General features: G+C 44.6%; 10 protein-coding genes and 1 long non-coding RNA gene across 22 annotated transcripts; 9 read left to right on the forward strand and 2 right to left on the reverse strand.

Annotated features, from left to right (window-relative positions):
* Positions 1-23,894: 23,894 nt before the first annotated feature.
* On the reverse strand, positions 23,895-78,104 carry LOC309521749 (ovostatin-like). 2 transcript variants are annotated; one of them, XM_082204562.1, is made up of 36 exons: positions 77,847-78,104; positions 74,163-74,346; positions 70,660-70,816; positions 68,789-68,841; positions 68,649-68,669; positions 66,835-67,003; positions 66,100-66,184; positions 65,159-65,276; positions 62,392-62,521; positions 62,116-62,225; positions 61,693-61,851; positions 60,531-60,758; positions 59,573-59,627; positions 52,285-52,433; positions 51,457-51,606; positions 50,096-50,266; positions 48,805-48,928; positions 47,812-47,902; positions 47,159-47,387; positions 44,020-44,146; positions 43,469-43,560; positions 41,233-41,284; positions 40,325-40,408; positions 38,337-38,513; positions 37,045-37,126; positions 34,891-35,047; positions 32,486-32,560; positions 31,878-32,043; positions 29,044-29,264; positions 28,661-28,876; positions 28,253-28,377; positions 27,048-27,138; positions 25,999-26,061; positions 25,802-25,904; positions 25,087-25,157; positions 23,895-24,081 (listed from the first exon to the last, which is right to left on the reverse strand). In XM_082204562.1, exons 1-35 carry the CDS (start codon positions 77,909-77,911, stop codon positions 25,105-25,107), a joined length of 4,332 nt encoding a protein of 1,443 aa, XP_082060688.1. In that variant the 5' UTR covers positions 77,912-78,104; the 3' UTR covers positions 23,895-24,081; positions 25,087-25,104. The 2 variants fall into 2 exon arrangements, with proteins under 2 accessions (XP_082060688.1, XP_082060687.1); XM_082204561.1 differs by having other exon boundaries at positions 23,895-24,084; positions 77,847-78,103.
* An 8,210-nt stretch (positions 78,105-86,314) lies between these two features.
* On the reverse strand, positions 86,315-155,128 carry LOC309522149. 8 transcript variants are annotated; one of them, XR_014214910.1, is made up of 3 exons: positions 154,917-155,128; positions 153,733-153,819; positions 86,315-86,419 (listed from the first exon to the last, which is right to left on the reverse strand). It is a non-coding gene; the product is annotated as an uncharacterized lncRNA (long non-coding RNA). The 8 variants fall into 8 exon arrangements; XR_014214911.1 differs by having other exon boundaries at positions 154,912-155,128; XR_014214912.1 differs by lacking the exon at positions 86,315-86,419 and adding an exon at positions 130,541-130,921.
* LOC309522391 (olfactory receptor 10T2-like) lies at positions 107,053-108,284 on the forward strand. Its single transcript, XM_082205623.1, has one exon. It carries the CDS (start codon positions 107,098-107,100, stop codon positions 108,040-108,042), a length of 945 nt encoding a protein of 314 aa, XP_082061749.1. The 5' UTR covers positions 107,053-107,097; the 3' UTR covers positions 108,043-108,284.
* On the forward strand, positions 115,052-116,535 carry LOC309521974 (olfactory receptor 10R2-like). The gene has a single exon (XM_082205150.1). It carries the CDS (start codon positions 115,132-115,134, stop codon positions 116,074-116,076), a length of 945 nt encoding a protein of 314 aa, XP_082061276.1. The 5' UTR covers positions 115,052-115,131; the 3' UTR covers positions 116,077-116,535.
* LOC309522372 (olfactory receptor 10T2-like) lies at positions 120,092-122,220 on the forward strand. Its single transcript, XM_082205604.1, has one exon. The coding sequence runs from the start codon at positions 120,636-120,638 to the stop codon at positions 121,578-121,580; it is 945 nt and encodes a 314-aa protein (XP_082061730.1). The 5' UTR covers positions 120,092-120,635; the 3' UTR covers positions 121,581-122,220.
* Positions 127,506-130,398, forward strand: LOC309521723 (olfactory receptor 10T2-like). Its single transcript, XM_082204452.1, has one exon. It carries the CDS (start codon positions 128,840-128,842, stop codon positions 129,782-129,784), a length of 945 nt encoding a protein of 314 aa, XP_082060578.1. The 5' UTR covers positions 127,506-128,839; the 3' UTR covers positions 129,785-130,398.
* Positions 134,610-136,931, forward strand: LOC309521973 (olfactory receptor 10T2-like). The gene has a single exon (XM_082205149.1). The coding sequence runs from the start codon at positions 134,937-134,939 to the stop codon at positions 135,879-135,881; it is 945 nt and encodes a 314-aa protein (XP_082061275.1). The 5' UTR covers positions 134,610-134,936; the 3' UTR covers positions 135,882-136,931.
* On the forward strand, positions 140,767-141,898 carry LOC309521975 (olfactory receptor 10T2-like; the record flags this gene model as incomplete). Its single annotated transcript, XM_082205151.1, has 1 exon — positions 140,767-141,898. The coding sequence occupies one exon, from the start codon at positions 140,767-140,769 to the stop codon at positions 141,709-141,711; it is 945 nt and encodes a 314-aa protein (XP_082061277.1). The 3' UTR covers positions 141,712-141,898.
* A 670-nt stretch (positions 155,129-155,798) lies between the features above and the next one.
* Positions 155,799-160,491, forward strand: LOC309521956 (olfactory receptor 10T2-like). 2 transcript variants are annotated; one of them, XM_082205125.1, is made up of 2 exons: positions 155,799-157,023; positions 158,443-160,491. In XM_082205125.1, the coding sequence occupies exon 2, from the start codon at positions 158,465-158,467 to the stop codon at positions 159,407-159,409; it is 945 nt and encodes a 314-aa protein (XP_082061251.1). In that variant the 5' UTR covers positions 155,799-157,023; positions 158,443-158,464; the 3' UTR covers positions 159,410-160,491. The 2 variants fall into 2 exon arrangements, with proteins under 2 accessions (XP_082061251.1, XP_082061250.1); XM_082205124.1 differs by lacking the exon at positions 155,799-157,023 and adding an exon at positions 157,521-158,223 and having other exon boundaries at positions 158,454-160,491.
* Positions 160,492-165,727: 5,236 nt separating this feature from the next.
* Positions 165,728-174,268, forward strand: TMEM52B (transmembrane protein 52B). 3 transcript variants are annotated; one of them, XM_082205265.1, is made up of 6 exons: positions 165,728-166,421; positions 166,786-167,174; positions 167,552-167,595; positions 169,481-169,530; positions 172,098-172,268; positions 173,163-174,268. In XM_082205265.1, the coding sequence occupies exons 2-6, from the start codon at positions 167,121-167,123 to the stop codon at positions 173,411-173,413; spliced, it is 570 nt and encodes a 189-aa protein (XP_082061391.1). In that variant the 5' UTR covers positions 165,728-166,421; positions 166,786-167,120; the 3' UTR covers positions 173,414-174,268. The 3 variants fall into 3 exon arrangements, with proteins under 3 accessions (XP_082061391.1, XP_082061392.1, XP_082061393.1); XM_082205266.1 differs by having other exon boundaries at positions 165,728-166,339; positions 167,043-167,174; XM_082205267.1 differs by having other exon boundaries at positions 165,728-166,327; positions 167,043-167,174.
* A 14,331-nt stretch (positions 174,269-188,599) lies between these two features.
* Positions 188,600-203,947, forward strand: GABARAPL1 (GABA type A receptor associated protein like 1). Its single transcript, XM_082205300.1, has 4 exons — positions 188,600-188,882; positions 192,381-192,459; positions 196,834-196,952; positions 201,775-203,947. Exons 1-4 carry the CDS (start codon positions 188,793-188,795, stop codon positions 201,838-201,840), a joined length of 354 nt encoding a protein of 117 aa, XP_082061426.1. The 5' UTR covers positions 188,600-188,792; the 3' UTR covers positions 201,841-203,947.
* Positions 203,948-288,358: the final 84,411 nt, after the last annotated feature.

A 288,358-nucleotide genomic window follows, 5' to 3' on the forward strand; every position in this document is an offset into this window, starting at 1 on the left:
CCACCCACCTCCATGACAAATGTGCTATACTGTGTTAGACCTGCAGTATAGAACCTCTGTGGCTCCAGTTTCCCTGGCCTGCCGCCATCGCTAAAACTCTCTCCAGCCATTCAGCTGAATGTGTAACGGGGGCAAGTGGGCCTTCTTGCAAGGAACCTCGGCCCTTGATGGTACCGCATGTGCCAGGCACACAACTCCCACAAATTCCCACAGGCACTTTTGTATGTTAGGAGGTCAACACCTGAGGGTATGAACATTGCGTGGCAAGTTCCCACCTCCCACCAGAAAAAATAAAGACACCAGACACCATAGTTAAGGTTAATGGGCGTAATTGGCCACAACTTTATTGATTGCAGGAAATGAGCGGTATTGGCCTAGGCCGGGGGTCGGCAACCTGCAGCTCCAGAGCCGCATGCGGCTCTTTAAAGCCTTTGCTGCGGCTCCGGGGCGGTGGCGAGGAGAGGAGGCGAGGGGAGGAGGCGAGGAGCGGAGGTGAGGGGCAGAGGCGAGGGTCGGAGGTGAGCAGCCTGCCGCCCGGCGGGCGGGGCGCCCTAAAGCAGAGCGCCCCCCTCACCAGGCAGACATCCGCAGCGTGGGGGGCCTTGCCGGACTTCCCGGCAAGGCTCCCGACGCTGCGGATAGCAGCCTGCCGCCCGGCGGGCGGGGCGCCCTAAAGCAGAGCGCCCCCCTCGCCAGGCAGACATCCGCAGCGTGGGGAGCCTTGCCGGACTTCCCGGCAAGGCTCCCCACGCTGCGGATAGCAGCCTGCCGCCCGGCGGGCGGGGCGCCCTAAAGCAGAGCGCCCCCCTCGCCAGGCAGACATCCGCAGCGTGGGGAGCCTTGCCGGACTTCCCGGCAAGGCTCCCGACGCTGCGGATAGCAGCCTGCCGCCCGGCGGGCGGGGCGCCCTAAAGCAGAGCGCCCCCCTCGCCAGGCAGACATCCGCAGCGTGGGGAGCCTTGCCGGACTTCCCGGCAAGGCTCCCGACGCTGCGGATAGCAGCCTGCCGCCCGGCGGGCGGGGCGCCCTAAAGCAGAGCGCCCCCCTCGCCAGGCAGACATCCGCAGCGTGGGGAGCCTTGCCGGACTTCCCGGCAAGGCTCCCGACGCTGCGGATAGCAGCCTGCCGCCCGGCGGGCGGGGCGCCCTAAAGCAGAGCGCCCCCCTCGCCAGGCAGACATCCGCAGCGTGGGGAGCCTTGCCGGACTTCCCGGCAAGGCTCCCCACGCTGTGGATAGCAGCCTGCCGCCCGGCAGGGGGGGCGCCCTGATGCAGAGTGCCCCTCGCACGGGGCAGACATCAGCCAGCCCCACAAGCTCGGGGGATAGCAGGGAGGGCAGCGCCGCCATCCCGCTGTTCCTCGACCTGGTTCGGTTTCCCCGACCTGCTTTTGGGGGGGAAATAAAGGGACATTTTTTCCCCTTTATTTCCCCCCCAAAAAACTAGGTGCGTCCTATGGGACGGAACGTCCTATGGGGCGAAAAATACGGTATTTTTATAATGACGAATGCCTCATTATTAATTATTATTTACATCAGGCACTGATTATGATTTATGGTATACTGGGGCCCTGATTAATTTTCTATGGCATTTTGGGGCATTGATTATTGGGCATAGCAAGTCGCGGTCGCATGGAATTTGTGCTTTGTGACCGTTTGAAGTGGGGTTTTTTTCTTGGGAGGCTGGACGGCACGAAGAGAGGGATTATTTTTATAATGACGAGGATGACATTGGGCCCTCATTATTAATTATTATTTACATCAGGCACTGATTATGATTTATGGTTCACTGGGGCCCTGGTTAATTTTCTTTGGCATTTTGTGGCATTGATTATGCAGTCGCGGTCGCGTGGAATTCCACGTGGAGTTAGTTGCCTGAAGCCCCTTTTTAAACTTAAGCAGGTGAAAGTTTGGTGAATTGCTGCCAAGGAGTGTGGTGGAGTCTCCTTCTTTGGAGGTCTTTAAGCAGAGGCTTGACAACCATATGTCAGGAGTGCTCTGATGGTGTTTCCTGCTTGGCAGGGGGTTGGACTCGATGGCCCTTGTGGTCTCTTCCACATATGTATGTGAGCAGGTCTTCTCCAACATGAACTATATTAAAAACAAACACCGATCACGCCTCACAGATGACAGCTTGCAAGCCTGTGTGAAAATGAAGGTGACGTCTTACAGCCCTGATGTGCAGACACTGAGCACTGAGGTTCAGGAACAAAAGTCCCATTGACCTGGTTACCTGGTTGTAAATTAAATATTTTAATTAGCTATTAATTTGTCCTTTTTTCTTGAGATTGACAGCTGACTGCACGATCCTGTATATATAGCATTAAGGCCAGAAACAATATATGCAGTGTTATATTTGTTTTAAATGTTGCAATGTTTTTGCGGCTCCCAGTTGTTGTTGTTTTTTCGGAAACGGGTCCAAGTGGCTCTTTTTGTCTTAAAGGTTGCAGACCCCTGGCCTAGGCATTGGTCCTAATCAACTATCCTGCTTCAGGCTATATGCCTGAGAGGCCGGGAAGGGTTAACACCAGCAGGGGGAGCCCTGCTGATGCACATCAACTAGGCACTCCCCTGGGGTCACCGCTCAGGGGTGTGCCTTGGGCCCTGGCCTCCCTAGACTTCGGACAGGGCCATGCCCCCAGAGTCCTTTACCAGACTACCCTTCACAACCGGGGGAGGTGATGGAACTCCTCCCCCCCATCCATCTACATAACAATACCCTGACCTCACCGCCAAACCATGGAAGTTGTGACGATTTGCTACAAGGTAGGCAAAAAGACAAAATGGCCGGTGCCAATTTGCCAATGGAAAAATTCCTACCAGGCCCCTTAACGGCGACCAACTGAAGTCCATAGCAAGGTCAAAGGGAAACCTTAAAGGGACGGTGGGTGGGAAATTCGCCAGCTGATCGGCAGCAAAGAGGAAGCTTCTTTGCCGTGCTTGCCTTAAGAGCGGCAAGCCACGCCCCCTGAGCCAGCCGATAGGCTGGCCAGGGATGACGCGGCAGAGGATTCCCCCCATACGCACGGGGCTGAGAGCCAGCCTCCGCGCGGGAGATGGGGGCGGGAAGCCCGCAACCCCACCTCCTCCCTAGGGTCGGAAGTGGCTTTATCTGACATTATATCAAAATGAACTTTGATGACTATTTTGAGCTTCTGTTCAGATTGTGCTCAAATCAGAACCTTACAAGGATGTCAGAAGATTCTGACGAAAACAGAAACAGCAGTGGGAATTGCTGGCTTTCACTTACTTGCCCCATGTCTAGAATGAATATTGCTTTCTTCGGTCTGCAAATGATATATGATAGACCTCCCCGATGCACCAAGGATTCCCTGCCCGAGCTGCTTCAGGTCGTGGCGGATGTTCTCCTGGAGACACCCAGTTTGGTTGTCCTAGGGGATTTTAATATCCATGCCGACACGACCTTACAAGGGGCCGCTCGGGACTTCGTGGAAAGCATGGCCTCCATGGGGCTGTCCCTGAATAAGTTTGGCCCAACCCATAGCCGCGGACATGCCTTGGACCTGGTGTTTACCTCCATGGATGTTGGTGTTCTGACACTAAGTAAAAGCAAAACAAAAGAAGTGCCATGGTCAGACCACTTCCTGGTGCAACTTGACTTCTCCGCGACCCTTCCCCTCTGTAGGGAGGTGGGACCGATTCGGATGGTCCGCCCCCACCACTTAATGGATCCAAATTGTTTCCAGAGAGCGGTAGGGGATGCTTTATCCCATGTTGATGGCCTTTCAAGTGATTCCCTGGTGGCCCACTGGAATGTGGAGTTAACCAGGGCTATTGACTGTTTGGCTCCGAAGCGCCCTCTCCGATTGCATGGAGCCCGGACAGCCCCGTGGTTTTCCACAGATCTGAGGGCAATGAAACAATCGTTGAGACGGCTAGAGCGCCGGTGGCGGATGACCCATTCTGAAGCTGACTGGACACAGGTTAGAGCTCAATGTCAAGCCTACCAAGTGGCGGTAGTGACGGCGAAGAAGGCTTTCTTCACCGCCTCTATTGCATCTGCAGAAAACAGCAGCAGGAGATTTTTTCAGGTGGTCCGCAATTTAGCGGAACCACCTGCTACATCGGGGCCCAGTACTGGCCACATGATCTCCTGCAATGATTTTGCAAAGTTTTTTGCAGATAAAGTTGCCCAGATTCGGGAAGAGGTAGACGCCACCGTGGGAGCAGGGCCGGGGCGGGAGAGTGCTAGAGTCCTGTCTAGTCAAATTGCGTGGGATCAATTCCAATCTGTTCCTCCGAGGATGTGGACAAGCTGCTTGGACGAGTGAAACCAACCACCTGTCTCCTTGATCCTTGCCCATCCTGGCTTATAAAAGCTAGCCGGGAAGGGCTGGGCGATGGGCTTCGTGGGGTGGTGAATGCTTCCCTCCATGAGGGAGCCTTCTCAGACCCGCTGAAAGAGGCGGTTATTAAACCCCTTCTTAAAAAACCATCTTTAGATGTGGTCACGATGGCCAACTATCGCCCAGTCTCAAATTTTCCATTCTTGGGCAAGGAGATTGAGCGAGTGGTTTTTGAACAACTCCAGGCACGCCTGGAAGAAGCGGACCATTTGGATCCCTTCCAGTCAGGATTCAGGCCTCATCACGGGACTGAAACTGCCTTGGTCGCACTGGTTGATGATCTCCGGCGGGCTAGGGACAAAGGTGAGAGCTGTTTCATAGTTCTGCTGGATCTCTCAGCAGCGTTTGATACCATCAACCATAACATCCTTCTGGACCGTCTTGAGGGGCTGGGAGCTGGGGGTACTGTCATACAGTGGTTCCGCTCCTTCCTCCTGGGCCGTGTTCAAAGAGTGGTGGTGGGGATGAGTGTTCCGACTCCTGGGCTCTCACTTGTGGGGTGCCTCAGGGTTCTGTCCTCTCCCCCATGCTTTTCAACATCTACATGCAGCCGCTAGGAGAGATAATCAGGGGGTTTGGGCTGGGTGTTCATCAGTATGCAGATGATACCCAGCTCTACCTCTCTTTCAAATCAGAACCAGTGAAGGCGGTGACGGTCCTGTGTGAGTGTCTGGAGGCGGTTGGAGGATGGATGGGGGCAAACAGATTGAGATTGAATCCTGACAAGACAGAAGTACTGTTTCTGGGGGACAGGAGGCGGGCAGGTGTGGAGGATTCCCTGGTCCTGAATGGGGTAACTGTGCCCCTGAAGGACCAGGTGCACAGCCTGGGAGTCATTTTGGACTCACAGCTGTCCATGGAGGCACAGGTTAAATCCGTGTCCAGGGCAGCTGTGTACCAGTTCCATCTGGTACGTAGGCTGAGACCCTATCTGCCCACGGACTGCCTCGCCAGAGTGGTGCATGCTCTGGTTATCTCCCGCTTGGACTACGGCAATGTGCTCTACGTGGGGGCTACCTTTGAAGGTGACCCGAAAACTACAACTAATCCAGAATGCAGCAGCCAGACTGGTGACTGGGAGCGGCCGCCGAGACCATATAACACCGGTCTTGAAAGACCTACATTGGCTCCCAGTACGTTTCCGAGCACAATTCAAAGTGTTGGTGCTGGCCTTTAAAGCCCTAAACGGCCTCGGTCCAGTATACCTGAAGGAGCGTCTCCACCTCCATCGTTCTACCTGAGGTCCAGCACCGAGGGCCTTCTGGCGGTTCCCTCACTGAGAGAAGCCAAGTTACAGGAACCAGGCAGAGGGCCTTCTCCGTAGTGGCGCCCTCCCTGTGGAACGCCCTCCCACCAGATGTCAAAGAGAACAACAACTACCAGACTTTTAGAAGACATCTGAAGGCAGCCCTGTTTCGGGAAGCTTTTAATGTTTGATGTATCACAGTATTTTAATATTCTTTTGGAAGCCGCCCAGAGTGGCTGGGGAAACCCAGCCAGATGGGCGGGGTATAAATAATAAATTTATTATTATTATTATTATTATTATTATTATTATTATTATTATTATTATGACTGCTCCCCCCTGTCTCGTTTAAATTGCATTTCCTTTGCATTGTCTGTTGAAAGGGGTATTTGCATTGGCACGAATGGTGGGGGAAATAACTGCATTGTTATGTTAAGTCAGTAATCACATAAATAATTGTGTAAATCATGTTGTATAACTCATAGCTACATAGTGCACAGTGAGATGAAAAATGTAACACTGGCAGAAGTTGAGCTCCACAACTATATACAGTGGTGCCTCGCAAGATGAAATTAATTCGTTCCGTGAATTTTTTCATCTAGTGAATTTTTCGTCTTGCGAAGCACGGTTTCCCATAGGAATGAATTGAAAATCAATTAATGCGTTCCTATGGTCAAAAAAAGTCCAAACAAAGCCAAATTTGGTACAACAAGAGTTTATTAAGTGCTCTTTAAAGTCACACATACTGTAAAGAGCATTTCAAAATTCAAACCCAGATTTTTTTTAAAAAAAACAGCAGAGTGGCCCAATGGTCACAGAAAATCATAAAAATGCAGAAAAAAACCCACAAGCTTCCAGATTCTTGCAAACCCCTCCCCAACTGTTCTCCCAGCCACCCAGCACACAGAAATTCAAATCCAGAATTTTTTTAAAAAAACAGCAGAGTGGCCCAATGGTCACAGAAAATCATAAAAATGCAGGAAAAAAACACAAGCTTCCAGATTCTTGCAAACCCCTTCCCAACACCAAGTCCTTGAATTCCAAACACCCCAACCCAAAATCCAACCCCCCCAAAAAAAGTTTTAAAAGCTTAACTTACCAAATGGCTGCAAAAGAAGTTTTGGAAAAGCTTCAAAAATCACCAAAGTCTTTAAAAACCTCAAAAAAGTCTACTATGTACACTGTGTTCTATGAGTTGCTCCTCGAAGTCAAGTCACAACTGTATTAACGGTGTTAAGAAAAAGGAAACAAACTCGCAAGACGTTTTCATCTTGCGAAGCAAGCCCATAGGGAAATTCGTCTTGCGAAGCAGCTCAAAAACGGAAAACCCTTTCGTCTAGCGAGTTTTCCGTCTTGCGAGGCATTCTTCTTGCGGGGCACCACTGTAATTCTGTAGTTCCTATGAAAGGTCACCTCTTAAAAAACGAAAAACACAATGGGTTCAGCCTTTGTTCCCAGGGTTCTTTAACCTTTCTTTCATTTTTCTTCAGGAAATGTTCTCTGTAGCAGTTACAGCCAGGTGGGGTCAATGAGTTTCCACCCTTTGTCTTTCCCCCCTTGGCACATACATTTTGCAATCTCATCCTCCAGGGATTGTCCCCATTCACTCAGGTACTGAAGCGTTTCCTGTGTTACACAGTCACTCCTTTCAAGAACTGCCTGAAGCAGCCAATCAAAGAGGAGGTATCCTCCTAGCTGCTCTAACCACATGAGAATTGCCATTCATCTAATCCAGAGCTCTTGTTTAAACAGAGCCGAGACCCTGGGAAGCTCTGTAAACAGAGGAGGGGGAAGATAGTTATCCCTTAACCCCTTTTAGACATTAAGGTAAAACAGGTAAAGGACCCCTGGACGGTTAAGTCCAGTCAAAGGCGACTATGGGGTTGTGGCGCTCATCTCGCTTTCAGGCCGAGAGAGCCGGCATTTGTCCACAGACAGCATTCCAGTGTGGTGCAGTGGTTAAGAGCGGTAGACTCGTGATCTGGTGAACCGGGTTCGCGTCTCCACTTCTCCACATGCAGCTGCTGGGTGACCTTGGGCTAGTCACACTTCTCTGAAGTTTCTCAGCCCCACTCACCTCACAGAGTGTTTGTTGTGGGGGAGGAAGGGAAAGGAGAATGTTAGCTGCTTTGAGACTCCTTTGGGTAGTGATAAAGCGGGGTATCAAATCCAAACTCTTCTTTCCGGGTCATGTGGCCAGCATGACTAAACCACTTCTGGTGAAACAGAACACCATGACGGAAACCAGAGTGCACGGAAACGCCATTTACCTTCCTGCTGCAGCGGTACCTATTTATCTACTTGCTTTCAGACTGCTAGGTTGGCAGGCGCTGGGGCAGAGCAACAGGAGCTCACTCCGTCACAGGGATTCGAATCGCCAACCTTCTGATCGGCAAGCCCAAGAGGCCCAGGGGTTTAGACCCAGCGCCACCCGCATCCCTTTTCAGACATTACAGTAAGCCCGTAACTGATGTGGGGGGTTGTTGACATCCGTCTGTCTCAAGAGACAATGGAGTGCACCTCCCAGGGGAAAGCCAAACCGCTGCATTAGCAGGACCAAAGTGGCCTCCTTGGGGTGCAAGCCTGGGCAGGTTGAGGAGCCCCATCTGCCCCTCACTTCCCTCCACAGCACGTACAGAAACCCCTTCTTGACTGGTGGACCCACTATTATTAAACTTATTCTATGAATAGCTCAGGTCGATAGGGCATGAGACTCTTATTCTCAGGGTTCTAGGTTTGAGCCCCACGCTGGGCAAAAGATTTCTGCATTGCAGGGGGCGGGATAATCAACCCCTTGGGACGCCTTCCAGCTCTACCATTCTATGATTCTATTATGCAGAGTCCATTTCTCCAAACAGCTGGGAAGTTCTAGGTGTGCAGGCAGCACTAATAATAATAATAATAATAATTTACCCTGCTCATCTGGCTGAGTTTCCCCAGCCACTCTGGGCAGCTTCCAATCGAGTGTTAAAAACAATACAGCATTAAATATTAAAAACTTCCCTAAACAGGGCTGCCTTCAGATGTCTTTTAAAAATAAGATAGCTGCTTATTTCTTTAGGGACGCGGGTGGCGCTGTGGGTAAAACCTCAGTGCCTAGGACTTGCCGATCGTAAGGTCGGCGGTTCGAATCCCCACGGCGGGGTGAGCTCCTGTCGTTCGGTCCCAGCTCCTGCCCACCTAGCAGTTCAAAAGTACCGCTTTCTAGCGGGAAGGTAAATGGCGTTTCCGTGCGCTGCGCTGGTGCCGGCTCGTCAGAGCAGCTTTGTCATGCTGGCCACGTGACCCGGAAGTGTCTTCGGACGGTGCCGGCTCCCGGCCTCTTAAGCGAGATAAGCGCGCAACCCTAGAGTCGGACACGACTGGCCTGTCCGGGCAGGGGTACCTTTACCGTTACCTTTTATTTCCTAGACATCTGATGGGAGGGCGTTCCACAGGGCAGACGTCACTACCGAGAAGGCCCTCTGTCTGGTTCCTTGTACCCTCACTTCTCGCAATGAGGGAACCATCAGAAGGCTCTTGGCACTGGACCTGGTTTTTGTTTTCATTTTACTAAGCAGGTCACTAGAGGATTACTGGTATTTTGTAACATATGAGTTTAATGATAATTATACAGTTTGAGCATAGGTGGAATATTTAATGTTCCTTATATTATTTTTTCATAATTTTATTCAAGTGCACCTAGGTTGCCGTGGTTTCTTTTACAGTGATATTGACATCTCACACTTGACATAGGGATAAAATGTCACCCCCTCCCGCAGATTCACAACTCCCATTTGCAGGCAGTGAATTTGTGAAGTATTTCCACTGTTTTTTGTGTTGCAGGGGTGAAACTTGCTCAGTGCTTAGTGTGGCAGCTCAGCGCTCCCCACCTTTTTGTTCTAACATTTACAAATTGTCTGTGGTGGCTGAGCAGAACTCCAGGTATTCATGTTTCCTCCCCAAGAATGTCTCTGGAATGACACTAGACAGTGTGTGGTGGTTTGTCGTCGTGTGTTAAGGTTGTTGTTGTTAAGATGATTGTCAGGGGACTGCCATTGGAACAGGGGAGGGAGGCAAGGGTGCCTGTGCTGGTCCCGGGGGGAGGTTACCGTGAGGCGTGGTCAGAGTCCGGTCCTGGGCCGAGGGTCTGGAGACTGTGTTGTAAAGGCAAGATTCAACACCTTCCCATCGAACGTGCTGAGAAATAGATTCTCCAATGGACAGATATCGCTCTTATGTGATTGTAATAGTGGGGCACCCGAATCGTTGCATCACATAATTTTTGACTGTGCTTTTCACTTACCGGCCAGGAGCAAGTTTCTTGCTCAATATCTTAAGGGAATTGCCGATGATACGATTGAAGCCAAACTGAGATATCTACTAATTGATGATGACCCCCTAAAATCACTCATGGTTGCCAGATTCCTGATCCGCGTCCTATCCCTAAAGAAGAGAAACGGTCTCCTGTGTGATTCGGACAACCCCTTTAAACCATGACCTGTGTTTTAGGTGATATCACCATTGTTTTAAACCATGATCTATGTTTTAGGCGATATCACCATTGATATCCCTGATTAATTTATGAGCAGAGGGCGATGTATAGGTTACAAAATTACTGTAATGTATGATGGTGGTTTCTGTTTGTATGATGGTGGTTTTTGTTTTTGTTTTGCTTCAGTTACTGTTTGTCTTTTGTAAGTTTTGGCGATTTTAAATTTGGAGGTTTAAGTATAATATGTTGGTATGGGAAACTGTCGTGTAACGGGCCAATGGCCGTAATAAAGATCAATCCAATCCCTGGGTCTGGAGACTGTTCACCAAGGGTGAAGCGGGGTCCAAAGCAAGAAGCCGGCTGTGGTCAGGAACTCTGGGGAAAACAGGTCTGGGTGCTGGCAGAAACAGGTTTCCAACGTCGTTGCTCCCGCAACCTGGGACTGGGCTGACTGGCCTTTATTTCCTCTGAGGCCAGGGGCGGTCCCAGCCCATAGGTGACCCGCCTCTCCGGGCCTTAAGGCGAGCACTTCTCCTCAGAGAACTTAGTTCCCTCCGCCTCTCTGCCCTGAGCCTCTGCAGCTCAGGAGAGGCTGGAGGGTTACCGGACCCAGGGACAGCTTCCCCTTCCCCTGACAGGGCTGGGAGAGGCGCACCTGCAGGCAATGGGCCCTCAATCACCTCTGGAGCCAGAGTGGATACATCTGGTGTCTGCTCCTGGTGAATCTGCCCTTCAGATTCAAGCCCCTGCCCCGGCTCAGCCAGCCCTGGAGGTGGGGACTCCTGTGCAGGCTGGGAATCCTCAGGATCAGATTCTGAATCAGATTCCCAGGCCATCACAGTGCCGTTGGGATACAGAGAGCCTCCGAAACTCCTGAGGAGCAGTTCCTCTTCCAGCGGTGGGAAAAGCCACACCTCCAGGGGAGAAGAGAGGGAAGGGGCCAGCCAAGCGAGGAAAGGGCTCAAGGACGCTGCTGAAAGCTCCAGCACCTCACCTTGCCTGGCTGGCCAGGAGGGACGCACACCACTTCCGTCGTCCAGCTTGCGCGGAGGGGCGAAACGCAAGGAGGGGAGGCAGAGGCTTGGGGTGCCGAAGTTCTTACGTTGGGGGAGAAGCCGGAAGGGGCCACTCCCGGACCGTGACTGAAACGGTCATGAACCTTGTAGATCTGCACTGTAAATAGTTTGCACAATAAAACCTGTAAAAGTCAAGTCAGAGTCCTGCCTGGTTACTCATAAGCAACCACCAGTAGCATCTGACAATGATTTTTATTTATTTTAAGAAAAGTATGAAAGAGAAAGGTGGAAGGGAGAGAGCCTTCACAATTGCTAGCAAGTAACGGGATGCGGGTGGCACTGTGGGTTAAACCACAGAGCCTAGGACTTGCTGATCAGAAGGTTGGTGGTTTGAATCCCCACGACGGGATGAGCTCCCGTTGCTCAGTCCCTGCTCCTGCCCACCTAGCAGTTCGAAAGCACGTCAAAGTGCAAGTAGATAAATAGGTACCACTCCGGTGGGAAGGCAAACGGCGTTTCCGTGCGCTGCTCTGGTTCGCCAGAAGCGGCTTAGTCATGCTGGCCACGTGACCCGGAAGCTGTATGCCGGCTCCCTCGGCCAATAAAGCGAGATGAGCGCCGTAACCCCATAGTCGGTCACGACTGGACCTAATGGTCCGGGGTCCCTTTACCTTTACATTTAACCAAGTGCTCTTTTCATCAAAAGCATTCAACCTCAAATTCTGGGTTTCTCAGTGGTTTGTTTCCCCTAACATGTCCAGCAATAAGACATTTATTGAGGACATATACTTCATAATGGCGTAAATCAATCACAGCTGGGCTTGCTTACACTTGTTGAAGCCTATGGCTTAACCATGTCTCTGTCTTAGATTCAGCCCATTACTCTTTTAAAACAAATCATAATCAATATTTACAGGGACACAAGTTTTTCCTTTCTAAAATTCAGCAACAGGCTTCCAGTTCTCCACAAAGGTATTACTGTACAGTTTTTCCTCCATTCTTTCATTCATGCAGAACTCTTCGATTTGGTCCAGGCAGCCAAGTTATGAATCGTAGTGTAATGAAGCAAAATGGGGTACTTCTGAGATGTTAAAATATCCAATTAGAAATGTTTCCTTTTTAGCTAACTTCATTGAGGAAGAACCCGAGAGTTGTGGCATCTTCTTAGCAAAGTGTGCACTGTCCAAGCAGAGGGCAAAGGAAAACCCACAATGGTGTATGGAGAAATAAGAACAAGGAATCTCTCCACATCCGGAGAAGATTGCAACAGATAGAATAAATAGAGAAGTGAAAAGTTGATAACCAGAGGTTCATAGTGTTAGCATTAAGCAATTTCCCAGTGGCAAAGCGTGTTCTCCCTAACAGAGAGCACGTGTTGCGGTTGGGGAACAGGCCGCCCAGCCATGACTAGGCAAATTAATCTGCAACCCTGGCCTTTAGGGTTAATCGGGTTGCTGGGGAAATATGATTGTTACCAATTTGGAGGAGGAGTCAGAAGTTATAAATAGAAGGGCCAGACGTAGGGACGTCCTCTTGGCCGTTTTGCATCGGATCACATGGAGCACTTGGACAATCTTCTCATTGTCTGGTTACATTTCTTTATTTTTTATTTCCCCTTTCTTTTAATCCTCTCTAGTCCCTTAAATAATTTAATTCCCCCCTTTATTTCCCCCTTTCTTTTTAATCCTCTCTAGTCCCTTAAATAATTTAATTCCCCCCTTTCCTGTTCGATTTCCCACCCCACCCCTTACCCTGCCCTGTGGGAAGATTCTCCCTGTATCTGTGGCTTGCCTTTCCCAATAGGGAGAGAGCCCCCCGTTAGGGGCTTTTTTTTCGCAAAAAGGTTTCCCCCATTTCTCTTGTTGAAATTGTGGGGCTAGTCAGGGCTGTTCCCAGCTTAGCTGGTATCACTTTCGTTTATAGTATCCCCGAAGGTTGGCTTTATGGCTCTCTGTGCCTCCAAGGACTATGAGCACTCTGTATATGCTCTTGAACTATGCTGTTTCTGAACAAGTTTATTTTCCTTAAGCGGCCCATTTGTGATAAAAGAACTTTGGGTTTCTTGAAGGGGTGCTTCCCTCAAAAAGGGCAAGCAGGGGTACCTGGACAAGCTGGGGGCTACATCAACTCTGCTATTTCACTGGAAACATGTATGCCTGGCCTAGCAGGTGATCCTAGGGCTTTGCCCTAGAATTCGATGGCCTGGAAGTGTTTCCGGCCTGAATAGTGTCCCCATGTGGTCCATGAAGCATTGGTTTCACTGGGTCAGCGGATAGTGCCGGTAATGCCTAGGTTGCAGGATTGGTCCCTGTATGGGACAGCTGCATGCTCCCCCATTGCTCTACCTGGACACTTAGGTCCTTTTGGTGGTTACCTCACTGCAAGGGATGTAACGGGCGCCACGTTTGCAATATGCAACTGGGAGAAAGCACCTTGCGTGCCCGCATTGCAGTTTGCGTTGCAGAGCACGGGCTGCAATTGCATTGCATTGCTAGGAGATTTGCAGTTGCATTGCACCGAGCGTGTGCATTGCATGGAGGGTGTGTGTGCATTGCACGGAGTGTGTAGTTGCATTGCAGGGAGTGTGTTGTTGCATTGCACAGAGTGTGTGTTTTTTTTTGCATTGCACGGAGTGTGTGTGCATTGCACGGAGTATGTAGTTGCATTGAACGGAGGGTGTGTGCAGTGCACGGAGTGTGTAGTTACATTGCATGGAGTGTAGTTGCATTGCATGAAGGGTGTGTGCATTGCAGGGAGTGTGTTTTGCATTGCACGGAGTGTGTAGTTGCATTGAACGGAGTGTGTAGTTGCATTGCACGGAGGGTTTGTGTGTGCATTGCACGGAGTGTGTAGTTGCACTGCACAGAGCGTGTTTTTTTGCATTGCACGGAGTGTGTAGTTGCATTGCATGGAGAGTGTGTGCACTGCACGGAGTGTGTTTTTGCATTGCACAGAGTGTGTGTCTGAAAAGGAAGCTGGCTTGGCGGCAGCTTGGTTGGGACTTCTTTAGGGGTTCTGGCCAGCGTCGGCCCTGTAAATTTACATATCATGATGGCAGCACAAGATGCCCCCTGCCCAAGCGGGGGCTGGAAGTTGGCAAGCAATAGCTCAATACCTTTTGCCCATATTCCCATTTTATTTAGGGATCCAGTTGGATATCGTTGCTAAAACATACCACTTGGCTATGGAGAAGCTGTCTGCCTTGAAGGAAGTTATTTTGTAATACTTCCTCTGTAGCAAGTGATGCTTCACCAGATCCGATCTTGCTGGGTCACTTAACCAATCTTCCCACTAGGCCAGGCTGCCTAGATTTCACCCCTCCCATATCCAAGAATCTCCTGAGGAGTCTGCTGATTCTCCAGAGAGGAGGAGGCGTGTTCTGGTCTCTACTTATTCTGCTCCAGCACCAAAATCAGTCAGTCAGTCAGTGTCGGAGAGGGAGAGAGACTGAGTGTTAGAGATCATGTGTAGAGATAAGGTTGCTGCTAAGGGCAGCTGCAGACACTCAGTGCAGTGCAGCATTTATTTATACTTAGACCTATTAAGCTCTGTATATAGTTTGTATAGTTGTAGATAGAATAAAGAAGATATTCTACAGAGCTGCTCTCCGAGTTGTTTATATACTCTGCTAGACTCTGCTGTGCGATGACTGTCTTTTTGTTGGAGTGAATCTGGTGCTCACAACTCTAAGCTGTGAGTCCACAGCACTTTGACCTGTTCCTGTGCAGAAGGTGGTCTCTGGAAGTGCTACCCAGCTCGCCTAGCCCAGTTGGGGCTGAAGTGGATGAGTCCAGTTGGTGGCACTGGCTCAAGGGCGATGCTGACAGAGGTCCCCTTACCTTTGTGTATGCCTACCAAGTGTGGTGAAGGCAGATATCAGGCGATGGTAGCAATTCCTGAATGTATGCAATAGTAGTTCGCCATGGCAGGATACCTTGAACCCGCTCAGGGATTTTCAGGTTCATGCTGGTGCTGCTGGATCTTTGCCCTTTGGTTTTTATTTCAAGGGCTGCTGGTGTGCAAAGCTATGGCCTCAAGCCAGGTGTGGTGAGGCAATCATGTGACATAACTTTTCTTGAGTTTTCCCCATTGTAGTAGCAGTTCACATGTGGCCCGAGGAGTTCAGTGACCATCGGATCTGCTTTTGGTCTGATAACCAGGTAGTGGTGAGCGTCTTGGCTAAACAGTCCTCACACTCTAGCACAGTCTCCGCCCCTCCGCTCATGCTTTCAAGCTGCGCCACTTAAGGTTTAATATTGTGCTTTCTACGCTCCAAATTACACTGAAACACTATCCGATTTTCAGATGAAGCGCTTCAGATCCTGGGCTCCAGACTCAGCTATTGCCAGACTTTTCCAGACCACCTGTGGCATTTTGACAACAATTAGTAATTACAGAGAGCGGCAGTTTCCATTTCCCCTTTTGCTTTTACCTCTTATGGGAAGGCCTGGATGGATTTCTTAGCCTTAAGCTGGCAGTTCTCGGCCATTCAGAAGAATTGGCCCCCATCCTCTGAGCAGATCCTGCAGTATTTGGTCCACCTGCTGCAGATTGGGCATGCGGTTATAACTATCCGAATTCAGTCCGCTGCAATGTCTGTTACATTGAAGCTTTATTTTTCAGAGACCCTTGTATAAAGTTTGCAGTGCACAGGGCCTTGGAAGGTTGGAACCTCCAACCTCATAGGACAGTGGGCGGGAAGTCAGTCAATTTTTACCTATGCAGTATCTGCAACAAGTTAAAACTTGTCTGCTGGTTAAAGATCAAGGTGAGACTCCTTTCAGCAGTCCATTGCATTTTCGCACTGAGGGTTGGGAAAATGGTTGTTGGAGCCAGCACGGGGCTGAGAGTCTGGAGGCTTATTGCTTCTGGACTTTTCCTTATCCTTTGGAGCTTGTCATTAGAGTTGGTAACTCTAAAACAGACTTAGTGGACAGGAGTGCCACAATCAGGCTTCCCGCCACAGGTGAGGAGGGCCCTTGCCCGGATAACAGAATATTTGGCTTTTTATTCCCTGGGGGCTTGCCCGCTCCTAGTGCATTAAAATGGGTTCCCGTTAGCCAGGCACCAATGTGCTTACGTCGTGCACCAGTTATTACAGCCTGCGGCTTGCTTACTGCTGAACACTCCTCATTCCTTACGATTAGGTGCTGCTGCAAAGGCTGCACACTGGGGGCCTGTCAGTAGACAGGATTTTGAATACGGGTCATTGGAAGTCTGACGCTGACAAGGGTTATATCAGGAAGTGTCACAATGATGTCTGTGCTGATGCTTGTCTGTTGTTTCCTTTTTTCATAGGAGCAGCTGTGCACATTTGGGCCACAGCATTGTACACTAGGCTGGCAAGCATGTTGATGAGTTTGGACTGGGGCGCCATCTCAGTCTTCCTGCCCATGTGAACATATACTGGATGTCTAGATGGGGAATGCTTTGGGAGGAGATCCTTCCTTTGGTGCGGTCGAGTGTGACCTGTGCAGGTCCTCCCGCAGTGCTGGTGGTACAGCTGGGCGAGAATGTTTGCGGTCTTCCTCCAGCATAAGTTTGCATTCCTGCATGCAAGAGGGCTTGGATTGAGTTGATGGCAGCTCTCCCTGGACTCAAAATAATTTAAGGCATTGGTTCAAGGTGGTCTGGAGGGGGGGTTGGAGCACCTGTCCCCTCCAATGCGCAAAGATGTTCCATTAAGGGAATCCAAGGATTCGCCATGCTTTTGTCGACCCCTTTTGAGGGGTAGGGCCATGCAAGAGTCCCTGGGAGCATTTGGGGTGAGCTTGAGTCTGATCCTGGTTCATTGCTCCCCCATGCTGTTTACTGGAACTGACAATATGGTGGGGCCCAGTCGTCAGTGCTGCCCTGCTGAGGTCAGGTGCAGTTAGTTGGGACCCAATGCCTAGACAAACTACCACCGAGCAGGCCAGAAAGCATGTTAATAAGGCGGTGGATAATAGAATAAAATAAAGAAAATAAATAAAGTTAATAAAATAACAAATAAAATAAAATAGGTCCTTGCTTTAGGTGGTTCTGTAATATTGCACCCTCCTAATTTTCTTCAAGGCTGTTGCCCTCTTTAGGGCAGATGGGGTGCATCTGTCCCCTATGGGGAACGACACCTGGCGGGATGCGATTGCCTTGGGATTCATTGCTCCCCCACAATGTTTGCTGGTACTGACGATATGGTGGGGCCCAGTCGTCAGTGCTGCCCTGCTGAGGTCAGGTGCAGCTAGTCGGGAACCAATGCCTAGACAAACTACCACCAAGAAGGCCGGAAAGCATGTTAATAAGGCGGTGGAAATAAAATACAGGTCGTTGGAAATCGAATGCATTCAAAGGTTATGTTCGTTAACATTATTGGTGTCTTACAATTTTTGCTTGTTTTATCTTAGGTTTAGCAGCTGTCCGCATCTGGATGGTGGGGCACAGCATCATGCATTGGGCTGGCATCAGTGCACGGCAGTCCGGATTGGGACCGGGTCTCGGCCTTCCTCCATGTGCAGTTGCCTTGGCTGTCTAGACGGGGAATGCGCTGGCCAGAATTCCTGCTGCTGATTCGGAGGCAGGTGCTGCTGGAAGGGCCGCCCACTGCTGTTGGGGTGCAGCTGGGTGAGAATGACCTGTGTGGCCATGGACTGTTTTTCGCTACGTGCTGCGATTTTGGGTGACCTGGAGACGCTGCGGGCAATGGTGCCAACAGCAAAAAATTTTCTGGTCAAAGCTTTTGCAACGACGCATTTGGAGGGGCAGTCGTTGCCCAGCTGCCACTGAAAGGGCCAGAAAACTCATCAATTCTGCTGTTTCAAAAAAGATTTTTGAGCTGGGTGGAGATGTGATTTCCCACCCCGAGATTCTTTTTGAGAGGCCATCCTTTTTCCGAGCTGATGGCGTGCACCTTTCTGCTTCAGGGAATGAGGCTTGGATTGGTGCGGTGGTGGCCAAGCTGAGGTCTTGGTTTAATACAGCTGGGAGAGAACGACCTGGTGGCTATGGGCCGTTCTTCACTGCGTGCTGCAATTTGGACGGACTTGGGGACATTGCGGGCAATGGTGCCTACAGCAATGATATTTTGGTCTCAGCTTTTGCAACGATGCGTCTGGAGGGGCAGTCATTGCCCAGTCACCACAGAAAGGGCCAGAAAGCGCATCAATTCTGCTGTGACACACCGGATTGTTGAGCTGGGTGGAGATGTGATTTCTCACCCTGTGATTCTTTTTAAGATGCCATCCTTTTTCCGAGATGATGGCGTGCACCTTTCTGCTTCAGGGAATGAGGCTTGGTTAGGTGCGGTGGCTGCCAAGCTGAGGTCTTGGTTGGGGCTGTGAGTGGTTTGGCGGTGAGCTGGAGGCTCCATGGCGGTTAGGCATTGGTTAATTGGTGCTTGGAGGGGTAAGTGCCTACCCCTCCAAATGATGCGGAAAGGGAATTCCGTTAAAGGAATCCAGGGGCTTGCCATTCTTTCGTCCTGTCCGTGGAGTCGGGCTTGGGCCGTGCAAGCCCCACCGGAACATGAGGGTGAGAAGTGTTGGATTGATTCCCAGCCTCATTTCTCACCCAATACTTGTTTCCCACTCTGGCTTCCGGTGGAGTCCGGAAGTGCCAGCTCTGTCCTGTGGGGGCAAGGACAGATAGTCACCAATGCCTAAGCAACCACTCACATTTTTTGTATTTGAATAAAGTTGTGGCCAAAATTATGCCAAAAACCTTAAACAAAATTGATGTGTGAAGTGTGTAATTATTTGGGGGGTGGCACTGTGGAACTCAACACGCAAAGCGTGTTCTCCCTAACAGAGAGCACGTGTTGCGGTTGGGGAACAGGCCGCCCAGCCATGACTAGGCAAATTAATCTGCAACCCTGGCCTTTAGGGTTAATCGGGTTGCTGGGGAAATATGATTGTTACCAATTTGGAGGAGGAGTCAGAAGTTATAAATAGAAGGGCCAGACGTAGGGACGTCCTCTTGGCCGTTTTGCATCGGATCACCCGCCCTCCCTCCCTTTAATAGGGGGGTTTTTTATTTAAGCTGATCACTTGACCTTGCTATGCCTGTCATGGTGTCGTTCGCCTTGGTGCGGGGGCACGGTAGGAATTTTGCCATCTGGCTGATTGGCTGGTGCCATTTGGTTTTTGCCTACTGCGTAGCAAATCGTCACAACTTGTAAGGTTGGCGGTTAGGCATTGGTTAATTGGTGCTTGGAGGGGTAAGTGCCTACCCCTCCAAATGATGCGGAAAGGGAATTCCGTTAAAGGAATCCAGGGGCTTGCCATTCTTTCGTCCTGTCCGTGGAGCCGGGCTTGGGCCGTGCAAGCCCCACCGGAACATGAGGGTGAGAAGTGTTGGATTGATTCCCAGCCTCATTTCTCACCCAATACTTGTTTCCCACTCTGGCTTCCGGTGGAGTCCGGAAGTGCCAGCTCTGTCCTGTGGGGGCAAGGACAGATAGTCACCAATGCCTAAGCAACCACTCACATTTTTTGTATTTGAATAAAGTTGTGGCCAAAATTATGCCAAAAACCTTAAACAAAATTGATGTGTGAAGTGTGTAATTATTTGGGGGGTGGCACTGTGGAACTCAACACGCAAAGAAATCCTGCAATAACTGGTTGTGCTGGACATACAAGAACAACAGATTGAGTTGGATTTGCACCCGAACAGATTTTGCACCAATTCCGGTACTCCTTCTTGCACAATGTCTTCCCCTTCTTCGAAGGACATCTTGCAATAAACTGAATTAACAGAGGGATGACCCCCCTGGAGGCTCAAAGGCCACATTTTCTTCTCACACAGATATTTGCCCCCTGGGCCTATCTCTTTTCCCCATGTCAGACTGGGATCCCATAGCTTACCTCACAAGATTGTTCCCTTTGGGAAACGAGAGATTACCGTTGAGGCATCTGTGATGACCTGAGGATGAACTTTAGTTCCCAATGTGAAGAGCCCCTGCTGCATTTTTTAACTTGATGGCCCACAATGCTGAGGAGGTGGGGGAAATTATGGGCAGATTTAACTAACCTGTTCTGCTAGCAGAAGCCAGCACAAGGACTTCTGCTAGCACAGTGGGGCTTTCCTGCTTGCCTCCCTCCAGGGCCTCTGCAACGCCAGCCCCAAATCTGCTGTGCCAGGAAAACCCCCAGCATAATCCATGGAATCTCTTTAGTGGTGGAGTTGCAATAAACAACCACTTGGGATTTAAACAGGCCACAACTTTATGAATTACAGATGTCGGCAAGTTTTGGCACAGGCACTGGTTGTGTATCCTGAATCAATTAACCCCAGGTTAAGGATTGCCCTATGTCGTACATCAAATCAGGTTGACCCCCTCCCCAATATCCCCATTTTGGGAGTTCTATGGCCAACAACTCCCATCTGGGTGTCCAGACAGAAGCACCCCCCCGGTTCCTTTAATGATTTAATTAATTAATTACCTTAATTAATTGAACCAATGGTTGGGGTGGGGGCGCTCCTGACTACCCCCCCACACACATCCACCCAGTCTTATCCCCCATGGATTTCCCTGGTGTTTATAACTCCATACGCATAGAGGGTGGTGTGTATTTGAAACTGCGCATGCTTCAATATTTTTTTGCCTCATACACATGAAATCGTTCTCATCCATTAGGTTCCCTGCACTCCCCCCACCTCCATTAAATTAGAGAGCTTCCCACAACAGGGAGATATCAATAAAGGAAGAAAATCCAATATAAAATCCCATGCTAATGGAGGCACATTGTTTGTCAGTTTCTTTGACATGTGTGGAGATGTTTCACAGGAGCCATTCACCCCTACTACCACTTTGCTTCTCATCATCCAAAGGGAAAGATGCAGCATTCACCAAAACATATTTGCAGGCCCAGGCATCGTGCTCCCCAGTCCCCAACCCCAGATAAATACAAGACCACTAAGACTGGTTTGGATCAAAACAGGCCACAACTTTATTGAATACAGTAAGAGCTGTTTGACAGTGGAATTTGCTGCCAAGGAGTGTGGTGGAGTCTCCTACTTTGGAGGTCTTTAAGCAGAGGCTTGACAACCATATGTCAGGAGTGCTCTGATGGTGTTTCCTGCTTGGCAGGGGGTTGGACTCGATGGCCCTTGTGGTCTCTTCCAACTCTATGATTCTATGATTCTATGAATACAGTGGTACCTCGGTTTTTGAACATCTCAGAAGCCAAACGTTACAGTTGCATGTCAAGACCCTGAAACCACCCCCTCATTGAAGAATAACACACACAAGCACACATATATCAGGTTAACGTTATTGGGCAAATTTTGGCCCTGGTCCTGACTATATCTGACTCCTGCCCGTTGTGCAGGGAGTCCGGTAAGGGTAAACCACCAGAAGTGGGAGCCCCGACGATGCATACCAACTCGAGTTCCCAGGGTGCTCCTGTTGGGGTCATGTCATGGCCCTAGCCCCGTCCCGGGCTTTGAACAAGATCCACACCCCCAGATTCCCTTAAGCTTGGAGGGACAGGTGATGGTCACACCTCCCCTCCCCCCTAACCACCAACCTAACAAAGTTGTGATGATTGCTACGAGGTAGGCGAAAACCAAATGGCCCGTGCCAATTTTGCCAAGTGGAAAAATTCCTACCAGACCTCTCAACGGTGACCAACCACGGTCCATAGCAAGGCCAATGAAGAAAACCTGCAAAATAGGGAGGGAGGGTGGGAGATTGATGAAGCGAGCTGAGAGGAAGCCCTCCAGCTTGCGACTCTGCTTAAATAGTCCCGGCCACACCCCACCCACCAGTGGATTGGCTGGCCGGTCGCTGATGTGACCGGGATCCCCCGGGCGACGTGGGAGATTGTCCCCCGCCCACAGGAGGTGAGTGGGTGGCCACGCGGTCCACCGCAACGCCTTCCCACAGTGAAGTGGAGCGGACTTTTTGAATGCCAAAAACTCAGAAGTAAATGTTTCCATTTTCGAATGCCTCAGAAGTCAAACGGCTTCCGCTGAGTCCCGCCAATGAATTTGCAGACCGCCCTTTGCACCTCGGTTTTCGAACGTTTCAGAAGTTGAACGGTCTTCCAGAATGAACTACATTCAAAAACCAAGGTACCACTGTACAGATAAAAGAGGTTTGGCTTGGGCATGGGCAGTGGCGTAGCGTGGGTTGTCAGCACCCGGGGCAAGGCAAGTAATTTGCGCCCCCTAACCCGTGGATTTGCGCCCCCTAACCCTAACCCCCAGATGTTGCGCCCGGTGCGGCCGGCCCCCCCTGCACCCCCCACGCTACGCCACTGGGCATGGGGCAATCAAAATACTTCCGGCCCACCCACCAGAAGTGATGCATATGCCAATCCAGGCGGGGGTTCCTAAGACTTATATCAACTAGGATCCCTTTAATGGGATACCCCAGCGTTTGGAGGGGTAGGCAGAGACTACAACCTCCCCTTCACCCAAGACAAAGGATTGCCCCAATGCCCAACCCAGTTGCGATGATTGCTATAAGGTAGGCAAAAACACCAGGTTGGAGCCAATTTGCCTGGTGCATAAATTTCTAACCAGTCCCATAAAATGATGACCACTGTAGCCACAGCTACTTGACCATCAGCTTGAACCAAGGGGGGGGGAGCTCAACGAAGGAAAAGCAGGTGGGGCCCCAGGTGAGGGCTGTTGAAATGCCCAGGTATTGGACCTGAGGGAAGCCTTCCTGCTCCGTCAGCTCCAGCCCCCTGGTCCCGTCCGTGTCCCAGCCTGCACCCCCATTTGCCAATCCATGATGCAGACCAGGATCTGACTCCTGACAGGTGTCAATAGGCTTATTGAATATTACTTTATTTGATATAAGTTGCTTATTTTAAAGTTATGTTTTATTATCACATATTTGTATTGGATTAGATTGTTATAAGTTGTACATTCTGTTTCTTCAGGTTGTAAACTGCCTTGGATATTGTAAAATAGAAAGACAGTATACAATTAAAAGTGATGATGATGATTTATAAACCTTTTCTTCAATTTTGCCGGTATTCCCCTCCTTCAAATCTCCCCCCCCCCTTCTGTCAAATAAAGCATTTTTCTTTCCTCCCTCCCTGCACTGCCCATTTCCTCAATTTATTCTATCTCTATTTTTATAATTGTATACAAGTATTCTTTTGTAATTGTAGCCAAGTGTTGTGTGTGTGTGTGTTTTGCTGTGGATGTGTGTATATGAGTGTGGAAGCCTTTTTCTCTGCCAGCGTTCAGTCCAACAGTCCTGCTATAACAAACAAGCAGTTTATTTTCCTTTTTTGCTTTGTGTTTTTGGTTATAGATTGCCTCAATAAGAACCTTGTGGTTGGTATTGAAGGAAAAGATGTACTTCTGCAACCGGTACAGTGGTACCTCGGGTTACAGACGCTTCAGGTTACAGACTCCGCTAACCCAGAAATAGTATCTCGGATTAAGAACTTTGTTTCAGGATGAGAACAGAAATCGCATGGCGGTGGTGGGAGGCCCCATTAGCTAAAGTGGTGTCTCAGACACACAGTGTGTGTCATAAGACACACAGACACACACAGTGTGTGTCATAAGACACACAGACATTTCCCCTTAGTTTTTAAGAGGAAAAAAGTGCGTCTTATGGAGCGAAAAATACGGTAATCTGCTCCCATAGTAAAAACTATGGTATGTCAGTATGGAAGAAAATGTCTGCACACTTTTCAACACAGATAGATACAAAACTCTTTGCATTCCTGTCCCATTGGCTTGATGGCCCAATCCAGCTCTGCCAGAATTTTTTGTTTCTGGAGTATTTGAAATACTCTAATCATCAAATAGCAAAGAAACTCACAACACCAAAAGAGAGATTTGCAAATGGTTATAGCAACTAGAAATAATTTTATTCTACAAATGAGACATTCAAAATACAGTTCTGAAAGTCGGAGAGATGTGGAGTGAGATCCCAGCCAAAAAAATTTCAACCCAATGTAATATTTTGAGCAGATTTTCTGGAATGGTGATTTTTCTGAACCACATCAGACACAGGGATATAGCTTCTGATCTTCCTGCTGAAATAAAAATTGACATTTAAGAAATGGACATAGGAATCAGTAAGTTGAAAATGCGATTTTAAGTCTTAGCTGCGTCAACATGTTTAAATGGGCCTTGGAGCCATTTCTCCTACCCTCTATAAGGGGGAATAGCAAAAGTTGCAATTGTTTATTTCATACAATCTATATGCCACCTTATTATTTAAAAAACTCCACAATTTTAGTGGTAGAATACATCTAGCAAAAGGGAAAAAAGGCCACAATACAGTAGTAGAAAAAATGCAGCAGTCAAAGACAACACAAAAAACTTTATTACAGACTGGCATAAGATACAAACATACAAATAAAATAAACCACATAAGACTTAAAAAGGAGAGGGATCAAGACACCTAGCTGTACTCCTTAATTTTTATTCTCTACTGCGCTGTCTTCTTATCCTTATTTTTTGGCTTTGCTTTTATTGTACAGTGAATAGTTTTATATGCTGTAAGCCACCCCGAACGCTGTATTTTTCAGAGCAATGGTGGGAAACACGTTCATCTAACTACGGTAAATAAAATTACCCTAGCTGGGAGTGCCTCAAAGCAAGAGGCAACTCTAATCCACCACCAGTGGCATAGCGGGGGGGGGGGCACAGGGGCGGTTGCCCTGGGCACAGAATTGTTAGGGGTGCAAAAATTCAACCCCTGTTGCTTCTTCAATACAGCTGCATGTTTCCGTTGCTGGGCTCCACTGAAAATGGCTTTTGCATGAGAATCAGGAAGTGACGTCTCCAGACAATGGAATAACTCTTCATTCTTATCTCTGTGGTTGTGATCTCTTGGGTGATGTGGCTGCCGTTAGGCAGTTGGATGTGCATGCATACTCTGTCCGTTTCCCACCCACCCTCTCTACCTGGCCCCAGGCACTGGCAACCCATGCTACACCACTGTCCACAATAGCTCTTCTTTATCAATGCAAGTTTTGCTTTTCTTTGTTCTATTAGCACCTGCATAGCTAGCAGCCCTTCCTTTGACTTACCATCCTCTTTGTTCGGGCTCAAGCTGATTCTTGGCGGCATGGTGTGTTATATTCACTATGGGCAGCTATATCTAGTAGGAGGGACAGGAGAGAGCACAGCATTAGATGTTGCATGGATCCACATTTTCTCTTTCAGGTGTTCAGAGAAGAGTAAAGGTAAAGGTAAAGGGACCCGTAACCATTAGGTCCAGTTGTGGCCGACTCTGGGGTTGTGGCGCTCATCTCGCTTTATTGGCCGAGGGAGCTGGCGTACAGCTTCTGGGTCATGTGGCCAGCATGACTAAGCCACTTCTGGTGAACCAGAGGAGTGCACAGAAACGCCATTTACCTTCCCGCCGGAGCGGTACCTACTTATCTACTTGCACTTTGATGTGCTTTCGAGCTGCTAGGTTGGCAGGAGCAGGGACCGAGCAACGGAAGCTCACCCCGTTGCGGGGATTTGAACCGCCGACCTTCTGATCGGCAAGCCCTAGGCTCTGTGGTTTAACCCACAGTGCCACCCGTGTCCCTTCAGAAAAGAGTACTAGCTTCAATTTTAGAAGAGACAATTGAAATGTCAACACAAACATGGGACACTCATTTCCTATAGGATACTTGTTGAAGGAAGCGGCAGTAAAATTTATGGCAGTTCTAGTGATGAAACTACATGGGCTTCTGGGAACTACGAAATCAAAGTACACAAAATACACCTAAACTGTGAGAGCAAGTCTCCTACCTGTTTCATAATAATCAAACATTCGAACTGCAGCTGGTTTGCTTTTGGACACAGGATGGGATTCTTCTAGAGTTAATGTCAAGGTAATCTCCTTTGATGATACCTGAGCACAGGAAGAAAGAAAATATCAGTGACAGTTTATGAGAGGGAGATCTTTCGCAGGTTTGTTGTAATGATGCAACTTCAGGCAAACTTACACTCTCCAGATATAAGAAGACATGGTCATTTCTGGTTTCGGTGCGCATCACCTTGCCCAGGAGCTGTACAATAAAAGCAAGGAGAGAAAGATACTTTTGCTTTCAGGAAAGGGATGAATCATAACAAAGTGAATAAGAATAGTTCAGACAGATTTATAGCAATCAGGTCATAAAAAACAGCCAGAGGCTCTGCAAACATTACTGAGCCTGGCAAGCTCTTCCTTTTGGACCAATTCCATACAGAAATCTCAAACCTTCTTGCTGTGAGCCTCTGCCCCATGGCTCATGGCTTCCTTTTTCAGTTCTGCACTTTACTGTGGCTGCTGGCATGCAGACGCTCTATGTATTTGGGTGGGTGCCATAGGCAACAAACAAGATTGCAGATTGCAGATTTACCAGTGCCACTTTACCAGTGTGAAAAGAAAAGTGATCGTGCCTTGGAAAATGGTAACAGACTTTGGCCTGTTGCTCTGCAGCTTCAGAAATTATGAACTAAGGCTGGAGGATTACTAGCCTGAGTAATGTATGGATTTCCTATGACATCATTTACGATGACACTTTTTAAGCCTGGCATTTATGGAAGTGAGAGCTGGACCATAAAGAAGGTTGAAAATTGATGCTTTTGAATTATGGTGCTGGAGGAGACTCTTGAGAGTCCCATGGACTGCAAGAAGATCCAACCTATCCATTCTGAAGGAAATCAGCCCTGAGTGCTCACTGGAAGGACAGATCCTGAAGCTGAGGCTCCAAGACTTTGGCCACCTCATGAGAAGAGAAGACTCCCTGGAAAAGACCCTGATGTTGGGAAAGATGGAGGGCACAAGGAGAAGGGGACGACAGAGGATGAGATGGTTGAACAGTGTTCTCAAAGCTACCAGCATGGGTTTGACCAAACTGCGGGAGGCAGTGGAAGACAGGAGTGCCTGGAGTGCTCTGGTCCATGGGGTCACGAAGAGTCGGACACGACTAAACGACTAAACAACAATTATTTTACTTCATCCAGCCATTTTCTCCTAGGGTGTCTCATTCACTTTTTTTCTAAATCTTACCCGCTCTAGGGATGATGAGACAGGGACAAAACCAGATAGCATTTTGATGTCAATGATAGCCATGTTGGATGCGTTGCGCTCTCCAGTGTATCTTGAAACAAGAAAAAAAAGGGTGTCATTTTGTATTCTGACTGAGCAAACTGAGTCAAAAGCAAACTGAGAAGATACTGCAAAGAGCTCTTTTAGGATATAGTATACACTGTCTTACATAGTTCATTAAAGGCCAAACAATACATTGCTTTAATTGTGTTGACATCTCTCTCTCTCTCTCTCTCTCTCTTTCATCTATCTATCATCTATTATTTTAATTATAGGCAGTGAAGGAGGAAGTATCATCAGGACTTCAGCATGTAGAGAGGGAAGGTTTAACTTTGCACTCCCCAGTTGCAATCCCACAAAAAATGCCACCTGCATGTGGTTATGTAGCATAGAAAAAACAAACAACAATTCTCACTGCTGCTACTGGGAACTTTTTTCTGAGCTGCATAGCAGAAGTAGGGATTATTTTCTTAGAATCAAGGCTGGAGAGCAGAGTGTTGAACACCACCTCACTGTCTGCAGTCTTGATAATAACCTATCCTCCACCAAGTGTGCAATTACATTTAATAAATGAATATCCAGATGTTGCACAATTAAAGTAATGCGTAGTTTGATCCTCATTTTTGGATTCCATGGTTCAGACACAAAATGCTGAATCCTGTTCCAAGGTAATTCAAATTCTCCCACAAGAAAGAATGACTGCAGTGACTTTAGAATTATTCTTTGGAATAACTTACTCTGCCTTTTTAAAAACCAAAGTATTATGTGAATTAGCAGAAAGCAAAGGGCATTATAACAGGCATGGGAGATATTTTTCAGCACCTCCCCTCTGATTCCCAAGACTCATGTACTATCAAGCACATCTTCACACCCTGAGGAGCTAGACTTGCTTTTGTTTGTAAACGGAACCTGGACAAATTTAGGATGCTGATTTCTGCACCTCTTCCATGTGTCAACAGAGCTATGGCAAACGCAGTCCTGCCAATCCCAATCTGCCCCAACAAATAATATGCAGATCTGCTGCTCCTATATTCTCCCTTGTACAAACCAAATGGATTTCCAGCAAGGCCCCAGGAATAACCAAAGTGCCTTATATTGCTTTATACAGCAATGCATGGCAAAGTTGTCAACAGGGGATAGGCATAACTTTGCAGTCTTTTCATTACCTGGCTTTCAGTTCAAGATCAAATCTGGACAGAAAGTTGCTTGCGCAGGAAGCATTTTTTGTCCGCACTGTGAGAGCAAATCCAGAGCCATGTGTAGGGAAGATGATGTTGTATTGCAGGGATGTCTGAAACAGAAAATAATGTATAGCACATATAACAGGGGGCAACTACCGTATTTTTCGCTCTATAACACGCACCCGACCATAACACGCACATAGTTTTTAGAGGAGGAAAATCCGTAGGCATGCCACCCGTAGGCATTCCCTCCATAACACGCACAGACATTTTCCCTTACTTTTTAGGAGGAAAAAAGTGAGTGTTATGGTGCAAAAAATACGGTACTTTATTACTGACAATAGCTCTGTGACTAAGCAGCAGAGGTACTTGTGGGCTAGGGATGCCATTTACCTGAATGTAGACACACCCAGAACCTTTCACTTCCACACTGTAGTTTCCGGGGATGTTGGGCAATTCAACCTGTTGCAGCAGGACACTGTTGCTACTCGTCACCTGGAAAACCTTCTTAAAAGATCCCCCAGCACTGATCTCCACTGTATTTTCTGCATCTTTTGTGAAGGTCAGATTCCCAAACCGAGATAAAGCCAGGAGAGCCACAGGAGTGTCCTGGAAAGAATCATACATATATGGAGAAGGTGAATAGAGAGAAGTTTCCCTTCCTCTTTCATGTCCCTAAAACTCAGGATTATTCAGTTAAACTGACTTGACAATCAATTCAGGACAGACAACAGAAGGTACTTCTTCATACAGTCCCCAATTAATGTATAAGTTACCTGAGAGGAGGAGAAGCCTCCTAAAGAATTTTGGTTTCTGACCAGCCACCGCGCCATCTGTGAGCCGATTGTCAGGTCCTCCTGGGATAGGTTTGGTCGGTTAAGCCATGCCAGCAGTACATAACTGTTCATCAGAATCTCAAGAGATGATGCACGAATGTAAAAAGAAGGGAAATCTTCTACTCTAGGCCTCTTTTCCCTTTTCCAGTACAGCAGACCACCTGAAGATGCAGAAGAGGCTATTAAGTTATAGGGAAACAGTGGTTATCAATGTACTTCCATGTCAAGCTTCCTGGCTTTCATATTGATCTGCAGCAACCAATCTTTTCTCATGTATGTGCCACAAGGTAAGGGCAAGAGACACCACTGCCTTGAAGTACTTATCTTTCTAATCTGCCAAAGTGAGGTGCAGGCAGCTGAACAGTTATGGAGTTGTGGACGTAATGTATCTTGATTTCAGTAAGGCTTTTGACAAAGTACCCCATGATATTCCTGTGGAGAAGCTGGTAAAGTGTGGGCTGGAAGAGGCAACTGTTAGGTAGATTTGTAGCTGGCTGACTGACTGAACCCAAAGAGTGCTCATTAATGGTAGAGTGGCTTCTCCTTCATGGAGAGCACGTGTTGCGGTGGGAGCAACCATGACATCCCCTGTTGCTGGGTGGGTTAGTTTGGATGGCCACGGATTTGATTGGGCACCTCCGTTGTTGCTGGGGAAAATTGATTGTTGCAATTTTATTTGATTGATGGGGGTGTTATATAGGTCCCTGTGCACAGGGTTGAGCTTCTTCTTTTTGCTGCGCACATTGGATTACCCGCCTACCCTCCCTTTATTTAGGGTTTGTTTGCGCTGACCTTGCTATGCCTGTGTCAGGGAACTGACATCGGAGCTAGAGGCAGAGGGAAGGCTCTCAAATGATGCTGGAGAAGGGCCTAGCAGGGAGAGAGGCAGCTCCGCAGATGGGGAAGCAAATCAGCGCAACACCAGGGATATAGAGGGGCTGATGGGGGAATCGGCGAGAGGGCTCCAGGACTCTTCACCGGACACCAGCGGGGAGAGCACGGGTCCTCCGCTACCCACGCCCACCCTGCGCAGAAGACTTCCGCGCAGAGAGAGTAGGAGGAGACTGGGTGTCAAACAACTTTTATGTTGGAAAAGATTTAAGAAACGCCCACTGACGGATTCTGCTAGCGACTGAGGCAGCCACGAAGTGAAGGGCTGTCCAGACTGCAAGGTTTAGCAAGGCAACAAAGCCTGGAGAGGCGGCAACTTACGCACGAGCAACCCATACACATTACAGCCTGTCATGGGGTCGTCTGCTTTGGAGCAGGGGCCTGGTAAGAATTTTACCATTTGGCTGATTGCCTGGGGCCATTTGGGTTTTGCCTACTGCGTAGCAAATCATCACAACTTGTAAGTTGCGGTTAGGCATTGGTTAATATTTTGGAGGGGATGAGGTTGGCTGTGCCTGCTCCTCCAATGCTGCTGCTGCAGGGTATTCTGTTAAAGGAATCCAGGGGCTCACCATGCTTTCGTCCGTATCCCTGACAAAGGGCTAGGGCTATGCAAGAGCCCCAGGGAGCATTTGGGGAGAGGTGTGAGCCTGGCACCCAGATTTTCTCTCCCCAAAATTGCTTACCCTTACTGACTTCTGCATGGGTGTGGTTGTCTGTTCTGTTCCTACCTCCAAGTGGGTACAGATAGTCGCTAACCAATGCCTAAGCAACCACTCACTTACTGTAATTCAATAAAGTTGTGGCCAAAATTATGCCGAAAACCAAAACAAAAGTGATGTGTGAACGTGTTTTATTTAGGGGTATCTTAGGGGTCCTCGAGACATAACTCCTCATCCTGGAGAAAAAGTGACAAGTGGGGTGCTGCAGGGTTGTGTCCTGGGCCCGTTGTGGTTCAGCATATTTATAAACAATTTGGATCAAATTTGCAGATGACGCCAAGCTGTGGGGGGAGCTAATGCCGCAGAAGACAGAATCTGGATTCAAAATGACCTTCACAGATTTGAGAAGTGGGCATAACATAATGAATTTTAATAGGGACACCTAGGTCTGCTTGTCATAAAGTCATGGCTTATTTTTGCGCACACTCATTTCTCGGTCAGTTGTTGGGTTGCGCTCACACTCGGGGTACCACCAAAGCAGTGCCACCACAATATGAACCACCAAATTATTACAGCCTGTTGCATACCCTCCAACATTTCAGAGATAAAGCAGTGTCCCTGAATGGGTGGGCTGCCATGGCATGGCTGAAGTAAACAACCAAAATTCAACTGGTGCCACTGCTAGAAATCTAAAAGTGCATGCAAGCATGATGGACTATATGGAATTGGCGGAAATGACCGGCAGGATCCGAGATAAGGGGGAAGAGTCAGTGGAAGAAGATTGGAAGAAATTTAGAGATTATTTACAGAAACATTGTAAAATTAACGAACTTTAGAATAATGTTGGATTAAAATTAAGAGGTTTCTAGCTGTAATGGGTTAAAAGAATATGAAAAAATGGGTTTATAGAAGTAAAATTTCAAGATCATAAAAATTTAAGAATAAAGATTTGGGTAGGATAAAGAGGGAAACAAATTGCTGAGCTAATAAATTGAATTGGAATACAAAAAAGAGAGGTACGAGGGGGTCCAAGAAACAAGTAAACGAAAAATAATGGCTGTGTTTTTTCTTTTTTCTTTTTTTGTTTGTTTTATCCCTTTTTTGTAATGTAAAAATCTTAATAAAAATCTTATAAAAAAATAAAATAAAAGTGCATGCAAGCAGTTCCAGATGACAAATTTCATGGCGGCAAGCCACAAATCACAACAGTACACCACTTACCATTTCTAGTAGCAGATGTCATCAAGACGTCCAAGAAATGTTTCTGTTTTTCTGCGTTGCCAGCTAAACCATATGTATGGGCCAGGAGAGCATTTTCGAACGTGCTCCTAACACGCCCATCAGAAGCAGCATCTAAGCAGGAGAGGCCAGCCCGGACCACAGGATACTAGGGTTTAAGAGAGATTGTTATATATTATCAGGATGGCCGCCGGCCTCTGAGGCAAGGCGAGGCAGCTGTTCTCACCGTTTTACTGTTTTATTGCCCTATTCTATTGTTCCCATTGGATTGTGCTCTTTGTTTACTTCAAGTACTCAAGAATGATCAAGGAGACATGCAAAAAATGCAATTAATTAGAACTTTGGATGAAGGAGCACCCTTTACATTATGTTATAGTTAATTCAGATAATAAGGGAAGGTCGAAAAGAAAGGTTTGTTACATCTCCTTGGAGTTGGCTGAGATTCTATATTGACTTGATGCTGATTTCCCGGTGGCGTTAAATAAGATGAAAGAGTATGGAAACTGAAATGCAAGCGTGGCGTTTTAACACATCTTAAAGGAACTGCCTGAGAAATATCTATGAAAACTAGAGTGATAGTAAATCAGTACCGAGCTCTTGAGGTTGCTCTCCAGTAGAGATGAAGTAATATAGGCCGTGAGTATGGTGTTTTGATCCGCTCCATCCTATTTGCAAAGGAAAAATCAGTTAAAACAGGGGTATAATAGCTCAAAGTCCCCTCCCTAGAGAAATTTTGTTGGGCTTTTCATTTTGCTTCCCTGCAACAATCCCTGGAAATGAAATTCAACCTGCAGTCCTAAGTATACATAAAGATAAAGGTAAAGGGACTCCTGACCATTAGGTCCAGTTGTGGCCGACTCTGGGGTTGCAGCGCTCATCTTGCTTTATTGGCTGAGGGAGCCGGTGTACAGCTTCCGGGTCACGTGGCCAGCATGACTAAGCCACTTCTGGAGAACCAGAGCAGTGCACGGAAACGGCGTTTACCTTCCCGCCGGAGGAGTACCTATTTATCTACTTGCACTTTGACGTGCTTTCGAACTGCTAGCTTGGCAGGCGCAGGGAGCGAGGAACGGGAGCTCACCCCATAGCGGGGATTCGAACCGCCAACCTTCTGATCGGCAAGTCCTAGGCTCTGTGGTTTAACCCACAGCGCCACCCACGTCCCTGTAAGTATACATACTTGAGACTTAATACCCTTAAACTAAGGACTTCTCTACACTTGCTATTGTCCTGCTGCTTTCTCTTCAGCACTCTTGGATTGCCATTCATTCCGATCTATTGCTAAAAAGTGAGTTTTCCCTTGGAAATGAGCAGGGCAAGGGGAAAACAGCTTGGACCTGTGCTTTTTAGGTATGGCACACGTGGAATTGTGGATGAGTCCTCATCAGTGGGATTGCACTGTTTCTACTTGTATGAATCTGGTCTGCAAGTCCGCTCACCCCTTTTGGTGCCACAGCGTGGCAGGACGGATGAGGCTTCACTGGGGCTCCGAGAGAGGAATTCAAACTGCAGTGCCCTTCCTGATAGGCGATGGGGGCATAAGCCCCTGCTGCCTTTCAGGAACCCGATCCTAGCCTGCACCCTGCTTTGGCAAATGGGGATGCAGGCTGGGACCTGGGCTGGGCCAGGGGGCAGAGCCGATGGTGGGCTTCCCTCGGAGCTGCACCCTGCCCATTTAAGCAGCCCATACCTGGGCACTGCGTATTCTTTCTGCACCAGGTTTCCCCACCCACCCACGGTTTACGCTGCTAGTCAATGACTTTGCTGTGGTTATGGTGGTAGCTGTTCTTTATGGGTCCAGGTAGGAATTTGCCCACCGGGCAAATTGGCTCTGACCCAGTGGTTTTGCCTACCTCATAGCAATCGTCACAACCGTTTGGGCATTGGGGCAATCCTTTGTTTTGAATGGACGGGAGGTTGTAGTCTCTGCCTGCCCCTCCAAACGCTGGGGTATCCCATTAAAGGGATCTTGGGGGGGGGAGTGGCCACGTGTGCCTAGGGGGGCCAGGACCGAAGGCACTCTCTCAAATGGCAGTCACCCTATTTGATGTAAGTCTTAGGAACCCCCGCCTGGGTTGACCACACGTCACATCCGATGGGCAGGCCGGAAGTACCGTATTTTTTGCTCTATAAGACTCACTTTTCCCCTCCTAAAAAGTAAGGGGAAATGTGTGTGCGTCTTATGGAGCAAATGCAGGCTGCGCAGCTATCCCAGAAGCCAGAACGGCAAGAGGGATCGCTGCTTTCACTGCGCAGCGATCCCTCTTGCTGTTCTGGCTTCTGGGATTCAGAATATTTATTTTCTTGTTTTCCTCCTCCAAAAACTAGGTGCGTCTTATGGACTGGTGCGTCTTGTAAAGCGAAAAATACGATACTTAGATTGCCCCATGCCCAAGCCAAACCTCTTTCATAGGTATTCAATAAAGTTGTGGCCTGTTTTGACCCCAAACCAGTCTTATTTGTCTCTTATTTATATGGGTTGGGGTATGGAAAGTTTGATGCCTGGTCCTGCAATCTTCAGATAAAAGTAGAACTGTGCTGGACATTTCTTTTTCCCATTCATTGGGTGAGTGAGCGCCAAACAAAACCCTCCCAAAAGTTCATTGGGTGGAGATAATAGATTTATTTGAATTTGTTTTAGAAGGGGTTGCCACGTATCTCAAGGTGGTCAAGAGTTTTCTATTTATTCCCTTATTTCTTCAAGTGAGAAAAGACCCATGCAACTCAGAGCAGCACAGAGCTCTCTACAGAGCTCCCTACTGACTGCACTTCCATGAAACACACTATAAGGTAAGTGACAACCCCTCCCACAAAATTCCAAAATTTTCTCCCCTCTCCAGTGAGAAAGCATACTTTGCCCCCCCCCCATATCTTCAGGAAATTGGGGGCAAGGAGGGTTTCAGTCCATCGTATTGAAAATCACATCCCTCACACAAACAATTTCCATTTATACTGTCCATAACTTCCCATGGGAAAGCGATTAATCCATTCCCACCTCTAAGGCTTGGTTGTAGATTTTCCCATCCGACTTGAAGCAGCCATCTGGCCCCTGTTTGCTTGAAATCCAGAGGAGTGCTTGATTCAGGATGGTTTCATCTACAAATATAGCAGGTGAGCTCTGTCCAAATGCTTTGTAGACTAAGGTGGTGAGCCTGAAAGGACAAAGAGCAGAGGGGCCTGGGATGAGAACAGCACTTGGCAAAGCAGGAAGAAGTCAAGACCAGAGTCACCACTTCCAATGCTTCAATATGCACAAAGGACTGTATCCATCTGGAATTAGGGAAGCAGGATAAACCCAGGAGAGGCGCTGATGAAAAGCTCAGCGGAAGGACGGGAAAGAATCGTTTCTGATTTATAGCAGACATAGAAGCCAACTCCTAGGGGCTGAGGGGTCTTCAACCCCCCCCATTAAAATATTGGGGAGGCAGAGCCCCCCAAGTTGAAGGGCATTGCCATTAAAATTGTACCCGTGAACAGCATCATATGATGCATGGTAAGGCTTACAATATTTTATTCCAGTTGTCACCTCTGGTAGCAGAGTTTGTTTTTTGTTTTTTAAAGGATTAAGCCAGGGGTCAGCAAACTTTTTCGGGGGGGGGGTCCACTGTCCCTCAGACCTTGTGGGGGGCCAGACCCACCCTCTCCCGAAAGCACCCCCTCCCGAAAGCACCCCCTCCACTGCCACTCATGCCGCAGCTGCTGATACCGCCTTGTCTTCGGCAGTGTCGTCATCGTCATCCTCTGCCTCAGCCAGGAGTCTGTGGGGCACAAAGCCCATGCTACTGGCCTGGGCGGCAGAGGCAGCCTCCCCGCCACCTCCGCTTCCTCCCACTCGGCTCTTGGCCATACGCGGCCACCTCAGCGGGAAGGAAGAGGTGTCGCCCAGAGGTGTTCGCGGCTTTGGATTGGCTGCAGGAGCTTCCTGCAGCCAATCCGAAGCCACGGCAGCGTTGTGGAAGTCAGTCCCAGCGCGGTGAGGCCTCTGCGCTGTGCTGGTTTAGCGCGGGGACTGACCGAGCGGGCGGCAGGGTCCGCAAGGTTCAACGGCTGGATTAACGAGCCCAGTGGGCCTTAGTTTGCCGACCCCTAGATTAAGCAGTCACAGATAATAGATCAATCAATGGATATTATTCTGTGAACTGCTCTGAGACCCCTGGGTATAGGGTGGTATACAGGTGAAACTTGAAAAATTAGAATATCATGGAAAAGTTCGTTTATTTCAGTAATTCAACTTAAAAGGTGAAACTAATATATGAGATAGACTCATGTCATGCAAAGCGAGATATGTCAAGCCTTTATTTGCTATTTGCAGTCATTGATGCAAAGGGGGTCCAAACCAAGTACTGAGTACATATGCATGCTTCTACTTCTCAGAGGTCCAGTATTGCTCTATTTGCAATCCTTGTTTTGCTGATTTCATTTAATATTCTAATTTTCTGAGATTGCTAATTTAGGTTTTTCATCAGCTGTATGCCATAATCATCACAATTATAACAAATAAAGGCTTGGAATATCTCGCTTTGCACGTCATGAGTCTATCTCATATATTAGTTTCACCTTTTAAGTTGAATTACTGTAATAAATGAACTTTTCCACGATTTTCTAATTTTTTGAGTTTCACCTGTATAAATTCTAATAATAATAATAATAGCCAGCCAAAGTCTAATGGACCCAAATGGATTAGAACAGAGTTTCCCAAACTTGGGTATCGGCTGTTTTTGGACTACAACTCCCATCATCCCTAGCTAGCAGGACTCAGCAGTCAAGGATGGTGGGAATTGTAGTCCAAAAGCAGCTGGAGGCCCAAGTTTGGGAAACAGTGGATTAGAGCCAGCACTTGCTGAGGGCAAGCAAGGGGGGGGGGGCTAGTACTTCATGCACTGCTCATGAGCTTCCCACTTGAAATGGCTGGCCAACTGTTGAAGCTGGATTGAATGGACTCTTGTTCTGAGCTAAGAGGACAAACCTATGATGCTTGTACCAGTGGGAGCAGCAGGAAGGAACTCATCTTCCCAAGTGCCCCCAGGTTGGAACCCAGTGCCTTCCTCAGACATTCGGTCCTGGAAGCCCATCAGCCCCACATCTAAAGGAACAGTGCACCACCATCTTGTTTCCGCTTGAGGCCTTAAAGCAACTTCACAGGTCTTACCAAAGGTTTCCTTCTGCCTCCCTGCTTCCAAAAGTACTGAAGGATCCATCAGGGAGTCTGAATGGCATCTGCCTCTGGTATCCTGAAGTGGAAGAAAAATACAGCAAACCATGTTTTTAGGTGCTTTCCCCCTTTAACTATCAAATACATTTCAAGTGAGGAAGATGGCAAGAGCAGAGATGGCCTTCTCAGTGGTGGCATCCTGGCTATGGAATAGGCTCCCTTGGGAGGCTTGCCTGGTGCCTTATGTATTTAATTATGTGTCAAGTGGAAAACTTTCTATTCACCCATGCCTGTGAAAGCAAATGAAAACCCCTGGGCTCAATGTCTGAGTTGTGTTTTATTCTATCATCTGAGCTGCCAAATTGGTTTTATTTCTCCTTCACCAGAAAGGAAAGTTTTAATGCAGCATTTTAGGGGAGAAATCTATTCAGTCTGCTTTCCACAGAGCACTGACCTGATGTGCCCCAAACTTGCCAGCAAATTGTTACGCAGCTCCCCATGAGATGGTGGTGATGATGATTTACCGTATTTTTCGCTCTATAGGACACACTTTTTCCCCTCCAAAAATGAAGGGGAAATGTGTGTGCGTCCTATGGGGCGAATGCAGGCTTTTGCTGAAGCCTGGAGAGGGAGAGGGGTCAGTGCGCACCGACTCCTCTCGCTCTCCAGGTTTCAGGCAGCTCTCTGCAAGCCTTCGGAGCCCGGCGGGAGTTCCCGCTGGGCTCTGAAGGCTTGCAGATAGCAGCCTGTTCTGGGGGCTGGGGTCGGGGGAAGCTTGGGCTTCCCCCGTCCCAGCCGCGCGGCTAAAAACAAAGCGGCGCGCAGCTTCTCCCGTTTGGAGCGGTTGTGCGTGGCTAAAGAGGAAGCCGTCTTGGCTTCTTTGCTCTTTGGGGCTGGGGGGGAGAAATATTTTTTCCCTTTATTTCCCCCCTAAAAACTAGGTGCGCCCTATGGTCTGGTGCACCCTATGGAGCGAAAAATACAGTATTTGTACCCCGCCCATCCAACTGGGTTGATGCACTCCTCTAGATTTTGCAACACAATGTGCATATCGTATATCAAATATGCATACAAAATGCATATTGTACTGGCGAATGCATGGGAAAGCATGTCTTTTATGCAAAAGGTGTGCATGAAATGTGCTCAACCTGACAGAACATGCCAGTGCTCTCTTTGTGCTCGTGCTATACCTTCATGTATAGCTGCCTACGTAGCAGCCATTGAAATGAAAGAGTGACTTGGCAGATGCCGTTACAAATATTCACAGTGTCAGTTTTGAAAGTACTCACCAGCATTTAAATTTCGGATGATCCTGGATTTTTTTTCTTCTGTCAACTGCTTTGTATCAGTCAGGTAGAACAAAATATATAAATGGGACAGGAACATGGCAATATTCTGTTCCGCACAACCATAGGGCATTGGGAGAAGATTTTCAGCGTTCTTCAGGGCTGTGCCCAGAATGTCACCTTGGGAGCAAAAGAATATGGGCATTTAAACAACACCAGTGCAGTTAGGGAAAATGTACAAAGCTAGTTCAAATATATGTTGGAAGTGTAAGGAAAAGGTGGGGACATTTTATCATATGTGGTGGGATTGTAAGGTAATTAATTTTTTTGGGGAAATGATATACAACGAATTGAAGAAAATGTTCCATTTAACATTTGTTTAAAAACCTGAAGCATTTTTATTAGGGATTGTTGGGAAAGATCTGCCAAAAAAGCTGAAAAACATATTCATGTATGCGACAACGGCTGCGAGAGTTTTAATAGCACAAGGATGGAAGACTGAAGAAAGCCCAACTAAAGAATCACGGCAAGAAAAATTGATGGATTATGCAGAACTGGCAAAACTGACATACAAGCTACGGGACAAGGATAACTGTGACTTTAAAGATGAATGGGAACCCTTTACAAAGTATTTGAAGACACAACAAAGCGAACTGGACTCCTTGGCTGGTTTTGAATAAACATTCACAAACTTTTTATTGATAATAATCAGCTAAATAGTTTGAGGATCCATACAACTGTATAACATGCAGAAAACAGCATTTCTAAAGAAATCAAAGACTGGAACTGAGGGGCGTCGGGGGGTGGGGGGTGGGTTCTGTGGGGGGAGGGAGGAAAAATGGGGGGGAAATATGGATTATATGTTTCTGGATAATATGTTTTGTTTTAATTTTGAATAAAAAGTTATTTTTTTAAAAAAAAGAATATGGGTATGTATGCACTGCATGTCACATAGAAACAAACTCCTAAGGGCTCAGCCCCACCCCATAAAATAATTGAGGGGGCTGGGGCCCCCAAAAGTTGATGGGCATTTCCAATCAAATAGCGTGTGTGAGCTGCATATTGTGATCGATTATGTGGGGCTGGTCTCCAATATTTTATTCAAGTTGGCACCCTGATTGTTACCTCTACAATGGATGCTGTTTTCATAATAAAATGATTGTTCACAAAATCACAGGGCACAGAGCAAATCCCCTCTAGTTCTCCCCCACCTAGAATATCTGCAATTTTAATCTAATTCTGTCAAAGTTTAAAAAGGTATAACCATTAGGGGAAGAAATCTCTACAACACTTGTGAGCCAAATCACGGTCTCCCAAGGGCTACAGGATAAACATGGCTCTTTTCTGAAGCACCAAAATGGGGTCCAAACCAAATCTTTACCCCAGCCCACTATCAAGTCTGTAATTAATTCCTGGTTCATTGTAAATATACAACTCCAGGCTAAGCACAGAGTAAAGAAGGGAACTGGTACGTGTGTGTTGGGAAGGAGGTTTGATGTTAGAATGGCAAAGGAGAATGAGCGGCAACTTTTGCCTTTCTCTGCACACTCAGGGGTGCTGAAGACTGCTGTGTTTCAGATCAAGAAATGACTTAGGGGAGACACCTCACAATTACAGTCATACCTTGGTTGTCAAACACCTTGGTACACGTCCATTTTGGCTCCCGAACGCCACAAACCCGAAAGTGAGCGTTCTGGTTTGCGAACGTTCTTTGGAACCCGAGTGTCCAACGTGGCTTACGCGGCTTCCAATTGAGTGCAGGAAGCTCCTGCAGCCAATCAGAAGCCGCGCCTTGGTTGTCGAATGTTTTTGGAAGTTGAACGGGCCTCCGGAACGGATTCCGTTCAACAACCAAGGTACAACTGTATTTTGATGGAGCAATGCCATACTAGGGAAAAAAATCACATCAAATATGAAATGTCACAACAATCTTACACAAGGGGCAAACAGGAAATAAAGATTTCAAGTATGATAACATTCTGAGAACTTACCAAGGACATAAAGTGAAGCTTTTTCTGATCCAATCACCAGATTTGAAGGCAAGTTCAAGGTTATTGTTTCAGAGACTGGGGTACCTAAGGATACAGCAATAAATAATGGGGATTGGATGTGGGTCCTCTTTCAACATTCTTTATATAGCATGGGAGCCATTGTCATAGCTTTTAAGTGAAGAAACTGGCAAATGGTGGTAATGGAGCTGAAATTAATTTACCCACCAGTTATAATTGGATAGCCCGTGAATATTTGACTTCAGTATTTAGGTCTAATCTACACTATACATTTAAAACATTCTTATACCACTTCAACAGTCATGGAGAATCCTGGAAACAGTCGTTTGTTAAGGATGCTGGGAATTCTAGCTCTTTGAGGCCAGCACTCTTAAACTACAGTTCCCAGGACTCCTTGGGAGAAGCCAAAGTTCTTGGGTTGTTCTTGTTTTTATTTTGATTGTGTATTTTGTGTTTTTATATTGTGATTTTATCCTGTGAACCACCCTGAGACCTGCAGGTATAGGGCGGTATAGAAATTTAATAAATAACAATAAAACAATTATGACTGTTAAAGTGCTTTAAATGCATTGTATTGGACACAATGCTATTTAAGGCTCAGGATTGCTGTGGGTCAGGTTATTATTCTCAAACAGTAATTGAAGCTAAGAATTAATCGTATTAGGATTGGATATTTTTATTTATAGTATTTCTGTTCTGCCTTTTAAAAATAATATATATATTTAAGGCAGCCAACAATGTAACAGAAAATTCAACTATAACAAACATGTTTGGCAGCTGGTGCAATTCTGTATTTTACACCTGCCGAAGTAAAACCAAATAAAGGGATGTCACCATCTATAAACAATTATGGAAATGTTGAATTTTTATTCTATGCATGTAGCGCATACCTTTTACGCAGATCAGAGAGCTCTGGGTCACCTCCTTCTTGATGCCTTCAGACTGGATGACAGAGGAAACGGTAAGATGAAAAATACAGAATAATTAATAATAATAATAATTTATTATTTATACCCCGCCCATTTGGCTGGGCTTCCCCAGCCACTCTGGGCGGCTTCCAACAAAGTATTAAAATACTGTAATACATGGATCCATCCATCCATCCATTCATTTTCTACACCACCCAAGGATCTCAGGGCATATAAAAACTCAAAAATGCCTAACGCAATAACGAACAAATATGAAAACAATACTCCCCACAGTTTAAAATAACATAAAGCTTGCAATTAGATAGCAACAGAAGCCAGAATAATACAGAGCTTCCATGCTGCCTGGATAGTTCTCCTGGGCTTCATTTGAAGACCCTCCAGATTGCAGGTCTCAATTAATCCATACCAGTGGAGGAACAATTGGCTATCTATTCCTCCTCATTCAGGACAGTCAGCTAGCTTCTGCTTTCCACCCATGTACTTCTAGGCTTCCACAATACATCATGCCAAACCTATGCACACACTGGGCGACCCTTTGTGAGGACCTGTTCCTCTCCATAGCTGCATTTGGGCTCATATACCACCAGTATCAGCTGGTGTGGTGGGGCAGAGACAGCCTCTCGGCACCCAAGTCACTGCAGCTTCCCTGGACTTGCTGGTAGGCTGAAGGCTCTGTTCCTGCCTCTCTTCACCTGGCCCAGGGCAGCGCCTGACAGGTTTCATAAGAACTGCTACTGCTGCCCAGCAAGGACTGGGGTATTTAGGAAAAAGTTTAACCAGGAGTTTTTGTTGTTATTGATATTAATTTTTTGTATCTGCATTATTATGTGGAAATTGTTCAGTTTGGTTATGTAGTTTTTGATGTGTTTTATTTATTTTTATGACTACTTTGCTCTGTTTGCAATTACCTTGGGTTACATATGCTTCAGGTTACATACACTTCAGGTTACAGACTCCGCTAACCCAGAAATAGTACCTCAGCTTAAGAACTTTGCTTCAGGATGAGAACAGATATCGTGCTGCGGCAGCGCAGCGGCAGCAGGAGGCCCCATTAGCTAAAGTGGTGCTTCAGGTTAAGAACAGACTTCCGGAACGAATCAAGTACTTAACCCGAGGTACCACTGTATGTTAATCTTTTCATATTGTGAGCTGCCTTAAGCATTGTTTTAACTGTGGAAAGGCAGCATACAAATGAAATGATGATGATGAGGTAAAAAAGAACCCCTGGACGGTTAAGTCCAGTCAAAGGCGACTTATGGGCTTGCGGCGCTCATCTTGCTTTCAGGCAGAGGGAGCCGGTGTTTGTCCACAGACAGCTTTCCGGGTCATGTGGCCAGCAGCACTAAACCACTTCTGGCGTAACGGAACACCGTGATGGAAGCCAGAGCGCATGGATACGCCGTTTACCTTCCCGCTGCAGCAGTACCTATTTATCTACTTGCACTGGTGTGCTTTTGAACTGCTAGGTTGGCAGGAGCTGGGACAGAGCAATGGGAGCTCACCCTGTCACGGGGATTCGAACCGCTGACCTTCTGATCGGCAAGCCCTAGAGGCTCAGTGGTTTAGACTACAGCACCACCTGCGTCCCCTTATGATGATGGTGGTGGATGGTGGATGTCAGTGATGTTCCTTCACTGAGACGGAATGAGAACATAGACATAGAGAGAGAACAGATAAGAGTGGAATGCAGAGGGGAGGGAGCAGCAGCAGGGAGCAGCCGTAACTTGATCTCTGGACACAGGGAAAGAATGCAAGTTGTCAGCTCAGACAGTGACACAGATACAGGAGTACAGGGAGCACCCTGGCCAAGAAGCGTGAAAAGGACAGGAAGAGAAGGTGGAGGTTTTCCTGTTGTGGGAAAAGGGGGCGGAGCTCAGTTCCGGCAACTGTGCTATCTGAGGAGGACGGAGATTAGCTGAGCTCCGACCGGGACTTTTTTATTTGACTAATAAATCTGAAGTAATTAACTTCCAGAGTCATCTCGTGTGTGTGTGAGAGAGATCTAAGCCTTGCAGGGCAGGGCAGGATTGAAGTCAGAACTGTACAAATGAATCCAAGCCAGTCCTCTTGCCTGTAAACCTTTGCAGCTCCAACTCCAACCTCTCCACCACTAAATGACACTGGTTGCTAATGTGCACCACTGTGATCCACAAAACCCTTTTCCGTCTCTTGCAGATGCCAAGCTTCTCATGCTTACCTCAACCAAAAGCAGTTTGATCACGGTGTCCCTTCGTCCTGCGCTCAGCTCAGTTCCTTTGGCTTCAGCAGTGATACTGAAATTCACCATACCTGAAAGAAGGAATGGAAAGAAAACTTACATATCGGGTGGGAAGCCAGCTTTTAAATTTGTATTCAGAATCAGAAGAATCTTTATTTGCACCAGCCACTAGCCATAGCAATAAAATAAAATGTACTGAAGATAGAGGCAAAAACTTAACTATACAAAATACATTTTGGAGGTTTGCATCAACCATGAAATAATAGATCTTATTCTAACTGCCCCCACTGAAAACCTTGCAGTTTTTGCTGTCACCTGATCATCTTGACAATAGGGCATTCCTAGCAGTAAACAGTAGCAGCTTGTTTCTTGCTCGAAGCCATAAGGATTATCAGGGTTTTCAGTTTAATTTATCATTTCATTTCATTAAAAATACATTTATTTATTTTTCTAAGTTGCAATTTGGGGAGAAATTCAAGAAATTCAGAGGAAAGCTAAAATTGCAAAATTCTGCAAGAGAAGATGATTACCCAGTCTTTGAGGGGTAATTCTCCACGTGTAGGATTGTGTTTCATTCGCACAGATTCTTACGGAGTTGTTCCCTGGAGACAGCTTTTCTGCTTTGAAATCCTGAGACTCTTCCAGCTCAACATCTATCTGAGAGCAGGGAAAACAATGACAATAGTGTTGTAAGTTTGTGGAGTCGCCTGGGCTGCCCTTCTACTTCTGGGGTGGCAGACACTGAATTTAGCATGTTAAAATATAAGACATGTTGTTGTTGTTTTTTTAAAAAAGCCAGGCTGGCTTCCTGATGAAATAATCGTCTGAAGAGATGGACCATTAAGAGAACGCAAAAGATAGGGTAATGGCGCATCACAAAGGCCATCAGCAAGGCACACAGTCTCTTCCTGGAATCACACACCACTTGGAGACTGGGGTGGTGTGTAACAATATAAAATAAGGAGCTGTCAAGTGCCAATTAAAACCTAGAATGTACAACTGCTATCTTGACTTGGGAGCAAACTACAAGCAGTACCGGATTTCACCCTGTGAAGTCCCCATGGCAATCGAAATCTCGACACACACACCCCTCACAAATTATCTAGAGGAATAACATTGAACTAAGAAAGCTTGGTTGCCATTTTCTTTCAAGATCAAATCTGGCCTGGGAGAGTGGAGTGCTGACTGACTCCAGCTACAAAAGCTGAGGCTGTTGAACAGATTCTTGGTCTGGAGTATTGTTGACGGGGGGTTGAGAGAGCTGTTGCCGTTATTGATATTGTTGTTGTATCTTTAGTTTTAGATCTTATGATTTACGTGGAAATTGTTTCCATTTGGTTGTGTACTTTTTGATGTGTTTTATTTATTGTTTATGACTTCTGTTATGTTTGTAATTATGTAAATCTTATCATGTTGTAAGCCGCCTTCGGCATAGTTTCAACTATGGAAAGGCGCCATACAAATAAAATGATGATGATGATAATATTTTGATCCATTGTCACAGGGCCCCTATAAAAGGTGGTGGGGGGGCCCCATAGGCTAGGACCTACTCTGACCTATTTGGTAATCCAGCACTGATTACATGGCATTTTCCCTACTCTTGCAACTTGCATTCCTGGACCAGAAAATGTCAAGAGCTCAGATGATCACAATCCAGGAACGACTGTAACTGTCTTACAGCTGAATCTTGTAAAAGGCACCCCTAGTGACCAAGGACTTCTGAGTCTCCAGTGATGGCGCTAGATCTAAGAGCACCGCCAGCCTACTCACCTGCTTCTTTAGGGAGAGTGCAGCCCCATCCAGGGCAGGCAACATACTGACTTCCTGGAGTCAGGTACTGAAATATACTCAGAGTCGCAAAGTGATTTCATGCTCTTTATTCAGCTCATAGTGGTGAGGAGGAATGAATGAATGTCCCCTCACAGTATCTGCTTTATATACATTATTTACACAATGGGCTGCACATGATTGGCTAATTCCGGAATTCTACTGTAAGCCAATCAAGTTGTGGATTCACTTCAATCTGGAGCAGGATTGGGTGGTTCCCGCCAACCAATCATACTGCTGCATTGTTCTAGGACCAATCAGACTGCTGCATTCTGAATCCTATTGTTCTAGGACTAATCAGACTGCTGCAATTTGGATCCTATTGTTCTCAGTACATAACAGGTACATTAATTAATTTTATAATGAATGATTTTAGAGTGTTGTTTGTGCTGTACTTTTGTACTGTTTTATTGTTGTTAGCCGCCCTGAGCCCGGCTTTGGCTGGGGAGGGCGGGATATAAATAAAATTTATTATTAGTAGTATTACGCGGCAAATACGTATTTGCCCTGCCTGAATGACTGGCTGCATTTTAGCTAGATTGGCCCTCTCTCTTTAGACTTTCCTCTTGCCCTCTGAGGTCCTGCTCACAGGTAGAATAGGAAAGCACCCAAGGAAAGTGAATGATGAGTAAAGGATTGTGGATTCTTCAGTTCCAGCTCTCCTAAATTACCGTATTTTTTGTTCTATAGGACGCACATTTCCCCCTCCAAAAATTAAGGGGAAATGTGTGTGCATCCTATAGAGCGAGTGCAGGCTGTGCCGCTAAGCCCAAAGCCAGAACAGGAAGACGGAGCACTGCGGAGCGCTCCGTCTCGCTGCTCTAGCTTGGGGACGGTGCCTTCACCCCGCTGTCCTGCAGAAGCTAGCAAGGCTGTTCCCAAGCCAGAACAGCGAGACGGAGGGCTCCATCTCGCTGCTCTAGCTTGGGGACGGCTGCGCGCAAACCTCTGTAGGGCAGCGGGGCGCTGTGCTCCAAAGGCTTCAGGGATCTTTGAGGCTGGCGGTGGGGAAAAGCAGCGCTTCCCTCCACCGCCAGCCCCACAAGCTCTGGTGAATGTACCTTGAACGCACCTTGTTTTAGAGGGGGAGAACAAGAAATTTTCCCCCCCCTGTTCTCCCCCTCCTATGGTCCGGTGCGTCCTATGGAGCGAAAAATACGGTATGTAAGATGCCAAGTCATAATAGCAGCTAAAGCAAGTTTTTTAAAAATAAAATTCGCCTGCAGGGACAGGGTTTCTGTAATCTGTTCCACTTCTGTGTTTTGCTACCCTGTTATGTATTCAGTGGTCTGTGTTTGCCTGATCTTGAGTCTGGTCTAAGTATTCTGGATTTTGGCCTCTGCCACTGGCCCTTGAACTCTGAGTTGTGATTTGAAGCTTGGAAGTTTAGACACCCAATCATGTTGGGAGTGGCCCAGGCAGAAGAAGAAGAAGAAGAAGAAGAAGAAGAAGAAGAAGAAGAAGAAGAGTTTGGATTTGATATCTCGCTTTATCACTACCCAAAGGAGTCTCAAAGCGGCTCACAACCTCCTTTCCCTTCCTCCCCCACAACAAACACTCTATGAGGTGAGTGGGGCTGAGAGACTTCAGAGAAGTGTGACTAGCCCAAGGTCACCCAGCAGCTGCCTGTGGAGGAGCGGGGAAGTGAACCCGGTTCACCAGATTACAAGTCCACCGCTCTTAACCACTACACCACACTGGCTCTCAGGAAACTGTTTCTCAGTTATGTAGTTCAATAAAGGTTCTTGCTGTTACCGCTGTGTCTTGCCTCATGGGAACCCACCTGCACTTCATACCCTGTATTAGGTTTTAAGAGCACTAACTGGAGACAGAAGAACGTACCTCAATGCAGTCGTCCAGGAAATTGAAGACATTGCCTTTAAAAAGGAATACTTCCCCTCGGATAGTGGAGTAGGGCATAGCCGGCTCAACAAAGAAAGGCTGAAAAGCTGTCAGGGAGGCAATTCTTGAGAGGCCAAACCCAATGTTGTCGTTCATGCAGAATGCATTGGCTTCCCATTCAGTGATGGTGTCAGGCACGGTGTATGAGAGATTGGCTTTCCCACTAGAACTGAAGCATAAGAGGACAAAATTGTAGACTCTTTTCGCATGGATCTATGTCTACAATTAAATTTGTTACTAATATAAGCTTCATACCATTTAAGAGTATGTATATGCCCCAAATATCTTTATATACTAAAATAAAAATATTGTGGATTGATTTTCCACTGAAAGCTATTGCTATCAGTAGCAGCTCCCAAATTTATACAATAAATATCCCATACAGTACAGTGCTCTTCAGCACTTGAGTGTGCGTGTGTGTTTTTCCCACAAGTTGCCCAAATATCTAAAAATAAAAACCATAATGAAGAAAGGATTATCCAGCTAAATGAGGTTCTAATAATTCTCTCAACTTTTTTTTCACACAAGGACTCTTAAACGGAATCCAGAAAATGAAAATAAAAATAACAAGATAGAATAGTAGAAAGACTCACTCAACCCAAAGCAGCTGCCAAAAGAATGTTTCAGGAAAGTATGTTCTCAATGTGCTTGTACCCCCAGCTGCAGCACTAAAAGCAACTCCGCCTGAAAAACAAAGAAAGGACAAGATGATGAGAGAAAAGGGAGTTTGGCTTCTATAACAGAAATAGTACTGAAGAGGTTTAGGGTTTAATGGTGAAATTAATGCTTCACATTAAAAGGACATCAAGCAGGAATGATATTGAAACTATGGATAACCTCCTTTTGCCAGCTCTAGGGGTCATGATACATCAACATGGCACACTACTGCTGCCATTATACAAAATAAGATTTCAGCATTTCTAAATCTGGGAAATAGTGATAGCCTTCAACAAGGGACTTCCTCTAATTTTTTTTTACCTTTATCAGAAACTCTGTGGCTCCTATGTCTGTGGCTGCCAAATGAGAAGTGGCATTTGTCACATGAGGTGGACTTTTAAACAAATTACCAGTGTGGTGGGGTCCTGTCCCCTGAACTAGACTGAGATTGTGGCATGAGAGGCAGGAGGCATTAAGACTTTGCTCTCGCCCTGATCTCAGTTGTAATCCCACAATCCTAATGCCGGCTGCTCACAATGGGACAAAAGCTTTCATTGGGGTTGACTGTTCATTAAAAAGAAAACGAAGCTACATATAAGGCCAAACGAAACATCTAGTTTGATCTCAGTGTGGATAAAACTAATAAGGGAAATACCATAATAATATCGCTATGGTTTTGCTAATTAATAGCGAGTCTAAATATTTTCTTTTTTTAAAAAAAATAAAACTTTGGAGGGAGGCTGAATCTTATTTTATGCCTTGCAATGTGCTAGCATGACACCATCTGCACTGAGAAAGACCATAGAAAGGCCTTCACCTGAAAGGAACATATGAATTGTCTGTTTGGCTTTACGTGTGAAATGGATCGAAACAATCAGCCTGAAACAGCCCATCACCCTTAAAAACATTTCAATAAGTCCTTCTCCAACCTTTTTCCATAATACGAGATTCATCCTCAGGATAATCAGATGAAATCTTCTTGCATTCAAAGTCACTTTGGCATACAACGGGCTTTTGTAGTGTAGAGTTGGTGAAAACCTTGAGACCCAAGTTCTTAAAAGGAATAGATAAAATGCTGTTTAACTGATTTCTTTAGACAACCAAACCTACCACACTTTCTAAGACCTTCTCGTTGATAATATGGTTCTTTCTAGGTGAGGTGAATTATTTATCCAGAGTAGCTCACATACTTCAGGCCACCTCACTGGTTCTTCACATACTTTTATAACTTACTAACTGGGCTTAAGAGGGTAAAGTGCCGTTAGATGACCAGTGCTGATTACATTGCTGCAGTCATTTGCTCTTGAAAACTGGATCCATCTATTTCAGGAAGAGGTATCTATAATACAAGGGCGATCCATGGATGGCGCTGTGGTCTGAACCACTGAGCCTCTTGGGCTTGCCGATTGAAAGGTCGGCAGTTCAAATCCCCGTGACAGGGTTAGCTCCCATTGCTCAGTCCCAGCTCCTGCCAACCTAGCAGTTCAAAAGCACCCCAGTGCTAGTAGATAAATAGGAAGCGCTGCGATGGGAAGGTAAACAGCGTTTCTGTGCGCTCTGGTTTCCGTCACGGTGTCCCGTTGCTCTAGAAGTGGTTTAGTCATGCTGACCACATGCTCCATAAAGCTGTCTGTGGACAAATACTGACTCCTTTGGCCTGAAAGCGAGATGAGCGCCGCAAGCCCATAGTTGCCCTTGACTGGACTTAACCGTCCAGGGGACCTTTAAAGGTAAAGGTAAAGGGACCCCTGACCATTAGGTCCAGTTGTGGCCGACTCTGGGGTTGTGGCGCTCATCTCGCTTTACTGGCCGAGGGAACAGGCGTACAGCTTCCGGGTCATGTGGCCAGCAGGACTAAGCTGCTTCTGGTGAACCAGAGCAGCGCACGGAAACGCTGTTTACCTTCCCGCCAGAGCGGTACCTATTTATCTACTTGCACTTTGACGTGCTTTCGATATGCTAGGTTGGCAGGAGCAGGGACCAAGCAATGGGAGCTCACCCCATCGTGGGGATTCGAACCACTGACTTTCTGATCGGCAAGTCCTAGGCTCTGTGATTTAACCCACAGTGCCACCCGCTGGGGATCTTTACCTTAAAAGAGCACCACTCATGCTCAGCTCTGCTCTAGATCATAACCAGTTTTCAGTACTAGCCATATACAGGTTGCCTTCCCCAAAAGCAGCAGTGCCAGTCCCAATATAAGCATAGAGACAAACATACCCTGAAAACGTCATAGACACTGCCGTCATCAGTCACATTCACAGGTATGTAGAATTGGCCATCAAAGAAAGTATTTTTCAGCTCAACGCATGGCTCTTTAGGGGTATCTTCAAGGTTCAACTCATTATAATAATAGCCATAAAGTTCTTGATAAGGAAGGCGAGAGTACACCTGGTGAGAAATGAACAGTGAACACAGATGAGACCTGGAGGAGCATAAAAGCCTGCCTTACATGAGCAGTGGCAGTGCTTTTTCTTCTGGGGTAGGAATACCTCTAAACATTTTGTGAATCTAAGTTTGGCCTCATTGAGGGGCAGTATTTCAATATGAGTAGGAAAATGAGATTACCCCTAAACATTTATATATATTTTTTAGAAAAAAAGCACCGAGCAGTGATATCTACAAGCAAACATCAAGATGGGCATTCCAGTTATGGAGATGCTGAAGGTTTATAGGTAAAATCATTCTTATTCTGCGTGCCCTTTAATGCCTTAATATATGAGTGGAAATCTATTCCTTCTGATTTTTCTTCAGCAGATGAAGCATGCCTGGAACACAACGTAGTCAAAGCTTTTTATTAGCAAGACCCATTTAATTATTATGTTTTGGTGCACAGCAGAATATTGAACCTTTTTCTATATCCCACAGCTGGGATGAGGAGTCAAAGAAATTTCATGCAGGCCTATTCACTGAGATTTGGTTGTAATAGCCTTTTTCTCATTCCCTGCAGAACTGAATAGCTTCATAAGCAAATATGGTTATCATTACTGTTCTTTTCTTCAAAGAACATTTGCAGAAAATGCCATCCTGCCACAGGTGTGTCAAGGAAAATGTATGGGTCGCCCTCAAGTAGATCAATGAACAGAAATTTCTAGAAAAATTTGGTACTTGGCCACATTAAGGAGCTTCTTGCTTCCCAGTTTCCAGTGGGGAAAGATAACATGCCTGTTCTGTTCTTGGTTTCAGGTAACGGTCTCTGGAAGCCCCAAAGGAATTTGGTATTATTAGCTAAACCTCCTCAAAATCATAAGGCTGCATTTTTTTAAAAAATCATTCTTCAAGATTCTCTCTTTGTACCTTCTCCTTCTCATGCTCACGCAGAGTTCTGAAGGATTCTGTCACCCATATCTTTAAAAAATATGTCTAGAACAGAACAACTCAGGATAAAGCAGACCAAAATACAAGAAGAGTTATACTTCTGAATACAACACCAGGGGAGGATTTCTGGTGTCAGAAGAGCAGACAACCTGATTCTGTGCTCATTTCTATAGATGGTGGCTTTCAGTGGTGGGACCACTGAAAGGAGATCTAATACTTGGAATGGCTCTGGGTTGAAGGTGCACCAAAAATCCAGGACTCACGCTCTCAGGAGTCAGATCTTCTCCAGGCCTCAGAAGCAGAACGCTCTTATCCACAGCCCGCAGGGCACAGAAGGAGTTGCTGGCAGCTTTGAGGTTAAGGCCAATGCCTGAGGCTGGCAGTGCTTCTTTCTTAGAGAACTGCAGGCTGACCTGGAATTGAATGGAGGTCAGATATCTGTCAGGGGATCATCTCAGAAATTATTGTGGTACAGTCCCCACCCATAGCTATTCTGTCTGTTGTGAAAGTCTACTTAACAGCTGTAATTCCCCTGGCAATTATCACATGATATAATGTCTGGACTGTATGACCATAGTTCACTAGAATGGTACCTCGGGTTAAGTACTTAATTCGTTCTGGAGGTCTGTACTTAACCTGAAACTGTTCTTAACCTGAAGCACCACTTTAGCTAATGGGGCCTCCCGCTGCCACCATGCCGCCGGAGCACGATTTCTGTTCTCAACCTGAAGCAAAGTTCTTAACCTGAAGCACTATTTCTGGGTTAGCGGAGTTTGTAACCTGAAGCGTATGTAACCTGAAGCGTATGTAACCCGAGGTACCACTGTACTTTATAACATGGCATGAGCTCTTCTCAGATTAGATACAAGCCATCAGTGACTCATTAGGATTTTAAATCATGCAAAAGGTACATTAGGCAAGATACATTGCTACTTTTAGCTTATTTTCAGCCATCCATAATACCATTCCACTTCCAATAAACCTTTCCTATTTGACTTTTGTACTCCTTGTGCTGACAGAGAGATAAACAGAGAGTTAGGAATAGAAAACACCCTTTATTCTGAGTGGGGAACAGACTGATCAGCTCTTACCTTGTTTCTGAAGCACTTTTCAACTTCAAAAGAGATGCTATCAGCGATCAGCTCGCCATGAGGATGTAGAGTGTAAACCAGCAGCCTTGCTCTGGGAGCTGCTTTTTGGTCAATCATCAGTGGGATTGAGAATCTGCTATATCGTCCAGCTGTGAGGAAAAACATGAAATTAAAGGAGTCAAGGAAAGAGGTCAAGAGAAGCTGATGAGCTAATGTTGACTGTCACATACAAAATTAAGATGGAAGCCCCACCGGGACCTTGGCATTGGTGGTTTTGCTGTCTCCCCTCAGATGGAACCAAATGATGTGCAAAATAATTGGGGATGGGATTGTATTTCATAATCACACACTTTGCCCTCTAGCAAAGCTCCCCTTGCTGGTTTACACACAACAGAAAAGCTGATCAAGAATTAATTCAGGTCCTTGACAGCTAGGGATGTGGAGAAGAAGTGTTACTAGTTTACTGTAACTCTATATTTTCCTTGAAATTCCTCCGATGGTTCAATCAAAGAAGAACATCCAAATCCATGCTGAATCAAATCATTATTATATCCGCTGGACTAAGTGACAATCAGTCACTCTGTGGACTCAGCTACACTGGTCAATTTATAACGTTAAAATGCATTCTAAAAATATAACACCAGATGGCGCTGTAGAACAGCAATCCAAAGTCAATGGAAAATTACAGTGGGAGTTGTATATTTTTATAGCGTTTTGAGGGACTTCCGGTGCAGCGCGATCTCGTTACAAGCGGGGGTTTTACCGTGAGGGAAACCCTGGGCTATTTTGGAGGTTAGGGGGAGCTTCAGGGCGCGGAGGCCCCCCGAAACATTTCTGGAGGGTGTCCAGAGGGTCTGGTTCCCACTGTGACCAGAAGCGACCAACCCGGCCGTCAGGTAACTTCAAACGAAGTGAAGAGTGCGGCGGCGTTGTTCAGCGGGTCGAGGGAAGCCATTGCCGACCTCCAGGTAGCGAAGCCCCGAGCTTGTTGAGAAAGCGCTACGCTCCTAAACTAAAGGACCCCGGCTTCAAAATATATCAAAACTTTCCGGGAATAACAACAAGGAAGTCTGGAAGCAACATTAAGATGTAAAAAGGTTCAGCTTGAAGCCGAAATCAATCTTGACGCAACGCGACTCCAGTGCTGGGAAAAGTGAAAGTGAGTTGCCTTAGTGGATACTTTGTTTTCTCCTTATTTTTCTTCTTCTTAAAAGTAACTTTTACGTAGAAACTTAATACCAAGAGACTTGCGGGAAGAAAAGGGAGACCAGGGACAAACTGTTGGAGTTGAAAGTCCTTGAGGAAACGGAGGGTTTGAATAGATGGAAGGGGCACTTTTCCATTTTTGTCTTTAAAACGCAAAGCGAAGCGAAACCGGAAGAGAAGGCTCCATCGCCATTAAAAACCCCTGAGTGTGGTGGACTGAGAAAAGCTTAAGGAGAAAGAAAAAGAGAATAACTACAACTATTTTTGTTGTGGGAAAGCATATATACTTTGGGTTTCCTGCAAGTACTGTCTCTCCCCCTATTTGCTCTTCGGGATCTTTGATTTGTATGAGTGACTGAACGTCGGAGAAATAGGATATCGCTATACCCCTGGAAACAGTGTTATTTTGAAGAGACTGGGAGACCTCTAGTGGCGGGACTAAGACTACCTGATCTCTAACTGCCCTTTTGTCCTCTCCCCCTTTATTTTTTTCCCTTTACCTCGCCCTACTCTTCTCCTCACCAACTTTTCCTGTGTGCCTACTTGGACACGTGGAGTAGCCTGAGTGGAGGCAAGAAGGTCCCACAATAAGAGCTGCATATTGAATGAATGGTATATATCTATGTGGGAAATAGCAAATTCTGTTTAGTACCAATAGTAAAAAGGGAATTTTGGGGGGGGGCATAGGCGAAGGGAGTCATAAGGGAACGGGGGAACGGGGAAAATATAAGAATATAAGATGTCACATACAGCGAAGAAAGGAACGAACGGGGGGACCCCTAGTGAAAGGAGGGGGTCTAAACAAGAGATAGATTCTAAGGCAGATATTGTGAAGATGCTAGTGGAAATTAAACAGAGTCAAAATAATCTAGAACACAAATTAGAACAAGTGGATAATAAAATTGGAAATATGGATAAAAAAATGGACGAAACAGTCAGTGAACTTAAAGGCCAGATAAAAGAAGTATTTAGGAGAACGCAAAATGTAGAGGAAGGAATAAAGAAGACAAGATTGGAATTAAAGGATATCAAACGGGATAAGGAAAAGATCAAAGTAGAAATGTTGGATTTAAATAGAGCACAGGAGGAGATAAAGGATGTTATAGCAATGAATGAACTGCGACAGAGGGAGGTGAAGCTTAGATTGAGAGCCGTTCCGGAGATACAAGGTGAAAATATTAAGGAAAGACTGATAAAAGAATTGGCGGAATGGCTGGACTTACCAGCAGAGGAAATAGCCAAAAATGTGCAGAATGCATTCAGAATGCGTATAAAAACAACAAAAGTAAAAAAATTCACAGGTGATTGTCTGATTACATTTAGGGACAAAGAAATGAGAAACAGGATTTTACAAAAGAACAGGGAAAAGAGGTTGAACATAGAGGGAAATTACATAATCATCTTTAAAGATATCCCAATTAGATTACTTAAACGAAGAGATTCCTATAAACCACTAGCACAGACATTGAAGAAGAATAAAATTGAATTTAGATGGGAGTTCCCTGAAGGGTTATCATTTGAGTATAGAGGTAAGAGACATAGGTTATCAAACCTAGAAGAAACTGGGAAATTCTTGAGGAAATATAAGGAGTTGAGATCAGAAGAGAGCGGAGCAAAAGGAGCAGAGGGAGGATCACCAAGAGACTTAAGAACAGAGGAGGAAGAGGAAGCGAGCGGAAGTAGATCAGACGAAGAGGAAGAAGGGGAAGAAGAAGACTCAGCGAATTTATAAGGGAAAGGAAAAAAGAGAAAAGAAAGAAAGAAAGAAAGAAAGAAAGAAAGAAAGAAAGAAAGAAAGGGAAAGAGAAAAAAAACAAACTTAGGTGAATGTCAGGCATCATGGGGTTAAAAATTTTGAACTGGAATATTAATGGAATGAACGAGAAAAAAAAGAGGAATAAAATTGAACAATTTTTGAAAAAGAAAAATCTGGATATCATTTGTCTTCAAGAAACGCACGTTGCTAAAAGACATAAAAAACTGCTAATTAATAAAAGACTGGGAAATGAATTTGAATCTTCAGACAAAGAAAAGAAAAGAGGGGTGGTGTTGTACGTTAAAAATAAGATTGAAGCCAAACAAATATTTAAAGATGAAGAGGGGAGGATGGTAGCGGTTCGACTTAACTGGCAAGGAGAGAATTTGGTTGTGATCGGGATCTATGCACCAAATGGCAATAAGACTGACTTTTTCAAAAATTTAGAAGGGAAACTATTAGAATATATGGATCAAAAAATCATCTTAATGGGTGACATGAACGGCGTGGTCTCCTTAGAAGTGGATAGACTTAGGGAAGGAGTAAGTAAAGAAGGGAAACTACCAAAATCTTTCTTTTCAATGGTCAAAAACTGTAATTTGATAGACATCTGGCGTCTCAGACACCCATTGGACAAACAGTACACCTTTCACTCTGAGCCACATCAGTCGATGTCACGGATAGATCAGGTCTGGATCTCGAGTGAATTGTGCCCAAGAGTTAAACAAATAGAAATAAGACCGAGAGTAATTTCTGATCACAGTCCGATAGAACTCGAACTGGAGAGTCTTGAGAGAAGAACTTTCAGATGGAGACTAAAGAAGTACCTCTTAGATGATCAGAAAATTGTAGAAAATGCACAAAAGAAGTTAACAGATTACTTTGCGGATAACTGTGATAAAGGCACAAATATCAACGTAGTTTGGGACGCAAGCAAAGCAGTAATAAGAGGATATTTCATTCAACAGAATGCGATCAAAAATAAGAACAGAGAGAAAGGAAAAGAAAAAATTCTAAGGCAGATAATGGACAATGAACAAAAACTAATCCGGAAACCTAATTGCCAGAAAATAAAAGAAAACATTAAAATGCTGCAAGCCCAATTTGCCATAATAATAAATAGAGAGGTAGAGTGGAATATAAAAAAATTAAGACAAAAGAACTTTGAATTTTCAAATAAATCAGGCAAGTGGCTTGCATGGCAAATCAAAAAAAGGAAAGAACAGGGTACAATAAATAGAATCATAGTAGAGGGAGAAGAAGTAACCGACCCAAAAGGAATCAGGAAGGAGTTTCTGGACTATTATAGAAGCCTTTATAAAAATAAAGAGAGAAATAACTTAAGGAGGATAGAGAGATTTTTGAAAGATAAAAAGGTGCAGAAAATCCCAACAGACAAGAAACAACGATTGAACAACCCAATTGAAATAGAGGAGATAGAGGAAGTAATTAAAGATTTAAAGAGGGGAAAGGCTCCGGGGCCTGATGGATTCACGGCAGGTTACTATAAAGAGATGAAATCTATTTTGGCGAATCCCCTGAAGGAGACTATGAATAATATCTTAAGAAAAGGAGAAATCCCAGAGACCTGGAAAGAAGCATTTATCACCTTTATCCCCAAACAAGATGCAGATTTAACCCAAGTCAAACACTATAGACCGATCTCGTTGCTAAATACGGACTATAAAATCTTTGCAGGAATCCTTGCGAGAAGATTGAAGTCTCTGCTATTAGAAACTATCCACAAAGATCAGGCCGGTTTTCTTCCAGGCAGGCACATGAGGGACAACATAAGAAACATAATTAATATGTTAGAATTTCTATCAGTCAGGATTGATAAGCAAGCTATAATGATGTTTGTGGACGCAGAGTGGTATGGGACTTCATGCTGAAAAATCTGGAACATATGGAAGTGGGCAAAGATTTTTTCAACGGGGTAAAAGCAATATATACAGAGCAAAAAGCCAAATTGATTATAAATAACATCGTGACAGAAGAAATAAAGATACAGAAAGGAACAAGACAGGGATGCCCACTCTCCCCGCTACTATTTATAATAGTATTAGAAGTGCTTCTGAATTCAATTAGGCAAAACAAAAAAATTAAAGGAGTAACAATTGGAAAAAATGTGTATAAGACCAAAGCATTCGCAGATGACTTAGTAATAATGACTGAAGATCCAACAACTACAATAGAAGAAATTTTAAAGGAAATAGACCAGTTTGGGGAAATGGCAGGCTTTAAATTAAATAAGAGGAAAACGAAAATGATAGTCAAAAATGTGGATCAAAGTGTAATAGAAATAATTCAACATCAGTCACAGATAGAGGTGGTTAAAAAAGTGAAATATCTTGGGATTTGGTTAACACCCAAAAATATAGATTTATTTAAAAATAATTATGAGCCGGTGTGGAGGGAAATAAGAAAGGACCTGGAAGTGTGGGGAGGATTGAAATTGTCATTCTGGGGGAAGGATCAATACCATTAAGATGAATGTATTACCGAGGGTACTATTCCTATTCCAGACTATTCCTATAATTAAGGGGAGCCGAATGTTTAAAGAATGGCAAAGAGTGCTTTCAAGATTTATCTGGCAGGGCAAAAAACCTCGGATACAATATAAACTGTTAACAGATACAAGGGAAAGGGGAGGCTTTGCCCTGCCAGATCTGAGATTATATTATGAGGCATCATGCCTTTGCTGGATAAAAGACTGGGTTAATTTGGTGAATAAGGAGCTGCTCGATTTAGAGGGCTTCGACAATAGGTTCGGCTGGCATGCCTACCTATGGTATGAGAAAAGGAAAGTACATAAGGGATTCGAAAACCACATTTTTAGAGGCCCACTTATTGAAACATGGGAAAGGTATAAAAACCTATTAGAACCCAAAGTCCCACACTGGCTCTCACCTCTCGAAGTGATAAGTCTGAAAAAAATCAATATGAGAAGTAACTGGGCAACATATGGTCAACTATCAATTAAAGAAGATGGGAAATGGAAATTAAAGCCATATGAGCAAGTCAAGGAGCATGTATATGATTGGCTACACCACTTCCAAGTTAAAGAAATGTCTAGAAAAGATATTAAAGATAGAGGGTATGCAGATAAAGATTCAAAATTCCAGGCGGAAATTATAAATAACGATGTGAAAACAATATCTAAAATGTATAAGATGCTGTTAGATTGGAACCTAGGGGATGAGGAAGTCAAATCAGTAATGATTCGCTGGGCTAGAGATGTGGGTCATAGTATACAATTTGAGGACTGGGATAAACTATGGAAGGACGGTCTTGATTTTACGGCGTGTATAACGGTAAAGGAGAATGTCATGAAGATGTTCTACAGGTGGTACATAACACCTGTGAAACTATCAAAAATGTATAAGGTCTGCAGTAAATGCTGGAAGTGTAAAGAGAAGGAGGGCTCCTTTTACCACATGTGGTGGGAGTGCGGGAAAGTGAGAGAATTTTGGGGAAAAATATATATTGAATTAAAGAAGGTTTTAAAGTACACGTTTACAAAAAAACCAGAAATCTTTCTGTTAGGGATATTAGGGAATGAAATAAAAAAGAAAGACCATAAATTTGTATACTACACAGTTACAGCAGCAAGGATAATATTCGCCCAGAAGTGGAAAAAGCAGGAAATGCCAACGATGGAGGAGTGGAGATTAAGGTTATTAGACTATACGGAGCTGGACAGATTGACAGGGAAGATTAGACATTTAAGAGACCAAAAGTTTATCAAGGAATGGGGAAAATTTGTAGACTATCTAGAACATATTAGTGAGGGACAAACAACGCTAATGGGATTTAGAGAAGCACTGTGAAAGACCAAGAGTTATTGTTTAAAGAAAATAGAAGAGGAGAAATGTATAACGACAATATAAGTTAGGAAATGTGTAATCTTAATTATTATTACGAAAGATTTGCGGACAAGTTGAAGGAAGTCTAGAAAGAGGCGACAACGTAAAGTTTCGGGTGAAAATTCCTTTAATGTATGTATTCTTTTTTGTTTGTTTGTTTGTTTTGTGCTTTTGTTTTTGTTTTGTTTTGTGTTTTGTATAATTTTTTCTCTTTTTCTGGAAAATCAATAAACATCTATATGAAAATATATATATATATATATTTATAGCGTTTTTTCCATAGCGTTTTTTTATATCTGTGTAGATCCAGCCTGTGACTTAACCTAAGATTTATAAATGGAATTCCTTTTTAAGAGAAAAGTCATGCTAGGAATCATTCTACAGGTCTGCTGATTGTTTCTCCATGACTGCCAAATACCTTCATTTCTCCACAATCAATGAGCAGAATTGGACCACTTACCCTTAATGCTGACTAGGTGTTCACCTCCATCAACAATTCTACCATTCGTCATAATCTGTACGCAAAAAAAGAAATCAAGGCATAAATAATTTTGCTAGAAACACTGAGATCCAGCTCTGAGGGCCTTCTGGTGATTCCCTCACTAGGAGAAGTGAGGTTACAGGGAACCAGGCAGAGGGTCTTCTCGGTAGTGGCACCGCCCTGTGGAACGCCCTCCCATCAGATGTCAAGGAAATAAACAACTACCTGACTTTTAGAAGACATCTGAAGGCAGCCCTGTTTAGGGAAGTTTTTAATGTTTGAAGTTTTTTCGTATTTTTAATAGCCTGTTGGAAGCCGCCCAGAGTGCCTGGGGGAACCCAGCCAGATGGGTGGGGTATAAATAATAATAATATATTATTATTACAGTGGACACTTGGATTGCGAACATGATCTGTGCGGGATACACGTTCACAACCCGCAGCATTTGCCACCTGCATCTGTGCATGTGCGGGTTGCGATTCGGCGCTTCTGCACATGAGCAAAGCAGAATTTAGCGCTTCTGTGCATGCATGACGCCAAAACCTGGAAGTAACCCGTTCCAGTACTTCCGGGTTTCAACGGTCCATAACCCGAAAAAACGCAACCTGAAGCAGCTGTAACCCAAGGTATGACTGTGTTGTTGTTGTTATTTATTTATTTATTATTATTTCTGTCATGGCTCCACTACAGGGTATGGGTCAAGCATATTTGTAGGGCATTTTGTCCGGAACCTGCTTATTTTTTCTTTGTACTCCACTGGGAGGCATTTAAGCACTTAAGAATAGAAATCAGATTAGTGATGTGATGGTGCTCATTTTTCAACTCCCACCACGTGGACAGAGGCGTTGCAGGTGGTTCCATACTCATTCAACCTCCAGTGAGGGTTAAAAGCTAAGAGGAAGGTCATGGCAAAGCCACTCGGCCTTTCTGCACTTACTAGATAGTAGAAGTGAACGTTGGAGGGCAATTCCTCATTTTGAACTTTGTTCAGGATGTAGTGCACAGAGATTGCTTCCTGTTTGTCACACGGCAGTTCACGCAGCACCGGTTCTATCTTCACAAAGCTGTTGGTCCGGGAGAAATAGCGCTGGACGTAATGAACTGCTTCTGGCTTGTAGGTTTCCAGCCAGCCATACTCAGTGCACTGATCTGGTTCATAGATAGCCTGAGGAGAGAAAGGTGCAAAAGGAAGTAAAATGTACCAGAAATAGAACATTCCACAGAAGGGTGATGCCTCTGGAAGGGTTTCCCAAAAGGAGTTGTTTGATCATTCCCCTGGATGACTCCACAGATTGGGCTGTAATGCATGTCTCTGGTGGGTGGTAAAGGAAGGGTGAGGAATCAGTAGGTTATAAAGAAAAGGAGGGAACATTTTATCACATGTGGTGGGAATGTAAAAAGGTGAAATGCTTCTGGGATATATAATGAGATGAAAAAAATGTTGAAATATACATTTATAAAGAAACCAGAAGCATTTTTACTGGGCATTGTGGGGAGTGATATAAATAGAAAGGAATGCAAGCACTTTTTATATGCAATAACAGCAGCAAGAATATTACTGGCCCAGAAATGGAAGCAAGAAGAATTACCAACGATCGAAGAATGGAGGATGAAGTTAATGGACTATGCAGAACTAGATAAACTAACAGGAAGGATTTGAAACTGGCGGGACCAGAATTCACGGAAGACTGGAGTAAATTTACAGACTATTTGAAAAGTGTTTGTGAAGATCAGATGACGTTTGTAGGTTTGCAAGAAGTTTTGTGAGGAGTATTACTGGAAGTATTGCAAAAATGGAGAAGGGGAAGGAAGATTTGTTAAGAGATGTAAAGGCAATATAAAGTTAAGAAATGCATAAGGGGTGGTTAAAACGGTGGATCACCAGAGGTGCTGATGGGAGTCTAAAAAGATTGTATAAGTGATAAGTTTTGTGGTACATTTTATAATTTACCATATATGTTAAAATCAATAAAAATTATTTTAAAAAAAGAGGAATCTGTAGGTTATGAGGGCTTGACCCACCTGAGCTATCAGCAAAGGGCAGTTTCCCACTTGGTCATATCAACCACCACCACCCACTTCAGTTTTCAGCGACTTACTCTCAATTTGTAGCGAGGTTCAAAAAGGTGAGAAGTTGGTATGGAAAACTGGGCAGTGCCATTGTTGTCTGTAGTGTAGTTGGCCACAACCTCGCCATCAAACTCTAGAAAAATAAGTCCGTTTGGCAGTGGTGCTCCATCCTCGTCATTGACCTTCATCTGCGTGTGGGACAGGAAAACACAGGTGCGAAATGTTTAGGAACAGTGCTTAGCACTTGGACTGATGCAACTAAGTGGTGGCACCCGTTGTGGCAGACAGCCAGGGATGGAACTATTAGTCTGTTTCTCGTCCACGTCTCTTTCCATTCCATCTTGTTTTTGCATTAATCTGCTCCTTAAGAACAACCCCACATAATTTGTCCCCCCCTTAAAATACACATTTTAGAATTTTGTTCCTCACAGAGATCATCCCCATTGTCCTACCTGTCCAGTCAAAGGGATCCCTCTTCTATAATATGGATCTACATTCTCCAATGTGATGGTTTTTCTTGCTTGATAGACAGAGATGTAGTTAGACTTTGAAATCTGGATGCCTGTCAGATACATAAATGCATAAAAGAACCTGTAAAACAAGCTAGATTATATAGATATCTGGAGTATTCAGGTGCTGAATATGGTGCCCAGAGAGGCCAATTCTCAGAGCAAGATTTTCAAAGATCCCCCTCCCTATTCTGTTGTGCCCCATTATAAAATGGTTACCTGTTCCCTTCTCTGTGACGACTGCCTCTGCGTGGAGCGACACATAAAAATAACGCTGCGTATGCATGTTTGCGTAAAGGCGGAATGCTTTGGTGCTGATTGTTTTGGAAACGCTGCCATCTTTGTCCAGCTGAAAAGGGAAAGAAAATTATGATCAAGGTGTGGAAGGTATGTGGAACTTCACTGGGGTTGTCATGTTAGTCTGCTGCAGCAAAACAATCAAAAAGTATGCTGAAGAATTAGAACTATTTCAGTATAGGCTTCTGTGATCAGTGGCTGCTCACTGGAAGTATGAAAAAGTCTAAGTTGCTACGAACACATGTATGAGAGGGAGTGGGGAAACGGAACAGAAGTAATGACTTGTAAATGGACCAAACAACCACATAATAGAAGGAGAAGCAATACATTTCTGTACCAAGCCCAAACATAAACAATATCAAATTGGGGACTAATGAATGGTAAGTTGCACAGCAATTGAGAAAGAATTATCACCTGTAAAGAAACAAATTCCTTTTCAGTGTTGGGAAAGTCCCTTCCTCCAGTTACAATGGATCCCAAATTCTTTAGTGTAAAACAGTACTGACTGTTCTTTACACAGCCCAGGAAGATTATTCCTTGGCTTTATCTATAAGAATCAGGCTTACAGGCTTAAATACCGCCCACCTCTGTCAGAGGGCATTAGTGGCTGTTTCAAAGGGAAAGATAGGACAAGTCATGAGCAAACTGAAACCCTTTGTTTCTTGGGATGATTCACTCTAAGTCCTTGGGACGGGTTTCTCCTAATGACCCATGTCAGCAGATTGCTACTTGCACAACGAGGCTTCCCCCAGCTCTTCCCTAGGGGAGGGGAGGAGAGAGGGGTTGTTCTGTTCAGGAAGCTGCAATGCTTGCACCAGTGTCCTCATTTTCCAGGAACTGTCCCAGATTTACAGAAGATTTGATCCTGGAATGTCCTGCTTTTCCTTAAGATGTCCCTATTTTCATTGGCCCTACTCAATTCAACAATACTTGTGCCAAGACAAGCAAGTTATAGGACTGCAGCCTGAATGTATACAATATAGGGCTGAACATTTTCTTCAAACTTTATCAGGACAAGCACACTACCGAACCAGTTTTTTAAAGCAGTACCAAAACAAAATATATCTATAGTCAGACAAGGGCACATTGTCCAACGCAACATGCAGGAAATGGAGGCAGCCTGACCCATTTTGCTGCCTAAGTGAAACAGGGAAGTGCTGTCACCACGCTGCCCGCACCTCACTGGCTTGTGTGGCTGTAGCTTCTGGCTTCTAGTGTCTGATGGCCTGGGACTCAGACTCGGGCTCGGAACCAGTGGAGTCTCAGTCTGCACCAGATCCTTTGCCTCAGGCAGTAGCCGAACCTAGTCTGGGGCCTGATTCTGAAGAGCCCCAGTCTACACACTAGACTGCAACAAGCACCAGCTGGGCCGAGTCAGGGGCCGGAGCCTGCCCTAGCTCCAGATGTGGGGAGTACCTCGTTGCCTTCAGCTGGGCCATCACTTACAGCTGCTCCACCACCAGTTGGATCAGGAGAGGCTGAGGCGGCCCCTGGGTCTAGTAACCCACCGACATCTCCCGAGCTGCAGAGAGTAAGGTCTGAGAGAAGGAGAGACCTGAATACTTGCAGGAGGAGTGCTCACCTTTGGGCAAGACAGGGAGGTGAGTCACCAGGGGATCAGGACCAGCCGTTACCCCGACAAAGATAAAAGGCTGTCGGACGCCACCCCAGGTTGCAGAAGCAACATTGCTGTTTGCTAGAACCTCCCTGAGAGCCTGCTCCTGACCTAGCCTGGTTTCCTACCTTGTGTCCTGGGTGTGGGACAGGAAAATACAGGTGCAAAATGTTTAGAAACAGTGCTTAGCACTTGGACTGATGCAACTAAGTGGTGGCACCCGTTGTGACAGACTCCTCGCACAATCCTTGGATTCAGGACCGGACCTGGACCGCATTGCTCTGGTTAACCCCCGGGTCCAGCACATAGTGAAATCTGGCAGGAGCTCCACAAGATCTCACCAGAACCAGGAAGCTGCAACCACTTCTCATTGCTTCTTCAGCTGCTGCGGCTGTGGCAGCAGGCAGGCAGGCAGGCAGACACCCCTTGCCATAGGAGAAGTAGCAACAGCAGCAAGAATTTGTGAGATCTCACCAGAAGCCAGCACATCTTCTCCTTGCTTCTCTGGCGGTAGCTCCCGTAAGTGTGCCACCCCTTGGGATTCTGCTGCCTGAGGCGGCTTCCTCAGTCCACCTCATAAGCAGGCTGGCCCTGGCTGAGACTCTCATCAAATAATGGGCCTAAAGTTTGCTAGTCAATCCCATTTTTGCATACCCTGAAGCTGGCCATCAAGCTGTGTGACAAGACTGGTATTCCATGATGAGTCTACTTGGGCTAAACAACTAACAGTTCAGTCCTGTCGCACTGTGGGCTTCATTCGGCCAACACACTCAGGGAAGCATGAGGAACTACACACTTTCTGATACCGTCTCTGTGTTTAAATAATACTCCCACAGCATCTATCTGCAAAAAAGTCAGTAACAACACTACACAAGTTTGGAGCAGGTGGCGAATAGCATTTCTGATGAACCATGCAGCCCATAACATGCAACCCTAATGAATAAAGTAGGAGAAAACATTCAGTTCTTTCTAAGTGTCTCCAAATATACCCTGGTAAAATTTCAAAAGCAGCCTGGTTTGGGTTTTTGCCTGAAAACATTCTACAGTGGCCCAGAGGACCGATTTTCCTGTTACCTGAGCACTAACAGCTTCACAAATCCCATTGGAATCTCGATTACATCTTGGATCGTAATAGCGATGTCTGCACACTCTGATCTGGACTGTCCCTTGAACAGGTTGGCCAAATGTATAGCTAACAGGACAAAACATAAATTATATCAGTTGAGAGAAAGAAAAATTCAGATCGTGCTGCAAGTCTCAGGTTAAGTGACTGACTTCAGGCAAGCCTACATTTGACAGGGAGCCGTTTGGAATAACTGGATTTCATACCAACAAGACTCGGAATTCCACAATGCATTCCAGACATTTGCAAATATGGCTTCTTTGCTTTGAGAAACATGTGTATTTTGTGTGTGTGTGAATGGGGGGCGGGGACCTAGTATTGCCCAGAAACATCTCAGTGCTGCCGTAGGAGATTACCTCACATTCTCCAAGGGCTCATCCAGACATGTGCTTGTCTTGTGCTGATGGTTTTCCGCTTGTCTCATGCTTTCTAGGCAAGAGTCTGAGCGGTTTTATCCTTGCCCCAGTGCTTTCCCCAGGAAACCCCACTCTTGAGCGATAATTCACAGCAGATGTCAACCCAGGCAAAACCCATCAGCAGTAAATATTGGATTTTCTTGGGGGAAGCTGCAGGGCAAAAGTAAGCCTGGATGAGCCCAAAGTCTCTGTTGTGGCCAGTATGTGGTACCTTTCAGAGCAAGGTGGAATATAACAGAACCCTGATTCCCCACTTTGAAAATGCTTCTTCCCTAGCCAGTGCCCAAAGTTCCCCTTAGACTCCAGTCAAGGCAGAAATCAGGATCAGCCCTGGACAAGTTGATACAGCTCAGCCTCAGTTCCAACTACCTGCTTCCATTGGGATTGTGGGACAAAATAGTATCCTTTCCCCCTCCCAATTTCAAGATGCTGAAATGCAAATTTCCACATACATTTGCTCTACCTCATAAACTTACTGAGCACTGACGTATACTTGGAATTCTTCATCGAAAGCAGAGATCCTGTCTGGTGTTTTGATGTCCATCTTGAACTTTGGCAACACTGAAAAAAATATATAACAAATGTGATTAAGAAAGTCTAGTCAGGCAAAGTAACAGATTGGATATATGGCATAACGAGGAAGGTGGTCTCTTTGAGACAACTGCTTAGACATGAGGAGGAATTATTAGGAGGGCAAAAATAAACAAGGATACAAATGACTTAAAAATGTATCTTGACCAACATTAAAAAACCCCAATAGATTATGATGAAAAACAAACAAACAAGATTGATGATTTTGGAATCATGGTTTTGGAACAGAAAAGTATTATATGAAGGTATGGAGGGATCAGAGCTATTCCTTTTTTCATCTGCTTATGGGATGGCAGGAGAAATCTCACGCACAGCCATATAATAGGCTACTAGTGGCCTTGCAGTTGGTCTACTGCTCAATGACTTCCTCCTATCATTTATAGACGCATCTGAAACTTGTTAGGGGTCCAGTCATATCACCTAAACACGCTGCTCATTTTTTCGTATACATGTTTCCATTTTCTCTGCCAAACTTCAAAAAACAGATGCTCACAGACTTAGGTTCTATGAAAAAGTAGCTATAGAAAGTTTTGGGGAGGTTATTTTATCCATGCGCCAAAATGCTGCCACTAATACAAAATCAGTTTTCTAAAGCAGATAAGCTTCACAGTGGTACTCACCATATTCTTCCATAGTGAACCAGTGATGGGTATTATAGTTTGGTGGATTCTCAACAACGATTTGGTAGGATCCCAACAATGCTCCTGTAGTTATTACGAGTTCTAATTGGAGGATGCCAAAGGAAGGTGTTTGATTCAGCCACTGAGCAATCCGATTTCCTTGAGGATCCTGGGAAAGCAGCAAGAGATGAACCATACCATTTTCTACAATATTTTCTTCAATCTATGAGACCAGCTTTAATGGAGTTGGGTCAGTGAGATTCAGTTTATGAATCTCTATGCCTTATCAACATTTAGTCATTGTCAACTGGAATGCCTTGCTAGCAATCCATCAGCATTGGATATCTTCAGTGAAAGATCATAAAGGACTGCAAGGCCGGACAGAGCACCAAACTGCCTATACCATCAAAAGTTGCTTAAGGTTTTCAGCAAGCCAGTCATCATTTCCTGGAATGGCCTGCGTAAAGGCCATTTTTGCAAAGGATATGCTCAATATACTGTAATTTAAGAGATGTTATGAATAATATTTTGATGAAAGGAAAGATTCTGCTGACATGGAAGGAGGCATATATTACTTTAATTCCAAAACAAGATACGGATTTATTACAAGTTAAAAATTATAGACCAATATCGCGGTTAAATAATGATTACAAATTATTTGACAGTATTCTAGCAAACAGGTTGAAGGCAATTTTAATGGAGGAGATACACAAAGATCAAGTGGGCTTCCTCCTGGTCAACAGATGAAAGATAATGTGAGAAATATACTTGATATAATAGAATCTATCAAGACCAGGAATGATAAGCAAGCTGCATTAATATTTATTGATGCAGAAAAAGCATTTGATAACATCTCTTGGCATTTTATGAAGAAAAATTTGGAGATGATGGATATAGGACAAGCTTTCCTTAAAAAGATAGAAGCTGTATATTCTGGACAAAGAACAATATTAATACTTTTAGCACTAGATTAGTAAAGATTAGTTTGGCCTTTATGCACCTCAGACGTGGGGAAAAGGTACCTTTAGCATTGTCAATGTGAATTACATAATAGATAGATCAAATTAACTATCTAGAAGAACCACAGGGCTTTTTTGTTTGTTTATTTAAAGGCAGACTGTCATATTTGCTGGCATTTCTAGCCACCTGGGGTGACTATTACTGTTCAGTGAAAAATAAAAAATGCAAAGGTGACATGAATCAGAATTCTGAATACATGTGAAAGTGACATGAACCAGAATTAAGAGTAGCCCACCCCCAGTTCCAGCTAAGGAAATTCACTCTGGGGCCATCATTCCTCTGCAGAAGTACAGTGGTACCTCGGGTTAAGTACTCAATTCGTTCCGGAGGTCCGTTCTTAACCTGAAACTGTTCTTAACCTAAAGCACCACTTTAGCTAATGGGGCCTCCTGCTGCTGCCGCGCCACCGGAGCACAATTTCTGTTCTTATCCTGAAGCAAAGTTCTTAACCTGAAGCACTATTTCTGGCTTAGTGGAGTGTGTAACCTGAAGCGTATGTAGCCTAAAGCGTATGTAACCCGAGGTATCACTGTATTAGTTTCCTGAACACAAAAATACCTACAAGGGCCCTCAAAAAAAATAAAGAAAAGAAAAGGCAAAAGGAGTGAGCTTAGGTTGAGTCAGTCCACTTAACTCTAGAAACATGTTTTATGTTACGTTTCCTGCTCAACATTATTGCCCATTAGCCAGTAAGTATAAAGCCCTGGTGCTTAGGATTTGCTGCAATTGAGAGGCCAGTTCTTTGACTCAAGGAAGCAGGCAAAAAGCTTTAAATAGCATGGTGTAGCTCTTACTTGGATGTAGATTGCAGGATACTGGAAAAGAAAGAAAAAAAGAAAAAGGTCAACATTGCATTTGAAGGGCAAGAGAACGATTTCTTATTTTTAAAACATCAGAGTTCCTTGGAAACCTTTTGAGTTCCAGTTACACTCACCATTTTGTTCACTGGTATGAAATCTTTATCCATAGAAACAACTCTAAACATCACTAAAAAAGGGGGAGAGGAAATAAACCCATTTACTCTTTTTAAAAATACGGTTGGTTCAAAATCTACAGACTTTTCGCTCACGTTTACATCCTTGAGTGATGTAACATTCTAGCGATTATTGGAACTTTATTTGGTAATTAACTAAGTTGAAAGTATCCAGGATTTGCCAGTCTCAAAAGTAAATGTAGAATTGTCAACTGAGCTCATAAAGCCATCCTGTTTAATATTATGTGTATGCTATCATTTGCGTGGCGAGTTCCCGTCTCCCCCCAGTAGGAATAAAGAGACACGACACTGTTATATTCGGTTAAGGGGCTAAAATTGGCCACAACTTTATTGGTTACAGGTGATGAGCAGTATTGGCTTAGGCATTGGTCCTAACCGACTATCCAGCTTCAGCCTGTTTGCATGAAGACCGGGAAGGGTTAACCCCAGCAGGGGGAGCCCTGCTGATGCACATCAACTAGGGACTCCCCGGGGTCACCACTCAGGGGCGTACCTTAGGCCTTCACCTCCATAGGCTTCGGACAGGGCCATGCCCCCCAGAATCCTTTACCGGACTACCCTTCAATATTTGGGGGAGGTGATGGCGCTTCCTTCCCCCCTTCCATCTACATAACAATACCCATACCAATGCCTAACCACCAATGTCAAGGAAGTTGTGACGATTTGCTTGGCAGGCGAAAAACCAAGTGGCTGGTGCCAATTTGCCAAGTGGAAGAAATTCCTACCAGGCCCCTTAAAGGCAAACAACCGAAGTCCGTAACAAGGTCAGAAGGAAATCCTTGAAGGGCAGGCGGGCGGGAAACCGGAGCAGCTGAGCTGCAAAGAGGGGGATCCCCGGGCGCGCCTGCATTAAATGGCACAGGCCACACCCCCTGAGCCAGCCAATTGGCTGGCCAGGGGATGATGCGGCCGAGGATTCCCCTAATCGCATGGAGGCTGAGAGCCAGCCCCCGCACTTGTGGTGGGGGCATGAAGCCCGCAACACCACCTCTTCCCTAGGTCGGAAATGGCTAAACCGTATTAGCACCTCAAAGCACCATACCTAAGGTGGGGTGGGGGGGATGGGACAACAAATGCAGACACTTTAGAAATTGTGATTGTGCATTTTGCAGACATACACATCTGCTCTGTACAAACCCCAAATCCCAATCAGAAGGGTGACCTGTGCCTTGTTGAAACTTAACTGACTGTAGGATTGACAGCTTTGGCCAGGCAGAATAAAGGACAGGTCGGGATGGGGATTGGGGGGCTCACACACACTCACACATGACACCAAACCCTTCCCCCTTTTGTGAAGGGGGTTCCCCGCATTCGGCCTCCCACCTCCCTCACCCCCCTGGCCCCACTGTTCCCCTGAATTCACGTAAGATGGGCAGGGACCAGGGGCAGACAGCCAGCTCCCATGGGCGACTTGACCTCTAGCTCCAGCCTCTTGCCTATGTTGGCGTCAAAAGAGACTTGAGTGTGGAGGAGGAGGAGGAGGGAGGAAGAGACGTCAGGTCGGTGTGGTAGAGATGGCCAAGCAGGAGCAGACCCACACCATGCTAGACTAGTGGGTGGTGGCTAAGGGGGAGCCCCAGTGAGAGGGAAGGAAGGAAGGAGGGGGCGACACAACCGCCATTTGGGACCAGCTGAAGGTGTCCTGTTGGAAGTCCAAATGGGACAGGGGACACTTTTGTCCAAAAATGGGGTGTTCCCATTTTTCTAGGGGAAATTGTTGGCTCAGTGAAGGAACTTGTTGGCTCAGTGAAGGAAATTCTTCAGTTCTCTGAGAGGTAGTTGCAGGGATTTAGAATGCATGCTGAACTCACCTTTCTGGTCGGGTTTGTAGACCGGTTTATCTGTCTGTACAAAGACAAGTGTACTTATGTTTCGAACAGCCACAGACCTCCTTTCATGGAAGCTGATCAAGGCGCCTTTAGCTGAAAAAACTATGTAAGCTAGTGGATTAGAATCAGCAGGAGGAACCTGTGTATGAGAAAATAGTCAAGAAGGGAAGGGTTAATAAAAGCTGATCCGTTTATCTTTTCACTTTAGACAAGAAGTGATTCTGCATCAGGTTAATAGGCCTATTTGTATTAGGGTTTCCGAAAGTTGTTAACAATCCTATTCTGTCAGTGGCCAAATAAATGCCTGTGGGAACTCTGCAAACATGACACAAAGATAAAAGCATTCTATGTTCCTGTGGTTTCCAGCAACTGGACTGTGGGTGCAGAACATAGCAAACACAGCTAGTAGCTACTGGTAGCATTATTCTCCATGAATTTTTAAAATTGGATTTTAAAGCCATCTATGCTGGTGGCCAAAGGGACGTGGGTGGCACTGTGGGTTAAACCACAGAGCCTAGGACTTGCCGATCAGAAGGTCACCGGTTTGAATCCCCGTGAGCTCCTGTTGCTCTGTCCCAGCTCCTGCCAACCTAGCAGTTCGAAAGCACGTCAAAGTGCAAGTAGATAAATAGGTACTGCTCCAGTGGGAAGGTAAACGGTGTTTCCGTGCGCTGCTCTGGTTTGCCAGAAGCGGCTTAGTCATGCTGGCCACATGACCCGGAAGCTGTCTGCAGACAATGCTGGCTCCTTCAGCCAATAAAGCGAGATGAGCACCGCAACCCCAGAGTCGGCCACGACTGGATCTAATGGTCAGGGGTCCCTTTACCTTTTATGTTGGTGGCCATAATTGCCTCCTGTGATAGTTTCTCAACCTCTCAACCTTTCATCAGCCTTTCTCAACCTGTGGGTCCCCAGATGTTGTTGAACTACAATTCCCATCACCCCTAGCTAGCAAGGCCAGAGCTCAGGGATGATGGGAGTTGTAGTCCAACAACATCTGGGGACCCACAGGTTGAGAACCACTGGTCTACATGAATAAATACTTTATTTTGTCTGTATGGAATCTTCCAACACTCAGCTTCCTTAGAGACCTACAAGTTCCAGTGTTATGAGAGAGGGAGAAAAACTGCCCACTTTTCCCATGCCACACTAATTTTTACACACTTCTGTCATGGCACATCTTCCTTGCCTGTTCTCTAAACGAAAAAGTCCCTAACGCTGCAACATTTCCTCAAAGACGAGCTGTTCCATCCCCTCATACTGGATCTTTCCCAACACTATAATCTCCTTTTTGAGGTGAGGCAACCAGAACTGTACACACTATTTGAAATACAGTTGCACCATAGTGTTGTATAATGGCATCATTTGGGAGGTTTAGCATGGATTTTGCCTTCCTCACAGCTGCTACACACTGGGTCAACATCTTCAATGAGCTATCTTTTATGACCTCCAAAGGTCTCATTCCTGATCAGTCACTGCTAGTTCAGACCTCATGAGCATGTTGTTGTTGTTTAGTCATTTAGTCGTGTCCGACTCTTTGTGACCCCATGGACCATGAGCATAGATGTGAAATTAAGGGTTTTTTTTTTGCCCTGAAATATATCCCTTTACGCTGGTTTACATTGAATTGCATTTGCCATTCTGCTACCCATTCTCTGAGTTTGGAGAGGTCCTTTTGGATCTCTTCACAATCTGTTTTTGTTTTAACAACCCTGAACAATTTAGTATCATCAGCAAATGTGGACAGTATAATCAGCGAACTTTAGTATCATCAGCAAACTTCACAGTGAACTCCTAACCCTAGATTGTTCATTAACAAGTTAAAAAGCAAAGGTCCGAATACAGATTCTTGAAGAACTAAACTTTCTACAGCTCTCCTTTCAGAGAACTGTCCATTTATTCCTACTCTGTGCTTCCTGCTACTTAACCAATTTCTGATCCACAAGAAGCCCTTTCTTCTTATTCTATGACTGCTAAGTTTACTTATGAGTGTTTGATGAGAAACCTTTCTGAAAGTTTTCTGAAAGTCTATATTGCTTGTTGACTCTCACAAAGAACTAACTCTTGTCTCCTTAATTCCTGTTAGGGAGACGGGACTTATCCTTGCAGAAGCCATGCTGGATCTGCTTTAGCGAGGCTTGTTCTATATATTTGATTATGTTAGCTTTCACAATATTTTCCACCAGTTTTTCCAAGACAGATGTTAATCTAACCAGCCTGTAATCTCCAGTATCACCCCTGGAACCCTTAAAAAAAATTAAAGGTTTTATCAGTCCTCAGATATGGAGGCTGACCTGAGGGCAAGGTACATATTTTTGTTAGAAGATCAGCATTTTCACATCTGAGTCCTTTGAGAACTCTCCAGTGAATGCCATCCAGACCCAGCGATTTGTCAGTTTTTATTTCTTCTATTAGGCCTAGAACCAGAGCCGGATTTAGGTTTGATGAGGCCCTAAGCTACTGAAGGTAATGGGGCCCTTTATATGTCTAGCTGTCCTTTGTCAACAACAGACTGCCACTGTTTTTTTGTGTTGAATATATGTTATATGGACCTAATAGGTATCTAAAGCCATTTGCACATAACAAAATATGTATTTTATCAAAGTACATTCAGTTTTTTCCCTTTAATATTTTTTTTTGGGGGGGACCCCAAGAGAGTGGGGCCCTAAGCTATAGCTTGTTTACCTTATACATAATTCTGGCACTGCCTAGAACAGGGGTCTGCAACCCGCGGCTCCGGAGCCGCATGTGGCTCTTTTACACCTTTGCCGCGGCTCCGGGGCGGATACTAGCGAGGGGAGGAGGCGCATTGTGCGCCCCGACACTCCTCACTGTGGCGGGCACTGTACTGGCTGTGACGTCACGTGGGGACGGTGCGTGCGTTAGTCACACACCGTCCCGACGTCACCTTCCCGCCCGCTGTCAGATCGCGGCTCCGGAGATATATTTGTTTTAAATGTCGCAATGGTTTTGCGGCTCCCAGTTGTTTTTTTCTTCGAAAACAGGTCCAAGTGGCTCTTTTTGTCTTAAAGGTTGCAGACTCCTGGCCTAGAATGTCATCTCTCACTCCTCTGCCTGCCTCAGTTCCTCATACTCACTTCTTGCAAAACATCTTGCCCTGCCCATGGGCGTAGCCATGGGATTTTTGTTAAGGGGGGCAGGCTTTTGTTAGGGACGGCAGAACCTCAGATTTGTTTTGCTTTTTATTGATTGGGGGCAGCTGCCCCTCTGGCTATGCCCATGCCCATGCCTTAGTCTCTGCCACTAGGACAAATGTACATATGGGGGCACTAAGCAGCAGAAGAGATAGCACCACCCACCCTTAACAATCACCTTCATATGCAGCAACTTTCATCCCAAATGGGGTGAAAAACAGTTACAAGATATGATTATTATTTCATTTTTACATGCTACTCCCTCCCCCGGCCTTTCTCTCCGTGTTTGGCAATGCAGGATGATGCAAGAAAAAATGAAGAGTTCTTTACCGTAAAATTGATGCATTGGGAAAAGTGTTTTTCATCCACAGTCCCTTCCCAAAGGGGAAAGCGGTCCACGTTGTACTCCAGCACAACATCCACAGAGACTGTCTCATTGAGGTTGAGGAGTTGCACGCAAGCCTCATTTGTAGTGTTGCTCTGAACTACTGCAGGCACGATCAGGATGTACTGCCTGCAACAAAGAGAAGGGTACAGCTTGTCAGCAACAAGTCACTATCAAGGGACATAGTTTGAAAGCAACCAGCAATGCAGAGAATTGGGACTAAATTCTAAGCAAAAGAAGAAATCTTTAAGGAGAGCCAAATCTGTCAAATGGGCTCAAGGGAAACAGCTTGTTGTTTTACATCACAATATACCTTGCAATGGAATATTTGGAGACTCTTGAGAGTCCCATGGACTGCAAGAAGATCAAACAGATCCATTCTTAAGGAAATCAGCCCTGAGTGCTCACTGGAAGGACAGATCCTGAAGCTGAGGCTCCAATACTTTGGCCACCTCATGAGAAGAGAAGGCTCCCTGGAAAAGACCCTGATGTTGGGAAAGATGGAGGGCACAAGGAGAAGGGGACGACAGAGGATGAGATGGCTGGACCGTGTTCTCGAAGCTATCAGCATGAGTTTGACCAAACTGCGGGAGGCAGTGGAAGACAGGAGTGCCTGGCGTGCTCTGGTCCATGGGGTCACGAAGAGTTGGACACGACTAAACAAACAGGACAATGTATTCTGTTTGTCCTTATTTAGTATTGCCTCGTTGTTGTTTTATTGTGTGTGTATGCATATGATCTTATCGGTAAATTTGAAATGGAAAAAAATGATATCCACGCCATTTATCCACATAGTTCACCCCCCACCCCAAGGTTTTATGCAATCATGACGGAAAGGCATTTACTTGGCATCCACTTCCATCACTCTCACTGTGGACAGAAGTTATTGACTGAAAGGGGGAGGACACACATTTATTTGGCCTTCTAAATGGAACAGGGGAGGGAGGACATATGGGGAAGCATTTGTGTGGGAAAGGGGTGCAGCAGCATGGCAGCATGACGACCATTCCTTACCCCACCCCTGGTACAACTTGGGAGATAGGACAATAAGTGAACAGTCATTTTCTGTGCAAACTATTAACCAAAGTTACCATGGAACATGTGCCAAGTGGAATTCCCCCCTGAATGACTCGCCATAACACTTGGTGGAGTAGGTTTTCAGATCGGAGAACTGTACGCATCAAGCAATTGTTAACCCCACCCCACTTCCACTGCATCTTCCTTCTTTGCACAATGTTTGCTTTCTTGAGTTTGTTGCACAAGAGTGCCAAACCAATTTCAGTTGCGTAACTCAAATGTACTGGCATTTGACTGAATCCCACACATAAGACAATGATGGTCTACAAGCACCACGAGACCCTCATGAGCAAGCCTGGTTATGAGTAAGCCTGCTTAAGAGTACAGTGGTACCTCAGGTTACAGACGCTTCAGGTTACAGACGCTTCAGGTTACAGACTCCGCTAACCCAGAAATAGAACCTCGGGTTAAGAACTTTGCTTCAGGATGAGAACAGAAATTGGGCTCCAGTGGCGTGGCAGCAGCGGGAGGCCCCATTAGCTAAAGTGGTGCTTCAGGTTAAGAACAGTTTCAGGTTAAGAATGGACCTCTGGAACGAATTAAGTTCTTAACCTGAGGTACCACTGTATTTGTTCACCTAGGGCTCTGGGTGAGTGGTGTTTGCTGCACAGCACAGCTGTGGGTGCTCTGGCGGGGGGGGGGGGCTCCATCTTCTGCGCATCTGGGGGATGGGATGGTCACCTGGTGCCAGCCACCTCCAACCACACTGGGCCCTCCATTCCGGGCAGGCCTCACCCTCAAGGCCAATTGGGGCAAGGTCCTGGGTCCTACCTGCCCCTGTTGTATTTAAAATGGTGCCCAGGTGCAGGATGACCTCTTTGCCGAGTGCCACAGGACTTTCCACCCACCCAGCCTGCCTGTTAGGGCCCTGGCAGTGGGGGAACTGGCAAGTTGGCATATGGACCTTGCTGGGGTTTACTCGGTCACCATATTCAGGGCCAAGGAGGAATTTTCTCCTGCAAGCAAACTGGCCGGCTTGCAGATTTTCACCTACCTCATAGCAACTGTCATAACTTGGGCGCATAAAGCACTGGGCTGGATCCTTAGTTGTGGGGTATCGCATAAAAGAGGTCCAGGAGGGGTGGCTCTGTCTGGGAGTCCACACAGAGACCAATTGGCCAATGTACCTCATCCAATCAGAGGGTCGACCCCAATGGGTTCCTATTGGGCAGTGTGCCGACTGCCAGATGCCGGATGCATGCCTAGTGCCTTAGCCAAACCTGCTCTGTCCTGTAATCAATAAGGTAAAGGTAAAGGGACCCCTGACCATTAGGTCCAGTCATGACCGACTCTGGGGTTGCGGCGCTCGTCTCACTTTACTGGCCGAGGGAGCCGGCGTACAGCTTCCAGGTCATGCGGCCAGCATGACAAAGCCGCTTCTGGTGAACCAGAGCAGCGCACGGAAACGCCATTTGCCTTCCTGCTGGAGCGGTACCTATTTATCTACTTGCACTTTGAGGTGCTTTTGAACTGCTAGGTTGGCAGGAGTCATCAATAAAGTTGTGGCCTAATTCAGCCCAATACCAGTCTCCTGTGTCCATTCTCTTGACCCTCCCCACACTGGCTGGGAACGTCATGCATCTGTGGCAGCAATGGACTTTAGAATGAGTATAGCCCCGTTTTGGATTTGTCTGCTAAAGAAACAGGATCCTTTGCTCTTCCATGGAGGTTTTCAAGCAGAGGTTGGATGGTCATTTGTCATGTATGGATTTAATTGAGATTTCTGCATTGCAGGGGGCTGGACTAGATGACCCTCAAGCACCTTCTGACTCTCCAGTCCTGTGATTCCTCTCTCTATCCTGCTTTTAATTGTCTTTTTGTGTGGCTCCTCACCCTCTTCATTCCCTAGAAACTGGGTTGGGTTACGAACCGGTAACACCAGTGTTTCGTTGCCATTCTGCTGTCTCTCACTTTTGTGTCTCTTGCTGTCAATCTCTTTCTGCCCTAGTTAATCAGGGTGGAGACTGAAGTATTCACTATGCAGCAATGAAAGCAACTCCTTCAAACCAAGCTCTGTAGTTGACTTTTTTAAAAATAGGATTACTTTACAACTTATATGCCTTAGGCACTCTAATAATAATAATAATAATAATAATAATAATAATAATAATAATAATGCAGAAAAACAGATTCATGGGTCCTACTCTGAGACGCTACAGTATACCAGTTAGTAGTTGGAACCAGTGTGGTTCAGGAACACAACAAAGCCACCATCTCTGTAGCTTACCTGGTTGGTATCGGGCTCTCAAGGTGCTGACACACCATCAGAAGCCCTAGATTAATTATGGTTGTGCACCTGTGCAATCCCAACCTCACCACTGATGCTTCCCCAGGTATTCTGCAGAGATGCTGGCGTCAGGAGGCTGTATCCTCCTGGGCTGCCACATTACATCTGCCACTGCTGCATTCAACATGCATCTTTAAGGAACATCTGCCCACCAATAAACGGCTGCACCTAATAGACCACCACCTGAGTTAATTTTTTGCAATTGCCACCACCAGGCTTTTGACTTCCAAGCAGGAAAATGCTATGCACAGACGTGATTACTTACGGGTCTGGAGGAGCTGCGATACTTAAAGGAGCAAGGAGGGCCACCAGAAAAATCCAGGAGCCCATCTCTGCTCTGGTGTGGGAAAGATGGAAGTGAGGACCGAGTCCTGTGCCTTTTAAACTGCTTTGGTGAACTTGCTCCACCTCTTCCTCTAAAGCCCCGAGTCAAATGTGAGGAGCAAGATTTGCATACTGCCACACATTTCCTTCCTCTCTCGGTTCTTCTGTTGCTGCTGCCCTTTGCATTGGTTTCAGGAGATTCCTGTATTGCTGAAATACTTGACTTCTCTCTCAGGTAGGTCACATCCAGTCTGCACACGTTGCCAAAAGGTTTGTCAACAGCAGCCCAGTACGTCACTCACTTAAATCCAGCGTTTGTTCTAGGGCTGTTATTGCAGAAGAGCCAAATTGTTCAAAGCACAGTGTGCTTATTTTTCTGGAGGGCAATTAAAGCAGGGAATAAATAGGTCCTGGCCAAACTCCACAAAGTAGAAGATAATTCCTCCAGGGATCTAAAGAAAGGAATTCCAAAGGCTCTGTTATATTTTAACCAACTTTCTTCCCCCAGACAGCATTGCCTATTCCAGTCTGGGCAGATGATGTTACTGTGTGATGTTGACCTCAAAGACACAAAATCTTCATCAAGACTCATCTGAGTCAGACTTTGGTTGAGAGGCCTTTGTCCTGGTTAGGTGCACAGTTGTGGTGATTTTTTATTTATGACACACTTAAAATTTCTGGGCCTTGTTAAAAATAACAAAGGCCCCGCTTGCAAAAATGCAATATAAAAACAAAAACACACATCCAGAAGGTGATATCCTTTTAAAGGAGTTTCTGTATAATTATTCTGCCTTTATTCTGAGTTACTGAAAAATTATGGGGTTGAAATGTTCACCTCACATCTGAAATGAGCAGCATGTGCCCCTGAGGTTCATATTTCCATGACAGGAAACAACTGATTTTAATTGATGCCCAAAATGTCAGCAGAGTTTCATGCCTCAGGCCAGGATCCCGTTTCCCAGGATCCCACTGCAGGGTTGAGAGTTATGATGTTTTGCTTTCCATTTTTATTTTTTATTGAAAGTATTTCAACTGAACAAAATAAAAGAATGAAAAGAAAAGAAAAAAGATACATTATACCACTATATATGCAAACAACTACAATTTCCTATATGCTTGTGTAGTATATAGGTATAAAAATGCTATTATTATCCAAATACATATGTGGTTATTTATAACCGACTATATTTTTTATAAATGTGTTCCAAATATCATTATGCTTATCCATACAAAGTCTACAACTGCTCTACCTTACCAAGCTGGGCAAACTGTAAATGACTGAAAACTGCTCCAAATGTCAGAGTATTTTCCCCAGAACCCAAAGACTTTGGTATCTAGAATGCTGCCATAGGAATAACTGGTTGCTGCTCAGCATTTTTGTATCGCTGGAAAAACTGCTACTAAAATATCCCTTCCTTTCCTCCCTCTCCCCTTTTTATGAAGATTACCCGCTCTGGGATCCCACAGCTCATTCTCCCCTGGTTTCCTCGCTGGCCCAAATAGGACTAGTTTAGCCAGCTAGCCCTGGTGATCATCTAATGTTTATTGGATGGATTTCCCCCCCTCCCCAATTGATTTTTGAATTCTGAATTTATTGGTATTCACATTTTATACTGTATTTTATGCTGTTTTTTTGTTGCATCAATTAAGTGTTTTAAATTTGCTGTTAGCTGCCCTGAGCCCAGTTCCCTGAACTGGGAAAGACGGGGTATAAATAAAATTATTATTATTGTTGTTGTTGTTGTTGTTGTTGTTGTTGTTGTTGTTGTTATTAAAATATCTTACTACACTGGAAACTCTGACTTTCTTTTTTGATAGCATCCTTGGCAAATGTACCACAAACTGCTCCAAATGTCAAACGCATACACTCTGACAACAGTGTCTTAATCCAGGGGTGCTTAAAGAGAAGCCATGTTAAACCTCCTTGTGTGTGTGTTGTGTACATACAAGTCCTTTCTACATTGTGTATTCTAGTGTGACTCTGTTTTAACTTTTGTCCTCTCTCCACTGAATTATTCTATGTGTCAGACAACCCTAGCCTCTCTCAATATGATTATTTCTGTGGGTGGGTGTGTAGTGACATGCTATTGTTGGATTGTGTCCAAAACTGCTCCAAGATTTTGAGTACAACTCCTGCTCTGCCCTGGAACCCAAAGACTGGTACAGTATTCAGGGAGCTGACTTGTTCTGCATTGTTTATATTCAGATGAATTATGGTGATCATTGTCTTTAAATGACTTCCATACACACTATTGAGAAATGTAGATACTTGGCACTGTTCCCAAATGTCAAAAATGAAACGTGTTACTGTATCTTGGGGTGACAGTGAACTCCATCAACCAGCTTTTCTAGATATTCTGGACTACAACGGAATATCATGGGAGTTGTAAAGAGGCCAATAAACTCTCTTTTCCTCTGGGCCAGACATACTCCATTAAGTACAATGAGGATGCTCCCTCAGGCAGATGATTTTGGTTTTCTGAATTGTTGCCCACATTAAGTTGTGAATGTTATTTGTTCTGCCTGTGGCATTAAAATATATGTGGCTTACCCCTGGATGTAAGAGAAAACATGAGAAGTTCCTTGGTAAAATATATACACCCACCCTTAAAAAAAAATCTCATTTGAGTTTAAAGCAATAAAGTGCATCTTTAGAAATGTTAACTGCAGCCAGTTTACATTTAGGAATACTTACAGATGGCACCTTGAGCCATAACCAAAGAAAGTTTAGGAAATCCTGAAATAGAAAAGTTTGTGGATTTCAAATTGCTAGAAATGAAATGGATAGCGGTTTAAATTATTTAATTTCCATCTGTTTGGGAGGTCTAAACAGAAATTGCATTTTGCAAAGGGTAATTAAAAGTAAAGGTACCCCTGACCGTTAGGTCCAGTCGTGGACGACTCTGGGGTTGTGGTGCTCATCTTGCTTTACTGGCTGAGGGAGCTGGCATACAGCTTCCGGGTCATGTGTCTAGCATGACTAAGTTGCTTCTGGCGAACCAGAGCAGCGCATAGAAACGCCGTTTACCTTCCCGCTGGAGCAGCACCTATTTATCTACTTGCACTTTGACGTGCTTTCGAACTGATAGGTGGGCAGGAGCTGGGACCGAGCAACGGGAGCTCACCCCGTTGCAGGGATTCGAACCACCAACCTTCTGATTGGCAAGTCCTCGGCTCTGTGGTTTAGACCACAGCGCATTACGGTGCCTCAAATATATATTCAAACCCCGGTTGTCGAACGTTACCCATTACAGAAGCCCGTTCAGCTTCCGAAATGTTCGACAACCGAGGTGTGGCTTCCGATTTGTTGCAGGAACTTCTTGCACTCAAGCGGAAGCTGCGTCAGACGTTTGGCTTCCAGAAAATGTTAAAAAAACCCAGAGCATTTACTTTCGGGTTTTTGGTGTTCGGGAGCTGAAACATTCCAAAACGGAGGTGTTCAGGAGCCAAGGTTTGACTGTAATAAATGCATCTCTGTTCCTAAGATTTGACTTGGAAGAGATTAAGAAGGCTAAAACTGATGTGAAGGATTATTTCTACAACCAGACTCCTTTCTAAGCAGATTATTTTCTGCACTGGAGAATGGCTCCATGGTGTTTCCTGCCCACCGCTGTAGAGTTTATGAATCACCTGAGTAATTTGCTACAGAAAGCTCCGAGAGCAGTTCTAAATATCATCACCACCAAACCTTTTATTGGCATCACACACAAACATCCTGTCTCCATTACAGAAGTTATATGTTTATTCGACCAAATGAAACCAGGAAAGGCTGTTGGCCCTGATGCCGTTCCATCTGAATTGATCAAAGCTAAGTCAGAGTGGTGCTGTGGGTTAAACCACAGAGCCTAGGACTTGCCAATCAGAAGGTCGCCGGTTCAAATCCCCGCGACAGGGTGAGGTCCCGATGCTCGGTCCCTGCTCCTGCCAACCTAGCAGTTCGAAAGCATGTCAAAGTGCAAGTAGATAAATAGGTACTGCTCCGGCAGGAAGGTAAATGGCGTATCCGTGCGCTGCTCTGTTTTGCCAGAAGCAGCTTAGTCATGCTGGCCATGTGACCTGGAAGCTGTATGCCGGCTCCCTCGGCCAATAAAGTGAGATGAGCGCTGCAACCCCAGAGTCGTCCGCGGCTGGACCTAATGGTCAGGGGTCCCTTTACCTTTAAGTCAGAGTGGTGGGCTCCAATACTAGCGGAATTGTTCACTATGATAGATAGATTTGGTATTATGCCTAACTCATGGCAGCAATATTATTCCAATCTTTAAAAAGGGTGATAAAAAGCTGCCGTCCAACTATCGGCCAATAAGTCTATTGCGTGGCAAGTTCCCACCTCCCACCAGTAGAAATAAAGACACAGGACACCGATGTTTAGGTTAATGGGCTAAAATTGGCCACAACTTTGTTGGTTACAGGTGATGAGTGGTATTGGCTTAGGCATTGGTCCTAATCGACTATCTGGCTTCAGTCTGTCTGCCTGAAGGCCGGGAAGGGTTAACACCAGCAGGGGGAGCCCTGCTGATGCACATCAACTAGGCACTCCCCCAGGGGTCACCGCTCGGGGGCGTGCCTTGGGTCCTGGCCTCCATAGGCTTCGGACGGCGCCACGGCCCCCAGAATTCCTTACCGGACTACCCTTCACTATCCGGGGGAGGTGATGGTGCTCTCCCCCCATTCATCTACATAACAATACCCCTACCAATGCCTAACCGCCAAACCGAGGAAGTTGTGACAATTTGCTACGAGGTAGGAGAGAAAACCAAGTGGCTGGTGCCAATTTGCCAAGTGGAAAAAATCCTACCAGGCCCCTTAACGGCGACCACCCGAGGTCCATAACAAGGTCAAAGGAGAAACCTTGAAGGGCGGGTGGGTGGGAAATTCACCCAGCTGAGCAGCGTCCAAAGAGGAAGCTCCTCTGCCGTGCCTGCCTTAAATGCGGCAAGCCACACACCCTGAGCCAGCCGATTGGCTGGCCAGGGGGATGACGCAGCAGAGGATTCCCCTGATCGCGCGGGGCTGGGAGCCAGCCTCCGCGTGGGTGTTGGAGGCGTAAAGTCCGCAACACCACCTCCTCCCGAGGTCGGAAGTGGCTTTATCAAACATTGGGAAATTGTAAACATCTGTTAAATAAACTAACTACTTGGCTTATCTCTGGACATCATAGGTCCAGAGTAGGCAGGGTTTAGGCCAGGGAAATCCACTTTACGCAATTGCATGGTGTTATCCCATTTAGCCGCTAAGTACATGCGGCTCCACAAAGAACGTCTCTATGTGGCCTTCCTAGATATTATGGCTGCTTTTGACACTGTTGACAGGGGGCTGTCATGGACCAAACTGGAGACAATGGGCCTAGAACCCAGATTACTTTACTTGATCCAAAAGCTTTAGTTCTAAATATTCTAGAGGCAGCCTGCGCTACAGATACGGTGTGGAGAGTTCAGAGAGCAAATGCATCATCATTGAGTCTATATCCTCCTACAAGTGTCTTGGAGTGAACTATAGAGGATTGCTTAAATCAGTTGTACATGAATAAAGCAAGAACAGGCATGTGAAGAACCTCTGCAGAAATCTGCCTTTAACAAGAACAAATGGATTCTTGCCCAGTGTTGCATCAGAAGTGACCTGTGAGTGAGTCACAGACAGACTTTAATAGCCTTCCAGTAACGGCTTATTGACATCTAGATGCCACCAGAGATAAATGAATAGTTGGAGGTACCTTTTCCTATTGACCATGCAAACACTTTTGTTGCAACCATTTCACTCCTGGCAAAATATGTTCTGTTCCTATTGTTCTTGCTATCTGTTTGTCTCAAGAGACAGTTGACTGTGCCTCTGGGGATGAAGTCAAACTGCTGCATTAACAGCACCAAAAGTGACCTCCTGGACAGTGTATATGGAGGTGCTGGGATGCCCAGATGACAAGACCCCTCTCTCAGCCTCGCTGATGTGGTCCAAAGGAAAGCAGAGCAATACATTTGGTATCAGCTTGGAGGCAGGAGTTGCCAGAAGGAGGCATACAAGGTGCCTTCCAGTTGTCTTAGGGACTCCACTCTTGACATAGGAGTCAACTCCTTGGGGCCCAGGGACCCAATACAATATTTGACGGGCCCACGTCCCCCCAAAGCCATTGCCATTCAAATGGTGTGTGTGTACCATACCTTGTGATCTATTATGTGGGAGACTGCTTACCTGCGCCCCCCATATTTTATTCAAATTGGCACCCCAACTTTTGATTTGTGTAGAGTTCAGTCCTTAGCCTTTTCCCAAATATCCTGCAAGGTAACGGAGGTTTAGGATCAGAGCTTTCCTTCTCCTAGATGGGCTACCTTCCCAGGTTGACAAGCCCCATCTGCTTTTTTGATGGCTGGAATCTGCTCAATCCACAGAATCCTGTCTTCACATATAGGGAAAGTCTCTAACTCACCAAGAGTCTGAGACCCATTGACTACCCTCACCTGGTTTAGCCAGCCAGTCAAATCCATTCCTGGGATGTGGCCCTGTTGAATGCTGACAGCTTCTAGGATGCACAGGTGAGAGGTGAGTGCAGGATGGGGACAAAGGTGGACAGACAATTTCAGAAGGAGCATGACATGCCCCCCACCAGAGGTACTATCCCTCCCCTAACGACCCATACATCAATTTGTTCTTACAGGAGTTGACATATTAACAGTAACCTTCAACATCAGTAATGATTACAGCATACATGCTGCTGCTGCTATGTAAATGAGCTGTTTTTAAAAATAGAAATACCTAGATTGTGCGTTCAGCAACAACTAGCGGAAATGGGCCGGCTGCATTTTTTCATCTGGACACAATGGATGGAAACAAAATGGAAGTGGGGTTGTGGTGAACGATAGCACCAAGAAAAATGTAACACCATGCACTAAAAAGAAATCCCACCAAGCACACAATTTTTATTTATGTATTCATTAAAATGTATATACCACTTCAGTGTGTGTGTGTGTGTGTGTTGGATTTTCTCCCCGTAATGAATTAGCCACAGATTGAGAAAACTACATTTAGCTGGGGTGTGTGAGAGAGCTGCCACTTGGGTGAAGAGGACATCATAAGGACACCACACACACATGGGCACGCACACACAAATGAAGTCACAAGCTTCTTCAAATCTACATTAAACTCAGGTGTGGATGAGCCCTCTGTCATCCCAGGGTTCCTTCTCAGATGCGAGTTGGAGCAAATTGGCGGTTTGTGTTTCAGAAACAATTATTACAACAGTCACGATGACTGTTACATTATTCCTGACCACTGTAATTTACATGCAGTTGTTAACATCTATTTTGATGGGATACAAGAGGCAGTTAATAAATGTTGTGAAAGGTCATTCAGAGGACTCGCCAAGCAAGTCTTCCTATAAATACTGAAATTACTTCTGAGTTAACAACCAGCGAAATCGTCAAAGAACAGACAAGGAGGCAGAACTCTCCAGTGAAGCCAAAGGGAATCTGACTAAACCTGAATCGCTGACATTCAGCACGTGATCGGATACAGGCCTCTCCCCACTTATGTGAGAGTTATGTTCCGGGCCCCGATGCACATAAGTGAAATTGCGTGAACTGGGGAGGGGGGCACCCTCTAAACACCTCTAAACACCCTTCTTGCTGCTTTCTCTCCAATCCAGATCAAACATATAGTATCAAAAAATATACATAACTAGAATTGAAGCGCTGAGGCCAGCTGGAGGCTGGAGGACATGCAGAAAAGTGGTTGCTGCTGCTGTGCTACCTCACACCTCAGCTGTTAGGTGGGGAGGCTGAGCAGCATCTACAAAGCTCTGCTGCGTCTCCAGTCTCTTCAGGGCTTCCTTCACCCTCACTGATGTTCTCTTCAGGCTCCAGGGAGGGTCCTCTCAGCAGCCACAAGGACTCTCCAGCTCCCTCCTGCCATTTCCGGGTTTGGATGGATGGATTTCCCGGTGCCACACATATATGTGGCTGCATGTGAGTCGATCGCCTGTATAGATCACTCAGTATTTAAATTGCCCTTTGAGCCTGGACTGGGAGGGGGAAATAGCTATTGCACACTACGTATTGCAGAACTAAAATTAAGCACATTTAATACTCTTTGTCTCATGCCCAAATATTTGCTAATTTATCATCAGTGTTGTTGTTGTTGTTTTTATCCCACCCTTTTCGCAAGGCGGCTTTCACAAATTAAAATAACACAGATAAAATACTAAAAGCTAAAAACACATAAAATATAACAGTCAAGGAGTATTTGAAGTCCAGTAGAACTAAAGCAATATATATATATATATATATATATATATATATATATATATATATACACACACACACACACACACACACACACCAGCCAGTTCCAAAAAGCCTGCTGGAACAAGGAAGTATTCATCCTTCATCTGCTGGTAGGACAAAAAGGAGGGAGACACTGTAGCCTAGAAAACAGGGATTTTCCCAGATGTCCGGGGAATTTCCAAAAGGCGGCGCTTTGTCCTGGATCTTAGGCAAGTCAATTGAAAAATAGTGTTTGTTGGCGTTTCTGTAAAAAACAAAAACAAAAACAAAACAAAACTCAAATTTTTTGTGCGGCTTCCTTAAAAGCTCACTTTCAGGGGGTCTTTTCTGGTTTCTACTTTTTGAAATATGGCAGCCCCAATGGTGCCTGGAAACAGACTGGTAGCCGGTGGAGTTCTTGTAACAAGGGAGTCATGTGCACTCTATAACTTGCCCTGGTCAACAATCTGCCTGTAGCTTTTTGGGCCAGTTGAAGTTTTCGAACACTTTTCAAAGGCGGCTTTATGATTATCATCTGCAGATTTTGCATGCTGAAAGGTACATTTTGTAGCTTCTGTTATTGTAAAGATACCCGCAGTTATGGGCTATTATCTTACAAACTGCAGTTTTTATTCAGACCAGTTGTGCAGATTAAGACAATGGACAAATATCATGTGGAATGACTTTTTTATCTGCAAGGAAACTCATAGTTGTGGGTTACAAACAACAACTTTTATTCTAATATATTTTTGCACTGATTATGTTGCTAGGTTGATACTCTAAATTGCACATTCCACAAAAGGTGTGTCTGGGAACTGGGTAATTCTTGAATTTCAAAACAATATATACCTGCACGTCATACTGCTGCTTGTGCCCTTCGAACTTGCTCTGCAGGCTACTGAAGGCAAATATACCTATTGCCTTGTTCATTCTTCTCTGAAATGTCAGCAGTTGCTTGCCTACTTACTTTAGACAAAGTTAAGTGTTCTCAGCAGTTTCATTAGGCCAGCTTAGCATGTAATCATTTCCAGGGATGCATAATGATTTGCCCTTGTCAAGTATTTGCTACATAGAATTAGAGAGCATGAAGGTCCTGTGATAAATTTATTCTTGGACCACAAAAAATAAGATTTTTCTTTCTGCCCACAGAAGTAACTACAGTCAAACCTCGATAATAATAATAAAAAAGTGATAAAACATCAGACATTAAAAACTTCCCTAAACAGGGCTGCCTTCAGCTGTCTTCTAAAAGTCTGGTAGTTGTTCTTCTCTTTGAGATCTGGTGGGAGGGCGTTCCACAGGGCGGGCACCACTACCAAGAAGGCCCTCTGCCTGGTTCCCTGTAACCTCACTTCTTTCAGGGAGGGAACCGCCAGAAGGCCCTCAAATCTGGACCTCAGTGTCCGGGCTGAATGATGGGGGTGGAGACGCTCCTTCAGGTATACTGGGCTGAGGCTGTTTAGGGCTTTAAAGGTCAGCACCAACACTTTGAATTGTGCTCAGAAACGTACTGGGAGCCATTGTAGGTATTTCAGGACTAGTGTTATATGGTGCCGGCGGCCACACTCAGTCACCAGTCTTGCGGCTGCATTCTGGATTAGTTGTAGTTTCCTGATCACCTTCAAAGGTAGCCTCACATAGAGCACATTGCAGAAAGTTCTTACTATTCAATATTCACAGAGAGAGGCTTAGAAATGCAGCTTCTTGGAATAATGGCATTGTTCCGAGTGAAGCTCCACCCCCTCCGTCTCTCCCACTTCCTCATGAGTCATTGCTACAGGTGCTGGAAAGTACCCTCTGCCTTTGAGCACTTTGCTCTCCTACTTTCAAGGCCTGCCTTGTTCTGGGGGAGGAGGGTGTGCTGCCAAATACAGCAGTTCTTTCCGAGGATATCAGGACAAAAGGAATGAGGAGGTGGAAGGGGAACCAAAAGAGTTTTATTAACAAATAAACAGCAGGCATACAAAGCATAACATAAAACATACCCAACAGGGGCTACCCAATCTCCCCTTCAGCTGCCCGGAGCCCCAGGTAGAGGAGCAGGAGAAAGACCCCGACCATCAGTCTCCCAGCATCAGGTCCTTTGATCCGGGCAGAAGCTCACCGGGCCCCTCCCACCTATGGCTTTTATAGCCTGCCTTGATGTAATCAAGTGGGCCTGGAATACAGAGCGGCTGAGAGTCTCTCACTACCTGCAGCCGGGTATCCAGCCAGCACTTGCACCACAGAAGAACCCAAGAAACTCCTAACAGGTGTGTGAAACACAAGAATCCAGCAGACCTCAAACTGGGGGTGTTAAAGGGAAAGGGACATGCCACCTAACTCCTCGAAATACAATTGTCTTCCGCATTTCCACTACAGAGGGGTCTGGAATGCTTTCGAAAGACCGTGAGTCCATCAGCTGTTGCTCCCCTGGTGCTGCTTCTTCCTCCTCCTTCTCTCCCATTATTTCCCAGCTTTCCCCCTCATCTGCCTCTGAGCTGTGACCACCCTCAAACCCCTGTTGTAGTTCTGAACTGTCCTCTTCTTCTCTGGAAGATTCAGGCTGGGGAGGCGGTCTCCACCATTCCTCCTCTGCCCAGTCCATGACATGCAGGGAGAAGGAAGAGGATCCCAGCGAGCGGTGTAGCCATGACTGGAGCACACCGGGGCAGTCTGGGGATGAAGGAGATGTTGGGACAGAAAGCCTTCACAGGATGATGGAGGATGGTGAGGGAATGGAGGTCAGTGCCCAGGAACCAGAGCAGCAGGACCCATTGCCAGAAGGGCCCCTGTCTCCCTGAACACGATGGACTCTGAGGGGGTAAGGGACAGCAGGAGGTACCCTCTAGGAGGCTGAGGTAGGCAAGGGCCCACAAAGGCATGTCAATGGGATACCTGTAGGCCTCGTATTATTCTGGTCCACACCCACACCTCTTCAGACACATCCATGGGGTGTAGAAGCTCTGGGCTGGAAGATGAGAAATGAATCTGGAGGAGGAGAGCATTTCTGCACTTCCTGATCACTAAGTAGCATGGAAGTAAGCCAGAGGAGTTGCTCAGGGGAGACAAGAAGGAGATCCTTTGCCTCCACCAAGAGCAGATAGCAGCCTTTCTTCTGCTGCAACACACACAAGCTATCCACAGTTTGCTTTTTCTCCTCCTATGGTGTGCAAAAAGAAACGCAAATAGCTTAAGAGTTGCAAAATAGATACATGTTTATTATAGAAAGAAATTCACACTATACCCTGTTCCACGCTCTCTCGCACATGGCAAATACAATCTGTCCATACTAAGAACCACTCCTTTCTCCTGCCTTCCTGTGAAAGATGTGAAGAGAACAGCTCTGAGCATGAGCCAAACAGCCCCTGGATTAACCCAAAAGCCAGTTACAGTGGTACCTCTGGATGCAAACGGGATCCGTTCCGGAGCCCCATTCACATCCTGAAGTGAACGCAACCCGTGTCCGCATGTCTGTGCATGCACAGGTCGCGATTCACCGCTTCCACGCATGCGCGTGATGTCATTTTGAGCATCTGCGCATGCACGAGCAGCAAAATCCGGAAGTAACGCGCTCTGTTACTTCTGGGTCGCCATGGAGCGCAACCTGAAAAGGCTTAACCCGAAGCTACTTCAGCCCGAGGTATGACTGTAATGTTAGACATGTTAACTGGGTTGAGATAATGAAAATGAGAGGGAAGCTGCACATCAAGGTAAAATGAAGATTGGCTTTTTTCTGCCTGGAGACAGATGGGTGGGACCTCCTGTCCATGGTTATACTTTTGGATTGAGATTGGCTGAGTGGTGCAGAGAACTGTTTGGCCAGAGAATGGAAGATTGACAGGAAAGTATCCAGAACGCTCTCTGCATCAAAATGGGTGATGGAAGGATGTGTGAGAATAGAAAAAAATGTGGCTTTGAGATTTTGCAGGGTACTTATTTTTTTTAAAATGCAGGCCATTTCACTTGGTAGAGCTGAGCACCACTGGATCATAACAGAAGCCAATTCATGTTTATAGTAATGGGTCCATGGCCAAGACAACATTTCACAATATTTAAAAACCGCAAGGAAGTGGAAGCTGAACTCTGAATCAGCTCACAGTACCGCAAAACCACAGAAATTTTGAAAAATCAAAGACAAATTGTGAGAGAGCAAATTGTGCAATTGTCTCTAGGCCACAGGCATGTTTGCAATGAGAGATTTCATATTTATATTTTCTGAGTTTTGGGATTGTTACATCCCTAGTACACCTGTGGAGGTGACCTGCCCTTCACCAGCCTGCTTTGACCAGTTTGCAAAGCATTTTGAAGATAAAATCAGTCACTTCCGATCCAACTTACACATGGCTGTTGTAGCAGTTCCTGAAGAGCAGGAGTGGGAAATCTTTGGCCTCCAGAGGTTGATGAACTAAAATTCCAACCAACCCTACACACCATGCCCAATGACCAGGGATGATGGGAGTTGTAGTTCAGCAAGATTTGGAGGGCAAAAGGTTCCTCACACCTGCTGCAGATGTCCCTGAATCTTCTGCTCATCTGGTTAGTTTGGATTCTTTCCATTAGTACCTCCCAGGGAGGCAGCCAAACGGACTGGAAATTCAAATCCGTTTGATCCTTACCAAATATTAGAGAGGTTTTGTCTGTTGCTTAGAGTAATGATTAACTCTTCTTTTATAGATGTCTTTGACCTTAATTCCAATACCCAAATCAAACAAAAGCAACCGTATAATTGGCCTGGGCTGAATAAGACAGATCAGGTTTGAATGTTCCATTTTGAAGAATAGCGATCAAGTGGACACAGATATTCTAACTTAGCCTTTAATAAGAAAGATTAACCAGAGTCATCCCTCTCAAGTTTCAGACGGGGTTTTGGGTTGGAGAATGTTTTTGTGGTCCTGATCAATTTTCTGTATCTAGAGATTGACAGAAAGTATGTGACCTGTGTTTTTACACCATGAAAGAGTATTTTATGAAGATGATTTATAGGTGGTACCTAATGCCAAGTAAATTAGCAAAAATGTGTAAATCAGATTCAGGTACGTGTTGGAAGTCTCAAGAAATGGAGGGTATGTTTTATTATATGTGGTGTAAATTAGTGAAGGATTTCTGGAAGATGATATATAATGAAATGAAGAAAATGTTTTAAAGTACTTTTATAAAAAGACCAAAACCCTTCTTATTAGGAATATTAGGTATGGATGTCCCCACAGATCAAAAAATCTATTTCCCTACGCAACCACGGCAGCCTGAGTGGTTTATGCTCAGAAATGGAGAGAGAAAATAACCCCAACAAAAGAGGAGTGGCAGGTGAAATTGATGGAATATATGGAATTAGCAAATCTAAATAATAGAATAAGAGACCAGTCTTTAAGGAAGAATGGAAAAGTTTGCAGAATATCTGAAGAATTATGTTAAACAAGTTAAAACGTTAGCAGAGTTGGAGTAAATCTAGCAGTTTCAAGTGCTGAAGAAAATAAAACATATGGAGTAAATAGAATATGCAGTTGAAATGGAGAAATAAATGGAACCATGGAAGGGGGGAGGGAAGTCGATCATTATGAATGTATGGTTATATTGATTGAAATGCAAAAAGTATAGTTTTGTTTCATTTTTTAAGAAAGTGTGTGACCTGCTCATGATTCGTTTAACCTCTCAGCAGCTTTTGATATAATTGGTCATCAGATTCTTATGGGGCAGTTGGACAAGTTGGGAGTAAAGGGTAGTGCTTTGCAGTTATTCCACCCCTTTCTGATTAAACTTGGTAGTACTGGGTGAGTTCTGCTGACTCTGTAGAACCTGACCTGGGCAGAGTGCAAGATTCAGTTTTGTTACCCCAAATGCAGCCCGTTAAGGAAGATCATCTGACATTTGGGTGTGTAGTGTCATCAGTATACTGAATCTTTTTCATCTGTTCCAAGTGCTGCAATCGGTTTCTTGTGCCAGTGTTTGGGCTCAGCTGTGGGCTAAGTGAGGCACATGAACTCAAGGTGGTGTGTTTGCCTCTTCTAGATGGAGTCATAGTTCTCCTAAAAGAGCTGACTCACAGTTTGGGTGTGTTCCTAGATTGCCTTTTGGCTGAGTCACCGGTAGCAGGAAATTTTGTCATTTGTTACTGGCCAGTTGCAACCTATCTTTTCAGAGATGGATGCCGTCTGTACCTAGTGACTTGCTCATTTTCAATTTCTCAGTAGCAACTTGAATTTGTCTCTTGTCTAGGGTTGGAGGAGAAATTTGATCTTCTTTGCATTTTAACAAGAAGCCACCTAATTCACACTTCTCAAAGGTATCCTTTGAATTTTGCACTTCTCTGAATTTTGTAGTGCAGTTCTCCAGTCAAACAATATGAACAAATACTGCATATGTTCTGGGGACATGTGATTAAAAATGTGTACACTGGTGAAAATAACATACAAAAATGTCTACTAGGGGAAACTGCTTGCAAAAATGTGTTAATAGGTACAAAAATGTGTTGACTAGGAGGAATTTGCATTAGAAATCCTGATGAATATTTTATGAGAACAAATTGAAGATTATTTCAGAAGTCCAGAGAACTGAATTTAAGACTTCAGCAGGGGACTTCCAGGGTGGCGCCACCGGCAATGGCGGACTCCCTCTGAAACGGAGGGACAAGCTCCGCGAGAAACGGGTCTTTCCCACTACGGCGAAGCGGGGACCCTTTAGAAATCACAGGCGGATGAAGCCTGTGACCTTGGGACTCGGCGGGCACCGTTAGCGCCCCCCAACCCGCAAAGGAACCCAATAACGGGCTCCGAAGCGAAGAGGGGGAGGTGGCACGGTGCTGAGAGTCTACCGCTATTTCCGTGGAGCGAAGCCACACAGCCGCTGCCGGGGAGCGCTGCCTTCTTCCTGGACAATTTGGATTCTAAAAAAAAAACCATCGTGAGTACCTAAACCTTGGGAAATCGATTCACAATTTAAGGAATTGGGAAAGAAAGGAATCGGGCTCAAAATTCATTACAATTTGGCACTGAAACGGAAGGTCTAACAGGAAGTCAACCTTCCGTTTTTCTGTAGTCGGAACAAAGCAAAGACAAAGTAAACTGGAGTCTTGAAAATCATTTTAAAGGAGCAGATTTCATCGCCTAAAATAGCTGAACCCCCCCTTCGGCAGCAGGAGGAGAAGGGGGTGCTTTCTTTGAACTGTTTTAACCTGCAGAAGTAAGTTTAAAATAAAGTAATTTTCCACCGTCCTGACCCAGGGAGCAGGGTGTCAGGATTGACGTTTGAAGCTCATTGACCAGGACAGAAGCTGTTTGACAGATAGCTAAAAGAAGGGGAAAAACTGGAATTCCACTGTCTTTTTTTTTTTTTGCAACTTAAAAATAACAACGATAGACAAAGTATCTAAAAGTAAAAGAAACTTTGGGGCTGGATTTGTAATTTGCAACAGAAATTTTCCCTCTAGGGGGGATAGTGAAACTGTAACTAGGGAATTTCCAGCCGCTACAGTATAACCCGTGGGAATTGAGTGGTGACCTTGAAGGACAATGTGCTCAGAAATGTTGTTGTGTGCTTTTCTCAAAACAAATGCTTTACTGGAAGAAATTCATGAGGGAATGAATTTGATGACTGATTTGGTTGGAAATCTTAAGCAGAATGTGGGAAATCTTGGACAGGCAGTAGAAAAAAGTATGGAGTTTACCCAGGAATTATACCAGGACTGTGCCTTGTCAGAACAGAGGAAAGAAGAAGATTCTGCTGACCTTTGGGAGTCAGAAATGGAGCCACAGATGGAGGTTGTGGCCCTGCAGGAACATGAACCTTTGGAATTGGCAATTGACTTTCGTAAAAATCAGACTCGGAAAGATGAAGTTTCGACTGGACTGGAAATGGGGGGTTGGATTGACCCCCCTGAACAGGGACATATGGACTTTCCGAGTGTGGTAGTGGATTGTGAGAGGCTTGGAGATATGGGGATCCTAAAGTTTGGAGGGACTTTGAAACATGCATTTAAGTACTACATGGAGCTCAGTTTGGACTGTGGAAAAGGGACCTTTTGGTTGGAAGGAGGTAAAAGCATTATTAAATTGGAGACCACAAGTGTGAAAAGAAAACATGAAGAAAAACAGTGGAAGGGACGTGGAAGAGATTTAAGAGCCTCGGATATAAGATCACCAGGTTAATGTGCCAGCTTAATGGGATAAATGGACTGACAAACCTGGGACCTGGGGGAAGGGACGTTGGATGAAGACTTTTATCTTTTGTTATTAGGACAATTTTATATAATTGATGAATATTAGAAGGATGCATGAAATGAAATTGCTTGGATCTGGTATAAAAGTTTAAGGGATTAGGAAAGAATATAACGGTTAAGAGAAGTTATCAAAAATAAAATTTAGGTTAAGGTTTTTTATACGACAATGAGGAGAATAGAGTAAGGTAATGTAATGAAAGATTAGAATAGGGTAAAAACTTGATGGTAAGGATTTGCTGAACTAACAAATTGGACTGGAATACAAAAAAGGGAGGGATGAGGAGGTCTGGGGAAATAAGTGTATGAAGATATGTTACGAAAATTAATGTGTTTTTAACTGTTTCTATTTTCTATGTTGTTTCCCCTTTTTATTTTTTCATTTGTTTTGTTATAATCTGGAAACTTTAATAAAATATCATTTAAAAAAAATATGAATTTAAGACTTCAGTATTCTAACCTTACTGAACTCAACAGCATTTGCTTCTGAGTAGGCATGTACACAGGTGGCGCTGTGGGTTAAACCACAGAGCCTAGGATTTGCCAATCAGAAGGTCAGCGGTTCGAATCCCCGCAACGGGATAAGCTCCCGTTGCTCGGTCCCTGCTCCTGCCAACCTAGCAGTTCGAAAGCACGTCAAAGTGCAAGTAGATAAATAGGTACTGCTCCGGCGGGAAGGTAAACAGCGTTTCCGTGTGCTGCTCTGGTTCACCAGAAGCGGCTTAGTCATGCTGGCCACATGACCCGGAAGCTGTACGCTGGCTCCCTCGGCCAATAAAGCAAGATGAGCACCGCAACCCCAGAGTTGGTCACGACTGGACCTAATGGTCAGGGGCCCCTTTACCTTTAGCTAGGCATGCATAAAGGTAAAGGTAAAGGTACCCCTGCCCGAGCGGGCCAGTCTTGACAGACTCTGGGGTTTGTGCGCCCATCTCACATCTATAGGCCGGGGGCCAGCGCTGTCCGGAGACACTTCCGGGTCACGTGGCCAGCGTGACAAGCTGCATCTGGCGAGCCAGCGCAGCACACGGAACGCCGTTTACCTTCCCGCTGGTAAGCGGTACCTATTTATCTACTTGCATCCGGGGGTGCTTTCGAACTGCTAGGTTGGCAGGCGCTGGGACCGAACAACGGGAGCGCACCCCGCCGTGGGGATTCGAACCGCCGACCTCTCGATCGGCAAGCCCTAGGCACTGAGGCTTTTACCCACAGCGCCACCCGCGTCCCTAGGCATGCATAGGATTGCATTATTAATTTGCCTACATCTATCTCAATGCAAGGGAGCAATGAGATAAAAAAAAAATCAATGGAATGAAGATGATTAAGAGGGAGAGACCTGAAATGCAAAATTTCCACATTTCATTTTCTTCTGACTTAAATATTTACAATATGCACCTAGTAATAATTTTGGGATAACAATATTTTTAATGGCCACCCAACATTTATAAACCAGGGCTAAGGTGAAGGTAAAGGGACCCCTGACCACTAGGTCCAGTCGTGACCAACTCTGGGGTTGCGGTGCTCATCTCACTTTATTGACCGAGGGAGCCGGCGTACAGCTTCCGGGTCACGTGGCCAGCATGACTAAGCCGCTTCTGGCGAACCAGAGCAGCGCATGGAAATGGCGTTTACCTTCCCGCCGGAGCGGTACCTATTTATCTACTTGCACTTTGACGTGCTTTTGAACTGCTAGGTTGGCAGGAGCAGGGACCGAGCAACTGAATCAGAAATAAACCTCGCTGAGTTCGAAAGGACTTACCCCCAAGTAAATCTGATTGGGGGTCTTATTTTATAGATCGTAAGGTACAGAATCACCTCATGATGAGAATTATGAATGAGGGACTTTAAGAAAGAAAGTGATGCCTCTCAATGCGATGACAAGGAGGCAGCCAAAGGGGCAAAAAGTCAGCCCTGGGCTTGGGTGGAACAAATGTTTGTGAAATCTCCCTCTCTTTCTGCCATCTCTCCCCACTCATAGAACAGGAAGCAGATTAAGACTCTGTACATATTGCAAGCTTAAAATACACAGAGGTTGTTCTTTTTCTCAATTCAGATCGAAGCCAGTTTGAGGACTAATGGGTCCAAGTACAGTATTCCCTGGAAAAAAACAGCAGTATAGATTTGGATTCTGGTTAACTTCATTTGCACACCATTTCTCAAACCAGCACTGGGACTGCACGTGATGCAAAGTAAGCAGGAGTGTGTACACAGCCAAAAGGGACGTTTTAGTTGGTGGCAATGTGCCATGGCAGATGAGTTTAGGACAGCTGTCTTTAAAGAAACAGAAACAATCTGTCATTATGACAGTTGTACATTCTCCTCTCTCAGCCATGTTTGGGATTACAGATGAGTTGAGTGAACAATTGTGTTATAAAGAACTGCTTGTTTACAAGTCACTTTGGGTTGCCTTGAGCAAGATAAAATGACTGAGAACTTTAGTAAATCATAAATAGTCAGAATTAATGTTTCTTTTGGTGGCAGCTCACCTAGAAATGGCCCAACATTGGCACTCCGCTACAGGAATCTTGATATGCTAAAGTTTGGTCTGTTGCTGTGGCTGAAAAGTTAACTTGTCAAGTACAGTGGTACCTCAGGTTAAGTACTTAATTCGTTCCGGAGGTCCGTACTTAACCTGAAACTGTTCTTAACCTGAAGTACCACTTTAGCTAATGGGGCCTCCTGCTGCCGCCACACGATTTCTGTTCTCATCCTGAAGCAAAGTTCTTAACCTGAGGTAATATTTCTGGGTTAGTGGAGTCTGTAACCTGAAGCGTATGTAACCTGAAGCGTATGTAACTCGATATACCACTGTAGAAGCAAATCACATCAAATCCTTCGACTTTCTATGTTGAATGGCATTTATTTTCTTTCATATACGTACTACAAAGACAAAACAAGGAGGCCCCCTTATGGAAACCTGTGAAGAGATCTACTGGATTATGGACAGGAGTTATTACTGTGCCTCTCATATGCCTATGCAAATACCCGGTTGTCCATTGTAATTCTCTAAACAAAGTGACTAATGAGCTGCTTTTGCCTTGGTTCATGGTTATTTGTTGTCACACGTTTGTTACAATTTGTGATTCTTTTTTTTAAGGGCTAGTGTTGTACATGTGGATGGTACGTTCTTTCACCTTTTTGACTCTGGGTGTGGCTTATCCCAGAGCCATTTGTACTGTACACCTTTTTGATTTATTTAACAAGTGCCACTTAACCAGAAAAACCTAATTGCAGTTTACAGAAAAACAATCTCATCGTGACATAATAAAGCCTTAACATTACATGTCTGACTATAAATCACATGTATTGCTAATTATTACTTGTAGATGTTAATAACTCCCGTTGATAATAGGATGGCTGATTTATGCTTTGAAACACCACCATCCGGGGGGGGGGGAGTTATAAAGTTGTTTACATTGTTTCCTCCTCAATAAAAACATCATAAAAAGGACCAGGTGAGTGAATCAGAGGGAAGCCTCCAGCAACGCAGTCTGCCCACTGGCCCCGCCCCCCAGGCTGCCACGGATTGGCCAGAATTCAAAACTGGGTCTGGCGGGAACCCAGCCAATGGCTGGGAGAAAAAGGCGGGGCTCCAGGATGGGGGAGCACCATGCCGGGTCACAACCGCTGCCCACCCTTGTACCGGGTAAGCGGCCATTTCCTCTACAATAAAAACATCATAAAAAGGATATTGTGGCAAGTTGCTGTCATTTTTGGAACAGTTCAGAAACCAACTTGCTTCCATGTAGGAACTGATGTATATTTCTTCTTGGTAGAGAACTGGAAAACTTTATTTTGGCTTGAGGTTTTGCAGGTTTTAGATGCTCTTTTCTGTGCAACTTTTGAGAGTTTCAAAGTACAGTACCCGACTCCTTTTGTCATGGATACACATTTCAGACTCAGTGGTAGACACTGCTTTGAAAGCAGCTACAAGTTTGAATAAACACTGACCTCATGACTTTTTTAAAGGCAGGTTAAGACATGATCCTCGAGAAAAGATTCTGGTGATGTTCTTTGACATGCCCTTTTAAATGTGTTTGTGGGAGGCGGGGGTTATTGCTTTGTTTTGCTTTTGCTCTTTTTATGTATTTTGTGTTTGTATTTTGTATTTTTATGCTGTGAACTGCCCTGAGATCTTTGGATGAAGGTAAATGGATGGATGGGTGGGTGAATGGGCCCCACCTCCTAGACATGCTTTAGGAACCAGAGCTTCCAGTAATTCTGAAGCAGAGCTACTCCCTGTGGCCTGGCCAGGCCACGTCGTCCTCTTATATATCTGCTGGGATTGACAAAGCTGCCTCTGATTGGTTATCATTTAACTCTCACGGGAAATAATTAGCATCACACGTCATGTGCATGGAAGTTGCCGAACCAATTAATTAACTAGAAGGATTACTGTTAATAGCACCAGTTTTCCTATACTGTAACTTGATATTGCTGAATATGGGCAGGCCGGGTCGTCCTCTTATATACCTGCTGGGATTGACAAGGCATCTGACCCTCACCTTAATCTCATAGCTCTCCTGTAGCTGCCTCTGGTTGGCTATCATTTAACTCTCACGGGAAATAATTAGCATCACACATCCTGTGCATGGAAGTTGCCAAACCAATTAACCAACTAGAAGGACTACTGTTAATAGCACCCGTTTTCCTATACTGTAACTTGATATTGCTGAATATGGGCAGGCCTATGGCAGCCCACAAGGCAAACACTTATGAAAACCTTCCAAATTTAATTCCTTTGTATTCTGTAGAGAAACCAGCTTTGACATTTAGAAACATTTCCAATTTCTTTTAGGTGTGGAGTGGTGAGACTAAAGGGTGCATCGCAAATGTGTGTGTGTTGCCTGCTAAGTACCATTGGTCTGAACATGATGCTTCAAAGCCAATTTGGCTCTTTTTGTGTCTTATCCATACTTGCTTCTTTTTGCCCATGAACCTAAACGAAGAAGTCATGATTTCTGCACTGTTGTAATGGACACCATCTCCCATCCTTCAGCTGGTGTGTTGCTGAATCCACATTGGAATGCATTCCCCTCAAAAAAAAATTGCAACGCAGTCAAGTTGTTCTGTACCTTGATTATGCAGTCTTAAAAGTTCCATAACAAAGAAAGTAAAGGTGTTCAGAACATGGAGCTTGTGCCATGAGGAATCTAGTGATACATCACTGTCTTATTCTTCTTTGGTGATCACTTGTAGCTGAGTCTTAACATTGAGTCAGTAAGCGACTGTGGAGGCCAATTCTGGATCCACACGTCCTTCTATATTGGGGACATAGGTTTCTGGGCAGGAGTTCATCATGGTGAGGGTTTGTCAAACATGCCTTCCTCTTAGCACATTTCTGCCTTTGTCCTGAGTTTGAGCGTCTTCAAATTCCATGACACCCTTTGGTAAAGGCTATTCTCCAGCTGGAGCACTCACAGGCCAGTGTTTCCCACTCGTTGGTGTTTATACCACATTTTTAAAGATTTGCCTTGAGAGAGTCTTCAAACTTCTTTTGTTGACCACCAGCACTACACTTTCCATTTTTAAGTTTGGAATAGAGCATAGCTGTCAACGTTTCCCCGTTTTTAAGGGAAATTCCCGTATTCCGAATAGGATTCCTCACAAGAAAAGAGAAAAGTTGACAGCTATGGAATAGAGTAGTTGCTTTTGAAGATGATAATCGGGCATCCGAACAACATGACCAGTCCAACGAAGTTGATGTTGAAGAATCATTGCTTCGACACTGGTGATCTTTGCTTCTTCCAGTACACTGGCATTAGTTTGCCTGTCTTCCCAAGTGTTGTGTAAAAAAATTCAGAAATATTGTTGATGGAATCTTTTGAGGAGTTGGAGATGGCGTTTATAAGTGGTCCATGTTTCACAAGCATACTGTAAGGTTGGTAATCCAACAGCTTTGTAAGCAAGCATTTTGGTTTCCCTGTGAATGTCTACCCTGCTGTCCAAGGCACAAAACCCCTGCAGGAATGACTGGGTCTCAACCACACCCTAGTGCCTTTCCCTTTTCGGATCTTTTCCATCCCAATCGTTGTGCAATGGTTTTGGCACAGTGTTGTTCCTTTGTTGCTAGGGAGGGGCAGGCAGGCAGGCATCCTTTTCCCACGCCCTAGAATGATCTGGCTTCAGAAGGCCTCAGGATAGGACTGTGAGGTGAAGCTAGCAGGGAAGTTGATGAGCCAGCAGCCTCTGTCCTCTCTTTCCGCTCAGTAAACAGGAAGGCCTCCATCTCAGGGTGCACAAATATAAAGGATACTGCTGCCAAGGGTGTATGAAGTAGTCAGCTGGGGGTGGGCAAAGAGGGGTAGGACCAAAGAGTGTTGTGGAGGGTGGGAGAGAATTGAGCTGCCAGTTGGAGAAGATTGCCCTAAATTGCTGACCTGCCCATGCAGATGTCATGCTACTGGTACTCTTCCTGACTGGTTCAAATCTTTTCTGGTGTTGGAGGTTGAACTCTGAATTTTGTTAAAGGACCACTGCTATAGCTCAAGGAACTCACGATCCTGTGGGGTCCGCTTGTTGGTTAGAGTAAAGCAAGAAACTGCAAGCAGGTGTATAAAAAGCAATGCAGCTTGTAAGCCTGATCTTTAGTTTGTTGCAACAAGGTTTCTACGACTAAAATAACATCAGAAGAAGAAGCCCCCAAGAAAGGATGCAACTTCTTTAAAAGCTGTTCCCCCACTCCCCGATCCCACCTCTAAGAGTGTAATACAAACATCACAACATGTCACAGAAAGAGGTGGTGTTTAATGGAAATGTGAGTCCTTGACAGGTCACCTGATATGTGTGTGTGTGTATCTATATCTATATATCAGGTTTATACATTTCAATAATTTTAAAGTCATTTTAACATTTCAAAACCTGACTTCCTTCCCCCTCTTTCTGCGGTTCCTTAAATTTATTTTTAATATTTTCGGCATATCCAAATTAACTCAATTTGTTCATTTATTAATCTAAATATATACTGTTACAAAACTGCAGGTTACAGTGGTACCTCGAGTTACATACGCTTCAGGTTACATACGCTTCAGATTACAGACTCCGCTAACCCAAAAATAGGACCTTGGGTTAAGAACTTTGCTTCAGGATGAGAACAGAAATCGTGCTCCAGTGGCGCGGCAGCAGCAGGAGGCCCCATTAGCTAAAGTGGTGCTTTAGGTTAAGAACAGTTTCAGGTTAAGAACAGACCTCCGGAACGAATTAAGTACTTAACCCGAGGTACCACTGTATTATCCTGCCAATGTTCTTATCTGTTTACAATTTGTTTGTAAATATTCAATAAACCATTCCATTCTTTTATAAAAAGTTTGTTATCTTGATTTCTTATTTTTCTGGTAAGTTTCGCCATTGATAGGTCACCTGTCAATCAAGATATCTGAAACTTGACAGGTCAGCTGTCAATCAAGATATCTGAATGGCGAGTCTCCACTCATCTTTCACCTTTCCGGCGTACATTAACATTTGCTTTCACATTCAATCACAGTCATTGCCATACGCTATTCACCTTATCTGTGTCAAACATTTCTTTATTTGTGCATTGATAGCTGCCCTTTTCTCCTAACACCAGTTCTGATAGCTTGTTTGGCAAATTCTGCCCACGTTATCCTGCGCCTTGGAGATCATGGCAGTTCATGGTTTGAACCCCTTTGGTTTAGGTAGTGATCTTGGGCTTGATTTTTATTTACAATTAAACCCATGTGCATACAGTTTCCAGAGTTCCTTCATGTTTTTCCTGAGCTTTCATTCATAAAATTGGCCAAGATTAATAACTTCCGCTAATACTAAACTTATTTCACACACACGGTTTGACAGGCAGGTGTCCGCACTGGCGGAGGAAGAGGGGGCACCACAATCCTGGTGGGGTGCCATCGTGGCTGCCCCCCTGCACTGGGCGCCACGCCCCCGCAGGTGACGTGCCATGCCCCCAGGATGTGCGCCACACCCCGGGGACATGTGCCATGCCCCCTGGGATGCGTGCCAGCCACACCCCTGCCTGCTCTGCGCCCCCAATGCCGGAGCATGAAGCTCCGCCACTGGGTCTCTATAGTTCTCCATTGCTTTCAACAACAACAACAACAACAACAACAACAATAATATTGTATTTATACCCCGCCCTCCCCAGCCAGAGCTGGGCTCAGGGCAGCTAACACCAGTAAAATTACAATAAAAACATAATGGGGGGGGGGGAGAGAAAAGGGAAAAAACCCAGTTTAAAATATGGTTAAAATACAATTTAAAATGCAGCCTCATTTTAATAGTAGCCCATAGATCAAAACCATAAGGGGAGGGAAACAAAAGGGTCAGACTGAGTCCAAACCAAAGGCCAGATGGAACAGCTCTGTCTTGCAGGCCCTGCGGAAAGATGTCAAGCAGTAGCGTAGCGTGGGGGGTGCAGGGGGGGCCGGCCGCACCGGGCGCAACATCTGGGGGTTAGGGTTAGGGGGCGCAAATCCACGGGTTAGGGGACGCAAATTACTTGCCTTGCCCCGGGTGCTGACAACCCACGCTACGCCACTGATGTCAAGTCCCGCAGGGCCCAAGTCTCTTGTGACAGAGCGTTCCACCAAGTTGGGGCCAGTACCTGCAGTTACACACATAGCCTCCTTAGGGGGTGCTGTTGCGCTAGAGGATTTAAAGTTTAAATGGCGACTAGACTTAACTCTGCTTGGATCGCTGGTGTATGCATGTGTGGGTTCCCCAGGGAGTACATAGAAGAAGACTTAGACCTCGGATCATGGTGGTGGGACACGGGTGAGCAGTCTGGGGAAGAGATGAGCTCGGAGGTGCTAGAAGCACCATGTCCACATGGCATGTGAATGTTGTCACCAGCACAGCCCCGGACTTGTGGGGCCAGGGAGTTGTGTTTCGAGTGACATTGTGGGAGTGTCATGTGTATGACATTTTAGGTGCTTTCTACTGGTGTGGTCTCCGTCTCAGCTTCCAGGCTAAGCACTCTTTGGCTATGGCAGGAAGTTCGCCAAAATAGTGGTGATGTATCTCCTCCTCCCCCAGCATAATCGGTGCATCAGATTGTTCATTAAGTGCAGTTTTTGTAGGGTGGTGGATTTCAGTTCCTGAGCTGCAGTTCCCAGGGCCCTCCTCCAAAATCATAGACACCATGCTACAACCATTGCAAGGATGCTCCTTGCCCAGAGATGGAAAGACAACAAGATACCTACTAGGGTGGACTGGCAGATGAAATTGGTCTGTGCAGAGATGGCAAGATTAACCGGGAAAGTCAGAAATCAGGAGGATGGGATAAATATACAATGTACCTGAAAGACCACTGTAAACACTTGAAGAAGAGTTTGGATTTGATATCCCTCTTTATCACTACCCGAAGGAGTCTTAAAGTGGTTAACATTCTCCTTTCCCTTCCTCCCCCACAACAAACACTCTGTGAGGTGAGTGGGGCTGAGAGACTTCAGAGAAGTGTGACTGGCCCAAGGTCACCCAGCAGCTGCATGTGGAGGAGCGGAGACGCGAACCCGGTTCACCAGATTACGAGACTACTGCTCTTAACCACTACACCACACTGGCTCTCACCGCACTTGAAATCTTTGGCAGGCTTTAAAGAACTCTTGTAATCACACTTAGACTTTGGATACAATGGAGGATGATAAACTAGACAGATTTATAATATGCAGTTTAAAAAGTTAGTTAAAGAGTCCACAGAGGGGAGGAGGGGAGTCTTGAGATTCAAAAGAATATTGAGTAAAGTTTGATATTTGTGATAATACTATGTGTGTGAAGGAATTTGTAAAAATCAAATGACATTTTTTTTTAAAAAAAATCATAGACACCACAATAAAACCTACTATTTTTCTAGTGGTAATAATTCTTATACTTAAATAAGGAGGAAGAACCACCAAATAAGAGGAAGGGAAAAAGTTTAAGGGAATTTAAAGCAAAGTTCAGTCAGGTCTAGGGGAGAAGGTTCTCCCCCTAGTGGATAGTCAAGGGAACAGCAACAAACCGGTGTATTTTAAGAGAACATGAAAGGGGTCAAAGCACTGTGCCCCATGCCAGAAGCAGGGCCAAAAGTGCAGACACTGAACTCTGGTTTTGTTAGATACCAAGAGAAACAAAGCTGAATATTGCATCATTTCCCCGTCTCAAATCATCCTTCCAATTCCCCAGCACAGCAGAGAAGAGATAAGTCACCGAGGGCATCATTAGGAAATTGGCACTTTTCAAATAAGTGATTTCTGAGGGACACCTGAACTTATAATTGCATTTATCAGTTTTAATTCCCTTCTGTTGTTCTCTTAGACAAACAAGACACTTGGGGGTTGGTTATTTTCTTCTGCTAAAATATGAACTTCAGGGACCGTTAGAGAGCTTGTTGCTATTTGATTCTTTTAAAAATAAACCAGTTTCATAGCAGAAATAAGAAATAAGAGAAGTGGTCCTTTTGTGGATCAGTAACTGGTTAAGTAAGAGGAAGCAAAGGGTAGGAATAAGTGGACAGTAAGCCCAAGTTTAGATTGATTAAGCATAATTTTGAGGTACCAGAGGAGGTTTCCTGCCTGTTGGTCATCACTAATTACCCAGAATTTGCCATTATCTTGCACTAGCAATTTGAAGGATCCACTGATAAAGGATCCCCATGGTTTTGAAAGCCAGAGTGTATTAAAAAAAGCCAGACTAAAAGCTTTGTGGCAGGAAAGGATCCCTGGACAGAGAACCTCAAATATTTCTATCAAATCCAACCCACATTTCAGTTCATGGAAATGGAGCAATGCTTTGAAAATAGCTTCTTTAGCTTGATATCTCTAGAATCAGATGACTATGTCCCTAGGGCGGTCTGATGTGTGAGGTCCTCATACTCAACCAACTTCAAATCCACCTGACAGATACCTCATCCACCCACGTTTTACCTGCTTCTCCACAAGAATATAAATGGGGGACAGAAGCCTTACTGAAATCAAGACATAGCATTCTCCTGATCCACCATGCTTGTAACTCTGTCAAAAAATTAAATGGGATTCGTCTGGCATGACTTGTTTTCCAGAAACCCATGCTGGGTCTTAGTAATCACAGAATCTTTTCTATGTGCTCACAGACAAATGGTTTTATTATCTGTTCTAAGACCTTTCCTGGTATCGATGTCAAGCTCACAGGTCAGTAGCTACCTGGGTCTTCTCCACCACCACTTTTGAAGATCAGGACAACATTTGCCTGCCTCCTCTGCACGGGGACCTCATCTGTTCTTCAATAATTCTCAAAGATTATAGATATATAGAGGCTCTGAAATAAAATCTTTTAGTACCTTCGGGAGGAGCTCATCAGGCCCTGCAATTTTGAATTAGGTTTTCCACCTTTTCTCTGTCACTCAATAGCATTTCTCCATCATCTCCATACAGAGGATGTACTACTTGCTTGTTCTTCCTCATGCTTTGAACATAGCCAAAGAAACCTTTATGATTTTTATATTTAACCTCTTGCAATCAGGAGTTCATCCGGAGCTTGGGCTACCTGATCTTCTCCCTGCAACTGTTGGCTGTTCATGTACACTTTTTATTCATGATTTCTCCTTCCTTCAATTTCTTACGTATGCTCTTCTTACACCTGGGCTCATCTGTAAGCACCCTGTGCAACCAAATCCATTTCTTTAGATGATTTTGATTCTTTACTAGATTTTCAGGAATGGAATGGAATGGAAATCATTCTGAAATCTCTCAGTAATGAACCAGCCCCAAATCTTCACAATGCTTCTGAGGATATTAGAAAGTGCTAGCATTGTACTTATGGATTGAACTTCCCTCACCTTTTAGACTTTGGGTTTTTTATTTATTAAACAATATTCACATTACCTGTGAATTTAAGAAATCCTATTGATAACATGATGGTTGACTTACTTTAAGTTTTTCTGGTGGGATTTAGAAACTTGTTTACATTATTCCATGCTCAGAAAAAACATTGTAAAAAGGATAGTGTGGCAAACTGCTGTCATTTGGAACACCAAACCTCCTTCCTTGTAAGAATTATTTGGAATATATATATATATTCGGCTTGATAACAGAAGAGGTTTATTGTGTTTTGAGGTTCTGCAGGTTTTATTGGAACTGCAGAATGGTTTAGTCATTCAAATGACACTTTAAAGGGAGATAAGAACAGTTCCAAAGCACCTGACTCATTTTATCTCGGGCACAAGCTTCATTCTCAAAGGTAGGGTTACTGCTTTGCATGCAGAAGGGTCCAGATCCAATATTTTTCTAAATGTATATGAGGTTGCTTGGCAGGACTAGTGAAGACATCAACCTGAGACCCTGGAGAGGTGCTACAATTTGGAATAGACACTGACTGCATGAAAAGGCAGGTTAGGATAGACATAATCCTCAGGAAAAGATTCTAGTGGTGTTGAGAGTTATGTTTTGTGATGCTGTTAATTTTGCAATTGACAGGAATATGGTGAAGTCTCAAACTCTTCAGCTCACTTGCCTCTGTGCTCCTTCATCAGTTTATGGGCTGTAGCCAGACATTCATTCACAGCAGGGCTTCTCCAATTATAAGAATCCAAAATTTTAATTTACGGTGATGAACTATGCCAAGATGTTTTCTGATTGCTAAAATTTTATTTCTCAAGGAAATGCAGTTTTGTAAACTGGATCTAATACCTCACAAACTTGGAAGCAGACATTTTATGAGTGCATTTCCCCCAAGTATTTTTTTTTTTTTAATAAAACATCAGGTATGACCACTGTTGGAATCTGTAACACCTTTAAAGTTTATTTTCAGATGCTGCATCAATGGGAAGAGAAAATCAAACAATAGTGACAGAATTTATCCTTGCTGGATTTTCTAATTTCCCAGACCTGAAGATTCCATTGTTTCTGGTGTTCTCCCTCATGTACCTGATAACTTTGATGGGAAATATAATCATCATCACTGCGATACGGCTTAACCGCAGCCTCCACATCCCCATGTACTTCTTCCTCTCCATCCTCTCCTTCTCAGAAATCTGCTACACACTCGTCATTATCCCCAATATGCTTGCAAATCTTCTAAGAGAAAAGAAGACCATTTCCTTCATTGGCTGTGCTACTCAGATGTGCATTTTCCTGGGCTTTGGGTGCACAGATTGTTTTCTTCTAGCAGTGATGGGGTATGACCGATATGTGTCCATATGCAAACCTTTACGTTATCAGATTCTGATGAATCAAAGACTCTGCACCAAGCTGGTGGCTTGTTCAGTATCACTTGCATTTATTTTTTCTACATCAGAGACTATAATCATATTTACCTTGCCTTTCTGTGGACCAAATGAACTTAAGCACTACTTGTGTGATTTAGCACCTTTGCTTGAATTAGCCTGTGGCCGTAACTACATAGGAGAAATTGTTATTTTCATTATTTCATTTTTGGTTGTAATTTGTTCATTCTTGTTCATCCTTCTCTCATACATTTTAATTGCAAACACTGTCTTGAAAATCCCCACAATGGCTGGGAAGCAAAAAGCCTTTTCCACTTGTGCCTCCCATCTTATTGTGGTCATAGTGCACTTTGGGTGTGCTGGCATTATCTATTTAAGGCCCAAATCTAGTTACACGCTAGATGAGACGACTTTTATTTCTGTCTCTTACACAATGGTGACTCCCTTGTTGAACCCCTTGGTGTACAGCCTGAGAAACAAAGATGTTCAAATAGCGCTTAAGAAATCGCTTGGCAAAAGCTCCTGCACCCAAAGAATGTGAAAATTAAGCATTATCCACTTTGAAGAGGAATTATGAAACCCAACAAATATCTGTTGTTTAATGGACAAAGAATGCCTCAAGTAGTATTTAAGCTTTCCCTCATCTTTTGAAAAATTCATCTGTATATGGAATATTCATTTGGAAAAATGTGGCCATGTTTTAGCATTTACAAACAACTTTGATTTTCTCTTTAGTGCATCACTGGAAAATAAATTGGGTTGTCAGAATTTTCCCATAAATGAACCTGTAATCATTCTGCCCTGCAACAAAGGAAACTTTTCTAAAGATTACTGTTGTTTTCTCCTAAATCCTAGCCCACATTTTCTCTACCAATCATTCACACAGAAATATTTCAAGCTCATATAGTGCTGAGACTGAAGTGTCAAAAATGTTCTTGTTGGGGTCAGTTTGGTGTCCATTTCTGCTTATCTTTGGTACATAATTATTTCTGCCCTTCCTTGTCCCCAGTAATGGCTATTTTTAAAGAGGGGATCATATATGTTGCATTTTCAAAGGTTGGAATTCATGTAACTGCTGGCTATTTGCAGTTTAGTAGCGCTGCAGAGAGCTTGCTGCGGAGACCATGCATTAAAAAGGAACTCAAAAAATAACTTAAACAAGGTTTTAATAACAAAAACTCCTTTTACACTAAAGATAACAACAAACATGACCCAACCACCGACCCATCCCCCAGGGTAATGGGAGAGCTAGGTGCTGCTCCTTATATACTATACCCAATTGCTGACACAGCTTGATTAACACAACTCAGAAACTCAATACTATTACGAATTTGGAAGTGGAAGGAAAGAATACACAGAACCCAGTGGAGATTAGGAAGTGTTTTCAGAGGTATTTTAAACAACTTTATACACAGGAGAAGCAGAAAGAAATGGACATTGATCGATTTTTGAAAATAAATGGACTACACAAAATCTCTCAGGAAAAACAGCTAATGTTGAATTACAAAACAATGGATCAGGAGGTGGAAGGGGCCATCCAGAATATGCAATTAGGTAAATCTCCAGGACCAGATGGTTTGACTTCAAGATATTACAGATCTTTGAAAGAATGGTTAATACAACCATTGAAGGAAGTCTGCAATGAAATATTGGAAGGGAGAAAGGCACCAGAGTCGTGGAAGGAAGCTTACATTGCACTTATACCCAAAACAGAGACTGAAAAGACACAGCTCAAGAACTACCGCCCCATATCGCTGCTTAATGTGGATTACAAAATTTTTGCAGATATTTTGGCTAAAAGATTTAAAAAGGTGTTAGTAGAAGAAATTCATAAGGACCAAGCGGGCTTTCTCCCGGGCAGACATTTGTCTGACAATATGAGGAATATAATTAATATTCTAGAAAAACTACAAGTAAATATCAATACTAAGGCAGTCTTGATATTTGTGGATGCAGAGAAAGCCTTTGACAACATTTCTTGGAGTTTTATGAAGAAGAATTTACAGGGGATGGGGGTAGGTCAAGGATTTGAAAATGGTATAGGTGCAATTTATTCAGAACAAAAGGCAAAATTAATTGTGAACAATGTAGTGACAGAAGAGTTTAAGATTGAGAAAGGGACATGACAAGGTTGCCCAATTTCTCCATTGCTTTTTATATCGGTCCTCGAGGTTTTGTTAAATATGATTAGAAAGGACCAAGAGGTTAAAGGTATACAAGTGGGAGCTAAACAGTACAAACTGAAAGCATTTGCTGATGACTTAGTATTGACTTTACAGGAGCCAGAATCTAGTACTAAAAGGGTATTGGAACTGATTCAAGAATTCGGACAGGTAGCAGGTTTTAAGTTGAACAAGATGAAGACTAAGGTTTTAGAGAAAAACTTAACCGTGAATGAGAGAGAGAAGTTTCAGGAGGAGACAGGGCTAATATTGGTTAAGAAAGTGAAATATTTATGGGTTAACATGACTGCCAAAAATGTGAATTTATTTAAGGATAATTATGAAAAATGTTGGATTGAAGTGAAAAAGGACTTAGGAATATGGACAAATTTGAAGTTATCATTGTTAGGCCGAATTGCTGTGATAAAGATGAATGTGTTGCCAAGGATGTTGTTTTTGTTTCAAACATTGCAAATTTTGGATAAGATGGATTGTTTCAAGAAGTGGCAGAAAGATATTTCCAGATTTGTTTGGCAGGGCAAGAAGCCTCGAACAAAATTTAAGATATTAACTGATGCCAAAGAAAGAGGTGGATTTGCCCTGCCAGACCTGAAACTTTATTATGAATCAGCTGCTTTTTGCTGGCTGAGAGAATGGCTGCTTCTTGAAAACACTGACGTGTTGGATTTAGAAGGTTTCAACAATGCATTTGGCTGGCATGCATATTTGTGGTACGATAAGGTAAAAGCACATAAAGCGTTTAAAAATCATATTGTTAGAAAAGCATTGTTTAATGTTTGGATAAGATATAAGGATTTGTTAGAAAAGAAAACCTCAAGATGGTTGTCACCAATGGAAGCGAAGGCACAGAAAAAACTCAATATGGAGGCTAAATGGCCGAAATATTGGGAAATTCTGGAACAAGATGGAGACAGAATAAAATTGCAGAGCTTTCAAAAATTGAAAAACAAAGTGCGAGATTGGCTCCATTATTACCAAATAATGGAGGCATACAATTTGGACAAAAAAGTTGGTTTCCAGGTGGAAAAATCAAAATTGGAAACAGAATTGCTAGATCCAAAAATCAAGAATTTGTCAAGAATGTATAACTTGCTGTTGAAATGGAACACTCAGGATGAAATGGTGAAATCAGATATGATTAAAGGGGCACAAGATGTTGGACATAACATAATGATGGCTGACTGGGAACAGTTATGGGCCACAGGTATGAAATTCACGGCATGTAATGCCTTAAGAGAAAATTTAATGAAAATGATTTATAGGTGGTACATGACACCAGTCAAGCTTGCAAAAATTTACCATTTGCCCGACAATAAATGTTGGAAATGTAATGAGACTGAAGGTACATTCTTTCACTTTTGGTGGACATGCCCAAGGATTAAGACATTCTGGGAGATGATTTATAACGAAATGAAAAAGATATTTAAATATACTTTCCTGAAAAAACCAGAGGCCTTTCTCGTGGGCATGGTCGGCCAAATTGTGCCAAAGTAGGATAGAACTTTTTTTATGTATGCAACAACAGCAGCAAGAATACTTATTGCAAAGTATAGGAAGACACAAGATTTACCCACCCGGGAAGAATGGCAGATGAAGTTGATGGACTATATGGAACTGGCAGAAATGACTGGCAGAATCCGAGACCAGGGAGAAGAGTCGGTGGAAGAAGACTGGAAAAAGTTTAAAGACTATTTACAGAAATACTGTAAAATTAATGAATGTTAGAAAAATGTTGGAATGAAGTTATATGGCTTTAGTAGAAATGTTATAAGGAGCTAAGTATAAATAGATTAATAGAGTATTAAAGGAAAAAATAAGGTTATAATGTGTCAAGATAATTATAGGATAGAAAACAGAGGAAGATGGAAAGGAATTGCTGAAACAATTAACAGAAGTGGAATACAAAAAGGGAGGTGTGAGGAGGGCGTTGAAATAAGTGAATGAAAGATAAGATATTGAAATTGTTTGATGTGTTTTAAACGGTTTTTGTTTTGTTTTGTTAGTTTAATGTGTTAGTGTTATGTCGTGTCTTTGTATTGTATTGTATTGCCTTTTTGTGTTGTGTTTAAATTGTTGGAAAAGTAATGAATATTAATTAAAAAAAAAAGATTAACACAACTCAGCAGCACCTGCTATGTTCCACAGCTGCAAGACTGGGTCTCGTTATTTGCCCTGGCCCTGGCCCTTAAAGACATACACAACTTCTGAAGCAATAATGAACCTTCACATTTTAAAGTGACCATTCAACAGTAACCAGACATGAATTAGATTGAGCTAATGAGATCAATAGTGGGTCCAAAAGCGAAGAAGGCTGTTTCTGCCAGAGGAGTCTCTTTATAGCTGGAAGTGTGAGGGCCTGGCTCCCTAGTCCAGCTGGTAAAGTCTTTGTAAGGGAGCAGGCCTTGCACTCCTCACCACAGCCAACGGTGACCCTTGGGTCCTTTTCAATTCTAAGATTCTATGGTTCCAACAACAACAATGGGGGAAAAGAACCATTCATGCAATGCTGCTCAAAACGTAGATTCCCAAGACAGCTGTTTACTATATAATATCAACTGTGAGTGACAAAACTTCTCCATATGTGTATTTGGTTATGGGATGGTTGATGCCTGTTAGGCTCAGCATTGCCAAAAGATAGAAAGCTCTACCAAATGTAATAGAAACAGTCTGTTTTTGTCTCCCTGCCACTAAGCCCTCTCTGGCATGTTAGATGTTCAGAGAGCGCAGTGTCCCATAACCTTCCTTAACCAATGATCACGGGATGGGGATCTGGATTTCCAGTGACTAGCAATGGTGATTTTAGCTGCTGCTTAGAACATAAATACAAGAGGTTAGTGGTCAATGGTTGGGTTGTATCGTTTTCTAGAGAAAGTAATGCCAAATCTGGATCCATTGCCAAGGGCTGACCCACAATAATAGGAATTAGATTGGACACTTGGGTCCACAGGTCACTGAGAATGCAGACACTGCCATGAAATCATTTAGTATCCTCTGCAAAGGAAAAGGGGTTTAGCTTGGATTGTGGAGCATCAGTAATATATAATCTGTGAAAATATTCAGTTTATGTTCATCTCCTTGAACCCTGATTGAAGGAATGGGTTTCCCAAACCTAAACTTGATTGTGCAGTCAGTCTGCAACAGGCCCCAAAATCCCCATTTTTCCTTCCCCAAGGGTCCATTAGCTAACATCCATTAACTTGAGGAGTTGAGCTCATGTATAACAGGAACCCAGCTGTATAAACAAAGCCCTCTCCTTTATCAGTACGTGACGCTTAATGGATGGCCTTGTCAGTTCTGAAGTGGAGACGGGACGGGCAGAGCTGGGGCTTATCTTGTGGGTTGTAAATATCCTCACACTGACACACAGACATTGCAAGACACCCCCGCACTCGGGGATGGCGCCAGGAGTGCTCTTAGAGTTAGTGACCTTCTTACCCCAAGATAAGGAATACAGGAACAGGAACATCCTTTTATGGTCAAGAGTACAGGAACAGGAACAACTGTTTATGGTCACGGATGTCAACTTACGTGTATAAGCTGACGTGGCTGGATTTCTGGGATGTCAACTTACGTGTATAAGCTGACGTGGCTGGATTCCTGGGGAGGGGTCAAGGGGACCAGAAAGGGTATATAAGCTGTGTGTAACCGTTCCTTAAGTGCTCTTGCTGTGAACTGACCATGCAAGTGCCTTTCTGCTGCTCCAGAGAGCAGAAATAAAGAACTCTTCCTCCGAACCAACCTCAATGTCTTTTGACTCTTTCCTCCCTCTCCGGGAGCAACGCTCACCCAACCAATCGGTAAAGTCTAATAAGGCTACATGATGTCTTCAGTACCCTTCTGAGATGTTAGGTGTTGTGCTAGCATTGTACTTGTAGATGGAACTTTCCCTGCCTATATGACGATGGGTGTGACTTACCCCAGAGCCATTTGTCCTGTACGCTAATTTTATTTATTAAACAATATTCACACACCACTTAATCATAAAGACCTAACTGCGCTTTACACAGAAACAATCTATAATATTCATCATGATAAAATAAAAAAATGGAAAACAAGTAGATGTAATAAAATGTGTCGATATAAAGATGAAGTAAACAGTTTTAGGTAAAAATACATCTAATAAAATTACATGTATTGTTAATTATTACTTGTAGCTTTTAACAACTCCCATTGATAATAAGATGGTTGATTTATTTTACATTTTGAAACACCGTGGGGATAATATCTGGTGGGATTCATAAACTTGTTTACATCATTCCATGCTCAATAAAAACATCATAAAAAGGATATCGTGGCAAATTGCTGTCATTTGGAAGAGCTCAACATCCATCGTGCTTCCTTGTAAGTCTATTGTGGTTTGAGGTTCTGCAGCTTTGATTTGAATTCATTCATTCAGCCCTTCAGATGCTCTTGTTTTTGCCACTTTGAAGGGATATAAGAACAATTTCAAAGCACCCGACTCTTTTTTATCTTGGCCACAAGATTCATACTCAATAGCAGAGTTACTGTTTTCCAAACAGAAGGCTCCAGATCCAATATTTTTCCAAAAGGGTATGAGGTAGCTTAGCAGGACTAGTGAATACATCAACCTGAGACCCTGGAGAGGTGCTACAATTTGGAATAGACACCAATTGTATGACTCTTTAAAAGGCAGCTTAAGATAGGCATGCTCCTCAATAAAATATTCTAGTGGTGTTCAGAGTTATGCCTTGTGATGCTGCTAATTTTTCAATTGACAGGAATATTGTGAAGCCTCAAACTCTTCAGCTCACTTGCCTCTGTGCTCCTTCATCAGTTTGTGGGCTGTAGCCAGACATTCAATCACAGTGCAATTACATCAATTAAAAGAATACAGAATTTTAATCTACAGTGATGAACTATGCCAAGATGTTGTCTGATTGCTAAAATTTTAGTTCTGTGGAAAATGCAGTTTTGTAAACTGGCTCTAATGCCTCGCTAACTTGGGAGCAGACATTCCCAGGATTCCTTGAAAGGGAGATATCAGACTCTGCAGTGTAGATGTGTTGGTCAAGTGAATGTAATAATATGGCTATGGGGTGACACAACTATTTTGCTGGTTGAACAATTGTTGTGCCACGCTCTATCTACTGAGGCCGGTTCTACCATTAGGGAAATGGAGGCGGCCTTTTCTCAGGCAGCTGTATGGAGTGATGTTTAAAGGTCATAAAATCATTTGTTCTTTAATTTGCTACTTTAATTTGCTAATTTACATTATGCATTTTTACGGTCCTGTTATGCATTTTCTGTTTTTATATTGTAAACCGGCCTGTAATATTCAGTTGAAGGACATAAATTTAATAAATAAGAAAAATGAATAATCATTTTATGAACAAGCCTCTCCCCCAGTATTTTTGTATAAAACACCAGCTGACGAGCACTGTTGCAATCTGTAACACCTTTAAAGTTTATTTTCAGGTGCTGCATCAATGGGAAGAGAAAATCATACAATGGTGACAGAATTTATCCTTGCTGGATTTTCCAATTTCCCAGAACTTCAGATTCCATTGTTTCTGGTGTTCTCTCTAATTTACCTGGTAACTTTGATGGGAAATATAATCATCATCACTACGATATGTCTTAACCGCAGCCTCCACATCCCCATGTACTTCTTCCTCTCCATCCTCTCCTTCTCAGAAATCTGCTACTCACTTGCCATTATCCCCAATATGCTTGCAAATCTTCTAAGAGAGAAGACAACCATTTCCTTCATTGGCTGTGCTACTCAGATGTACATTTTCCTGGGCTTTGGATTCACAAATTGTTTTCTTCTAGCAGTGATGGGGTATGACCGATATGTCTCCATATGCAAACCTTTACGTTATCAGATTTTGATGAATCAAAGACTCTGCACCAAGCTGGTGGCTTGTTCAGCAACAACTGGGTTTCTTTTTTCCACCTCACAGACTATAATCATATTCACCTTGCCTTTCTGTGGGTCAAATAAAGTTAAACACTTCTTTTGTGAAATAGAACCTTTGCTTGAATTAGCCTGCGGCCAAAATTACATAGGTGAAATCGTCATTTTCATTATTTGTGTTTTGGTTATAATTTGTGCATTCCTGTTCATCCTTCTCTCCTACATTTTAATTGCAAACACTGTCTTGAAAATCCCCACAACGGCTGGGAAGCATAAAGCCTTTTCCACTTGTGCCTCCCATCTTATTGTGGTCGTAGTGCACTTTGGGTGTGCTGGCATTATCCATTTCGGGCCCAAAAACAGTTACACGCTAGATCAGACTATTTTTATTTCCGTCTCTTACACAATGGTGACTCCGTTGTTGAACCCCTTGGTGTACAGCCTGAGAAACAAAGATGTCCAAATAGCGCTTAAGAAATCGCTTGGCAAAAGCTCCTGCACCCAAAGAATGTGAAAATTGTTATCCACTTTGAAGAGGAATTATGAAAGCCAACAAATACTGTATCTGTAGTTTAATGGACAAAGAACACCTCAAATAGTATTGTAGCTTTTTCTCATCTTTTTAAAAATTCACCTGTATATGGAATATTCATTTGGAAAAATGTGGCCATGTTTTAGCATTTACAAACAACTTTGATTTTCTCTTTAGTGCATCACTGGAAAATAAATTGGGTTTTCGGAATTTTCGCATACATTAACCTGTAATCATTCAGCCCCGCAACAAAGGAAACGTTTCTAAAAATTACTATTGTTTTCTCCCAAATCCTAGCCCTCATTTTCACTACCAAACATTCATGCAGAATTATTTCAAGCTCATATAGTGCTGAGACTGAAGTGTGAAAATTGTTCTTGTTGGGGTCAGGTTGGTGTCCATTTCTGCTTATCTTTGGTACGTAATTATTTCTGCCCTTCCTTGTCCCCAGTAATGGCTATTTTTAAAGAGGGGATCATATATGTTGTGTTCTCAAAGGTTGGAATTCATGTAACCAGACACACTTAATTTCTGCTCTTTTGCTTTCATGTGATTTGTTCTGACATTTGCTTTCTGTAATGTGTTGGCAAGGACGTAACAATATATTGTATATAAAACGGAGCATTGCAATTTTTTGATATGCATTTATCTTAGCATTCATGTTTATATAATTTAAACCTGATGCTTTAATTACTTTCAGAAACATGCCAAAATAAAGGCTATAACATGTTATTTGCCCATTACTTAATTTGATATGTAATTTGCAGTGCTATCGTGTCTGAGTGGTCCCCTCACCCCCTGATTTTCCTGCATTGGACCACAGAAGGTTTTTGTCCTTCAGCTGGCATTCCAGAATAATGAAGCTGCCAGGCTGATTTTCCTTTTCTCAGAAAATATGTGTCAGGGAACTGACATCGGAGCAGAGGGGAGAGGCGAGGCTCCCGGACTCTGCAGGAGAGGGGACGAGTAAGGGAAGAGAAAGAACGTCATCTGGGGAAGGAAGTCCAGGTGACACCAGGAAGAAGGGAGAGGCAGAGAGCATCTCAGAGGTGAGGCTCCGAGACTCTTCCAGTGAAGTCAGTGAGGAGGGTGGAGGACCACCACTCGGCACGCCCACTCTGCGCAGGAGGCTTCCGCGCAGAGAGGCGAGGCGGAGGTTGTCCGTTAAGGAATTCCTATGCTGGAAGAAATTTAGGAGACACCCACTCACGGATTCTGCTAGCGACTGAGCAGCAGCGCCAAGGCTGCTCAGTCAGGGAAAGACACAACCGACCCTAAGCAGTTTGGAACAGCTAGAAGTTTACACACAAGCAACCCCAATTCCCGTGACAATATGCAATATCTGAAACAAGATCCAGCTTGATCCAGTAGTGTGAAAGGGGTGCGATTCTACTGCATGGTGTGGTAGGGAGGGAATAATCTGAATGGTGTCCATTTTTCAGCACCTTTTCTGCACAGAGTCTGAGCAGAGCAAGCAAGCTGTTATCTGGTGAGAATGGGAATGGCAGGCAGTATTGAAAGAAGTTACCGGATTAATTGGTGTGTGTGTGTGTGTGTGTGTGTCTTTGTGTGTCAAGGAGGAATTCTCCCGTATGCAAAGACAGGCTCTGGTGGATTGAGCTGATGAGACCAATAGTGGGTCCAACAGCGAAGAAGGCTGTTTCTGCCAGAGGAGTCCCTTTATAGCTTGAAGTGTGAGGGCCTTGGCCTTGTCCCCTAGGCCAGCTGGAAAGGCCTTATAAGGGAGTAGGCCCTGTATTTATTTTATGTATGTATTTATGTATTTTAAGAGAGCCAGTGTTGTGTAGTGGTTAAGAGTGGTGGACTTGTAATCTTGTGAACCGGGTTCGATTCCCCATTCCTCCACATGCAGCTGCTGGGTGACCTCGGGCTAGTCACATTTCTCTGAAGTCTCTCAGCCTCACTCACCTCACAGTGTTTGTTGTGGGGGAGGAAGGGAAAGGAGAATGTTAGCCGCTTTGAGACTCCTTTGGGTAGTGATAAAGGGGGATATCAAATCCAAACTCCCCCTCCTCCTCCTCCTCCTCCTCCTCCTCCTCCTCCTCTTCTTCTTCTTCTTCTTCTTCTTCTTCTTCTTCTTCTTCTTCTATCCTCCCCACAGCCGATGGTGACCCTTGGGTCCCTTACAAATCTTTGATTCTATGATTCCAACAACAACCATGGGGGGGGGGGGACCATTAATGCAATGCAGCTCAAAATGTAGATTCCCAAGACAGGTGTTTACCATATAATATCAACTGTGACTGACAGAATTTCACCATAGGTTTATTTGGGCTATGGGACGGTTGATGCTTGTTAGGCTCAGCATTGCCAAAAGATGGAAAGACCTACCAAATGGAATAGAAACACTGTTTTTGTCTCCCTGCCGCTAAGCCCTCTCTGGCATGTTAGATGTTCAGAGAGCGCAGTTTCCCATAACCTCCCTTAACCAACAATCTTGGGATGGGGATCTGGATTTCCAGTGTGACTAGCAATGGAGATTTTAGCTGCTGCTTAGAACATAAATACAGTGGTACCTCAGGTTAATCATGCGCCGCCGGAGCACAATTTCTGTTCTCATCCTGAAGCAAAGTTCTTAACCTGATACACTATTCCTGGGTTAGCGGACTCTGTAACCTGAAGCTTATGTAACCTGAGGTACCACTGTACAAGAGGATAGTAGTCAATGCTTGGGTTGTATTACTTTCAAGAGAAAGTAATGCCAAATCTGGATCCATTGCTGAGGTTTGACGCACGATAATAGAAATTAGATTGAACACCTGGGTCCAGAAGTCGTTTAGAATGCAGATACTGCCATGAAATCATTTAGTATCCTCTGCAAAGGAAAAGGGATTGGATTATGGAGCATCAGTAGAATATAATCTGTGAAAATATTCAGTTTATGTTCATCTCCTTGAACCCTGATGTCTTCAGTGCCTTGTGAGATGTTAGGTGTTGTGCTAGCATTGTACTTGTAGATGGAACTTTCCCTGCCTATATGACGATGGGTGTGGCTTACCCCAGAGCCATTTGTCCTGTATGCTATTTTTATTTATTAAACAATATTCACACACCACTTAATCATAAAGATCTAACTGCGCTTTACACAGAAACAATCTGTAATATTCATCATGAAAAAATGAAAAATGGAAAACAAGTAGATGTAACAAAATATATCGATATAGAGATGAAGTCAACAGCTTTAGAAAAAAAATACACCCAATAAAATTATATGTATTGTTAATTATTACTTGTAGATTCTAACAACTCCCATTGATAATAAGAAGGATGATTTATTTTACGTTTTGAAACACCGTAGAGATAATATCTGGTGGGATTCATAAACTTGTTTACATCATTCCATGCTCAATAAAAACATCATAAAAAGGATATTGTGGCAAATTGGTGTCATTTGGAAGAGCTCAACATCCATAGTGCTTCCTTGTAAGTCTATTGTGGTTTGAGGTTCTGCAGCTTTGATTTGAATTCATTCATTCAGCCCTTCTGATGCTCTTGTCTTTGCCACTTTGAAGGGAAATAAGAACAATTTCAAAGCACCTGGCTCTTTTTTATCTTGGCCACAAGATTCATACTCAATGGCAGAGTTACTGTTTTCCATACAGAAGGCTCCAGATCCAATATTTTTCCAAAAGGGTATGAGGTAGCAGGATTTAGCAGGACTAGTGAATACTGCAACCTGAGACACTGGAGAGGTGCTACAATTAGGAACAGACACTGACTGCATGACTCTATAAAGGGCAGCTTAAGATAGGCATGCTCCTCAGTTTTCTAGTGGTGTTCAGAGTTATGCCTTGTGATGCTGTTAATTTTTCAATTGACAGGAATATTGTGAAGCCTCAAACTCTTCAGCTCAGTTGCCTCTGTGCTCCTTCCTCAGTTTGTGGGCTGTAGCCACACATCCATTCACAGTGGAATTCCATTAATTAAAAGAAGAATTTTAATCTATGGTGATGAACTATGCCAAGATGTTGTCTGATTGCTAAAATTTTAGTTCTATGGAAAATTCAGTTTTGTAAACTGGCTCTTACGCCTCACTAAGTTGGGAGCAGACATTCCCAGGATTCCTCGAAAGGGAGATATCAGACATTCAGCTCTGCAGTGTAGACTTATTGGTCAAGTGAATGTAATAATTGGTCTAACGGGTGACACAATTAGGTTGCTGGTTGCTCAACTGTTGTGCTAGGCTCTGTCTACTGAGGCCGGCTCTACCATTGGGCAAATGGAGGCAGCCTTTTCTCAGGCAGCTGTATGGAGTGATGTTTAAGGCACATCAAATGGCTTGTTCTTTAATTTGTTATTATTGCATTTTTACGATCACGTTATGCATTTTCTGTTTTTATGTTGTAAACTGGCCTATGATAGTCAGCTGAAGGGCAGTACATAAATTTAATAAAGAAGAAAAAACAAAAAAATCATTTTGTGAGCAAGCATCTCCCCCAGTATTTTTGTATTAAACATCAGCTGACGAGCACTGTTGCAATCTGTAACATCTTTAAAGTTCATTTTCAGATTCTACATCAATGGGAAGAGAAAATCATACAATAGTGACAGAATTTATCCTTGTTGGGTTTTCCAATTTCCCAGACCTGCAGGTTATGTTGTTTCTGGTGTTCTCTCTTATGTTCCTGGTTACTTTGATGGGAAATATAATCATCATCACTACGATACGGCTTAACCGCAGCCTCCACATCCCCATGTACTTCTTCCTCTCCATCCTCTCATTCTCAGAAATCTGCTACTCACTGGTCATTATCCCCAATATGCTTGCAAATTTTCTAAGAGAGAAGACGACCATTTCCTTCATTGGCTGTGTTACTCAGATGTTCCTTTTCCTGGGCTTTGCATGCACAAATTGTATGCTTCTAGCAGTGATGGGGTATGACCGATATGTCTCCATATGCAAACCGTTACGTTATCAGATTCTGATGAATCAAAGACTCTGCACCAAGCTGGTGGCTTGTTCAGCAACAACTGGATTTCTTTTTTCCACCTCAGAGACTATAATCATATTTACCTTGCCTTTCTGTGGACCAAATAAACTTAAGCACTTCTTTTGTGATTTATCACCTTTGCTTGAATTAGCCTGTGGCCGAAACTACATCGGGGAGATTGTCATTACCCTTATTTGTGTTTTGGTTGTAATTTGTTCATTCTTGTTCATCCTTCTCTCCTACATTTTAATTGCAAACACTGTCTTGAAAATCCCCACAACGGCTGGGAAGCGAAAAGCCTTTTCCACTTGTGCCTCCCATCTTATCGTGGTCGTAGTGCACTTTGGGTGTGCTTCCATTATCTACTTAAGGCCCAAATCCAGTTACACGCCAGAACAGATTATTTTTATTTCTGTCTCTTACACAATGGTGACTCCCTTGTTGAACCCCTTGGTGTACAGCCTGAGAAACAAAGATGTCCAAATAGCACTTAAGAAATCGCTTGGCAAAAGCTCCTGCACCCAAAGAATATGAAAATTAAGCGCTATCCACTTTGAAGAGGAATTATGAAACCCAACAAATATGCGTAGTTTGATGGACAAAGAATGCCTCAAATAGTATTATAGCTTTTTCTCATCTTTTTAAAAATTCATTTGTATATGGAATATTCACTTGGAAAAATGTGGCCTTGCTTTAGCAGTTACAAACAACTTTGATTTTCTCTTTAGTACATCACTGGAAAATAAATTGGGTTGTGGGAATTTTCTCATAAATGAACCTGTAATCATTCAGCCCTGCAACAAAGGAAATTTTTCTAAAGATTACTGTTGTTTTCTCCCAAATCCTAGCCCACATTTTCTCTACCAATCATTCATGCAGAACTATTTCAAGCTCATTTAGTGCTGAGACTGAAGTGTCAAAATTGTTCTTGTTGAATAGCTGCCACCCGTATATTTTGGTTGGGTTCAGTTTGGGGTACATTTCTGTTTATCTTTGTGGAGGTAGCTTTTTCTGCCCCTCCTTGTCCCGAGTATTAGCTATTTTTAAGGAGGGAATCTTTTTTCAAAGTTGGAATTCTTGTAACCAAACACACTTGATTTCTGCTCTTTTGCTTTCATGTAGTATGTTCTGACATTTGCTTTCTATAAAGTGTTGGCAAGAATGTAATAATATATTGTACACAAAATGGAGTATTGCTATTTTTCAATATGCGTTTATTTTAGCATTCATATATATATATATATATATATATTTGCTTTCGTAGATTTTAATTACTTTCAAAGCCATGCCCAAAGAAAGGCTATATCATATTATATTCCCATTACATAATCAGATATGCAATTGGATCATTAATTTGCAGTGCTAGCATGTCTGAGTGGACCCCTCACCCCCCGATTTTCCTACATTGGACCACATAATGTTTTTGTCCTTCAGTTGGCATTCTAGAATAATGTAGCTGCCAGGCTGATTTTCCTTCTACCATAAAACACACAATATATCAAGAAAGGTCCAGCGTAATTCAGTAGTGTGGAAGGGGTTGGGTGCAATTCTACTGTATGGTGTGGTTGGGAGGGAATGGTCTGAATGGTGTCCGTTCTTCAGCACCTTTTCCACACAGAGTCTCAGCAGAGCAAGCAAGCTGTTACCTGGGGAGAATGGGAATGGCAGGCAGTATTGAAAGAAGTTACTGAATTAGCTATAGCAGTGTTTCCCAACCACTGTTCCGCGGCACACTAGTGTGCCGCGAGATGTTGCCTGGTGTGCCACGGGAAAAATTAAAAAAATTGAAAGATATTTTTTTTAAAGTCAAATTTTCGATTGGGGCGCCGTCACTAGATGACCCCTGGGGTTCCCTCCCTCCCTCCCGCTCTGCGCCTCCCTCCTCCTCCTCCTCCGGGGAGGCCCTTCCTGGCTCTCGGCCAAGGCTTGGCAGCTGCCACTCACTCACTCGCTCACCCACCCGTCCCTCCATCCCTGCACCCGGCCTCTCCCCCTCCGTCCCCGGCGCGGGGGCTGCTGGGATCCGTAGTCCCCTCGCCCTTGGGCTCCGCGCCCGCGCGGGGTGCGCAAACTACGTTTCCCAGCGTGGCCTGGCGGGCCGGGCGTTTTGTTTGAAGCGCTCTTCTCCCGGCCATGGAATGAGCGCGGGGGTGGCCAGGCGGGAAGGGGCTCTTCCGCGCAGACCCCGCGCAGCCTGCCTGCGCCCCCGTGGAGATCGGGCGGCAGGATGGAGCCCGGGGATCCCCGCGGAGGCGGAGCGGCGGAGGCGGAGGCTGCCCCCCAGGTACGGCTGCGTCGGGGGGGGTTATTTTTGCAATGCTGCATCCGCGATAGAGGGGACGCATCGGACCGCGGGGAGACCCCTTGGCGGGCGTGCAAGGCAATGCATGCGTGCAGGCGTTGCATGGAGTGCAGTGCAATGCAATGGCAACGCGGCGCCCTGCATGCATGCATGCAACTTCCACCGGCGCTCCGGACTTGGCAGGTGAGGGGGGTCCCCAGTGGGCGGCAGAGAGAGCCCGGAGGGCGAAGGGGAGCTGGGGGGAGCAGCAGTGCTCCCCGAGCCGAGCCCGGGGGGAAACTTCAGCGTCGTTGCGCCGGGTGTTGGAAGCGGAGGCTGGCGGATGCCCCTCACCTGCAAAACCTGGTCGCCTCTCATATATTTCGTGCATTGCATTCATCGCCCGCTTTCTCCTCCAAGGAGCTCCCGGGGGCGCTCGTGGTTCTCCCCGTGTTATCCTCGCAACAACAGCCCTGCGAGGTGGGTCAGGCGAGTGGCCCAAGGGAGCACCCACGGATTGTCCTGGCCAGGTGGGGTGATTTGAACCCTGCTCTCTGCCCGGTCTTCGTCCTCATTTAGCCCCCACATGTGCATGACTGTGCATGACTGAGGTTTTCCCCCCTCGTCTTGGCTATGGTGTGAGTCTGTGCTGTTAATTAATGGGGTTCTGCCTTCGGAGAAGATGAGCCAGCCCTCAAGGAGGTGATTATGTAATTTGCTAGCAATTCATGTCCCTCCCGGCGTGACGCTGCGCGCTGACGTCACGGGGCTGTAATGGTGGTGTGCCTCGAGATTTTTTTCATGAAACAAGTGTGCCTTTGCCCAGAAAAGGTTGGGAAACACTGAGCTATAGTGCCTGTGTGTGTCTGTGTGTCAAGGAGGAATTCTCCCGTATGCGAAGACAGGCTCTGGTGGATTGAGCTGATGAGATCAATAGTGGGTTCAGCAGCCAAGAAGGCAGTTTCTGCCACAGGAGTCCCTTTATAGCTGGACGTGTGAGGGCCTGGTCCTTGCTCCCTAGGTCAGCTGGAAGGCCTTTAAGGGAGCAGGCCCTGCAGTCCTCACCACAGCTGATGGTGGCCCTTGGGTCCTGTCAGAAGTCCCAGTTTCCGACTTGATAACGCAGCCAGCGTGGTTAATTAAAAAGGAAGATTTATTGCAATAACAGTGTTCTCCAGGTGACTCTACAGTGCCGCCATTCTCCACTAATCATGATGATCCTTCTGACTCCTTCCTGTGATGACGGAAGATATTGAACTTACTAATCCTAATTCTCTTGTTTTTCTTCCTAACAACTGCCCCTCCACCTATTATCCACACTTATTGGCTTAGCTCAGTCTCTTCTTTTTCTGATGAACTACCCATGTTTCTGTTTGCTCCTGTTTGAAACTCCTGACAGCTTTGGCTAGGTTCCTGCTCGCGTGCAACATTATCAGTTGTCATTCCAACGGGCGGAGGAGTTGACCCTGGCCAAGGCTCCTCTTGTCTGCCATTTAACCCTCTCTCTCCATAACTGCTTCCTTCACTGGGAGCTGGCTCATTCATGACATGTCCCTTCCAACTCTAAGATTCTATGATTCCAACAACAACAATGGAAAAAAGAACCATTCATGCAATGCTGCTAAAAATGTAGATGCCCAAGCCAGGTGTTTACTATATAATATCAACTATATAATACCATATAATATCAACTAAACATACGGAGAACTTCTCCATAGGTTTATTTGGGCTATGGGACAGTTGGTGCTTGTTTGGCTCGGCATTGCCAAAGGATAGAAAGAGCTACCAAATGGAATAGAAACAGCCTGTTTTCGTCTCCCTGCCGCTAAGCCCTCTCTGGCATGTTTTTTTAAAAAAGTTTTTTTATCTATACAACAAGAAAAACACACACACACACAAAAATACCAAATTACAAAAATAACCATAGACACATAATTTTCTTAGCAAACAATAAAAGATCTATTGGTCTTAACACTAAAGACCCAACCTCCCGTCTATTCCATATTTCAAATTCATATTACCTTTTGCCAGTACACACTTTTATCATAATTAAACTTATTCTCAATAAATTTAATTTCTTATATCTACCTTGCAAGTATTACTGAAGTTCCTCGAATGCTGCAACAGAATTTATACTACTATATTTATTTTTCAGATAATCTTTGAAAACCTCCCATTTTGAAACAAATTCCTGTTTTGATTTATTCTTTATTTTTTCTGATAAACCATCTAATTCGGCATATTCTGTCAGCTTTTGGATCCAATCTTGTAGAGAGGGGATTTCATTACTCTTCCATTTTGCTGCGATCAAAACTCTTGCTGCCGCCATCGCATATAAAAAGATACCCTTCCTCTTTTGTGGAATATCCAAATCTGTTATTCCCAGGGGGTAGGCCTCTGGTTTTTTATTGTAAGAGATCTTTAGCATTTTTTGCAGTTCTACATGGACACTCTCCCAGAATACCTGTATTTTCCTACATATCCACCACATATGGTAGAATGTTCCTGATTCACCACATCTCCAACAATTACTTGACACATTTTTATACATTTTTGAAAGTTTCCATGGTGTTAAATACCATTGATGTTGCATTTTATTGAAAGTTCTCTCTAATCGGGTAACAATTTGTGAATTTCCAATTGTTCTTCCATAAATTTTCCCATTGGGCCATGGTTATTGAATGGCCAAAATCCTGGGACCACCTCACCATTGCCGCTGTTGCCTCCTCCTCCTTGACTGTCCAGTCAAGAAGGAGTCGATAAGTTTTGGAAAGAGTTTTTCTTTTAGAATTTACAAGATCAGATTCGAATCGGGAAATTTCTGTTGAGAACCCCTTTCGTTTGTCAGATTTAAATTTATCAAATAACTGATGGTATTGGAACCAGTCTGAGATGTGTTCTCTTATTTCCTCAAAGTTTTTTAATGCCCTCTCTGGCATATTAGATGTTTAGAGAGAGCAATGTCCCATAACCTTCCAAACCAACAATACAGAGATGGGGATCTGGATTTCCAGTGACTAGCAATGGGGATTTTAGCTGCTCCTTAGAACATAAATACAAGAGGATAGCGGTCAATGGTTGGGTTGTATTGCTTTCTAGAGAAAGTGATGCCAAATCTGGATCCATTGTCAAGGGTTGACCCACAATAATAGAAATTAGATTGAACACCTGGGTCCAGAAGTCATTTAGAATGCAGATACTGCCATGAAATTATTTAGTACCCTCTGCAAAGGAAAAGGGGCTTAGCTTGGATTGTGGAGCATCAGTAATATATAGTCTGTGAAAATAGTCAGTTTACACTCATCTCCTTGAACCCTGATGTCTTCAGTACCCTTGTGAGATGTTAGGTTTCATGAGATGGAACTTGCCCTGCCTTTTTGACAATTGGTGTGGCTTACCTCAAAGCCATTTGTCCTGTACGCTATTTTTATTTATTAAACAATATTCACACACCACTTACCGTATTTTTCTCCCCATAAGACGCACCTTTTTCCCCTCCAAAAATGAAGGGGAAATGTGCCTGCGTCTTATGGGGCGAATGCAGGCTTTCGCTGAAGCCTGGAGAGCGAGGGGGGTCGGTGCGCACCAACCCCTCTCGCTCTCCAGGCTTCAGGAAGCTCTGCGCAACCCTCGGGAGACCGGCTCCGAGGGTTGCGCAGAGCTGCCTGCAGTCCTGGGACCAGCGCAGCTCTGCCCGGCCACCGGGAGCCGGGGGCGAAGCTCCGCCCCGCTCCCGGTGGCCGCGCAGAGCTGACTGCGGTCCTGGGACCAGAGCAGCTCTGTGCTGCCATCCGGAGCGGGGCGCTAAGCTCCGCCCCGCTCCGGATGGCGGCGCAGAGCTGCCTGCCATCCCGAGATCAGCACAGCTCTGCCCATCGCCAGCCCCACAAGCTCGGGGGACAGCGGGGAGGCAGAGCGTGCCTTCCCACTGTTCCCCGACCTGGTTCTTGCAGCTCCGCACCTGGGTGGGGGGAAATAAATTTTTTTTCTTTATTTCCCCCCAAAAAACCTAGGTGCGTCCTATGGGCCGGAGCGTCTTATGGGGCGCAAAATACGGTAATCAGAAAGACCACACTGCACTTTACACAGAAACAATCTGTAATATTCATCATGATAAAATAAAAAAGTGGAAAACAAGTAGACATAATAAAATGTATCGATGTAGAGATGAAGTCCACAGTTTTAGGAAAAAATAACCCAATAAAATTATATGTATTGTTAATTATTACTTGTAGCTTTTAACAACTCCCTTTGATAATAAGATGGTTGATTTATTTTACGTTTTGAAGCACCGTGGAGATAATATCTGGTGGGATTTATAAACTGGTTTACATCATTCCATGCTCAATAAAAACATCATAAAAAGGATACTGTGGCAAACTGCTGTCATTTGGAAGAGCTCAACATCCATCGTGCTTCCTTGTAAGTCTATTGTGTTTTGAGGTTCTGCAGCTTTGGTTTGAATTCATTCATTCAGCCCTTCTGATGCTCTTGATTTGCCAATTTAAAGGGAAATAAGAACAATTTCAAAGCCCCCTGACTCCTTTTTGTCTTGGGAACAAGATTCATACTCAATGGCAGAGTTACTGTTTTCCAAACAGAAGGCTCCAGATCCAATATTTTTCCAAAAGGGTATGAGGTAGCTTAGCAGGACTAGTGAAGATATCTGAGACCCTGGAGAGGTGCTACAATTTGGAATAGACATGTATGAATCTTTAAAAGGCAGCTGAAGAAAAGCATGCTCCTCAATAAAATATTCTAGTGGTGTTCAGAGTTATGCCTTGTGATGCTGTTAATTTTGCAATTGACAGGAATATTGTGAAGCCTCAAACTCTTCAGCTCAGTTGCCTCTGTGCTCCTTCCTCAGTTTGTGGGCTGTAGCCAGACATGCATTCACAGTGGAATTCCATCTATTAAAAGAATACAGAATTTTAATCTATGGTGATGAACTATGCCAAAATGTTGTCTGATTGCTAAAATTTGAGTTCTATGGAAAATTCAGTTTTGTAAACTGGCTCTTACGCCTCACTAAGTTGGGGGCAGACATTCCCAGGATTCCTCGAAAGGGAGATATCAGACATTCAACTCTGCAGTGTAGACTTATTGGTCAAGTGAATGTAATAATTGGTCTAACGGGTGACACAATTAGGTTGCTGGTTCCTCAACCATTGTGCTAGCTCTGTCTACTGAGGCCGGCTCTACCATTGGGCAAATGGAGATGGCCTTTTCTCAGGCAGCTGTATAGAGTGATGTTTGAGGCACATCAAATGGCCTGTTCTTTAATTTGTTATTATTGCATTTTTACGGTCACGTTATGCATTTTGTGTTTTTATGTTGTAAAGTGGCCTGTGATAGTCAGCTGAAAGGCGGTACATAAATCTAATAAAGAACAAAAAATAAATAATCATTTTATGAACAAGCCTCTCCCCCAGTATTTTTGTATTAAGCATCAGCGGACGAGCACTGTTGAAATTGGTAACATCTTTAAAGTTTATTTTCAGATGCTGCATCAATGGGAAGAGAAAATCAAACAGCGGTGACAGAATTTATCTTCGCTGGATTTTCCAATTTCCCAGATCTGCAGGTTCCGTTGTTTCTTGTGTTCTCTCTAATCTACCTGGTAACTTTGATCGCAAATATAATCATCATCACTACGATACGGATTGATCGCAGCCTCCACAACCCCATGTACTTCTTCCTCTCCATCCTCTCCTTCTCAGAAATCTGCTATTCACTTGTCATTATTCCCAATATGCTTGCAAATTTTCTGAGAGAGAAGAAGACCATTTCCTTCATTGGCTGTGCCACTCAGATGTGCATTTTCCTGGGCTTTGCATGCACAAATTGTTTTCTTCTAGCAGTGATGGGGTATGACCGATATGTCTCCATATGCAAACCTTTACGTTATCAGATTTTGATGAATCAAAGTCTCTGCATCAAACTGGTGGCTTGTTCAGCAACAACTGGATTTCTTTTTTCCACCTCAGAGACTATAATCGTATTTACCTTGCCTTTCTGTGGGCCAAATGAACTTAAGCACTTTTTGTGTGATTTAGCACCTTTGCTTGAATTAGCCTGTGGCCGAAACTACATAGGAGAAATTGTCATTTTCATTATTTGTGTTTTGGTTGTAATTTGTGCATTCCTGTTCATCCTTCTCTCATACATTTTAATTGCAAACACTGTTTTGAAAATCCCCACAACGGCTGGGAAGCGTAAAGCCTTTTCCACTTGTGCCTCCCATCTTATCGTGGTCGTAGTGCACTTTGGGTGTGCTGGCATTATCTATTTAGGGCCCAAATCCAGTTACACACTAGATCAGACTACGTTTATTACTGTCTCTTACACAATGGTGACTCCCTTGTTGAACCCCTTGGTGTACAGCCTGAGAAACAAAGATGTCCAAATAGCGCTTAAGAAATCGCTTGGCAAAAGCTCCTGCACCCAAAGAATGTGAAAATTAAGCATAATCCAGTTTGAAGAGGAATTATGAAAGCCAACAAATACTGTATCTGTTGTTTAATGGACAAAGAATGCCTCAAATAGTATTGTAGCTTTTTCTCATCTTTTAAAAAATTCATTTGTATATGAAATATTCACTTGGAAAAATGTGGCCTTGCTTTAGCATTTACAGACAACTTTGATTTTCTCTTTAGTACATCACTGGAAAATAAATTGGGTTGTGGGAATTTTCTCATAAATGAACCTGTAATCATTAAGCCCTGCAACAAAGGAAACTTTTCTAAAGATTACTGTTGTTTTCTCCCAAATCCTAGCCCACATTTTCTCTACCAATCATTCACGCAGAACTATTTCAAGCTCATATAGTGCTGAGACTGAAGTGTCAAAATTGTTCTTGTTGAATAGCTGCCACCCGTATATTTTGGTTGGGTTCAGTTTGGGGTACATTTCTGTTTATCTTTGTGGAGGTAGCTTTTTCTGCCCCTACTTGTCCCCAGTAATGGCTATTTTTAAGGAGGGAATCTTTTTCAAAGTTGGAATTCTTGTAACCAAACACACTTAATTTATCCTCTTTTGCTTTCATGTAGTATGTTCTGACATTTGCTTTTTATAAAGTGTTGGCAAGAATGTAATAATATATTGTACACAAAATGGAGTATTGCTATTTTTCAATATGCATTTATTTTAGCGTTCATACACACACACACACACACACACACACACACACACACACACATATTTTAACCTGACACTTTAATTACTTTCAAAGCCATGCCCAAAGAAAGGCTATATCATATTATATTCCCATTACATAATCAGATATGCAATTGGATCATTAATTTGCAGTGCTATCATGTCTGAGTGGACCCCTCACCCCCCGATTTTCCTGCATTGGACCACATAATGTTTTTGTCCTTCAGTTGGCATTCTAGAATAATGTAGCTGCCAGGCTGATTTTCCTTCTACCATAAAACACACAATAGATCAAGAAAGGTCCAGCATAATTCAGTAGTGTGGAAGGGGTTGGGTGCAATTCTACTGTATGGTGTGGTTGGGATAGGATGGTCTGAATGGTGTCCATTCTTCAGCACCTTTTCCGCACAGAGTCTCAGCAGAGCAAGCAAGCTGTTACCTGGGAAGAATGGGAATGGCAGGCAGTATTGAAAGAAGTTACTGGATTAGCTATAGTGCCTGTGTGTGTCTGTGTGTCAAGGAGGAATTCTCCCGTATGCGAAGACAGGCTCTGGTGGATTGAGCTGATGAGACCAATAGTGGGTTCAGCAGCCAAGAAGGCAGTTTCTGCCACAGGAGTCCCTTTATAGCTGGAAGTGTGAGGGCCTGGTCCTTGCTCCCTAGGTCAGCTGGAAAGGCCTTTAAGGGAGCAGGCCCTGCAGTCCTCACCACAGCCGATGGTGGCCCTTGGGCCCTGTCAGTAGTCCCAGTTTCCGACTTGATAATGCAGCCAGCGTTGTTAATTAAAAAGGAAGATTTATTGCAAGAACAGTGTTCTCCAGATGACTCCACAGTACCGCCATTCTCCACTAATCATGATGACCCTTCTGACTCCTTTCTGTGATGACGGAAGATATTGACCTTACTAACGCAAATTCTCTTGTTTTTCTTCCTAACAACCTTCACCTATTATCCACACTTATTGGCCTTTTCTGATGAACAACCCATGTTTCTGTTCGCTCCTGTTTGAAACTCCTGACAGCTTTGGCTAGGTTCCTGCTCACGTGCAACATTATCAGTTGTCATTCCAACGGGCGGAGGAGTTGACCCTGGTCAAGGCTCCTCTTGTCTGCCATTCAACCCTCTCTCTTCGTAACTGCTTCCTTCACTGGGAGCTGGCTCATTCATGACATGTCCCTCCCAACTCTAAGATTCTATGATTCCAACAACAACAATGGAAAAAAGAACCATTCATGCAATGCTGCTAAAAACGTAGATGCCCAAGCCAGGTGTTTACTATATAATATCAACTATATAATACCATATAATATCAACTAAATATATGGAGAAGTGACATAAGTGATGTGTTCTCTTATTTCCTCAAAGTTTTTTAATGCCCTCTCTGGCATGTTAGATGTTTAGAGAGAGCAATGTCCCATAACCTTCCAAACCAACAATACCGGGATGGGTATCTGGATTTCCAGCGACTAGCAATGGAGATTTTAGCTGCTGCTTAGAACATAAATACAAGAGGATAGTGGTCAATGGTTGGGTTGTATTGCTTTCTAGAGAAAGTAATGCCAAATCTGGATCCATTGTCAAGGGTTGACCCACAATAATAGGAATTAGATTGAACACCTGGGTCCAGAAGTCACTGAGAATGCAGATACTGCCATGAAATTATTTAGTACCCTCTGCAAAGGAAAAGGGGCTTAGCTTGGATTGTGGAGCATCAGTAATATATAATCTGTGAAAATAGTCAGTTTATGCTCATCTCCTTGAACCCTGATGTCTTCAGTACCCTTGTGAGATGTTAGGTTTCATGAGATGGAACTTGCCCTGCCTTTTTGACAATTGGTGTGGCTTACCTCAGAGCCATTTGTCCTGTACGCTATTTTTATTTATTAAACAATATTCACAAACCACTTAATCAAAAAGACCGAAACAATCTGTAATATGCATCCTGATAAAAGAAAAAAATGGAAAACAAGTAGGCATAATAAAATGTATCGATATAGAGATGAAGTAAAGAGTTTTAGGAAAAAATGCACCCATTAAAATTACATGTATTGTTAATTATTTCTTGTAGATTTTAACAACTCCCATTGATAATAAAATGGTTGGTTTATTTTATGTTTTGAAATACCGTGGAGATAATATCTGGTGGGATTTATAATCATGTTTACATTGTTCCATGCTCAGTAGAAACATCATAAAAAGGATATTGTGGCAAATTGGTGTCATTTGGAAGAACTCAACATCCATCGTGCTTCCTTGTAAGTCTATTGTGGTTTGAGGTTCTGCAGCTTTGGTTTGAATTCATTCATTCAGCCCTTCTGATGCTCTTGATTTGCCAATTTAAAGGGAAATAAGAACAATTTCAAAGCCCCCTGAGTCCTTTTTGTCTTGGGAAGAAGATTCATACTCAATGGCAGAGTTACTGTTTTTCATACAGAAGGCTCCAGATCCAATATTTTTCCAAAAGGGTATGAGGTAGCTTAGCAGGACTGGTGAAGACATCAACCTGAGACCCTGGAGAGGTGCTACAATTTGGAATAGACATGTATGACTCTTTAAAAGGCAGCTGAAGAAAAGCATGCTCCTCAATAAAATATTCTAGTGGTGTTCAGAGTTATGCCTTGTGAAGCTGTTAATTTTTCAATTGACAGGAATATTGTGAAGCCTCAAACTCTTCAGCTCACTTGCCTCTGTGCTCCTTCATCAGTTTGTGGGCTGTAGCCAGACATTCATTCACAGTGGAATTCCATCAATTAAAAGAAAACAGAATTTTAATCTATGGTGATGAACTATGCCAAAATGTTGTCTGATTGCTAAAATTTTAGTTCGATGGAAAATGCAGGTTTGTAAACAGGCTCTAATGCCTCACTCACTTGAGAGCAGACATTCCCAGGATTCCTCGAAAGGGAGATATCAGACATTCAACTCTGCAGTGTAGACTTATTGGTCAAGTGAATGTAATAATACGTCTATAGGGTGGCACAATTATGTTCTTGGTTGCACAACTTAATTCTGCCTAGGGATTCATCCAGCCCAGCCTTTCACATGATGAATTCTGCATATAAGTTAAATAAGCAGGGAGACAATATGCAGCCTTGCCGTACTCCTTTCCCAATTTTGAACCAACCAGTTGTTCCATATCCAGTTCTAACTGTAGCTTCTTGTCCCACACAGAGATTTCTCAGGAGACAGATGAGGTGATCAGCCACTCCCATTTCTTAAAGAACTTGCCATAGTTTGCTGTGGTTGACACAGTCAAAGGCTTTTGCATAGTCAATGAAGCAGAAGTGGAACTCTCTAGCTTTCTCCATAATCCAGCGCATGTTTGCAATTTGGTCTCTGGTTCCTCTGCCTCTTCTAAATCCAGCTTGCACTTCTGGAAGTTCTCGGTCCACATACTGCTTGAGCCTTCCTTGTAGAATTTTAAGCATAACTTTGCTAGCGTGTGAAATGAGTGCAATTGTGCGGTAGTTGGAGCATTCTTTGGCACTGCCCTTCTTTGGGATTGGGATGTAGACTGATCTTCTCCAATCCTCTGGCCACTGCTGAGTTTTCCAAATTTGCTGGCATATTGAGTGGAGCACCTTAACAGTATCATCTTTTAAAATTTTAAATAGTTCAGCTGGAATACCATCACTTCCACTGGCCTTGTTATTTGCAGTGCTTTCTAAGGCCCATTTGACTTCACTCTCCAGGATGTCTGACTCAAGGTCAGCAACCACACTACCTGGGGTGTACGAGCCATCCATATCTTTCTGGCATAATTCCTCCGTGTATTCTTGCCGCCTCTTCTTGATGTCTTCTGCTTCTGTTAGGTCCTTACCACTTTTGTCCTTTATTATGGTAATCTTTGTACGAAATGTTCCTTTCATATCTCCAATTCTCTTGAACAGATCTCTGGTTCTTCCCATTCTGTTGTTTTCCTCTATTTCTTTGCATTGCTCGTTTAAGAAGGCCTTCTTGTCTCTCCTTGCTATTTTTTGGAAATCTGCATTCAATTTCCTGTATCTTTCACTGCCTCCCTCGCATTTTGCTTGCCTTCTCTCCCCCGCTCTTTGTAAGGCCTCGTTAGACAGCTTTGCTTTCTTGCATTACCTTTTCATTGGGATGGTTTTAGCTGCTGCCTCCTGTATAATGCTACGAGCCTCCATCCATAGTTCTTCAGGCACTCTGCCCACCAAATCTAAATCCTTAAACCTGTTTAAGTGATGTTTAAGGCACATCAAAGGGTTTTTATTGCTATTGCATTTTTACGGTCACATTATGCATTTTGTGTTTTTATGTTGTAAAGTGGCCTGTGATAGTCAGCTGAAGGGCGGTACATAAATTTAATAAAGAACAAAAAATAATTATTTTATGAACAAGCCTCTCCCCAAGTATTTTTGTATAAAACATCAGCTGATGAGCACTGTTGAAATCTGTAATACCTTTAAAGTTTATTTTCAGATGCAGCATCAATGGGAAGAGAAAATCAAACAGTGGTGACAGAATTTATCCTTGCTGGATTTTCTAATTTCCCAGACCTGAAGATTCTGTTGTTTCTGGTGTTCTCTCTAATCTACCTGGTTACTTTGATGGGAAATATAATCATCATCACTACGATACGGCTTAACCGCAGCCTCCACATCCCCATGTACTTCTTCCTCTCCATCCTCTCCTTTTCAGAAATCTGCTACTCACTTGTCATTATCCCCAATATGCTTGCAAATCTTCTAAGAGAAAAGAAGACCATTTCCTTCATTGGCTGTGCTACTCAGATGTTCCTTTTCCTGGGCTTGGCAGGCACAAATTGTATGCTTCTAGCAGTGATGGGGTATGACCGATATGTCTCCATATGCAAACCTTTACGTTATCAGATTTTGATGAATCAAAGACTCTGCACCAAGCTGGTAGCTTGTTCAATATCACTTGCATTTATTTTTTCTATATCAGAGACCATTATCATATTTACCTTGCCTTTCTGTGGACCAAATAAAGTTAAGCACTTCTTTTGCGATTTAGCACCTTTGCTTGAATTAGCCTGCGGCCGAAACTACATAGGTGAAATTGTTATTTTCATTATTTGTGTTTTGGTTGTGATTTCTTCATTCTTGTTCATCCTTCTCTCGTACATTTTAATTGCAAATACTGTCTTGAAAATCCCCACAACGGCTGGGAAACGTAAAGCCTTTTCCACTTGTGCCTCCCACCTTATTGTGGTCGTGGTGCACTTTGGGTGTGCTGGCATTATCTATTTAGGGCCCAAATCCAGTTACACACTAGATGAGACGACATTTATTTCTGTCTCTTACACAATGGTGACTCCGTTGTTGAACCCTTTAGTGTACAGCCTGAGAAACAAAGATGTCCAGATAGCACTTAAGAAATCGCTTGGCAAAAGCTCCTGCACCCAAAGAATGTGAAAATTAAGCGTTATCCACTTTGAAGAGGAATTATGAAAGCCAACAAATACTGTATCTGTTGTTTAATGTACAAAGAACGCCTCAAATAGTATTGTAGCTTTTTCTCATCTTTTTAAAAATTCATTTGTATGTGGAATATTCATTTGGAAAAATGTGGCTTTGCTTTAGCATTTACAAACAACTTTGATTTTCTCTTTAGTACATCACTGGAAAATAAATTGGGTTGTGGGAATTTTCTCATAAATGAACCTGTAATCATTCAGCCCTGCAACAAAGGAAACATTTCTAAAGATGACTGTTGTTTTCTCCCAAATCCTAGCCCACATTTTCTCTACCAATCTTTCACGCAGAACTATTTTAAGCTCATATAGTGCTGTGACTGAAGTGTCAAAATTGTTCTTGTTGAATGGCTGGCACCCGTATACAGTGGTACCTCGGGTTACATACGCTTCAGGTTACAGACGCTTCAGGTTACAGACTCCGCTGATCCAGAAATAGTACCCCGGGTTAAGAACTTTGCTTCAGGATCAGAACTGAATCGCGTGGCAGCGGCGCGGCAGCCCCACTTGCTAAAGTGGTCCTTCAGTTTCAGGTTAAGAACCTACCTTCGGAATGAATTAAGTACTGTATTTTTCGCTCTATAAGACACACCAGACCATAAGACGCACCTAGTTTTTGGAGGAGGAAAACAAGAAAAAAAATATTCTGAATCCCAGAAGCCAGGACAGCAAGAGGGATCACAGCTTGCTGTCCTGGCTTATGGGATAGCAGCACGCAGCTTCTCCTGGGCAGCGGCATGAATTCTCCCCCTGCCCAGGTCCCTGGCTGGTACCTGTATATTTCTTTTGGGGTCAGTTTGGGGTACGTATCTGTTTATCTTTGTGGATGTGGCTTTTTCTGCCCTTCCTTGTCCCCTGTGATGGTATTTTTTAAGGAGGGAATCTGCTTTTTCATCATCATGAAACCTTTTACTGGCATCACATACAAACATTCATAGCTAATCAATACAGAATTCTCGCCATCCCAGTGACACAAAACATTTGGAGTCTGCTTTTTCAATGTTGGAATTCTTGTAACCAAACACACTTAATTTCTGCTCTTTTGCTTTCATGTGATTTGTTCTCATTTGCTTTTCGTAGTGTTGGCAAGAATGTAATAATATATTGTACACAAAATGGAGTATTGCTATTTTTCAATATGCATTTATTTTAGCATTCATATATATATATATATATATATAATGGATAAGTAATTTGCAGTACTATCATGTCTGAGTAGTCCCCTCACCCCCTGATTTTCTTGCACTGGACCACATGAGGTTGTTGCGTGGCAAGTTGCCACCTCCCACCAGTAGGAATAACGACACGTGACACAAATATTTAGGCTAATGGGCTAAAATAGGCCACAACTTTATTGGTTACAGGTAAAGAGTGGTATTGGCTCAGGCATTGGTCCTATTCGACTATCCGGCTTCAGCCTGTTTGCTTGAAGACCGGGAAGGGTTAACACCAGCGGGGGTGGGGAGCCCTGCTGATGCACATCAACTAGGGACTCCCCTGGGGTCACCGCTCGGGGGCGTGCTTTAGGCCCTGACCTCCATAGGCTTTGGACGAGGCCACGCCCCCAGGAATCCTTTACCGGACAACCCTTCAATATTTGGGGGAAGTGATGGCGCTGCTCCCCCCCAACACATCTACATAACAATACCCCTACCAATGCCTAACCGCCAAAACCAAAGAAGTTGTGACAAGAGGGAGATCCCGGGCCATGCTTGCCTTAAATGAGGCAAGCCACACCCCCTGATGATGCCCGAGGATTCCCCTGATCACGCGGGGCTGGAAGCCAGCCTCCATGCGCGTGTTGGGGGCGTGAAGCGCGCAACACCACCTCCTCCTGAGGTCGGAAGTGGCTTTGTCCTTCAGTTAGTATTCCAGAACAATGTAGCTGCCAGGCTGATTTTCCTTCTCTCAAAAATATGAAATATCTGAGGAAAGGTCCAACCTGATCCAGTAGTGTGGAAGGGGTTGGCTGCAACTCTACTGTATGGTGTGGTTGGGAGGGAATGGTCTGAATGGTGTCCATTTCTCAGCACCTTTTCCTCACTTCAGTCTGAGCAGAGCAAGCAAGTTGTTATCTGGGGAGAATGGGAATGGCAGGCAGAATTGAAAGAAGTTGCTGGATTAATTGGTGTGTGTGTTTGTGTCTTTGTGTGTCAAGGAGGACTTCCCCTGTACGCGAAGACAGGCTCTGGTGGATTGAGCTGATGAGACCAATAGTGGCTTCAATAGCCAAGAAGGCAGTTTCTGCCAGAGGAGTCTATAGCTGGAAGTGTGAGGGCCTGGGCCTTGCCCCCTAGGCCAGCTGGTAAAGTCTTTGTAAGGGAGCAGGCCTTGCACTCCTCACCACAGCCGACGGTGAGCCTTGGGTCCTTTTCAACTCTAAGATTCTATGGTTCCAACAACAACAATAGGGGAAAAGAACCATTCATGCAATGCTGCTCAAAACGTAGATGCCCAAGACAGTTGTTTACCATATAATATCAACTGTGAATGACAAAACTTCTCCATATGTTTATTTGGGCTATGGGACGGTTGATGCTTGTTTGGCTCAGCATTGCCAAAGGATAGAAAGAGCTACCAAATGGAATAGAAACAGCCTGTTTTCGTCTCCCTGCCGCTAAGCCCTCTCTGACATGTTAGATGTTCAGAAAGCGCAATGTCCCATAACCTTCCTTAACCAATGATCACAGGATGGGGATCTGGATTTCCAGTGACTAGCAATAGAGATTTTAGCTGCTGCTTAGAACATAAATACAAGAGGATAGCGGACAATGGTTGGGTTGTATTGCTTTCTAGAGAAAATAATGCCAAATCTGGATCCATTGCCAAGGGTTCACCCACAATAATAGGAATTAGATTGAACACCTGGGTCCAGAAGTCATTGAGAATGCAGATACTGCCATGAAGGAAAAGGGGCTTAGCTTAGATTGTGGAGCATCAGTAATATATAGTCTGTGAAAATAGTCGGTTTACGCTCATCTCCTTGAACCCTGATGTCTTCAGTACCCTTGTGAGATGTTAGGTTTCATGAGATGGAACTTTCCCTGCCTTTTTGACGACGGGTGTAACTTACCCCAGAGCCATTTGTCCTGTACGCTATTTTCATCTATTAAACAATATTCACAAACCACTTAATCAGAAAGACCGAAACAATCTGTAATATGCATCATGATAAAAGAAAAAATGGAAAACAAGTAGGCATAATAAAATGTATCAATATAGAGATGAAGTAAAGAGTTTTAGGAAAAAATGCACCCAATAAAATTACATGTATTGTTAATTATTTCTTGTAGATTTTAACAACTCCCATTGATAATAAGATGGTTGGCTTATTTTATGTTTTGAAATACCGTGGAGATAATATCTGGTGGGATTTATAATCATGTTTACATTGTTCCATGCTCAGTAGAAACATCATAAAAAGGATATTGTGGCAAACTGCTGTCATTTGGAAGAACTCAACATCCATCGTGCTTCCTTGTAAGTCTATTGTTGTTTGAGCTTCTGAAGCTTTGGTTTGAATTCATTCATTCAGCCCTTCAGATGCTCTTGTCCAGGGATCAGCAATCATTTTCAGCAGGGGGCCAGTCCACTGTCCATCAGACCTTGTGGTGGGCCGGACTATATTTGGGGGGGGGGATGAACGAATTCCTATGCCGCACATATAATCCAGAGATGCATTTTAAATAAAAGCATACATTCTGCTCCTGTAAAAACATGCTGATTCCCAGACTGTCTAAAGGCCAGATTTAAAGGCAATTGGGCTGGATCTGGCCCCTGGGCCTTAGTCTGCCTACCCATGCTCTTGTCTATACCACTTTAAAGGTAAATAAGAAAAATTTCAAAGCACCTGACTCTTTTTTTATCTTGGCAACAAGATTCATACTCAATGGCAGAGTTACTGTTTTTCATGCACAACGCTCCAGAGCCAATATTTTCCTGAAGGAGTATGAGGTAGCTTAGCAGGACTTGTGAAGACTGCAACCTGAGACGCTGCAGAGGTGCTACAATTTGGAATAGACACTGACTGCATGACTGTTTAAAAGGCAGGTTAAGATAGGCATGCTCCTCAATAAAATATTCTAGTGGTTTCAGAGTTATGCCTTGTGATGCTGTTAATTTTTCAATTGACAGGAATATTGTGAAGCCTCAAACTCTTCAGCTCACTTGTCTCTGTGCTCCTTCATCAGTTTGTGGGCTGTAGCCAGACATTCATTCACTGTGGAATTCCATCAATTATAAGAATACAGAATTGTATTCTATGGAGATGAGCTATGCCAAGATGTTGTTTGATTGCTAAAATTTTAGTTCTATGGAAAATTCAGTTTTGTAAACTGGCTCTATTGCCTCACTAAGTTGGGAGCAGACATTCCCAGGATTCCTCAAAAGGGAGATATAAGACATTCAACTCTGCAGTGTAGACGTGTTGGTAAAGTGAATGTCATAAAAGGTCTAAGGGGTGACACAATTATTTTGCTGGTTGCACAACTGTTGTGCTAGGTTCGGTCTACTGAGGCCAGTTCTACAATTGGGCAAATGGAGGCGGCCTTTTCTCAGGCAGCTGTATAGCGTGCTGTTTAAGGCACATCAAATGGTTTGTCATTGTTTTGCATTTTTACTGTCACATTATGCATTTTGTGTTTTTATGTTGTAAAGTGGCCTGTGATATTCAGCTGAAGGGCAGTACATAAATTTAATAAAGAACAGAAAATAAATAATCATTTTATGAACAAGCCTCTCCCCCAGTATTTTTGTATAAAGCATCAGCGGACGAGCACTGTTGAAATCGGTAACATCTTTAAAGTTTATTTTCAGATTCTACATCAATGGGAAGAAAAAATCAAACAATAGTGACAGAATTTATCCTTGTTGGGTTTTCCAATTTCCCAGACCTGCAGGTTATGTTGTTTCTGGTGTTCTCTCTTATGTACCTGGTAACTTTGATGGGAAATATAATCATCATCACTACGATACGGCTTAACCGCAGCCTCCACATCCCCATGTACTTCTTCCTCTCCATCCTCTCATTCTCAGAAATCTGCTACTCACTTGTCATTATCCCCAATATGCTTGCAAATCTTCTAAGAGAGAAGAAGACCATTTCCTTCATTGGCTGTGTTACTCAGATGTTCCTTTTCCTGGGCTTTGGGTGTACAAATTGTATGCTTCTAGCAGTGATGGGGTATGACCGATATGTCTCCATATGCAAACCTTTACGTTATCAGATTCTGATGAATCAAAGACTCTGCACCAAACTGGTGGCTTGTTCAGCAACAACTGGATTTCTTTTTTCCACCTCAGAGACTATAATCATATTTACCTTGCCTTTCTGTGGACCCAATAAACTTAAGCACTTCTTTTGTGATTTATCACCTTTGCTTGAATTAGCCTGTGGCCGAAACTACATCGGGGAAATTGTCATTACCCTTATTTCTTTTTTGGTTGTAATTTGTTCATTCCTGTTCATCCTTCTCTCATACATTTTAATTGCAAACACTGTCTTGAAAATCCCCACAACGGCTGGGAAGCGAAAAGCCTTTTCCACTTGTGCCTCCCATCTTATTGTGGTCGTAGTGCACTTTGGTTGTGCTTCCATTATCTATTTAAGGCCCAAATCTAGTTATACGCTAGATGAGACTACTTTTATTTCTGTCTCTTACACAATGGTGACTCCCTTATTGAACCCCTTGGTGTACAGCCTAAGAAACAAAGATGTTCAAATAGCACTTAAGAAATCGCTTGGCAAAAGCTCCTGCACCCAAAGAATGTGAAAATTAAGCGCTATCCACTTTGAAGAGGAATTATGAAACCCAACAAATGCTGTATCTATAGTTTAATGGACAAAGAACACCTCAAAGAGTATTGTAGCTTTTTCTCATCTTTTAAAAAATTCGTTTGTATATGGAATATTCACTTGGAAAAATGTGGCCTTGTTTTAGCATTTACAAACAACTTTGATTTTCTCTGTAGTAAATCACTGGAAAATAAATTGGGTTGTGGGAATTTTCTCATAAATGAACCTGTAATCATTCAGCTCTGCAACAAAGGAAACATTTCTAAAGATGACTGTTGTTTTCTCCCAAATCTTAGCCCTCATTTTCACTACCAAACATTCAGGCAGAACTATTTCAAGTTCATATAGTGCTGAGACTGAAGTGTCAAAATTGTTCTTGTTGAATGGCTGGTACCCGTATATTTAGGTTGGGGTCCATTTCTGCCTGTCTTTGTGGAGGTGGCTTTTTCTGCCCTTCCTTGTCCCCAGTAATTGCTATTTTTAAAGAGGGGATCATATCTGTTGCTTTTTTCAAAGGGTGGAATTTATGTAACCAAACACACTTGATTTCTGCTCTTTTGCCTTCATGTGGTTTTTTTCTGACATTTGCTTTCTGTAACGTGTTGGCAAGGACGTAACAATATATTGTATACAAAATAAAGCATTGTAATTTCTCAATATGCATTTATTTAGCATTCATATTCATATAATTTAAACCTCACACTTTAATTTCTTTCAGAACCATGCCCAAAGAAAGGCTATACCAGTGGTGGCGAACCCATTGCACCCCATGCGAGGGGGGGCAGTTCAGCTTAGGAGCACTTCACTGCCTTCAGGTGGTGCTGGGGCTCTCAGATGCAGCTTTTGGGCTGTGTGATGGGATGATGAGCTGCTTGTGCATAAAATCGTAGTCCCTCAGAGTTTCCTCAAGTCCACAAACCTCTGTCTGTGACGGAGCCCCTCAGACATGGCTCCTCTAGTCACTGGCAGATTCCGACAGTGGCTGCTTTCAGAATCGCTTCCAACATAAAAGCTCCTTAACGGAAACACGTCTTCTGGACTCCCGGCGTGACAGTTTCCGGCGAGGAGTGGGTCTCCCTATGGGAGGTCCAGAAACCTCCCCACTGTTCTCGCTGGAAGTGTCCATGAGCCTTCCCTCCTGCTCGCTTTCCCTCAGAGACCCACCTCTCCCCCTGCTGGTTCCTGCTTCAGCTGCTGGGTCTCTCCCAACCTCCGTGAGCCCTTCCACCACCTGTCCCTCCGATGGCAGTTCCCTGACAGGCTGCCTCCACCTTCCCCAACCTCAGCAACTATTAGCCTGGCTGCCTTCGGGTTGCAGAGGATCTGATGTAGAGGTGGGAGCTCGGTAAACGACTCCCTTGAGGGGAGTGCAGCCACAAACCCCTCAATGGAAAGTGTGATGGAGCCTGCACCTCCCCAGCTGAGCAGCCCCGATCCAGCTCCTGTTCCCATGCAAGCAGCAACGCTCCTTAGCAGAGCAGCCTGATCCCACTTGCACTTGCCTGCAAGCAGGAGCAGGCTGGAGGGGGTGTGGCACCAACATCCCTTGCCTGCTCGCTTGCCGCCCCGGCCCAGCCTTCCCTCACTCAGCACCGGGGCTGCAGGAGTTGGAGGGGGTAGTTGCTGTTGTGGCGGCGGTGGCGGAGGGACCCAGCGCTGGAGGGTGGCAGAGGTCTACTTGCTTGCCGCCCAGCCCATCTTCCCTCACTCTCATAACAGAAGTGTGGCACTCAAAGTGGAAGTTATGCTCAGAAGAAGAAGAAGAAGAAGAGTTTGGATTTGATATCCCGCCTTTCACTCCCCTTCAGGAGTCTCAAAGCGGCTAACAATCTCCTTTCCCTTCCTCCCCCACAACAAACACTCTGTGAGGTGAGTGGGGCTGAGAGACTTCAGAGAAGTGTGACTGGCCCAAGGTCACCCAGCAGCTGCATGTGGAGGAGCGGAGACACGAACCCGGTTTCCCAGATTATGTGACTACCGCTCTTAACCACTACACCACACTGGCATGTTCCGCTTCCGAAAAAGGTTTGAAAACCAGAACACTCATTTCCGGGTTTTAAGTGTTCGGGTTCCAAGTAGTTTGAGAACTAAGCTGTTCGAAAACTGAGGCACCACTGTATTGCTCCACTCTCTCTCCACACAGATGCGCCACCCTTCCCTTCTAAACTAAAACCTCAGTATTTGGTTAAATTGCCGTTGTCAGAGTTGCTCCCCGATCCTAGCTCACAGAGGATCACGCTAGCCAGCGATCATTTAGTAAAAGTCTTTATTGAGTTACAGTTCCCATTCTCAAGCTGCTGCGTGCAACTCTACGTCTTATGGTTAGATCGGCGAAGCTCTGTCTGGGTCCCCGCCTCCTGTACACCAACTTAATATCCTAGCCTTACTCCACCTTTTCCGCCTGACTGTTCTTCTCTGGGTCCCTCTGCCCCCCGGGGTCTCTTCCTTCCGGGACTCTTCTGACGCTGACCCCCCGGACCCTTCTGTCTCCTTGCACCGGGCTTTAGGACCTGGCTCCCTTTCCGGGCTGCTTACTGCGCCACCTTCCTGTGCAGTTGAACTTGGCGCGCGCGCCCAACCTTCCACTTTCCGTCTGACCGTTTCTTCGCTCCCTGATGGAGGTGTGGCCACTCCTGACTCGTGCCCTCCCTCCTGTTGTGAGCTGCCAGCGCTTGATACCTGACTCCCTTCCTCTCCCCTGCTCTCTGTTGGTGACGCTGGTCCCGATTTCCAACTGCTCCCCTCTGAGCTCCCTCTGGCCCTTTCCTCCTGGGGTGTCCCCCTAGGCTCCCCCCTTGCCCTGGCCACTGGTGCTCCTTTCTGTGAATCTTCCGATTCACTGGAAAGACTCGGAGATCTCGGGTCGTCGTCATCACTCATCCTTTCTTCTGCCTCCTCCCCCTCGCTCTCTGTTTCCTCCCTTGCCCTTGCCTCTGCTCCTGAACCCCTGACATCCATCCCCGCCTCGAAGCCCCCTCTTCCCCCCTCCCCTCCTTCCGGTGCGGGAGCTGGGTGCTGCCGTGTCATGGGGACGAATGTCGGATACAGTTCGCTTCCCGTGGCGGGCCTGCATCTGAAGTCTTCCGGTTCTTCCTCCCTGCTCTCGTCGACGACGGTCACTTCCGCTTCCATCTCTGTGCCGCCGTGCTCGAAACCCGGGTCATCCCCGAATACGTCCATGTCCGTCTCTCCCTCGCTTCCTCCTGGGGGCGTTGCTCGGCCTGGACCCTCCAACCACTTCCTGCGCCACTGCTCCTCTGGTCTATCGTCCCACCAATACGAAGGTTCTGAGGCAGATCCCGAGGGTGACCCCTCCGGGGAACGTGCGTCGCGTGTCGGTTCCTCGTCCGAGTCGAACCCCCGGAACGTGCTGGCTGAAAGCGTGGGCGTGAAAAGCCAGTCGTCGAAAAAGTCTGCTGGCATGGGCCTGTGTGGGAAGAGGGCATGAAACTCTTCTTTGAGCAGAGGTTCGTCTAGAGCGTAGCCTGGCACCCAGCTGTTGGCACTGGCCGGGGTGCCCTCCTTGGCGAGAAAGTATTCTACCCCCTCTTCCCCCCATCTAGAGTCCAAAATCTCTGTGACTTCGTTGATGCGCTCCTCCTGTGCCACTCCCCCTTGCTCAGTTCTCTCTCGGAGTGGACTTGGTGCCGTGCCTGGTTCCTGAAATCTGTGAGGTGCCTTGTAGGGAGTGAGCACCGATCTGTGGAACACCGGATGCATCCTGGAACCCTCCGGAAGCGCCAGCCTGAAAGCCACCGGGTTGACCTGCTCTTCGACTTGGTAGGGCCCCAGTTGCTTATGCCCTAGTTTCTTCTTCGCCAACGACCTGGCCGGCACTGCGTGGGCTGCTAACCAGACCCAGTCTCCCACATGGATCTCTTCGCCAACCCTTCTGTGTTTGTCCACTTGTACCTTGTATGCGTGTTTGGCCAGCTCCAGGTGCCGCCGCAGCTGATCGTGGACCTCCTGCAACTCTGACGCGAACGCATCTGCTGTCTGCGGCTCCCCCTCCCCCATTCTTTCCAGTCCCGGGAAGGTTCTGGGGTGCCTCCCGTTGTTGGCGAAGAACGGCGTGACCCCCGTGGACACGTGCTTCGTGTTGTTGTAGGCGAACTCGGCGAGAGGCAGGTAATCCACCCACGTCGCAGGCTGTTGATTCGCATAACATCTCAGGTACTGCTGCATGATGGCATTGACCCGCTCCGCTTGCCCGTTGGTCTGCGGGTGTCTAGCCGACGCCAGGTTGATCTTGACGTTCAGGAAGCCCATCAGCTTCTGCCAGAAATTCGAGATGAACTGTCGCCCTCGGTCGGACAGAATAGACCGTGGCAGACCGTGAACCTTGAACACGTGGTCTATGAACAGTTTGGCGGTTTGTTCCGCCGTGGCCACCTTAGCACACGGAATGAAATGTGCCATCTTGGAGAACAAGTCCACCACCACCAGCACGGCCGTCTTGCCCCTCGAGCTGGGCAGATCCGTGACAAAGTCCAGGGCCACTCTCTCCCATGGTTCGAACGGAGTTTGCAGCGGTTCCAACAGTCCGGCCGGCGGTCTGTGCACTGGTTTGGCCCTCTGGCAGGTGTCACACCTCGCCACATAGTCCGCGACTTCCCCTCTCATTCCGGGCCACCAGAAGTCTCTGGCGACTAATTCCATCGTCTTCTCCTTGCCAAAGTGCCCGGCAGTGGGCGCGTCGTGCAGCTGCTGCAGTACCTTGGCGCGAAGTTCGTCTCCCGGCACGTAGATGGCCCCTTTACGGATGAGCAATCCATCTCGCAGCTGGAACTCGTCGGTCGCTGCCGTGCCCCTGTGCACCTCTGCCATCTTTGCTTGCGCGAAGGAGTCATCCTGCAACGCTCATCGCACCGCCTCCAGGTCAACTGTTGCCGCAGCGCACGCCCACACTGTAGGTGCGAAGATGTGCATGGCGGCCGCTGGCGTTGCCTCCTCCAGATACTGCGGCTTACGGGAGAGAGCATCCGCCATGATGTTGGTGTCCCCTGGGACATACTCTATTCGGAAGTCAAAGTTCGCAAAGAACTCAGCCCAACGTATCTGCCTCTGGTTCAGGAACTGTGCCGTGCGCCAGTGCTCCAGATTCTTGTGGTCCGTGCAGACCTGCACCGTGTGCTTGGCGCCGATCAGGAAGTGCCTCCACGCTTTGAACGCTGCATGAATGGCCAGCAACTCCCTGTCCCAGATGGTGTAGTTCTGTTCGGACTTGCTGAGCTTCCTGGAGTAAAACGCTCCCGGCCTCCAAGCCCCCTGCGGGTCTTTCTGCAGCAGGACTGCTCCCACGGCTCTGTCCGAGGCATCTGTCTCCACCCTCATCGGCCTGCTGGGGTTGACATGAAGCAGCTGCTCTTCCGACGCGAAGAGCCGCTTGAGTGCCTGAAAGGACTGCTCCGCCTGCTCTGTCCAGATGAACTTCTTTTTCTTGGAGCTGAGCGTGTCCGTGATGGCCGCCGTCTGCATAGCAAAGCCTTTGATAAACTTGCGATAGAAGTTCGCGAAGCCGACAAACCGTTGGACCTCCTTCCGGTTGCGTGGGCTTTTCCAATCCAACACTGCTCGAACCTTGGCGCTGTCCATGGCGAGCCCCTTGTCAGACAACTTGTAGCCCAGGACATCCACCTCCGTCACGTCGAACTGGCACTTCTCCAGCTTGGCGTAAAGCCTATGCTGCTGTAGCCTGCTCAGCACTTCCTTGACGTGTCTGTCATGCTCCTGCTGCGATTCCGAAAAGATCAGGATGTCATCCAAGAAACAGACGCACGTCTTGTAGAGGAGCCCCGCCAACACATGATGCATGAACGCTTGAAACACGTGGGAGCCATTTTGCAATCCAAAAGGCATAACTCTATATTCGTAGGTACCCAGGGGCGTGAACATGGCTGTCTTCCACTCATCTCCTTCCCGCATGCAAATGAGGTTGTACGCCCCTCGCAGGTCCAACTTGGTGAACACGCTGCCCTTCCGTACCTTTGCGAGGAGGTCGTCGATTCGGGGCATGGGGAAGTCCGATGGCTTGGTCACACTGTTTAAGATGCGATAGTCCACGACCAGCCTTTTTTGGGGCGTGTCCCGCTTCTTAACAAAGAATACAGGACTGCCCCCCGCTGCCTTGGACTCTCGGATGAAACCGCGCTCCAAATTATGATCTATGAACTCTTTGAGTTCCTGCAGTTCGTCCTCAGACATGGAATACAGCTTCCCTTTTGGGCAGCGCCGCCCCCGGCAGCAGGTCAATTGTGCAGTCATATGGTCTGTGGGGGGGTAGCCTGTCTGCCTCCTTCTCGCAGAAAACCTCCAAAAATTCTGCGTACTTGTGGGGAACCGCTTGCAGCGTGCCTAGCTGCAGCTGTGACTCCTCTTCCTCTCCTTCCTGCCGGGGCACGATGCAGTGTTCAGCACAAAAGGAAGAGCCGAAGGTCAGCTGCCTCTGGTACCAAGCCAGCGTCGGGCTGTGCTTGTCCAGCCAACTCATGCCCAATACAATGGGCGTGTCCGATAGTTGAGTGACGTTGAAGCTGATGATTTCCCTGTGATTCCCAAGTCGCATCACCATCGGTGGCGTCTGCTTCACCACTTGCCCCCCGAGCAGCTCCCTGCCATCCACCGTGACAACCTGCAGGGGCAGCGTGGCAGGCAGCAACTGTATGGCGTGCCGGTCGACAAATTCCTGCCCTATAAAGTCCGCATTGCTGCCTGAGTCGATGGTAATTGGCACGTCCATGGTGATTCCATTGGGCAGCTGGAGCGATGCGGTGAGCCTCACTACTGGCTTGGGCGGGAGGGGGTCCATGGGCTGTAAAATCTCTGGGGACTGCTTCACTGACACGTCTGGCTGGGCCCCAGTGCCTCTTCCTCCAGCCAGACTGCGTCGTTTCCCTGCTGTGGTTCTCCTTGGTGCGTTGCTGCAGTTACCATTGCTGAGGCTGCAGTGTGCTTGTGGAGCCTCCGGGGACACTCTTTCGCCATATGCTGTGGATCATCGCAGATATAACACTTCCTGTTCCCTCTAGGAGGCTTCGCTTTCACTGCTCCCGGTGCTAGGGCTCTGGCTGCTGACTGAGCCCTTGCACCTCCAACCTCCATAGGTTCCGCTCCTCCTCCTGGCGGAGGCGTGGATTGCGCACGCGCTGCTTCTCTGGGAAGGAAGGAGGAGCCCCTGGCTGGTTTGCGCCCTCCACGCCCTTCGTCCCTGCTCCACGGACGTTCTTCCAGCCGCACCCCCACCGCCAGCGCCCTCTGAACGATCTCCTGCGTGGTCCGGGGTCTCTCCCCCCTCGCAATTTCATCTTTAACCGAGCCGTGCAATCCCTCCCAAAACAGGTCTCTTACAGGAGCCGAATCTCTGTCCCATTCCAGGGCACTGACCAAAGCGAAAAAGCGGGCATGGTACTGCCTTACGCTGGCCCTCCCTTGCTTCAGTCCATGTATCTGCTGCCGAGCAAGATCCACGTCAATGCTTGATAAAAAACACCCATCCATCGCTTTAATAAAGGCATCCGCATTTTGGAGCGCCGGATCCTTATCCCTCCACAAATTGCGCAGCCATGCTTTAGCATCTCCATGCAAATGGGACATGATGAACCCCACTTTCTCTTGCTCATCTCTAAAGTCTTTGTTCAGCAGTTGCAGTGCACACATTACATCTGCTCTAAAGTTGGGGTACTGTTGCAGATTCCCATCGAAGTGAGAGACCAGACCGCCTGTTCTTCTTCCCAATCCAATCCCCTCCCGTCTGGCTGTCAGTTCCCCTTGCTTCGTAAGCACTTCCAACCTGACCTGGAGATCCCTGTAGGCGGCAGCTGCGTCCTCCTCTCTCTTCCTGGATGCAAGTGCCTCGGCATTCAGTCGTGTCACTGCTTCTCTGAGTTCCGCTATCTGCTGTTCAGCCGTCATGTTGTCTGCCGTTCGTGAGCTCGCTAGTAGGCACCCGCTTTCTCTTCTCTCCGTGAGGCCGTAGATGCCCACAATTTAAGAGACAGAGCTTACTGTCAGAGTTGCTCCCCGATCCTAGCTCACAGAGGATCACGCTAGCCAGCGATCATTTAGTAAAAGTCTTTATTGAGTTACAGTTCCCATTCTCAAGCTGCTGCGTGCAACTCTACGTCTTATGGTTAGATCGGCGAAGCTCTGTCTGGGTCCCCGCCTCCTGTACACCAACTTAATATCCTAGCCTTACTCCACCTTTTCCGCCTGACTGTTCTTCTCTGGGTCCCTCTGCCCCCCGGGGTCTCTTCCTTCCGGGACTCTTCTGACGCTGACCCCCCGGACCCTTCTGTCTCCTTGCACCGGGCTTTAGGACCTGGCTCCCTTTCCGGGCTGCTTACTGCGCCACCTTCCTGTGCATTTGAACTTGGCGCGCGCGCCCAACCTTCCACTTTCCGTCTGACCGTTTCTTCGCTCCCTGATGGAGGTGTGGCCACTCCTGACTCGTGCCCTCCCTCCTGTTGTGAGCTGCCAGCGCTTGATACCTGACTCCCTTCCTCTCCCCTGCTCTCTGTTGGTGACGCTGGTCCCGATTTCCAACTGCTCCCCTCTGAGCTCCCTCTGGCCCTTTCCTCCTGGGGCGTCCCCCTAGGCTCCCCCCTTGCCCTGGCCACTGGTGCTCCTTTCTGTGAATCTTCCGATTCACTGGAAAGACTCGGAGATCTCGGGTCGTCGTCATCACTCATCCTTTCTTCTGCCTCCTCCCCCTCGCTCTCTGTTTCCTCCCTTGCCCTTGCCTCTGCTCCTGAACCCCTGGCAGCCGTGTTGGCACTTTGCGATAAATAAGTGTGTTTGGGGTTGCAGTTTGGGCACCCGGTCTCTAAAAGGTTTGCCATCACTGCCATATGGAATTGATCTTCTGCATGCAGAGCATGTGCTCCACCAAAGAGTTATGACCCAGAGTTACAGGGGTGAGGGCGGCTAGCCAGGTTTTTTTTGCCCTGGGTGAGGCCTCCAGGGGAGCGCCATTAAGACTCCCAACATATTTGCATGTGTGCGCGCAAATGTTCATGGGGAGGTGCCAAACTGGGTCTTTGACCCAGGGGAAATAAAGCCTAGTTTCTCTCATGCTTAAACATAAAATAAGATTCCAGTCCTCACAGTCCCAAAGGGTTGATTTAAATGAGAACACAGGATGCTGTCTTCTACTGACTCAAACCACATTGGCTCATCTAGCTCAGTATGGTCAACACTGGCTATCACGGTCCGGTTTATGGGCGGTCAAAGGATGTCGGGACCAGGGGCAAGATGGCGGGGTGGGAGCAGGAATGGGAGTCCGGAAGCCAGGAGTCAGGAAGCCAAGGGTCTGAGCAGGAATGGGAGTCCGGAAGCCAGGAGTCAGGAAGCCAAGGGTCTGAGGGTCAGAGAGCTGGGAGTCCAGAGGCCAAGGCTCCGAGGGTCAGGAAACCAGTGTTAGGATATTTCCGTTCCACCTTAAAAGGGAGCAGGCTTTGTGAGTCACAGAGTCTGCGCATGTCCTATTCACAGGATGTTTTATGTTTGCTATTCCTTTCGATTTTGCAGTCAGTCAGAGACGCTGACTCAGAACGGTCATGTTTTTCTTTGTTTTGTTCAACGCTAAATAAAGTCTGTAAATTATGCTCTTCTGCGGTGCAAGCTTTCTGGCTGTGTTTTCTGCTGATAAAGAGTGTGCACGAGCCCCGGAATGCAGCCTATCTATTTCTGAGGCTTCGTGTCGCTAATTGCTGGATCTGCCTGTCTACAGGAGATCGATGGACGTCCGGCAGCCGGCTTGGGGCCATGATGGACTATATCTCCCTGGCAGTTTCCCAACAACCAGGAGTCAAGGAGCCAAGGGTCTGAGGATCAGGAAGCAAGGAGTCAAGAAGCCAAATGTAGCAAGGCAGGAAGCATGTTGCTGTGGCAAAGAGCCAAAGGGAAATGCTGACCTTCTATCCCTTCCCGGCTCTTGCCACCAGGTGCTGTGAGTTACCAATAGGCCTCACCTGTGCGGACGTGCCTTGCCTCTTCAGAACAAACTTAGGAAAGCCCCAGTCCTGCGAAGCCCTACCGGTCACAGGGCCTGGCTCCTGCAGGCACTCCTGACACTGACTGGCAGAAGCAGTTCTCTAGAGGGATTCTATCAGGGGGCATTCCCAGCCCCGCCTGCAGATCCTATTGGGGATTTCACATGCAAAAACACATGCTCTACAACTGAGCAATGGTCCTTTGCCAGCCTGGACAGCAGTATGCAGCTGGTGGTTCTGGTTACCAGTGCAACATGCAAACATGCATACCTCGTTCATCTAGGGATTTCTCTTCTTCCTTGAAGACATTACAGCACCCCTCAGGGACAGGAAGCCCCACTCCCTTTCTGTTCCCCTGGCCCTGCATCAGAATGCTAGAGAGGTCCCACTTTACAAACTATTTTGGTCTTGGCTGGAGGGAAAATCACTCATGGCCATTTTTGAGAATTCAAAAGTTGCAGTCTACACTTACAAGGGCAAAGGACCCACTTCCCAGCAAATAACTCACCAGCTGCTCCCCCATCCTTCTGAAGGTATGAGCCACAGAATGACCCTATTCCCTGTGAATGGCTTCCTGATGGTGGACCTCCCATGGAGACATGAGGAAGTGTCATCATGACCAATAGTGTCTTTCCACTTCTGCAAGCTCAGGTCCGCGAAATCGAAGAGGTTTTCCTGCAGCAAGGAGGGGTCTGCCTTGGACCACAGATCCAGGGACTTGGTTCTTATGCAGAGGAGAGGACAAGCTGAGGTGTCATAAAAGAGTCTGTGCTAAACGTCGTGTTATGTACTGAGTTGACTAGGATCCAAACTGCAGCAGTCTGATTGGTCCTAGAACAATAGGATCCAAATTGCAGCAGTCTGATTGGTCCTAGAACAATAGGATTCAGAATGCAGCAGTCTGATTGGTCCAAAAACAATGCAGCAGTATGATTGGTTGGCAGGAACCACCCAATCATGCTCAGATATAAGTGAATCCACAACCTGATTGGCTTACAGTAGAATTCCAGAATTAACCAATCATGTGCACCCCATTGTGTAAATAATGTATATAAGCAGATACTTTGAGGGGACTTTCATTCATTCCTCCTCACCACTATGAGCTGAATAAAGAGCATGAAATCACTTTGCGACTCTGAGTATATTTCACGTCTCTAGCCTCCTAAATTGATTATGGGCCTCTCCTGGGGTTCAGCTTTTTAGCAGGGGAAGGAAGGAGATTTGTATTTCCCTCGTTACACATTGCCAGTGGATGAACACTTTGAGGATTTTGTGTATTTTACTGTCTGCCTTTATGGCATCTTGGCCTTTTAAATCTTTACAAGTTGTTTTGAAACTCTCTAGTAAAAATCAATTCATAAATTCAATTAATATCAATAAGTATAAATCAATGGGGCTCAAGGGAGTGCTATTATACATGAGGTTTTAAAAATCTATCTTTCAGTCCCTCTGGGGTGCTTCCATGAGCTCAACCAGCAGTGGACATGGTGGATGTGAAAAAGAGATAAAAACAAATAAATGAGAATAAGCTCTCCAAATCCAGGTGAGGGCTGCCTCCTCCATTTTCCTTGCAGATGGTGCCCATCAGCCACACAATGTGAGGAGATTTTGGCACTTCTCTGTTGGAAAGCCTCTCTTACCTATGTGTCAAGTCACCACATTTTTTTAAACAGACAAAGGTTGCAGCCGGTTACATCTCTTTGCACACAGTGACACAATTTTTCATTTTGCGTGCAGAACTGATCCCAGGGTCTGCTCTCCCAAAAAGGTCCTTTGCTCCACTTTCCACACCAGACAGTAAGTAGCTAGCTAGTTACCCAGTGTTATGATGCTAAATCGACCCCTATGGTTGTAATTTCATGGGCAGTCATTTAACTTTATCCTGATTCTAATTTTTAAGCTGTATTTTAATCAATTGTTTGTGTTTTAATGTATTTGACGTTCGATGTTAGCTGCCCTGAGCCCGATCTAGGCCGGGAAGGGCGGGGTATAAATAAAAATTTACTTACTGGACTCTGAAGAAGACAGATGTCTCCGATGTAAACTGATCCAAAAAAAGACAGTTCTCTAAAGCAGCAAGACATCTCTGGTGTCAACTGAAGAAGACAGTTGAATGAGCTTTTAAGATCCTTTCAAACAACTCACCTGGTTTCCTGGGAAGCAAAACATTCTGCAGCCCATTGTGAAGTCAGATCTTGGCCAAGGCCTCACCCAATGGACTGTGGACTTTCTCTGTCTCTCTCTCTCTCTCCATCTCAGGCCCATGTCAACACTTGGTATCTTCATCCAGCTTCCAAGCACCTGCCCTGCCCCTTAATTTACCCCTCACCTGGAGGGCCAGGGCAGCTGGAAAAGAAAATATTGCCCCTCGTTTAACAAATATTGAACTGAAACGTTATAAAAGGAAATGAAATGCAAATTCATCTGGAAAAAGTGGTCTAAAGCATAAAGGGAATTTAAGATTCTCAATCTCCTTGGCAAGAAGCAGAACTCTTTCTTTCAGACAAATTATTCTCTGGCAATCACCACAAATAGAAAAGGCTTCACAATTGTACAGTTGCACTGGCGCTATCACAATATGTTTTTAGGCACCACGCTGCCAGATGGTTTGCCCCACCCCCGCATTTGGTGCTGGTTCTTCTTCCATCACCCCTGCTTCTGCATGCAGAGCATGTGCTCCACCAAAGAGATATGACCCTTCCCTTCCAGAGCTAAATCACCCTGTTTTATGTGTCTAGATCCCAACTGCCCCCACTACTCCATGACATCTGACACCCTGGATCTGCTGTCTAGGGCTGATAGGAGTTGGGAGTTGAGAAACCAATTCAAGATGCTAGAAATGCACCTGAGGGAAGGAGTATTTAAGGGTGCAGGTGTGAGCCCTGCAGAGGTGGAGTGTGTATTTTAGGGCTGAGTGAAAAATGAGCTCTTAGAAATTCCTATTTCTGGGTGGTAGAATTGGGGGCGGGGAGAGCTTTTTACTGATTTGGGGGGAACGGGGAGGTGGTAATTCTCCTGCCATTTGGATGGAGACAAACCCAAAAAACTCAGAAAATTAACCAGAACACTCCCTGGGAGCATGGGATTTATGAAGGTCAAATAACCAAGGAGCATCTTTAAAAACTGCCGATGGGGTGGGGTGGGGGGGAGAACAAGGCTTCAGAATGTCTCCCCTCTTCCCCACTTACCTTACCTTCTGTGGCAGTAGGGGAGGCAGAAGACCATTCTCTGGGCTTTCAATTGAGCCAAAGATAGTTGTCCGAAGGAGACAGATGTTTCCGATGCCAACTGATCCAAAAAAGACAGTTCTCTGAAGCAGACAGACATCTGCAATGTCAACTGATCTGAAGGAGACAGTTGAATGAGCTTTTAACTGATCTCAGGATTCTTTCAAACAACTCACCTGGTTTCTGTCAGGAAAAAGCAGCAATGCAAAAGCCAGCTGCAGGTGGCTGGAATGCAAAACAGGATGTTGATGTCTGCAACTGTACTAGTGGAGAAAGGGGGCAGTCCATTCTCTGTACTGAGCACCGGATGTTAGCTCAGAGTGTCATCTGACCTGTACTGGAAGTGCAGGGGCGGAGCAGTGACTCTACTGCTGGAGTCTGGAGGATACAGACACGTTTTCTCTGTACTGCTGAATGACAGGAATAAAAGACATGTAAATAGGACTCCTGTCTGTCTCTTTCCCCCTCCCTGGGGAATGCAGGGAGGGAGAGAGGAGGAGGGTGTGTTCTCCTCACGTTTGAGGAGGATCACCGGTTTATGACCTTGCCTGCCGGGAGACGCAGACAGGAAGGTCAACAAGGATCCCAGCCGAACACCTGGAGTGAGGCCAGTTTACCTGTGACCTCGGCTGGAATCCTGACAGTTTCCTGGGAAACAAAACATTCTGCAGCCCATTGTGAAGTCAGATACTGGCCAAGGCGTTGCCCAATGGACTGGGGTCTCTCTCTCTCTCTCTCTCCATCTCAGGCCCATGTCAACACTTGGTATCCTCATCCAACTTCCAAGCACCTGCCCTGCCCCAGGGCATCTGGATCTGGGCTTCTGGATCTGGGCTTCCTTTATAGTTTCCCCCAAACACCCCCTGCCTCACATCCCTATGGGAATTGAAGAAAAAAAAATGGGCCCTGACTGTGATCCAGTTTCCAACACCTCATAAAAACTCGCCTGTCTCCCCAAGGTGTTGGCTGGCTCTTCCTCATTTAGTCATTGTGTATTATCTGTTCCAGTGGTTTGAAAGTTCTTGCCTTTTCATTTTAGGGTGGGGACTTCTCTCTCCACCTGGCTAACTCACCACCTCTAGGCAGCTTTCAAAAACCACATTTGTACTCTCAGGGGGTCTTCCTTGGTGCTTTATTTTTACATGAACACCCCACCTTTCCTCCAAGGAACTCAAGGTGGTATACATGATGCGCTATCCCTGTCCAAATTATCCTGGCAATAACCCTCTGAGGTAAGCTAGGCTGCCTCCAATACTGGAAGGAGTATGAGGCTATGGTGGCTTTGAATGATGCCCCCCACACCCTGGGGTGGGGAATGAGAGCTGGGGATTTCACCCTGAGGGAGCCCCAACCCCACCATTCAAAATGGTACCACAGAACTTTAAATGTGTAGCATGGATACAGCCAAAGTTTAACAATACAAAAGTAAGACAAGCAGAAACAGAAGTTACCTCAGACCCAGATAAACGACACCACAAACCAACTTATGATGCTGAATCCCCCTTGAAAAGGAAATATAGCCCCTTATTTAACTAATATTAAACTGAAATGTTAAAAAAAGCAACGAATCTGAAAAAGTGATCTAAAACAAAAAATGGATAAAAGCATAGGAGGAACTTAAGATTCTCAATCTCCCTGGCAAGATGCAGAACTCTTTCACAAATTTACCACACATAGAATAGGCTTCACAGTTCTATAGTTGCACTGGGACTACCATCATATATTTTTAGGCACCAGGCAATAAGGTTTCTTCTATAACCAGGCCTTTGGCCTTTAACTCTCTCTGCCCCCTGCCTGCCCCCCAACACACATACACACAGAGAGAGATTCAGAGGAGAAGACATTACCCCCTCTCCCTTTTTCTTCCAGTGCTCTGCCTGCAGTTCCAAGAAAAGGGCTGAAGGAAGAGGTGACATGTTTCTGGGTCCACAAGCGGGCACCAAGAATGAGGAGGAGGATTTTTTTTATAAAAGGGGCTTTATTCTCCCAAGTGAGGTTCGCCTGGTGCCTACATTATACTACCTATAGGTACCAAGCAAAAATGTTCCTTGTCAACTGAGGCCTTGGGCTGAAGTAACATCTTATATTCTTTTAAATGTGTTTGTGGGAGAGGGGTGTGTGTTTTTTGTTTGTTTATGTTTTTTTCTGTATTTTGTGTTTCTATCTTGTATTTTTATGCCCTGAGATTTTCAGATGAGGGGGAAATCAATTAAATTTCAGAGGAGCCTCTGAGATCCTTCACGCGAAATGAAAACGACAGCCCCAAGGAACTGTGCAGGTCCCTCAACTTCCCATTACTGCTCCACCCCCGCTGAAAAAAAGTTATCAAATGCGGATAAATATGAGATAATTAAAATAAAACACATAATATTTGTTATGTACTGAAGTTCTCACCCTGGGCCAGCAGGGGGATACTGTAGATAGTTCAGGTCCACATATGCAAATAAGGGATCGAAAGTGACGTTCAGTGATTGGATAGTTACAGAAAATGGTTACTGTTGCGTTCTAGTGGAGCTCTATATAAGCAGGCTGGTTGAACCCTTCAGTTCAGTTCTGTTCCAGCTTACAAATAAAGAGCTGCTTTGGAGAAATCGCTGCGTCGTCTGCTATGTCTACCCACTATTCAACACTGTTCATAGCTGAAGCAGACAGACTCTCACATCTTACAGAGAACACAAAAGATAAAGTGGCTACTAAGTCACATGTCAGGGTGACTCAACAGTTGGCAGTTGGGCCTGAATAACTTTAGTAGACCCAAATGACTGTGCAGTCCCAGCACTTCCCAGCCTGCTTTGCTGCTTCTGCTGTCATGTGTCTTTGTCACATGACATGTACCTCCATACACACTGCCCACACTTGTATCCGGAGGAGGTCACTTTGATGCAGCTAACCCAGCTGTTTTATTTATTAAACAATATTCGCAAACCACTTAATCAGAAAGACCGGAACAAACTGTAATATTCATCATGATAAAATAAAAATTGGAACTCAAGTAGACATACTAAAATGTATCGATATAGATTAAGTCAACAGTTTTAGGGGGGGGGGGAATACACCCAATGAAATTACATGTATTTTTACATTACTTGTAGATTTTAACAACTCCCACTGATAATAAGATGGTTGATTATTTTACGTTTTGAAACACCGTGGAGATAATATCAGGTGGGATTTCTAAGTGTTTACATCGTTCCATGCTAAATAAAAACATAAAAAGGATATTGTGGCAAACTGCTGTCACTTGGAAGAGCTCAACATCCAACCTGCTTCCTTGTAAGTTATTATTGTTATTGCATTTTTATAGTCACGTTATGCATTTTGTGTTTTTATGTTGTAAACTGGCTTGTGATATTCACTTGAAGGGCAGTACGTAAATTTACTACGTAAATAACAAAAAATAAAAAATAATTTTATGAACAAGCATTTCCCCCCAGTATTTTTGTATAAAACATCAGCTGACGAGCACTGTTGCAATCTGTAACGCTTTTAAAGTTTATTTTCAGATGCTGCATCAATGGGAAGAGAAAATCAAACAGTGGTGACAGAATTTATCCTTGCTGGGTTTTCCAATTTCCCAGACCTGCAGATTCCGTTGTTTCTGGTGTTCTCTCTAATTTACCTGGTTACTTTGATGGCAAATATAATCATCATCACTGCGATACGGCTTGACCGCAGCCTCCATATCCCCATGTACTTCTTCCTCTCCATCCTCTCCTTCTCAGAAATCTGCTATTCACTTGTTATTATCCCCAATATGCTTGCAAATCTTCTAAGAGAAAAGAAGACCATTTCCTTCATTGGCTGTGCTACTCAAATGTGCATTTTCCTGGGCTTTGGGTGCACAAATTGTATGCTTCTAGCAGTGATGGGGTATGACCGATATGTCTCCATATGCAAACCTTTACATTATCAGATTCTGATGAATCAAAGACTCTGCACCAAGCTGGTGGCTTGTTCAGCAACAACTGGATTTCTTTTTTCCACCTCAGAGACTATAATCATATTTACTTTGCCTTTCTGTGGACCAAATAAACTTAAGCACTTCTTTTGCGATTTAGCACCCTTGCTTGAATTAGCCTGTGGCCGAAACTACATCGGGGAAATCGTCATTTTCATTATTTGTGTTTTGGTTGTATTTTGCTCATTCCTGTTCATCCTTCTCTCATACTTTTTAATTGTTAACACTGTCTTGAAAATCCCCACAACGGCTGGGAAGCGGAAAGCCTTTTCCACTTGTGCCTCCCATCTTATTGTGGTCGTAGTGCACTTTGGTTGTGCTTCCATTATCTATTTAAGGCCCAAATCCAGATACACACTAGATGAGGACACTTTTATTTCTGTCTCTTACACAATGGTGACTCCCTTGTTGAACCCCTTGGTGTACAGCCTGAGAAACAAAGATGTCCAAATAGCGCTTAAGAAATCGCTTGGCAAAAGCTCCTGCACCCAAAGAATGTGAAAATCCAGAGAGAAATAGTTGTCACCTTGGAATCATGAAACACAACAAATTTTGTATAACTCTCTGGACAAAGAATATCTCTGATAGTTCTGCGGCTGTTCCTTATCTTTTTACTCATCTGGATATAGAATATTCATTTGGAAAATGGTGGGCTTGATTTAGTAGTTACAACTTTGATTTTCTGTTTAGTAAAATGCTGGAAAAGCCCCTGCTGCACCCAACAAATCTGAGACTCTAGAAGGAAATACAAGTTTTCACCTTGAAGAGGAATCATCAGATACAACAAATTTTGTATAACATTCTGGAGAAAGCAGATCTCTGATAGTACTGCAGCATAATCTTTCCACTCATCTAGATATGGAATATTCGTTTGGAAAATGGTGGGCTAGATTTAGTAGTTATAACTTTGATTATCTGTTTAGTAAAATGCTGGAAAGGCGCGGGTGGCACTGTGGTCGTTTTGAGTGAATCTGAGCAACGGGGTGAGCTCTCCTTGCTCAGTCCCAGCTCCTGCCAACCTAGCAGTTCGAAAACATGTCAAAGTGCAAGTAGATTAATAGGTACCACTCCCACAGGAAGGTAAACGGCGTTTCCGTGCGCTGCTCTGGTTCGCCAGAAGCGGCTTAGTCATGCTGGCCACATGACCCAGAAGCTGTACGCCGGCTCCCTCGGCCAATAAAGCGAGATGAGCGCCGCAACCCCAGAGTTGTCCGCGACTGGACCTAATGGTCAGGGGTGCCTTTACCTTTACCTTTTAAAATGCTGGGAAATATATTGGTTTGAAAGGGGATTGTCTCATAAAGGAAGCTCTAGAACAAAAGACATGTTTCAAAAGATTACTCTTGTTTCTTCCCAAATCTTAACCCCAATTTCATGACTAAACATTCATGCAGAGTCATTAAGTGCTGGAACTTAACCAAGGCATCAAGATTGTTCTTTGTGTTGTAAAATCTTCTTGATGTCAGTGAGATAAGTCACTATGCGACGTTTAGAATACATCTGAAGGCAGTCCTGTTTCAGGAAGTTTTTTTAATGTTTAATGTTTTATTATGTTTTATATAATGTTTTAATGTTTTATTGTATGCTGGAAGCCGCCCAGAGTGGCTGGGGCAACCCAGCCACATAGGCAGGGTACAAATAATAAAATCATCATCATCATCATCATCATCATCATCATCATCATCATGTACTGTATATTTGGGCTGGGGGCAGTTGGGTATGCTGGAAAAACTCAACATTTCTGCTTATCTTTGTGGAGGTGGCTTCTTCTGCTCTTGCTTCTCCCCAGTAAAGACTACTTTTAAACAGGGAATCATGTGAAAATATGTCTGTTATTTTTCAGAAATTGATGTGGAATGGACCTAATTTCTGCTCTTTGGCTTTCTCAAAGAACAATTAGTATGGCATACGTTCCTTTTCCTTAATTCTCCCATCTCTTTAGGTTGAATTCAGTGAGTATGGAGGCCAAATGGCCGACAAACTGGGAAATTTTGGGACAAGACGGAGATAGATTGAAATTGCAGAGTTTTGAGAAATTAAAAACCAAAGTGAGAGACTGGCTTCATTATTATCAGATAATGGAGACATATAATTTGGATAAGAAAATTGGCTTCCAGGTTGAAAAGTCAAAATTAGAAACAGAACTGTTAGAACCCAAAACTAAGAATTTGTCAAGAATGTATAACTTGCTGTTGAAATGGAATACTCAGGATGAAACGGTGAAATCTGTTATGATTAAATGGGCACAGGATGTTGGACATAATATTATGTTTGCTGACTGGGAACAGTTATGGACCACAGGTATGAAGTTTACGGCATGTAATGCCTTAAGAGAGAATATTATGAAAATGATATACAGGTGGTACATGACCCCAGTCAAGCTTGCAAAAATTTATCATTTGCCCAATAACAAATGTTGGAAATGTAAAGAAACGGAAGGTACATTCTTTCACCTTTGGTGGACGTGCCCAAAGATTAAGGCTTTCTGGGAAATGATATATAATGAACTGAAAAAGGTATTTAAATATACCTTCCTGAAGAAACCAGAGGCCTTTCTCCTGGGCATTGTTGGCCAATTGGTGCCAAAGAAGGACAGAACTTTTTTTATGTATGCAACAACAGCAGCAAGAATACTTATTGAAAAGTATTGGAAGACACAAGATCTACCCACTCTGGAAGAATGGCAGATGAAGGTGATTGACTACATGGAATTGGCAGAGATGACTGGCAGAATCCGAGACCAGGAAGAAAAGTCGGTGAAAGAAGACTGGAAGAAATTCAAAGACTACTTACAGAAACATTGTAAAATTAATGAATGTTGGAAGGATGTTGGATAGAAACTAAGCGGTTTCCAGCTGTAATGCTTTAAGAGATATAGGCCAATTTCACTACTAAATAATGATTATAAGCTATTTGCAGATATAACGGCAGAAAGACTAAAAAAGGTTTTGAACAACAGAATACATAAAGATCAAACGGGCTTCCTCCCAGGGAGACAATTAAGGGACAATGTAAGGAACTTGATAGACATTATTGAATATTTGGATATGAGCATAGATAGACAAGCGGCCTTGGTATTCATAGATGCTGAGAAAGCGTTTGATAACATCTCGTGGGATTTCTTGAAGAAAAGTTTGGAAATGATGGGAATGGGAGAGAAATTTAGAAAAGGCATAGAAGCTATATATAAGGAACAGAAGGCAAAATTGGTAATAAACAACACCACAACAGAATATTTTAGTATATATAAAGGAACTAGACAAGGCTGCCCCCTGTCCCCTCTATTGTTTATAATAGTATTAGAAATATTAAACGAGAGACTGAGGGGGGCAACAGAAGTCACAGGAGTCAGGGTAGGAAAGAGGGAATACAAAATCAAGGCCTTCGCAGATGACATCGTACTAACCTTAGAAGATCCAAAAAACAGCGTAAAAGAAGCTTTACAAAAAATTGATGAATTTGGAGCCGTGGCAGGACTTAAGGTAAATAAAACCAAAACCAAAATGTTAGTTAAAAATGTAACAAAGGAAGAAGTGATAGATCTAGAAAGAAAGACCAAAATTGCGGTAGCTAAGAAAGTGAAATATCTTGGGATCTGGGTTACAGCCAAGAACATAAATCTATACAAGGATAATTACGATGCCACCTGGAGGAGTATAAAGAAAGACATGGAAATTTGGGGGAGGATGAAACTCTCCTTTTTGGGGAGGATAGCTGTTGTTAAAATGAACATTCTGCCTAGAATGTTATTTTTATTCCAAACCATCCCCATACTTAAAGGTCTAAAACAATGTAAAGAGTGGCAGAGAGCCTTGGCAAAGTATATTTGGCAGGGGAAAAGGCCACGGATAAAAATGAAAATTTTGATAGACAAAAAAGAAAGAGGGGGTTTTTCTCTCCCGGACCTAAGCTTATACTATGAAGCGGCTTGTATATATTGGGTAAAAGATTGGATAAAACTGGAGAATAAAGAGCTACTGGACCTGGAAGGCTTTAATAATTGGTACGGATGGCATTCGTACCTTTGGTATGGGAAAGTGAGAGTTCACAAGAGTTTCTTAGACCATATTTTTAGGGGACCATTATATCAAGCATGGGAAAGGAACAAAAACCTCCTTGAAAGAAAAACCCCATGGTGGATTTCACCAATAGAGGCCTTAACGATTAAGAAAATAAATATGGAGGAGATAAACGCCACCTATGATGAAATGTTAAGAAAAACTGACCAAGGGCCCAAACTCAGACCTTATGAAGAAATAAAAAAATTATTCACTGGTTGGCTGCAATACCACCAGGTGAATGATTTGTTAAAAGAGGATAAGAGGAAGGCGGGTTTTGATGATAAAAAATCAAAATTTAATATAGAAGTAATAGAAGGCAATAATAAAACCCTGTCCAGAATTTATGATATATTACTAGAGTGGTACACCAAAGATGAGGAGGTGAAGGAGGCAATGATTAAATGGGCAATTGACTTTGGTTATAATATTGATTTTGAAAGGTGGATAGAAGTTTGGAATTGTAACATAAAGTTTACAGCATGTATGGCATTGAGAGAAAATATCTGGAAGATGCTATATAGATGGTACCACACCCCTGTGAAATTGGCCAAAATGTATAGATTAAAGGATAAGAGATGCTGGAAATGTGGCGAGGTGGAGGGTGACCTATATCATTTATGGTGGACATGTAAAAAGGTGAAAGGCTTTTGGGAATTAATTTATAATGAACTTAAAAAAATATTTAAGTATACCTTTCCCAAGAGGCCTGAAGCCTTCCTGTTGGGAATGATGGATAAAGAAATTAAAAAGGAAGATAGGACGATATTCCTCTACGCCACCACAGCAGCGAGAATTATGTTGGCACAATATTGGAAAGTGGAATCCATCCCCAACATAAAGGACTGGCAGATTAGAATGGTAAACTATGCTGAGCTTGACAAACTAACAGGTAAAATAAGAGACCAGGATGAACAGAAATTTCTGAAAAATTGGAGTAAATTTTGGAAATATATTGGAATAAATGCTTAAAGTGAATTGACGGGGTTAGAACAATACGACCAGCGAGTGAATTTAAGACTATAGATTGAAAATCAAATACGTAATGGAAGGAGATATTTGATACTTATCAAAAGGATGGAGGGAAGTTCAGATTGTGTGTTTTTCTTTTTTCGGATGTGTGGTTTTTCTTTTTTCTTTCTTTTTTCTTTTGTAATTTTTTCTCTGTATTTTCATATATGTCTGTTTTCCGTGTATAACTTCAATAAAAATGTATTAAAAAAAAAAAAAAGAGATATGAAAAAAAAGAGGTTTCACAAATGGGTAAAAGTTTAATGGTAAGGATTTGCTGAACTAACAATCGAACTGGAATACAAAGAAGGGAGGTATGAGGAGGTCCGAGGAAATAAGTGTATGGAAGTTATGTTATTGAAAATTAATGTGTGTTTTTAACTGTTTTTTATTTTGTATGTTTATTTTTCTTTTTTCTTGTTATATCTTAAAAACTTTTAATAAATATCTTTTTAAAAAAAGGTTGAATTCAGTGAGGAGACCTTCGGAGCAAACAAATACAGTGGTACCTCAGGTTACATTCGCTTTAGGTTACAGACGCTTCAGGTTACAGACTCCACTAACCCAGAAATAGTACCTCGGGTTAAGAACTTTGCTTCAGGATGAGAACAGAAATCTCGTGGCTGCGGTGCAGCGGCAGTGGGAGGCCCCATTAACTAAAGTGGTACCTCAGGTTAAGAACAATTCCAGGTTAAGAACGGACCTCCAGAACGAATTATGTTCTTAACCCGAGGTACCACTGTGCAGAATTAGTTTGCCTGTTCTGACAATTGCTTTTTGAAAATTGTTGGCTGACACATATACAGCACATGCAAAACGGAGCTTTGCCATTTTTACAGCATAAATTTATCTTAGCATTAATATTTATATAATTTAAACCTGCAGAGCAACATATGGAAAAAAACTGTCAGGGAACTGACATCGGAGCCTGAGTCGGAGGGAAGGCTCTCAAATGATGCTGGAGAAGGGCCAAGCAGGGAGAGAGGCAGTTCAGCAGAGGGGGAAGCAAATCAACGTTACACCAGGGATAAAGGGGGGCAGATGGGGGAATCGCGAGAGGGCTCCAGGACTCTTCACTGGACACCAGCAGGGAGAGCACGGGTCCTCCGCTACCCACGCCCTCCCTGCGCAGAGAGAGTAGGAGGAGACTGGGAGTCAAACAACTTTTATGTTGGAAGAGGTTTAAGAAATGCCCACTGACGGATTCTGCTAGCGACTGAGGCAGCCACGAATTGAAGGGCTGTCCAGACAGAAAGGTTTAACAAGGCAACATAGCCAGGAGAGACGGCAACTTACGCACGAGCAACCCCATACCCATTACAAAAACCTTATAATTTTTATTTGCCCATTAGACTATTAGATATAGGGCCCTTCCAGATGGGGTTTTTGCAAAGATCCCCTTCTGCATTTATGTGCTTATGGCTTTGCAGCGAAGAAGTGGTGGTGCTTGAAAAATGAATGGAAAAGTATTTCTCAGTATTCCACTCAGGACCTTGACCTTGAAGGGCAAAATATTTAGGGGAAAATATTCAGTTCTGTTTGGGGTTCAGGTGCTCCTGAACCAGTACCAAAGAGAGTCAGTTTCTGGATCCAGCATCCGTGTCAACATGCTGCTGTCTGTATTTCTGCACTTTTATATGCATGCTGTTCTCCTTGGAGCATATACACCTGACATGCCTGTTTAAATTCTAGTTGCGTGACTTCTATTTATTTATTTTTAAATCCATCGGTTCTGCTCACTGCCTCAGAAAATTATGCCAGAGTAATGATTCACCAGCTTAATTGTTGTCACGGTTGTAGCAGAGGGTAAAATACCTGCCAGACTTTTTCAGATGCAATACAGCCCCAGAGCAGAAGGATTATTAAGCGCAAAAACCAATTGTGTTATGACCGACTGAAATTTGAATTATGGATTCTTCGGAAATGTTTACCATTTCTCCCCTACTGCTATATACAAATCTGCATGCTCAGCTCATGTATTTATATGCGGAACATGCAGGAATGTAATAGTGGTTATTATACAAGGGGGAAACAGGCCATTAAGAGACTGTTTAATGTAACCGCTTGAGGGAGAATTGAGAGAAAAAAGCCAAACGCCACTAAAGTAAAAAGCGTGGAAAGCATGTGGGTCTAAACAGGGAAGTGGCAATCATTTGCTACAGATTAATGTTTATACCTTTGGTGCTTTATTGAAACTTTGGAGCAAAGGAGGCCATGGGGGATTAGTGGAACGCATGGGTGGAATACTGGGAAATGCTTTTTCCGTCGTTTTTCAAGTATCCCTTCTTGTTCATTGCAAAGCGATAAGGACATAGATGCAGGAGGCAGAGGAACAGACCTCTCAACCTAGGTAAAGCAGAAGGTCAGTTGCTTCATCCTGAACTAGGTTCTGGGGGTTGGGGTGGTGAAGGCAAGGGGACAGGTAACACTACAGAGTGATAAAGGTAAAGGGACCCCTGACCATTAGGTCCAGTCGTGGCCGACTCTGGGGTTGCGGCGCTCACCTCGCTTTATTGGCCGAGGGAGCTGGCGTACAGCTTCCGGGTCATGTGGCCAGCAGGACTAAGCCACTTCTGGCGAACCAGAGCAGCGCATGGAAATGCCGTTTATCTTCCCACCAGAGTGATACCTATTTATCTACTTGCACTTTGACATGTTTTCAAACTGCTAGGTTGGCAGGAGCTGGGACCAAGCAACGGGAGCTCACCCCATTGCGGGGATTAGAACCGCCGACCTTCTGATCGGCAAGTCCTAGGCTCTGTGGTTTAACCCACAGCACCACCCGCGTCCCTATACAGAGTGATACAGGGGCACTTTTCACAGGGCACCAGGACAAGACTCTCCTCAGCTTTCTTTGACTTTCTGAGGTATATGCTACTGAGATTATGCATGTACAATTTGCCTATATTTCTGTGTGTGTCCATACAGAAGATCGATCAGAGCTAAAAGAGAGGAAGTGTGAATTTCTAAGAAAGGCTACGTGATGGGGGCAAAAGTATAAAGAATAAAAGCTGTGAGATGTGGCGCCCCCAGGCAATTTCAATGTCTCTTATGCTGGCTTGAAGATGGCGCATGATGAACGTGAGGTTGCAAGGAGGTCCCTGCTTTGGACGACAGAAGACTAAGCAACAGAAGATTCACTGATGGGGAAGACGAGCCGAGTTGTGACCATCTCTGCTCTGACATGTCTGTCTCAGGTAAGGCACCTTGGATTTTGGTTTGGCCAGAAAGGAAAGCCAGCAGAGAATTAGAATTCAGATAGGGTTCTGTATTGTAAAATGTAGAAAGCATCTCTAAGTCATGCAGTGGAGAGAGATAGAAGAATGAAATAGCTGGCTGGGGTGTAGAACAAAAATTAATATTTTATCCCTTGAGGAAGAGGGCAAAGATAGCTCAGTTGGTTAGAATGTGGTGCTGATAACACCAGGGTTGCAGGTTTGATCCCTATATGTCCCGGCTCCATATTCAGGTTTGATTAGATGACCCTCAGAGTCCCTTCCAATTCTATGATTTAAAAATGGAATGGATGTAGAGGAAAGAATAAAAGCCACTTTGACTTTTTCATCTCTTGAAGGTTCCTCAGGTGACACTGCAGGAGAGCTGTTCAGGCACTGACCAGTGAGTATGTTCATGGAATTAACCGCTTCTTGAAGTTGATTGAAATTTTGAGTGAAATTAAGTGAAATTTTGCCTCAGTTTTCAGGTGGAAGATTGAGGGAGGGGGAGACACAAACGCTTTGGCAATGGCCTCCATCATGGGTAGGCAAACGAAGGTCCGGGGGCCGCATCCAGCCCAATCGCCTTCTCAATCCGGCCCGCGGATGGTCCAGGAATCAGAGTGTTTTTACATGAGTAGAATGTTTCCTTTTATTTAAAATGCAGCTCTGGGTTATTTGTGGGGCATAGGAATTTGTTTATCACCCCCCCCCAATATTGTCCGGTCCCCCACAAGGTCTGAGGGACAGTGGACCGGCCCCCTGCTGGAAAAGTTTGCTGACCCCTGTAAGGAAAGCTTGGGTCCTCGAGAAAGTGTATTTAGTAATGATACAAACTCCATCATTTCCTAACTGGTTTCATTGTGCAGGGGGCTGCAACAGCCATTTTAAAGAAGTTACAGACGCCCAAGAAATTTTGGGGAACTTGGCATCCAACTTCGAACATCCAAAATAAGAGGGGGACTTGGGGGCCACCTATCAGAATCCCCTTCAGTAACAAGGCCATAGCTGTCAACTTTTCCCTTTTCTTGCGAGGAATCCTATTCGGAATAATGGAATTTCCCTTTTAAAAAAGGGAAACGTTGACAGCTATGAACAAGGCAGGGAAAGGGATATTGTACTGGGTCACTTTGAACTTGTTGGTGTGGGTTTCCCTATGTTCTTGTGCTAGTGTCAATTTCTCCTAAAGGGCCAGTTACCATAGCCTAGTTTAACAATTTTTCATGGAAATGTGTTCAGATGTTGCCCAATTTTTGGAAAATTTGACTCACTCTTCCACTAAGCGTTTTGTCATTGTGGATTTGTAATGTCTGGGAATCAGTCTTAAGGTGAGTCCTGGACCACATGCTTCAAACGTGAATCCATGCTTGATGCACAGAGTCACCACTTTTGAAGGGCACTAGACTTCTTTGCCTCTTAGGGCCAGGTTTAGAGAGATCCTTAAATAATGTCAGTGAGCGCTGGGGAAATTTTGTGTGCAGAAGAGGAGTTCTGAGCTACTTGGAACCAGCTGAACGTAGTCTTGAAAGGAACAGTCTCACTTTAAAAGCTTATATTGCCCGCCTTCTTTCAAACAAGCATCTCATTGTCAGCCCTCTGTTATCACCCAGTAAATTTACTGTGTTTCTCTGCACTTGGGATGTTCAAAGAAAAGAAGTATTAGAGATGGCTGAGGCTTAAGATGTTTGAAGTAACTGTGCAGATTACAAAACCAAATCATTTATTGATTTAATCTAATATATTTGTATCCTGCCTTTCTCCCAAGGTGGTCTTCAGTTAAATACAGGTGAAACTCAGAAAATTAGAATAATGTGGAAAAGTTCATTTATTTCAGTAATTCAACTTAAAAGGTGAAACTAATATATGAGATAGACTCATGACATGCAAAGCGAGATATGTCAAGCCTTTATTTGTTATAATTGTGATGATCATGGCGTACAGCTGATGAAAACCCCAAATTAGCAATCTCAGTAAATTAGAATATTCAATGAAATCAGCAAAACAAGGACTGCAAATTGAGCAATATTGGACCTCTGAGAAGTAGAAGCATGCATATGTACTCAGTACTTGGTTTGGGCCCCTTTTGCATCAATTACTGCCTCAATTAGTACCATGAAACAGATGAATGTTAAGCATTGATCAAACAGTCTTGTCTCCTCTGATCACTTTAAATGCACAGATGCTACTTAACAAATCTCGAGTAACCAAGCAAAGGGAAATAGGGGTGTTCATGGATGTGCAAACCTGGCTTTTATTTCTATGATATTAACATTTTCTTGAATCGCCAGTTCTCCCCAAAGCTGCTCAAGCCAAAACTGGGTCCATCTCTGGTACATCTGGTAAGTTTCTTTTTTGGGGAAAAACATGTTGTAACTGTGTCAGTTGTGTGATGTTTGTGTTGATGAATGATGCCACCAGCTGCACGCTGTCCTGGAATGTGCATTGTGACAGCCTGGGGTTTCTGTGCAGTGCTGAGTGCTGTTTCCATTGAAGGCTAATTTTCACTGAAGACCCAAACCTGTGCTAGGGCTGGGCCACATCAATCTGCAGGTTGGGGCTTGTATCCAACTGATTTCTGCTCAGAGTAGAGCCACTGATTTCTGCTCAGAGTAGAGCCACTGAAACTAATGGGCCTAAATGACCATTAATTTCAAAAAGATCCACTTTGAATAGGGCTAGAACACCTCTGTTTAAAATATTAACATACCCCAGCATAGAAAACTACCATTACAGAGAGATGACTAGCCATAATAATATCATTGTACTAGTTTTCTACATAGATGGATTGTTAATGCAGAGGACGTGTGATTCCTGTTAAGCCTGCAGATTACAATGCTATGGTGCACATTCAGGTCTACTACCTCAGCCAGCAGCCCTAATATAGGGACTAGATGAGGAGGAAGTGTCCCCTTGCATCCAGTGTCCTTCCAAAATGATACAGTCGTACCTTGGTTCTTGAATTTAATCTGTTCCAGGAGTCTGTTTGACCCCCAAAATGGTTCAAAAACCAAGGTGCAAATTCTGATTGGCTGCAGGAGCTTCCTGCAGCCAATCGGAAGCTGCAGAAGCATCATCAGATGTTTGGCTTCCAAAAAACGTTCACAAACCGGAACACTCACTTTGTGACATTCGGGAGTTGAGTTGTTCGACAACTAAGGCATTTGACTACCAAAATACCATTGTATTGGTAAATTAGAAATTCTTCATTTTTTGATGTCCTGCTTCTAAATTCCGCAAGACCAACGTGCACATGTGGTTTACAGTAGGTTCCAACAGTAGTTCATATATTTTTTCTTCTCAGTTACCAGATCTGCACGTGTGCATTGATAAAACACCACACAGAAACAAAGTTCAAGAGTGCCTTTGGGTAGTGTTTTGTCATTCTAGATGTGGGGCAGGGGGAGTGGGGCAGGGAAGGCAAATCTAGTCGTACCTTGGATCTCAAACGCCCTGGATTTCAAACAAATCGGCTCCTAAATGATCAAAACCCAGAAGTGAGTGTTCCACTAAACGTTCCTAAACGTTCCACTAAACGTTCCTAAACGTTCTTTAGGAAGCCAATCATTTAATGGAGCTTCTGATTGGCTGCAGGGGCTTCCTGCAGCCAATCAAAAGCTGTGCTTTGGTTTCCAAATGTTTTGGAAGTTGAATGGACTTCCGGAACAGATTCCGTTTGACTTCCAAGGTACGACTGTAGACTGAAGGAACAAATTGAATTGCTCTGCTTCTGGAACAAACTGCAGACATAGGACCCAACTCCTATGTACTCCAAAGTATTTGAGGGGGCTGAGCCCCTCAAAAGTTGATGGGCATTGCCATTCAAATGGTGAGTGTGCACCATCACAGCGAGAGAGACGCCAAAATGCCCAGCAGGCCAGGAATTTATCCTTGCTCTGGGCATGGGGCCAAGCCTCGCTATTGTCTAGTTTTTCCCGCGCCCAGGAGAACGCCCTCTAATTCTTTCCGCCATTGGCCAATTTGGTGGCAGGAGGACGATAGGACGATTCACAGAGGAGGCCCAGGGGGCCGCCGACAAAGCTGCCAACCCGAGAAGGGGCAAACAGACTTATTTTGGAACAAAAGGATGGCGTGCTGGGAGATCTGCTCATCGCTTGATTCATGATGTTTGGGTTACTACACATGGGCTTAACGGGGGGGGGCAGGGAGCAGCTTCCCCCCTAAATCAAGTAAATCAATGAAAATACTTAACTAACTGAGGTTCTGCCCCCCCCAACATGAAGCCTGACCCCCCAACATAAAGCCTGGCTATGCTAAGGTTACCAGATTTTTTTCAAAGAATCTGGGGACACTTTTTCTAAAAAATAATCCTTTTTCTCTCTCTGCCTTCTCCTTTCCTCCTTCTCCCTGCATCGGCTCCGGGGTTTTCCTGGCCCCAGAGCACTGCTGGGCAGTTGGCCGTGTGCTCTTGCACCTGGCTCGATTTGGGTTGTGTGTGTGTGTGTCAGCAGTTCCCCCAGTTGACGCACCGGGCGTGCCCGGTTCCCCCTCAGCAGTGGTGGCGGCAGTGGCAGTCTCAGCAGCCCAGAGCCAGCCCGGTAGCACAGTTGTCTCTGGCTGGCTTCAGGAGCTGCTCGCTGCCGTGGCGCCCACCATTTTGTGTCTCTGGAAGTCCCCATATGATGTGCCTTGTGCCGTTGAACCAATCATGCAACATTCATCCCCTACGAATAAATCTACAACACTTAAAATATAAATCCGGGGACATTAAATGAAATCTGGGGATATTCCGGGGACGGATTTTGTCCAGGGACAGAGTTGTCAATCCGGGGACTGTCCCCGGGAAACGGGGATGTCTGGTAACCATAGGCCATGCCCATTTTCCTACTTAGTATGAGCAATAAACAGCAGTGGTTCTGACTCTCCCCTTCTTTCCCCCCACTTCTGGGCTTGTGGTTGTGATGGTTGGGCTCCTCTTCCTCTGCGGCCTCGTCTCTGTCTGTGTGAGGTACTGCTGCCTTCACTGCCACCCAGCCGGGGAAGACGACAACTCCCAGCGCTATGAAGTCACAGTCATCGCATTTGATCATGACAGCACTCTTCAAAGCACCATCACTTGTGAGTTGAGCAACCATACTAGTCCCATGATAGCTGCTTAAAATCTATAAAAGGTTCCTACTAGAGAAGAATGGCAGATCAAGTTAACGGACTACAGTGGTAGCTCGGGTTACAGACGCTTCAGGTTACAGACTCCTCTACCCCAGAAATAGTACCTCAGGTTAAGAACTTTGCTTCAGGATGAGAACAAAAATCGTGCTCCGGCGGCAGCGGAAGGCCCCATTGGCTAAAGTGGTACCTCAGGTTAAGAACAGTTTCAGATTAAGACCAGACCTCCACAACAAATTAAGTTCTTAACCCGAGGTACCACTGTATGCTGAAATGGCTAAAATGACCAGAAAGGTCAGAAATCAGGAAGACCGAAATTTTAATAAGGAATGGGGAGAATTTACAACTTATGTTAAAGACCATTGTAAACAGTTAAAATCGTTAGTAGAATTGGAATATCACTTGTTGTTGAAGGTTGATTCTGGACATAATGGAAGAGGTAAAAGGTTTGGAGTACAGTGGTTGGGGAGGTGGGGGGGAATGGGGGAAATAATGAAGATGATGTGTTTTGATAATTTGTTATGTTGAAATTGTCAATAAAAATAAAAAACAACCCTCAGCTGCCAGGACTCCTTGCCCGTTGTGGGGGCACCTGATTGCAACCCCTCAAAAATGAGCGCCCAGGGCCATGTGCCAGTGCCCTCTCCCACTACGTCTCTTCTGTGTTATATTGGACAATAAATTATGTGTGCACTCTGTGTGCATTCTGCAGTGTGCATTCCTTTGGCGGAAACCCCCTTGACCATCAATCAATCACAGCATTAGGGTCATTCTTATCCTCGCTCATTCCTAATATTTAAGGTCCTGGAAGTAACCTGAAGAGTTGTGTGTTCTCCTTGTTTTCAGCCTTCCATTCGGTGTTTGGTCCAGCTGCTAGAAGAATGCTTGCAGTAGCTCATTCCCACAGTGTTCTCCCAGCCATACATTACCCTGCTGGGATGGAGACACCCCCCATTTACGAGGAGGCTGTGCACATGAGTAGATTCAGAGTGGCTAGAAGTGGAGAACCAGCCCCAGAGTCACAGCCGGAGGAGAAACAGTCGGTGGATGCCGAGAAAGGACAACAAGCAGATCAACCATCAAGCCAAGGCTCCTGAACCAGATCATCATCAAGTACTGCCAAGACTACTTCAAATTATGTTCCTTTGGTAGCTGTACTGTTTTCTAATGCTACAATTCTCAAATTCCCCAGAGAGGCTTGGGAAACCCAGCCAGATGGGCAGGGTATAAATATATTATTATTATTATTATTATTATTATTATTATTATTATTATTATTATTACGATGCATTAAATAAATTGCATACAACCTGTAGCAATGAGGAAATACATTGTATGCAAGAGCAGAGATTTTACACGTGTTTCCAAAGTTTGTATTTCTCTTGGACTCTTAAATCAATCACTAGCGCTGTAAAATATAACCTGGAAGCACAACACAAATGTTTGCAGTGAATTTCAATTCATGATCTATGTTTAATCACTGACCATCCGTTGCTGCCTTGACTTTTCGTGTGGTGTTTTCTTCTTAATGATGTACATAATAGGTTGCCTGCCTTTGAGTCCTTAATCCTCAAACTATCGCTAGTTATCATTACATGATTAGTGAGAATGGTGATTAATTGAAGGAGGCCATTAAAGTATTTGAGTGGGGGAAATACTGTTTTGTTTTGTTTTTTAAAAAAAGATGTGAGTTAAGATGTGGTGTGCGATTAATTCTTTGGGTCTCTTTTTCCATGCCTGAGGACCTGGGTGAAGCGTGATGGCTGAATTGCAAACTGTTAACGCTGCAGGAAGTAAACAAGTCTGAGGTCTTTCCATTCCTTGATTCAGCCATCAAATTCAGCGCAAGGTGGCCTGATGGCAGTTTAGAAAAGGGAGCTGAATAGCCAAATACATCTGAGCCAGCAGCTTTTCTTTCTTGCAGCTTGTTGTTATTGTTTAGTCGTTTAGTCGTGTCCCCATGGACCAGAGCACGCCATGACCCCATGGACCAGAGCACACCAGGCACTCCTGTCTTCCACTGCCTCCCGCAGTTTGGTCAAACTCATGCTGGTAGCTTCGAGAACACTGTCCAACCATCTCATCCTCTCTCGTCCCCTTCTCCTTGTGCCCTCCATCTTCCCCAACATCAGGGTCTTTCCCAGGGAGTCTTCTCTTCTCATGAGGTGGCCAAAGTATTGGAGTCTCAGCTTCAGGATCTGTCCTTCCAGTGAGCACTCAGGGCTGATTTCCTTAAGAATGGAGAGGCTTGATCTTCTTGCAGTCCATGGGACTCTCAAGAGTCTCCTCCACCACCATAATTCAAAAGCATCAATTCTTTGGTGATCAGCCTTCTTTATGGTCCAGCTCTCACTTCCATACATCACTACTGGGAAAACCATAGCTTTAACTATACGGACCTTTGTTGTTATTGCAGCTAGGTTACATTTATTCCAACAAAAGCTTGTTTTTTTCTGGCATGTACCTCCCTCCCTTTCCTCTGCCACAAACATATTTCATCTACAGATTTGCGCTGGCATTGTAGTGAAGCCAGTACAGCACTCAAAACGTATGATCTAGCCTTTTCCTGTATTAATTCAAATGTTCTTGCTGTACACCATTACTTCCTGGTGTCCTCTGCCTTGATGGAGGGCAATAAGATTGGTCCCTGCAAATCCTATTAGCTAAGCAGCTACAATCAAATACCGAAAGGATCGGACAGCCCCCCTGATTGCATTATATTTGGGAGACCTTTTTTCTTTTGCAGCAAAAGAAAAGTCCACCTTTAGCTGGAAGCACAAAGAACATAAAACATCCTGAGACCTGGGACTCCTATTTAGAGTTCCATATGATCTATATGGGACGTGGGTGGCGCTGTGGGTTGAACCACAGAGCCTAGGACTTGCCGATCAGAAGGTCGGCGGTTTGAATCCGCACGACGGGGTGAGCTCCCGTTGCTCGGTCCCAGCTCCTGCCAACCTAGCAGTTCGAAAGCACATCAAAGTGCAAGTTTACCTTCTGGCGGGAAGGTAAACGGCGTTTCTGTGCACTGCTCTGGTTTGCCAGAAGTGGCTTAGTCCTGCTGGCCACATGACCCGGAAGCTGTACACTGGCTCCCTCGGCCAATAAAGCGAGACGAGCGCCGCAACCCCAGAGTCGGTCATGACTGGACCTAATGGTCAGGGGTCCCTTTACCTTTATGATCTATATGCCAAATGGGTTCTGCTGGAGTCTGTCCTTTTTCCATTTGACCTCTTCTCTCCCTCCCCCCCCCCCACATTGCCCTTGGGTAGAATCTACACACATATAAAAACCGTTCTGAAATTATTATTTTTAAAAGCATTTTGAAAAATACATTGAATTTTCCATAAGGCTCACCATTGCCATCTAGTGTCACATTGTATATTACACTTAAAACACACAACACAATTAAAATGTTTTATTTGCAGCTGAATAGCTGAGTCCTTGTTTATGAATATATCGATCTGACTTTGTATACCACTAACCCATCCAAGAAAACAGATTTTCTTTGCTGGTACCTTCCCTACTGTTGTTTTTATTTCTTGTTTGTATTGCTATAAAATAGTTTAAATCAATAAACTATTGTAGAAGCTATTAATAAAAAACATAAATATGATACCTGCATCTGTGCCATTTGCTAATTTAATTGGTTTAAGCTAAATCAACTGGTTATGGAATTATTTGTCCAATTTTTGAACTGGAAACAGATTTTATTCACTAGCACTAATTTCGTTTTGTGTGTGCTGTTATTATAATTCTTCGAGCTAAACATCATTGCACTTATTAGTTGTGCCAAAACAAATTCTGGGAAATTCAGCTTGTGTTACCTGGAGTGTTGGAAATGCCATTTAACTTCCTTTCTGACTGGCGCATGCCTGGCAATCGTTCAGACATACCGTATTTTTTGCTCTATAAGACTCACTTTTTCCCTCCTAAAAAGTAAGGGGAAATGTGTGTGCGTCTTATGGAGCGAATGCAGGCTGCACAGCTATCCCAGAAGCCAGAACAGTAAGACGGATTGCTGCTTTCGCTGTGCAGCGATCCCTCTTGCTGTTCTGGCTTCTAGGATTCAGAATATATTTTTTCTTGCTTTCCTCCTCCAAAAACTAGGTGCATCTTGTGGTCTGGTGCGTCTTATAGAGCGAAAAATGCGGTAGATAAACCTACAAGACCTTACACAGATTGTGCTGTATGAATGTTTGGAAGTCGGCAATTGCCAAGAAGACACTCACAGCACCAGGGCCTCCTAAGGGAAGAAAAAACCAGACACTTTATTTGCAACTACATTACACGTAAATCTGGATGTCATGACGGAAAGATCAAATGCTCAGTCTTCTGGTAGCTCCACTATTTCCTCAGACTACAGCTCCCATTCTTTGTCGTTTGTCAGTCAGTTTTATTGCACATAGCCAAAGGCTGCCGCAATGTACGCAGAATCATTCAACAATTAAAAGAAAATATTCTGGATTGATACAAACTTAAAACGTTTATATTATCAAGACATTACCTACTCTAAACAGAGCTATAAAAGTACCTTAATATACAACTTAAGACATTAAAGAATAAAATTTATAAGCTGAAATTATCACATGGCCACTAATATATTAAAAAATAATGTTAATTAATACAATGTGCAATTATATTCAGAGTTTGGTGTTAAAGATAGACTATAGCTTGATGTAAATAGGATCAAATAAATTCTTCTCCTTTACAGTTGGTGGCTACCTTGGCTATATAATTTGCTCTAATTTTCCTAGCGGCAGTTGCAAAGAATGCTACACGCCAGGTCACATGCTTATCTGTGTCTGCAAGGAGATATAAAATCGTGTCAGAGGGGTCCTGGCCAGGGGACCTTGTCTTTATAGGTGCTAAAAATCTTTGTTGTTTGAAATGTGAGCACTGAACATCCCTCGATCTTTGAAATTGGCAAACGATATCTTCCATCACTGCAAAGCTATTGTTGTAGGAAGAAATAAGGAGGGTGTGAGGGGAGGGGTGGCTATTATATTTGTATTATTTCTGTGTTTTATACACCCAATAAAATCCCCTTTTTTTCTCCTTTTGGAAACATGGCTAGCTAAAACCCTTCTTTGGTTGAGCACTCTCTGGAAAACATTGTGCCCAAAAACACTGCAGGTGTGATAAGCAGTTGGGTGAGGACCACAGTTGAAAGGGGGCCAAGAGAGCTGTTTTGTTCGACTCCCCAATGGGCTCCTCTGATGTGGACATATTCACAGGGTCCGTCTTCGTTTGCAGCTATTGCCACATAACAACCTATTCTTCACCAGCAGTTTCCAGGCTCCCTCTACTGAACTTCCTCTGCCACAGCAGGCAGAATGCATTGCATCAGCACAGAGGGCCTTCTGCCACTCCCCCTGCTGGCCAGGTGACGCCACGGCAGCCCCTATTTGGCCAATATGCTCAGCACCAGCCTCTGGTGCCATCTGCTGGTCTACTTCATCAACAGCAGGTTCTGCACTCTCAACCAGAAAAAGGGTGGCACTGTGGTCTAAACCACTGAACCTCCAGGGCTTGCCGATCTGAAGGTTAGCAGTTCAAATCCCCACAATGGTGTGAGCTCCCATAGCTGTCCCAGCTCCTGCCAGCCTAGCAGTTTGAAAGCACACCAGTGCAAGTAGATAAATAGGTACCACTGTGGCGGGAAAGTAAACGGTGTTTCCGTGCGCTGTGGTTTCCATCACGGTGTTCTGTTGTGCCAGAAGCAGTTTAGTCATGCTGGCCACATGATGCAGAAAGCTGTCTGTGGACAAACGCCTGATCCCTCGGCCTGAAAGCAAGATGAGTGCCGCAACCCCATAGTCGCCTTTGACGGGACTTAACCATTCAGGGGTCCTTTACCTTTACCTTTCTGCACTCTCAGTCTTTCCCTCCTGCTGATCACTGTAGTCCGCAAGTGCTGCCTTTGTCTTCTGTTCAAATTAAGGAGGCATTTCTGGAGTCTATTGAGCAAGGACTGCTGTCTCCCTCTGTTTCCTCAGACTAGGAGGAAGTGGGTTCTCCTTCTTGACATTTCCATTCCACCTTAAGGAGCAGACGTGTGGAATTGTTGCATGTCACATGTCTGTTTACATTCCAGCACAGCTTGCTGGGAACTTCCGTTGTGTATAGCTTTTGCTTTTTCTGTTCTCTCTGAGACGACATGAGAGAGAGAGAGAGAGACGACATGTTTCTTTGTCCTGATTTATGATTAATAAATCTGTAGTTATAGTATGCTTCCACAAGCCTCATGCCTATTCTGTGTGCGCAGTTTGATCTGCTGATTGTGTGCCCTGGCTCAGAAGCCCCGGTCGCTGATTTACGTCAGAGCAGAGGGGTGATGGTCTTCACAGCGGGACAGCTGGAAGGAGACGGCCCAGCCGGGACTAGCCAGCTGGCCTCCCGGCCCTCTGCATGTCGATACTCCTAACCTTTTTGCATACCCTTCAAGTGTCCCAATTTTCCAGGGACAGTCCCAGAATTACGGAGGCCATCCCGGCTTCTGATTTGATCCTGGGATGCCCTGTTTGCCTCACCAGCACCAATGCTGAGCTCAGGGATGAAGATGAGTTTGCATTTGTCCAGAGTGGCGGCAGCAGCGGCAACTGGAAGCAAACATCCCATTGCCTCTCCCTGGCTTCTCCACGGCAACCACTGCTAGCATTCTCCCTTGGGCAGCTCATAGTGGCTGTTGGAGAGTAGGGAAGGAGGAGGAGAGGCTGTTGCCACTGGGACGCAGCCCAGTGTGATGTGCCTCCTCTGAGATGCAGGCAGAGGAAGAAAGGAGGAACCGAATGCAAGGAGTCTTGATTGCTTTAAAAAAAATGCTTTGTGCATCTGTGTCTAATCCTGCCTCTTTCTAAAATTTATTTTTTTTTATGTGTGTGTTTTTTTTTGCAAATCCACCAAAGAATAAAATAACATAACATAGGGATTTAGGGGTTTTTCTCAGGACAGTGGAGGGTATGTGTGCTGTGTACCTTTGGTGTCATCGTGGGGGCGCTCACCTTTCTTCAGATAGGAAATGCTCTGCATGGGGGCACACACACACACAAAATGCAGGCGTCCTGGAGGGTCAGTTGTGGGGGAGCAAGAAATGTCCTTCTTTTCATCTGAGGAATGTTGGAGGATACGCTTCTGATGTTCCCAGGAACAGGCTTGCAGTCCTTCTCCACATCCCGCTGATCTAGGCAAAAATGCACCCATTTATTAATCCTGAGTGTTCTGAGTGGGTGCCTTTAGGGTGCTGTAACAATCATAAACGTTATTGCAGTCATACCTTGAGTTGGATGTGCTTTAGGTTGAGCGCTTTCGGGTTGTGCTCCGCGGCAACCCGGAAGTAACGGAGTGCGTTACTTCCGGGTTTTGCCGCTCGCGCATGCACAGACGCTCAAAATGACGTCACATGGATGCACGGAAGTGGCAAAATGCGACCCACGTACTCGCAGACACACCGTCACGTCTTACGTTCTATTCAGGATGCGAATGGGGCTCCGGATCCCGTTCGCATCCCGAGGTACCACTGTATTCTTTTATTATTAAGCACCAGTGTGTTTTCTTATTGGTTGCACTGATTTTTCTCTGCCTCCCCACCCCCCTCTCTGTTTGTCTGTACTGCACATGTACTGATCGCAGGGATCCTGGGTTTGTCTCATCATGAAATGAACCGGTCAGAACTCCAAGTGCCGTAGTTAAGCTAAATTTCCAGTGCATTTTCTGATTTCAGACAATAGGTGGCAGTATAACACACTTGATGGACGGACTCCCAGGAAATCCACCTTTCAGGTGAGCCAACCTCCCATTCCCCCCCCCCCTCTTTTGTTATTGCAACCCAACTAATGTAAGGTCAATTGGGTTAGCTTTTGGGTAGATGTGGGAGCTGTTCTGAGCATGCTCAGAAGCACACTCTACATGTTAAAGAAGGGAATGGTGGTTAGTTTGGCAGCTTGGTTCTTTAATTCATATTTCCTAACAGAGAGAGAGAAAGCAAGGAAAAAGAATCTGGGACACAACCAGGATATTCAGATCTAAGAACAATGGACATTGTGTGTAGGTCATCAGGAAATCCGATGTGTGGTTGTGTGCCGGAACAGGCATCCCTGTGGTTGTATGTTTGTGTGAGTGCAAGCACGCAGGGCGTAATCCATGCTCCTACAGGCTGTGCACTCTGCATTCTTGTCTGAATCACCCCCTGCAGCTTTTTACTTTTTGTAATTGCATTTTAAATTTGCCAAAGCGTTTCATAGTCTTTACCTTCATAGCAACCCTGTAAAGTAGATCACAGTACAATTTTAGCAAAGCAACAAGAACAGTACTATAGCTAAGCTTTCATATATATATATATATATATATATGCTTTCGTAGATTTTCACGGGTACAGGAATGCAGGTTTTGGTGTCTTCGGGTGTCTTCCCGTGTAAGAGTCGGGGTGTCTGTGCGACGTTTCGACGAGGTCTCACTCGTCATCTTCAGGCTGGTGCTTTCGGCTTCTTGTTACTGGAACAGAGCAGAATCTGGTGTTTGAGTTCCTATAAATACTGTTGAGGGGTGTGGTGTATAGCCTCCAACGTTCTGGGCAGAGAGGAAGTTCCTAGATTAGTGTGCCTTTTCTTCTTTTGTTCCTTAATTACTTGAGGGATATCTTGAGTGATTTCATGAGTGATATTCTGAATACCACTGGGCGGGTCATTAAGTGTAGATTAGTTGCTCAAGAGGTCACGAAAGCTTTAGCAACTAATCTACACTTAATGACCCACCCAGTGGTATTCAGAATATCACTCATGAAATCACTCAAGATATCCCTCAAGTAATTAAGGAACAAAAGAAGAAAAGGCACACTAATCTAGGAACTTCCTCTCTGCCCAGAACGTTGGAGGCTATACACCACACCCCTCAACAGTATTTATAGGAACTCAAACACCAGATTCTGCTCTGTTCCAGTAACAAGAAGCCGAAAGCACCAGCCTGAAGATGACGAGTGAGACCTCGTCGAAACGTCGCACAGACACCCCGACTCTTACACGGGAAGACACCCGAAGACACCAAAACCTGCATATATATATATATATATACACACACACACACACACACACACACACACATACATATATGAATATATGATTTTCAGTTATATATATTTCAATAGTTTTACAGTCATTCTAACATTTCAAAACTCGTCTTCCTTCCTCCTCTTTCTGCAGTTCCTTAATTATTTTTTTTTGTACATTTCCTGCATATTTTAGATTAATTTGATTTATTCTTTTATTCATCTACTTTAAATATTTGCTCCTATGAAACTGCAGGTTACTACAAAATAAAAAAATTCCTTCCAGTAGCACCTTAAAGACCAACTAAGTTAGTTCTTGGTATGAGCTTTCGTGTGCATGCACACTTCCTCAGAATCCTGCCAATGTTTTTATCTGTTTACAATTTATCTGTAAATATTCAATAAACCATTTCCATTCTTTTATTTTTTAAAATTATTATCTTGATTTCTTATTCTTCCAGTAAGTTTCGCCATTTCTGCATATCCCATAAGTTTTCGTATCCATTCTTCCTTTGCTGGGACTTCTGCTGTTGTAAACAAAATCTACCCTTTTTCCCTTATGGGGTATCCAAGAGCCCATATAGAGTCCTTATGTGGGTTCCCTATTGGTAGGAGAAAATAACAGAGGCCAACCAGAGAATATTGAGAAGCAAAGCAGCTAGTAAGCTTGATCTTTATTGATCTGTTGCAACAGGGTGCTCACCTCACATGCAGGAAAGGAGGAGGAACCCAGAACAATGGCGCGCAAAGCCTTATATTGTTGTTTAGTCATTTAGTCGTGTCCGACTCTTCGTGACCCCATGGACCAGAGCACGCCATTCCCTGCCCTGGAGCTCAAGACATACATCACAGAAAAGGTAGTCTAAAACAGAAATCTGAGTGACTTGTTTATCTCCTCTGACAGGTTACCTGTTCAATGGTCACTTGATTGGATTGCCTGCTTACTTGATTGGATACCCTGGGGAGCCTGGCCAGTCTTTTGTAATGATAAATACTTAGTTCCTGGGCCATGTCACAGGCTCACACCCTATTCAAACACAGACATACCCTTAAGACAGGATTTGTGAAGGAAAAGACAATGGGGAGGCTTTTCCATTTTCCTTTGACCTTGCAGAGAAAACATTTAGTCAATTTGGGACAGTTTGGGAATCAAAATGGTTCCAGGTCAGTCTTCCTGTGCTGATCTGCGTAGGTGCTTGGTTGGTACACTTATGAACATTTAACATATATCTAAGACCTCAAAATTCCTATCACACTGCTTCTTTCCATTTTGGGGTGAGTTGCATTCTTGCCGCTGTGACAGCATACATGAATAAGTTTCTATACATTTTAGGTAGTTCTGACCCTATAATTCCACAAAGAACAGCTTACTCTTAATGTTAATTACAGTGGTACCTCAGGTTAAGTACTTAATTCATTCTGGAGGTCCGTTCTTAACCTGAAACTGTTCTTAACCTGAAGCACCATTTTAGCTAATGGGGCCTCCTGCTGCTGCCGGGCTGCCAGAGCACGACTTCTGTTCTCATCCTGAAGCAAAGTTCTTAACCTGAAGCACTATTTCTGGGTTAGTGGAGTCTGTAACCTGAAGCGTATGTAACCTGAGGTACCACTGTAGGCTCAAGCATACTGGTCAAATGAGGCTGGTTATCCCACATTCTGAACCAAAGTAAGATGTTTTTCCATTTAGTGAGGTGCAAACTATTTGCAAAACAGCAATGCTTAAATGTCTGCAGTATCTTTGCAAGGGTGGATGATGGGGAGAAAACCATGCCCCTGTGAGCTCTCATTGGCCACATTCCTATGACTTCTTGGGAGCCCCATCAGGTCTAGTAGGCACCAGCTGCCACTGGTTCTCTTCCTGCTGTACCTTCTGCTCACAATTCTGACTTTGCTTTGGAGGTCATCTGACGCAGTTGTTTACACCAGGACTCAGCCTCGGGCAGGTGATCACAAGACCTGGAAATGCTAAGAATTAGCTGGGCCAGCTCATGTCCAGGACAGGAGGAGAGAAGGGGGTGGCGGCAGCGACGGCAGCAGAAAGTTACGAAACAGGAACATCCAGCAGGAGAAGAGGGCACTTTCCTGAGTCATGCTGCTGTTGTCTATTCCTCCTCCTCCTCCCTTCCTCTTGCAGAGTTGCTAGGATTTCTCTTCACACAGCACAGCAGCATTCATTCCACAAGCTCCTGAGTCGCAGCAGGACTGTGCACAACGCCATGTGCCCTGCAAAACGGGACACTGCCTTGCACTGATTCACCCCCACCAGCCACATCAGTGTGACTGTAGCGAATTCCCAGCTGGGTAGGGAAGAGACAGTTCTGTGCTGCATGTGATAGTTAGATCAGCGCTGCAAATTATAAGCAAAGCTGGAGGTGTTTATCTGCAGTGCTGTGGCATGGAAATAACAAAGATCTCCTTTTGTCTTTTTTATTTTATTTATTTAATCTTTTTTCTTTTTTTGTGGAAATAGCAAGGCTAACTGGAAGAATCCGACAGCAGGGCGATGAGAAATTCAAAAAAGAATGGTCCAAATATATGGTATACTTAGAGAAAACTGTACATAAATAAAGACACCCACAGGACTGAAATTAAACTCATAACCTTTATTGAAAACATTTGGTTAGACCACAAGATGTAGTGCTGTAATATAATAAGGAAGGTATGTCTACAGTATAGTACAAAAATTTATTAAGGAATTATAGACATATATAGAATGTATACATAGTAATCATGCTTAAGTAAGAGCAATGTAGAGAAGCCAGAAGAGGAGTGAAGGGAAGTTAATTTGGATAAGATATAGATGTGGAGATATAGATATAGAAGAGGAGTGGAGGGAAGTTTATTCGGATAAGATATAGATTGAAAGGAGAATAATATTGTTAAGCTGTATTGTGTTTAGGATATTTGGAAAAAATTAATAAATATTATTGGGGTGGGGGGAGGAAATAACAAAGATCTCAGACAATTTCAGCTGGTGAGTGTTAGGTGATGGTGTCCAACTGAAAACCACATGTGCTTCTGAAATCTGGTGGTTCCCAAACTCTCTCCCCCTCCCACCCACATGGATCACTTGAAAATTGCTAATGGTATTGGTGGATCACTTAATGATTTTTCCTCCCTGCTGTAGCAATTGCGTTGCCCTGTGATATATAGTTTTTTCTTTGTAGCTGTATTTTTAATGCCTGTTTTATTTCTTATACCGTATTTGATTGTATTATCATTTGCATTCCGTAAAATTCAAATGGCAATAAAAGAGAACACAATATAAGGAATAGCAGCAAAAATACAATTAAAAAATCAATGTTAATTTTTAATGCATATGTACTGTGGACCAAGGGACGCTGGTGGCGCTGTGAGTTAAACCACAGAGCCTAGGACTTGCCGATCAGAAGGTCAGCGGTTTGAATCCCTGCAACAGGGTGAGCTCCGGTTGCTCGGTCCCTGCTCCTGCCAACCTAGCAGTTCGAAAGCACGTCAAAGCGCAAGTAGATAAATAGGTACCACTCCAGCAGGAAGGTAAACGGTGTTTTCGTGCGCTGCTCTGGTTTGCCAGAAGCAGCTTCGTCATGCTGGCCACATGACCCGGAAGCTGTACGCCGGCTCCCTCGGCCAATAAAGCAAGATGAGCGCCGCAACCCCAGAGTTGGCCACGACTGGACCTAATGGTCAGGGGTCCCTTTACCTTTTACTGTGGACCAAACTGAATGAAGCTGGTCCATGGACCAAAATCTGGGAACCCATGCTTTAAGGCAAGGAAACTCTGGTTAAGAATCCTTGCATCGTTTATGTGTTTGTTCCATTTCTATCCCACCTTTCCTCCACGGCTGATGTTTATGGCTCTCCTCCTCCCTAACAATGCTGAGAGGTAGGTTAGGCTGAGATACTGTGACTGGCCCAAGGTCACCCATTGAGCTTGATGGCTGAGTGAACCCTGGCCTCCTGTGTCCTAGTCCAACACTCTAAGCAAGGCCCCTGTCATGGACTTGGTTGGGTGCAGAGGTGTAGAGGGAGGCACCAGCTGGGGAACCCCCAAGGGAAGAAGACTCAGAGCCTGGGGATTGGTGGTGGGACTACAATGAGTGGTCAGGGGGAGAAGAGGGAGCAGCCTGAGAGGAAGTGTCTGAAACTGAAGAGGTAACAGGGCTTAGTGAGCAGAGAGAGTCTGCGACAGAGAGAAGTCCGGAACCAGAGGCAGAAGCGGAAACTGGAGAGGAGGGTGTTCAAAAGGCAGGGATGAGTCAGGCTGGTGAAGAAGGCAGTGTGCCTCCTCCTCCTGCAGCGACCAACTCCCTTCCCTACTGTTCTCCCAGAACCAGAAGAGGTATGAAGAGAGAGGAGCAAAGACAGGCATGACGACTGTCTCAGATTGCTTGGGAAGGATCTGGGAGAGGAGGAGAATTCGGTAACTGTGGAAAGGCCTTTAGTCTCATGGGGCAAGATTGACCAGGGCAAGTTCCTGTGCTCACTGGGCCTGGCCTCCTTGAGCCGCCCTTGTTTCCTTGAGTAAGGGATAAACAAGGTATCATTGGAACCTGGAAGCCACCATAGCTGCTTCTCCAGCAGAGAGGGCAGCGGTGAGGAGGGCACACCAATGGAGGCGCCTCGTGGATTCCTCTGCCTAAGGTGGCTGTCTCAGTTTGCCTCGTGGATGGGCTACCCTGAGCAGCAAGGATGGCTGCTTCTGACCGCCATGCCCACTTAGAATAACAGAACCACAGAATCATAGAATTGTAGAGTTGGAAGGGAACCCGAGGGTCATCTAGTCCAGTGTTTCCCAACCTTGGGCCTCCAGCTGTTTTTGGACTACAACTCCCATCATCCCTAGCTAGCAAGACCAGTAGTCAGGGATGATGGGAATTGTAGTTCAAAAACAGCTGGAGGCCCAAGGTTGGGAAACACTGATCTAGTCCAACCCCCTGCAATACAGGAATCTCAGCTAAAGCATCCATGACAGGTGGCCATCTCGCCATAGGGTTGGCCCCATAGGCATGAGAAGCATTTGGAAAACCTGCTAGGCTTGCATGGCCTACCTTTTGCCCAATCCGAACAAATGATTAACAGAGACTGTAGCTAGATTTCTCTTTCTGGCTACAAAAACACAGAAGGAAATATCCCCAGTTTAAACCTATCCTGCTGTTCTCATAGGTCACAATTTTTAAACTGGGTATGTACATGCTTGCTTGTATACAAATGACAGCGACTAGGAGCAGCTACCTGCACGGCTTGCCCACCTGCCCTCTCCCTCTTGGAAAGAACAGCCAGCAGGTCGGCAGTTTGAATCACCACGACGGAGGGAATTCCCATTGCTCTGTCCCAGCTCCTGCCAACCTAGCTGTTTGAAAGCATCCCTGTGCAGGCAGATAAATAGGTACCACTGTGGCGGGAAGGTAAACAGCATTTCCATGCACTCTGGCACTTGTCAAATACATGCCTATCCAAATTAACTTAAGTTATTCTTTTATTTATCACACACACACACACTTATGTAACTGCAGGTTATTGCAATAATCCTGCTACTGTCTTTATCTGTTTACAATTATCTGTAAATATTCAATAAACCATTTCCATTCTTTTATAAAAAGTTTGTTATCTTGATTTACTTATTCATCCAATAAGTTTCACCATTTCTGCATATTCCATAAGTCTTTGTATCCATTCTTCCTTTGCTGGGACTTCTGCTTCTATCCATTTTGGGGCAAGTAGCATTCTTGCCGCTGTAGTCGCATACATGTATAAATTTCTATACAATTTAGGTAGTTCTATCCCTTTAATTAAGGGACACGGGGGGCACTGTGGGTTAAACCACAGAGCCTTGGACTTGCTGATCAGAAGGTCGGTGGTTCAAATTACCGCCACGGGGTGAGCTCCCGTTGCTCAGTCCCTGCTCCTGCCAACCTACAGTTCAAAAGTGCATCAAAGTGCAAGTAGATAAATAGGTACCACTCCGGCGAGAAGGTAAACGGTGTTTCCGTGCACTGCTCTGGTTCGCCAGAAGTGGCTTAGTCATGCTGGCCACATGACCTGGAAGCTGTACACCGGTCCCTCGGCCAATAAAGCAAGATGAGCGCCCAACCCCAGAGTCGTCCACGACTGGACCTAGTGGTCAGGGGTCCCTTTACCTTTACCTTTATCCCTATAATTCAAGAGAAAGGCTTCTGTGTTGTTGTTTTTTACAAACATTATTTTAAACACCCTTTTCATTTCATTGTATATCATTTCTCAGTAAGCCTTAACCTTACTACAAGACCACCAATTCTATTGAATTCAATGGGGCTAACTTTCAGGTAAGTAAGTGGGTTTATTTTATCTCTACATTTATATTCCACTTTTTCTCCAAATATGTCAAAGTTGCACACATGGTTCTCCCCGATCCTGATTTTATCCCTACCCCAACCTTGTGAAAGGTAGGTTAGGTTAGGAGACCATGAATAGCCGAAGGTGAACTTCACACCTGAGTGGGAATTTGAACCTGGGTCTTCTGGATCCTGATTTGACATTAACCACTGGGTCATGGAAAATAAAATCCCACTGAGGCTAATTGGGGTTACTTCCCAAAAAGTGTGCAAAATATAATTTCTGGCTCTGAATTTTGGTGGCTGTCATGCAAAGAAGGAAAGGTGGTATCATGCAATTGGAGGGAGGAGATGATGGCTGGGCATAATCCACAGGGTGTCTAAGCCACCACTGCTATTGCTAGTGAAACTTCTGAGTCAGGAAATAGAAATGAATAATGCTTGCTATATTATAAACATGTTAAAAATATTTCAAAAACAAGGTTGATATCTAGTTATATCCACATGCACAGATTTATATGTATACTATAGCATGCAAAACACCTGTGAGTCTGTATATTTATCACCATCAATTTACTCTTTTACATCCTATGGTATAACTTCCCCACCAGCTAAGACGGGACTTCGCAGCTCCCTTAATGGGGGCAGTGGGAGCGCTCCACCGACCACCCCGAGGGTTGCTGACCAAAGAAATGGGACGCTTTTGCCACCCTTCTCCGTTAACAACCAGCAGAACTGCAAGGCACTTGGTTGTGGCACCAGGACGGCGATCTTCTCAAGGACGGAGCAGCCGGAGCTTCAGCCGAGAGACTCGGCGTGCGTTTTTGCAGGCGTACGGCCCTCCCAGCCCTTGCAATGGTGCAATCTAAGAGGCGGGCCGGCGGGAGGCCGATGCAGATTCGGTGCCGGCGACGTCACAATGCCCGGGCTCGGAAGGCGCGCGCGTGCGCACTGAGTCGCCTTTGATCAGCTGCTTGGAGAAACAAGCGAGCGAGTGGATCGCTGCAGCGTCGGGATCGCTTTTCGTCCGCCAGATCCTTGCAGGCATTGCGAGCTGCCGGTTCGGAGGGAAGAGGAGAGAAAAGGAGGAAAAGAGGGGGTGGGAAAGAAAAGAAGAAACTTGGCGTCTTGGGACAAGCCATGAAGTTCCAATACAAAGAAGACCACCCTTTCGAGTACAGGAAAAAAGAAGGAGAGAAAATCCGGAAGAAATATCCAGATCGGGTGCCGGTGAGTGGCGCAATCATTTGTGCCCTTTTTGGTGTGTGCATGATCTTGGCTGGGGGTTTGTTTGGAGGCGGGGGAAGCAGGCTTAAAGATTTAAGGGAGGGAGGAGACGGGTGCCTTTGGCCTGCCAGGTTCCCAATATTAGAGGGCCGGAATGCAAAGGCTCCTGCGCTTTCCTGGACTTGTGGTCTGGTGGAGAGGAAGGAGTTAAATTCCCCTGTGCCACCTCCCTCGTCACCCCCCCCCCGACGCGCCGCCAAGCAAACATGGAGGCAGAAGGACAATGGATGTGTTAATGATGTCACCTTCAGAAGGAGATTCGGGAGCTCTCTCCCCCCTCCACCACCCCAAATGTTGAGATGTATCTCTTTCCCCCTCCCCTGGATTCTGGCCTGCTTTTGGAGCCTCTCCATCTCCTGGTCCTTCAATGCCAGAGTAATAAGCAGGCGACTGGAGCGGGGAGGACGCAGGAAAAGCAAAGTCATGGTCTCACAAGCCCCATCTTTTTCTGGCCCTTCAAAGCAATCCGTGATTGCAGCAGTGCGCACCTTGCTTCACAATTTTTCCATGACTCGGGATATTTGTATAAGCCGGAACGAAATGAGCTTCAATTCAGAATATCAAAGCGCAGCTATTACTGTATTATTTTCCTCCTTCGTCATGTGCCCCTTGCCGCCAAGATAGTTTCGTGTCATTAATGTTGTCCCCCTTGCCTTAATAGGAGCGGCTGGGTACTTGTGTCGTAATACTCACAACCTGTCAGATGTTCTTGGCAACAACTTAGCCTGGGGAGTGGGGGTGTTCCCACATTGAAGGGAGATGACACAGGATCAGATCAGTGCAGCAATTTCGGAGGCACTTGCAGTACATCAGCCCAAGGGGAATTCCTGGGGAGGAATGCCTGGCATGATGATGGTGATGATAAAGCGGTAAACAATCTCAGAACTAGAAGAACAGACTGTGGAACTGAAAGCTGGAAAAGTAGGGGATTAGGCCAAGGCTGGAATAGGGCTGTGTGGGAAAAGCATAAGGCAGCCGAGTTTGTGGCTAGTGCTTTTGGCCTAGTATGGCGCTTCATTTTCAGGAAGAATGTAAGACGGATCCCGTCTGAGGCCTTTGTTTTTGTTGTGGTGTGACTGTGCAGGGCGTTTCACAGCTTCATGCAGGTGTCTGGCAAGGCTCCCTCTGGCCTGTACCAGAAATAAAATCCACAGTGGCAAAGCACAGGCTTCATGTACCAAAAGCTACAATAGTCTGTGTGGGAAGATCCTTTGAAATGCCTGGCAAGGGTGGGCCAGACAGTGGCATAGCGTGGGTTGTCAGCACCCGGGGCAAGGCAAGTAATTTGCGCCCCCTAACCCGTGGATTTGCGCCCCCTAACCCTAACCCCCAGATGTTGCGGCCGGTGCGGCCGGCCCCCCCTGCACCCCCCACGCTACGCCACTGGGGCCAGAGCATCCTTGCGTTTCCTCTCTTCTGAAGGCTGGTTTCAGTTCCACCGGCTTTTTCACTGCAGTGCACCCAGCATGCCCCCTTTTCCTTTCTATAACAGATCCGTGGCCACAGCAGATGCTACTTAATGACAGACATATCTGCCAAGAGCCGGCGTTATCTTTGTTTTCTACAAAACAAGTAGGGCCTGCAACAAAATGATTGCCTTGTGGAAGGTTCCTGTTCAGGAGGAGCCAGCCAGCCAGCCATGCTTCCTAAACATTTTGTTCCATTCCTCTTCCTCTCCTGTTTCCTATTCTGCATCCTTGGTCATCATTCTATGTCCTTTGCACATGCTCAGTTCTCACTTCACTGAGTCCCCCCCACACTACTTTTGCAGCTCTTGGGGTTCCCCCAAGTCTCCCTTCTGTGCATGGCTACATAATGATCCCCCAGAGTGAACTGAGTTTGCTATTCTGTTTATGAGATCTTTGCTTTCTGCAGCTATATTTTAAAAAAAAACACACACAAAATAAAACGTTGCAGAATTTTAAATTCGGGATAAGAGAAGACAAGGGATGAGAAAGAGGTGGCGATAGCTGAGATGATACCTTTCAGCTCAAATGTATTTGTGATCTTCTTATGTTTTACTATGCAAGAAGGCTGCATCGCTAACCACCTAGTTTGTTTTCATACTGCATAGTGCATGTCCTCTTGGACTGGTGGTCCAGGATTTTGCAGGGTCCCTGTGCAAGATAGCTTCAGTGGTCCCCCTTAATTTCAGAAGAAATAACACAAACAAACAGGATTATCTCATTGTGCCTCAAAGCACCTTCCTTGGTTCGCTTTGCAATGTGAAAAATACATGTGCAGGGCCTTAGCACCCACTGGATCCAGCCCTGCTCCCCTGCCCCCCCATCCTTTGTCTCTTAACTCATTGGTTTCCTACCCCCTGTAGCACACACACACACACACACACACTCTTTCTCTCTCTCTCTCTCTCTGCACCAGTTAGGTCTATAAAATTCAATATATATGTCTTGTTATATGAACTAGGGGAAACTAATGAAATGGACAGGTTTTCATGCAGTCACCAACCTGACCCCATGGAATGCCTGCTGTGGAAAATTAGGAAAGCTAACAATTCAACAGTTGCTGGGTTGTTGTTGTTTTTAAATTTGACTAATTCATGGAGTTGGGGGCATTTTAAACTTGTTCAGTGGAGGTAAATAAATATTCCATGGCCATGTTACTGAGACAAAGATTTGAGACTCGTTTTGATATAAAAGGTGAAGGATAAAAGTAGGCTCAAGTGAGAAAATTTGCTAGGCGAAAGATGCAGTGTGTCTGCACCACACAGTAATTTCAACAAGCTTTCCCTTAGAGGCAGACCAAGGAAAGTTTTTTTAAATGGTATAGAGATATATTGGGTCAAGGACAGCACATTTTGGGTCAAGGACAACACATTTTGCCACCAGCGTATCTGAAAGCAGTTGTTTTGAAGTTTTGCAGGCAAATGTAAAGTTGTAAGTAATTTCTTTTGCAATATATTCAGAGTCACTCTGTACTAACACAAAATTAGAAACATTTCTGAGAAAAAAAATATGTATCATAATTAAAGTTCAAAACTGATTTTGAGGTTTAGACCCACTAGCAGCACTGTGTGTGTGTGTGTGTGTGTGTGTGTGTGTAATGCACATTCAAAACAGCAGCTTCAATAGACTGAATGAAGTTGTGTATGAATAACTCAGATTTATTTATTTATATATAAGTATCAGGTAGCCTTAGAAACTATGAAGAGAAGTCAAATGTTTGTGGATGTAAACAATCATCGCTTGTTGCTATTTTTCTTGTTATGCGACTTGTGTTCCTACTGTGGAAAGTTCATGGGATATTTTCTTTCTAATCAACTGAGGACCCTCACGTTGCTGTTTTACATGGCTTGAATTTTGACATGCATCCTTTCCTTATTAAGCTCTACAGGGAGAATTTGCAGGCACAGGGAAAGGTAGCATAGCTTTTCTTGTTCTCTTTGTTCTTATTTTTCTTCCTGCTCCTTTTTTTGTCCAGGTTATTGTGGAGAAGGCACCCAAAGCTAGAGTACCTGATCTGGACAAGAGGAAGTACCTTGTCCCATCTGATCTCACAGGTAAACAAGTCGCATTTCGTAATCTATTTTTGCATTGGTATTTAAGGAAGGTTTTCCAACAAGTGATAGAGTTGGTGGCCTCCTCTTTCCCTCGGTCTCATTGCCTTCAGGAAAATGTTTTGTTATCTTCATAGCACAGCGTGAGAAACTCTGGTGAATGCAGTTTCATGGAATTTTAACTCAGTGGTTCTCCACACCTTGGGTGAACGTATCCAGCTGTTCTTGAAAACAACCTTAACAGGTTGTGTGATAGGAATTTTGAGGTCTTAGATATATGGTAATGTTCATAAGTGTACCAACCAAGCATAGATCAGCACAGGAAGGCCAAGCGGGAACCATTTTGATTCCTAAACTGCCCAAATGTTTTCTCTGCAAGGTCAAAGTGGGAAACCTCCCCATTGTCTCTTTCCTCACAAATCCTCTCTTAAAGGACACATTTAAGATATGAATAGGGTGTGAGCCTGTGACCTGGCCCAGGAACTAAGTATTTATCACTACAAAAGAATGGCCAGGCTCCCCAGGCAATCCAATCAAGTAACCTGCCAGACAGGAGATAAACAACAATAGGAGAAACACAACATTCAAATTTCTGTTTTAGACCCCCTTTTCTGTGATATAGGTATGATGTATCTGAGGGTGGTCTTGATCTACAGGGTGGCAATTTCAAAAGTCTTTATAAGGCCTTGTGCGCCATTTTTCTGGGTCTCTCCTCTCTCCTGCGGGTGAGGGGAGCACCCTGTTGCAACAGATCAATAAAGATCAAGCTTATTAGCTGCTTTGCTTCTCAATATTCTCTGGTTGGCCTCTGTTATTTTCTCCTACCAATAGGGAACCTATCTAAGGACTCTATATGGGCTCTTGGATCCCCCATAAGGGAAAAGGGCAATTTTTGTTTACAACAGTTGCCAGCGTTCAGATTTCTCAGCTGCTAAGCATCCATCATATGAATAGGGTAATCATATTACCAGCGGGAAGGTAAACGGCGTTCCGTGTGCTGCGCTGGCTCGCCAGATGCAGCTTTTTCACGCTGGCCACGTGACCCGGAAGTGTCTCCGGACAGCGCTGGCCCCCGGCCTCTTGAGTGAGATGGGCGCACAAACCCCAGAGTCTGTCAAGACTGGCCCGTTCGGGCAGGGGTACCTTTACCTTTAAGCATCCATCATAGAGATTACAGGCCATCCATCTGCTAGTTGTCATCCCCCAATTAGGACCAAAATAACAAAACAAAGCTAACCTTGTGGTTACTTTGCCCTCTCTCCCACCCCCACCCCCCAGCAGAGAATTGTATCCTGGCCATTTATCTTCCATACCAAGTATTTATTCTTTTATGGTTCTATAAAACAAATCTAAATAAGATTGATCAGTGGGGAAATTGCAGTTCTGAATTTAAATTTCACCATGATGACACTTATAACTTCCCTAGGTTGTATTATATGGGAACCATATTTTTTTTTAAAAAAACCCTAGCAATTGACATTGTGTGGGTGAAGTTAACAGGAGACACACTAGCGGGTTTAACTTACCTCTCATTTCTGCACTTTCTATATCACTTCCCCGCACAAATCAGCAGGATATTTTTTCTTGGGCAGAGGTGACTGACAGACCAAGAGTAAGAGCCATTGGCCTGGTCCATGTATCCAGTGTCCCCCAAGTAATTGTAGTTGCCTCTGGGAGTGCGTATATCGAATGAGCAGAGCACTGGGTGGTTTGAACAGAATCTGCAGAAGTTTTGCAAGCCATCCGTCCAAAGAGTGCTACAGCACAGGCTGGAGGAATTTTGGCACTACAAAATAACAACAGTGCTTTTTTTAAAAAGGGGGGTAGGGGTACTCTCATTTTGTCTCAAGAAAATCACCATTTTATATATATATATTTTCAAAAAAATAATGTTTATTAATTTTCCATTTGCACATATATAATCACATTATTATCCATTTCCTTCCCTCCCACCTCTTGCCTTTCAAAACTAACCTTTATATCATAGCATTTCATATATTTTCCAATTCTAATATCACTCATTACTAAATACCTCAAAATTTAAATAAATATAGAAAGGTAAAAAAATTCTCATTACACGTCTTCAGATAACCCTACTAGTGTTGTTAATTGCTTACAATGATCTTTCAAATATTGAATAAATTTACTCCAGTCTTTTTGGAATACTTGATCATGCTGGTTTTGGATTTTTCCCGTCATCTTTGCCAGTTCCACAAAGTCCATCATTTTCATCTGTCACTCTTACCATTTTATATTTCAAATTGGGAAAAATAAATACAGTAAATGGACAAAAAGTACCAAGATTCACAAAAGGTTTAGGGGTATGCGTACCCCTGCACCCCCCCGAAAAAAGCACTTAACAACAACAACTACACTGAACAGTCATGTTCAGAGGTGTTAACAGAGCTGCTTATTAGCCTGTTTTGTCTTTCATAGAATCATAAAATTGTAGTTTCAGAAGGGACCATGAGCCCAGCCCCCTGCAAAACAGGAATCTTTTGCCCAACACACACCACACTTGTCCCATTACGTGAATCATGTTCAGAATACAACAACATACACGTAACTGGCTGTAAAGTAACATAACGTTATATATAATAAAACTGTAATTTAATAGTTATATCAGAATATTGCAAAGCACAGTTCCTGATGGCAATAACATATCATATTACCATTAACCTTCTATATGTTTTTGTTGTCGTGAAGTCCAAGGATGGTCAGGTCCAAAGATTGTCAAGTCCAACGATTACAATGTACAGTTCCTGTTGGCAATGCCATTTCATACTGATACAGTATCTTTCTTCTACATTGTCCTATGTCTTAAAAGGGTAACAGACGAACTTGAGAAGTCTTGAGAGTGTAACAAACAGAGCTACTTAGTAACAATAAGGCGGCTGATGATAGACCCGTTCTCAGGATATACAGTGGTACCTCGGGTTACATACGCTTCAGGTTACAGACTCCGCTAACCCAGAAATAGTACCTCAGGTTAAGAACTTTGCTTCAGGATGAGAACAGAAATCGTGCTCCGGTGCGGCGGCAGCAGGAAGCCCCATTAACTAAAGTGGTGCTTCAGGTTAAGAACAGTTTCAGGTTAAGAACGGACCTCCGGAACAAATTAAGTACTTAACCCGAGGTACCACTGTATATCCTTGTTTTGCCCATTGGGCTTCTTCAGCGACAAGGTTTCCAGGAGATTTTTCAGTAGGTTTTTTCAGCCGAAATAGTCCACAGGAATGCAGAAGTTGCCAGTCAGGGACCTGACTATCCTTGGACTTCACGACAACAAAAACATACAGAAGTAATATGATACGTTATTGCCATCAGAAACTGTGGTTTGCAATTGTTTGATATGACGATTAAATTACAATTTTATTATATATAATGCTATGTTACTTTACAGCCAGTTACATGTGCGTTGTGGAATCTTTTGCCCAACATGGTTCTTGAACCCACAACCTTGAAATTAAGAGTCTCATTTAGTACTTTTGTATCCTTCCCCTCAGCGATGATCTCAGGGCAGCTAGCAATAAAAATTTCAGTAAGAAACTAAAAGTGTATATAATAAAACAGGAGTCAGGTAACACAAAACTAGAACAATGTAGCAGGAGGATAGAACAATTTTTTTAATTAAAAAAGTTAATGTTTCAGAAGCACTGGGCAAATCAAGTCTTGTTATAACAAAACGTGGGAGTAGATGCCAGATTAATCTTCTGTGATGAGAGTGTTCCAGAACTGGGGGGCCACAACTGAGAAGGACCCCTCTTGTCACCCTCCACCTCACTTGAGAAGTCCGGGGTAACCAGAATACGGCCTCCAAGAAAGATCTCGGCATGTGGACACGTCTATGTGGGAAAATGTGGTCCCTCAGCTATTTATCTCTGAAACTGTACATCAGGGGTCAGCAAACTTTTTCAGCAGGGGGCCGGTCCACTGTCCCTCAGACCTTGGGGGGGGCGGACTATATTTTGAAGGGTGAAAAACGAATGCCGCATGATTTCTGTTCTCATCCTGAAGCAAAGTTCTTAACCTGAGGTACTATTTCTGGGTTAGCGGAGTCTGTAACCTGAAGCGTCTGTAACCTGAAGCATATGTAACCCAAAGTACCACTGTAAAAGCACACATTCTACTCATGTAAAAACACCTGGCAGGCCCCACAAATAACCTAGAGTTGCGTTTTAAATAAAAGGACACATTCTACTCATGTAAAAACTACGCTGATTCCTGGACCACCCTCAGGCCTAATTTAGAAGGTGATTGGGCCGGATCCAGCCCCCGGGCCTTAATTTGCCTACCCATGCTGTACAGGGTTTTGAAATTTGAGTGATTGCCAATATGGCTTTTTTTTTTTACTCTTCCTCTCCCCACCAACTGTAGTTGGCCAATTCTACTTCTTGATCCGAAAGCGAATCCACCTGAGGCCAGAGGACGCCCTGTTCTTCTTTGTCAACAACACCATTCCTCCCACCAGCGCTACGATGGGCCAGCTGTACGAAGTAAGTAAGAGGCTGTCATTCCATCCTAATGGTGGACTTCCTGGAGCTTAATAATAGCTTGTTGCATGACACATTCTGGTTCTGTGGGCAGTCTGGAACGAAAGGCTGAAAACTTGCAAGAGGCTGTGGACTCCTCCAAACTGTCGTAGTTCAGAAGACTGTCCCAAGAATATGGTATGAAGGCACATGAAGCCACCACCTGGGTAAAACTCAACAGGTCTGGCCAGTTCCTGGCTGGAAAACACACGTACCACGCTTTCTTCCAGGATGGGAGATGTGGCAGGAAACAAATGTAAGAAAATGCAGCAAAATAATTAAATAATGCAACAAACTCTCCATTAATCTGCAACCTCCTCCCCCCCAAAAAAAAACCACCCACAAAAAACCAAGAAAGAAAATATTCCCTCTGAGGAAGGAGAATTAGGAAACCTGGTTACTAATTAATTATCTTGCCTGCCTAAAGGACATTTTCTATTATTAACCAAACAGGGAGGTATCATCCTCCAGGGCAAGCTATTAAGGTCATATCCTGGAGATGCTTAGACTAAACTTCTGAATTAATTCCTGGGCTGATCGGTAGCCAAATTCAGCTGAATAGCTTGTGTTGCTCAGAGCTTTCCTTGGAACGCAGTACCATCTGATATCTAGAGTGATGCTGGCCCGTCTATAATTAAAAGATATTTCAACGTCAAGAGGAGGAGAAACTTTGTCAGTGTCAGAGAAATGATGATGATGATGATGATTTGTACCCTGCTCATCTGGCTGGGTTGCCCCAGGCACTCTGGTGCCCATTAGTGGTCCCAGATGAACATTTAATTTAAAAAACAAACTCGGAGTACTATATTATCGTGTTACCTGTTTGGTGGAAGCTGTATGGAAGAATTTCAAGTTAGAAATCAAGTTACCACATAGGTCATTTATGGAGAAGCGATGTTCTAGAGCAGAAGGGCACACTGCGCATAGATACAGTAAGCTTGGGTGGCGTACTTTGCTTTAATAGAACTCATATTTTGTAAATCTAGAATAAGAGGCAGGGAGAGAGAGAGTTGTCCTAAACCCACATGCCCATTTCTCTATTGCACATTGTATTGTTTTATAAGCAAAGGAGCAAGCAGAAAAGAAGTGCAAATCTCCTTTGTGGAAAATAATTTATATCACTTCCATGCCCTGCAAATATTGAGAAGAATCTTAAATGTTTCTTGTGCAGTTCAGTTGTTTTATGTGAGCATTTGGAAGAAGCCCATGCTGGATCATACTAGACAGATAGGGAGATTTATGGTTCCTGGTAGTTTTCTTCGTCTGTTGGATAAGGATAGATACACTGGAAATGGAGGAAATACAGGTGAAACTCTGAAAATTAGAATATTGTGGAAAAGTTCATTTATTTCAGTAATTCAACTTAAAAGGTGAAACTAATATATGAGATAGACTCATGACATGCAGAGCGAGATATGTCAAGCCTTTATTTGTTATAATTGTGATGTTTATGGCATACAGCTGATGAAAACCCCAAATTAACAATCTCAGAAAATTAGAATATTCAATGAAATCAGCAAAACAAGGACTGCAAATAGAGCAATATTGGACCTCTGAGAAGTAGAAGCATGCACATGTACTCAGTACTTGGTTTGGGCCCCTTTTTTGCTGATTTCATTTAATATTCTAATTAAAGCAGAAGACTCTCTGGGAGCAATGTGTAAGCTGTTTTGAGTTCTCAAATGGATATCAATATAAGAACAGGGTAGCCTGACTATCTAAAGAAGTAAAAAGTATTTTCTCCCTTAGGTTTACTGCCCTCTTCAGTCAAATTGGGACTTTGTAAATGTTCTTCATAGATACATTAACTTCTTTAGCTTCTTTCGCCACCTCCCCCCCCCAAAAAAACCCTTCCTGCCTAGATCTCATTTTTAATTTAAGTTGGGGTTTTTAAAAGGTGGGCCTTCAGGTGAGTTGTGCACAAAGGCTAGCATGCTTTTCACACCTTTGCATATTTTTTATGACCTCTCCAAGAGGTGCACGATTCCAGAGGCTCCAGGCATGCTTACCCAGGGTTTGTTTTCCTTTGGGGAATGAAGCACAGCAGAGACTGCAGTGTTTTTTATGATAGATGGCTTATTTACACATATCTATAGCATCAGCGGGACGCGAGTGGCACTGTGGGTTAAACTGCAGAGCCTAGGACTTGCCGATCAGAAGGCCAGTGGTTCGAATCCCACTATGGGGTGAGCTCCCGTTGCTCAGTCCCTGCTCCTGACAACCTAGCAGTTCGAAAGCACATCGAAGTGCAAGTAGATAAATAGGTACCACTCCGGCGGGAAGGTAAACTGCATTTCTGGGCGCTGCTCAGGTTCGCCACAAGCGGCTTAATCATGCAGGCCACATGACCCGGAAGCTGTACGCCGGCTCCCTCGGCCAATAAAGTGAGATGAGCGCTGTAACCCCAAAGTCATCCGCGACTTGACCTAATGGTCAGGGGTCCCTTTACCTTTACCTTACAGCATCAGCACCCCAAAAGGGTCTTGTTTCTCCCAGACTTGGATTCAAACAGAAATCAAACATTGCTCTCAAGTGTTGCTCTGACTCTTTCTCTCTCCCGCTTGCTGCTTTATTTCTGGGTCACATTGCTGCCAAACTGCACTCCAAACTCTGGCTTTGTCTTCTAACTGGCCATGAGCTTGGGTGTGTGTGTGTGTCATTCGTTTAGTGGCTCACACAGAGCCCCTTTCATTGGTTTCCCTTAATGGCCCATCACAGAGCCTATCTCCCCCAACAGAGGAAGCTAGGCTGGCTTATCTTTTAACAGTTGCTGGATCCAAAGGTTAGAAGGATCTCTCCATACAGCCTATCTCCTCCTCCACACCAAGGAATAACATTGGCTCCAAGCATGTTTCCGAGCACAATTCAAAGTGCTGACAGCAGGGGGAGAACCAGTGGCAGCTGGTGCCCACTAGACCCAATGGAGCTATCAAGAAGTCATAGGGATGTGGCCAATGAGAGCTCATGGGGGCATAGACCAGTTTTGGTTTTCTCCCTATCATCCACCCTTGCAAAGATATTGCAAACATTTAAGCATTGCTGTTTTACAAATAGCTTGCACCTAGCTACCGTATTTTTTGCTCTATAGGACGCACTTTTTCCCCTTCAAAAATGAAGGGGAAATGTGTGTGCGTCCTATGGAGCGAAGACGCCATAGCCCTGCGACCTTCTCCCGGCTGGAGAGGTGACGCGTGGCTATGGCAGGAACCTCTACAGCCCCGTGTCACCTCTCCAGCCGGGAGAGCGTGCGCACGGGGCTAAAGCAGCCCCCCACGACCCTCTCCCGGCTGGAGAGGTGATGCGTGGCTATGGCAGGAGCCTCTATAGCCGCGCGTCACCTCTGCAGCCGGGAGAGCGCGTGCGCGGGGCTAAAGAAGCCATAGCCCCGCGACTCTCTCCCGGCTGGAGAGGTGACGCGTGGCTATGGCAGGAGCCTTTCCGCTGCTCCCTGACCTGCTCTTTGGGGCTGGTGGTAGGCTTCCCCCCGCCAGCCCCAAAGAGCAGGTCGAAAGGAACCTGAAGCCTGGAGAGCGAGAGAGGTCGGTGCACACCGACCCCTCTCGCTCTCCAGGCTTCCAAGGTAGCCGCCTGAACGCACCTTAAACGGCACCTTGTTTTAGAGCGGGAAAACAAGAGGGGGAAAGTTCTCCCCCTCTCTGTGCAGCGCCTCCTGCCGCTTCACTGAAGGGGCGCTGGGCAGAGAGGGGGAGATTTTTTTCTTCTTCTCCCCCCTCTAAAACAAAGTGCGTCCTATTGTCCGGTGCGTCCTATGGTGCGAAAAATATGGTAAATGGAAAAACATCTTACTTTGGTTCAGAATGTGGGATAACCAGCCTCATTTGACCAGCATTCTTGAGCCTAATTCAAAGTGTTGGTGCTGACCTTCAAAGCCCTAAACAGCCTCAGCCCAGTATACCTGAAGGAGCGTCTCCACCCCCATCGTTCTGCCCGGACACTGAGGTCCAGCTCCGAGGGCCTTCTGGCGGTTCGCTCACTGCGAGAAATGAGGTTACAGGGAATCTGGCAGAAGGCTTTCCCAGTAGTGGCGCCTGCCCTGTGGAACACCCTCCCATCAGATGTCAAGGAAATAATCAACTATCTGACTTTTCGTTAGAAGACATCTGAAGGCAGCCCTGTTTAGGGAAGTTTTTAATGTTTGATATTTTATTGTGTTTTTAATATTCTGTTGGGCGGGGTATAAATAAATTATCATTACAGTCGTACCTCGGGTTAAGTACTTAATTCTTTCCGGAGGTCTGTTCTTATCCTGAAACTGTTCTTAACCTGATGCACCACTTTAGCTAATGGGGCCTCACGCTGCTGCCACGCCGCCGGAGCACAATTTCTGTTTTCATCCTGAAGCAAAGTTCTTAACCCGAGGTACTATTTCTGGGTTAGTGGAGTCTGTAACCTGAAGCGTATGTAACCCGAGGTACCACTGTACAGTCATACGGTGTTACGGACGCTTCAGGTTACGTGTTTTCAGGTTGCCTACCACGGGAGACCCGGAAGTACCGGAATGGGCTAATTCCGGGTTTCGCTGCTTGCGCATGCGCAGAAGCACCAAATCACACCGGCGCAGACGTGGCACTTAAGGATCCGAACACGGCCGGTTGCGGATGTGCCTCCGTCATGGATTATATCCGCAACCCAAGGTTCCACTGTATTATTATTATTATTATTATTATTATTATTATTATTATTCATTATTTATTATTATTTAGATTACAATGATGTTGACTTCTGCTCCTTTCTTTCCTCCCACCCCACATTTTTATTTCCCCAGGATAATCACGAGGAGGATTATTTTCTGTATGTGGCTTACAGTGACGAAAGCGTGTACGGCAAGTGAGCCCCTCGGCCGCTGTCCTCACAGTTGCGATGGCCTGAAATGACTGTTCTGGGAGGGCGTTTCTGCGTCAGACAGAAGCAAGAAGAGGGAGGAAGAACTGGACAACAAGCCACATAATCTCATGCCATCATTCCTTGCACCTTTATTTTAAATTAATTATTACTCTTGTTTTATTTAATCCGTTGGGGGAAAGAATAGTTGGTGTTTTGCGGCGGTCAGGGCTTTGGGATGGAGAGATCTGTTTGCCGAGTTCCCACCTTCCATTACACTACCTGGCTCTTCCATCAATGCCCAGTGAGAGGAGAGGAGGCTACCAAGTGATCTTGCCGGAACTGCCAAAGGGAACTGTGGCTCTCCCCATAGCAACTAATCTTTATTTTGCCTATTTTTTAAAGACGGCAGCCCCCTCTCCTGTGCATGAAGGAGATATTAATTTCTGTTAATTTGTGAGCCTTTTCTGCCCACCCTTTGCCCTCCTTTCCTTGACCCTGATCCCAGCGGTACGTGTGCACCCCCTCCCGTCTTCCTGATGTGTAACATCTCTGATTTGAGTTCATCCATCACTCTAGCGGCATGTCAGCCTCCTATAAGCAGAACCATGCAGATGCCATGCAGTATGGAAAAAACCAGCTTCCTAAGCAGTTTGGCTAACTTAAAACAATGACAGCACGTCCCTTTCTTTCACGGTGTTACCAATGAATTGGACCTTGGGCGTCTATCCTATATTGCATTCTGCACGAGTGTTTTGTGATGTTCTGTGTCCTTGCTTGCCAGTGAAAGGCTGTTCTCTGCTAGGTCACCATCCTGATACCTGTCTTGTGTTTCCTTTGCTGCTATCAATTCAATATGGAAAGGAGAAAAAATATTGGGATTAACCTGCACCCACAGCCTTGCCTCTTAAGCATATATTCTGCAGTCCTTTTGTGAAAACAGTTGTGGTTTTTTCCTAAGGAGAGCGGCACCACTCTCCCACATCCCTGACAATAGCCATCAATATTGAAAAAGCGTTTGCCCAAAGTAGGTATTTATGCTGCAGGGGCCACAGCAGTTTCTTTGTGACAGTAGTATTGGTCTCCCTCTCTCTTTACACTGGTTGCTCCCCGTCAAGAAATCATGGTGAAATGTAGGACGTTTTGTGTTGTGGCTTATCTTTTCCATTGCTCCCGATGGTTAGATTTTGTAGTTGTGTAGCAACTGAGCATATTTAGAAGAGAGGCGAAGGATGAACAAAGGGTGGCAGCCACATAACCTTAGACTGGAGAAGAAAAATGATTGCCTCTGGAATCCTGAACTCTTTAGGTGACACCTATTCTTGAGAAATGTCTGAGTTTATGGAAACTGGTGACATGCCCGCCTCTGCTTCTCTGTTTAACTCCTCCCCCTGCTCATAGCTTTATAGCGTCATTCCTACAAGAGTATCACCAGATGGCAAGGGGCCTAGTGGACCAGAACTCTCTTAGGCAGGGGCCAAGGATTTGAAGCGATGGTGAAGAGTTGAAATTGAAATTGCACAGCTGGGGAGTGGAAGTGACACAAATAGCTGGAGGGATACTTGTTAGTTTCGGTGTGTCTTGCCTGGATGCACTCCTTGTGGGAAGACTGGTTCTGCTTAGTATGCCAAGTTCCTTCCAGTACAAATTTCAGTTGGCTCCACTTCCGTTTCTTCAGCCTTCCTGTCTTTCAGGATGTCTTCAAGAGTCACATTCCAAATTCTTACAGGTCAAGCAAGTCCGGTGTGAGTCAGGGCATGCCTGCGTGTGCGATTGTGTGCACCAGTGTATTCCCTCCCTCATCACTGCTTGGGGAAATATAACAGATGTTGAAAGAGACTATGATCTACCCCTTTCCCCCAATGCTGCTGCTGGTCTTTAACTGACGTTCATGGGCTCTCAACATACCCATTTCTTACATATGAAGGATTACGTTTGAAGGTTTTTTATTTAAAACTGATTGTGGCGTTTACTTTTCATTTTCGCTTTTCTCCAGTATGTAAAACGCAGTGTTGATTATACTTTGTCATTAACTCCAACCAGCTTCAGATTCCTGTAAGATAAAATCCATGTCACATCGGCTCAAATCAATAAACACACATGTAAAGATCTGAGAACCAGAGTGGAATGGTAATTTTGTTATGCATTTGACTTAGGCCAGGAACTCTTATTTAAGTGTTAACAGCTTGCCAAAGAACTTTGAATCATTCCGGTTTCAGCTCATGTTTGTGTTCATCTATGGCTGCTGCACAGTGGTACCTCTGGTTGAGAACGGGATCTGTTCCGGAGGCCCGTTCGCAACATGAAAAGAGCGCAACCTGCAGCGGCGCGTCTGCACAGGTGGCGATTCACCACTTCTGCGCATGCGCGTGATGTAATTTTGCGCGTCTGCACATGCGCGGGTGGCGAAACCCGGAAGTAACCATTTCCAGTACTTCTGGGTCGCTGTGGGACGTAACCAGAAAGAACGTAACATGAAGCGAGCGTAACATGAGGTATGACTGTATTTGGGAGCACTGAGAATATCGGTAACATATTCTACCCTTGTTTTTGAGGCAGTGTGCTTCTGGGTATCAGTTGCTGGAAGCAGCGGGAGAGGAGAGTTCTGCACTCAGATCTCACTTGCAGGTGTTCTAAAGGCACATGCTTGGCCACTGGAGAACAAGATGCTTGGCTTGTTGAGCCACTGTCTGATGGAAAAGGTTCATCATACATTCTTAAATACTGGAGTACTGCATTTTTATTTGTATCTAATCCTTTCAAAGGCAGGCCAATTGTATTGCTTCATTTTATCCTTGCTGCAGTCCTGGAAGGTAGGTTAGGCTAAGGGAGAATGCAGCTTGCTCAGGATCACAAAAGAGTGAGCTTCATGGCCAAGTAAGGATTCAAACTTAGGTCTCCATGGATGAAGACCACCCTCTACACCACAGTGGCATTTTCAGAAGAACTGGGAAACCAACAGGTAAACTGATAACATTAGAAATCTTTGGCAATTTTGACTAAAGTGCCAGTTTTTAATGCAAAAACACATCGTTCTCGCCGATATTATATTCTCAGGACCCCAGAGATAATAAAAACACTTGAAATAAATATGCTTTCTTCTTCTTTGACGATGACTCATAGCCAAGTAAGATTGTTTCCATAAACACGTTTTTAACAATGAGTCCGTAAGTGACTCTGGAAGCCAATTCTGGACCCACACGTCCTTCCACAGTGGGGACATTGGTTTCCAGGCGGGAGCTGATCACGGTGTGGATTTGCTAAGCGTGCCTTCCTCTTAGCACGTTTCTCCCTTTTATCCTGAGTTTGAGTGTCTTCAAAGCCCATGACACCTTGGGTAAAGGCTGTGCTCCTATTGGAGCACTCGCAGGCAACTGTTTCCCAATTGTTGGTGTTTATACTACATTTTTTAAGGTTTGCCTTGAGAGAGTCTTTAAACCTCTTTTGTTGACTGCCAGCATTACGCTTTCCATTTTTAAGTTCAGGATAGAGTAGTTGCTTTGAAAGATGATAATCAGGCTTTCCCACAACATGACCAGTCCAACGAAGCTGATGTTGAAGAATCATTGCTTCAACACTGGTGATCTTTGCTTCTTCCAGTACACTGGTATTAGGTTGCCTGTCTTCCCAAGTGATGTGTACAATTTTTTGGAGTCACTATTGATGGCATCTTTCGAGGAGTTGGAGATGGCGTTTATAAGTGGTCCATGTTTCACAAGCATACAGTAAGGTTGATAGTACAATAGCTTTGTAAACAAGCATTTTGGTTTCCCTGAGAATGTCCCGGTCCTCAGACATTGCACTTCAATCGAAATACATATGCATACACACTGCTTCCGACTGCAGTATTCCAGATGTGTCCTGTAAATTCCGGATGTATGGCAACCGTACTTTTAATCAGTGTAGACATAAATATACATTGATTAGAAGTACGGTTGCCATACATCCGGAATTTACAGGACACATCTGGAATACTGCAATCAGAAGCAGTGTCCGGATGGATATCGCTAAAATGTCTGGGAAAATCATACGTATGGCAACCCATGTCAGCAGTGTCAGTTCTGGCAATCCATGTGAGATGTAGTGCATATCCTAGATAGTATAGGATCCGGTTGAGTCCGCATTCTGATCTGGGATGGCTTCACGAATATCTGCTCCAAAGAGTACTCGTAATTGTTCCTCATCATCCTGGGGAAAAGTGACTTGAGGGATGCCACAGGGTTCTGTCCTGGGCCCGTTGTTGTTCAACATCTTTATAAATGACTTGGATGAAGGAATTGAGGGGATGCTCATCAAATTTGCAGGTAACACACAGAAGGCAGAATTGAGATTCAATATGACCTTAATATATTGGAGAACTGGGCCTAAACTACAAAATGAATGTCAATAGGGTTCAATATAGGGCTGTAAACTTAGGCAGGAATAACCAGCTGCACAAATATAAGATGGAGGACATCTGGCTTCCCAGTAGTGCATGTGAAAAAAATCTAGGGGCCTTCGTAGACCTCAAGCTTAACATGAGTTAACAGAATGATGCAGCAGCAAAAAAGCTAACGCTAGTCTAGATTGCATCAGCAGAAGTACAGTGGTACCTTGGGTTACAGACACTTCAGGTTACAGACTCTGCTAACCCAGAAATAGTACCTCAGGTTAAGAACTTTGCTTTAGGATGAGAACAGAAATTGTGCGGCGGCGGTGTGGCGGCTGCGGGAGGCCCCATTAGCTAAAGTGGTGCTGCTTCAGGTTAAGAACGGACCTCTGGAACGAATTAAGTTCTTAACCTGAGGTACCACTGTATAGTGTTCAGATCACGGGTAGGCAAACTAAGGCCTGGGGGCCGCATCCGGCCCAATTGCCTTCTAAATCCAGCCCACAGACGGTCCGGGAATCAGCGTGTTTTTACATGAGTAGAATGTGTCCTTTTATTTAAAATGCATCTCTGGGTTATTTGTGGGGCATAGGAATTTGTTCTTTTTTTTCTTTTCCAAAATATAGTCCAGCCCCCGACAAGGTCTGAGGGACAGTGGACCAACCCCCTGCTGAAAACGTTTGCTGACCCCTGGTCTAGATCAAGGGAACTAATAGTACTGCTTTATTCCACCTTGGTCAGACCACACCTGGAGTACTGTCCAGTTCTGGGTGCCACAGTTTAAGAAGGATGCTGACAAGCTGGGACGTGTGAAGAGGAGGGCAACCAAGATGATCAAGGGTCTGGAAACCAAGCCTTATGAAGAATGGTTGAAGTAGCTGGGTATGTTTAGCCTGGAAAAGAGGAGACAGAGAAGAAATGATGGCCATCTTCAAATATTTAAAGGGCTGTCACATGAAGCCAGCTTGTTTACTGCTGCTCTAGAGGCTAAGACCCAAACTAGTGGATCCACATTAAACAAAATGAGATTCTGACTAAACATCAGGAAGGACTTTCTGACAATATGAGATGTTCAACAGTGGAATGGACTCCCTCAGAGGTGGTGAACTCTCTTGGCCTGTGGAATGGACTCCCTCAGAGGTGGTGAACTCTCTTGGCCTGTCTGAGACTGCCTTTTGAAATGGTGGATAGCTTGACTCCTGAATCCATTGTGGATTCCTGAATCCATTGTGGATTCCTGAATCCATTGTGGATTCCTGAATCCACTGTGGATTCCTGAATCCATTGTTTCATGCATACATGGATATCTGCCCTTTTGACAGGTCAGCTTGGCCATTTAACAGATACTTGTCAAAGCCGTTCAGGTATCAGGAATTTCCTGCTATGTGACCTGAGGGGGTCTCTGAGGTTGACTAGGGCAGTGTTTCCCAACCGGTGTTCCGCGGCACACGAGTGTGCCGTGAGACGTTGCCTCGTGTGCCGCGAGATGCCTGGAGGGAGGCGGGCGAGTCGGGCGGCGAGAGGCGGGGCGGCGGCGGCGAGGAGAGGCCGCGCCTCCTGCTGCTGCCTGGCGCTCTTCCTCGCAGCCGGCAGCGCTGCCTGGGCGCCTCCGCGCGACTCTGCCTCGCTGGGTTTGGTCTCCCAGCAGAGATGGGTCACACGCGCCCCTCCCTTAGCCTGCGCGGAGGGAGAGCCAGAGAGAGGCATCGCTCCTGCGCGGCGGGAGAGGGAGCAGCCGGAGCGATGCCCCAAACGAAGGCATGGGACCGGAGGGGAAATCCTCTCCGAGGAGGATTGAGCGCAGCTGAGAGAAGCCTTTCAAGGAGCTGCCGTGTCCCCTGGAAACCCCCTTCCCAGCTCTGCCTGCCTGCCTGCCCAAAGCTTGGAGGTTCCCCGGCAAGGGGGAGGGAAAAAACTTTCACTTTTGTGCGTCCCTCCCGGCGTGACGCTGCGCGCTGACGTCACGGGGCGGGGCTTTAATGGTGGTGTGCCGCGAGATTTTTTTTCAGTAAACAGGTGTGCCGTTGCCCAAAAACGTTTGGGAAACACTGGACTAGGGGCTAAACATAGCTGCTGAATTGCTCTCTGTGCTATTTCAGACATGTGGTTTATGTACTTATGTAGGTGTGTTAACTTGTGCACTTGCGAACATGCGTTTTATTTATGACACCTTAGAATTCTTATGACATACCGATCAGCTGACATGACTGGTGGTGTCAGCTGATGGGCGGGAGGTCAAGGTTTAATCCTGCACTGGCTGTACAGCCCTGTTCCCAGCAGAGAACAGCACCACACAGCCTGGGCAGCACGATTTAATCTCTGCTAATCAACTGATAAACAGAAATTAGCTCGCCAAGGAATTTTTTGAATTTGGTAGTCTCCTTCCACTTTAAAATAATGGGGAATAAGAAATCAAAATGATAAAAGATATAAGGAGAATTGGATATTTTTTATTGTGTATATGAAAATGTATTGTAAGCAGATAATTGACCTATTAGGATGGTAATGTTCTCAGGAGCGTAAGAAATAACTAGAGTTAACATGAAGGGTTGTGATAGATGTTTAGGGAAGCTTTTAATATCTGAAGAACTATTGTATTTTAATATTTTGTTGGAAGCTGCCCAGAGTGGCAGGGGAAACCCAGCCCGATGGGCGGGGTATTATTATTATTATTATTAATTATTGAAGGTGCGAACCAAGAAAAATAGGAGATTAAAGGAACCATGTAAAGAGAGGAAGGGAAATTGGTCAAGAAATGTTTTCTGGATTTCTGTTTTTCTGTTATTTCTAAACCTTCATTTTATTTACTATTTCAGAGATACTTTTCTTTTTGTTTTATGTATGTTTATAGTTGCCCAGCATTGAAATGTATTAGAAACACACAAAAATCACAGAGAGATTAGACTTCAAAGCGAAGGCAAGAGACTTCTCACCCAGCTTTTTTAAAAGCTTGTTCTCACTGCAAAATCAAGGGAAGCAGGGGGCGGCTCATAATGTCAAAAGCCTTTGGGAGTCTCTCCCTCCATCTTCTTTTCATTCTAGATAGGTTTTTGTTTAAAATATATATATATTTATTTCATTTTCAATAACCTTAATACTCAAGAATGAAATAGGGGTTGACCAAATATTCGTTATTAGGAACACTAGAAGTTGCAGATTACTGAGAAATGGAGGTACAAGCAGGGATGGGGCAAAAAAGGAAAATCAGCTGTTGGAGCCAAAGGCCAATTTACATGACCCTGTTTTTTTCATCCAAACTTAGATGGAAATTGGAGCTGGCCTTCTGTAACATCTGGGAATTGCTGTTCCTTCGCAGAAAATGGAGAGGAGTGGCAAAGCCGATTCTGGGATGAACATTTATTTAGTTATCTCAAATATTTTAATTCAGAACCTGTCCACTCTCTCACTTCTCAGTTTAATATACGATAGACAGGACAAAAGTCTTATAGGTCGTAAATTTCAATCCATTCCTACATACTAGCATTGTCCTGAAATCCCCACAAGGTGGCAATATTGCTATAGTCTGAGAATAACAAAGTTTTAAACATAGGACTCATCTGCACCACCATTCAAAATCCACATTTTCCAAATCAGTTCCCCCCCCCCAATTGTAGGCCCTCTACGTTTCCATACCAGTTGGTGTGCCTTGTACTTGCATTTGAGAAGAAATATGGAAAGCACATGCATTCCGCTTGCTTCTCCCTCCCCTGATATATTTTGAGTGTGTCATTAGATTGCAGCTATGCTCCGACTAAATTTCATTTCTGTGTCTACCGAAGAATGGGTTTCGGCGATCAGCATCATTATCTTGCTCTGCTATCAGCCATGCAATGGTTTGCGCTAAGTACGACTCATAAGGGATGCGGGTGGCGCTGTGGGTTAACCCACAGAGCCTAGGACTTGCTGATCAGAAGGTCGGCGGTTTGAATCCCCGCGACGGGGTGAGCTCCCGTTGCTTGGTCCCTGCTCCTGCCAACCTAGCAGTTCAAAGCGCATCAAGTGCAAGTAGATAAATAGGCACCGCTCTGGCGGGAAGGTAAACGGCGTTTCTGTGTGCTGCTCTGGTTCGCCAGATGTGCTGGCCACATGACCCGGAAGATGTACGCCGGCTCCCTCGGCCAATAAAGCGAGATGAGCGCTGCAACCCCACAGTCAGCCACAACTGGACCTAATGGTCAGGCGTCCCTTTACCTTTACCTTACGACTCATAAGGATGACTTCATTCCATTCCAGCGCATGATTGGTGCTGGGGTGCGGTGACTACATAGTTGATTTGGTTAAGGGCCATTTGGTGATTTGGCATAGCCTTAACTTTCTCCTACAGTTCTGTGGATTTCACATTTATCCCAACAATAACATAACAAAACACACAACAAAGAAAAACACATTGCAATGCAATACACTAAACACAAAGAAAAAATGTTTCTTTCGATATCTAGTTCTCATTACATTATTAGCTGACTTTCTCGAATCCCCTCTAACTGAATTTCATTATATTACCTATATAACAGTTCTCCAAATTCATATTTCTAATAATATTAACTCCTTTTATTGACTAATCTCTTCTCCTTTATTAATATTCTAATCCTTAATATTTACTAACACATATTCTTATTCTACCCCTAAGCCTATTTGTTACTTCCAAGAATTTTCTAATTATCTTATATCACAATATTTAGCTAAATATTCTTTAAATTTCTTCAACAAGGGAGGTTTCTTACTGTCTTTTTTATTCAATATTTACAGAGAGAGGCTATAGAATCCAGCCTCTTGGATGATGGCTGTTAAGTTGTGGGTGAGCATATCAGACGACACAGCGATTCTTCAAACAGCTCTTGTTTATTCACAGGCCAGGACAGAACTGAACTGCAGGGTTCAGTCAGCCTGCTTATATAGAGCTCCAGTACAACGTTACTGTAACAACCTTCTAAAACTATCCAATCACTGAACGTCACTTTCGATCCCTTATTTGCATAACTATCTACAGTATCCCCCTGCTGGCCCAGGGTGAGAACTTCAGTACATAACAATGGTGTTGTCCTGAGTGAATCTCCACCCACCCCGGCTCTTCCACTTCCTCATTCGTCTTTCTCATCGTCTCCTCTATGAGTGCTGCTACGTACCCTCTATCTTTGAGCTCTTTGCTCTCCTACTTTCAAGGCTCACCAGGTTTCTGCCCGGACACTGCTTCCGACTGCAGCATTCCGGGTATGTCTGGGAAATTCTGGACGTATTATGGCAACTGTGGAGGTGACGCTCCACTTTGCGAAGGCAAACCTTGCACCAGACATGCAACAGTATGTCCAGGAGCGTTACACTTGCTTTCCCTGACCTTCTTGGCTAGAGAACAGGGTTTTCCCCCTGACCTTTTGTCCTTTCACAAATGGTTTGCTAGACATAACGCTTGGCTGGGGACGAGGACGTAATCAAGTATCGGGGGAAACTTTGAGGGAAACACCTGCTGACACGTGTATTTGCTAATGATGGAAATTTGCTTAGATGGAAATACGTTAAGTTCAGGGTGGTTTCACTACTGTTTCCAGTTGTTGACTTCTGCTAATAAAATGAGCCTCGGCAAAGCTAGCCAGCAGCTTGCTTGGAGCATACTTGCCAGCGCGCTTCTGCACAGCTCACCTGCGTTCAACCTGTCTTCTCCGCTATTCCTACAGGCAATGGTTAGCAAGAGGGGCTGAAGTACCGTATTTTTCACTCTATAAGACGCACCAGACCACAAGACGCACCTAGTTTTTGGAGGAGGAAAACAAGAAAAAAAATTCTGAATCTCAGAAGCCAGAACAGCAAGAGGCATCGCTGCACAATGAAAGCAGCAATCCCTCTTGCTGTTCTGGCTTCTGGGATAGCTGCGCAGCTTGCATTCGCTCCATAAGACACACACACATTTCCCCTTACTTTTTAGGAGGGGAAAAGTGAGTCTTATAGAGCAAAAAATATTGTTCTACTTCTAGGATTTGTAAAAATTAGAGATCTTAGCTATCAAACGAAGGTTACCAGACATCCCCGTTTCCCAGGGACGGTCCCTGGATTTACAAATCAGTCCCCTGACAAAATTCATTGAAGTTGAAAAGTGACCCTGGATTCATTGAAAAATAATAATCTGGTAACCTTATATCAAACTGCTACAAGGTATTTAGAAGAGGAGAAATCCGTAACTTCCAAGTTGCAAAATAACTTCACAATAAAAATATTCTTTATTCAATGTTCCCCTGCAAAAGATATCCCTTGAGGCAGATAGCTATCTTTTTGGCTGTGGAATCATGTAAAGTGTCATTGATAGAGCAGTATAGGAAAGATCAATGTCAAAATTTCCATAAAAATAAAGGTACAGCAATTTTAACCCTTGTGTATCCCCCCCCCCTTTTGTAGTACTTAGGATGTTATGTAACTCTGCCAGTGCAACATCAGGGGCAAAACTGGCTGTGTTGGAATTACTTGTCAATTAGAGGGATACACTCATGCATATCCTTAATACAAAGGTGTAAGGAAGTTTGTATGAATCCAGATTATGCCTACAGATGCATCTAATTTTGCCACTAATAGCATAATAGGACTGAAATTGACATGACCGTTTTTTAGTCTCATACTCTGCCAATGCATTTTACCACAATCACTACAAATTAAGTAATTTCATCCTGGTGTGATTGCATTATTGCTATTCAAAATGTGAAGAATAAATTTAAAGTTGCATAATAGCATCGAACGCTGATTATATATTGTTTGGTGAGCTGCTTAGGAAAATAGATCTTAGCGGAAAAACCGTCACTCTCAGTTACAACTGTCATTGATTCCCATGATTAATCTGGGTTCAATCTGAATTGCACCTCAGTTTCAAAACTGCTCTGGATGCAAGGCCTGGAGCAAAGTGCTTCTGAGTTTGTGTATACTGTACCTTCATACTGAGGAGAATAATTTGTCCCCTACAGATTCAGGTGTCAGCTGTCAATATTCTGAGTGAATTATATGCCATAACTTCTTTAATATCCATATGGTTGGGAATGCAAGGAAACAGAACACATTACAAAGCTTCTCTGACAAAGATTTATTGCTGTCACATAAAAATGTCACCAAAGTCAGTTGATGGCAAATTACAGGAATACTTGTACAAGCAAATTTGACTAAATGCATTACGTAATCCAAAGACAAAAGAACCTTTCCTCAAACAACATAAGACCTTGCTTTGAAGCAAGGTGTCCTTCCTACGATGGATGCATAAACTTGATATGAGAGAGATGTTAAGAAAAAGCTGCCCCCGTTTTCTCCCCTGTTAGTTCTTCTCTTGTTAAATGCTGCCATGTATGGGATTCTTCTTTTTTAATAATAAATAATAAACAAACCTAGACAGCATCTTAAAAAGCAGAGACATCACCTTGCCAACAAAGGTCTGTATAATTAAAGCTATGGTTTTCCCAGTAGTGATGTATGGAAGTGAGAGCTGGACCAGAAAGAAGGCGGATCGCCGAAGAATTGATGCTTTTGAATTCTGGTGCTGGAGGAGACTCTTGAGAGTCCCATGGACTGTAAGAAGATCAAACCGATCCATTCTGAAGGAAATCAGCCCTGAGTGCTCACTGGAAGGACAGATCCTGAAGCTGAGGCTCCAATACTTTGGCCACCTCATGAGAAGAGAAGACTCCCTGGAAAAGACCCTGATCTTGGGAAAGATGGAGGGCACAAGGAGAAGGGGAAGACGGAGAACGAGATGGTTGGATAGTGTTCTCGAAGCTACCAGCATGAGTTTGACCAAACTTTGGGAGGCAGTGGAAAACAAGAGTGCCTGGCGTGCTCTGGTCCAGGGGGTCACGAAGAGTCGGACACGCTAAACAACTAAACAACAATAACAATAAATATGATTTTAAGGAAATTACAGCCGAGTCATTCCAGCATGAGTTTTGAGACCCCGATAGACTAAAATCTCCCATGGAAGAGTTAATGAAAGATATGCAGGGAAACCAAGTGGCCTCAAAGTTCTCTGACTTTAGTTTGCCCTTTTGAAAGCTTGCCTTATGTATCAGTTTTCTGGAAAGGGCAATTTGCCAAATACAATTATATGAAACGGTAAGAGTAAAGCCCAATGAAGTTTTCCAACCTGCAGCCACTAACAGCACGGCAGCAGCTGGAAGAGCAGGTGAGATCATTTGGGACCAGTCTGTACAGGGAGTAGTGCCAATAACATTTTACCCTAACCCTGATATTTTGGGAGAAGCCCTTTAATAACAAAATATAAACAACAAAACAGTAAAGGGGCTTTGGAAACCTCCTGCTCAGCAAGTTTTGCCATATAATGGAAAAAACAAACCCCAAATGGTGATCACATCGGGACAATGCCACCAGATTTGAACTGATTCCCCAATATCTACTTCCTATTCTGGATTTAGACCAGTAAAGCACATTGGCGAACATATCACAAATTGCTGAGACCAGCCCTTTTCTGCAGTCTGTCTGCTATAAATATTTATTCTCAAAAAGGATCAAGGATCTATGTGTGCTCAGTTACTTTAAAGGTAAAGGTAAAGGACCCCTGACAGTTAAGTCCAGTTGTGAACGACTCCAGTTGCGGCTCTCATTTCCCTTTACTGGCAAAGGGAGCTGATGTTTGTCCACAGAGAGTTTTTCCGGGTCATGTGGCCAGCATGACTAAGCTGCTTCTGGCAAAACCAGAGCAGCACACGGAAATGCCGTTTACCTTCCCGCCGGAGCGGTACCTATTTATCTGTTTGTACTTTGACATGCTTTTGAACTGCTAGGTTGGCAGGAGCTGGGATAGAACAATGGCAGCTCACCCCGTTGTGGGGATTTGAACCGCTGACCTTCTGATCGGCAAGCCCAAGAGGCTCAGTAGTTTAGACCACAGTGCCACCCGTTTCCCCCTCAGTTACCCTAAAGGGTAAAGGGACCCCTGACCATTAGGTCCAGTCATGACCAACGCTGGAGTTGCAGTGCTCATCTCGCTCTATAGGCCGAGGGAGCCGGCGTTTGTCCACAGACAGCTTCCAGGTCATGTGGCCAGCATGACTAAGCCGTTTCTGGTGAACCAGAACAGTGCACGGAAACACCATTTACCTTCCCGCCGGAACGGTACCTATTTATCTACCTGCACTTTGACGTGCTTTCAAATTGCTAGGTGGGCAGGAGCAGGGAACGAGCAACAGGAGCTCACCCCGTCGCGGGGATTTGAACCGCCAACCTTCTGATTGGCAAGTCCTAGGCTCTGTGGTTTAACCCACAGCGCCACCCGCATCCCTCTCAGTTACCTTACCCGCCTTCAAACAAGTCATTGGCTCTCATGATCGCATTTTCTTCCCAAAGCTTAAAATTCTCAGGCAGGCAGAGAGGGGAAGGTTGTGGGTCTGCATAACCTTCTCCAGATAATTACTGCAGATTTTGCAGAGTTTGAAGGGACCCTAAGGGTCATCTAGTCCAACCCTCTGCAATGGAGGAATATGCAGCTGCCCCATATGGGGATCGAACCTGCAACCTCAGCATGATCAGACCAAGCTCTAACCAACTGAGCTATCCAGGATCAGATGACGTGAATGTGAACATTTTGCAGCTACATAGAGGAAAGTAAGCAAAAAGGCAAAGCCTGTAATATTGGGGTGTCATATGACACTTTGTGATCATTTTCAATTATTGGCAGCAGCTGACATAGCTGGCAAGCCTCCCCAAAGTGATTGAGGTCGGGCGCACCTAGCCCCCTTCTCTGGGTTTTTTTCTATATAAAGCTCTCTTCCCCAATCTTGCTAGCTTCCCCCTACACAACAGATGCCCTGTGCAAGTTTTTGCTAGTAATTCATAGTAATGTCTATTTGTGTCTGCTAATTGTGATGTGCTGTTACCCACTTCAACTGTCTGTAGTTCAGTTCCTTTACCCTGAAGCCTTTTGTATATTTTTGTACACCCTGTAACTCTGCTGCCCTTGCAGATAGCCAATTTCAGCCAATATTTGCTGATCTGTTCTCAACGTTTACATGTTGTACTAGCTGCCTGTTATGTATATATAACATAAATTTTGTTGATATGCAAAGTAGCTGAGTAGCTTACAGCTAGGAAGGTAAATAACTCCTAGAATCTAGATGATGGATAGCTGCTTTGTAAAGACGACTCTTTATGTTCCAAATAACTTTACTTTCATAAACATATAACAGAGAAGAATATATTTACAATATCATGCTTATTCAAACATGGGTACATTCTCACTTGAGTTGGAGATTGAAATCTTCTTACTTAGACTTATAAACAAAACTGTGTTGAGACTTTTGCGCCAGAGTTTTACCTCACTCAGGCATTTCTTGTGAATTTTTTTTTTACTGTCACCTCAGCAGTATTCTCTTTGTTACAAAGAGCTCTTGAACTATTAACGTTTAACATGTTTTTCTGTTCTAACAATTTCTACCAGTTTTCCTTGCTCTCTGGTGTTGGCTTAATAGGCAAGAACTACATCTGATTTGTTCATTAGTAAGGAAATCCTGACATACAAGATGCAGTGTAACCATACAGGAAGCAAGAGGGGTTTAAAAGAATTAGTAAGAAAGAGATTGGAGCTAGATGCTAGATGTCATATAAGCTAGATGTCATATAAAATCTAAATGATGCAGCGCTTGTGTATTTTTTAAAAAAACTATTTTTAAAACCTTTAGCAATTTTCCCTCTAATTGCTTACTTATTTTGCAGTATTAAGAGACCCAGTAATAGATGAATAAAGGATGCATCACACATTTTATTTCTGTGATCACAGGAGCATGATAAGAAAGGCCTATTTTAGATTGCAGCAAGTAATGTTAAGAAATCAATAGATATTTCTGGTATATGTACAGTCGTACTCTCTCATTAAATTCCTCTCCGAATCAAAACCATACCTATAAAGCCTCTAAATTCAGAGGTATGGTAGAAAATGTTAGCAATTTCCGAGTCAAATGTACACGGAGGAATGAGGCTGGCTTTCTAGGGCACAGTCAAGTCTCAAGAAATTAATGATAAAATCAGTTGTAACTAGAGATAGCTTCAGCTTCAGATGGAAGAGTTGGCTGAACAAAGGGATGATGTGATCATATACCCTCCAACATTTCTCAGATGAAATTAGGGACGTTCCATTCCGTAATGATAATTTTACTATTTATACCCCACACATCTGACTGGGTTGCCCCAGCCACTCTGGGCAGCTTCCAACATATATAAAAACATAATAAAACATTAAACATTTTTTAAAACTTAAGACGGCTCGGGGGGTCGGATAACTCCATACCCTCCAACAGTTCTCCAATGCAAATAGGGACATCCGAAGGAAAAGCGAGACATTCCAGGATCAAATCAGAAACCAGGATGGCTTCTCTAAATCAGCGACGTCCCCGGAAAATAGGGACCCTTGGAGGGTCTGTGTTCATACTTGTGGACCAAAATTTTAAATAGTGTACACATGGTAGGTTACAGGCTTGTCCTTACCATTATTCACAACGTGGTGACTCACCTATATATTTGGTGTGCAGGGATATTCTTAGTATACCGTGAAAGTAATTTATTTTTTTTTTATTCCCCCCCCCAATTTTTTTTTATTAGATTTTCACAATTATAACAAATGCTACATAGAGAAAAGAAAAAAAACAACAACAAGATAACAAACAGACTAAACGTCAAACAAAAAAAATTAACACATATCTCTTGTAAAACCCAATTTATCTTACATTGTTAATTGACTTCCTCGAATCCCTCCCTTCTGAATTTCATTGTATCTGCATATAACAGCTCTCCAATATCATTCTTCTACTAACATTTTTCTTAGCAATTAACTATCTTCTCTTTTCTTAATATTCTAAATCCAACTTACTTACAATTAAATCTTATTTTAATCCTAGGCCTGTTTGGTGCTTTCAAGTATCTTCTAATTATTTATATTACAATATTTAGTTAAATAGTCTTTAAATTTCTTCCAATCTTCTTGATATTCCTCTTCCTTCTGGTTGCGGATTCTTCCAGTCAGGTCGGCTAGCTCCGCAAAGTCCAATATCTTTATCTGCCATTCTTCCACCGTTGGAATTTCTTGTGATTTCCAATTTTTAGCTAACAGCAGTCTTGCCGCAGTTGTTGTTATTTAGTCGTTTAGTTGTGTCCAACTCTTCATGACCCCATGGACCAGAGCACACCAGGCACTCCTGTCTTCCACTGCCTCCCGCAGTTTAGTCAAACTCATGTTGGTAGCTTCGAGAACACTGTTCAACCATCTCGTCCTTTGTTGTCCCCTTCTCCTTGTGCCCTCCATCTTTCCCAACATCAGGTTTTTTTCCAGGGAGTCTTCTCTTCTCATGAGATGGCCAAAGTATTGGAGTCTCAGCTTCAGGATCTGTCCTTCCAGTGAGCACTCAGGGCTGATTTCCTTCAGAATGGATAGGTTGGATCTTCTTGCAGTCCATGGGACTCTCAAGAGTCTCCTCCAGCACCATAATTCAAAAGCATCAATTCTTCGGTGATCAGCCTTCTTTATGGTCCAGCTCTCACTTCCATACATCACTACTGGGAAAACCATAGCTTTAACTATACGGACCTTTGTTGTTTGCCACTGTAGTGGCATACAAAAATAGTCTAACATCTTTTTTGGGCAATGCCATTCCTACCATGAAAGTAATTTAATGTTTTTTTCTGTCAGTGTTCTTGGGGTTCTCCCAACACCCCAAACCAATTTCATGGCATGGAGGGGAGCACAGGAGGAGGAGGAGAGGATCCCTGTTGCACAAGCAGAAGTCCTTCCATGGAGAATACCCTTAGATGAATCTCACCCAATATGTGCAGCAGAGGGCACTCACAGGTCAAAGTTCCATAATACATACAGAATTTCTGCCTTTTAAGCTCTGCTCACTAACCTTCAGGTTTCATCATGAGGGAAATTTGAATTGTCCGTGATGTTGGGTAAAATAACACAGTAAAAGAAAAACAAAACACATACCACAAAGAGAGGCCTCTCTTAACTTTAGCTGTGTTAATTAATACAGAGCTGGTGTAGGAAGAGCAGAAATCTCAGCAGACCTTGCAAGTGTCCCTATTTTTCAGGGACAGTCCTGGAGTTACAGAAGCCATTCTGGTTTCTGATTTGATCTCAGAATGTCCCGCTTTTCCTTAGGACATCCCTATTTTCATCGGAGAAATGTTGGAGGGTATGGAGTTATCTGACCCCCCCCCCAAGCCAAAGAGATAAGTTAACTATACAACCATTAGAAGGCGTGTGAGAGTAGCCCTGCTGAGGGAAGTTTTTAAATACATGATGCTTTATTATGTTTTTATATATGATGGAAGACACTCAACATTGTGAAATAGGACATCCCTATTTTCATTGGAGGGATGTGGGTGGTGCTGTGGGTTAAACCACAGAGCCTAGGACTTGCAGATCAGAAGGTCGGCGGTTCGAATCCCCGTGATGGGGTGAGCTCCTGTTGTTCTGTCCCAACTCCTGCCAACCTAGCAGTTTGGGCAGCTGAGTGGGAGGAGGCAGGCATCATAATAATAATAATAATAATAATAATAATAATAATAATAATTTATTTATACCCCACCCATCTGGCTGGGTTTCCCCAGCCACTCAGGGCGGCTTCCAACAAAACATTAAATATTAAAATACAATAACCTATTAAACATTAAAAGCTTCCCTAAACAGGGCTGCCTTCAGATGTCTTCTAAAAGTTTGGTAGTTATTTTTCTTTTTGACATCTGGTGGGAGGGCTTTCCACAGGGTAGGTGGCACTACCGAGAAGACCCTCTGCCTGGTACCCTGAATCCTCACTTCTCACAGTGAGGGAACCGCCAGAAGGCCCTCGGAGCTGGACCTCAGCAGAACGATGGAGGTGGAGATGCTCCTTCAGGTATACTGACTGAGGCAGATCCCTCAGAGGCCCCATGGAGCGTCCTGCCCCTGCTGACTGTGCCCCTGGGCGCACTCGCCGCCCCAGGTGCCCGATCGGCTTGCTCCGCCGCCACCTGAAGGGGACTGTAGACAAGACCCCAGAATCATTGAGTCTGAAAGTGGAGTGGAGCTGAAAGCACCCAACACTGTTTTGACCGCATCCTCTTTACACACAGAGCAGGACTTATACAGAATGCCCAAGGCTTCTAGTGACTGCCACTCACTCACTCAGACCTGCTCAGATGGCCAAGGGGTAGGCAAAAGTGTCAGGTGACTGTGTCAGGTGACAGACACATGGAACCGAGACGCTTGTGTTAAAATCCTTGAGCAGTCATCAAGTTCACTGGGTGCTCTCGGGACAACCTCTCTCATTTATGCAACCTCACAGTTTTGAAGATTTGTTTTTGAAGGGTATCTCCCACTCATACCTCCACCCACTCCTCGAAGGGCACCGGGGCAAAACCTGATAAAATAATTAAGGCAGTAGGTACTCAGAAGAACAGCAACAAGCAATAGTGGTGTCAAATCCCTTCCAGGTGACTAGGAGCAAAGCTAACTAGGCATTGAGTCAGCCCGGATAGCTCAGTTGGTTAGAACATGGTGTTGTGAATGCCAAGGTTGCAGGTTTGATCCCCGTATGGGACAGCTGCGTATTCCTGCATTGCAGAGGGTTGGACTACATGATCCTCAGGACCCCTTCATATTTTTTTAAAAAATATTTATTGAGATTATACAAAAAATTACACATAAAGAAAAAAACAAACAAAAACTAACAAACACAAGCTAACAAGAAAGTTGACAAAAAGGCAACCTAGAAAGAAGGGGAAGAAAGGAAATAGGAAAAAGAAGGGGGAAAAAGATATTTTAAAAAAGGATAAATCCATTTTTCAGCATCTTTGATCTCATTTGCTTATTTCCTTGACCTCCTCACACCTCCCCTTTTGTAATCCCATTTTCCAAGTCTTTTCAGCAAATCCTTACCCTCTTTCATTTGACTTTGCTCTATACTTAACCTATTATAACTATACATTTTCATCCGTATAACTATCTATATTTACCTATTCTTATTAACCTTGTTACCAAAACCACTTCTTTTCAGTCCAACATCATTTTAACATTCATTAATTTTACAGTATTTCTGCAGATAGTCTTTAAATTTCTTCCAATCTTCCTCCACCATTTCTTCTCCCTGGTCTCGGATTTTGCCAGTCATTTCTGCCAATTCCATATAGTCCACTCAGGACCCCTTCAAACTCTATGATTCTATAGTGTGTGATGGGGGCACATCTCTTGCGTAAGCAGCAGGGCAGACTCAGCATCCTTTGCTGGAGACCCATTTGAAATTTGATATGTTTATGGCAACTCAGCTGGGATCTCTTACAGTGTGCTGAGGTTTGCCCGGAGAGTGCAGGGTAAGATGGCTGACCCCCATGTAAAGAAAAAGAAGGAACATTTTATCATATGTGGTGGGAATGTAAAAAAGTAAAGAACTTCTGGGAAATGATATATAATGAGATGAAAGATGTTGAAATATACATTTTTAAAAAAAAAACCAGAAGCATTTTTACTTGGTATTATAGGTCAGGACATTAATAGGCAAGATGTTAAATTGTTTTTATATGCAACAACTGCGGCAAGAGTATTGTTAGCCCAGAAATGGAAACAAGAAGAAATTCCGACGAAAGAAGAATGGCAGATGAAATTAATGGACTATGCAGAATTGGACAAAATGACAGGAAGGATTTGAAACCTGCGGGACCAGAGATTTACAGAAGATTGGAAGAAGTATATGTATTATTTGAAGAGCAACTGTAATCAACAAATTACACTAGTAGGACTACAAGAAGTTTTGTAAGGAGAAATATATGAAGTGTTATAAAGTAGAAAAAGATAGAGATATTGGTTATGAGTTTGAAATGTAATAGGGAAGATAAGAAATGCATACTGAGAGATTAGATTGGAAATTTTCCAGACAGGATTGATGGAAGTCAAAAATTTGAATAAGATGTAAAAGTATGTTTAATTACTGTTGAAAATGATATGTTAAAAAAACTAATAAAAAATTATATATATAAAGATGGCTGACCCCCCAGCCAGCTTGAGAGCTTTCTGTATCTACTAATGCACGATCCAGTTCATAGTATGATTTGCCCCACCCACAACCCAAATGTGTTTGGAATTTCACTATTGCCAACAACCCTCATACTTATGTAATAGTCTGATTTGGGAGTTAGTCATCAGCATTCTTGTTTTTCATATGCTGTATTTTGGATTTAACAAAAATATGTTTAAAATGTTTAATGTTTTGCTTAGAGAGAATATTTTTATTTTGCTTTACTTTGTACAACTCTAGGTGGCTCTAACGCAGTGGTATTTGGTAACAATCCACCAACTACCAGTTTTAGGTGTAGGATTGGTATAAAAGCACAAAAGCTGTAATATAATTTGTGGGTGCTAGAGACAGGCGTCACCAGTGGCACAGATTTCTGGCAATCACACCAGTACTACTGCCTTTAAAGCAGGTCTCCATTCTTGACCGTTGCCCTGGTCAAAATGCGAGTGATTAATCATTGAAAGGAAATATGCTCTTGAACAGAGCCTGTTCATTTTTCAATGAGTCTTCTGCAAAAATATTTCCTGATGGATCCTTCATTAGTGTTAGGAGGGGTTATCATGTGGATTTTCTGTCCCGTATATTAAAATGCCTGGCATCAGCAGTTAGAACATTTGCCTGGCTGAAGTTCTTTTGAGATGAAATGCGCTGCGCCCCCCCCCCCCCCATATTTTAAAATATAGCTTAACATTAAATAGACTTGGTGATTTATTTATTTTTAAAGGAACTCACTTGTGGATAATTCCTGCACAGCTTGGATTTCTCACCTAGCAGAAATGTAGAATGTAAAGGATTACAAATTTCCTAAGACTCCGTTTCTGGGTCGTTCTCTAGGTCTTTGCAGGCAGAAGCTAGAAACTTGGGAATTGTGATTATGGTACCCAGTTATGTTGAAGTGTTGTGGGTCTCACGGAGTTAACCCTCTGTGCTAAGTGGAAATGCTGATTCAGCAAGCATGTGATGAGTCAGCATCACAAGACATGGGGAGTTGCTTAATAGGTCTATAGCTTATTCCTGGATGGAAGCAGCATGCTTTATGATGATGCAAGACTGCCACTGGAATGAAGTCCTGCTTAAAATACAAATCCACTCCTGAGTGCTTCACGTGGGGCTTCTGTATATTGTGATAGGAATTTTGAGGTCTTAGATATATGGTAATATTCATAAGCGTACCAACCAAGCACGTACATAGATCAGCACAGGAAGACTGACCTGGAACCATTTTGATTCCTAAACTGAGCAAATATTTTCTTTGCAAGGTCAAAGTGGGAAACCTCCCATTGTCTCTTTCCTCACAAATCCTGTCTTAAGGGCACATTTAAGATATGAATAGGGTGTGAGCCTGTGACCTGGCCCAGGAACTAAGTATTTATCATTACAAAACACAAGCCAGGCTCCCCAGGGTATCCAATCAAGTAACCTGCCAGACAGGAGATAAACAACGACAGGAGAAAAACAACATTCAAATTTCTGTTTTAGACCGCCTTTTCTGTGATGTAGGTATGATGTATCTGAGGGGTGGTCTTAGGTTACACCCCTTCTGTGATGTATGTATGGTGTTTCTGGGGGTGGTCTTGATCTACGGGGTGGCAATTTCAAAAGCCTTTATAAGGCCTTGCGTGCCATTTTTCTGGGTTCCTCCTCTCTCCTGCGGGTGCGGGGAGCACCCTGTTGCAGCAGATCAATAAAGATCAAGCTTACTAGCTGCTTTGCTTCTCAATATTCTCTGGTCGGCCTCTGTTATCTTCTCCTACCAATAGGGAACCTATGTAAGGACTCTATATGGGCTCTTGGATACCCCATAAGGGAAAAGGGCAATTTTTGTTTATAATATCACAAGTTACGCATCACATGATAATTCTTTGTCAAGCCCAAATGCCCTCTGCGACGAAAGTGCCTTTTGCCAGCTTCATCAGGTTCACCAGCCATGGTCATTCCTGGACAGGACTAGTCCTGACAACTGCAGTCCATGGGTTGGTAACTTGGGGGCCGGATTACTGCAATGAGTTCTATGTGTCTGCCCTTCAGATTAGTCCAGAAACTGCAGCTGGTGCAGGATGCAGTGGCCAGACTGCTGAGGAGGGCATCTGGCCTGGAACATGTGGTGCCATTGTTGAAACAGCTGCACTGGCTGCTCATCTGCTAGAGAGCCAGATTCGAGGTCCCTGTATTAATTTGCGAAGTCCTGAACCATTTAGGTCCAAGGTACCTGAGGGATGGAATGCGGGTGGTGCTGTGGGTTAAACCACAGAGCCTAGGACTTGCCGATCAGAAGGTTGGCGGTTCGAATCCCCGCGATGGGGTGAGCTCCCGTTGCTTGGTCCCCGCTTCTGCCAGTCTAGCAGTTTGAAAGCACGTCAAGGTGCAAGTAGATAAATAGGTACCGCTCCAGGGGGAAGGTAAACAGCGTTTCCGTGCGCTGCTCTGGTTCGCCAGAAGTGGCTTAGTCATGCTGGCCACATGACCCGGAAGCTGTACTCCTGCTCCCTCGGCCAATAAAGCGAGATGAGCAGATGAGCACTGCAACCCCAGAGTCGGTCACGACTGGACCTAATGGTCAGGGGTCCCTTTACCTTTACCTTAGGGATCTCCTGAACCCTTATATCCCATCTTGATCACTGAGATCATCTGTGGGAGCATCATTCGTTGTTCCCCCAGTTTATGAGGCTCAGTTTATTTGAATCTTTCCCAAATCTTTAATATCCAATAAATTCAGTAGCAGCAGTGTGGTCAAGTTCCAATAGTCCTCAAATTTTATAAGGATCATAAAAACAAATTAGTGCAAATGCAAATTAGAGCACACTAATTGTCACATTTTCTTGAAGTGACCAACTTGCATTAGACTTAATTATGTCCTTTCACCAGAAAAAAGGCTGCAAAGGCTGCGTGTTTTCCCTCGATTGCCTGGAATTTATTCCCTGTGACCCTCTAAGCTTTTGAAAGTTTCCATGGCAACAGCTTTTTGCAAACATTTAAATGGCTACAGGCGGAAGCCCTCCCATCCTTGCCCGAGCATAATTCCTAAGGGGCAGTACAAATGTGTTGGGCTCAAGTTATCTCCATGGTCCAGACCCATCTATATGGGTAATGCTCTGCAGTCCTAATGAGATGATGGTTTTGGGAGGAGGGAATATTCTGAGACAAGGTAAACCTGCACAAAACAGACTCCACTGATATTAGGATGGAACCCAACATTGGCGCTTAAGACCAAAAAGGTGGCACAACAGCTTTTAAACTGACTGAGGGGGAAAAGCTGGCAAGAGATGAAGAGGGTCCAGTTTGGAACAAATCTCCCCCTGGGATGAGGATAATACAATCAACGAAAAATTTAAATGAGCTAGGTGTAATGAACCTAGGCATTGTGAGTGCAGGGGCCCAGGATAATTCAGAGAGGTTAAGGCACTAATAATAATAATAATAATAATAATAATAATAATAATAATAATTTATTTATTTATACTCTGTACATCTGGCTGAGTTTTCCCAGCCACTCTGGGCAGCTCCCAACAGAATATTAAAATAAATACATGTGATATAAGGTACTTTAAACGAATGTTATTTTCTAATGCTGAACAAATATAAAGCAGGTATTTAATTTTATTTGTTGATAATGATATATTAAAATTGAAAAAAATAAAAACTAGATAATGAAAACTAATTATATCTATGTGTAAAAATGTATTAAAATTGAAAATAATGATTGATAACAACGCTGGGAAGGAGCAAAGAAACCAGGGCAATGGGGACTGAACTGAAGTAGCAGACAAGGTTCTGTTGTCTTGCACCGGCAGGGCAGAAAGTATAGGCGAGTCTGTTTTCCTGGAAACAAACAGTAGACCCCCCCCCCCGCTCCCCTCACACCAATTGAAAGCATGAACAGGGGAAATCATCACCAACTCCAACTTTATGGGTCTAACATTGGGAACCCAGCAGATCCAAAGTCATATCAGATCTGCCCCTAAAATGCTCTGCTTCAAGACTGTGGTGGAATCTGCACACATATTAAAAAAAACGTTTTGAAAAACACATTGCATTTGGCATAGCTCACTGTCGCCATCTAGCATCACATTTGTATATTGTACTTTACAACACATTTAAAATGTTTTATTTGCAGCTCCCATCACCTCCTGGAAAATAGAAGGGGAAGAAATGGGGGCAGTGAAAGATTTTACTTTCTTGGGCTCCATGATCACTGCAGATGGTGACAGCAGTCACGAAATTAAAAGATGCCTGCTTCTTGGGAGGAAAGCAATGACAAACCTAGACAGCATCTAAAAAAGCAGAGACATCACCTTGCCAACAAAGGTCCATATAGTTAAAGCTATGGTTTTCCCAGTAGTGATGTATGGAAGTGAGAGCTGGACCATAAAGAAGGTTGATCGCCGAAGAATTGATGCTTTTGAATTCTGGTGCTGGAGGAGACTCCCCCCCCCCTTTCAAATCCTTTATTATTTTATTCACATAATATACATTCTTTACAGCAAACAACTCCAAAATAAGCAGACAACTCCAAAAGGAGGAGACTCTTCAGAGTCCCATGGACTGCAGGAAGATCAAACCTCTCCATTCTGAAGGAAATCAGCCCTGAGTGCTCACTGGAAGGACAGATCCTGAAGCTGAGGCTCCAATACTTTGGCCACCTGATGAGAAGAGAAGACTCCCTGGAATAGACCCTGATGTTGGGAAAGATGGAGGGCACAAGGAGAAGGGGACGACAGAGGACGAGATGGTTGGACAGTGTTCTCAAAGCTATCAGCATGAGTTTGACCAAACTGCAGGAGGCAGTGGAAGACAGGAGTGCCTGGCGTGCTCTGGTCCAGGGGGTCACGAAGAGTCGGACATGACTAAACGACTAAACAACAACAACAGCTGAGTCCCTAGCACTGTCTGTTGCTCTGCAGCCACAGTGCTATATGAAGCCATACCTGAATTTTCCATTGCGGATGCGCACACATGCACACACATGGCAGAGCTCACTTACTCCAGCCAGGGGTCATTTCTGCCTTCTCCCAGCAGATCTGTAGGATCGGATTGGACTGACAGCCACCACATGTCAAAACGTGTCACAATTTTGCATCTATATAGCAATCTTATAGAATTTCCACGGCAGAAATTCATGTTGAGATATTCTATTATTACACGACTGTAATAATCTCACTTTCATCACATGTATTGGATATATACCTGGAAGGAAACAAATAGATTTTATATAAACTTTAAAAATTAGGCAAAATTAACTTTCCACAGGCATTGGAGGAGAAGAGAGCAATGCACCGTGCTGAATCATTTGTATGGGCAGCCTGGAGAGAAAGCAATGATTGCGTGAGAATGCTAATTCCATGCATCTGAAGCTAACATTTAATTCTGCATCCACATAATGGAGGCTTCATTGTGTTAAAGAACAAAAATAAAAACTGAAATTCTGCTCAATTTAATCACATAGTCTTTGTGTGTTGGAAAGTCAATAAAGCAATAGATTTTCCATGCCTTTGGTTGGGCAATGGGAGGGGGAGAAGCAATAATTTGCAACAGGCTAAACTAGCAGTGACATGCGAGGCACATAAAGTGTCTCTTAATTTCGTAAAAACATTAATAATAAGGCAGGCTGCAAGGGAAGGGTGTTTAATCATTTCATTTCCTAGCAATTCATTTTTTCTGATTAAATCACTCCTCAACTATTTTGCCATCCATAGTAGAAAACATACTGGATTAAACTTGTGTGCATTTAAGTGTTTTGCGTTGTTGAGAATCTTGGAACATCGTATTTTCGAAAGAGGCATTCAATAAGACGCAGCTCCAGAAGATGTGTAAGGTACAATAGCCTTTTCTGCATAATCTTCTGGGCCAGCCAGCAGACAAAATAAGTTCCTGAAGCCTTTTCTTCACAAAGCAGATTATGTCCCAGATAAGACAGTGATTATGGTTTATGTAAGGTGATAAATTATTGTTTCCTCCAGTGTGTTCATATGTGTTGGGATGGGGGGCGTCAGCGGAGAATAGGTAAAGGTGAAGGTAAAGGACCCCTGGATAAATTAAGTCCAGTCAAAGGCGACCATGGGGTTGCGGCGCTCATCTCGTTTTCAGGCTGAGGGAGTCGGTGTTTGCCCACAGACATGTGGCCAGCATGACTAAACCACTTCTGGCACAGTGGAACACCATAATGGAAACCAGAGCGCATGGAAACGCCGTTTACCTTCCTGTCGGAGCAGTACCTATTTATCTACTTGCACTGGTGTGCTTTCGAACTGCTAGGTTGGCAGGAGCTGGGACCGAGCAACGGGAGCTCACCCTGTCGTGGGGATTCAAACCACCAACCTTCTGATCAGCAAGCCCAAGAGGCTCAGTGGTTTAGACCACAGCGCCACCCGTGTCCCTATGGTGGCGGGGAATATTACCAGTTGGGACAGGTTGGATTTTCAAATGCTGGCAGGTAGACAAGTCATATAGGCTTGTTCTATTCCTCTTCTAATGCCAGTGATGGAATTTGTGTCCTGCTAACATGCAGGAAGAAAACTGCACTCATCTGTAAGAGGGTTTCTGAGAGCTCACCTACGGCACAGGTGATTCATGCTCAAATCCTCTAAAGCAGGTGTGGATAACCCCTGGCCCCCAGATGTTCTTGAACTACAACTCTCATCCCTGCTCATTGGCCATGCTTGCTGGAGCTGATGGGAGTTGTAGTGCAGCAACATCTGGAATCATAGAATTGTGTAGTTGGAAGAGACCATGAGGATCATCTATAGTCCAGCCATTTGCAATACAGTGGTACCTCGGGTTACAGACGCTTCAGGTTACAGACTTCGCTAACCCAGAAATAGTACCTCAGGTTAAGAACTTTGCTTCAGGATGAGAACAGAAATCGTGCGGCAGCGGCGGCACGGCGGTAGCGGGAGACCCCATTAGCTAAAGTGGTACCTCAGGTTAAGAACAGTTTCAGGTTAAGAACCATAGGTGTCAACTTATAGATTTGAAAATAAGGGACCAGCAGCCTCAAAAATAAGGGATCAGCAGCCAAAATAAGGGATTTTAGTCAACCAGCTCCCGAGCCAAAGGCAGAAAACCCAGCCAGCAGACAAACGAAGCCTCAAGTGGTGGTTCCCACAGCGCAGCAACCTGGCAAGGGGATGCAGCAAGGAAAACCACCATCACCTCTCCAATGGGAAGCGCTGAGCAAAGGCGAGTCCCCAGGCAACGCACACAAGGCATGCAAGCTCCATCCCCAGTCGTTCTTAGACTCCTTACTGGGTGAGCAACACAGCCAACAACACAGTTGGAGCCTCCCTCCACCCTGGCCGGCCGGGAGGGAGGGAGAGGAGCTGCTTCCTTTGAAACCCAGGAAATTTAAGGGACATCATCAATAAGGGACAGCAGCGGGACACAGCACTGGGATAAGGGACTTTCCCGCCAAATAAGGGACAGTTGACAGCTATGTTAAGAACGGACCTCCAGAACGAATTAAGTTCTTAACCAGAGGTACCACTGTACAGGAATATGTAGCTGTCCTATATGGGGATCAAACCTGCAACCTTGGTGTTATTAGCACCACTCTCTAAACCAACTGAGCTACCCCATGGAGGGCCCAAGGTTCTCTGCACCTGACTCTAAAGAACAGTAGCTTATTCTCTGGAATCAAAATAACATTGCTGTAAAGAAATTAGGGTGCATTACCAAATGTACCAGCAGGGTATATCATTCAGAACTTGGCATTTGAAAACGCCTGATTTCTTTTCACACCATTCAAAACGAACTGATCCACTTTACTATCCTTTTCTTCTGGGCTTCAAAAATATAATTCTGACAAGAAAAGCCCCTTTGTAAGGTAAACGGTAGGGCTGCGACAGTATCACAGCTTCGAGAAGTTGAGTTCCATTGAATTTACAGCCTCCGGGGCTCTGAAGTGGCTACGGAAAGACTTTTCAGGGCTTTGTAAAAAAAAAATAATGTTAATATAATCACATATTTCAGCACAAAGCTGAAAAGACAGCCCAGCTACCAATGGCAAAATGTATTTTTCTCCTTTGATGTCTGAGGGTTACATGTGAGCAGGTTAAAATGCTCCAGCTTTAAAATTTGAATCTGTGGTTTGCAAAAGCAGATGACCGGAGAACAAAACCTTCGCCCTCCCTTCTCCCTCCCTTCTGAATATCTGATATTGTTATACCCACTCATGTCAATTTTGCTTTTCTTCTCAAGCTAACATAGAATGTGCCACAAGTAGGATTCTGCATTCTCAAAGAAACAGTATTATACATATATTTTTTTAAAGTAGGGCCTGAATCAGAAACTGTATCAAGAGGTACAATTCTGTGGCTGTCATGGAAGGAGTTTGTTTTGAGAATTCTTTAGTTTAATTGCAAGTATAATTCCTTATTTATCTTCAGTTGGACAGAAGGATGAAAGGAGCCTATGAACTTGCCAGGGAACTGATAAGGTTCTTTATTAAGTCATCTTCAGTTGGACAGAGCACTCTTCTTCCCAGGCTGAGAAGAGAAGGGTGAGAACAGGTTATTTATTGGGACAGAGTGGTTTTTGCAGCTGTTGTTAAAGTTGCAAAACAACGAAGCACAGGACGGAGCGATGGAGAAATTTCTGAAAGAACAACGGGATATCAGCTCCGCCCAAGACATGATGGATAACAGCAACAACTGGGAGAAAGAAAGACATAATATCTTACAAGGACAGGAAGAAACACCATGGACAGAATAATTGCCATACACAGGAAGAAAAAGGAAATAGTCTGAGTTCCTCACTTGTAATTTTATAAATCATTTAATGTGGCAACACAAACAGTTGTTATTAATATTGCAGTTGTTGTATAAGGGATTATTATTATGACCAGAATGTAATGGAAATTAATAAGATTTTGGAACGCAGAAATAGAGCAAATAATCAAGCTATCCATTCTAGCACGTGGGGGGCCACCGGTGGAGTACAGGATCAGGTTTAAGGCGCTGGTTTTAACCTTTAAAGCCCTATACGGCCTAGGGCCCTCGTACCTACGGGACCGCCTCTCCTGGTATGTCCCACAGAGGAACTTACAGTCTTCAAATAAAAACATCCTGAAGGTCCCAGGCCACAGAGAGGTTAGGCTGGCCTCAACCAGAGCGAGGGCATTTTTGGCTGTGGCCCCGATCTGGTGGAACATTCTGTCACAAGAGACTAGGGCCCTGCGGGACTTGACATCTTTCCGCAGGGCCTGCAAGACAGAGCTGTTCCACCAGGCCTTTGGCCAAAGTACAGTCTGAGCCCCTTCTCCTTCTGTAATCCTCATAGAACTCTAGCCCAATGGTTGCCATTAATTTGATTCTGAATTGATTTTAGAATGTATTTCAATTAATTTACTGTGATTTTATGTAAACAGTGCTATTTTTATTGTTGTTAGCTGCTCTGAGCCCAGCTTTAGCTGGGGAGGGCAGGATATAAATAACATCTTCGTCTTCTTTGTTAAGTTCTGGGTGAACATATCAGACGACACAGCGATTCTTCAAACAGCTCTTGTTTATTCACAGGCCAGAACAGAACTGAACTGAAGGGTTCAGCCAGCCTGCTTATATAGAGCTCCACTACAACACAACTGTAACCACTTTCTGTAACTATCCAATCACTGAACATCACTTTCAATCCCTTATTTGCATATGTGGATCTGAGTGAAAACTATCTACAGTATCCCCCTGCTGGCCCAGGGTGGGAACTTCAGTATATAACAACCTCCTCCTCCTCCTCCTCCTCCTCCTCCTCCTCCTTCTTCTATAAATTATATAATTCGGTATTTGAACTATTGGTGTTACTAATTGTATTATAAATTGGTATTGTTATAATGAGGCTATTATTAGATTATAATTGAAAACTAATAAAAATATTATTATTGTATCAGAGAGAGAGAGAGAATTCTTATTCTTGCATGCCATTTCAATCTACGAAAGGTGGTGGGTGAGTCTGCATTCCCCTAGGTCCACCTTTGGAACTACCCCCCAAAAAATGGGTATCTGTAATCACCCCCAAGTAAATTGCACCATCTAATAGCCAGTTGTTCCAGATCCTATCAGCTTTGGGCTTCTGGAATTGCACAATATACCGTATTTTTCGCTCTATAACACGCACCCGATCATAACACGCATGTAGTTTTTAGAGGAGGAAAATCCATAGGCATGCCACCCGTAGGCATTCCCTCCATAACACGCACAGACATTTCCCCTTACTTTTTAGGAGGAAAAAAGTGAGTGTTATGGTGCAAAAAATACGGTACCTGTGGAGGTTGACCAGGACTCCCGCATTGAATAACATTCTGGTTCAGGGCCATGGAAAAGGCTGAGGAGTGAAGTAAAGCAGTACAAATTGAACAGGAGCAAAGAATAATTTAGGGACTGTGTTTGTGCAACTAGTTGGAGTGCTGAATTCCATGAAGAGTTCTAAAGGGAAGCAATTTGGCAACGTATTATGCAGCAAGCCATGAAGATGCTCCTGTCTTTTCAGAGCATGTATTTATCTGAATTGCCTTTGACTTAGCATTCTCTTGGATCACTTGTGAAGTGCTGAGAGCAATATACCCACAGCTGGCACTTGCTGGGTTCTTATATATATTTTTCTATTCCGTTACATTTCCAGTTCACAGGAAACAAAGGTTTGCCGTTAGAAGGGCTCTCTGCCTTTGTACTGGGCTCAGTTACTGCTCCCCTTTCATCACAGGGGCATAATGCAAAGGCAGCCACAGGGATCACAAGAAGCAGCTACAAACCATTAGAAGTAGCAGCTAGCAGAAATCGGGCATTTCTTAAGCAGCCGCTGCTACACAGTGTTTATAGTGCAAAAAGAGCGAAGTATGCTTTGGGAAAGGCGCTGGGAATTGTTGAAAGGGACCCCACTCCTTTAATCCAATATGTAATCCAATAAAACACAGCTTTCCTGACAAATTGCAATTCCTCTAGTTAGTGCTATTAGGAAGATCAAAATATGCTTCCGCTGTGGTTTATAGCACATCTCTTGTAGGCCAATTGCCCAGGGGAGAAAAGAGGAAAGAAGCCGTTTGGCACTTCCTCTGTTAGTTTCATACCGTTAATGAGCTTGTGGGTGCCGAACACCCTAAATTCCTGCGTCTGGTAGGTGTTAGAATTTAATTAAGGCTTGGGGTGTTAAAACTGGGGAATAGTCAAGCCTGTCTGAATTAAGCTGTGTGTCTTAGGATGTGTGCTAAAGGTAAAGGGACCTCGGACCATTAGGTCCAGTGGTGGCTGACTCTGGGGTTGCGGCGCTCATCTCGCTTTATTTGCCGAGGGAGCCGGCGTACAGCTTCCGGGTCATGTGGCCAGCATGACTAAGCTGCTTCTGGCAAACCAGAGCAGCGCAGGGAAGCACCGTTTACCTTCCCGCCGGAGCGGTACCTATTTATCTACTTGCACTTTGACATGCTTTCGAACTGCTAGGTTGGCAGGAGCTGGGACCGAGCAACGGGAGCTCACCCCGTCGCGGGGATTCGAACCGCCGACCTTCTGATCGGCAAGTCCTAGGCTCTGTGGTTTAACCCACAGCGCCACCCGCATCCCCTCTAGGATGTGTGCTAGACACTTCTAATCATTTCATTAAGCCCAGAGGCACTGTCTTGCACCCAAGATTGGGGGGAACAGTGCGCATCATATGCAGGGATTCAAACTGCCGACCTTCTGATCAGCAAGCCTAGCCTCAGTGGTTTAGACCACAGTGCCACCCGCGTCCCTTAGGTTGTATATATGTTTAAATAAAAATTTTAAAAGGTAAAGGACCCTTGGACAGTTACGTCCAGTCAAAGTTGACTATGGGGTTGCGGCACTCATCTCGCTTTCAGGCCGAGGGAGCCGCCGTTTGTCCACAGACAGCTTTCCGAGTCACGTGGACAGCATGACTAAACCACTTCTGGCGCAATAGAACACCTTGACGGAAACCAGAGTGGACAGAAACGCTGTTTACCTTCCCGCCACAGTGGTACCGATTTATCTACTCGCACTGGCTTTCGAACTGCTAGGTTGGCAGGAGCTGGGACAGAGCGATGGGAGCTCACCCCGTCGCGGGGATTCGAACCTCTGACCTTCCAACTTGCAAGCTCAAGAGGCTCAGTGGCTTAGACCACAGCGCCACCCTCAACCCTATATGTGTAAATAAACCATACATCATAAAGACTTCAGAGCCCCTATTGCAACTTGTTTTCCAAAAGGAAACATGAACCCTGGGTGAAGCACCTGGAATCTTGCACCACTCAGAAACTGGGGTGGCACCCAACAATACTTTCGTAGGAATATGTAGATAGAGTTAAGGATAGAACTTTCATTACCATTTCAAAGAATTCTCCAGTTATTTCTTTGGCCTTAGCAGGGCCTTTATTGCATAGCAGTTCTAATGCTGAATGCTTGTCCTGTCAGAACCTACAGTGCAAAAACTCTATGGACAGCTGCTGGGTCATATTCAACTAAGTTTTACTCTGAGTAGACCCATTAAAATTAATAGACTTGGTCATGTTGGTTTATTTCAATTTCTAGGAACTGTAGCTCTGTGAGAAACTACAGTTCCCAGGATTTTTTGAGGGAAAGCCGTGTGCTTTACCTATATAGATGTGCTTTAAATGTAGAGCCCCAGTCTCAATTTCTTTTATTATGCCTTTCCAATAACGTCTTATATATATTGAAGCAACAGCAGGCTTTTTAAGTACTTTTGTGTATCAGGAGAACAATGCACCATAAACCTGCAAAAAAAGTAATGGAGACTAAACAAGACATCTCTTGTTCCTTTCTCTAGCCCTCTGTATTTCCTCAGCGATTTGAATTATCCTTTTTTGGTTGGGGGGGGGGAAATGACCAATGTATTCTTGATTTAATAAATGTCTATCAAGTGGTTTGTTTGTTTGTTTGTTTGTTTTTGTCCTTTGGGAAACTCCATGAATCTGTTCAGCTGCTGTAGCCTTCCTGGGAAATTCCCTTTTTTCCACAAAGCGCGGTAGAATGTGTTCTTCCCATAGGAAAGTACTGTTGGATGTCTGTCAAAGCCAAGAAGGATAAAACCTGAATAAGCCATTTCCTTATTTTGATGTAAACTTGGGGCCTTGAGGAGTTGAGCATCTACTAGTCAAGCCTGCTAACTCAGACTCCCACATCTGGGAAAGTGTAAAACTGCATGATGTACTAGAGAATCTGTCTGAAACACTGTCTACCTTCCCGCTGCAGCGGTACCTATTTATCTACTTGTGTTGGTATGCTTTCGAACTTCTAGGTTGGCAGGAGCTGGGACAGAGCAATGGAATCTCACCCTGTCAAGCGGATTCGAACCACTGACCTTCCAATTGGCAAGCCCAAAAGGCTCAGTGGTTTAGACCACAGAGCCACCCACTTCCCTTATGGATGGGCCATTAGCAGGGGACAAAGACGAGCGATGACCAATCAAGGAAACCGTCAAAGGGCAAGACTGACAAGCAAGTGGAAGTGTGCCCCCTTCTTTGCTGGGTGCTAATGGGCAGAGGTGATGTCTTTGCTTTGTTTAAGAAATCACCTTGCCGACAAAGGTCCATTTAGTTAAAGCTATGGTTTTCCCAGTAGTGATGTATGGAAGTGAGAGCTGGACCATAAAGAAGGCTGATCACTGAAGAATTGCTGCTTTTGAATTATGGTGCTGGAGGAGACTCTTGAGAGTCCCATGGACTGCAAGAAGATCAGACCTATCCATTCTGAAGGAAATCAGCCCTGAGTGCTCACTGGAAGGACAGATCCTGAAGCTGAGGCTCCAATATTTTGGCCACCTCATGAGAAGAGAAGACTCCCTGGAAAAGACCCTGAAGTTGGGAAAGATGGAGGGCACAAGGAGAAGGGGACGACAGAGGATGAGATGGTTGGACAGTGTTCTTGAAGCTACCAACATGAGTCTGACCAAACTTTGGGAGGCAGTGGAAGACAGGAGTGCCTGGCGTGCTCTGGTCCAGGGGGTCACGAAGAGTCGGACATGACTAAATGACTAAACAAAACAACAATGGGCACACGTAAAGGACAGGCTTAAGGCAGTGATTTTCAACCAGGGTGCCATGGCACCCTGGTGCGCCTTGAAAGGTATTCAGGGTGCCACAGGGTGCCACTGGCATCTGTCCGTTTTTCCTTTCCTCCCTCCCTCTGATGCCCTCTCTCTCCCAAAGGCTTGCACAGCCGTTTGTTGTAGCAGCCCTGGCTACAAGCTCCCCAGGCGAATGGTGCCTCTGGGGATGGCCAGGGGGTGCTTCCCAGGCCCCTTGTGGGGCAGTGTGAGGAGATGCCTCTCTTTGGTGCAGTGGGGCGGGGGGGGGCTGCTCAGAGATCAGGGGCAGCAGCAGTGGCTGCGAAGAGGACTTCCAAGGTGCGGGGAGAAGAAGCTGAGGGAACACTCCCCAAGGGAGAGTGTTTGAAAAGGGGTGAGAGGCTGTCAGCTCTCCAAGCAAGGGGTGACATAACTTTGCTCCTGAGCCTCACAGAGGTGCTGCAGAAAGAATGGAGCTGGTCAAGGGAGCCATGGACTCAAAAAGGTTGGAAACCTCTAGCTTAGGTGTCAGGGAACTGACATCGGAGCTAGAGGCGGAGGGAAGGCTCTCAAATGATGCTGGAGAAGGGCCCAGCAGGGAGAGAGGCAGCTCCGCAGATGGGGAAGCAAATCAGCGCAACACCAGGGATATAGAGGGGCTGATGGGGGAATCGGCGAGAGGGCTCCAGGACTCTTCACCGGACACCAGCGGGGAGAGCACGGGTCCTCCGCTACCCACGCCCACCCTGCGCAGAAGACTTCCATGCAGAGAGAGTAGGAGGAGACTGGGTGTCAAACAACTTTTATGTTGGAAAAGATTTAAGAAACGCCCACTGACGGATTCTGCTAGCGACTGAGGCAGCCACGAATTGAAGGGCTGTCCAGACAGAAAGGTTTAACAAGGCAACATAACCAGGAGAGGCGGCAACTTACGCACGAGCAACCCCATACCCATTACATTAGGCTTTCAACTTTTAATACTGTAGGCTGGGGAGTCGGGAAGCAGTGAGAAGGAGAGACAGAACTCCCGGTGAACTGGGGATGACAGAATGGGACGAAGAGACGGCTTTTTGCTGTTCTGTGAATCCACTGCTGCCCTTAAGGGGGAATCCAGACCCTCATAAGTTGTGAATGCTCTGCTATCCCTTCTTCTAGGTACAGGTTGTATATATGTGTGAATAAAACTATGACACTGCAGTGTCTGTTGTGTCTCCTTGCCCCCACAGGGAACACAGACCCTGGGAAAAGTTCCTGCAATCCCTCACTGCTCATGGAGATTGGAGTGGCATGTAACAATATAGTGGTACCTCGGGTTACAAAGACTTTGGGTTACAGACTCTGCTAACCCAGAAGTAGTATCTGGGGTTAAGAACTTTACCTCAGGATAAGAACAGAAATTGTGTGGCGGCAGCAGCAGTGGCAGCGGGAGGCCCCATTAGCTAAAGTGGTGCTTCAGGTTAAGAACAGTTTCAGGTTAAGAACGGACCTCCGGAACAAATTAAGTTCGTAACCAGAGGTACCACTGTATAGAGAACAGATTGAAGTGCTTAAAATGAAAAAAAAATAATGTCTCCAAGGTTTATTTCCCTAAAATGCCACAATTCAGTAATTTGCAGCAACTTGAATCTAGATCATTTGTAAAAATGGAAATTTATGCAGCATAAACATAGCTCCTTGAAGGGCATTTTGTTTTGTAAACATAGCTATTTATCTGAACATTCTCCTCCTCTGATCTGAGCTAATAGGAAAAACATGATTATAAAATGTTGTTTGGGTGTTTTGCTGCCTGAGTTGAACTAGAAAATACCCCCCTCCAACCATATGCTCACTTGGGAGTAGGTCCCATTGAATTAAATGGGACTTACTTCAGAATAGGCCTGTGTAGGATTGAATGGTTTGTTTGTTTATTTGGAATATTTATAAATTGTTAAACATTATTATTATTATTATTATTATTATTATTATTATTATTGATATTTTATTAAGAGAATTTCATTTATAAAAAACTAGAGTGAGGGGGGAAAGAGAGTGAGAAAAATGGGGGGGGGGGGACTTTGAAACGACAAAATGCCATAGTGGCATGCAATGATAAAACAATCAAAACACCACAGTTAAAAAGAGATAAAAGAAATGAGATACGGCTTCTGAGTTAACTCATCCTACTGAGAAAGCCAGTAAAAGCAAAAACAAAAAGTTTTTAGCATCTGATAGCCCGTCAGAGTCTGTTCAATTTCAGCAAAGGTTAGTGAATTTATAAACCTCCCTCCAATATAAAAGTCCGGGGATGGTGTACAATTTAAAGTAGAGTAATGGGAACAAATACAATAAAACTCAATGGGGGGGGGGGAATCAACACAGCCTCAAGGAATTTTAGAGACCGGGGGGGGGGGGGATAGGGTTGAGAAAGTGGAACCATGTAGTATGTGAGACTACTCAAGTTTCACTAGCAAACAACTGTGATATAGCATCTAAATTGGCCCAAACTTCTGGTTCAAAAAACCTCTGGCACATTTAAACTTCCAAGCAAAGGTGAAAAGGATTGTGCTGGACCCAAGTGAAGCTTGTGAACCAGGAAGTTAAAATCTTTCCTCTGCCAAGAACTCAAGAGGGTGATTTCCAATGAGCCATCTTCCCTCAGCTTCCTCTAGTCTGCAAGATGAGGGTAACAGACTGACCCACCTTGCGGTGATGTTGTAAAGATTCCTAAAATATCTTATGCAAATCTCTTTGAACACTCAGGAAGCGTTATGCAAATATGAAGGATAACTGTGCTCAAAGCCTCATCTTTTGCATTCACATCTGTATCCAAGATTTACTACTTGAGTCCTAAGTGGGCTCAAATTTAGCCCCGATAATAAATACCCAGACTACCAAATAAGGGGAGGAAAGTGGTCGGATAATAAATCTGCCAGACCAGAACTTATGAGGAGCCAACAGCCCTGCTTGCTGCTGCAACTGCTCTTTTTAAGGCGTCTTGCTCAGAACTTCCAGGAGGTTCATGCGCCAAGTCTGTACATAAAAATAAGAGAGCCACACAATACGTATTTTTTAATAATTGTAAAGCACCGTGTACATTAAATATGAGTGAGAAGCATTTTTACGCTTTCCAAAACGAATGCATTTGACTTTCCTTCAAATAAAAGATCATTATCCTCTTCTTGAGCAAAGCTATTTTACAGGAAAAGCAAACTCTCTTTTGACTCTAGCAGAAAAAGCTCCTTCCTCCCTCACTGCAAATTCTCTCACAATTTTTGTTCTCTCCCTTTCTACCACCCATCCCCCTCATGTGCTGACATTTTTTTAGGATAGGTTTTTGTTTTGTTTTGTTTTTACTGGGAGCACTGTGGGGGGTGAAACTGCTATTAGTGAGATTGTTGCAATTTTTAAAAAACAAAACAAAATTAATTAATTAATTAAATGCAAATTAAATAACTGCATATAACTAGTTCCTGAAAGAACAAAGCCTTTCAACTGCCGCATCTGCTGCTTTAGAGTAGGTCCACTTCTTTAGGCAGAATGTAGCAGGGTTGCTGCATTGTTGATGTGGTGAAGGCATAGCTGTCAACTGTCCCTTATTTGGTGGGAAACTCCCTTATCCCAGCGCCGTGTCCCACGGCTGTCCCTTATTGATGATGTCCCTTAAATTTCCCGGATTTCAAAGGAAGCAGCTCCTCTCCCTCCCTCCCTGCCGGCCAGGGAGGAGGGAGGCTCCAACTGTGTTGCTTGGCTGTGTTGCACACCCAATAAGGAGTCTAAGAACGACTGGGGGGGTGGAGCTTGCATGCCTTGTGCCGATCAAATCAGCCGCGTTGCCGGGGGACTTGCCTTTGCTCAGCGCTTCCCAGCGGAGAGGTGATGGTGGTTTTCCTTGCTGCATCCCCTTTGCCAGGTTGCTGCGCTGTGGGAACCACCGCTTGAGGCTTTGGCTGCTGGCTGGGCTTTCTGCCTTTGGCTCGGAGGGGCTCAGAAGTTGAACATACCTGTGCCCAGAGAATCCCTTATTTTGGCTGCTGATCCCTTATTTTCGAGGCTGCTGGTCCCTTATTTTCAAATCTGTAAGTTGACAGCTATGGGTGAAGGAAGTAGATGCCCTGCATTGGCTCCCATACCACTATGACCAAACCAAATCCAAAAAACTTTATTGTACTAGCCATTGGCCATGTCAAATCTGAAAAAGAGATACAAGCAAAAGGGGTGTTGTGCCACAAATAATAGTCTCTATTTAGATCTCTGCGTCTCCCTTACAGTTCACTGCTATATTGTCCAGAGTCTTCTTGTTATGTACTGAAGTTTTCACCCTGGGCCAGCAGGGGGATACTGTAGATAGTTTTCACTCAGGTCCACATTGCAAATAAGGGATTGAAAGTGATGTTCAGTGATTGGAGAGTTACAGAAAGTGGTTACTGCTGTGTTGTAGTGGAGCTCTATATAAGCAGGCTGGCTGAACCCTTCAGTTCAGTTCTGTTCTGGCCTGTGAATAAACAAGAGCTGTTTTAAGAATCCCCGTGTCGTCTGATATGTTCACCCACAACTTAACACTTCTTTCTGATCTTTTTGGCCACCAAAGCAAAAAGGGCGACTTTATGAGTCACTGAAGCGTTTACATCGCTAAGAAGCCATAGGACCTTCTCTGCCAGGGAGAGACATCTCTCCTGTGTGGATGGTAAGGTGAGAAGTTGCCTCCTGGGTCCAATGTATAGTGGGCAATATAGTAAACAGTGCAAGATGCCTTTCACCTGTGGTTGCCCACATATACAGAGTCTGTCTCCGTACGGTACCTTGTTATATCGTCCATCTAGGACGGCAGAGGGCATAGCTTGGAAATGCAGCTTAGTAAAAGCAAATCTTATTGAGGCTGGCTGGAAATTGGCTCCAAAAAGGATTGTTTTTAGAAGGGGGAACCAAGGAGAGCATTATTTGATCGCTTGCAGATCACTTAGTGATTCTGTCCAGTGGCACCAATCCCTTAATTGCCGTTTGTATGACCAAATAACAATAGATGTTTTGTCTATTGGTCATTTACTCCAAATGGGGCTGCGGATCTTGGCACACAATAGATCATAGATCATAGAATCATAGAGTTGGAAGAGACCACAAGGGCCATCAAGTCCAACCCCCTGCCAAGCAGGAAACACCATCAGAGCACTCCTGACATATGGTTGTCAAGCCTCTGCTTAAAGACCTCCAAAGAAGGAGACTCCACCACACTCCTTGGCAGCAAATTCCACTGTCGAATGGAATTCGAAGCCAGATGACTGGCTTAAGCAGCGTTCAGTATTGTCAGGAAGGTGAACAAATAGAGAAATCACAAGGCCACATGGATCTGGAGACCTTCTGCAAGGAGACAATACTAAGGTAGATGGCCAGTGGTCTACTTTGGTAGAAGATAGTTTGCTGTGGTTGCACTATATCAGAGGAGGGTTCTCCAACAGACAAAAGTGTGTGTGTGTGTGTGTGTGTGTGTGTGACAGGAGAGTGGAAGAGATTTTTTTTCTCTGGAAGTCTTGGCCACAACGTCAAAGTACAGTGGTACCTCGGCTTAAGTACTTAATTCGTTCTGGAGGTCTGTTCTTAACCTGAAACTGTTCTTAACCTGAAGCACCACTTTAGCTAATGGAGCCTCCTGCTGCGCCGCCGGAACACGATTTCTGTTCTCATCCTGAAGCAAAGTTCTTAACCTGAGGTACTATTTCTGGGTTAGCTGAGTCTGTAACCTGAAGCGTATGTAACCTGAAGCGTATGTAACCCAAGGTACCCTGTAAATGGTGCTGAAATTCTGACCTACCATGGTGAGAGAGCTTTAACTGATGGAAGACAAAGGTTGAGCTATCAGGACAGCGTTGGCTGGAAGATAGCTTCTCCAAGGCAAGGCGGGGCACCGGGTTTTGCGAGAGGCCTTTGATATTCATTTTGCAAATGGCTTTGTCTGAGTCAAGCATCAGGACTATCAAAGTTCGCACATCAAAATGGAAACAGCGCAGCACAATACTGCTTCAGCTGTGTGAGCTTTTCCCGTAACTGCAGGGGGTCCTTGAGGTTCACAACATCTGAATATGTTAAAAAGGATGATTAGCAGTGGCTGATTCACACAATCATTTCCCTGTCACCAAATGATTTCCAAGTGGTTTCCTTGCAGCGATCAGTTAATGCATGTTTTTTTAGCCCTTGCTGGGAAGGTAGCTGGGCAACTGAGGCCACTTACGGCTCGCATTGTTCAATCCCCTGCTTAATTCTCATGTACGCTTCTGAACAGTATGACTTGATGTAGTTATGTAGCCAGAACTCAACAAGAAAGAACAGAACATACATGCTTGAGTAGGGGAAGGAACTATAAGGGACAGATTGTCAAATGCAGTAGTTTTGAAAGAGTCAGAACCTTGTTGTTCACGTGGCTGGAGAACACTGGCTTGCCTTTCTTTTGAATTATCTAACAAGTGCAAATAGCAAAAAAATGCTAATTTGTATTGTTACATGCCACCCCAATCTCTGAGTGGTGTGAAATTCCAGTGTTCCAGGCACTTACCCAGGGTTCACGTTTCCTTGGGAGATGAGTCACAGCAGAGATGGTGGTGTCTTTATTTACACATATATACAACCTGAGCCTGCGATGGAGGAGTTCAAAGCATCAAACTCCAAGCGAATTTTGTGTATTCCATTGCTCAAGCAATGGATTCCAAACTGTCAGCCCTCATTGTGCTCTGATCCCTCTCTTTCCACGTTTAACAAACTAATTTTCTCCAGCTTGCATCACACACACACCCAACTGCAATTCTGAAACTCCCTCCTCAAAACTCTGGCATCTTTTTTCTGCTAAATACTCAGAGTTCAGGGTGGGGCTCCACCCATTTGCTGGTTGGCACAGAATCTTTGCTCTGCTGATAGCCTATCTCTTTGTTTTTGTTCCCTGCTAATGGCCCATCTTTATTATCATGCTGGTTCTTGGCTTCCCTTTTAACATGCTAAATCCAGTGCCTGGAACCCAGGAATTATAAAGCGAACCAAGGCGCCCCACAAACTAATAACAGTGGGTTGTGTGTGTGGTTTTTTTTAACCAATTCATATTCATTCATTTTGGCTCAAGCTTCACAAAGCCAAGAAACTGGAAGAAAAACTGTTTTTTTTACACACCCCACAGCAAACAGGGATGTTGGGAAATGTCACAAATGATGTTCTCACAAGCTGCCCTCCACGCACCCAGACATCCTGATCTTTCTTTTTTTTTGTTGTTAAATTTTTATTATTTTCTTTAGATATTCTTTTTCTAACCATTCTTATTATTACCATATGTTGCCTTTGACTCTGCCGAGTCCTGACTTTCCTCCCTCCCTGCAATTGGTATATTAATCACATCTTATTGTGTACATTTTTCTTGTATCACTACTGTTTTACATTGAAGGTATTATTCCAGTCCAGCTAGTGTCTTTAAATTTTTACAGTTCTCCTTTAAATATTCAATAAATTTACTCCAACTGGTCTTGTATCTCTGGTCTTCTTAATCCCGGATCAGACTTCTTGATCTTTCAGGGCCAAAACCCACAACTGGAGGAGCATACATAGTCTATGTTGGGCAGGCTGCAGGCCTGGGCAGACAGCATAATAATAAATTTCATTTCTTTACCGGTCAAAGAGGTTTACAGCACATTAAAACATCAAATAAAACAATCCAGGATAAATCATTACTGAAGAAAGCCAAATATAAAGTATGCATTCAAAGTAACTAATTAACAGGAAACTAAAATCTTAACGATTTCAAAATGAAACATTACAGAGGAGGTCAGCTACAGGATGTACATTTACCACAGCAAAGTTAAGGGAAAAAATATTTGCATTTGAAAAGAAAACATTACTAATGGAAGTCAAATATAAAATGCACATTTAAAACAGCACAACTAGCAAGAGAATAAAATATTATCATAAACATATGTGTAAGAAGTGGGTCCTAAGGCCCTTAAAATACAATCTGAACAAAATTGGTGAGGCAGCAAAGTTTATTTAGCATAATACGTTCTTGCAAGAGTGGGTGTCTAAAGTAGGCACACCCCAGCTTTGGAAAAACATGAGCTTATATTCCCTATACTCAAAGCACAGTTCCTTCCCTTGCCTCCCTATTGGCTGGATACTATGAGGTTTGCAGCCTATCACAACCACCTAATTTCCCTACTAACATCCCCGCCTATGTTTTGTTGTTGTTGTTGTTGTTGTTTAGTCGTGTCCGACTCTTCGTGACCCCATGGTCCAGAGCACGCAAGGAACTCCTGTCTTCCACTGCCTCCCACAGTTTGGTCAGACTCATGCTGGTAGCTTCGCGAACACTGTCTAACCATCTCGTCCTCTGTCGTCCCCTTCTCCTTGTGCCCTCCATCTTTCCCAACATCAGGGTCTTTTCCAGGGAGTCTTCTCTTCTCATGAGGTGGCCAAAGTATTGGAGCCTCAGCTTCAGGATCTGTCCTTCCAGTGAGCACTCAGGGCTGATTTTCTTAAGAATGGATAGGTTTGATCTTCTTGCAGGCCATGGGACTCTCAAGAGTCTCCTCCAGCACCAGAATTCAAAAGCATCAATTCTTCGTCACTCAGTCTTCTTTATGGTCCAGCTCTCACTTCCATACATCACTACAGGGAAAACCATAGCTTTAACTATACGGACCTTGGTTGGCAAGGTGATGTCTCTGCTTTTTAACATCTCCCATTACCCTTATTTCAGCCCCCCCTTACCCTTATTTATCATCTCCCTTATTTGGTCTATGTTCCTAGGCAGTTACTTACTAAGCTGAGCAAAATACCCCACATCCTGACCACAAGCTCTAAATATCTCCAGTTGTCTGGACCAGAGGCAGAGCTAGGTGCTCCGGCACCTGGAGCCACGCACATGCTGTGTACCTGGGGATGGGGCGAGCGTCCCAGGGGGCAGGGCAGCGATGTCATCCCGCCCCTCAGGGATGACACCTGGGGTGGACCGCTGTGGCGACCATACAGGGTCCCCGGACGTTTCACTGTCTATTGATCCCTGTGCCACCACTTTGTTCCTCGCTGCCACCACCCAGGCCCTACCTGGCACAATACTGAGTCCAGTCAGGGTTAAATTGGAACATAAACTTTTGTTTATTTATTGCAGTTTAACAAGCTTGTGGTTTCATAAACGGTATCGGTCAATTACAAACATGGGGTGCCTATGCAGACCTATAACTTCTGTTACCTGCTCTCACTCAATAAACCACCTCTCTGATATTTACTTGTCTTCCTAAGGTAAAGGTAAAGGGACCCCTGACAGTTAAGTCCAGTCATGACCGACTCTGGGGTTGCGGCGCTCATCTCGCTTTACTGGCCGAGGGAGCCAGCGTACAGATTCTGGGTCATGTGACCAGCATGACTGAGCCGCTTCTGGCAAACCAGAGCAGCGCACGGAAACGCTGTTTACCTTCCCACCGGATCAGTACCTGTTTATCTACTTGCAGTGGCGTAGCGTGGGGGGTGCAGGGGGGCCGGCCGCACCGGGCGCAACATCGGGGGGGGGGCGTGCACTCACACTCGCAGCTCTTTGCCCCCTGCTAAAATCCACGGGTTAGGGGGCGCAAATTACTTGCCTTGCCCCGGGTGCTGACAACCCACGCTACGCCACTGTCTACTTGCACTTTGACGTGCTTTCGAACTGCTAGGTTGACACGAGCAGGGGCCGAGCAACGGGAGCTCACCCCGTTGCGGGGATTCGAACCGCCAACCTTCTGATCGGCAAGCCCTAGGCTCTGTGGTTTAACCCACTTGTCTTCCTAGCCCCTAACTATTCCCGACTCTGCTTATTTCACTACACTAACTCAACCTATCCACAGACTCTATCCCAATTCACTCCCACTCCAACCAACCACCCAACTCCCAACGTACTCCTCTCTTGGTGCCTCCCAGAGCTGGTTTTATAGTCCCTCTGACTCCACCCCTGGGTTCTGATTGGCTAACTTGTTTAACTATTTCACCTCCAGCACTCTCATATGTTAACGTCACAACCGCGCCCACCGCACCCACCGCACCCCCTTCCTCCGCCAGTGGTCTGGACTGCTGACATTAGTTTAACTGTTGCCTTTGTGGTTTATGTAAAAAAGCAACACCCTCATTTCTCACATAGAGCATATCTACTCCCGTTGCAGCAAATCCTGTCTATGGTGGTTCATGGTGGCTGGTGGCTGTGGAAGCTCAGGCTCAACGACCTGGTCTGTACTGAGAGACAGCCAAGATGGCCTCTTCAGCAGCCTCAGCTTTTGGAGCTGGAGTCAGTCCAGGCCCCGCCCTCCCAGGCCAGGTGGGAAAAGGCCTGCGAGGCAGGGAGCAGGTACCCCCAGAACTCATGACCAATATTTGACATCAGGAAGACTGCAATGCTAATCCCACAACCCAATAGGATGCCTTTTAAAAATTTAGGTTTGTTTTTGAATAAAGTAGGGTTGCCATATTTCTAAAGGTGAAAATCCAGATACAAAGTTGTTGAGCTCCCCCTCTCCTGGACTTCTAACATGGGTTACTGTTACGGAAATTACGGGGGGGGGCACATCTTTAAAGTTGTTAAATGATACAAATATTATGCCTTTCAACTTGACAGCTCAGGGAAGTTACCTAACTTTAAAATAATATAAAATCAACTCCTTGTCAGTTTCCTCCATTCCAAAGCTATTTTCCCCTTGAAAAAGGACTCCAGGAAGTTCCCAGAGGTGACAATTGCTGGGCTCAATTGCAAGGGAAGCCAAATCTCATCACCTGACTTGCCTCAGGCTCCAGACATGCAAAGGAAGTTCTATTGTACTTTTGGGTGGTGGGCACTTAAGACATATTTGTCTATGCTAATCTTATACCTGAGTTTTGCCCTGCCATGTCTGCTTATGCTAATCTTGTATCAAGGACTTGTCTGGACATGTTTGCCAAAGTTAACCCCTCCCTTTTTGTGACATGTCAGTGACGTAGCAATGATGTAGCAATGATGCTGTACGAACTGTATTCTGGAATATGGTGGGAAAGTTTTAAAAGTCTTTGTCACCCCATCCTTGGGCTTCAAATTTGCTCTTTGAACCTATTGCGCAATAAACTTTGGTCTACAGCTATTTGCTCCGGTTGGCTGGAATCCTTCCTTTATTCCGCAGGGACCCATGGGCTCTGCCCGACGAGCTGGGTGACTGAGCAGCCTCACACCTAGATTTTTCTGTAACCGTATGTCCGGATTTCCCCGGACATTCCAGTGATTTCTGCCAGGACACTACTTCCGACTGCCATATTCCAGTTATGTCCAGGAAATTCCAGACATATGGCAACCCTAGAATACAGCATCAGGTTTGGGCAAGAAATAAACCCAAATATAAAAATGTTTGTTCTACTGCTTCTGGTTTAAAAATAGGGTTGGATGGAATTGCACGTAATGATTTTATATTTATAATAAGCCTGCTTCAATCACTGCATTTCCTTTGCAGGGGTATTTATATTTAACACCGTGCCTCTCAAATAAAACAAGCTCCTGAAAGAACAACAGGCATCCTTCAGCTAAGTCCCACTGAAATTAATCAACACTACCCATGCTTATTAACATCAGTGGGTCTCCTTAGAGCAGGACTAGCACTGAATACTATACAGCCTTCCCACCCTGTCAAAGTGTGCAGTTTTCTGTACATATTCTACTGCTGTCCATTACGATGACAGCCCCAGGGAGTGGAGGAGGCAGCCATTTTGAATTCTCCCAAATTCAAAAACAGCTAAAATAGACCTTTGAGGGGGAAACAAAATGGCTGCCACTCCATTTCACCCGATGGAGTAAATATAACATTCTCAACTTTGCTCCCTTTTCCCTACCTCCTGCTTTTTTTCAACCCTCCCTTGCATACAAATGAGCTCCATTTTCATGCCTCTGTTATTGTTCAGCTCCCTTTGCACACACACCTGTAACAGTCCCTATTTTCCAGAGATGTCCCTGATTTAGAAAAGCTGTCCCAGTTTCTGATTTGATCCTGGAATGTCCCACTTTTCCTTAGGACGTCCCTATTTTCATTGGAGAAATGTTGGAGGGTATGGTAGGATGTCCCTGGCTGGATCTAGACACATCAAAAAAGCAATTCAGTTAAACGTGTTGGAAACTTCATAAAGAGAAATCTCATTGGCAAAAGATGGCGCCCCACATTGCCATCTGGTGTTATAACATATAACACAAAATTGGACTATAGGCTGAGGATTGAGGATAATTTAAGGAGCAACAACACAAGACAGATGTGGCAGGGGATTCAGCATATTACCAACTACAAACCTAACCTTGGTGCTGTCGACGGTGACCCCTTGCTGGCAGAGGAGCTTAACCTCTTCTTTGCTCGCTTCGAGAAGGAGCCACCTGAGACGCCGGTATTACAGCCACCAGCCCATAGGGGCCCCTCATTCACGGTAGAGGAACATGAGGTGAGACAGGTTTTGAGGATGGCGAATCCGAGGAAGGCGGCTGGACCTGATGGCATCACTGGAAAGGTGTTGAAGGGCTGTGCGGATCAGCTGGCGAGGGTCTTTACTAAGATCTTCAATAAGTCCTTACACCAGTCTATTGTCCCACCCTGCCTGAAGTCGTCAACTATTGTCCCTCTGCCTAAAAAATCCACAATCAGTAATTTGAATGACTATAGACCAGTTGCACTGACTCCAATCATCATGAAGTGTTTTGAGAAACTGGTGCGCCGTCACATTATCTCCTGTCTTCCATCAACTTTTGACAACTACCAGTTTGCATACAGAGCAAATAGATCCACAGAAGACGCCATCAATACCACTCTCCATGCTGCTCTGTCCCATCTGGAGCAGCCGGGGAGTTATGTGAGGCTGCTGTTTGTGGATTTTAGCTCTGCTTTTAACACTATCCTCCCCCATAGACTGGTGTCCAAGCTAGAGGCGATTGGACTCTCCAACTCCACCTGTCTCTGGGTTTTGGATTTTTTGTCAGAACGTTCCCAGAGGGTTAGAGTAGGGTCACACATGTCCACAGCCCTTAGCCTTAACACCGGCTCACCACAGGGTTGTGTGTTGAGTCCCCTGCTCTACACTATCTATACGTATGACTGTACAGCCATCTATTCCAGCAACAAAATCATCAAGTTTGCTGATGACACTACGGTGGTAGGGCTCATTTCAGGAGGGGATGAGTCCGCCTATCGGGACGAGGTGGAGCGGCTCTGTGTTTGGTGTGGAGAGAACAATCTGGCTCTTAATACGGCTAAGACCAAGGAATTGGTGGTGGATTACAGGGGAAAAAAGGCGGACATTCAGCCCTTGTATATCAACGGGGAACGGGTGGAGAGGGTGGCGGAATTCAGGTTTTTGGGAGTAGCTATCGATCAGGGCATGACTTGGAGCGCACATACCACTGCTCTGGTGAAGAAGGCCCAGCAGAGAATTTATTTCCTCAGACTTTTAAAGAAGAACAATCTGAGTGAGAGACTGCTGGTGTCCTTCTACCGAGGCTCCATAGAGAGCATTCTTACATACTGTATTTGTGCTTGGTTCTCCAGTTGTACAGCTAGGGAGAGGAAGGTGCTCCAGAAGGTCATAACCACAGCCCAAAGGATTATTGGTCATCCTCTCCCATCTTTGGAAGAACTGTACGGTTCCCGTTGTCTTAGGAAAGCAAATAACATCCTGCAGGATTCATCTCACCCGGGACACTGTCTGTTTGCACCACTGCCTTCTGGCAGAAGATATAGAAACATCAAGTCAAAGACAAATAGACTGAAAAACAGTTTCTATCCAAGAGCTGTGGCCCTTTTGAATGCTGTAACTCGTTAGTGTGACCTGGGAGTTTGAAGGGTGTGGTGTGGGTGTGGCTGGAATGTGGTTTGTTTGGTTGTTGTTGTTGTCTTGCTTTTGTTGTTTTAAGGGATGGCATCCAATTTCGTTGCACTTTGTGCAATGTTGCACTTGTGTAATGACAATAAAGAATCTATCTATCTATCTATCTATCTATCTATCTATCTATCTATCTATCATCTATCTATCTATCTAACATATATAAAGCATTTGTTTTCTTTACCACTGCAGGTGAGTCCCCTATTTACATTGAAGAAATGTCAGAGGGTATGGAGTTATCCGACCCCCAAGCCATCTGAAGGCAATCATGTATAGGGAAGTTTTTTAAAAAATGTTTATTTATTTTTTTAAAAAATTGCTATAGATATGTTGGAAGCTGGGGCAACTCAGTGAAGAGTGAGGCTGTAGTAGGAGTACGGTAGATGTTTTAAACAAGGTTTGAGTACAGTGAGAATGTTGTTGGGAAAGGTTTTGTTTTGTTACATTTCTGTGCTGTACCCAGCTCTGCACATTCTCTTTGCTAAAACCGTTTTTTTTTAAAAAAAAACTTCTCAGTGTTCCTTCCTTCCCAAACTATTGAGATGTCTTGCACTGTTTTAAACCACCACTTTCTCCTCTCTCCGTGTCCCTCCCTTCTCACTCCCATTTCACGGCCACTGCTCTTGTGCAACCTTCCGTCTGTTTTGCTTTCCTCGCCTGCTCTGACTTCGTGCAAATTCAGGATTGTGCTACAGCACTACAGATCCTCCAATAGGGGCTGCTCACTGATATCATGCAAATCCAGGATTGTGATGTGGCACCACAAATCCCCCAATGGGGAATGCATGACGACACCCTTACATTTTTATTATATGTAAGATATAATAGCTGGGGCAGTATGTTTGCAGTTGTCTGTCACTTTACGCAACGTTATGTCGAGTACTAAATTTATTAAACTACCATATGAAAATAGAGACTAATAATGCAACTTTGAGATAAATACAATTTTGTACATGCATGCTTTCACATCGTTTTTAATGATTCCCTGAGTAAGCATTAAAAACATTTCACCCTCTGTAGACATGCATTATATTAACGCAGGCTATTAAAAGCAAAATGGAGGGGGGAATTATTTAGACTTTTTGGTGCTAAAACAATAGCATTTTAACTGATGTAGACATTCAGAGCTGAAAGGCAATATTTTTTCTGAGTTTGAGCATCTGCAGGGGATTGAATATATCATAATGATGAAAACCTCTGAGTATGACAAGGAAGTAGCAAATCTCTTATGCTTTGAATTTTCTGTATTGCTTTCTTCCTTGGGAAAAATGCTGATTGTTTTTCATGCATTTCCTCCTTCCATTATTGTTACTTATGGTAGAAAGGGTTTGTCAAAATGTTATCCTATAAGTTTTTGTTCTTTTGAGGTGAAGGCATCAGTGTACCTGAAGCAGTCACATCCTGGGAGCAAGGTGAATTTTAGGATGACCACAGGTTGCCCCTGAAATTTTGAGACAGTCACTTTATCTTCACCCATGTATGTAACAGAATCTTTGAAAGGCTGGCTGAAGCTTTAGCTCCTGCACAGAGAGGCAAATAAAATGTAGCACAGTAGCAAACAAGCTATTAAGTTGTTTGGAACTATTCTTCAGGCCGAGTGTTAAACAAATGCAAAATGGGGAGGTGGGAGTTGGAAGGAGCTGGGCATAATGGAAAAGCTCCAAAGCCGGCAGTCTTAAGGTAAAAGGCAGGATATGTTTTGCAGCAAATTTCTATGCATGGTTGACTCAGAAGTCCCACTGTATTCAACAGTGCTAATTAAGGATTGCAGCCTTAATTATGTTAGATTGTCCTGGGCACAAAATAGATTTCAGGTTGCACCGATGGCTGCTAGGACAAAGGAATGCTACGACTGTGCATGCTTTCACCGTATAAAAGCCAGATTGTATTTGGATCCCCTCTGCCTTCAGAGGAATTAAGTTCTCCTCTGCTTAATGCTGGAAGCAGACATAAACAACACTCGTCATTTGTATTTTCAAAGGGAAACAGCCATGAGTTTTGGCAGGACCATGGAAGGAGGGAATGTGTACACACACACACACACACACACACACCGCATTCTCAACACTGATTTGGGTAGCTGTGGCTGTTGTTTACAAATCGAAAAGGATTTGTGTGGACTTAGAGACGTTTTGCATCACCTGGGCCACTTCCAGACTGTTGCTATTTTGTGAGTAGGTTTCAGTAACATATCGGCATATCAGGTTGCACAATTCAAGTGGATTTGATTCCCGTTTTCATAGTAATCACAACCAGCAGCAGCAGGCTTTCTGCAGTAAGGACATGAACTATAAAATGTGGGGATAACAATTGCTTAATGCGGCATCTTATGAATTTCCGTCAAACAGGTCAGAATAGATGCTCATTAAACAGGTAATCTGGAAATACTTTCCTTTACATAGTACCAACGGTTGGGCTTTTCCACTGTGTTCAGTTGTTTGCAAACAGAAGCTGTAAAAACGAGGCAAAATGAAAGATATGAGATCAAACGAGGGCCAATTTATTGAACTCATCCTGTGGAAGTAAACCACTTATTTTAGGGTTCAGAGATCTGTCAAAGATCAGAAAATTCAACAGTGTCTCCCTGCTAGGCTGATATACATCCAAGGAAAACTGGCTCTTGCACCCATATTTACAGTGTTGCATTGTTCTGCTACAGAAAAAGAATTTTAGGCAGGCTATTTCAAATAACAAACAGATGCAGCTAACCTTGCAGTTTTTATTTATTTCACATATATTCCAAGAATTTGCTTGCAATAACAGACTCTCCAAGTGTCCCTATTTTCCAGGGACACCCCTGATTTAGAGAAGCTGTCACGGTTTCTGATTTAATCCTGGAATGTCCCACTTTTTCTTAGGATGTCCCTATTTTCATTGGAGAAACATTGGAGGGTATGACATTATCTGACCCTGGGACCATCTGAAGGCATCCTGTATAGGGAAGGTTTTTTTAAAAAAATGTTTACAGTGTGTGTGTGTGTGTGTGTGTGTGTGTGTGTTGGAAGCTGCCCAGAGTGGCTGCCGCAACTCAGTAAGATGTGTGGAGTATAAATAGTAAAATTATCATTATGGAGTGGGATGTCCCTATTTTCACCAGAGAAATGTTGGAGGGTATGTGAGAAGCTCCAAGAACATTTGTTTTCCTTCATCATGTACACATCCAGCACTGCCCCCCTTCCATCATCACTTGTCAGCAACTTTAAGCTGAAATATTTCAGACCTGGGCTGCTTTTTTTTTTAAAAAAATCTACAATCCTAAAATCTGAATAGGGGGAGAAACACCAATGTCTTATCTACCAGGTTGCTAAGCCTGATATGGCCAGGCAAGCCAACTCCACCAGGGATGAAGGTAACATGGGCGTAGCCAGGTTTTTTGGGGGGGCAGGATTTAGGGGAGGTAGAACTGACATGATTGGTCAGTTATTTCTATTTTTACTTGATCGGGGAGGGGGCAGCTGCCCCCTGCCCCCCTTGGCTACGCCCATGGAAGTTGGTGCATGTACCACCCTTCCTCAAGGCCACACCCATTCAGGTAAAAAGGGAGGTCTCCTTCCTCAGTGCCCCACAACTCTGAGTTGGCAATACACAGGAGTTGAAACTACCCAGCTGTCATGATCAGACCACTATCTCATGAAGTTTGCTCTGATGGCATCCTGCAGAGGTGGTGTCAGACTTCAGGGAATCAGCTTCCTCCCTCCTTTGGCAGTAGATAAGCAGAACAAAGGAAAATGAGTCTTTTTACCTTTTAGAAACTTTAATGATCACAGCGAGAGAACAAAGAATCCATTTCCTAGGAATGACGGTGCTCCCAATTAAGGGTTCCACCCACTTCCTCCCTAGTCACCCCCGTCACTACCGCATCTTGCAACCTGATCTCGCAACCACTGTGCTTTCCGTGCTTCCAGCTTATCAGCTCTAGGGCCTAGGGCCTCTCTTCATCTAAATCCAGCCCTGGGAGCTTCCCACCATTCCTCCTCAGTGTAGCCTTCCTCAGCATGGTACCTGACAGGTGGGGGACCCGTTAAGATGATCTGCCCCCAGAGATTTATGGAATCCAATGGGTTCCTTCCCAGGAGCCAGTGCTGGCAATTCTGCCAAGGCCCTAGTCTTGCTGTGGACTCATAGTGGGCCATTGACAGCATTGCAAGCCAAGTGTCATCTCCAACACTGTAGAGCTTAGGTAGGCCCTGGCTTACTGGGCAATGAAAGACATCAAGAGAGGATTGAAATGAAAGAGGCACGAGTCTCATCAGGGCAACGGAACATATGTAAGAGAACATAGCCACGACCCCTATGTGGTGGTAAACAGTGAAGAGGACCTTCTTTGTTGCATCCATTGCCTCCAGCCCAGCTTTTCTGAGTCCTATGATGCTTGCTTTCAGCTAGCACACAAGGCAGTGAGGCTCATCCCCTTAAAAAGGTCCCCCTTTCCAGCCCATAATGTTATGAAACATAAGACATCGCTGAAGTGCAATGTAATGTCGTGGCACCATAGTTGCAATGTTGGGCAGTGGTTTGGGAGTTTGGATGGCTCCCTCAAACCACCCCACCCCGAATTTCACGCTATGGGATCTTTAAATTAATACTCGCTTGTTTCCCACCATGCCTTTCTCTGGCAACTTGCGGAAGGGAGGGATACGTCCCCCAGGGCCGCTTTTTCAAGACCTCAGCTGGACACGTAATCCTTAACACCCCAAAACAGCAAGTAACTGCGATGCTTGTGTTAATAAAACAAACACACAGAGACCCACAGCCTGGGAAGGCTCTCCAGAATTGCACTGTACAGTCACTGAAAAGTTTCTTTGTGTTTCATGTTGCAAAAGGGGTTTGATTAATGCCATTTTCTTTGCCTTGGAATTATTTCCACCCCAGTGGTGTGCTGTAAGTGAAGTAAGCATATTTGAAAGAGATGTCTAAAAATTGTTCCTCTTTTGTCCTTCCCAGCAGCGAGTTCCCACCCCCATCCCTGTTTTAAGCCATCATTTAAGAAACATACTGAAAATCAAAAACCCACCCCTTCTACCAGGAGCTGCTCTTGCCTCCCACACGCCCCACTTCATGCTATAATTAGGACAAACATTGGAAGTACAAATATATTCGCCCTGCAAATTTTGACCCAGCTTGCAATGCACTCCTGTGGCAGCAATTCTTGAGGTAGTTTTCTCTGGGGGGGTCTTACTGTACAGCCATCAACATCTGCTGGTGCTCACATTGCCTTCTTCAGGTAATGAAGCCCTGAAGCACAACTAGCAGGGAAAACAAAGCAGCTACTTATACTTTCTTATCCAAGAAACTGGGCACACCAGAAATAAGATTTTCGGCTGACAATTTATTGCCTCTGTTAGTACCCAGTACTGTGGTACCTTGGTACTCGAACGGCTTGGCTCCTGAACAAATCGGCTCCCAAACGCTGCAAACCCAGAAGGAGATGTTCTGGTTTGCGAACATTTTTCAGAAGCTGAACATCCAACGCAGCTTCTGCAGCTTCCGATTGAGTGCAGGAAGCTCCTGCAGCCAATCGGAAGCCGTGCTGTCAGGGGTTCAGGAGCAGAGGCGCGGGCAAGGGAGGAAACAGAGAGTGAGGGGGAGGAGTCCGAAGGAAAGATGAGTGATGACGACGACCCGAGATCTCCGAGTCTTTCCAGTGAATCGGAAGATTCACAGAAAGGAGCGCCAGTGGCCAGAGCAAGGGGGGAGCCTAGGGGGACACCCCAGGAAGAAGGGACCAGAGGGGATTCAGAGAGCAGCAGTTGGAAATCGGGGCCAGCGTCCCCAACAGAGCGCAGTGGAGAGGAAGGGCGCCAGGTATCGGGATCCGGCGGCTCGCCGCAGGGGGGAGGGCATGAGTCAGGAGTGGCCACACCTCCATCGGAGAGAGAAGAAACGGTCAAGCGGAAAGTGAAAGGTTGGGCACGCGCGCCAAGTTCAAATGCACAGGAAGGCGGCACAGTAAGCAGCCCGGATAGGGAGCCAGGTCCTAAAGCCCGCCGCAAGGAGACAGAAGGGTCCGGGGGGTCAGCGTCAGAAGAGTCCAGGAAGGAAGAGACCACGGGGGGCAGAGGGACCCAGAGAAGAAGGGAAAGGCGGAAAAGGTGGAGCAAGGCTAGGGTATTAAGTTGGTGTACAGGAGGCGGGGACTCAGACGGAGCTTCGCCGGTCTAGCTTCTAAGACCTAGAGCTGCACGCTGCAGCTTGGAAATGGAAACTGTAACTCAATAAAGACTTTTATAAAGTGAACGCTGGCTAGCGTGATCCTCTGTGAGCTAGGATCTGGAAGCAGCTCTGACACGTGCCTTGGTTTTCGAACGGTTTCAGGAGTTGAACGGATTCCCAGAATGGATTAAGTTTGAGAACCAAGGTACCACTATATTAGGACATTTTCTCTGAGTCCTCCATGAGTTATCTGCCTTGGTAGCTTAGCTTGTGGAGCATGAGGCACAATCTCAGCATTGCAGGTTCAAGCCCTATGTTCTTCAGTGACAGTGGTACCTCGGGTTAAGTACTTACCGGTAATTCGTTCCGGAGGTCCGTTCTTAACCTGAAACTGTTCTTAACCTGAAGCACCACTTTAGCTGATGGGGCCTCCTGCTGCTGCCGCGCAGCCAGAGCACGATTTCTGTTCTCATCCTGAAGCAAAGTTCTTAACCCGAGGTAATATTTCTGGGTTAGCGGAGCCTGTGACCTGTAGCGTATGTAACCTGAGGTACCACTGTACAGGGAATTGGACTAGAGGACCCTTGTGGTCCCTTCCATCTCTACAACTCTATGATTCTTCACCAGCCCCCTACCCCATCTCTTTCCCCAAAATGTACATTCCACAGGGAGGGAGCCATGAAGGGGAAAGGTCCATATTATACATCTTTAGGCCTGCAAGTGTCAGATGGCTTAGGAAAGTTAACTTGCCAGGACTTCTGGACCTGGAAACCCTGGCAGAGTATGTTTCCCAAGGATCTTTGCTGTGGGAAATGACTGTTGGTCCCAATGAAGATCTGAGAAGCAGCCACACACATCTGCTTGCAGTAATTTTGGGGGGAAAGAGAAGAGGGCAGGGTTAGCCTGGAGCTGTCAGCATGGATGATATTCATGAGTCCCTTCCAATGCTGTGATCTTGTGTAGGAGAGGGTAGAGTGTATAAGAGGAAGCCAACCAAACCAGTTCCTTTGCCAAAGCAATAGTCTTAGCCGGCTAGTTAAGTACTTCCATGTACATGTCCAAAGAGGTTGTCCTGTTGCCATAGAGACAAATGGGAGTTGGACTCCCCAACTGTGTTGGAAGTAAGATCACCTTGGAAGTTAGAGGAGCACTAGCTAGAGGGCTGTGTTTGTGAGTGAGTGCAACAATATTTACGATCCCAAGGGTTTGGGGCTCATATTGTTTCTGACCCTTCTGTACTATTCCTGAAGCAAATGGCTAATAAAAATGCTTTCACATTTAACCGTCGTGTGTGCGCTACCAGTCCTGCATCCTTTGTGACATTATTGATTTCAAGAAGAGACGCTGTCAATACAAAATGCTTCTTCACTATTTGTTGCCTTGGAAAAATCAATTCAAATCTGTCAGCTCCTTTGTAACATGTTACTCAATCATTTGTCTCTGGGAAAGAAGGGCATTGTCCACTTAAATCACCACATTAATATGTTTCTTGTTTTTTCCTTCAAAGGAAGTTTTCTTTGCTTGTCTTCTCCAGTGAAAAAGTGACTTCGGTCAGGAGATGAGCAATAGTTTTTAATAGAACTAAGCATAGTATGGGCTTTGTATCTTAGTGGCAAGCACACCAATTGCCCTTTTCTCTGCTTAGTGCCGCTGCTCAAATAGGTTTTGCAGTTTTCTTAAGCTATTTTTTTTTTTTTTTAAAAAAAAACCTGTTCACTAAAGACAATAGTAGATGGCAAAAAGAGCAGTCTTATGGCATAAAATCGTAGAACTGTGGAGTTAGAAGGCACCCCAAAGCTGATCTAGCACATCTCCCTGCAGTGGAGAAATCCCAACTAAAGCACCCCTGACAAATGACCATCCAAACTTTGCTTAAAAACCCCCAGTGAAGGAGAAGGCTAAACCAATTTATTGTGGAATAAGTTTCCACAGGCAACTTACTATCATTATTTTTTAAAAAATTATCGCCACCTTGGTGGAATCTACACACATAAAAAATGCTGTGAAAATGCTTTTTCAAAAAAAATTTGAAAAATAAATTGGATTTTGCATAGCTCACTGTCACCATCTAGTGTCACATTTGTATATTGCACTTTAAAAGGTAAAGGGACCCCTGACCATTAGGTCCAGTCGTGGCCGACTCTGGGGTTGCGGCGCTCATCTCACTTTACTGGCTGAAGGAGCCGGCGTACAGCTTCCGGGTCATGTGGCCAGCATGACTAAGCCGCTTCTGGCAAACCAGAGCAGCGCACGGAAACGCCATTTACCTTCCCGCCTGAGTGGTACCTATTTATCTACTTGCACTTTGACGTGCTTTCGAACTGCTAGGTGGGCAGGAGCTGGAACCGAACAACGGGAGCTCACCCCATCATGGGGATTTGAACCGCTGACCTTCTGATCGGCAAGTCCTAGGCTCTGTGGTTTAATCCACAGCGCCACCCGCATCCCTATATTGTAAAGTTGCACTTTACAACACATTTAAAACATTTTGTTTGCAGCTGTGTAGATGAGTCCCTTACCTTCAAGAAATTCATGGTGGTCTACATGGTTCTCCCCTTCCACATTTGTGTTCTGCTCTTAAAAGGCCTTAATTACTGAGTGGTATTCAATTAAAGTTTACTCTGGGCAGGCCTGATGAAATCAATGGGCTTAACTGATTTAGTCATGTTCACTAATTCCAGTGTAAGTAAATGTGAATACTACCCTGAGGCAGAATCACCCTCTTGCAGAACAGCCTTTTGAACGGGACTAATTTCCAGGAAGGGACGCGGGTGGCACTGCGGTCTAAACCACAGAGCCTAGGGCTTGCCGATCAGAAGGTCGGCAGTTTGAATCCCCGCGACGGGGTGAGCTCCTGTTGTTTGGTCCCAGCTCCTGCCCACTTAGCAGTTCAAAAGCACGTCAAAGTGCAAGTAGATAAATAGGTACCGCTCTGGTGGGAAGGTAAATGGCGTTTCTGTGTGCTGCTCTGGTTCGCCAGAAGCAGCTTAGTCATGCTGGCCACATGACCCGGAACCTGTCTGCGGACAAATGCTGGCTCCGTTGGCCTATAGAGTGAGATAAGCGTGTAGTCCTAGAGTCATCCACGATCCACGGTCACGGGTAGCTTTACCTAATTTCCAGGAATTGCCCATGTAATTGGTAAAATGTCTTTGTCTCCTCCCCATAATATTTCTCAACTATTACAGAGCAGGAAACCTCACAACCATTTAGTATGATGTCTCTTCGGAAATTATTTACAATATGTTAGGTCAAGGCCAGATTAAGGTGATTTAGGGCCCTGGTTCACTTCCCTAAATAAGGTCCCCTTTACTCAAAAAAGAACACTTGAAGCAGATAGAAGAAAACAAGTCTTGTGGGATGTTGAAGACTAACAAATTTATTATAGCATAATGCTTTGTGGATTCCAAAAAAAGGCTCTGAGCCTGTAGAGTTTCACAACTCTCATCAAAAACATTTTTTCCATCTTTGATAAACAAAAATGAAGGGAAAAAAATACCCTCGGCATGTACAATCTTGAACCTCCAACACAAGTGCTGAGCTGAATTATCACCCATCACAAACCAGAGCAAAATGGTGCAATGCCTCACCCCCAACTAATTTTCTTTTTTGCTTTCATAGCATTTTGTAGCCACAGCTATCGGCCTCCCTTCCCTGCTAACTCATGCCGTTTCATCTCAGCACAAAGGGTCTTCCAATGCTGTTTAGAAACGCTGGTTCACCAAAGCTTCAGCGCTGAGACCCAGAAGCAAGGGAAGCATCCTTGTTTTGGTTATGCAACTGTTGCAACACTTGTTTTCTTCCCGTACCGCGCTGCACAGCATGAGGAAAAGAGCAAGCATTGCTCAGTTGCCTAGGCAACACAGATATGCTTGCTTAGTTCTTGCCTGTCCTACAAGGGAGTAGCAGAGCACAGAAGATAGGCGAGCAGCCTCACATTGCCTGGGCAACTGGGCAACACACATACTGTCTCGTCATGATGTCCCATGAAGCTTCAGGGCTTGGTGGAAAGAGCAAGTAGTGTTCAGTTGCCTACAGAACTTCTTCTGACTTCCTGATCCTTCAAAGCTTCTTTGTTGTTGTTTAGTCAGCTGGCATGTGGAGGAGCAGAGACGCGAACCTGGTTCCCCAGATTACGAGACTACCGCTCTTAACCACTACACCACACTGGCTCTCTGGTGTTGTTGTTGTTGTTTAGTCGTTTAGTCGTGTCCGACTCTTTGTGACCCCATGGACCAGAGCACACCAGGCACTCCTGTCTTCCACTGCCTCCCGCAGTTTGGTCAAACTCATGTTAGTAGCTTCGAGAATACTGTCCAACCATCTCGTCCTCTGTTGTCCCCTTTTCCTTGTGCCCTCCATCTTTCCCAATATCAGGGTCTTTTCCAGGGAGTCTTCTCTTCTCATGAGGTGGCCCAAGTATTGGAGCCTCAGCTCAAAGCTTCTTTAGATGCCCTCAAGTTCTAAGGGTAAAACTTTTCTCTGTCCATATTCTCCAGATCAAGCATCATTCCATCTACTTCTCTCATGTCTTCTCTTTCTTGGTAATGGCACCCGCCCTGTGGAAATCCCTCCTATCAGATGTCAAGGAAATAAACAACTATCTGACTTTTAGAAGACATCTGAAGGCAGACCTGTTTAGGGAAGTTTTTAATGTTTGATGTTTTATTGTGTTTTTAATATTCTGTTGGGAGCTGCCCAGAGTGGCTGGGGAGGCCCGGCCAGATGGGCGGGGTAATAATAATAATAATAATAATAATAATAATAATAATAATAATAATTTATTTATACCCTGCCCATCTGGCTGAGTTTCCCCAGCCACTCTTCCAATCAAGTGTTAAGAACAATACAGCATTAAATATTAAAAACTTCCCTAAACAGGGCTGCCTTCAGATGTCTTTTAAAGCGAAGATAGCTGCTTATTTCCTTCACATCTGAAGGGAGGGCGTTCCACAGGGCGGGCGCCACTACCGAGAAGGCCCTCTGTCTGGTTCCCTGTAACTTCACTTCTCGCAATGAGGGAACCGCCAGAAGGCCCTCGGTGCTGGATCTCAGTGTCCTGGCTGAACGATGGGGGTGGAGACGCTCCTTCAGGTATACTGGACCGAGGCCATTTAGGCTTTAAAGGTCAGCACCAACACTTTGAATTGTGCTTGGAAACGTACTGGGAGCCAGTGCAGATCTCTCAGGACCGGTGTTATGTGGTCCCGGTGGCCACTCCCAGTCACTAGTCTAACTGCCACATTCTGGATTAATTGCAGTTTCCAGGTCACCTTCAAAGGTAGCCCCACTTAGAGCGCATTGCAGTAGTCCAAGCGGGAGATAACTAGAGCATGCACCACTCTGGCAAGACAGTCTGCGGGCAGGGTAGGGTCTCAGCCTGTGTACCAGATGGAGCTGGTAAACAGACGCCCTGGACACAGAATTAACCTACACCTCCATGGACAGCTGTGAGTCCAAAATGACTCCCAGGCTGCGCACCTGGTATAAGTAAATTATTATTATTATTATTATTATTATTATTATTATTATTATTACCCAACTTTTCTCTAAACCAGTGTTTCCAAAACTTTTTTCCATGGTCCACTTCAAAATTGCTGATGACCTTGGTGGATCACTTAATATTTTATTTCTGCTTGTTGTAACCCTCAGTAAGTACCTGGAACCCCTGGAATCTCAGATATTTGGGCTGGCATGCCACAATATATATATTCACATCTTGCCGGGGTTTTATTTCTTTCAGTGACTGGAGTGAATGCCACCGATCAGCTGTTTCCATGGCTACAGTTACAGTGGCAACACCGCTGTCCTCTGTCTGCCAATGAGCATCAGATATTTGCAGCTTTGAACGCAGACTATCTGCGGGTTGTTCTATAATTTGTTCCTTTCTGTACTATAGATCATCTCGTGCTAAAGACTAGAGACATGCGAATTACTCTTCAGGTCTTAATAACTTAAAGTGCCCTCGCCTGCATGTTTACTAGGCAGCAAATCCTGCTATATTAATTATGGCTTACTGGTCTTAATTAAGCGTGTTTAGTTGTGTTCTGCTGTGTTGTTCTTTGTGTTTTTTTATTTCCCTATGTAGCTTTCAAAGCACATGTGCTGCTGTAAAGATTTTGAAGGATTAAACGGATTATTATTAAATCCATTCCAATATTAAGGGATGTTGGAGAAATCCAGTGAAAACAGAAGAGGGAGCAGGGATTGCCGGTGTAATCAACCCAGCACAAACCATTGTTATACACTATGGATGTTGATTTCAGTCTGCAAAAGGTTGATTACACCCCCACCCCAATTTGCTTTGCATTTCCTTCGCGCTGAAATGAACGTGGGGGAATAACATAATGACAATGTAATTTACATCATAATGTCATTTATTTTGATTTATTTTGACCTACACTTTGCATATTGTTTTGAGATTCCCTTATGTTGGATTTGATTTTTAGGCTGCCTATTGATTGAAGGATTGGAATTGTATTATGTTTGATATCTATTTTGAACATGATTTTGATATTTTCCTGAATGGTACTGGACCTCTACTTTGTGTTCTGAAATTCTGTTCCGTTGTATTGGATTTCTATTTCCAGTGCACCACTTTTGAGAGTCTCTTATTAAGTGATTGCCACATTTTCTAAATCATTTGAATATGTTATGTAGTTTCACCAAAGCAGCTGGACAAGTGGAATACAAACTGCAGTGGAACAGAAACAGTACTACACGGAACAGATACAGCGGGAGGTGAAAATAAGGCATTCCTAGGTCCCTATCCATATCACACTTTTAACTCATAGGCCACAAATCTCTCTTTTCCGTTAGAGAGCTCTGTCTTATTTCGCCTCACACAGCTGTGCAAATGCTTTTAAATTCAAGCTGTTCAAGCCCCACTGACAACATATTCTTATGTCAAAATGTTTTGGTTTAACTGGGTTGTGAATCAGACCCCTGTCTCTAAGAGATTTCTAAATAAACCAGCTAGAGTTCTGCCTGCTAAGAGCACACAAATTGCTCATCCAAGCAGAAGCAAAATCCCCCTCTGTACAAATCGTGTCCTCCAAATCATGGAGAGCCACGTGTTTCGGTGAGATCACCCAACTGCCTTCTTGTTGCTGGGGCAGGGCAATTTGGATGACCTCTGCACCTCATTGGTTGCCCCTTTGTTGCTGGGGGAAAATTTTGTCAGTTGGGGTTTGATTGGCAACTAAGGGGCTATTTAAGCGGCTGCACGAGGCAAAGTACTTTATCTTTCGCATCATGCAGTAGATCTCCCTCCCTCCCTATAATTTAAGGTTGTGTTTTCAACCTTGCTATGCTTGTCTAGGGGACGTGGGTGGCACTGCGGTCTAAACCACTGAGCCTAGGGCTTGCCTATAGGAAGGTTGGCGGTTCGAATCCCCGTGATGGGTGAGCTACCGTTGCTCGGCCCCAGCTCCTGCCAACCTAGCAGTTCGAAAGCACGTCAAAGTGCAAGTAGATAAATAGGTACTGCTCCGGCGGGAAAGTAAATGGCGTTTCCGTGCGTTGCTCTGGTTTCTCCAGAAGTGGCTTAGTCATGCTGGCCACATGACCTGGAAGCTGTACGCCAGCTCCCTCGGCCAATAAAGCGAGATGTGTTATGTTGTGGTGAACATATCAGGCGACACAGCGATTCTTCAAACAGCTCTTGTTTATTCAGAGGCCAGAACAGAACAGAACTGAAGGGCTCAGTCAGCCTGCTTATATAGAGCTCCAGTACCACGTAACTGTAACAATTTTCTAAAACTAACCAATCACTGAACGTCACTTTCGATCCCTTATTTGCATAACTATCTACAGTATCCCCCTGCTGGCCCAGGGTGAGAACCTCAGTACATAACAAGATGAGTGCCACGACCCCAGAGTCAGCCACGACTGGACCTAATGGTCAGGGGTCCCTTTACCTTTACCTTTACCTTTATGCCTGTCTAGGGGTCGTCTGTTTTTGGTGCAGGGGCCTGGTAGGAATTTTGCCACTTGGCTGATTGGCTGGTGCCATTTGGTTTTTGCCTACCGTGTAGCAAATGGTCACAACTTTGCAAAGTTGGCAGTTAGGCATTGGTTCATTCTTTGGTGGAGGGGATTATGGATTGGCTGTGCCTGCCCCTCATTTTTGTTGCTCCTTCTAGGGGTAGGGCTATGCCAGAGTTCCTGGGAACATCTGGGGTTAACTAAGAGGCGGAAATCCGCCTGTGCTCCCCCAGTATGTTTTCCCTTACTGACCTCTGGAGGTTCCAGCTGTCAGTCCTGTTCCTGCTGGTGCAGGTTCAGGTAGTCTGAATCAATGCCCAAGCAACCACTCACACGCTGTAATCAATAAAGTTGTGGCCAAAATTAATGCCAAAAATCCTAAACAAATATTCTGTGTCCTGTGTGATTTATTTTGGAGGGGGTTTGGGGGGTCTTCACATGCAAAAGCCATTTCCCAACATCCCATCACTGTTGAGCGATCAAGAAACAGAGCCCAGGATGAGGCTATTCAAATAGGAATGAACTGGCTTGATTCTCAGAGCAAACGAGACATACCATAATTTGAATGGGGCAAGCTCTCCTTTTCACTGCAGATAATGCAATCATTAAGGGAGGGGGCTAGTTAGCTTTATAAACTGTCAACCTGGGGAGAAGTGACAAGTAGAGTGTTGCAGGGTTTTATCCTGGGCATAGTGTTATTGAACATACATGACTTACCGTATTTTTTGCACCATAACACTCACTTTTTTCCTCCTAAAAAGTAAGGGGAAATGTCTGTGCGTGTTATGGAGGGAATGCCTACGGGTGGCATGCCTACGGATTTTCCTCCTCTAAAAACTATGTGCGTGTTATGGTCGGGTGCGTGTTATAGAGCGAAAAATACGGTAGGTAAAGGAGTAAAGTATGGTAAAGGTAAAGGACCCCTGGACGGTTAAGTCCATTCAAAGGCGACTATGGGGTTGTGGCACTCATCTCACTTTCAGGCCGAAGGAGTTGGCGTTTGTCCACAGACAGCTTTCCGGATCATGTGGCCAGCATGATTAAACTGCTTCTGGTGCAATGGGACACCGTGACAGAAACCAGAGCGCACAGAAACACCGTTTACCTTCCCACCGCAGTGGTACCTATTTATCTACTTGCACTGGCGTGCTTTCGAATTGCTAGGTTGGCAGGAGCTGGGACAGAGCAACGGGAGCTCAACTCATCACAAGGATTCGAACCACCAACCTTCCAATCAGCAAGCCCAAGCCAATCAGCCAAGTGGCAAAATTCCTACCGGTCCCCTGCTCCAAAAACAGACAATCCCTAGACAGGCATAAAGGTAAAGGGACCCCTGACCATTAGGTCCAGTCGTGGCTGACTCTGGGGTTGCGGCGCTCATCTCGCTTTATTGGCCGTGGGAGCCAGCGTACAGCTTCTGGGTCATGTGGCCAGCAAGCCTAAGCCACTTCTGGAGGAACCAGAGCAGCGCACAGAAATGCTGTTTACCTTCCCGCTGGAGCGGTACCTATTTATCTACTTGCACTTTGACATGCTTTCGAACTGCTAGGTTGGCAGGAGCAGGGACAGAGCAACGGGAGCTCAACTCGAACCACCAACCTTCCAATCAGCAAGCCCAAGAGGCTCATTCTCATGAAGGGTGGCATTCAACCAAGTTTCACTCAAAACACACTAAGGTTGATGCTGTACCAGCTGCCATAGGAGAGAATTTGGTAACTCTCCACAGAATATTAAGTATGATTCTAGGAGCATTTGCAGTTAGCTGTGTAGTCTGTTGCAGAAGCAGTAACATATCCAAGTCTACACAATCTAGATAAATTCTTGACAATAACTGTGAAGATGAACACCCGGTAGTTATTTCTTTATCTACTGCAAATTATAGTAATTACATTGTGTACATTTTATTTTTGTGCTTGGAGCATACAGGACAACATTATCTGCTCACGATCTTCTGACACAATCTTGTACAGACTTTCGTGACTAAATGCCTGAACAGTTCAGGTTTGCGCACAAACATAAAAAAGTGCCCATAATAAAGGTGAACAACCTTTGCAACCTTTGATGCAGGAACAGAAACTCCTGCTCTATGAAATGTGCCAGTTCCATGCTTAAAAAAATTAGGATCATCAACAATTATGCTTCAGTGTACTCCCCCCCCCCCCCCAATTTACACACTTGGCGTAATTTATTTGGAGTACCAAATTTGTTTTCTCATCTTTTTTTGGGGGGGGGGGATACAGGTACCACATTATTTTATATGCTTGTTTATTAAGTAATTTTTTCTGCACTTGAAAAATTCTCATATAACACAATCCTAACCCACCCCCTTACATAAACGGATGGTGAAGACTCTCCTCTTTTCAAGCGGGGAAAGCACTGTTGGCATTGTATGTGAGGGTCTGCTGTAGTAGAGGCCCCAAGCTGAATGTCCAGGCTGTTGAAACATTCTTGTTGGTGGCTGCCCCCCTGTTATAAAAATTTTAAATTCTCAAATATAGAATAAATATTCATAAATGCAAACATATCTAAATATATGAACCATGTGTCTGAAATAGTACGGGAGAGCAATCCTGAAGCCATTTTGACTCTCCCAGTGACCTCAAATATTCCTCTGCAGTAAGGGAGGCAAATGGGGAAAGCCTTCCCATTCTCTTTTTGCTTGCAAATCCTGTCTTAAGGGCATATTAGTGTCTGAATAGGGTGAGCCTGTGACCTGGACTCAGGAACTAAAGTATTAACATCACAAAAGAATGGCCAGGCTGCCCAGGTAATGCAATCAGTGACCGTTATCAGGTATCCTGGCAGACAGGGATTTCTGCCTTAGACTGCCTCCTTCCGTGATGCATGTATGATGTTTTTGGGGGGTGGCCTTGTGCTACAGGGTGGGCAATTTCAAAAGTCTATATAAGGGTTTGTGCACCATTGTTCAGGGTTCTCCTCCCTCCTGCATGTGGTGAGTGGGGACCCTGTTGCAACAGTTACTTTAATAAAGATCAGGCTTACTAGCTGCTTTGCATCTCAATATACTTTCTGTTATGTACTGAAGTTCTCACCCTGGGCCAGCAGGGGGATACTGTAGATAGTTATGCAAATGAAGGATCAAAAGTGACGTTCAGTGATTGGATAGTTTGTATGCAAATGAAGGATCGAAGGTGACGTTCAGTGATTGGATAGTTTTACAAAGTTGCAACAGTTACGTGGTACTGGAGCTCTATATAAGCAGGCTGACTGAGCTCCTCAGTTCAGTTCAGTTCTGTTCTGGCCTTTGAATAAACAAAGAAGAATCGCTGTGTCATCTGATATGTTCGCCCACAACTTAACTGTTTCGCTGGCCTCTGTTTTCTCCTACCAGTAGAGAACCCATTTAAGGACTCTATACAGGCTCTGGAATACCCCATAAGGGAAAGGGAGTAGTTCACTACTAACAGTTCAACACAGGAAGACCCAAAATGGGACATCCAAAGACCTAGAGAAAGGAAGCTGCTCCCATCACATCATCTGCTCTGGTCAGTACAAGCTAGATACAATAGTGGTTCTGCTGCTCCAATCCTCCTAGCCTCGGATTATGATTGGGACTGGTCTGTTAGTTTATCATTTAGATGAGAGTCTGATGTTAGAATTGATACGGTGAGGCACTTTTATTTCTTAAAACAAAATTGGTTATGAGGTGACACCATACTGGAATCATATTTTATTGGAAACTTGAGAATTCAGCACTCATAAGATCATTTCTTCTGCAGACCACAAATATCAGATACTGTATTGAGTTTTCAAGACAAAAAGCATGCATACAGATTGTGCCTTTTAAAATGAGCATAACAAAATCCACAACCATTTGAAAGACCTACATTGGCTCCCAGTACGTTTCCGAGCACTATTCAAAGTGTTGGTGTTGACCTTTAAAGCCCTAAACGGCCTCTGCCCAGTATACCCGAAGGAGCGTCTCCACCCCCATCGCTCTGCCCGGACGCTGAGGTCCAGCACCGAGGGCCTTCTGGCGGTTCCCTCACTGCGAGAAGTGAAGCTACAGGGAACCAGGCAGAGGGCCTTCTCGGTAGTGGCGCCCGCTCTGTGGAATGCCCTCTCATCAGTTGTCAAAGAGATAAACAACTACCTGACATTTAGAAGACATCTGAAGGCAGCCCTGTTCAGGGAAGTTTTTAATGTGTGACATTTTAATGTATATTTAATCTTTAATTTTAATTTAATTTAATTTTAATGTCTATTTAATCTTTTAATATTTACCATATTTTTTGCTCCATAGGGCGCACCTAGTTTTTAGGGGGGGAAATAAAGAAAAAGAATTAGCCCCAAAGAGCAAACCTCGCCTTTACTCCTGGAGCTTGCTGCTATCCGCAGGGAACTCCTGCTGGGCTCTGAAGGCTTGTGGATATCTGCCCGAAGCCCGGGGTGTGCAGCGCTGCGCTCCCCGGGCTTCGGGCTGCAGGCTGCTATCCGCAAGCCTTGGGAGTTCCCGCCGGGCTCTGAAGGCTTGCGGATAGCTTTCTGAAGCCTGGAGAGCGAGAGGGGTCGGTGCGCACCGACCCCTCTCACTCTCCAGCCTTCAGCGAAAGCCTGCATTCGCTCCATAGGACGCACACACATTTCCCCTTCATTTTTGGAGGGGAAGAAGTGCATCCTATAAAGCAAAAAATACGGTAATCTTGGAAGCCGCCCAGAGTGGCTGGGGAAACCCAGCCAGATGGGTGGGGTACAAATAATAAATTATTATTATTATTTATTATTATTTATAAATAAAATAAAATAACCCCTGGAAGTTGCCTTTATTTTATGTTGCAAGGCGCTGTACCTTTAAGTGAAATCGTGTATGTTTGAAACTCCATCAGAAAAGGCTGCAAACACCCTATTCCACTTCCGCCCCTTTCTGTGATGCTTTTCTGACATTTTCAGGTCACTTCTGGGTTTGGCACAATTCATGCATGCACAGTCATGCACATATTGGACGCGCATAAAACGGTTGCTGCTTGTACAGAATTTTTTTATTCAGAACTCATCTTCCTTTTAACTGTTGTGTCCTAGTTTGATGGCTATAGTGAGGCTGTATTTTCAGTAAGCTTCGAGTTGCAGTCTGCCATTAAACTGGAGATGTAAGGTAAGTACCAGGGAGATAAATCAAGAACTCATAAATCAAGAACTCTGGCTAACATTTCAAATGAGTTATAGGATAAGGAAAGGGACACTAAGCAACTAAGACGTGGATAACAACCATTTTTATTTATTTTTGAGTAAGGATTGGACTGGAATTGATAAGGTTTCCCAGTCCTTTTGCAAACAGGTTTGTAAGGAAGTTTGGGTACTGGTATGAATTCAAGGATAAACAAAAGACAAACTGAACAATACTACCAAACTCTGTTTAACATTCAGAGAACTGACAAATGAGTAAAAGACAGTGTGAGCTTCTAGTTTTAACACTTCACTCTCCCTCCCCGCCCCCCAGCATTGTGATTAGATATTCTTATAGCTCTGGATTGGAAGGTAAAAGTGCCAATGAGCAAAGTTCAGCTTCCTTTTCCGTCTCCCCACCCTGGCATTTTCCTTATATGGTGTTGTTTTGCAACACTTTGGAGACAGGCTTCCTAGCTTTCTTAGTGTTTGAAAGTGCGGCAAATTCAGTCAATCCTCTTCAAAGCAATTCAGAGGTGTCTCAATCCACTTTGGACTGGGCCCACTTTAAAATTACTTTAAAATCAATTCAATTTGGGATTTGGGATTTGTCTGAGGCCATTGTGCAGCCCTAATATTTAATGTTTCTAAATACCTGGCGGGATGACTTGGTTGTAGACCGAGATACACTAGTGAGCAAAATCCTTTTGGTAGAGCTAATCAAGATGTACAAGTCTCTGTTTTTTAATGCAGCTGGTTCCTTTTTTGTAACCTAAGTGGTAGAAGATGGGGTTATAAAGAACCAATGCAGTTAACTTCATATTCAACACATTTTAGCCAGAAGCAAGCATAATTGTCCAGCAAAGCAGATTGCCTATATTTAATAAATATACATACTTTGTACACCTTCAGAGCAGACTGTATAATCTGTCCATTTGTATAATAGAAACTATTCTGTGATCCCAGCATTGTATTTTGAATCTGAACAGAGAAGGACTGTAATTTCCAGGTATTTAAAAGTATCGAATTGTTCTACTGAATATTCAGTCACAGCCCATTTCTACTTCTTACATTCCGTTGTAAAAATCAACTCTTTAGTTTTATCATCAGTTCATTGTTAACCATTATGTCTTGCAGTAGCTGGAGACTTTAGTCATGCATCTTTTAAATCCAAGAGGGGATTGTGAAAGTAGTACAGCATTATCAGCATGTAATACCAATGGGATCTCCGTTTGGCCAGTCTGGGTAAGTGATGTTTCTGAGATTATAATTTGGGAGAGATATCATTCAAATAAAGATTTGAGGGACTAAGAGAGGGAGCACCCCTGCCTCACACCAAGATATCACTGGGTTGGAAACTACCCACAGAAAATATTCTGTTGGGTGACATATAATTACAGTGGTACCTCGGGTTACATACGTTTCAGGTTACATACACTTCAGGTTACAGACTCCGCTTACCCAGAAATAGTACCTCGGGTTAAGAACTTTGCGTCAGGATGAGAACAGAAATCACACAGCGGCCGCGCAGCAGCAACAGGAGACCCCATTAGCTAAAGTAGTGCTTCAGGTTAAGAACAGTTTCAGGTTAAGAACGGACCTCCGGAACGAATTAAGTACATAACCAGAGATACCACTGTATTCCAAGTAAATAAGTAAGTATGACTGAGCAAAATCAAAAGAATTCAGGATTCGATTGGACATCCACACCTTGCAGGATTCGATTGGACATCCACACCTTGCAAAAACAACTCAGCATCAGAACAGCAAGGTCTTATTTTGTAAGGGTTACAAACTGCAAGCACAGACGTTCAATCCCAAAGATAACCATCAAGAATCAGGAACCTTATCGAGAGACAGCAAGCTGCAGAGGGTTGGAACATGATAAGAGAAGGAAGCAAATCCCCAGGTGATCAGTTGGCACCCATTCATCATCAACACATACAGAATGGGTACACAAATACGTTTGTGGAAACCAAAAATTGCTGATATAACAGGTGATAATATTTTTATGGAAAAAGTTTTGCCTTATTCAACTGTAATCAATATTCAGGAATCATAAAGGGTGGATGGAAAGGGAGATTCGTGAAAGAATGAGAAAATGGAACCAAAGGGGGTTAAGACATTGCAAAAGGGAAAGGAGAAAGCAGCTTTTACCTGCTTCGTCCCTGCCACATGATGCCCTAGTCATTAGGGAATAAGACAGCAATTGTCAGGAACGTGGCTCACCAGAACGCAAGGGAAGAGACAGACTCAGAAATTGAGCTAAGTGAAAGAGGGACCGACTCTGCAGACGAGAGCTGGCTGACAGAATCGAGAAAAGCTAGTTTGACCCCCCCCCTTCTCAAGAAAGACACTGTTAGCTCTCAAGAAGCGGGAGAGTTAGGAGGCAGCCAGAGTGTTGCTAGGCAATCAGCAGATAAGCAGAGGACTGAGACTTTGTCAAGTGAAAGTGGGGAGGGGGAAGGCCAGCCTCTCAGTCCCTGTTCTAGGAGACTGGATAAGATCAGATGACAACAGAAGGGCAAGAGGGGAGGGGAGGGGTGGGAGTTTGGCATCCTTCCTGCTGTGGGAGGGGCAGAGATTCAGACTGACCAACTATCGTCAATGTGAGCAGGCGAGAAGCCAGTGCTCTGGATGTGTTTTGTTGTAAATAAAAGTACATAAAACTTCCGGAGAGTCATTACGTCTTATCTGGGCTTGCTTGCCTGCCAGAGATCATTACAGCAATGATGTGTGCAAAATTTTCATCATCTGAATCATCCCCATGGGTTTTATTTACTTACTTAGAACTATATGCTGCTTTTGGGTGCTGGCGAGTCCTGAGAGCAGTGCAGAATTCTCTGTGAAAACAAATAACATCATAAAAAGAGTGCCAACAAAGGTAATACCTGTAATTTGGAATACTATAGGATATCGATGTTCCAAATTACCCAGTCTTGTTTCTGAAGTCTTTTTTTAAAAGCATTGGTTAGATGATGTTTAGGACAGCACCGGTCACAAAATGCTGATGCGGGAGCAGAACCAGGCACAAAAATGTCATCTCCCCACCTACCATATTTTTCGCTCTGTATGACGCACCGGACCATAGGACGCACCGGACCATAGGAGGGGGAGAACAGGGGAAAAAAATTCTCTCCCTCTCTGTGCAGCGCCCCTTCAGCGAAGCGGTAGGAGAAACGGAGCCCCTTCCATTTCTCCTCCCACTTCGCTGAAGGGGCGCTGCGCAGAGAGGGAAAACTGTGCAGCGCCTCTCCAGCGAAGCGAAGCCTGGAGAGCAAGAGGGATTGGTGTGCACCGACCCCTCTCACTCTCCAGGCTTCCGGCGGCTATCTGCAAGCCTTCGGAGCACAGCAGGAACTCCTGCTGCACTCCAAAGGCTTGTGAATAACCACCGGAAGCCTCCGGAGCACAGCGGGAGTTCCCGCTGCGCTCCGGGGGCTTCACGTTGCTATCGCTGAAGCCAAGGAGCCTGCATTCGCTCCATAAGACGCACAGACATTTCCCCTTAATTTCTGAAGGGGAAAAGGTGCGTCTTATAGAGCGAAAAATACGGTATTTCCTTCACCATCTCTGGCCCTTTCCCCTTAGCGGAGGGAGACTTTTTTTCCATCTGCTCCTCCTGGTGTCTCTGTCTTCCAGCTACTATTACTCAGCATTCTAGGGATTGCTGGCATCGGTCCATCAAAAAGGCTATAGTATAACTAGCAGGCAGAGCAGGCAAGTAAGGATACAGGAAGCAAGCTGTGACATTAAGGCCCACTGGTGGCTCCCAGTTCACTTTTTGAGAAACACTGGTCTAGGATTTCTCCGTCTAAAAAAATAAACAAAATTTCACAAACAAGGAGTAATTATTGTGCACTCCAGGCTTGGTCTACATGCTTACCATTCCCCTCCCCCCCCCCACTTCCCCCTTTTTGCAACTGTGAAATTATTTTGGCTTTCACAAGCAGCTTGCCCCATCAGGCTGGTGGCAGAGGTCCCAGAAAGCCTAATCAAAACTCCCCCCCCATGCTTTTTTTTCTTAAAAAATGTTTAGGGGGTACTCTAATTTTGACTCAAGAAAATCACCATTTTATAGTTCAAATCAGGGAAAATAAATACAGTAAATGGACAGAAGTACAAAGATTCACAAAATGTTTAGGGGTATGAGTACCCCTGCGTACCCCCAGAAAAAAGCACTGCCCCTCCCTCTTTTAAGTACCACGGTACAATCATTGGTCTGACTGCCTGCTCCACAGAAGACTCCCCTTCCTCCAAATCCAGTTGTACTTTCCACTTGGCACCCACTTTGCAAATACCATCCCCAGGTGCCCTGGTATAGACTCTTGTTCTTTGGCGATCACTCGTAGCTGAGTAAGATTGTCTTCCATAAACACGGTCTTAGCAGTGAGTCCGTAAGTGACTGTGGAGACCAATTCTGGATCCACATGTCCTTCCACAGTGGGGACATTGGTTTCCGGGCAGGAGTTGATCATGGTGAGGGTTTGCCAAGTGTGCCTTCCTCTTAGCATGTTTCTCCCTTTCGTCCTGAGTTTGAGTGTCTTCAAAGCCCATGACACCTTGGGTAAAGGCTGTTCTCCAACTGGAGCGCTCACATGCCAGTGTTTCCCAGTTGTCAGTGTTTATACTACATTTTTAAAGATTTGCCTCTCTCGAGTCATTAAACCTCTTTTGTTGACCACCAGCATTACGCTTTCCATTTTTAAGTTCGGAATACAGGAGGATGATTTGGAGGACGATAATCGGTCATCCGCACAACATGACCAGTCCAACAAAGTTGATGTTGAAGAATCATTGCTTTGACACTGGTGATCTTTGCTTCTTCCAGTACACTGTCTTCCCAAGTGATGTGTACAATTTTTTGGAGACACTGTTGATGGAATCTTTCAAGGAGTTGGAGATGGTGCTTATAAGTGGTCCATGTTTCACAAGCATACAGTAAGGTTGGTAGTACAATAGCCTTGTAAACAAGCATTTTGGTTTCCCTGTGAATCTCCTGGTCCTTAAACACTCTGTACTTCAATCGGAAGAAAGCTGCACTCACAGAGCTCAGGCAGTGCTGGATTTGGGTATCAGTCTCGGCCCTTGTGGAAAGATAACTGCCCAGGTAGGAGAAGTGATTGACATTTTCCAACGTTACACCATTGAGTTGGATTTTGGCGCTGCAGGGGGGTTATTTTGTACTTGGTCCAGCACTTTGGTTTTTTTGGATGTTGAGCGATAGGCCAAGCTTTTCGTAAGCTTCTGCGAAGATATTTAGGATGGTTTGGAGGTCATCCTCTGAGCGTGCGCACACTACATCGTCATCAGCGTACTGAAGCCCTATGGCAGAAGTTACAGTAACCTTACTCTTTGTTTTCAGCCTGCTCAGATTAAAGAGCTTTCCATCTGTTTGATACATTATGTCTACTCCAAAAGGGAGTTTCCCTTTGACAAAGTGTAGGATCATGAAAATAATGAAAATAATGAATAGAGTTTGGGTGATAACAGAACCCTGTTTAACATCTGATTCCACTGTGAATGGTTCACTTTGTTATCTGTGATTGTTGTTGTCATATTATCATGGAGGAGCCGAATGATGTCCACAAATCTGGGCAGCCAATTTTCAAAAGGACAGTCCACAGGGCATTACGATTTACAGTGTCGAAGGACTTAGTCAGGTCAATAGACACCATATGCAAGCATTGTTTTGCTCTCTGCATTTTTATTGAAGCTGTTGAGTGGTGAAAATTATGTCCACTGTCCCCCTAGAACAGTGGTGTCCAAACTTTGTTCAAAAAGGGCCAGATTTGATGAAGTGAAGGGCCATGAGGGCCGACCAAAGGGCGAACCTTTTATTAGAATTGAAGTGGCTGAGCTTTTTTTTATGATTTTACCCCAAAGTTGTTCAGCTGTTTTTAGGATTGAAGTTGTTGAGCTTTTTAGGATTTTACCCCAGGAAATAAACTGCCACAGAGGCTGGATTTATCTGACCAGTGGGCCAGATTAGGCCCCGAGAACGGACTTTAGACATACCTGCCCTAGAAGGTCTGAAACCATTTTGGGATTCTGGAAGGGTCGCCTCGGATATTGTTAAGAGACTGTTTGCTTAGATCGTTGCAAGAATTTTGCCTGCCGCAGCTAATAAAGAGATGCGTAGACTAGTTCTGCTGTGGTGCCAGCATAGCATTTGAGGGGAGAAGATCCCCGACTTTTTGCGGACAACAGCTGCACATCTGCAGTTCTTCCCATCAAATATTGCTCTCAGTGCTCTGGACACAATTTGTTTCCTTTTTTGTTATTTTAACCATTTTTCTGCTAGGGAAAATCTGAATGTCAAAGGAACTGTGGTGAGAGAGGTTTCACGTGGCTCTTGTTGCTAAGGTAACTGCTGCCTTCATGTTTCCTCGTGAAGAGTGACAATTTTTAGAGATCTGCTCACATTAACTGACTGCGAGAAGGAATACTGCGGGCAAACTAGCATAATGAGAAAAACTGGACTGAACTGGGCGTGACTTCTGAATACCCGAGATCGGAAAAAAGCTTTTCAAGTGGGATTTTGAAACGCAGGAGCAACCTCGTTAGACTTGTGGTTATTTCATGTACTTGACATTTTCATTTGAGAGGTAAATAAATGATATATGTGAACCAATCAACGTACAATTGAAACACATGCGGTGCTCCCCTTGGGAAGAGAGTGATTCTGTGGCAAGCAACCACCCACTCATCCCCCTACCAGCATGCTTGTGACCAGGACAGGAAGATGACGACGACACAATTTTAAAATATATTTTCTCTTCCTGACTCCAATGAGAAATAACTATACAGTGGTACCTCGGGTGAAGTACTTAATTCGTTCCGGAGGTGAGTACTTAACCTGAAACTGTTCTTAACCTGAAGCGCCACTTTAGCTAATGGGGCCTCCTGCTGCTGCTGCGCTGCTGGAGCAAGATTTCTGTTCCCAACCTGAAGCAAAGTTCTTAGCCTGAAGCACTATTTCTGGGTTAACAGAGTCTGTAACCTGAAGTGTATGTAACCTGAAGCGTATGTAACCCATAGGCGCCGACTCCATGGGGCCTGAGGGGGCCCGAGCCCCCTCAAAAATTCGTTTGGGGGGCTCTGCCCCCCCAATAATCTCGGGCGCCCCTCCAGCAGAGCGCCACCGCCGCCCCTCCCCCAGCCCAAAATGCACAGGGTCGGGCTGCATGCCTCCTGCCCTCCCTCCCGAGCAAAAGCTCCACCCAATTTCCTTCGGAGCTGATTAATAGGCGCAGCACGCTCTCCCCTATTCGCTCACGAGGAGGCGGTGCCACTTTATTTGCATATTCATGAGCTTATTTATTATTCATGAGCTTTCATTTATTATTCATTATTTATTATTCATGGGCTCCCCCAATATTTTTTATAAGTCGGCGCCCCTGGTCTGTAACCTGAATTGTATGTAACCTGAAGCGTATGTAACCCAAGGTACCACTGTATCAGGTCCGGTTTATTTTCAGACCAGCTTTGTGGGCATGTTGGGAGAAGGTGGGTCTGAATCCTGTTAAGCCACAGCTGCACACACACATCTCCAGAATGTTCTCTCCCCCCCCCCCCCCCGCTGCTGATCGAACACCACAGGTCAGAGATCTATACTGGAAGAACTTTCTAGGAGGCCTCAAGTTGTGTAACTGTCATTATGTGTATGGAGCTCCTGCTCTGGTAGCCAGGGATGGCCTGTCCCATTTTGCCACCTGAGGCAGGACAGTAAGGTGCCTCCCTCCCCCTGGGGTCGCATGGTGGCTTCTGGAGAGATCTCATTGGAAGCTGCATCATGCAATTCTGGTGGGAGCGCCATCCTGCAGGATTCCACTGCCCAAGGCAGCTGCTTCAGTCTGCCTAATGGGTGGGCCGGCCCAGGTGCCAGCAGAGCAGTAGGAAAGTTCCTCAGCTGGCTTATAACTGGCTGTAGGATAGCAACCTTAATAATTTTTTTGTACTTCATCTTTTAAAGAAGAATTGCCTGAGACAAAATCAGGAGCATTTCACCAATTTTAAGAGATGGGTGGGGTGGGGATAATGCAGTTGCTTATGTGGGGAAAGGGAACACTGTGTGTTTGGTTTGCATTTTTATATAGCATGGAGCTGCCAGGGCTTGGACTGGGAACCAGTATGCAGCTACCTCATGTGGTCAGCCACTGGAGTGTGTGTGTTGCAGCAGCTTAGCACCTCCCCTCCCAGACTGACCACAGCATCTTACTGGGTAGGGAGGGAGGCTTCCCCCCCTTTTTTTGTGCTGAGCGTTGCTTGAGTAAGAAGGTCTTCCTGAGCTCTGGAATGTTCCTGTACCCATTAGATGGTCTTTTGTCCTGCTTTTTGGTTTTCCTTTGGTCTCAGTCCTGCCTCCTCAATTGCCTTTGTTCTTGTTGTTTAGTCGTTTAGTCGTGTCCGACTCTTCGTGACCCTATGGACCAGAGCACGCCAGGCACTCCTGTCTTCCACTGCCTCCCCCAGTTTGGTCAAACTCATACTGGTAGCTTCGAGAACACTGTCCAACCATCTCATCCTCTGTCATCCCCTTCTCCTTGTGCCCTCAATCTTTCCCAACATCAGGGTCTTTTCCAGGGAGTCTTCTCTTCTCATGAGGTGGCCAAAGTATTGGAGCCTCAGCTTCAGGATCTGTCCTTCCAGTGAGCACCCAGGGCTGATTTCCTTAAGAATGGATAGGATTTGATCTTCTTGCAAGCCACGGGACTCTCAAGAGTCTCCTCCAGCACCATAATTCAAAAGCATCAATTCTTTGGCAATCAGCCTTCTTTATGGTCCAGCTCTTAGGTCCTGAATACTGGCTTTGTCTTATAGCTCTTGACTTCTGACTCTCCTCCTAACACTGCCCACAACTTAGCAGCAAACAGTAGTGGCTTCCTAGCTCTCACTACCTTGCCCAGGGGGTAAGATCGATATACAGTGGTACCTCGGGTTACATACGCTTCAGGTTACATAAGCTTCAAGTTACCGACTCTGCTAACCCAGAAATAGTACCTCGGGTTAAGAACTTTGCTTCTGGATGAGAACAGAAATTGTGCAGCAGTGGCGCAGCAGCAGCAGGAGGCCCCATTAGCTAAAGTGGTGCTTCAGGTTAAGAACAGTTTCAGGTTAATAACAGACCTCCAGAACGAATTAAGTTCTTAACCCGACGTACCACTGTACTTAACTACAGGGTGGCAACTTGAATAAAATATTGTGGGGGCCCAGGTAAGCCCCGCCCACATAATCAATCACATGACGCAGTGCACACACACCACTTGAATGGGAATGCCCATTAACTTTAGGGGGCCCAGCTCTCTCAAATATTGTATTGTGGAGACCGAAGGCCCCTAGGAGTTGTTCCTATGTTTAAGTAGCTCAGCCAGTCAGCAAGAGCTAGTGGGCCACAAGGCCTACAGAAAGAGCTTTAACAAATAGAAGTAGTTCTCTGGATTTTTGTTCCTCATGCAATGCTCCTTCACCAGGTCAGAAATACCATTCCATCAACAGCTGTTTTCTGCAAGGCAAAGAGCACCCTTGAATCGAAGCCTCTGCTCAGTAGCTGTTTCCTGCTAGCCCCAAACTATGTAACATGTTGTTGTTTAGTCATTTAGTCGTGTCCGACTCTTTGTGACCCCATGGACCAGAGCACGCCAGGCACATCTGTCTTCCACTGCCTCCCACAGTTTGGTCAAACTCATGTTCATAGCTTTGAGAACACTGTCCAACCATCTCGTCCTTTGTCGTCCCTTTCTCCTTGTGCCCTCAATCGGCCGTGGTTTGTCCTGGACTGAAGAATTGTGTTTTTTGGCATCTCCGTAAAAAAAAGCTCAGCAAATTTGGGGTTTACTTCTTGAAATATGGCAACCCCAAACATGCTGCAAATCATAAAATGCCCTCATTTATTTAGGTGTGGGGTTAGCATAGCCATTGTAAAACTTGATTTTACAAAAAAAATTATTATGTGAATCATTTTAACCTTGTGTATCATTAAAGAGACCTTGTTATCTTGGTAGGATATTTGTCGCCATCTACATCCAGTTACTGAATTTAAATTGAACATTAGTGGCATTTGCAGTGTTTTCTCATTAGGTCGATTGGGGGGGGGAGTTAATTCATGTGCAGACCTAGGAAAGATGTTCTAGAGCATGACTGGCTGTAGCGGAACTGATGCAGAAAACATTTAAGTGCTGAATGAAGAAACTGGTTTTTTTCATCTCAGTGGGGCTTATGGAGGAGAATTTCCTGAAATGGGTCCTTTCATCTATTCAAAGATCATGTCATAACACATCTGTTGCTGTAAATTCTGCTGCATTTATTCTAGCAAACAAAATTTCTGTCTTGGGACAACTGTATAGGATGCACTGCAGTACTCAGCCAGCAGCACGATACATGGAATCACCGCTATTCTTTTACAAAAATGTCAAGAAGGAGAAAAAAGCACAAGCAATTGGCTCTAGGGCTTGGCCTGGGCTTGTTTTTAACCTAATTTCAGCCTGGTCCAGAGACAGAAGTCCCAAGGTGCCACTGATCTATAGATGAGGGTGATTAAACAATAAACAGATCTCACCTGTTTCCATAACGAAACCAGGTAAGATTTCACTAGTGCAATATATCAAGAAGGTAAAGATGCAAAACATAATGTTTTTGAGTTTAGCTTCATGACACTTCACTTTTAATGAACATTATTATACATGAGCTAAAGAAGGAGAGAATATCTGAGCACAGATTATGTCAGAACAAAGGTTTATGTTTCTCCCACGTTGTATACGAAAGATTATAACATCAATTTGCACGTCTGCAGTTGTGAAAATTTGAAGAATGAGAGTATCACCCTTTTTTATTGTCCATTCCGGGTTGCCCAACCACTGCCCCAGTGTCCTTTCTCTTGGCAGATCAAGATGAGCAGGTGACAGCAAAGGTTGCAAGGTTTTTAGCTGGGGCAATCAGAATAAGACACACTATTTGACTATTGATTCAAAACCCTAAAATGTATTTTGTATAATTGACTTTTTATTTCTATTCTTTGTGTATCGTATTGTTGTTTTATTGCTATGGCCGATGGCTGACGCAAATAAAGAACCATTCATTCTGCAGTTGTGCCATTTTAACACACCCAGCTCTCTATCATGAAGCAAGTTTATGTGTGCTGTTCCTTTCAGAAACTAATTATTTCCAGTAGATGTGACAACTTGATCTTTCAGAGGGCAAATGGGTTCTATTAATACCTTCATCAGAGACACATTAATTAAATCCCTCAACTCCAGTGTCTCGTTTTCAGTCTTAGGGAAAGTGGTTGAGGGCCACATACTGGTGACAGAAAGCAGGGTCAAAGGAAAAAAATAGGTGGGACACCCCTTCTCTCCATCTCCCCCCCACCTGCCCCTCTCTCTGAGAGAACACAGCAGTACCATAATGGATGTAAAGGCAGACAGTTAAAAACCTTTTATGTACTTAGTGTTCTAATCTGCCCATGCTATCTTCACACAGCACCAATGTCAGAGGAAAATTACTTAATCATTACATTACAGAGAACCAACATCTGCTTGCGGGAGTGTGGTCTCATTATAAATGAACTAATAGCAGTACAATTTATGTATCTGCTTTGAGATCAACAGAAATCTACTTCTCCTCCGGCCTGGTAATTTGCGTTTCGCTTCTAAGGAAGAGCACTGAAATTTTGCTTGTGTCTATTAGTCTTAACTGCTGTCAGAAAAACAAGCCCTTTTGCTTGCTTTGATCATCTGTGTGTTCTTTTCTCCTCTGACTTGTACATTTATCCTTCCCACAAAAGTAGCAGCAGAGTGCAGAAGAGAATAGGAGAGTATGTAGGGCTCCTGCCTCTTTCAGCAGCATCAGACTCCACTGTGCGATGGTATCTTAAAGCTGGAGCTGCAAAGGCAATAGGATTTGGTCCAGTGGGATACTTTGTGACCCAATAGACTGAATCCTTGAGATGAATACAGTGGTACCTCAGGTTACATACGCTTCAAGTTACATACGCTTCAGGTTACAGACTCCGCTAACCCAGAAATATTACCTCGGGTTAAGAACTTTGCTTCAGGATGAGAACAGAAACCGGACTCCGGCGGTGCGGCAGCAGGAGGAGGCCCCATTAGCTAAAGTGGTGCTTCAGGTTAAGAACAGTTTCAGGTTAAGAACGGACCTCCGGAACGAATTAAGTACTTAATCCGAGGTACCACTGTAAGTTTTGTGAGAAAGGAGGAGGAGGAAGGATAACAAGGAATTAGTAATAAGAGAGAGGTGATGGGATGCATTAAATCATACCTGCCATTTAAATGCCCATTTGTCCAGTTTGGAGAGATCCTTTTTTTGCAATCCCCTTTTGCTTTAACCACCTTGAATAATTTGCTGCTGCACCACTCACTCAGATATTTTATGAATATGTTAAAAAGCACAGGTCCCGATACTGATCCTTGGAAAACTCCGCTTTCTACATCGCTCCATTCCTTCCTTCTTGCTGCTTCCTGCTCCTTAACCAGTTCCTTAACTAGTTACTGATCCCTGTCTTAATCCTATGACTACAAAGCTTATCCAGGAGTCTTTGGTGAGGGATCTTATCAGAAGCTTTTTGAAAGCCTAAGTACATGAGGTTGACCAGTTCACCTCTATCTATATCAGGCATAGGCAAACTCAGCCTTCCAGATGTTTTGGGGACTACAACTCCCACCACCCCTGACCACTGGTCCTGTTAGCTAGGGATGATGGGAGTTGTAGTCCCAAACATATGGAGGGCCGAGTTTCTGTTCTCACCCTGAAGCAAAGTTCTTAACCTGAGATACTATTTCTGAGTTAGCAGAGTCTGTAACCTGAAGCTTCTGTAACCTGAAGCATCTGTAACCCAAGGTACCACTGTACCACATTACCTCTTCAGCTTTGGACCAAGGGCGGATGAAGGGGGGTGCAGTGGAGGCGGACCGCCCCGGGTGTCACCACTGAGGAGGGTGACAAAATGTCAGGCAGCACCCACCATGGGGCCTGCAGCGTGTCTGAGCCATGTGTCTCTCCTGGGAGTGACGTGGTGGCTTGGGCATCTGCAGGCTCCACGATGCCCCAAACGGTTCACTCGCCGCCTCCCCCTCAGCTGTAGGGCGGCTGAGTGGGAGGAGGCAGGCAGACTCCTCAGAGGCCCTGCAGAGTGTCCTGCCCCAGCTGGCCCCGCCCCTGGGTGCAGGGCACACACGCCGCCCCAGGCGCCCAATCAACTTGCTCCGCCACTGCATTGGACACCACCTCCTCCCCGTCTGCTGCCCCTTCTCCCTCTGACCACTCATCATCATCCCTCCATCGATACCCCAGCTCTAAGCCTTCTTCCCTTGCAGGTTCCTTTGGGATTCCCCAGCTGGTACTGGTCTGTGACCGTATTAATAAATTCATTCATTCATTCATTCATTCCCCAGCCGGTGCCTCCCATCACTCTCCCCCCCCCCAAATTTTTTATTGATTTTCCAAAATTTCAAACAAACAAACAAACATAAATCTTAACTGTACTTAATCCAAACTTAGTAACATTGTTAAATGACTTTCTCAAACCCCCTGGCTGAGTTTCATTGTATATCATAGTTTTCCAAAACCAATTTTCTCATAAAAATGAACTTAGTCACTTAACTTCTTTCTTCCTTTTCATTTTAACTTTAAACGTTTTATTCTCTAACACCACATATTTAAATCCTAAACCTATCTGGTATTTGCAAGTTTTTCCAATTAAATTATCTTTAACTAAATAGTCTTTGAATTTCATCCAATCGTTCTGATACTCCTCCTCCTCCTAGTTGCGGACTCTTCCAGTCAGGCTGGCTAGCTCCGAAAAGCCCATCATTTTCATCTGCCAGTCCTGCCTTCCCATCACTCTTGTGCCAGTCCATGACACAGACACTCTATGACTAAGCCAGAGCTTTTCCACCTTTCTGAGTCCACGGCTCCCTTAACCAACTGCATTCTTTCTGCGGCACCCCTGTGGGACTCAGGAGCCCAGTTATGTCACCCCTTTCCTGCAGAGCTGGCAGCCTCTCACCCTTTTTCGAACACCCTCCCTTGTGGGGTGTTCCCTCAGCTTCCTCTCCCCTCTCCTTGGGAGTCCTCCAGGCAGCTGCTGCTGCCATCCCTGGTCTCTGAGCCCCAAAGAGAGGTGCCTCTAGAAGGCACCATTCGCTTGGGAAACTTGGAAGGTACCTTTTTTCACCTTTGGTGGACGTGCCCGAAGAGTAAGGCTTTCTGGGAAATGATATATAATGAAATGAAAAAGGTACTTAAATGTACTTTTCCTAAGAAACCAGAGGCCTTTCTCTTGGGCATTGTCGGCCAATCGGTGTCAAAGAAAGATAGGACTTTTTTTATGTATGCTCCTACAGCAGCAAGAATTCTCATTGCAAAGTATTGGAAGACACAAGATCTACCCACTCTGGAAGAATGGCAGATGAAGGTGATAGACTATATGGGACTGGCTGAAATGACTGGCAGAATCCGAGGCCATGGGAAAGAGACGGCGGAAGAAGACTGGAAGAAATTTAAAATTTATCTTAAGAAATATTGTAAAATTAATGAGGGCTAAAATGTTGACGTTATAGAAAACAAGGGATTACAGCTGTGGAAGATTAAGTAAAAGAAAAGAATAAGGGAAAATTTGATAAAAGTAAGGGGGAGGATTTGCTGAAATAAATTTGGAATTGGAATGCAGAAAGGGGAGGTATGGGGAAGTCGGTGAAGTAAGGTTTAAGAAAAAAGGATTTGAAATTATATATGTTTGTTTATGTTTTTGTATGTTTGTATTGTCTATTGTTTGTGTTTATATAAATTGTGAAAAACCAATAAAAATTTTTATAAAAAAAAGAAGAAACTTGTAGCCAGGGCTACTGCAACAAACAGCCGCAAGAGGGCATCAGAAGAGGGAGGGAACGAAGGAAAGCAGGACAGAGGCCAGCGTGGTTCACGGCCAATTGAAAAGGATGTTCAAAATAACTTTTGTAAAAAAAACCCAGAAGCTCTTCTTTGGGGAATTATAGGGACAGAACTACCTAACTTGTATAGAAGTTTATTTATGTATGCTGCTGCAGCAGCAAGAATACTACTTGCCCAAAAGTGGAAAGAAGCAGAAATCCCAGCAAAGGAAGAATGGATATAAAAACTTCTGGAATATGCAGAAATGGTGAAACTTCCCGGAAGAATAAGAAATCAAGATAACAAACTTTTTTTAAAAAAAATACAGTGGTACCTCAGGTTACATCCGCTTCAGGTTACAGACTCCGCTAACCCAGAAATAGTGCTTCAGGTTAAGAACTTTGCTTCAGGATGAGAACAGAAATCGGGCTCCAGCGGCGCGGCGGCGGCAGCAGGAGGCCCCATTAGCTAAAGTGGTGCTTCAGGTTAAGAACAGTTTCAGGTTAAGTACGGACCTCCGGCATGAATTAAGTACTTAACCTGAGGTACCACTGTAAAAGAATGGAAATTGTTTATTGAATATTTATAGATAAATTGCAAACAGATAAAAACACTGGCGGGATTATTGTAATAACCTGCAGTTTCATAATAGTATATATTTTAATGAGATTGGGTGGTATGATTCTACTTTGAGGCTGTCTTTTAGTGGTTTGAGATGGAGACTATTTTGGAGTGGGTCCAGGCTTTGGGGATGGGCCCCCCTTTTATGATGTCGTTGAATAGGCGGGTCATGTAGGGCATCAAGGGTTCTTTGAATTTCCTATAGCATTCTGCTGTGAAGCCATCTGGGCCTGGGGCTTTGTGTGGTTTCGGGTTTTTGAGGACCGTATCTATTTCCTCTGGGGTGATAAGAGTATATATTTAAAGTAGATAATAAGATGAGAAAATTAAATGAATTTGAATATGCAGAAGATATTTAAAAATAAATTTGAGGAACTGCAGAAAGAGGGGGAGGGAAGTCAAACTTTGAAATGTTAAATGGATTGCAAAACTAATGAAATGTATAAACTGGGGGGGTGCCCATAGGGCCCCCCCAACCATCATTCAAGGCACCCCACAGTGCCCCGACTCACTATTTGAAAACCACTGCACTAGAACAGAATCATAGAATCATAGAATCATAGAGTTGGAAGAGACCACAAGGGCCATCGAGTCCAACCCCCTGCCAAGCAGGAAACACCATCAGAGCACTCCTGACATATGGTTGTCAAGCCTCTGCTTAAAGACCTCCAAAGTAGGAGACTCCACCACACTCCTTGGCAGCAAATTCCACTGTCAAACAGCTCTTACTGTCAGGAAATTCTTCCTAATGTTTAGGTGGAATCTTCTTTCTTGTAGTTTGGATCCATTGCTCCGTGTCCGCTTCTCTGGAGCAGCTTGATAAGCTATGTGTATCAAGTAAAACAAAGACAGTCAGTCGGATGCAGCACAATCCTTCTTTTAAAAAAGAGTATTGAACACGACGTATGACCACAAGGAGAAGCAGGCGGGGATTTTTGACTGGGGGAAGTGGGAAGGCCCTGTGGAGTGGCACAGTACAGCACAAATTGCCCATTTCACTTCAGGACATCAAAAGGAACACATGACAGGAAAAATAATGAGGTGGATCTGAGGAAGGTCAAGACAGGCAGCTGTCAAAACATACACTGGCTCCCGGTGAAGTACAGGGTCAGGTTTAAGGTGCTGGTTTTGACCTTTAAAGCCCTATACGGCCTAGGGCCCTTGTACCTATGGGACCGCCTCTCCCGGTATGCCCCACGGAGGACCTTAAGGTCTGCAAATGACAACATTTTGGAGGTCCCAAGTCACAAGGTGGTTAGATTGGTCTCAACTAGGGCCAGGGCCTTTTCAGGATTGGCCCCGACTTGGTGGAACGCTCTGTCACAAGAGACTAGGGCCCTGCGGGAATTGACATCTTTCCACAGGGCCTGCAAGACAGAGCTGTTCCGCCTGGCCTTTGGTTTGGACTCAGCCTTATGTTTCTCTCCCCTTATGGTTTTGATCTATGGGCTACTTTTAAAATGAGGCTGCATTTTAAATTGCATTTTAACCTATATTTTAAATTGGTTTCCCCCCTCCTATTATGTTTTTACTGTACTTTTACTGGTGTTAGCCACCCTGAGCCCGGCTCTGGCCGGGGAGGGCGGGGTATAAATAAAAATTATTATTATTATTATTATTATTATTATTATTATTATTATTACCAGTAAAATGTGCACTTTACTGCTGGGTCTGGGTGAGACCCTGAGAAGATAAGGAGTTTTATACTGGATATCTTTAAGAGCTCTTAGGCTGATGCCACCAGTCCTGGTGTTTTATTAGTTTGTAACTTGTTTATAAAGCCCATAACTTCATCTCTTGTTATGGTTACCACTGTTTGCCTCTGTTCCTCAGACTCCCATGATGGGCTGAATGAATATAACTCATCATAAAATCAGCTGCCTCGTTGTAGCACAACATTTACCATGCACAATGTAACCACCCTTTCTCTCTCTTAGAGCAATTATCAGAGAGTGCTTACAAATTTTATACGTCTGCGTTACCGAAATGTTCGAAGGGCTGCTGATAAATCTGCTTCGTACATACGGAAGAAGAAGAAAAAAACTGTAATTTTAAAGGAGTCTGGATATTGCTGCTTTAATATATTCATATTCGTGTTATTGCTCTGGAGACAGCTGTCTTTTTCTCTCCAAAATTGCATGCCGATAAGTATCAGAAAACACAGAGTGTGAAAGGCAAAGGCAGGAAAGTCATCACATTTTAACAAAATTGCTGTAAGTAGTTCAAAAATATATTTGTGTCTGAAATTAGAGCTTCAATAAAGCAATTCTCTGGCTTTTAGTAATATCAGATTAACAAAGTGATGAGTTGCAATTATAGTATTAAAGACTTGACTGAAATGTAGTTCTCTTAGAGGAGAAAGGAGGGTAATTATTTTTTTCTTTTTGCAAGATTTTATAATGTCGTTAAAGTTGGGGGTTCACCACCCACTTTGGGCTGTATTCCCCAAGCAGTCTCATGCCAAGAAGATCCGACTTAAGGTTAGGGATAACATTTGGGGTGTGGCAGTGTTTCAAAACACTTCTGGTTATTATTCATAGGACCAAAAGTTTAGAATTTGAGGGGTTTGGAAATTCAGAGCCAAGTGCAAACCCCCTACAAACTTGGACTCGACCAACTATGGCCATACCAGGCACAGCAGTCTTTCCTTTCCCATCATGCCTACTGGGTGTCTGTGCTGCACAGATCTTGCTATGGCTCTTCCATTAGACCATGAGTGCTGCTGTAGCAGCTTCCCAAACACAATGATCCATGGGAGATCTTTTAGCAGAAGTATCTTACCTATCTCCCTTGCAGTTCAAAGCAGCATAAATGAGGAACCCTGTGAGGAAGATTGTAACGTGTAGGTGGGTTCCCACAAGTCAAGACACAGTGATAACAGCACAAACTTTTATTAAACTAACAGAACTGGACAACAGGGGCAAGGCAACTGCTTATATGCATTTCTGAAGGCCTGGGCCACTCCCACTCCCAACGTGATTGGCTGTCTAAACTTCCAAGCTGCGAATCATGGCTCAGAGTTTAAGGGCCAATGGCAGAGGCCCAAATCCTGAAATGTTCTGTGAATGGATATCATGTATCAAACCAGAGCACAGGAGCTCAGAATCCTTAGTCCACAGGGCAAACACAGACCACTGAATTCATAAGAGAGAGAGAGGGACCGGGCTTAGCCCCGGTCCAACACAGTCTTCACCCATCGCAGCCTTGTTGTTGTTGTTTAGTCATTTAGTCGTGTCCGACTCTTCGTGACCCCATGGACCAGAACACGCCAGGAACTCCTGTCTTCCACTGCTTCCCGCAGTTTGGTCAAACTCATGCTGGTAGCTTCGAGAACACTATCCAACCATCTTGTCCTCTGTCATCCCCTTCTCCTTGTGCCCTCCATCTTTCCCACCATCAGGGTCTTTTCCAGGGAGTCTTCTCTTCTCATGAGGTGGCCAAAGTATTGGAGTCTCAGCTTCAGGATCTGTCCTTCCAGTGAGCACTCAGGGCTGATTTCCTTAGGGGTCGCCAATCTTTTTAGGCAC

This window comes from Podarcis vaucheri, assembly GCF_965113315.1.
Source record: "Podarcis vaucheri genome assembly, chromosome: 17".
Taxonomy (NCBI): Eukaryota; Metazoa; Chordata; class Lepidosauria; order Squamata; family Lacertidae; genus Podarcis; species Podarcis vaucheri.

Excerpts from the sequence above, each read along its gene's own strand:
- LOC309521973 (XM_082205149.1), top strand. The coding sequence starts at position 134,937 with ATGGGAAGAGAAAATCAAACAGTGGTGACAGAATTTATCCTTGCTGGA.
- LOC309521956 (XM_082205124.1), top strand. The coding sequence starts at position 158,145 with ATGCTAAATAAAAACATAAAAAGGATATTGTGGCAAACTGCTGTCACT. Across the intron at positions 158,224-158,453 it reads AACATCCAACCTGCTTCCTT|ATGCTGCATCAATGGGAAGA; the intron begins GTAAGTTATTAT and ends GTTTATTTTCAG.
- LOC309522372 (XM_082205604.1), top strand. The coding sequence starts at position 120,636 with ATGGGAAGAGAAAATCATACAATAGTGACAGAATTTATCCTTGTTGGG.
- LOC309521749 (XM_082204562.1), bottom strand. The coding sequence starts at position 77,911 with ATGGGCTCCTGGATTTTTCTGGTGGCCCTCCTTGCTCCTTTAAGTATC. Across the intron at positions 67,004-68,648 it reads ATCCTGCAATCTACATCCAA|GATCCTCAAGGAAATCGGAT; the intron begins GTAAGAGCTACA and ends CTGCTTTCCCAG. Across the intron at positions 50,267-51,456 it reads AAGATCTGACTCCTGAGAGC|GTGTACTCTCGCCTTCCTTA; the intron begins GTGAGTCCTGGA and ends ATTTCTCACCAG.
- LOC309521974 (XM_082205150.1), top strand. The coding sequence starts at position 115,132 with ATGGGAAGAGAAAATCATACAATGGTGACAGAATTTATCCTTGCTGGA.
- TMEM52B (XM_082205265.1), top strand. The coding sequence starts at position 167,121 with ATGGGGAAGACGAGCCGAGTTGTGACCATCTCTGCTCTGACATGTCTG. Across the intron at positions 167,596-169,480 it reads AGCTGTTCAGGCACTGACCA|TTCTCCCCAAAGCTGCTCAA; the intron begins GTGAGTATGTTC and ends TTGAATCGCCAG. Across the intron at positions 169,531-172,097 it reads GGTCCATCTCTGGTACATCT|GGCTTGTGGTTGTGATGGTT; the intron begins GGTAAGTTTCTT and ends CCCCCACTTCTG.
- LOC309522391 (XM_082205623.1), top strand. The coding sequence starts at position 107,098 with ATGGGAAGAGAAAATCAAACAATAGTGACAGAATTTATCCTTGCTGGA.
- LOC309521723 (XM_082204452.1), top strand. The coding sequence starts at position 128,840 with ATGGGAAGAGAAAATCAAACAGCGGTGACAGAATTTATCTTCGCTGGA.
- GABARAPL1 (XM_082205300.1), top strand. The coding sequence starts at position 188,793 with ATGAAGTTCCAATACAAAGAAGACCACCCTTTCGAGTACAGGAAAAAA. Across the intron at positions 188,883-192,380 it reads AATATCCAGATCGGGTGCCG|GTTATTGTGGAGAAGGCACC; the intron begins GTGAGTGGCGCA and ends TTTTTTGTCCAG. Across the intron at positions 196,953-201,774 it reads CGATGGGCCAGCTGTACGAA|GATAATCACGAGGAGGATTA; the intron begins GTAAGTAAGAGG and ends TTATTTCCCCAG.